The sequence below is a fragment of the Drosophila mauritiana genome, chromosome 2R (genome assembly GCF_004382145.1).
Source record: "Drosophila mauritiana strain mau12 chromosome 2R, ASM438214v1, whole genome shotgun sequence".
Classification (NCBI taxonomy): domain Eukaryota; kingdom Metazoa; phylum Arthropoda; class Insecta; order Diptera; family Drosophilidae; genus Drosophila; species Drosophila mauritiana.
The window spans coordinates 6,276,147-6,540,527 of record NC_046668.1 but is presented as its reverse complement, the minus strand read 5'-3'; the positions used below and the strand labels follow the sequence as shown (position 1 = coordinate 6,540,527).

At 45.3% G+C, this 264,381-nt stretch overlaps 50 protein-coding genes across 77 annotated transcripts; 26 read left to right on the top strand and 24 right to left on the bottom strand.

Moving 5' to 3' along the window:
• The first annotated feature begins 7,269 nt into the window (after positions 1–7,269).
• LOC117137367 (slit homolog 2 protein) lies at positions 7,270–11,892 on the top strand. Of its 3 annotated transcripts, none has more exons than XM_033298771.1 (9): positions 7,270–7,927; positions 8,110–8,643; positions 8,708–8,930; positions 8,988–9,124; positions 9,192–9,344; positions 9,400–9,580; positions 9,667–9,806; positions 9,886–10,064; positions 10,428–11,892. In XM_033298771.1, the coding sequence occupies exons 2-9, from the start codon at positions 8,262–8,264 to the stop codon at positions 10,443–10,445; spliced, it is 1,413 nt and encodes a 470-aa protein (XP_033154662.1). In that variant the 5' UTR covers positions 7,270–7,927; positions 8,110–8,261; the 3' UTR covers positions 10,446–11,892. The 3 variants fall into 3 exon arrangements, with proteins under 3 accessions (XP_033154662.1, XP_033154661.1, XP_033154660.1); XM_033298770.1 differs by having other exon boundaries at positions 9,886–10,207; XM_033298769.1 differs by having other exon boundaries at positions 9,886–11,892.
• Positions 11,893–12,320: 428 nt separating this feature from the next.
• Positions 12,321–14,197, bottom strand: LOC117137312 (ornithine decarboxylase 2). The gene is made up of 6 exons (XM_033298693.1): positions 13,928–14,197; positions 13,519–13,676; positions 13,169–13,466; positions 12,861–13,109; positions 12,515–12,583; positions 12,321–12,458 (listed from the first exon to the last, which is right to left on the bottom strand). The coding sequence occupies exons 1-6, from the start codon at positions 14,195–14,197 to the stop codon at positions 12,321–12,323; spliced, it is 1,182 nt and encodes a 393-aa protein (XP_033154584.1).
• Positions 14,198–14,757: 560 nt separating this feature from the next.
• On the bottom strand, positions 14,758–16,602 carry LOC117136402 (ornithine decarboxylase 1). The gene is made up of 6 exons (XM_033297297.1): positions 16,299–16,602; positions 15,843–16,000; positions 15,490–15,787; positions 15,184–15,432; positions 15,000–15,068; positions 14,758–14,940 (listed from the first exon to the last, which is right to left on the bottom strand). The coding sequence occupies exons 1-6, from the start codon at positions 16,566–16,568 to the stop codon at positions 14,800–14,802; spliced, it is 1,185 nt and encodes a 394-aa protein (XP_033153188.1). The 5' UTR covers positions 16,569–16,602; the 3' UTR covers positions 14,758–14,799.
• Positions 16,603–19,205: 2,603 nt separating this feature from the next.
• On the top strand, positions 19,206–20,708 carry LOC117136301. Its single transcript, XM_033297147.1, has 2 exons — positions 19,206–19,406; positions 19,579–20,708. The coding sequence occupies exons 1-2, from the start codon at positions 19,365–19,367 to the stop codon at positions 20,446–20,448; spliced, it is 912 nt and encodes a 303-aa protein (XP_033153038.1). The 5' UTR covers positions 19,206–19,364; the 3' UTR covers positions 20,449–20,708.
• Positions 20,709–23,390: 2,682 nt separating this feature from the next.
• Positions 23,391–26,201, top strand: LOC117136666 (hairy/enhancer-of-split related with YRPW motif protein). The gene is made up of 3 exons (XM_033297666.1): positions 23,391–23,808; positions 24,276–24,490; positions 25,225–26,201. Exons 1-3 carry the CDS (start codon positions 23,549–23,551, stop codon positions 26,025–26,027), a joined length of 1,278 nt encoding a protein of 425 aa, XP_033153557.1. The 5' UTR covers positions 23,391–23,548; the 3' UTR covers positions 26,028–26,201.
• A 501-nt stretch (positions 26,202–26,702) lies between these two features.
• Positions 26,703–27,891, top strand: LOC117136645 (mitochondrial dicarboxylate carrier). 2 transcript variants are annotated; one of them, XM_033297639.1, is made up of 2 exons: positions 26,703–27,162; positions 27,342–27,891. In XM_033297639.1, exons 1-2 carry the CDS (start codon positions 26,750–26,752, stop codon positions 27,790–27,792), a joined length of 864 nt encoding a protein of 287 aa, XP_033153530.1. In that variant the 5' UTR covers positions 26,703–26,749; the 3' UTR covers positions 27,793–27,891. The 2 variants fall into 2 exon arrangements, with proteins under 2 accessions (XP_033153530.1, XP_033153531.1); XM_033297640.1 differs by having other exon boundaries at positions 26,703–27,158; positions 27,342–27,529.
• Positions 27,892–30,414: 2,523 nt separating this feature from the next.
• On the bottom strand, positions 30,415–31,911 carry LOC117137591 (nucleoporin seh1). The gene is made up of 4 exons (XM_033299102.1): positions 31,630–31,911; positions 31,131–31,568; positions 30,832–31,040; positions 30,415–30,771 (listed from the first exon to the last, which is right to left on the bottom strand). The coding sequence occupies exons 1-4, from the start codon at positions 31,738–31,740 to the stop codon at positions 30,465–30,467; spliced, it is 1,065 nt and encodes a 354-aa protein (XP_033154993.1). The 5' UTR covers positions 31,741–31,911; the 3' UTR covers positions 30,415–30,464.
• A 27-nt stretch (positions 31,912–31,938) lies between these two features.
• LOC117137588 (acetyl-CoA carboxylase) lies at positions 31,939–47,525 on the top strand. 4 transcript variants are annotated; one of them, XM_033299097.1, is made up of 13 exons: positions 31,939–32,181; positions 36,243–36,628; positions 36,692–36,813; positions 38,689–39,055; positions 40,163–40,451; positions 40,514–44,247; positions 44,317–44,619; positions 44,685–44,855; positions 44,918–45,346; positions 45,468–46,337; positions 46,408–46,755; positions 46,818–46,952; positions 47,021–47,525. In XM_033299097.1, the coding sequence occupies exons 1-13, from the start codon at positions 32,172–32,174 to the stop codon at positions 47,153–47,155; spliced, it is 7,299 nt and encodes a 2,432-aa protein (XP_033154988.1). In that variant the 5' UTR covers positions 31,939–32,171; the 3' UTR covers positions 47,156–47,525. The 4 variants fall into 4 exon arrangements, with proteins under 4 accessions (XP_033154988.1, XP_033154990.1, XP_033154987.1 ...); XM_033299099.1 differs by lacking the exon at positions 31,939–32,181 and adding an exon at positions 34,524–34,622; XM_033299096.1 differs by lacking the exon at positions 31,939–32,181 and adding an exon at positions 35,912–36,088.
• Positions 47,526–47,605: 80 nt separating this feature from the next.
• On the bottom strand, positions 47,606–49,127 carry LOC117137590 (COP9 signalosome complex subunit 4). Its single transcript, XM_033299100.1, has 2 exons — positions 48,460–49,127; positions 47,606–48,400 (listed from the first exon to the last, which is right to left on the bottom strand). The coding sequence occupies exons 1-2, from the start codon at positions 49,045–49,047 to the stop codon at positions 47,750–47,752; spliced, it is 1,239 nt and encodes a 412-aa protein (XP_033154991.1). The 5' UTR covers positions 49,048–49,127; the 3' UTR covers positions 47,606–47,749.
• Positions 49,128–49,625: 498 nt separating this feature from the next.
• On the top strand, positions 49,626–53,513 carry LOC117138589 (PX domain-containing protein kinase-like protein). The gene is made up of 8 exons (XM_033300770.1): positions 49,626–50,009; positions 50,117–50,402; positions 50,464–50,872; positions 50,933–51,114; positions 51,172–51,411; positions 51,470–51,777; positions 51,872–52,067; positions 52,165–53,513. Exons 1-8 carry the CDS (start codon positions 49,908–49,910, stop codon positions 52,380–52,382), a joined length of 1,941 nt encoding a protein of 646 aa, XP_033156661.1. The 5' UTR covers positions 49,626–49,907; the 3' UTR covers positions 52,383–53,513.
• A 92-nt stretch (positions 53,514–53,605) lies between these two features.
• LOC117138590 (tctex1 domain-containing protein 1-B) lies at positions 53,606–54,860 on the top strand. Its single transcript, XM_033300771.1, has 4 exons — positions 53,606–53,754; positions 54,241–54,321; positions 54,382–54,581; positions 54,636–54,860. The coding sequence occupies exons 1-4, from the start codon at positions 53,632–53,634 to the stop codon at positions 54,799–54,801; spliced, it is 570 nt and encodes a 189-aa protein (XP_033156662.1). The 5' UTR covers positions 53,606–53,631; the 3' UTR covers positions 54,802–54,860.
• A 526-nt stretch (positions 54,861–55,386) lies between these two features.
• LOC117138588 (RNA-binding protein spenito) lies at positions 55,387–59,163 on the bottom strand. Its single transcript, XM_033300768.1, has 3 exons — positions 59,030–59,163; positions 58,239–58,863; positions 55,387–58,180 (listed from the first exon to the last, which is right to left on the bottom strand). Exons 2-3 carry the CDS (start codon positions 58,787–58,789, stop codon positions 56,350–56,352), a joined length of 2,382 nt encoding a protein of 793 aa, XP_033156659.1. The 5' UTR covers positions 58,790–58,863; positions 59,030–59,163; the 3' UTR covers positions 55,387–56,349.
• An 856-nt stretch (positions 59,164–60,019) lies between these two features.
• On the top strand, positions 60,020–61,602 carry LOC117137584 (septin-2). The gene has a single exon (XM_033299090.1). The coding sequence runs from the start codon at positions 60,256–60,258 to the stop codon at positions 61,522–61,524; it is 1,269 nt and encodes a 422-aa protein (XP_033154981.1). The 5' UTR covers positions 60,020–60,255; the 3' UTR covers positions 61,525–61,602.
• A 371-nt stretch (positions 61,603–61,973) lies between these two features.
• Positions 61,974–63,645, top strand: LOC117138272 (zinc carboxypeptidase). The gene is made up of 2 exons (XM_033300240.1): positions 61,974–62,506; positions 62,566–63,645. The coding sequence occupies exons 1-2, from the start codon at positions 62,210–62,212 to the stop codon at positions 63,556–63,558; spliced, it is 1,290 nt and encodes a 429-aa protein (XP_033156131.1). The 5' UTR covers positions 61,974–62,209; the 3' UTR covers positions 63,559–63,645.
• A 7-nt stretch (positions 63,646–63,652) lies between these two features.
• Positions 63,653–65,741, bottom strand: LOC117138270 (protein RRNAD1). Of its 2 annotated transcripts, XM_033300237.1 has the most exons (5): positions 65,586–65,741; positions 65,009–65,209; positions 64,130–64,947; positions 63,886–64,076; positions 63,653–63,827 (listed from the first exon to the last, which is right to left on the bottom strand). In XM_033300237.1, exons 1-5 carry the CDS (start codon positions 65,664–65,666, stop codon positions 63,748–63,750), a joined length of 1,371 nt encoding a protein of 456 aa, XP_033156128.1. In that variant the 5' UTR covers positions 65,667–65,741; the 3' UTR covers positions 63,653–63,747. The 2 variants fall into 2 exon arrangements, with proteins under 2 accessions (XP_033156128.1, XP_033156129.1); XM_033300238.1 differs by lacking the exon at positions 65,586–65,741 and having other exon boundaries at positions 63,735–63,827; positions 65,005–65,097.
• A 290-nt stretch (positions 65,742–66,031) lies between these two features.
• LOC117138271 lies at positions 66,032–79,336 on the top strand. The gene is made up of 4 exons (XM_033300239.1): positions 66,032–66,578; positions 67,681–68,090; positions 73,548–74,463; positions 79,078–79,336. Exons 2-4 carry the CDS (start codon positions 67,947–67,949, stop codon positions 79,329–79,331), a joined length of 1,314 nt encoding a protein of 437 aa, XP_033156130.1. The 5' UTR covers positions 66,032–66,578; positions 67,681–67,946; the 3' UTR covers positions 79,332–79,336.
• Positions 70,570–71,694, bottom strand: LOC117138279 (calmodulin-1). Its single transcript, XM_033300248.1, has one exon. The coding sequence runs from the start codon at positions 71,557–71,559 to the stop codon at positions 71,113–71,115; it is 447 nt and encodes a 148-aa protein (XP_033156139.1). The 5' UTR covers positions 71,560–71,694; the 3' UTR covers positions 70,570–71,112.
• On the bottom strand, positions 71,707–72,234 carry LOC117138280 (calmodulin). The gene has a single exon (XM_033300249.1). The coding sequence runs from the start codon at positions 72,171–72,173 to the stop codon at positions 71,727–71,729; it is 447 nt and encodes a 148-aa protein (XP_033156140.1). The 5' UTR covers positions 72,174–72,234; the 3' UTR covers positions 71,707–71,726.
• LOC117138267 lies at positions 75,001–77,285 on the bottom strand. Its single transcript, XM_033300231.1, has one exon. It carries the CDS (start codon positions 77,252–77,254, stop codon positions 75,023–75,025), a length of 2,232 nt encoding a protein of 743 aa, XP_033156122.1. The 5' UTR covers positions 77,255–77,285; the 3' UTR covers positions 75,001–75,022.
• LOC117138281 (protein lifeguard 1) lies at positions 77,410–78,419 on the bottom strand. Its single transcript, XM_033300250.1, has 3 exons — positions 78,258–78,419; positions 77,964–78,197; positions 77,410–77,808 (listed from the first exon to the last, which is right to left on the bottom strand). The coding sequence occupies exons 1-3, from the start codon at positions 78,417–78,419 to the stop codon at positions 77,410–77,412; spliced, it is 795 nt and encodes a 264-aa protein (XP_033156141.1).
• Positions 79,337–79,741: 405 nt separating the features above from the next.
• LOC117138276 (protein lifeguard 1) lies at positions 79,742–82,296 on the bottom strand. Its single transcript, XM_033300243.1, has 3 exons — positions 81,959–82,296; positions 80,748–80,980; positions 79,742–80,693 (listed from the first exon to the last, which is right to left on the bottom strand). Exons 1-3 carry the CDS (start codon positions 82,008–82,010, stop codon positions 80,088–80,090), a joined length of 891 nt encoding a protein of 296 aa, XP_033156134.1. The 5' UTR covers positions 82,011–82,296; the 3' UTR covers positions 79,742–80,087.
• Positions 82,297–82,313: 17 nt separating this feature from the next.
• LOC117138278 lies at positions 82,314–82,775 on the top strand. The gene has a single exon (XM_033300247.1). It carries the CDS (start codon positions 82,411–82,413, stop codon positions 82,717–82,719), a length of 309 nt encoding a protein of 102 aa, XP_033156138.1. The 5' UTR covers positions 82,314–82,410; the 3' UTR covers positions 82,720–82,775.
• A 101-nt stretch (positions 82,776–82,876) lies between these two features.
• Positions 82,877–85,139, top strand: LOC117138268 (mitochondrial-processing peptidase subunit alpha). The gene is made up of 6 exons (XM_033300233.1): positions 82,877–83,075; positions 83,160–83,538; positions 83,600–84,016; positions 84,073–84,213; positions 84,267–84,771; positions 84,839–85,139. The coding sequence occupies exons 1-6, from the start codon at positions 83,020–83,022 to the stop codon at positions 85,009–85,011; spliced, it is 1,671 nt and encodes a 556-aa protein (XP_033156124.1). The 5' UTR covers positions 82,877–83,019; the 3' UTR covers positions 85,012–85,139.
• On the bottom strand, positions 85,131–89,521 carry LOC117138264 (ribonuclease 3). The gene is made up of 3 exons (XM_033300228.1): positions 87,913–89,521; positions 85,530–87,854; positions 85,131–85,465 (listed from the first exon to the last, which is right to left on the bottom strand). Exons 1-3 carry the CDS (start codon positions 89,432–89,434, stop codon positions 85,332–85,334), a joined length of 3,981 nt encoding a protein of 1,326 aa, XP_033156119.1. The 5' UTR covers positions 89,435–89,521; the 3' UTR covers positions 85,131–85,331.
• A 41-nt stretch (positions 89,522–89,562) lies between these two features.
• LOC117138275 (ribonuclease H1) lies at positions 89,563–90,903 on the top strand. The gene is made up of 5 exons (XM_033300242.1): positions 89,563–89,940; positions 89,997–90,053; positions 90,106–90,341; positions 90,397–90,667; positions 90,728–90,903. The coding sequence occupies exons 1-5, from the start codon at positions 89,599–89,601 to the stop codon at positions 90,821–90,823; spliced, it is 1,002 nt and encodes a 333-aa protein (XP_033156133.1). The 5' UTR covers positions 89,563–89,598; the 3' UTR covers positions 90,824–90,903.
• Positions 90,904–90,955: 52 nt separating this feature from the next.
• LOC117138277 lies at positions 90,956–92,303 on the top strand. Of its 2 annotated transcripts, none has more exons than XM_033300245.1 (4): positions 90,956–91,103; positions 91,165–91,297; positions 91,355–91,503; positions 91,566–92,303. In XM_033300245.1, exons 1-4 carry the CDS (start codon positions 90,973–90,975, stop codon positions 91,972–91,974), a joined length of 822 nt encoding a protein of 273 aa, XP_033156136.1. In that variant the 5' UTR covers positions 90,956–90,972; the 3' UTR covers positions 91,975–92,303. The 2 variants fall into 2 exon arrangements, with proteins under 2 accessions (XP_033156136.1, XP_033156137.1); XM_033300246.1 differs by having other exon boundaries at positions 91,355–91,508; positions 91,566–91,773.
• LOC117138269 (putative inorganic phosphate cotransporter) lies at positions 92,032–95,769 on the bottom strand. Of its 3 annotated transcripts, XM_033300235.1 has the most exons (5): positions 94,067–94,699; positions 93,930–93,988; positions 93,662–93,871; positions 93,144–93,598; positions 92,032–93,079 (listed from the first exon to the last, which is right to left on the bottom strand). In XM_033300235.1, the coding sequence occupies exons 3-5, from the start codon at positions 93,819–93,821 to the stop codon at positions 92,345–92,347; spliced, it is 1,350 nt and encodes a 449-aa protein (XP_033156126.1). In that variant the 5' UTR covers positions 93,822–93,871; positions 93,930–93,988; positions 94,067–94,699; the 3' UTR covers positions 92,032–92,344. The 3 variants fall into 3 exon arrangements, with proteins under 3 accessions (XP_033156126.1, XP_033156127.1, XP_033156125.1); XM_033300236.1 differs by lacking the exons at positions 93,930–93,988; positions 94,067–94,699 and adding an exon at positions 95,691–95,769; XM_033300234.1 differs by having other exon boundaries at positions 93,930–94,699.
• On the top strand, positions 94,628–96,042 carry LOC117138458 (probable lysine-specific demethylase 4A). Its single transcript, XM_033300585.1, has 3 exons — positions 94,628–94,651; positions 94,786–95,276; positions 95,334–96,042. Exons 1-3 carry the CDS (start codon positions 94,628–94,630, stop codon positions 95,707–95,709), a joined length of 891 nt encoding a protein of 296 aa, XP_033156476.1. The 3' UTR covers positions 95,710–96,042.
• A 100-nt stretch (positions 96,043–96,142) lies between these two features.
• Positions 96,143–98,554, top strand: LOC117138274 (odorant receptor 43b). Its single transcript, XM_033300241.1, has 3 exons — positions 96,143–97,199; positions 97,529–97,886; positions 97,949–98,554. The coding sequence occupies exons 1-3, from the start codon at positions 96,424–96,426 to the stop codon at positions 98,024–98,026; spliced, it is 1,212 nt and encodes a 403-aa protein (XP_033156132.1). The 5' UTR covers positions 96,143–96,423; the 3' UTR covers positions 98,027–98,554.
• On the bottom strand, positions 98,204–102,022 carry LOC117138266 (cullin homolog 1). 2 transcript variants are annotated; one of them, XM_033300229.1, is made up of 4 exons: positions 101,890–102,022; positions 100,161–101,268; positions 99,053–100,099; positions 98,204–98,989 (listed from the first exon to the last, which is right to left on the bottom strand). In XM_033300229.1, the coding sequence occupies exons 2-4, from the start codon at positions 101,034–101,036 to the stop codon at positions 98,588–98,590; spliced, it is 2,325 nt and encodes a 774-aa protein (XP_033156120.1). In that variant the 5' UTR covers positions 101,037–101,268; positions 101,890–102,022; the 3' UTR covers positions 98,204–98,587. The 2 variants fall into 2 exon arrangements, with proteins under 2 accessions (XP_033156120.1, XP_033156121.1); XM_033300230.1 differs by having other exon boundaries at positions 101,993–102,010.
• A 515-nt stretch (positions 102,023–102,537) lies between these two features.
• LOC117136343 lies at positions 102,538–103,996 on the top strand. Of its 2 annotated transcripts, XM_033297207.1 has the most exons (3): positions 102,538–103,116; positions 103,469–103,595; positions 103,808–103,996. In XM_033297207.1, exons 1-3 carry the CDS (start codon positions 102,662–102,664, stop codon positions 103,820–103,822), a joined length of 597 nt encoding a protein of 198 aa, XP_033153098.1. In that variant the 5' UTR covers positions 102,538–102,661; the 3' UTR covers positions 103,823–103,996. The 2 variants fall into 2 exon arrangements, with proteins under 2 accessions (XP_033153098.1, XP_033153097.1); XM_033297206.1 differs by having other exon boundaries at positions 102,539–103,116; positions 103,469–103,996.
• On the bottom strand, positions 103,988–128,366 carry LOC117136342. The gene is made up of 4 exons (XM_033297205.1): positions 127,487–128,366; positions 117,190–117,683; positions 111,324–113,319; positions 103,988–104,645 (listed from the first exon to the last, which is right to left on the bottom strand). Exons 2-4 carry the CDS (start codon positions 117,675–117,677, stop codon positions 104,442–104,444), a joined length of 2,688 nt encoding a protein of 895 aa, XP_033153096.1. The 5' UTR covers positions 117,678–117,683; positions 127,487–128,366; the 3' UTR covers positions 103,988–104,441.
• Positions 128,367–132,503: 4,137 nt separating this feature from the next.
• Positions 132,504–173,978, top strand: LOC117136038 (diacylglycerol kinase 1). 5 transcript variants are annotated; one of them, XM_033296670.1, is made up of 21 exons: positions 132,504–132,974; positions 136,560–136,669; positions 147,419–147,502; positions 149,180–149,262; positions 153,647–153,845; positions 154,004–154,207; positions 154,772–154,957; positions 157,321–157,446; positions 157,530–157,654; positions 159,338–159,446; positions 159,942–160,073; positions 160,692–160,903; positions 162,439–162,570; positions 163,245–163,410; positions 163,470–163,556; positions 163,709–163,920; positions 164,557–165,477; positions 170,851–171,006; positions 171,120–171,348; positions 171,408–171,589; positions 171,656–173,978. In XM_033296670.1, exons 3-21 carry the CDS (start codon positions 147,424–147,426, stop codon positions 171,743–171,745), a joined length of 3,630 nt encoding a protein of 1,209 aa, XP_033152561.1. In that variant the 5' UTR covers positions 132,504–132,974; positions 136,560–136,669; positions 147,419–147,423; the 3' UTR covers positions 171,746–173,978. The 5 variants fall into 5 exon arrangements, with proteins under 5 accessions (XP_033152561.1, XP_033152559.1, XP_033152560.1 ...); XM_033296668.1 differs by having other exon boundaries at positions 163,221–163,410; XM_033296669.1 differs by lacking the exon at positions 136,560–136,669 and having other exon boundaries at positions 163,221–163,410.
• LOC117136040 (ubiquitin-like-conjugating enzyme ATG10) lies at positions 173,284–176,405 on the bottom strand. Of its 2 annotated transcripts, XM_033296677.1 has the most exons (5): positions 176,317–176,405; positions 174,514–174,613; positions 174,292–174,448; positions 173,920–174,234; positions 173,284–173,863 (listed from the first exon to the last, which is right to left on the bottom strand). In XM_033296677.1, the coding sequence occupies exons 2-4, from the start codon at positions 174,607–174,609 to the stop codon at positions 173,969–173,971; spliced, it is 519 nt and encodes a 172-aa protein (XP_033152568.1). In that variant the 5' UTR covers positions 174,610–174,613; positions 176,317–176,405; the 3' UTR covers positions 173,284–173,863; positions 173,920–173,968. The 2 variants fall into 2 exon arrangements, with proteins under 2 accessions (XP_033152568.1, XP_033152567.1); XM_033296676.1 differs by lacking the exon at positions 176,317–176,405 and having other exon boundaries at positions 174,514–174,626.
• Positions 174,711–176,362, bottom strand: LOC117136039 (tRNA (adenine(37)-N6)-methyltransferase). 2 transcript variants are annotated; one of them, XM_033296675.1, is made up of 4 exons: positions 176,175–176,358; positions 175,904–176,084; positions 175,370–175,844; positions 174,714–175,315 (listed from the first exon to the last, which is right to left on the bottom strand). In XM_033296675.1, exons 1-4 carry the CDS (start codon positions 176,234–176,236, stop codon positions 174,855–174,857), a joined length of 1,179 nt encoding a protein of 392 aa, XP_033152566.1. In that variant the 5' UTR covers positions 176,237–176,358; the 3' UTR covers positions 174,714–174,854. The 2 variants fall into 2 exon arrangements, with proteins under 2 accessions (XP_033152565.1, XP_033152566.1); XM_033296674.1 differs by having other exon boundaries at positions 174,711–175,844; positions 176,175–176,362.
• Positions 176,406–176,746: 341 nt separating the features above from the next.
• Positions 176,747–178,213, top strand: LOC117137008 (proteasome subunit alpha type-6). Of its 2 annotated transcripts, XM_033298196.1 has the most exons (4): positions 176,747–176,855; positions 176,913–177,012; positions 177,075–177,251; positions 177,628–178,213. In XM_033298196.1, the coding sequence occupies exons 2-4, from the start codon at positions 176,937–176,939 to the stop codon at positions 178,107–178,109; spliced, it is 735 nt and encodes a 244-aa protein (XP_033154087.1). In that variant the 5' UTR covers positions 176,747–176,855; positions 176,913–176,936; the 3' UTR covers positions 178,110–178,213. The 2 variants fall into 2 exon arrangements, with proteins under 2 accessions (XP_033154087.1, XP_033154088.1); XM_033298197.1 differs by lacking the exon at positions 176,747–176,855 and having other exon boundaries at positions 176,898–177,012.
• LOC117137007 (deoxyribodipyrimidine photo-lyase) lies at positions 178,192–180,031 on the bottom strand. 2 transcript variants are annotated; one of them, XM_033298194.1, is made up of 3 exons: positions 179,969–180,031; positions 178,643–179,914; positions 178,192–178,580 (listed from the first exon to the last, which is right to left on the bottom strand). In XM_033298194.1, the coding sequence occupies exons 1-3, from the start codon at positions 180,008–180,010 to the stop codon at positions 178,227–178,229; spliced, it is 1,668 nt and encodes a 555-aa protein (XP_033154085.1). In that variant the 5' UTR covers positions 180,011–180,031; the 3' UTR covers positions 178,192–178,226. The 2 variants fall into 2 exon arrangements, with proteins under 2 accessions (XP_033154085.1, XP_033154086.1); XM_033298195.1 differs by having other exon boundaries at positions 178,643–179,899; positions 179,969–180,025.
• A 272-nt stretch (positions 180,032–180,303) lies between these two features.
• LOC117136341 lies at positions 180,304–181,910 on the top strand. Its single transcript, XM_033297204.1, has 2 exons — positions 180,304–180,797; positions 181,035–181,910. The coding sequence occupies exons 1-2, from the start codon at positions 180,372–180,374 to the stop codon at positions 181,365–181,367; spliced, it is 759 nt and encodes a 252-aa protein (XP_033153095.1). The 5' UTR covers positions 180,304–180,371; the 3' UTR covers positions 181,368–181,910.
• A 131-nt stretch (positions 181,911–182,041) lies between these two features.
• Positions 182,042–183,481, top strand: LOC117138482 (lysosomal aspartic protease). Its single transcript, XM_033300613.1, has 2 exons — positions 182,042–183,049; positions 183,113–183,481. The coding sequence occupies exons 1-2, from the start codon at positions 182,132–182,134 to the stop codon at positions 183,371–183,373; spliced, it is 1,179 nt and encodes a 392-aa protein (XP_033156504.1). The 5' UTR covers positions 182,042–182,131; the 3' UTR covers positions 183,374–183,481.
• Positions 183,482–184,570: 1,089 nt separating this feature from the next.
• LOC117138481 ((Lyso)-N-acylphosphatidylethanolamine lipase) lies at positions 184,571–186,679 on the bottom strand. 2 transcript variants are annotated; one of them, XM_033300610.1, is made up of 2 exons: positions 186,197–186,679; positions 184,571–185,908 (listed from the first exon to the last, which is right to left on the bottom strand). In XM_033300610.1, the coding sequence occupies exons 1-2, from the start codon at positions 186,329–186,331 to the stop codon at positions 184,679–184,681; spliced, it is 1,365 nt and encodes a 454-aa protein (XP_033156501.1). In that variant the 5' UTR covers positions 186,332–186,679; the 3' UTR covers positions 184,571–184,678. The 2 variants fall into 2 exon arrangements, with proteins under 2 accessions (XP_033156501.1, XP_033156503.1); XM_033300612.1 differs by having other exon boundaries at positions 186,484–186,679.
• Positions 186,680–187,134: 455 nt separating this feature from the next.
• On the top strand, positions 187,135–189,160 carry LOC117138479 (tubulin--tyrosine ligase-like protein 12). Its single transcript, XM_033300608.1, has one exon. It carries the CDS (start codon positions 187,241–187,243, stop codon positions 189,119–189,121), a length of 1,881 nt encoding a protein of 626 aa, XP_033156499.1. The 5' UTR covers positions 187,135–187,240; the 3' UTR covers positions 189,122–189,160.
• LOC117138480 (activin receptor type-1) lies at positions 189,157–192,686 on the bottom strand. Its single transcript, XM_033300609.1, has 7 exons — positions 192,577–192,686; positions 191,981–192,110; positions 191,577–191,652; positions 190,855–191,513; positions 190,305–190,715; positions 190,019–190,244; positions 189,157–189,956 (listed from the first exon to the last, which is right to left on the bottom strand). Exons 1-7 carry the CDS (start codon positions 192,635–192,637, stop codon positions 189,807–189,809), a joined length of 1,713 nt encoding a protein of 570 aa, XP_033156500.1. The 5' UTR covers positions 192,638–192,686; the 3' UTR covers positions 189,157–189,806.
• A 106-nt stretch (positions 192,687–192,792) lies between these two features.
• Positions 192,793–198,184, top strand: LOC117138678 (protein kintoun). 2 transcript variants are annotated; one of them, XM_033300931.1, is made up of 5 exons: positions 192,793–192,953; positions 194,223–195,641; positions 195,931–196,960; positions 197,023–197,155; positions 197,570–198,184. In XM_033300931.1, exons 2-5 carry the CDS (start codon positions 194,417–194,419, stop codon positions 197,690–197,692), a joined length of 2,511 nt encoding a protein of 836 aa, XP_033156822.1. In that variant the 5' UTR covers positions 192,793–192,953; positions 194,223–194,416; the 3' UTR covers positions 197,693–198,184. The 2 variants fall into 2 exon arrangements, with proteins under 2 accessions (XP_033156822.1, XP_033156821.1); XM_033300930.1 differs by having other exon boundaries at positions 197,567–198,184.
• Positions 198,185–198,287: 103 nt separating this feature from the next.
• LOC117138677 (DNA polymerase zeta catalytic subunit) lies at positions 198,288–205,471 on the bottom strand. Its single transcript, XM_033300928.1, has 12 exons — positions 205,289–205,471; positions 205,002–205,231; positions 204,700–204,944; positions 204,395–204,642; positions 203,889–204,333; positions 203,702–203,818; positions 203,240–203,644; positions 203,106–203,184; positions 202,950–203,036; positions 200,205–202,889; positions 199,049–200,143; positions 198,288–198,987 (listed from the first exon to the last, which is right to left on the bottom strand). The coding sequence occupies exons 1-12, from the start codon at positions 205,418–205,420 to the stop codon at positions 198,372–198,374; spliced, it is 6,384 nt and encodes a 2,127-aa protein (XP_033156819.1). The 5' UTR covers positions 205,421–205,471; the 3' UTR covers positions 198,288–198,371.
• A 458-nt stretch (positions 205,472–205,929) lies between these two features.
• On the top strand, positions 205,930–207,275 carry LOC117136979 (glyceraldehyde-3-phosphate dehydrogenase 1). The gene has a single exon (XM_033298155.1). The coding sequence runs from the start codon at positions 206,035–206,037 to the stop codon at positions 207,031–207,033; it is 999 nt and encodes a 332-aa protein (XP_033154046.1). The 5' UTR covers positions 205,930–206,034; the 3' UTR covers positions 207,034–207,275.
• Positions 207,276–208,026: 751 nt separating this feature from the next.
• LOC117137820 lies at positions 208,027–208,882 on the bottom strand. 3 transcript variants are annotated; one of them, XM_033299503.1, is made up of 4 exons: positions 208,692–208,837; positions 208,554–208,636; positions 208,365–208,497; positions 208,027–208,288 (listed from the first exon to the last, which is right to left on the bottom strand). In XM_033299503.1, the coding sequence occupies exons 1-4, from the start codon at positions 208,786–208,788 to the stop codon at positions 208,170–208,172; spliced, it is 432 nt and encodes a 143-aa protein (XP_033155394.1). In that variant the 5' UTR covers positions 208,789–208,837; the 3' UTR covers positions 208,027–208,169. The 3 variants fall into 3 exon arrangements, with proteins under 3 accessions (XP_033155394.1, XP_033155393.1, XP_033155395.1); XM_033299504.1 differs by having other exon boundaries at positions 208,028–208,288; positions 208,554–208,633; positions 208,692–208,836; XM_033299502.1 differs by having other exon boundaries at positions 208,365–208,633; positions 208,692–208,882.
• A 298-nt stretch (positions 208,883–209,180) lies between these two features.
• LOC117137823 lies at positions 209,181–209,896 on the bottom strand. Its single transcript, XM_033299506.1, has 4 exons — positions 209,794–209,896; positions 209,653–209,732; positions 209,455–209,590; positions 209,181–209,396 (listed from the first exon to the last, which is right to left on the bottom strand). Exons 1-4 carry the CDS (start codon positions 209,894–209,896, stop codon positions 209,281–209,283), a joined length of 435 nt encoding a protein of 144 aa, XP_033155397.1. The 3' UTR covers positions 209,181–209,280.
• Positions 209,897–210,060: 164 nt separating this feature from the next.
• Positions 210,061–213,206, bottom strand: LOC117137821 (calcineurin subunit B type 2). Its single transcript, XM_033299505.1, has 4 exons — positions 212,945–213,206; positions 212,666–212,705; positions 211,589–211,887; positions 210,061–211,525 (listed from the first exon to the last, which is right to left on the bottom strand). The coding sequence occupies exons 1-4, from the start codon at positions 212,945–212,947 to the stop codon at positions 211,355–211,357; spliced, it is 513 nt and encodes a 170-aa protein (XP_033155396.1). The 5' UTR covers positions 212,948–213,206; the 3' UTR covers positions 210,061–211,354.
• A 1,045-nt stretch (positions 213,207–214,251) lies between these two features.
• On the top strand, positions 214,252–216,140 carry LOC117137819 (kynurenine 3-monooxygenase). The gene is made up of 3 exons (XM_033299501.1): positions 214,252–214,380; positions 214,735–215,778; positions 215,844–216,140. The coding sequence occupies exons 1-3, from the start codon at positions 214,267–214,269 to the stop codon at positions 216,081–216,083; spliced, it is 1,398 nt and encodes a 465-aa protein (XP_033155392.1). The 5' UTR covers positions 214,252–214,266; the 3' UTR covers positions 216,084–216,140.
• A 2,220-nt stretch (positions 216,141–218,360) lies between these two features.
• On the top strand, positions 218,361–259,964 carry LOC117137818 (terminal nucleotidyltransferase 5C). 4 transcript variants are annotated; one of them, XM_033299496.1, is made up of 3 exons: positions 218,361–219,277; positions 221,115–222,545; positions 258,298–259,964. In XM_033299496.1, the coding sequence occupies exons 2-3, from the start codon at positions 221,535–221,537 to the stop codon at positions 259,945–259,947; spliced, it is 2,661 nt and encodes an 886-aa protein (XP_033155387.1). In that variant the 5' UTR covers positions 218,361–219,277; positions 221,115–221,534; the 3' UTR covers positions 259,948–259,964. The 4 variants fall into 4 exon arrangements, with proteins under 4 accessions (XP_033155387.1, XP_033155389.1, XP_033155391.1 ...); XM_033299498.1 differs by lacking the exons at positions 218,361–219,277; positions 221,115–222,545 and adding an exon at positions 241,845–242,680; XM_033299500.1 differs by lacking the exons at positions 218,361–219,277; positions 221,115–222,545 and adding an exon at positions 254,983–255,402.
• The last annotated feature ends 4,417 nt before the right edge of the window (positions 259,965–264,381 follow it).

Genomic DNA, 264,381 nt, shown 5'->3' with positions numbered 1-264,381 from the left:
AATCAAAGTCAGAGAATCTCTGGCCATTTGAGAAGAGGCTAAGTATTCCATAAGGAGATTTGTGGATGCAGGCGGCTTAGAAATGGAAATGAAACAGCAAAAGACGTTCTAACCAGCTGCTTAGGATTTAGAAGTCCATCGATAAGGTGTACCTGTATCTGCATACCCTTATCGCCTATGAATAAATCAGATGACTATTATAATTTGATCATAACCACATCAACAGAATCTTAGGAACATACTAGAACTAGAAATGTATTGCGGAGGTACGAAAGTATCGTACTAGTGAAAAGATATCCTAGTTTGATCACATGTACGTAGTACATTATACAGATTAAATATTATATCTTATATAAAGTATCTGTACACCATTTCGTGATATTTCGAATTCAAGCTAGTTTTAAACGTTTCACTAGATGTCTTCCTATCACCGCGAGGATTATCATAATTAGCTTTGTTAATTCATACAAATATGGTAACATAACTCCCTCCCTCCGGAGGATCCAACCCCTAACTAGTGATTAGTGTGCCACCCCGAAGGTCGGACTATGTAAATTGACTCATCGGCTGCAGTCGTCGGTGGGATCCGACTGGTTTCAGATTATGCCAAATGCTGTAATTCGAACTCGCAAGGCAACCAACTGCCTTGGCGTGGCAGGGGCACACATAGGGCAATTCTTGCGCCACCTTATTTCTATTTTCCAGATTTGTCCGCCTTGAATGGAATACGTGGTATTGTGCCGTGTGCTTTGTGTTTGGACGGCAGGCATGGCTCTGCTAATGGCATAATGTACCTTCGCTTCCCTTCCCTTCCCATGGCACAACAGTAACTGATTTTTTAATTTCATTATGGCGCACAATAGGCGTTTCGCCTGTGACCCGTCGGGCAGGATCCGAAGGCAGGCAGGGATCTGGGCTCTGGATGGGAGGGAGGCGAATGGCAATTGTTGCCATTTAATGTGGCCATCCAGGCTGCCATTACATTGCCATCCGAAGGGCGTGAGCCTGCCCCCTGGAATATGCCATTCCATTCCACATGTACTCGTATATAATGTGCGCAATTTCAATTTATTGTATGGCAAAGTTTGAACTGGGCAGGGACTTTTGCGGAGTGTTGCGCTAACACGGCTTTTGTGGCATTTCGGCTTCTGTTGCCACTCGATTCGGGGTGGTTCGCTGCCCAAAGTGGGCGGCGGCGCGGAGTGGGAGTGGTTTCTAACACCCCGGAGACGCCATTTCCAAAAGAAAACATTACGAATTCAATGGCCAGGGACGTAGTTGGCTTTTGCAAAGGGGCATGTTCAGAAGTCAAGCAGTTTCGATTAATTAAAGAAATGGATTAAAAAAGGATTAACAATTATTAAGGCAGAAAATAGTAATACATAATTATCCTTAATTTGTTGTTTCTTTCTGTAATAAATCTATATAGAAACTAAGCTCAAGCTGAGCTCATACGATTACATCCCTTTTAAAACCCCTCGATCCAAAGTATCTCCACTTCAGCTGCTGCACTTTTGCGTCCGAAAAGTTGACCCCCTTCACAGTTGCTCCACCGCCCCTCCCTGGCACTCGTACTACCCACTTCCCAACCCCCATCCCACAGACGCCTCTTTTCACAATTGCAATCAGCTCACGTACTGGATGTGCTACAAAATGACTTCCATGCCATGTAACTGGCTGCTCTGCGGATGGGTCGAACAGATGGACCGGGACGACGCCCCTTCTGGCTTCCTTTGAATTGGGCTTGAAGTGGGAACGGGGTCCAACTCTCGCCCTCCGTGCCGAGCTCGAGCTCAAGCTCCCTGTCCTCGGTGGCCAGTGAACATGTTGGAAATCACATAATGTGTCATTTAATAATCAAGCTCAATATTGACAGCGACACAGCACAACAATGCGATGTGGCAACGGCGACGGGGGCAAAAAGTAGTACAACAATCCCGCCATTATGCATAAATTCATTTGCGTTTGTCTGCGTCTGTACTCCGACTGGATTCGAGTGCTCGGCCCAGCTGCCGCCATTGGCACAACCGCACATCCATCCGTATCCATGGGCACTCTCCGCATTCATATGCTTCCGCACCGCACCTCATACCATCCCATCCCATTCCACCGCATCTCACATCACATCATCTCATCGCACATCATCCCATGGCATCGAATCGCATCTCATCTCATCTCATCTCGAGCGCTGTGTGCGAATCCCTGCGGCCGGCTCTTCCTGCTCGCTGCCTGGAAATGGAATAAAAAAGTTAAATAAACCTTAAATGAAAAATTCAACTCAATTGAATTCGTTAGCTGGAAATGTCGTTCTCCTTGTTACTTCATCGTCATTCCCTGCCACATTCCCAGCTCTGATGATGATGACGCTCTCGCTGATGATCACCATCCCATCAGCAGCGTCGTCAATGCCCATCAATGTCATAGAGAGGGCTGGACTCGCCATTGTTGGTCGTGTCACCGGCAATGTCCTTCGCGCCGGGCAAATCGTATCGGAAGGATGTCATATGAAAAGGGCTTTAAACACGCTCGGATAGTTCCGTTTAGGGCTTCAAAGGCTTTTAAGGACTCTTGTTTTGGATAAACTATTATAGGCATGGTGTAATAGATTTCCTATAGCAATATGTAAGGCAGGAGCCTTTTAAATTGAATAAATGTAGTATATAAATCAGGGTTGAAAGGTTATATTATTAATAAAACTAAGTTTTTATCCAATTATAATAATTTTAAATTAAAATTAAGTTTTTGAATGCATTTTAAATACTTATCAAAAACACTTATGGATAATTTACTATTGCTTTTCGAAGTATAAATAGAATCGTTAATCGTAGAGGTTTACTAGATTCGTTGAAAGGTATGTAACAGACAGAAGGAAGATAAAGGTATATATATTCTTGATCAGGATCAATAGCCGAGTTTTATGTGCTTTTATTATTCTTAATTTTCTAACAGTTTACATATTTAAAACGTGAAAAAAATGAAAATCACGTGAAACTAAAGTTCGTTACTTAAATGAGCAAATAACATTAGAATAGTGACCAGCCATACGCAAAATGGGTTTCGAAGGGTTAACAGAACTTTAACATTTAAGTTAAGATTATTTTGATATTTTTATATATTTTCAATAATACCATTTGTTCACCATTTAAGATTTTTTTGTTTGTATATCTAAAAGCGTTTAAGAATTTAAGAATTTACAGCAAAATAATTATACTTATGCCTTACTTTAGCGTACAAAAACGTACAACTCATTTCAGTCAGCGTCACTAAATTATTGTGTAAGTTCGTCTGCCCAAAAAGTGGACTGTAAACTTGGGGAAAGGGCTGCCTAAATTTGAATCTATTTTTTACTCCGCGAGGTGCTACATTTTGCATTTTATGAATTCAAATGTATTTCATGGGTCGTCCAAATGGGTTGACAGAGCTCAGGTAGCACAGGTGGGTAAGTGGGTAGGTGGTGTGTATGCGCCTGAGTTTCCTCGCACTAAGGGATAATAAGATACTCTTTGGTGCGGGCGGAGAGGTGCGGAGGGCGGGGGTGGTGCTGGCAAGATGATCGCGACGATGATGACGGCGATGATATGGCAGAAAAGAGCGGGCCAGGCCAAGAGTTGAGTGCCGAATGCCAATGCCGGCGAGAAAGAGCGGCTGTCAGCGCGACGCGGTATCTACACGGCTACCGTGTGCGGGGGCGACTTCCATGCGGTCGTCCGTCGTCCGCCGACAAATTGCCATTTACACCACTTGCCAAGACAGCAGTTACAGCCGTGTGTGTGTGTGTGGGGAGGGGGGTGTAGGCAGCAACAACATAACAAGTGGCAAACGCACACAGCCACACTGGCGCGCTCACACAGATACTTTGTGCGCGTATATACACTTGCCTGGCAGCCCTGCGCAATACGGTTGTCTCGCTCGCACTGCAGCAGGGGCGTGAATCGGGCCTCGCCACGCCCCCATTGCCAATGGCAGCCGGACGGCGGTGGGAGGGAGACAGGGCGAGAGGGAGAGAGCGGTACATAGAATGTATCTCACAGATACATTTCGACATTGTTGCAGCAGCAGCGCAGCGGAGCAGAGGCAGCAGCGCCACCGAGTGCGGCAGAAGTAGCAGCTTTGAGTAGCTGCCGTTGACGTATTTTGAATAAATTTTAATTGAATTCGCACAATGAAACTGTTTACTTAACCTGCCACTTTGCCAGATGAGCTTCATCTGAGCGCCAATGCAAAGATACGGTTACAAGGCTGCCACACACACATACAGTGGGTGGCCAACGCTCCTGCGCTGCATATGCGTTGCACGGACAACGTGGGGACGAAGAGGAAGGGTGGAAGGAAGTGCGAGGGATGGGGTCCTGTGTGCTGAACGCACTCTTTGTTTTAATTACAGCAGCCGACGGATTCGGTTTGTTAGCTGCTGTTAAATCTGCAGGGTGGCAGCTGAAAGTTTGCAGAATAGAGATACTTCGAGCATCTAACCCAATTAGGCTCCTACTCAGAAGTGACTCCAAAAGCGCATGCTGTCGATTGGCCAACATCTTGGCTACTTATCGCCATAATTTATCATGCATTTCTTCTTAAAATAGCATGATTTATCACAATGGAGTTATTGATAATGGATAAGGTTAGTAAATGGCAATCCTATAAGAAGTACTTTATTGAATCTCTCGTGAGGATTACAACCAGAATAATGCTACGCCACTTTTACGCCACATTTGAAATAATTTTCAGTGTATTTTAAAGTGGTGGGGTGAAGTGCTGTTTGCTCAATTTGTTATCTCGTTTGGAGTGAATAGTATTAAAAATATATTCAATTCAGTCAAGTATGAAAGTCTATTTGAAAGCAGCGAGAACTCTGATATTTTGAATTATATTTTAGAATGCTGAAGAAGCTAAAATTATTATTATTTTATAATTTAGTCTTTGATTATAATTCATAAAACATTTCATTACGCATCATCACACTCAATACGATTTATGAATAACTAGGTTAGACGATGACACTGTTTCCAGCCCGCTAAGTACGTTTCCCAGTACGTTAAGTACTCACCTTCACTTACAGATGACGAAAATATTAAAAAAAAGCGAGTAAATGGGGAAAAGTGGAGGGCCGCAGCTCCTTTGTGGGCCGCTCAGCTTCCGGTTCACTTCGAATCACGTGTCAGGTAAATGTGGCGCACAACACTCCTTCATTAAGTTAATAACAGTTTTCCAAGTACAAAGTGAAATTGCGAAATTCCGCTTCACAATTTTTCAGCAACGCTTTCCCAGCCACCTCCCCCTCCCCCTCCCCCTCCTCCCTTTTCCCTTCTTTAGCGTTTTTTCGTGGGGCAACTGCAACTGTAACGCTGTAATTTGCCATCGCTTTGCCTTTTGATTCCTCGACGGTTTTGTTTGGTTTTGAATTACAACCGCCTCGCCCTCCCCGCCGGATTGTGTTTTACATCTTGATTATCTTCCGTTTGTTTATTCAGGACTCACACTCGCTCCTCACGCAGCTCGGCACACCCCCCATTAGCCTCGCAGGGAAGCGAAACACAATTTCCATTCAAATCCGTTCGAGGATAAGAAGTCAATCAGTCTTCAAAGTGTGAAGGATTTTGCACTTTGTCGCAGCCAAAGTCCGACCGTATGCTGATGTGGCTGTGGACTCCACCCGCACATCCCGAATCTCCCATCGCCTGTCGGCGAGCAAAGCCGCAGTGCCACAGAATAGGAATCGAACTTAATCCAGGAACAACCCCAAGACGCTGCTCGACCGGCCAAGGAATATCAAATTGAAACTTCTCGCCGGCCGAAGGCGTCTTGCGGGCACGTGGCCATGTGGCAGGGATATCCCAGGTTTTCGCTTCTTCAATTACCCTTTCGACGATGACGACGTCGCTCGTATTATGATAATCGCATCCTAATTGCGAGAAAATTACGCCCACGTGCTGCTGTAACCCGATCAGGAGTGGCATCAAAGGATACGCTGCTGGTAGAGCAGTCAGCTGGCACAGTGAAAGTCGGGATCGATGTGACCCTTTCACTTGCTCATCTGCGAGATACAAATATCGAGTTCGCAAACCAATTGACGGTGGCCAATTCGAATGCTGTTTTCTTAGTAATTGAAATAGATAATCATTCTTTGTAGATTCACGTAGTGCTTGATTTTACCTACGCTTTTATATTTTGTTGAATTTAAGAAATTTTCGATATCAATATCTCCGAAACAATGGTTTGACCTAACATTATATTAAATTTCAATTTGATTTTCCTTCAAGTTTAAATACCTGTCCTAAAAATAGTTGCAAGCATACATTTTGCAGATCTATAAACCAAAATTTAATTTAAAGCTGACAGCACCCATAACATCAAATATTTTAAAAATAAATGATGTTTGCCGACTTAAAAACACCGTTTAAAATGCGCCCGAACTTGAATCGCTTATTTAGTTTCATGGAAAAATAAATTGATTGATAAATTTATTACAATAAAGCAGTAGACACTGTTACGTCTAACAGATTCCATAACAGCGGTAATAACAGAATTTGAAAGAAGCAGTTTTTGTTTTATAGCATCAAGCAGTACGCCGAGAGTTTATGCTATAACAGCTATAATAACATTAGTTATAGCAGACAATAAGCAGTTACCGAAAATAAGCTGTTAAACAAGCAGTGAGCACAATTTTTCGGTTCGGTTCATGTAAAATTCCATAGGTGGCGCTTTACTATGCATCATTGCAAATCAAAAATGAAAAGATTGTAAAGTTATGCACAATACCGTTATTTTGTTTTGCTTTTAAATTTTTGACAAAATAATGTTTTTTTGGCCTGTGATCAATAGAAGCAAAACTTACTTACAATGTAGAAAAGGTTTCTAATTTATTGAAGGAAAAGCTATAGATTTGAAAATGTATGATTTTGTGAATGATAAATAAAGATGAAATGTAATTGATTGAAATGCAATTAAAAACTACAATCTAATCCGTTTAATACTGATGACAGTGAGATATAGAATTAACTGCAAATTTCTTATATAAAGTGCAAATTGCGCTTTACGTTTTTTACTGAAACTAATTTTGCAAAACAAATCTGTGACCTTTTTTTTAGAAAGATGCACCGACAGCTACTGAACCTAACGATTGATAACAGCCGTGAATTCCCAAGTAGGAGTCACTACGTGATTGTTTTGAGCGCTGATTGGAGCTTTCGCTGAGCTTGGAAAAGCTCAAGCCACCCCCGATAGTCAACTCTGGTGCTATATTCAATTTCACGCTGAGAGCCTCAGTCCGCCATCGTCGGTTTTGCCAACCAAACGTGCTTCATTTTCCATCAATTGTCGCTTCGAACCGTTTAAATATTTTCCGATTCTGGATTCAGGATTCGGGGGCTTGCCAGTGGAATTTCGCAGAGGATGCAACAGGATTGATACATTGCACGGAGGGCTGAGAGCCTCACAGAGCGATTATAGCCTGACTAGACGGATCCTGGCTCGCCATTTTCAGTGGATGTAACGGAATCCAGTGGAAGAGACCTGGGAAAAGCGCCTTCGATTCAATTCGATTCAATTTGATTCGATACTGAGCTAACTGGACGATAAAGGCTGAGGCGAACAAAGGACCCTTCGAGGACTGTTGAATTAGTTAGAGGCGAAGCAACAAATACAAACAAACGGGCCATTCAACAACCTCCCGACGTCGCCGTATCGATTTTCCGTTACATCGTTATACACACACACTAACCCAGTTGGCACACAGCCATTACGCATACGCCCCATAGCCACCCCAGAAAGCGAGAAGAGCGTGCGGCTCCAGCTGCTCCACTCCATCCCACTCTGCGAAGCGAGAGAGGGAGAGCCTGGCGGACTGGCGGACGGGCTTTGTTGCATCCCGCGCCCACTGGAGGCATGTTTCATTTGGCACTCGCCAGCAGCGGACGGACAAACCATTTAGGTGAGAGAACCCTGGGGCCGGAGAGGAGCAGCAGTGGCGGCAGTAGCAACACTAGCCACAGCGGCCGGACGGACAGCTCAATTGCGGGCAATTTATATTTAATCCGCGGGCACACAACCCAAATAAAAGCGCGCATTGTGCGGCCAATTGAATCCCCTAACCTCTTCTCCTTTCGCACACAGGGCTACGGCAATAGCCATTGTAGATAGCATTCACCAGCATCGTTATCCGCGACCAGTCACGACAGTGACGCTTTCTGCCGCGGAATAAGAAATCCTTCACCCCATCTCACAGTCGCCCCAACGAAATCGCAAACCACCAGCAGGTGTTCAGCATGGCGGGAATTCAGCTGCAATCGGGATGCACGATGGCCGTGGCGGTGGTGCTCCTGCTGCAGGTGCTCGTGATGGACCAGGTGCTCGGCCAGGGTCCACCGCAGGCTCAGGTGTGTCCGGAGCAAAACGAGATCGCGCCCTGCATCTGCACGGTGAAGAAGAACGGGCTGGACATCCTGTGCGAGACCACCGATCTGGCGCACATCACCAAGTCGATGGGCACGCTGAAGGGCAAGAGTCCCATCATCTTCTACCTGAAGCTGCGCCACAACAATCTGCCCAAGCTGCAGGGCTTCGTCTTCCTGGCCCTGGACATCCGTCACCTGACCATCCACAACAGCAGCCTGGCGGCCATCGAGGAGAACGCCCTCAGCTCGCTGGGTAACTAGTTGGACACCAGTTGGAAGTGGGGTTACCTAATCTTTTCTCTTTGCCGCACTCACAGGTGCGGGACTCACGCAGCTGGATGTGTCCCTCAACCAAATGAAAACGGTGCCCTCGCAGGCTCTGCAACACCTGTTCCACCTGTTGATCCTTAATCTGAACCACAATAAAATCACCGTGATCCACAACAATGCCTTTGAGGGACTGGAGACCCTGGAGATTCTGACGCTCTACGAGAACAAGATCACACAGATCGATCCCGAGGCTTTCCGAGGACTTGAGGAGTAAGTTTAACTGAATTATTTATTTGTCCATTGCGCTTATCAAACTTCTTCTTTTAGCCATATCAAGCGTCTGAATCTGGGTGGCAACGATCTTACCAATATCCCGCAGAAAGCTCTATCCATTTTGAGCACCTTAAAGAAACTGGAGATTCAGGAGAACAAGATACGAACTATCAGCGAAGGCGATTTTGAAGGTGCTTCTTGCTAAACTTCCATAGGCTTCCACACTATTGCTAACGTTCTTATTTTGTATTTGGACAGGCTTGCAGAGCCTAGACTCATTGATTTTGGCCCACAACATGATCACCACCGTGCCTGCCAATGTGTTTAGTCACCTTACCCTGCTGAACTCCTTGGAGCTGGAGGGCAATAAGATCAGTGCGATTGACAAGGATGCCTTCAAGGGACTGGAGGGTGGGTTGTCTTTTGATTTCCCATCCACTTTCTTATCTTATTTCCGAATCCACAGAGAACCTGCAATATCTGCGCCTGGGTGATAACCAGATCCACACTATTCCCAGCGAGGCACTGCGTCCGCTGCACCGCCTTCGCCACTTGGACTTGCGCAACAACAATATCAATGTTTTGGCTGAAGATGCCTTCACGGGCTTTGGTGATTCCCTGACTTTCCTCAACCTGCAGAAGAACGAGTAAGATACTCCCCTAAAATCTAAGTCTCCTGAAATTCCCCTTTTGCTATTATATTATTTTAACTATTATATTCTCCTTTGCTTAGCATCAAGGTTCTGCCCAGCCTTCTGTTCGAGAACCTCAACTCGCTGGAAACGCTGAACCTGCAGAACAACAAGTTGCAGCGCATTCCGCAGGACATAATGGAGCCCGTCATCGACACCCTCCGCATCATCGATATCACCGGCAAGTCATGGGCACACCAGCCCATCCAAACACCTAAATGAACTAACACAGCTAATCCAAATCCGAATTGCCCGCGCAGATAACCCGCTGAACTGCTCCTGCGAGCTGACCTGGTTCCCCAAGCTGCTGGAGGACCTGAAGAACAAGGACGACGAAATGTCGCAGAAGAAGAAGCCGCTGTGCCACATGTCGCTGGACAACCGCGAGTACTTCGTGCAGGCCATGCCCACCGAGAAGATGCACTGCGCCGGCCTCAATGTGAGTCCCTCGCCGACCAGCGGCGGTCTAATGCGGATCCTGCAAGTGAACATCCTGGCCCAGATTGCCGTGTGTAGCGTGGCCTTTCTGACTAGCGTCTAAGCATCTAGCCGCTGTCCAGCTAGACGCGATGTTCTATGTGGGTCAGTTTCAGCTTCAGTTTCAGTTGCACACCCGTGATCAGTGATAGAATCAGAAAACAGAGCGGTCGCCCCTCCAGTTCCATTCGGTTTGATTCGGTTGCCACATAACGAACCACCCAAAGCAAAAAATGCAAAAAGCTATCCCAGACCCCAGATCACAGACCTCTCGTACGCCCCCACAATCCAATTCTGTGTTGTTGTATTGTATGTTTTCTTATAGATTATAGGGAATCCGTGAATTATGCAACTCTGCCAGTAATTAGACTCAGAAAGCACGCTTTTCGAACCAGCAGCAGGCCTCCCCCCAGCAAAGTTGCTGAGATGACGCCCCTGGAGAGGCACCACCACCACTAACCGGTCCATCCCCCACTGCACTCCGCTCCGGACGTGCACAGTAGCTCGACGAGAAGGGGAATGCTGGGATGATATTCACTTGTCCGCGGACATAGCTTAGATGTAAGGCTTGATTTAGGCACCAGTGCACCTGCGGAGGCCAAAACCAAAACCAAAACCGAAAACAAAACTGAAACCTAAACAGAAATCTAAACCAAAATCGAAACCAAACATATCAGAATATTGTTACGTTTAAGCGAGGGATTTTGTTGTTACTCGCGTTAATCTGCACGAGTTTATCTGTGCAGCCTAGGGCTCCGTTTGCCCATCTATTATGTGTAGTCTATCGTCGTCTTGTCGTCGGTGTTGTGAGATACAATCATTACTAACGCGTTTCGTAGTCCCTCCGCCCGTTTCCAGACCTACCTTCAGCACCCAACCGATACCCAGTCGAAATTCGCAAGCTCCGCGAGTCCATGTGTCCAATGTTATCCAATTCTCAGCAACCTTGGCCAATTGTGGCTCCACTTTGGGTGCCAGAGGCGGGCGAAACGGAGGGAAAGCACAAGAGAAAGTAAGAAATTTCATTTGCATCAATCACCAAGAACTGATTATGGAATAAGTAGTTTGTACTCTTTATTTGCCACAAACACGGGCAAACTCCCAAGAAATCCCCATTCCACATTCCACATGACCTATAACCCATAACCCTTAACCCTTAACCCTTAAACCAAAAGGGGCAACCCACAGGGGTCGAGAATGCATATCGTTATATTGTTATATTATATCGTGACATATCAAGAGCTCCCAGTAGTAAGACACTCGGATGGCTCGACACAGCTAATATAGTGACATTTTATAGAATTTACTTACATTTTTGAGGCATCTGACAAGTTTGATATATTTATGCAAGAAGTGAATTAAGCAAATGCAGCGTGTATGCAGAGTGGAATTTTTGAAATTTTTTATACATATACTTTTATACACACATACATACGTACCTTTTCGATTATGTCTACGCAAACTAAGTTGTAATCCGATTAGCTATACTGACACTGACACCCCACGCCGCCCGATCCCCACCCCACTCCAGCACTCCAACCACGCGGTGGCTTAGGTCAGTAGCCACCCACTGGTGGGCAGTGGTGCAGCGGGAGCGGGCTCGGGGCCGGAAATATTTTCAAGAGAATGCGCCGCACCACCGATTCGGGTCAGTTTCCTTTGGCTAGAGCTGTTCTTTTCAAAATATTGCTAACACTAAACCCCATCGAAAGCTGGGCTTGCATAATGCTCTCCATGTGAGCAATCTGAGAATCTATCTAATAAAGAATCCATGTTGGTTACAAATGCAAGCGAGAGTTTTACTTACATCGAGATATTATTCAAAAACGGGGTCTTAAATACCCATGATCATTTAGAGGACTCTGCAGCAATCCCATAGAATTGAGGAGTATTGAACCAAAGACACTAGAATAGTCTTCAGTGTCTAGTGTCTTTGATTGAACTACTTTTAGGACTAAAGATACCTCCTCAAAACCCTGAAGAATTCCTTCGAGCACCTTCGCCTCTTTGGTTGATACTTTGTTGAATCAGTTGCTTCTTCTCTCAGAAAATCCCTTATTTTAAATATTAATATTATCTGTTTCCAAATAGCGACTTATTGGTCCCAAACGTATTAAAGGCGGTAATGCAGGTTGCATATTTGAATCCATGAAAAGATATTTGTAAATTTTAATTATAAGTTGAGCATTACACGTATTGTTCTTAGAGTAAGGTAAAGTTACTTTGCCTTGAAGAACCTGGTCTCCGGCACATCGAATCCATTGAAGGGACTGGCAATGGGCATGGTGTAGGCTCCCATATTGCGAAAGCCCAAAAGATCGCCCGGATTCAAGTTGGGCAATAGCAAGTCCGATATCTGAAGTAAAGGAGGTGACTTATTATTATATTGCAAGTCTTTAGAAACTCACTTACCTTATCCAAAGCATCGCAGCTGGGTCCCCAAATCACAGACTTGAGTTTTGGCAAGTTCTCAGCTTCGTCCTGGAATCGGAGGACATTGATTATTACTTAAGCTACTAAAATTAAAGGTAAACTACAAATGCTGCTTAACTATATATTAAAAAGTTATATAGCAAATTGATTAAATGCCTCTTATGGTCAATATCATCTTTGCTCTTCGTTCAGCTTAGTAATAGGTATCCTAAAGTCGATATACTCGGGTATATCGTTTATTCTCCTAAATGGGAGAATAATATTAATACTTTTTCTTTTTGTGAGAAAGACATTGGTTAAAACAACTGGGGGTCACTTCTCTCACCAAGTAAAGCTCGGGCGACACCTCCTCAGGGTAGTAAAACATTCCTGCGAACGCTCCGAAGATTCCATCATTCAGGTAGTACATCATCGTGTCCAGCTTGCCATCCTTGCTGCGCACTTCCCGCTTGGCATGCACCTTGCAGATCAATGTGTAGGCGGCCTCCACAAAGAAACGTCCTGGCTCGGAAATTATGCGGACACGCTCATCGGGAAAACGCAGCTCCACCGATGTGTTTACCGCCTGTGCTATCTATAAAGAAGTGTGTTCCATCAATAACAGCTTGAAACCTAGGCAATTGTTGTACCCACTTCCTCGAACATCTCATCATCAATGCCAGGAAAGCCACCGCCAACATCCAAAAGCTCCATCTTGTGACCTATCAGCTCGCCGACCTTAAAGATGTTTTCCGCCTTCTCGATGGCCCGATCGTAGGCCTCCACCTCGCTGCATCCGGAACCCACATGGAAACTGGTACCAGTAACCTTCAGATCCAAGGCCTTGGCCAGCAGCATTAGGGCTGCGGCGTCCGCCTCCGCATCGCATCCGTATTTGTCGCCCAAGGGGCACAGCGCCTTCTTAGCCTCACTTTTGAACCTGACGATGAGGCTGGAATAAAGAAACATATCACTACCAGGAGCTCATATACGTATAGACCTACTTGGAGTCTGGATAGTGTTTCCTCAGCTTGTAAATTTCGTACTCGTTATCCACAGTACCGTTGACCACCTGCTGCTCCTTGGCGTACCTCAAGTGGCTAGCAGGACGACAGGGATGTGCGAAGATAATGCGCTCAGGCGAAACGCCAAATCCCAGGACCTGAAGGAGTACATGGAAGTTATGGGATGGGTGGAGAATAAATGAATAAATCCAAGCGTATTCTTTTGATTCAATATCGCAGGTTGACGCATTTGTAATCAACCAACATTTATTTTGCCATTTATTTTGGCAAATCCAACTGATAAGTGTCGTTTTCAACCTTTGACCTTTAGATTTGATTTTAGGTCGATGTCAAATTTGGAAGCTTGGATACTCCAAGACCAATACTCGGAAAGTACATCCCTACATACCAGTTTAAGTTCGTTTTTGGAAGCGCAGTCGAATCCAGTTCCGAGATCCGCCAGAAACTTGACCACCACCGGATCGTCGTTGCACTTGACGGCGTAGTGGGGCTCAATCCTGGGCATAAGCTTGTGCCAGAGACGGAGTTTCCGCTCCAGGCTGGACAAGTCGCAGATGTTGAGGGCCTGGTCCAGATTTTCTAGGTCTGCCTGCTCGATAACCTTGCGGATGTTGAGCTCTTCCTCGTAGTATTGTATTCTCAGGTCTCCGTTCACCATCTCGATTAGACTGTTACTGATACAAATGTGCTCTGGCTGCCCCCAGAAAGTCCCAACTTTGGGATTATCTATTTGTCACTAACAAAAACAAAACGACCTTAGACATGGGATGGATTGTTTTTCGATTTAATTTAAGGTCTACGCATCCGAAAATTATGCTACAAGCCAAGAGTTTAGACAAATTTATTAAATTTGCTTCAGAAGATGGAACTAGAACCATGAAAGTTACAGTTTGCATGGTTGATTTCTAGCCAAATTATAAGAAACTGATACTTAAGAAGTATTTGCAGGGTAACTTTTTTGCTCTTTTATCGCTTTTACCGCTAAGATATGTTATTTGTGTGACTTAGTATAAGCAAAAAGTATGACAGATCTACTACTTATAGTAACATTACACTTGTGAGATACAAAATTGTTTACGTAGCAACGAAATACACTTTTCAAATGCTCCGTTTGCATACTTGAAGATACATATATATGGGCCTAACTATCTACCAACCATGTAATTTTTCAAACCCAAGTCTTCATCATGATGTTGTAAGCAAGTAAACAATAGAAAGTCCACAAAATGTTGGTTTTATTGGATTGAGTAAGTGTTTTAGTCATATCGCTTGGAAGTACAGGGTCTTGGGCACTTCGAATCCATTGAATGGACTGGCAATGGGCATGGTGTAGGCGCCCATGTTTCGGAATCCCAAAAGATCGCCTCGGTTTAGGTTGGGCAAGTGCAGGTCCTCCGAAATCTGAAGTAGAAATCAAACTTTACTTGGTATTGCTTAGTATAAAGCAACATTTAACTCACCTTATCTAGGGCGTCACAACTTGGCCCCCAAATCAAGGACTTTAGGTGGGGCAAAGATTCTGCATTGTCCTGTGGGATAAAGAAGTAGTTTGGATTTTAAAAACATGTGGAGGTGTGGAATATTAAATTAAACATAAAAGTAAAGGATTCTTTCAATAATGTTTGTGATTTCAGGCTATCTTACCAGATAATGCTCTGCTGTCACCACCTGATGGTCGTACAGAATGCAGTTGAAGGACCCATAGACGCCGTCATTCAGATAGTACATCACGGTGTCCAGCTTGCCAGCTTCGTTCCTGATCTCCCGCTTGGCGTGGATCTTGCAAACCAAGGTGCAGGCTGCCGCCACAAAGAAGCGTCCTGGTTCGGCGATTATGTGGACGCGTTCGTCGGGAAAATGACGCTGCACCGAGGTATTCACACTCTCGGCTATCTGTAAAAAGTTTCCTCTAAGCAAGTGCTTCAAATCCTCTGCTTATGTATATTGCACCTTCTCAAACTTTCTGTCATCGCTGCCGGGGAACCCACCGCCGATGTCCAGAAAGTCCATGTCATAGCCCAGTAGTGCGCCGAACTTGAAGAGGTTCTTGGCCTTCTTGATGGCCCGATCGTAGGCCTCCAGCTCGCTGCATCCGGAGCCCACGTGGAAACTGGTGCCGGTCACCTTCAGCTCCAAGGATTTGGCCAGCAGCATTAGGGCCGCTGCATCCACATCCGCATCACAGCCAAATTTGTCGCCCAGTGGGCACTGTGCCTCCTTGGCCTCGCTCTTGAATCTCACGATCAGGCTGGATAACAACGTAAGGATATACTAATGATCGCCTTCGGAGGTGGTGCACCTACTTGGAGTTGGGATAGTGCGTGTGCAGCTTGTACACCTCGAACTCATTGTCCACCGTTCCGTTGGACACCTGGTGCTCCTTGGCGTACTCCAGATGGCTGACAGGGCGGCAGGGATTGGCGAAGATGATACGCTCTGGTGAGACGTCGAAGCCCAAGACCTTTGAATTGAATTCATGAAAACAATAATAAAGTTATTAAATTATACAAAATTTCAACAAGTAATCAAATAATTATGTCTGGGCTCTAGAACAACACGTGTTAATCGCTTGAAAAATGAAAACCTACATTCAGAAATTGATAAGACCCAGAATTAGGTTCAGTTACTTGGAACATTACTATATAGTACTTTGTACTAAAGTATTTAGAGTGGCACCAAAAACTATGAGATGTGCAAACTGGACTTGAAGCACTTCTATATGCAGTAATATGCAATAAGAGTAACTAGTGCCAACCCACCAGCTTGACTTCGTTCTTGGAGGCGCAGTCGAATCCGGCTCCCAGCTGGGCCAGCAGCCTGACCACCATGGGATCGTCGTTGCACTTGACGGCGTAGAAGGGCTTGATCCTGGGCAGGAGCTTCTGCCAGAGGCGCAGCTTGCGCTCCACGCTGGACAGGTCGCAGATGTTGAGGGCCTGGTCCAGGCGCTGCAGGTCGCACTCCTCGATCACCCGGCGGATGTTGAGCTCGCGTTCGTAGAACTGGATTTCTGGGGTAGCGCCCGCCATCTCGGAAAGATCTCAACTGAGTGAGTGAGTGGGGCGCTCGAGACGCGGCTAATCCCGCACTAGAGGTGTTATCAGTCAACGACTGGTGCTCGAATCGCAACAGACTTGCGAAACATTTGGGAACACGCTCCGCAAACGTTCCGCTCGCTGCGGGAAACAATGAGGCTCTAATTAGCGGCAAAGGTCAAGCGATTGGCCGTTACCCTCCCCTCACTCCCGTCCAGCCCCGTGATATTTGCCAGAATGCATTATTTACAACCAACAATATTTGGCATCGTAAATAATTTTAATGCCTGCGCGCGGCTGCACGGGCATGTAAAAGTAATAAAATGTAAATTTCGAACGCCAACCGAGTGGCCATCGAGTGGCCATCGAGTCGCGCATAATCGACACTTGCCCCGCGGACACGGGCCACTTCAAATCGGAATGGCATCAAACCCCTGGACACCCCTAGCAAATTCCACGGCAATGACAATGGTAATAATAATAGCAATGGAAGTGGAAGGGAGGGTTGTTGCGGTGGTCCGTGGCACGGCCAATTTAGCAACCCTCTACTGCGTCCGAAGGGCAATTAAAAATTAAAATCAAACTTTCGTAATCGATATTGGCAATTGCAGTTGCCGGCTTGCCATCCTGCCGGATTGTCCTATCAATCAACCTTTAATTGGCCAAACCCATCAATTTTTTTTGCGCACACCCTTTGGCCTTCGGCGAAGATGTTGCCGGCGAAAGGAGTCGGAATCCCCAGAATGATAACTGTCAAAAGGCGCGGACAAAAGTATTGAGTATTGAGCGATGGCCGCGAAACGTTTGTACATCTTGTCATGCTCAAAAACCGAGGCGAGCCGCTTTCATCCGAATCATTGCGATTCGATTGCAATTTGCTGCGAGTGTCATCATTCACTCGCATTCAGTTTTCCAGCTCCGATGCGATTTCAAAACTAACCCGAAACCGCAGCGGGCACGCACTCCCCACGTTGAGTGATGTGTCAAATCGACGACAGGCCGAAAAGTGCTCACAAAAAATTCGAAATCTAAATCGGAATGGGAATTGGAATCGGAATGCCAGGCACTCGAGCCATGTTGAATTGTAAAACTGGTTTCGCCTTTTTTAACACCCAAATGCGTTTAAATCATTCGCCCAAATTGCCGGAAATTTACATGCGAATGTCATTAGTTCGGTCGTCAGTCCCAGCACTTCCCATGGCAATTGATTTGATTCCAAAATCCACTGCAACTACGCTAGTCGATGGGCAAGTCAAATGAGAAACATAAGTGAATCGTTTATATTTCGAAAAACCATTGTACTTAAGCATTCGCTTCCTGAAAGTATCAAATTTCAGCAAAAGCAAACAATGAATCGGGGTCACCAAACTCATTTTGTCTAGGCAACACACGTTGATTACACACATTTTCATGAGTATGTTGATAAGCCAAGCAAAACACTCATTTTTTATAAGAGAACTTTGAAACACTTCCTTCACTTAAGTTCATCTACGTAGTTAAACATTTAATAATACATAGATTAAATGAATACACTTAATAATACAATATTTATTCTGGTTCTTGAAATCTAGAATAAATCGGTAGTCAATCTCAAAACAATTTTATAAAGTGATTAGAATGGAGTCCAGCTTCTAAAATGTCGGGAATGTCCCAAAATATAGGTTCTGTTTTAAAGAGTACCTGATAAGAACCTGGTCGGAATTTGAAATGGGGGTTTGTAAAGTTTCCTCTTTTGAAAACGGGTATCTTTAGAAGGGCTATAGTTTTTGAATCAGAAGTTCGCTATATTGTTTAATCGGTGTCAGAAGTGCAACCAACATTTTATTTAGATGTTATTTTCTCTACCATATATTTTCTGTTCACAGCAAAACATCCCTTCCACTTCAGCATTCATGGCATTGACACACTATTTATAACGCAATTCGCGTGGGTCACCAATTCCCATAGTTACATAGTTACGTGGACACCTCCCGCAAGTTTAGCGGCGACCCTCTCCGCAAATAGTTTCATAATAAACCTGCCACGGAAGGCAGCGCCAAGTTGGCGCCCGCATCGGCACACGAACCGTTATAATCAGGGAGCCGGACTCACCTTTGGCCCTTCGTAGCACCCCAGGCACTTGACCGGCTATTCGAGGACCGTCGGGTCAGGGGCTCCGGCGGCGGGGGAGTGGGCTCTAAGCCGGACCATTACCGCATTAGCGACGACCCACTCGAGATTCCCAATCTGTGCGCCAGGATCATACTGCGCCTGTGCCGGCAGAGGCTCTCAGCTGGCACAGCTTGCACTGCTCCCCAGTACACTGGGCAAAACCACGCAAAAGTATTTCACACTGTTTCAGAAATGGGTATTGAAGTTAAGCTATAGATCTATATACCATTTATAAGTTCCTTATTTACAACATTGCTTAAAAATATAGTTAAATTATTTAATAGCATTAAATAGCATGATTCCAGTGTGTCCAGGATTTCCTAAAGTAATCAAAATATTTAAAGCTTTATTTTCAATATTTATCTCTTCAAAAAGTTGTTTTTTTCTGCGTGCACTGCTGCCGCGAGGATGAGTCACTGGGCAGGAGCGCCGCATGGGGCGTCCTTGCTCCACCTGCGAGTGTTCGCCGCGGCGCTTCCTCGTTCAGTTTTGTTTGGATAGCCCAACGGGCTGCAGCGGCGATGAGGCAAATGCCCCGGCTGACGGACGCAACTCCGATGGAAGGGCAACAATAGCCACTGTAATTGCAGCGTTCAATTAGGGAGGACAAAGCGGCAGCGACACAAAGACATCGCCAGCATGTCGCACTTGCTGAGGCGCACCAAGAAGTCCTGTCTGAAGGTTAGTGCTCGCGTGGCGCCCGAGTGGGTGGCCATCTATAGGAAATCGATGGCGACCCGCGCCGCATGCGAATGTTCAGTAAAGTTCGCATGCCCGTGCTTTCGGCACGTTAATCATACGCCGCGTTGGCCGCTAACGCTATGTTAATCCGTATCGATTTGTGTCCTTGCAGTTCCTGCGCAAGATATCGACTTCAAGGCAGCTCTTTGTCCAGCGGCTGGACGAGGAGGACGGGGACGACGAGGAGGTGGAGGAGGAGCTGAACCTGCAGCGGGATCTGGAGCTGGATGTGAACAGCAACTGTCCGGTGACGGAGGCCATCTACGAGGAGCTGCAGCTGAGTGAGTGCAACCAGGCCTCGGACTTGGCCACCTCCAAGGAGGTGGAGGTGGAGGAACTGCAGCCGGCGGCCAAGCATGATCTGCGCACCAAATACATGATGAGCTGCGGCAACTACGAGGTGTTGGCCACCCCGCCAACGACCATCGAGTTCGAGCGGGTGAAGTACAAGGCGAATGTCCGCTACCTGCGGCACACGCCCTCCAACTCCAGTCTGGATCTGCAGCTGGAGGAGCAGAAGGAGGAGCAGCCGGAGCAGCAGCAGCAGCAGCAGGCCACTCCGCGGAAACAGCAAGTGCTGCAGCAGGCAACTCCGAGGAGACAACAAGTGCAGCAGAGGATTCCCACGCCCAGCCGCTACCATCCCTGCAGCATCAGCCTGGGCTCCAAGCTGGAGGGCAACTACCACAGCGTGGTGATCATGGAGCCGCCGCACGACGACTTCCCCATTGTTAAGTGGGACATCAACGGGAACTCCCTGGACGACGACGCCTGCGATCGCTGGGATGACTTCGACGCCAGGTGGCGGCAGGCGGCGGCGGCCACCAGATCCCTCTCCCAGTCGCAGAAGTCCAGCCACCAGTCCAGCTCCTGCACCCTGGAGACCTGGGTGGACGACACGGAGCCCCTCAGCCTGGAGCTGCACCGACACGACAATGCAGTTGCCGGAAACAACTGCAATCTTTGCCTTAGGAGCTTCTGAGTCCGGAAACGGGCACTCGGCGGCTTTGTAACCTCCACTTTGCGTCCAGCGATAGAGCACGAAAACCAGTCTTGTGAGAATTACCTACATACGAGTATATTATACATATATATGTAATCGAGTATTTGAGTCGGTAGACCGCAATTTTCATTATAGAAAGTTGTTTTCGAGAATATCCATTAACAATAAAGTGTGTTTGTGTGTGCGGCGCTCCTTTGGCTCCATACCTTGAGTAATGCACTTCAGACTGCGAATACGAATGCGAATGCCCTGTGCGCGGTGGGTGGGAGTAAGTTCGTCGCCCACCCATCATCCATCCATCGATCCATTCCGGCGCACGACCCGCACGTGTGCTGGACGCTCGTGAGAATCCGTAGACCTTTGGCTTTCCCACGAGCCACGGCTGCGATTTCGTGGGTTCGTCCCGTTGTCGGTGGTGCAACTTGCCCGCCACTATTCATCCACTTGATTCGGGGTGGGTTCCGGCGACTCGGAGCGAGTTTGTCCCACGCTGGCACTGCCACTGCTGGCACTGCCACTGGCATTGGCCATTAGACATTAGGCATTTCCACTTTGCTGCTCGCCGCGCTCGAAACCTGAGCGACAGCATGCCGAATCAAATGAAAAGCACTTTTTATAATTTTCGATTTTGATGTACGTTTTTGAAATTGATACGGGGCGCCATTATAGTCAAGCTTACGCCTCGACCATCGAAATTAATCGAGGAAATGAGAGAAATGCTACACTAAATCATTTAGTGGGGGAGAATAAGTAATGATATTGCCAAATTGCAACCTATAATAGGAAAGGTACATAGGTATATAGTATAGGGATTATTATAGCAATATTGGCGATTTCTTAAGGTGACAGGACAAAGAGGTTTGCAAAAAACATTTTAACACATTTATACACCGAAGAATAATTTTTGCATAAGGATAATTCAAACAAGAGAAAACACATTAGTTACGTATAGTTTTTATTAGGGAAAGTTGTATTAAACCACAACGTATATCAGCCATATTAGTAAGCTCAGTTTTTTATTTTTTATTCGCAATTTAATTGTTTTTAATCTACTGCTGGCTTTAAACATAAAATCCGTCCGGCTGATATGTTAAGAAATAATAGCCGGGTAATTCCCGATAAAATATTTTATTATATCAAAATTTATAGGTAATATTGGCATTGATCAGCTTGATATAATTTAATTTATGAACACATTACAAATAATATTTGATATATTAAATTAAAGAGAGAGGACTAACGTCGAGAGTATAATTACATTTTGTAGATAATGTACAAGGGGAACCATTAACCAAAACAAGATAGAACGAATAACAACTGGCAAAAATATAGTAAAAACAAAAATATCAAAACAATTTTCGAAAGTTTGGTAATGAAAGCTAGTGACCGTTAGAATGGGAGTTGCCGAAATATTTATTGCTTATGGATAGAAAATGGCAATACAATTGAATAAATTGTGGTAAAAATGTAACAATATTGTTTGCGACAAAATGATTTTTCAAACAAAATCACTATTTTCGACTGATTGTTTCTATAGCAGCTACATATATGATATAGCATACAATTTTTGCTAAGCTCGCCCTGGATATATATACTAATTTCTTATGTAGAATTCCAAGTTTTCGTTGCAAAATAATTGAAAACAAAAAAGTTTTCCATACTAAAACATAATTTTAAACTGATCGATCTGGCTGATATTTTCATAAAATTTTGCTACAAAATTAAGAAAATTTTGTGCTAAGTTTCAAGTGTCTACCTTAACTAGAAGTATTTTTAGTCGCTTTCCCCATACAATGGAACCACTGTGCTACGCTTCAATCTGCATGCTTAACTAGTTTTAGATGATTTTATAGCTCCCGAGAGCTCTGCGTTCATACGGACGGACAGACAGACGGACGGACTAGAATTATGGCAGTTAAGATAAGCAAATTCAGCAAAAAAAATGTAGAATTGATAAAATCATGTAAATATTCAAGATGTAGCGTAGTTACATGTAGATGTAACGAAGCGCATCTCAGAGTTTATAATGGCAAATCAAAAAGATAGATAATGGGAATTCGCCCAAAACTCACGTCTGATTTTATGTAAATTCGTACAAAATATTTACGTTTTACCGTCGCAATCCAAGTTGCTTATATCCTTTTGTGATACAAGCGAATTATTTTCGCATTAGCATATTTCTAGGTAAACAAATCGATTTCACCTCGTGCGATTTCTAGGTCAACTTCGGTCACCTGCTGGCGCAGTCGTTGTTATCTCGGCTCCTGCTCCTGCACCTGTGGATGTTCCCGTTCCCATTCCGAATCCGGGATGCCGCAACCTTGAGCCGGCACTGACCTTGAACTGTGTGGGCCACCCACCAGCACGCGTCCCACTGCACAGATAGAGGTCAACGGCGGCTGTTGCACTTGTTGGGGCTTTACCCGGCGCCACGCGATGCCACACGACCGGCGCGTGCTCCAGTTTGAGTTCCATGGCCGGGTGCAGCCGCTCCAGCGGCGAACAAGTGGACGGCGGACGCCGCCAGTTTGTCGCCCACGGCGCCGATTAGAGGCCATGCTGCAGATGGATGCTTCAGATGCTTTACAGGCTGCTGAAAGGCTATATCAGATGCACGGGCGATACAATCGGATGAATCGATGACAGAGCCTTGCTCATTTGCCGGCGCTAGCCGCTCCTTGTCGCACCCTCTCACTTGCTCACTTGCTCACTTGGCGGCGATCGCCGCGCGGCGAATATGTTTGCTTCCCGTTTCCTACCCCAATCTCGGCCAGCACGCGCTGCGCGTTGCCAGGGGGTGGTTGCTGCTGCATCTTATTGGACGGCTGCCGCAGGCGGTAAAAAGGGGTTGAGCGGCGGCAGCGGAGGGCAGGTCGTCCGCTCGACGTGTGCTGCAGAATCAGTCGAACGCCGTTCGCGCACACGATAAGTCACGTGCTCAAACTAGCTCCGCCAGCCCGGTCTAGCCGCCAACTGCATCTGCCTCTGCAACTAGCAACTAGCAACACGCAGCACAGCTACAGCAACATCAACACAGTAGTGTCAAGTGCGCAGGAGCAGCGAGTAAACACTAGTCACAATGGATCACAACATGCACGTCAACGCGCCGTCGCTGCACCACTGGGGCTACACCGCCGGACCCGGCGTGGTCATGCCCGGCGCCACCGCCAGCACACCCCAGAGCCACTGGGTGCCGCCTCCGCAGAGCCACCACAGCGCCCACAGCAACCACAGCCACGGGCACAGCCAAGGCCACAGCCACGGCATCGGCAGCCTGAAGCGGACGCTCTCGGAGAGCGACTGCGACGATCTCTACTCCGAGGAGTCCTCCAAAGAACAGTGCGTACTCGTGACTTCTTACCAAAATGTGTTTTTCAATTTAGTGCACAAAGCTATTCCAAGCGGAAATTCATTTTGAGGTGTTCCCAAGTTAGGAGTTGTCTTGTAAAAAAACATTTTTAAAATCGGAGGAATCAATTGTATTGAATTTATTGAGAAGTGCAAACGTTTTCTGTTGCTAAAAAAAAAAAAAAGTGCGTCATAATATATACTAAATGAATCGAAGTCATGGACAACTCCAATTAAGGCAAAGCTGCTGATAAACCATCAAAATATAAATCACTAAACTATGGGGTTTTAAGAAACTATAGATTTTAAAAATGTTTAGTAACTTAGTGGTTTTATAGCCTACTTTTAGTAACACAATAGGGTTTTTTCAGTCTATCAAAGATTAAGATATTAAGATTAAGAATCTACTATTAATTTCAATGCATAGCTAATAGAATTCCTTTCCTCTGTTCCATTAGAATCTCGCCCAGTGAGACAGGCAGCTGCCAACTGATGAGCCGCAAGAAGCGACGTGGAGTTATTGAGAAGAAGCGGCGGGATCGGATCAACTCCTCGCTCACCGAACTCAAGCGCCTGGTGCCGTCCGCCTACGAGAAGCAGGGATCCGCCAAGCTGGAGAAGGCCGAAATCCTTCAGCTGACCGTGGAGCATCTCAAGACCTTGCAGTCTAAAAGTAAGTGTACCAAGCCAACTAGAGTTAGCTTAAAGAGGTTTTTAGTGAGCAAAAAGGCTAAATGGACTACGGACCTCCTGACTGTAGTTAAACGCGTCTTAAGGTCATCAATCTCAATGGGAGCAAAGGGAGTTAACTTGGGCAGCCAATAAAGTTGGTTAACAGAAGTGAGCGGCATCAGGAAAGTGATTTCTAATTTCAGCAGTTAATGTTACATTAGGGCTCATTTAGCACACTAATTAATCAAGGCATATCTGACATATGAACTTCAATACATCCTAAAAAATGGGAATGGGACAAACTGCAAGCAGAATCCCTAAACGCAAGCCGCTGTGGGAAACAATTGAGGAACGAAATTAAATATGCGGCAAATTATCACAAATCTGGGTAAACAATCCTGACCTGTTGTCCCGAACAGGGTCGAATTGTGGGAAAATTATGATAGCCATAGGCAAAGCAGGACACCACCACCACCACCACCGCCGGCCTAGTGCTCTAGTGAATCTCGAATCTCGGGGCTTCCCACGCTCAGAAGCGGCACCACCACGACGGCAACCTTGTAGCCAGGCGCGGGCTTTCACCCCCCGATAGCCACCTCACAACGAGCCATCCCGCCGAAGGACATGGGGGTTGTTCTTTATGCTCGTCGCGTGGGAACAGCTATTTTAATTGTTTGCCTGAACTGGGATTAGACAGCTTATTGACTTTCTCCACCTCCTCGTATCTTGTTGCAGCTCTCGACTCGCTCAGCTATGATCCGCAGCGAGTGGCCATGGACTACCATATCATCGGGTTCCGCGAGTGCGCCGCGGAGGTGGCCCGCTATCTGGTCACCATCGAGGGCATGGACATCCAGGATCCTCTGCGCCTGCGCCTTATGTCCCACCTCCAGTACTTTGTGCAGCAGCGCGAACTGTCGGCCAAGAGCTGCACCAGTCCGGGTGGCTGGTCACCGGCTGCTCCCAGCTCCTCCGGCTACCAGCCAAACTGTGCGGCTGCTCCCTACCAGAGCTATGCGGCGCCAGCGAACCCGGGTGCCTATGTGTCCAGCTACCCCACTCTAAGTGCCTCGCCCTCGCAGCAGGCTCAGCAGCTGGGAGGACGCACCAGTGTCTCGCGGACAAGTGGAAGTGCCGTTAATGAATCGCTTCCCAGCCATGATCTCCACTCGGACAGCAGCAGCCAACAGCAGCAGCAGCAGCAACAGCAGCAGCAGCAACACCAGCAGCAGCAACACCAGCAGCAGCAGCATCAGCAGCAACGGACGCAGACCACACCTCAGCCCACGCAGCAGCAACACTACACCCACGACCACAGCGCGGTGCATCCCGAGCAGCAGGTGCCCACCTACATAGAGCTGACCAACAGCAATCGTCCAGCGGCCCTAGGTTCCGAGAGCCTTAGCTACAGTGCCGCTCCTCAGTATCCGGTCAGCGGACTGCCAGGCCAGGACTACAACAACTCCAGCGTGCTGCAGTACGCCACTCCCAACGGAGCCAAGCCCTATCGTCCTTGGGGCGCCGAGATGGCCTATTGATCGTGGGCATAAGCCTCAGAAGGGATATTTCAACCTCTAGTCAGAGCAGACCAAGTGTGATAGTCTTAAGTTTCGCATCCTACACAGAGAAAAAAAAACGGAGAAACAACGCAGTGAGATTAGCTAGTGCCGTAAGCCTTTAAGCTTAAGTTATATCCTATGATAACTATAACTTTGAACCTTTTGTGAATCTATTGTAAATAAACGCATGAGTTTAAGGTAAAAATTATGAAACTCGCTCTATAATTGATATTTGGATCAGGAAAGCCTTTCTAGCTTTTAAAGTTCCTGAGATTTCGACATTCATACGGACGGACAGACGGACATGGCCAGATCGAATCTGGTATTGATCCCGATAAAGAATTACTATAATATATAATAATATGTTTTTAAAAACCACAAGTAACTGGTATAAAAAAAAAGGTTAAGCAAGTAGTGACGATCCACATACAATTTTTAGTATATAAATGACGAATACTTTGATTATTACCGGATACTTTGGCTATTACCGGACTATCAGAGGAAATATTAATTTTATCGTTCATGCTTGAGGTGCGCTTTGTCACTACGAGGACTTACTGTTCGCCGTCATAGCGGCTGCATTATCCTTGGGTAAATGGGAACACTTCGTTGGAGCGAAAAGTTTGCCGAATCCTTATTAGTATTACACGTCAGATAGCTTAGGTTTTGTTAAAAAAATTCCAAGAAATTAAGGTCGGTCTATGGGAGAAGACAGTTCGAAGCGCCTCCCGCGTTGGTGGTTTGGAGGGGTTTGCGCTGCAATCGCAGTGACCGGCACCCATCCGCTGGATCTCATCAAGGTGCAGCTGCAGACCCAATCCCAAACCGACAGGAAGACCGTGGGGGAGATCCTTAAAGGCATATACGAGCGAAGCGGCATCTTGGGCTTTTACAATGGCATCTCGGCCTCCTGGTTTCGCCAGCTGACCTACACCACCGCCCGCTTCGCCTTGTACGAGGCCGGCAAGGACTACGTCGACACGCAAAAAGTTAGTTCCAAGATGGCCCTGGCCACCTTTGCGGGAATCCTCGGTGGGATTGTGGGCGTACCCGGGGACGTGGTAACAGTGCGACTCCAGAACGACGTCAAGTTGCCGGAGGAGAAGCGACGTAAGTGAGTACTACCCTGGTCTCCTGAACCATAGATCTCCCAGGCTTTGTCCATCTGTGCGTCCGCCTCAATCTCCACGTGATTGTTTGGTTTGCTATTGACAATTGGTCATCATGACTGCAAATTGCTTCATTTGCTTCCCCCGCCACATATGAATCATATAATTAAGCCAAATTCCGCAGCTATAAGCACGTTTTCGACGGCCTTTACCGCATCTACAAAGAGGAGGGCGTGTCCAGTCTCTTCCGCGGCACAGTGCCAGCCGTTTCTCGGGCAGTCCTGCTGACCATCGGAACGAATGCGGCCTACGACCAGGTGAAGCAAATGCTCAAGAGCGCAACGGGGGCAGGAGAGGGAGTGCCACTGCACTTTGCCACATCCACGATAGCTGGATGCATTGCCGTGGTGATAACGCAGCCGCTCGATGTGATCAAGACGACTTTCATGAACGCCCAGCCGGGGGAGTTCTCCGGGATCGGAGGTGCCTTTCTTAGTACCGCCAAGCAGGGTCCCTTGGCCTTCTACAAGGGATTCATTCCGGCCCTGATACGAGTGTCACCCAATACGATCATCACCTTCGTTTTGTACGAGCAGGCGCGAATGCGATTCGGATATCTGCCACCTGAGAAATAAGGATGCCCCCAAATTCGTATCCATTTGGCATTTAAACATAAATTGTATTTTATACACGTGATTTAGAAATATAAAACCATCCATACCAGACCATTGAATCGGAAGTAATCCGGACCTAATCAGCTGCCACTGTGCTCATTAGCATCGCTGGACCAACGGGAACCGCTGACCGCTGACCACCGACCACCGACCACTAGCCGCTGGTCAGCGAGCTCTGGGGGTCAATGAATGCCGCTCACGGTTTATGAAATTTGCATACCCACCAATAATAACCACGTGAGCACCCAATCCGCGGCGGTTAGCTAAGCCGGCTGCACACTCGCTGCACTCGTAATTAGGGAGCGGGGTTAGCAAGGTGCCTGGGGTCGCAACCCCGAACACCACGAGGAACGGGAAATTGTCGAGGAAAACTGGAAAGCTGGCGACCGCAGGATCTTGTCCCTGCTCCAGAAACATAATCCCCCAAAGGGAAACTGTGTCACAAAGGTAGCAGGGTTAAAATATTTTAATATACGCTGGCATATTAGTTTAGTTTAGGGTGCTTTTGTAGGCCAAATGTGTGCCTAGAGGGACTGGTGCTACTAAGCTACCTAAGCTGCTCAACATGTTGTCTAAAAAGGGTTTAGGTTTTGGTTCCAGTGGTAAACTCACGAGCAAAACGTTATAATAACCCAGAAATTAGATAAAAAACAATGCAAACCCATAAGGAAACAATTGTGAGGAAATCTGGTCTAGAAACCTTTAATTAATAATAAGTGAATTTCCTCAATTCCCATGCTTAAGTATTGAAATATTTATCGTAGATCCCAAAGGACTAAGTTTAATTTAATTCAACACAATTTAGCTACTTGTAATATAACCCCTTGGCCCACAAAAATCACTCGAAAGCGAAATTACAATTACATTGAAACCGAGCAACCGAAATTGCTGTCCATGGAATGTGGGAACATTGCAAACCACCCCTGTCAAAAAAAAACAACGAGAAACAATCTTTTGCGCATTAATATCTTTTTGCCGGTTAAACACATATAAGTGATATGAGCGGGGGACCTACCACGTTCGCGACCATGTGGGAGACCCCTGAGCTTTGACTTCCCACGCGGCGAGCGGCCAACCACCACCCACCAGCGATTACAATATGCCCAGACACAGGGGTGGTTCGTCCTGGCCCAGAGATCGGCGTCAACACCATCGCCTTCGACATAATACACACGTCAAAACTTCCAATTAGAGACAATCATTCGGATCTGGGACAGGGAACTTGTGATACCGACCAGGGTGGTTTCATCGGTGACTACAAAAGCCATCGAGCTGGTCGGACCGATTTCATTCCTTGGATTACCAGCAGAGCAACAGGATCGCAAGGACGAAGCCCGCGGAGGGGTGGTTGCATATCATTATTATCATTATAGTTTTGTGGTGTCATCGAAAGTGCGATGATTGCGTTTTTATTGCGGTTCGAGTCAATTAAGTGGAATATTTCGCGACATTTCTGAATGCTTTTCCGTGTTAAACATAATAAAAACCCTGTTTTTGGCCACTTGTCGGCGTACTGGTTAATTTATGCACATGTGGATGGAATGTAAATGGAAGTGCACTTGAAAGGGATTTATGATCCGTTTATGTTGCTCCCATGTGAGGAGTTAATCGAGAATACATAACCCATAAATAAAGTTCAATAAATTCGATTTGAATGCAACCACTGAACCCGAAAATGTCTTTTCCTCCTCACCTCTGCTGGTCGCGAACCCACTCGGTTGGGATGGGATGGATCTATCTCGGATTTGGCCTGTGCCATGGGGCTTTTAAAAATAGCTAGCACATCAGATCTGCCGCTCTCACTCACACACACACATGTGGCCGTAAGGAGAGTGCTTGCCAGTATTATTATTACTATCTAGTGCTCGCTCTTTCTCGTCGTGTGAACTTTAATTCTGTTTTGATTCCTCGCCTTTCGGGAAGTTGTCCAAAATCAATAGTTGCTCTAGTTTGCCAGCCGGCGGACAGAAGTTGAAGCAACATCATATTGTTTTTTATTAGTTTCTGGCACTTTGGAGCATTCAGAGCTCCACGTTTGGTGATGTAACGCGAAAATGACCTAGGAAAAGCGATCTGAGGAACACTAACCTAGGGAAATGTGGACCAGAAAGCTACTCATTGGATTCGCGAGAATGCCGGCTCCTAATCCGAGATGTAAGTGGTATCAAAACACACAGGCCTTTCGAATATTTGGTAGAATGTTTGCAATACCCCATTTCATATGTGAAGTAATCGAATTACGCAAAATATGCGATTCCAACTTTATAGCAAATAATAATAACCAACAAGATTTATTGATTGATGATTCGGGACTACTAAGATTCGTTGTGTTGAATGAAAAGCATTCTTCTTTAGGTGCGCTTCGTCACTAAGTTGACTTTTTACAACAGTATATTTTTCTGAAAATCTATATAATGTGCCACGAAATCATCAAAACTATTGAATAATGTAAACTCATTGTTAGTTCACGAAAAACACGTTACTTTTATTTGAAAAGCATAAGTCTAAAAAATGATTTGAACATTAATAACTTGAACTCTAAACTTAACTAAAGAAAACCACTCATATTGAAAGGCCAGCGGCTGAGGTTTAACTTAGGAATTTATTCGGGACTCTTAAAATTAAGAACAAGATCAGTGCCACGGCACCTGGTTGCCGATGGTGCCCTTCTTGTAGAACTTGGCCGTGGCCGAGGCGGTAGTGGCCAGTGTCGGAGTGGGCGGAGCAGGCTCGTAGGTGGGTCCGCTGCCCTCTGCCTTCAAGACGGCGGCACAGCGCCACTGCCGGTTGTAGTTCATTCGCCACAGACGCACACAACCGTCGTCGCCCGTGGAGATCAGCATCGTGGCCAGCATATTCCAGCAGACGCGCCACACTGGGCAATTGTGCTCGCTAAACTTAATGGTCTGAATGTCCAGCTTGGAGATGTCAGTGGCGTCCCTTTAAATGCAAAAATTATTATTATTATATGCTTCTGGGTCTTCATATTGTCGATCTTACGTTACACCCCGCAAGTTCACAATATAAAGATCCTTGCTGGCCACGGCCAGCATGTGGAAGGTGCGTCCGGCATTTGGAGCAAAGGCCACATCCGTGACCGGATCGGTTATATCATTGACAGTATCGATTTTAACGCACTTCCGGGAATTCTCGCTGTAGGCAAACAAGAACACCTTGCCAGTAGGCGTGGCCGCCTCGTCACTGCCCGCCTGCAAAATAATTGGTTAAATATTAGGTTTATTTCTGCACCACAGAGATAGATTTCATCTTTAATAGACTTAGAATTTAAATATGCTCACCGCCAGCAGCTGGGTGACCATGTAAGTGGAAGTGTTCCAGGACAAACAGCTCAGCGGCAATTTGTTGCTAATCTCGTGCTGCACGGGCCACTGCGAGAGGTTCATAATGTCCGGGGCCTCATAGATGCGAATGATGCCGTCGGCGGAAGCGGTGGCCAGCAGGAGTCCCAGGTACTTAGGCGCAAACTCCACATCCGTGACACTGGTCCGCGAGTCCACAAGGGTGGTGCGGCGCACCCAGCGGCGAGTGGGGGTATTGGTGGCGGATACCTTGTCGCCAATCACCTCCTCCCAAACGGAGGCTGTGCGATCGAAGGAGCAGGTGGCCACAACCTGGCCAAATTCCGGATGCGCCCAGGAAACGCGCCAAATGGAGCCGGAGTGTGCTTTCCAGCTGCTCGTGACATTCCACTTGCCCTGCCCATCCTCGTCCCAAATCTGCAAGCAGAAAATCCGTATCAGCTAGGCTGTTTATCGTAGGTAAAACTCGCGTCCTCACCTTGACGGTCTGATCGCTGGAACAGGTAGCCATCCTGCGGCCGTAGTAATCGAATACCACGTCGTGTATCACATCCTTGTGGTCGGCAATAATCGGTTCAACGTCGAACATGATAAAAACTCAACTTATTTACGGAAATCTTGTTTATAAAATGCACGCGCCGAAAAATCTGCGCCGGTAATGCAGCCCTGCAAGACGAGACAGGGTTGGCTTGCAAACAGCCGCCGAACAGCTGTTGTTTACCATGTATCTCAGTATTTTTTCAGTACGCCGAGGCGAACGGTCACACCGGCCCAGTGGTCCGAATTACGCGTGAAATACGAATAAAAAATCAAGCGAAAAATAACAAAACACAGTACTGCAGTCGATCACAAGCTGATAACGTATCAGCCGTGCCACACGCCCATCCCGGGACTCGCGAGAACCACACAAGTCGGGGAGTCAGGACTCCAATAGCCGCCAAGAGGCCGTTTTGCACCCGGAAAAGAACAGTTACACACAACAAAATTGCCAACCGAAAGAAACGTGCGAAGCGCAGTGCGATGGAGAAGAGTAAGTGCGGTAATCTAAGCGCTAAACGGGTAATTACGGCCCGATCCTATACGATACGATCCGAGCGAAATGTATGCGCATATGTGTATGCAAATGAGCGGGGTGAACAACCCCACAGCATAGACGTATTTAGATCGGTACCCGCGTTTGTTAAGCATTTGAATTCGCTGGCTAAAGTGCGGATTTCAATCAAAGTGCAATGGGCAGCATAAATTCCAATTGCTTCCATCTGCAATATGCTCAATATGTCTTGCCTCGCTCGCCCTCTCTCGCTTGCGCACTCGCTGCTGACCTTGATTCCTATTGGATTTCATACATCGCGCGATGCCCGTGACGTATATATGCATGTGTGTGTGTATGTGTGGGCGAGAGAGCAGCATAGCTGCCAGCGTGTGTGTGTGTGTGTCAGCCGGCATCAATTACCTAATAAGAACTAAATTGGAGACTGCATTTCTTGTTGGATTGTATTGCATAAATACGATATAAGTATATTTATGAAGTATGAGCATATCACAATCGAATCGGAAATTCAATCCGACGCAGTCACTACAAATTCGTAGTATTTTGCTAAGAAATTAAATATACAATTCAACTGTAAACAGTGCACTTTACAGTGCCCACAAGTTTTCAAGTGTGTTATCACGCACAAATTGGTTCAACCGAAGGCACCGGTTGTTTGTTGCTCTGTAGAAATCCTAGAGATAAGCACATCGAAATCAGGCGTTTCACACGCGACCGACTTTCGGTTCTATTATTATTTGGCTGTGATATCAGTAGACGGTTTTTTTCTGGCCACGCGCCAAACATGAATAATTCGAATAGAATCGAACACCGAAATACAAAAATTTCCGTGCGATAAGATCCCGGGAAAGATTTGAAAACTGAGCCCGAGCCGAAACCGTGAAGACCCGTCACCGTTAAGTATTAATCATAATCGGTCGCCAAGGCCAATGCCAAAATCGGAAGATTTTTCAGGCACTCGCCTATCTGAGATTAAAGCGGGCGTCGCGTCGGGAATTTCTTTTATGACTTTTAAAAAACCTCTGCTGATGCCGGGAGCAGCGAGCAGCACGGAATGAAAACAAATCAGCGGCGTTCGCGTGTTCTGCTCGTGGCAGCGCACTGAATTCGTTAACAATAATTCGATTCAAGTGCATCGCGCTAATCAATTTCTGGCGTTTTCGCCCATTTAACCCTAATCAGCATCGCTTGCCACTTACGCCAGCAAATTGAGAAATTATGATCGTTGTTGTTGCTGCTGCTCCCAGCAGCAGGGTGCATTTCCGTCAGCGGTTGGGTCAACTCCCAGATTAAGTCCAGCTGGCGCAGCAACAACAACAACAGCAGTGCTTAATGCCATCTGCGACCTTGACATTGAAAAGCTGCCGCCGCCCATGAGACACACAGATACATGGAAGAGAAAAGAGCGGGACGCACTGCTAGTGACAGAGAGGGGTAGACGGTTGTTGGCAACAGCTGATCGCCATCGACATGTCACTCTTATCTTTTATCAGCCGCAGACCGTTAAGGTATAATTGCTGTGCAACAGTGGAACTTTCCTATAGTGGAAATCAGTGATGTTAAGCTGATTGTGATTGCCGCTGGAAGGGCATGCTTTTATGATTAGTTTTCATAACTATGCAAAAAATTCGATCTAAAACAAAATGTCATTTTAGTTATTTCTTGTATTCAGAGAAACCTTATTCATCAGTGACAATGAAGAATTGATTCTGTTAAACATTTCTCTGGTGCCACTGTACCCAGCATTTATTAATTCGGACATTGTTATGGCATAATTGGTCCACACAAAGATCACTGAAACCGACGGAGCACACTGGTCGTCATTACTGGAGCCACCTTCATAAAAATTGTTATTAATCCCGCAGGTTGCCCCGCTTAATTCGACCGCCTTTCTGTCCGAATCAGTGGCGCTCCTTGTACATATGGTATGTAGTACTTATGTAGTACATAGTGCACCTATATTCCTCCTGGTCACTTGGCGCTGACTGAGCCAGCAATAAGCAAAACAATAGCAATAACAACAATTGGCTTGGCGACCCGCGAGACCCGCCGGCGATTAACATACGAGCGCAACAACCTGAACACGCACAAACACAGGTCCGCGCACGAAAACCTGGCCGTAGCCGTAGTCGAAGCTATAGCTATAGTTGATATTGATAGTGGCGACGCCGAAGTCGGCGTCCGCTGCGCGTTCGGAGAAGCGGCGTTCAGGCATCGATAGTGCTTTTCGGACGAGCATGGCCCAGTTGAGTTCCAAGCGTCGGTCACTGCAGTAGCCATCTAGAAATCGTGCGGAACCAGTCAGTCTAGGAAGTTCAAACCGATCCTACGCCATCTACTACAATCCGACTCGATCCGATCCGGTCCGACCTCGTCTTCGCAACTGCCATCACAAGCTAGACAAGGGCACACGCAGAGTGGTAAAGCGAGCTGAAACCGTAGACCTAAAGCCTAAGACGAACTACTAAACCCAAAACACAACCGTATCATACCCAGCCAAGGTCCCGAAAAGTGCTGCCCTAGAGATAATCGCTCGTCGAGTAAGATTCCTGTACTTTCGGCTGTTGAGTAATGTCAGCAGAGTTCTTATCGCAGGATCGGTGGTAAATAAAGCACAATTATAAGACTCCAGCCATGGCGAGGGTGCGCACTAGCGGAGCTACTTGAGTGCGGGACCGGGCCACACCTGTTGAGTCGTTTCCAGTGCAGAGTGTAACCCAAGTCCCAGTTCTCTGCGCGATTTCCGAGTAAGCGGTTACATAACACCCCGCTGGTTGCCAGAGATCGATTCCGGTGTCCAATCCGACTTTCGGTGCCTTTCAATGCCCGCCGCCTGGCTGGCACACTTACACACTTGCACACATGCACACTGTAATGCCAAAATCATTGACCTCTTCTGCTGGCCATACCACTCCGATTTGCATTTCCACACACCGAGCAACCAACAACTGGGGGGTTTTGTTTCTGTCAGCTTAAGTTTCTTCCATTTTCCCTTTGCGCTCTTCGCCGTTTTGTTTTAATTTTAAATGCGCTGCACATTGAACCCCATATCCGAAATTAATTTTCGTGCTTTTTAAGTTTTATCGCCCTGCCAAAGGGTATCTAAAGCAGAGTGGAGCCATCTTCGACCCGGAAACAGCTTGAGCTCCTGTATTTGCGAATAGTATATTGAAAACTAATTGTATAATATGTGCTTAGATTGGAACTTTTTAAGAGATATATGCACAGTGTTGATTTAATCGCAATTCGACACCTGTCACTAATTACGTAGTTGCTGAACATAATATTCACTTGCGCCTTTACGACGTACTTCGAAATACTCATTGCATACTTTTGAAGTCACCCGCTTGATCTGTAGATTAGCTTGAATTTCCCGTAGAGTATACCTTGTTCGTTGACCACATCGCTTATCAGCTGCCTCATTGACCTGGCAACGATTTATTTTTGGGTCTCATATGGTTGTTTTTTCGGTTTCTTAATTGTATCTTGCAAACTAGTTTATGCATAGATTAGCATTTTCATTTTGTTTTGTTTCGCCGCTTTGGCCTACAATTTCGTGGCAAGGTTTTTGAACTTGAAATGTATCCGAAACGAGATGATGCACAGGCACTTTCACTGTCCACACACTGTAAACTAACCCAGCTAGCTGGCCACCCGATACCAGATACCAGATTATCTAATCCGATTTGCATTCACCGATTTAAAGCAGCTTTTTGGATTTAGCCGATGTTGATCACGATATTAGGCACTCTGGCTGCTTTTCTCGCATTCCTCTTGACATTGATCTTTGGCCGCGGCCAGAAAAGATCCATACCCGTCCAATCGTCTGCAGCAACATCCGCCACGACAGCAACAACTGGCGACAGCGACAACGGCAACACCAATCGTAAGAATCCTCCTCCACTTTGCTAAACCGAAACACTTGAAGGGCACACAAATCGCACACCTAGCTAGATAACCCAGTTTAATTAGTTCATTATGTGTATACGACTTTTGACCACGACTCACGCGTACCTTGTATTCCTTATCTCTGCTTACAGACAACTCCAGCGTGATTGCAGCTACAGCAACAGCAACAACCACCAGCAGCAAGCCTCCCATTGCTCCAGCAGCACCTATTTCGGCGGTTAAGGCGGGTGACAAGCGATTCCCCAAGGCGTGCATCAAGAAGGTCCAGTTCTCCAGCGAGAGCCTCCGGTCCGACGTGGAGGAGCTGTGCGACCAGCTGAAGGATAGCGCACTCAGCAACCTAAACAACGACAACATCCGCATCGCCTGCCACCAGAACAACAACAACAGCAGCATCAACAAGAACCAGAACAACAACAGCATCGACATCAGCATCAGCATCAACAAGATGAGCGAAACAAATGAGTCCAATGACACGGCCGCCCAAACCGCCGAGGGCGACCGTCCCAGCTTTTTGGTACGACTCATCAAATTTCCCATCTTTTGGCACCATCACTTAGCCACCGTTTCCCTTCCACAGGTGGGCGATGAGATCGACGAGCGGGCCGCCGAGGCGGGCGAGGCCTGCGACGAGTTCCCGCAGAAGATGCAGAGCGATGTCCGCCAGAATGGGGATATTTCCGAGCGGCGCAAGCGGTTAAGGTAAGCCCATTTGGGTTTAGCCCAAACAAAATGGGACAGACAACATAAGAAGTACATTATATTTGTGGATAGAAAGCCATATATTAGGCAGAAATAGCGGTCTTTATACTCAGTATTAAACAAATTGAACATAGCGAAAGGATATATATGAGGACTTTTAGTAATCTATTTTTTTTAACATATGATTTTAATAGACTAAGCAAGCTATATCATTATGTTTTCTTCACAACTTTAGGTATTTTACATAGAAATCCAATAATAGTGCTTAATCTACTTTAATTGGTTTAGTTCAGCATTTCCTCCTAATCTTATCGCCACAATGCTTGGAGCCCTAGCAGTATCAGATTAGGACTCTTTGAATCTGGCTAACCATCCACTTCAATTAAAGCTATTCTTTCATTCAGACACTTGAGAATTGAAGCGTTTATAGCTCAAGATATGCAATAGTCCACATTTGCGCTGAGTGTAGCGAGCAAAACAAAAACAGGTGGCTGCGTCACAGCCAAACGCCGCCAAACATATCGCGTGAGTTTAGGGAAAAGAGACGGCGCAAAGCTCGCGACCGTGTGTGCGAGTGGGAGGCAGTCGCTCAGCCAGCTTTCCGAGAACTTTCGCGGTGCGCAAACATGGAGAGAAAAGTGGCGTGAAGTGGCGGCAATAGAGAGCGCCATGTGGGAACGCCGCATTTTGTTTTCATTCATATAATGTTCAAAACTCGTTTGGCCAGCGACTGGCTCGCTCAGCGGCTCTCTCCGCTTCTCCGGGCCACGGGGCGTATGAGCGATGATGGCCAACACCGCTCGGCGGTTCAGTTCCCTGGCAGTCGTCGGCTCCGTCGGTCCGCAATCCGCTTTCCGCAAACCCCAGAAGTACGGCAGATATACAGCAAGACTCAAGACCCAAGACCCAGCCCGTTTCCCAAATAAGTTTCTCGCGTGTGCGGACATCGTTCGACATTGATTTTTGTGTGTGGATATTTCGGCCAGCGGAGCGCGGTGAAAGTGGTGCAGCGGCATTAAAATATTTTGTGAGCGGCCCGCTTATTAGTCACACTTGCATAATTGCGAGGAGCCGCTAAAGCACCACGACGATCCCCCTGCCAGAGTTCACTTTGGATGCTATTGGCCCTCGTGGAGCTCATTAGAATGTTGAAGCGTCGCGCCAGCAAGCGTTTCGTACTTGTTGAGTCCGGTGAAGATAATGCCAACGGTTCCGGATCGGGCCCGGGCTCGGGATCAGGAGTGGTTATACCCCAATTTGTGGCCGTGGATTGCGGGCAGAACGAGAGCAACAACAATAACAACAACCATGTCGGCGAGATGAGTGCCAGCATCAGCAATCACAATAGCGCCAACAACCAGTCGTCGCCATCGCTGCTCAGCGTGCCCGTGGTGGGAACCCTCAAGTAAATGCCATGTTTAATACCCCATTTGTTTATTGCAATGCGATACTCGTTGACAAGATGTAAACAAAAGCGAATTATGTGCAGAACTTTTGATCATGTCAGCCAAACCGGTTTGTCAAATCTTATTGTGCCTTCCGTTTCTTCGCCACCTGTCCCATCGCGCCATAACTTACACTGGCCAGCATGAAAAGGGTTTGATTCAGTTGGTGATACAGGCAGAGCTTAACTTTTGCCTTGGTAATATAGTAAGAGATCTAAGCAAACATTGAACTTTATGCAAACTTTATGTATTGAAAGCCCGAAAAAATGTTTTTCAAAGTAAGGTGAGAGTAATTCCTTGGAATTTTCGAACCTCTTTTATGACCCAGTAGCTTCTTATGTAGCTATATTCTCAATTGAAGTCTTAGGCCTGGTTTTCCCACATTATATCCCAGCAACATACTAACTTTCCTTTCCCTCACCTCTTCCAGGCCGAGTATGTCGCGTGGCACAGGGCTGGGCCAGGACCGGCACCAGGATCGCGACTTCCACATCGCCACCACCGAGGAGTTCGTGAAGCGCTTCGGCGGCACCCGAGTGATCAACAAGGTCCTGATTGCCAACAACGGTATCGCGGCCGTCAAGTGCATGCGATCCATCCGGAGATGGGCGTACGAAATGTTCAAGAACGAGCGAGCCATCAGGTTTGTGGTGATGGTCACTCCGGAGGATCTGAAGGCGAATGCCGAATACATTAAGATGGCGGATCACTATGTGCCCGTGCCCGGCGGATCGAACAACAACAACTACGCCAATGTCGAGCTCATCGTGGACATTGCTCTTCGCACCCAAGTGCAGGTGAGTCCGGAATCTGGGGGCCACCGCCATAGAAGTGGCCAATGTCGGTTGCGCCGAGTCGTCTATTTGCCTTGGCCAGCTCCACCCAAAACGCATCGTACGATTCGTATTTGCACTCCGTCAATCGGGGGAACTGGCAAAGTCAAGCGATCGCCCCGCATACCAATAAAGAGACCCCTATTCCTATACGAATACGTATTCGTGTGTTTACGAGACGACCGGCATTTCTAAACCGATGACTGTGTGTGTGTTAGCCAACACTGTGCTACAAAATTAGACAACATACACCCGGGTAGAGAAGTTTTGAGCTATCTACAATCCCGTTTTCGAAATATCTCATGTATGTCCGAGTGCAATTTAAAGGTATTTTATGAAAACCTTCGACAGTGTAAGCGGTTGTACGTGTCAATTGCCAATAAACAAATAAAATTACACGTTTTGAACGAATCACATACAGTTGGGAACAATTAAGATTCGTTAAAAGTGTAAAGTTTAAGTATCTTAGAGCTTCCAAATACACAGCGTGATTTTGCCTTACTGCGTATATTAGCTTTAATCTTTAATTGCCATTCCAAGATCCAACACTAAAACTAACAAATTATTTTGCTACATGCGCATATAATATATAAAAACCCTGTTGAGTCTAAGTGGCAACAACTATAAGCAATACAATTGTGTCTGCTTGTTGCAATTTAAGAGTTGTTCGAGTGACAGAAGATTGCCTTCAGAACAGCATTGCACCTGTAATCTAAGACCCTTCACCATTCCGCCTCCCAGCGGAGCTTAGATTGGACTGCATTCGCAGTACTTTCAAGTGGAAATTCAGTGTTAGGTGTTTACTTTCCCTGTGGTATAGCAGGGCACTGGGGGTTAATTAGCAGCCGACGACGACGACTCTTGTTGCACAGTGTGAATTATCTATTTTGTTTTGCTATCCGGGTGTTGCCAATGAACGTCGCAATGACGTCACGATTGATTTTTACCGACAATAAAGCTCCATAATTTTCCCCACACCCGCAACGAGTACACCGTCCTTGGGGCATTGGGCTTATTAAATCAAAATGAACTGATTATATAAACCTGTGTTCGAACCCTTTCTGATTGCAGGCCGTGTGGGCTGGTTGGGGTCATGCCTCCGAGAACCCGAAGCTGCCGGAGCTGCTCCACAAAGAGGGTCTGGTGTTCCTTGGCCCTCCGGAACGTGCCATGTGGGCGCTTGGCGACAAGGTGGCCTCCTCGATTGTGGCCCAAACTGCCGAAATTCCCACCCTGCCGTGGTCCGGATCGGACCTGAAGGCCCAGTACAGTGGCAAGAAGATCAAAATTTCCAGTGAGCTCTTCGCCCGCGGCTGTGTGACCAATGTGGAACAGGGTCTGGCCGCAGTTAACAAGATTGGTAAGTGTGATCTGTAAAAAATAGAGTTTCGAACCAGTTGTTCACGTTCTTGTTTCACCCAGGCTTCCCCGTAATGATCAAGGCATCGGAAGGAGGTGGTGGCAAGGGTATTCGCCGCGTGGACACCACTGAGGAGTTCCCCGCCCTGTTCCGCCAGGTTCAAGCTGAGGTGCCCGGCTCACCGATTTTCGTGATGAAGCTGGCACGCGGAGCTCGCCACTTGGAGGTGCAACTGCTGGCGGATCAGTACGGCAATGCCATTAGCTTGTTTGGCCGTGACTGCTCCATCCAGCGTCGTCATCAAAAAATTATTGAGGAAGCTCCTGCCATCGTGGCCCAGCCAGAGGTGTTCGAGGACATGGAAAAGGCCGCCGTGCGTCTGGCCAAGATGGTGGGTTACGTCAGCGCGGGAACTGTGGAGTATCTATATGATCCGGAGGGTCGCTACTTCTTCCTGGAGCTGAACCCCCGTCTGCAGGTGGAGCATCCGTGTACGGAGATGGTGGCCGATGTGAATCTTCCCGCTGCTCAGCTGCAAATTGGAATGGGAATTCCCCTTTACCGGCTTAAGGACATCCGTCTGCTGTACGGAGAGTCTCCGTGGGGCTCCTCAGTCATTGACTTCGAAAATCCACCGAACAAACCGCGCCCCTCCGGACATGTTATCGCTGCTCGTATCACCTCGGAGAACCCCGACGAGGGCTTCAAGCCCAGTTCTGGAACCGTTCAGGAGCTTAACTTCCGCTCGAGCAAGAATGTGTGGGGCTACTTCAGTGTGGCTGCCAGTGGAGGATTGCACGAGTTCGCGGACTCACAGTTTGGGCATTGTTTCTCCTGGGGCGAGAACCGTCAGCAGGCTCGAGAGAACCTGGTGATTGCCCTGAAGGAGCTGTCCATTCGAGGTGATTTCCGAACCACGGTGGAGTACCTGATCACTCTGCTGGAAACGAATCGGTTCCTCGACAACAGCATCGACACCGCCTGGCTAGATGCCTTGATCGCAGAGCGTGTGCAATCCGAGAAGCCTGATATCCTGTTGGGCGTAATGTGCGGATCGCTGCACATCGCAGATCGTCAAATTACTGAGAGCTTCTCCAGCTTCCAGACCTCTCTGGAGAAAGGTCAGATCCAAGCAGCGAACACCCTGACGAACGTGGTGGATGTTGAGCTAATCAACGATGGCATCCGTTACAAGGTGCAGGCCGCCAAGAGCGGAGCCAACTCGTACTTCCTGCTGATGAACAGCTCGTTCAAGGAGATCGAGGTGCACCGCCTCTCCGACGGAGGTTTGCTCATCTCTTTGGAAGGCGCCTCCTACACCACGTACATGAAGGAGGAAGTGGATCGCTACCGCATTGTGATTGGCAACCAGACATGTGTCTTCGAAAAGGAGAACGATCCATCGCTGCTGCGCAGTCCGTCTGCCGGAAAGCTCATCAACATGATTGTGGAAGATGGCGCACATGTAAGCAAGGGCCAGGCCTTTGCTGAGATTGAGGTGATGAAGATGGTGATGACCCTTACGTCCCAGGAGGCAGGCACAGTAACGTTTGTGCGTCGACCAGGAGCTGTTCTGGATGCGGGATCCCTTTTGGGCCACTTGGAGCTGGACGATCCATCGCTGGTGACGAAAGCACAGCCCTTCAAGGGTCAGTTCCTGCAGCCAGAGAATGCACCGGTGCCCGAGAAACTAAACAGGGTGCACAATACTTACAAGAGCATCCTTGAAAACACACTGGCTGGTTACTGCCTGCCGGAACCGTTCAATGCGCAGAGACTGAGAGACATTATCGAGAAATTCATGCAAAGCTTGCGGGATCCCTCGTTGCCGCTGTTGGAGCTGCAAGAAGTTATCGCCTCCATCTCAGGTCGCATACCCATATCCGTGGAGAAGAAGATCCGGAAACTGATGACGCTGTACGAGCGAAACATAACTAGTGTGCTGGCCCAATTCCCCTCGCAGCAGATCGCCAGTGTTATTGACAGCCATGCGGCCACGCTGCAGAAGCGCGCTGACCGAGATGTCTTCTTCCTGACCACCCAGAGCATTGTGCAGCTGGTGCAGCGCTACAGGAACGGAATCCGCGGCAGAATGAAGGCCGCCGTTCATGAGCTACTGCGTCAGTACTACGATGTAGAGTCGCAGTTCCAGTATGGACACTACGACAAATGCGTGGGACTGGTGCGGGAGCACAACAAGGACGACATGCAGACGGTGGTCAACACCATCTTCTCGCACTCTCAGGTGGCAAAGAAGAATCTGCTGGTCACTCTGCTCATTGATCACCTGTGGGCCAACGAACCTGGACTAACGGACGAATTGGCCAACACGCTAAGTGAATTGACCTCTTTGAATCGAGCCGAGCACTCTAGGGTTGCTCTGCGTTCCCGCCAAGTTCTGATCGCTGCCCACCAGCCGGCCTATGAGCTGCGCCACAACCAAATGGAGTCGATCTTCCTCTCCGCCGTTGACATGTACGGCCATGACTTCCACCCCGAGAACCTTCAGCGCCTGATTCTGTCGGAGACCTCAATCTTTGACATCCTGCACGACTTCTTCTACCACTCTAATCGGGCAGTGTGCAATGCTGCTCTGGAAGTCTATGTGAGGAGAGCTTACACTTCGTACGAGCTGACCTGCTTGCAGCATTTGGAACTCTCCGGTGGCCTGCCGCTGGTGCACTTCCAGTTCCTCCTCCCCACAGCTCACCCGAACAGACTGTTCTCGCGCATGTCCTCCCCCGATGGATTGGATCAGGCAGCGGCAGAGTCCTTGGGAAACTCATTCGTGCGCACCGGAGCGATAGCAGCCTTTGACTCCTTCGAACACTTTGAGATGTACTCGGACGAGATTCTGGATCTGCTCGAAGACTTTGTCTCGCCAGCCATGGTTAACGCCAAGGTCCTGGAAGCCGTAGAGGCAGCGGATTCCATCTCGGACAGCCGACACAGCACCTCGATCAATGTGTCGTTGTCGGATCCCGTAACCCGGGCGAATGCTGCCGAGGAGGCCAAGTCCACCGAACCGATTCACATTGTTAGTGTGGCTGTGAGAGAAACGGGCGAGTTGGATGACCTGCAAATGGCCCAGATCTTTGGAAATTATTGCCAAGAGCATAACGAGGAGCTCTTCCAGCGACGCATTCGTAGGATTACATTTGCTGCTCTGAAGAAGCGGCAATTCCCCAAGTTCTTCACGTTCAGAGCCAGGGATAAGTTCACGGAGGATCGTATTTACCGGCATCTGGAGCCAGCATCTGCTTTCCATCTGGAGCTGAACCGCATGAAGACGTACGATCTGGAGGCTCTGCCCACGGCTAACCAGAAGATGCACCTGTACCTTGGCAAGGCCAAGGTGTCGAAAGGTCAAGAGGTCACGGACTACCGCTTCTTCATTCGCTCGATCATCCGTCACTCGGATCTGATTACCAAGGAAGCCTCTTTCGAGTATCTGCAAAACGAAGGAGAGCGCGTGCTCCTGGAGGCCATGGATGAGCTGGAGGTGGCATTCTCGCATCCGCACGCCAAGCGCACCGACTGCAACCACATCTTCCTGAACTTTGTGCCCACCGTCATCATGGATCCGGCTAAGATCGAGGAGTCTGTGACAAAGATGATTATGCGATATGGTCCGCGTCTGTGGAAGCTGCGTGTATTGCAGGCTGAGCTGAAGATGGTCATCCGCCAGTCACCACAGTCACCCACTCAGGCAGTGCGTCTGTGCATTGCAAATGACTCCGGCTACTTCCTGGATATTTCGATGTACACCGAGCAAACAGAACCAGAGACAGGAATCGTAAGTTTAAATTGAATTGAAATCTTCCTTAACCGGTTAAAAATTGTTCTAATATTCCTTCAATTCCAGATTAAGTTCAAGGCCTACGGTGAGAAGCAGGGATCTCTGCACGGACATCCCATTTCCACGCCCTACATGACCAAGGACTTCCTGCAGCAGAAACGTTTCCAGGCGCAGTCCAACGGTACCACCTATGTCTATGATGTGCCCGACATGTTCCGCCAGATGACCGAGCGTCACTGGAGAGAATTCTCCAAGGCTCGTCCCACCGTGGACATTCGCACTCCGGACAAGATTTTGATCGAGTGCAAGGAGCTGGTCCTCGAGGGCGACAACCTTGTAGAGATGCAGCGTCTGCCGGGTGAGAACAATGTAAGTGGACTTAAATGCTGACGCCATCGAAGGCACTGTATCAATGTTCTCTTTATTGGTTTCAGTGCGGCATGGTGGCTTGGCGCATTGTCTTGGCTACTCCCGAATATCCGAATGGCCGCGAGATCATTGTTATAGCCAACGATCTCACCTACTTGATTGGTTCCTTTGGAATTAAGGAGGACGTTCTGTTTGCCAAGGCTTCCCAATTGGCTCGCCAACTCAAAGTACCGAGGGTAAGTTTGGTTTTATCTCGCAGTAATTCCCAATCTTTACACAATTACATTTATTTTTCCAGATATACATCTCCGTTAACAGCGGTGCCCGCATCGGACTTGCTGAGGAGGTTAAAGCTATGTTCAAGATCGCATGGGAGGATCCAGAGGAGCCAGATAAGGGTTTCAAGTACCTCTACTTGAGCACCGAGGACTACGCTCAGGTGGCCAACCTGAACTCGGTGAGGGCTATCCTGATCGAGGACGAGGGCGAGCAGCGTTACAAGATTACCGACATCATCGGCAAGGACGATGGTCTGGGCGTGGAGAACCTGCGCTACGCCGGCTTGATTGCCGGTGAAACGTCGCAGGCCTACGAGGAGATTGTTACCATCGCTATGGTTACCTGCCGCACTATTGGCATTGGATCCTATGTGGTGCGCCTGGGTCAGCGCGTTATCCAGATCGATAATTCACACATTATACTCACTGGCTACGCTGCGCTCAACAAGGTAAGCAAATCAAAGCTCGTCTTACAGTTGATTTCTTAAGCAGTTTGCTGATATCCATTACACTGATTATTTTCAAAACGATCAATCTAACAATTTATTGTTTTATTGTCTTAATTTCAAGCTGCTTGGACGCAAGGTGTATGCCTCTAATAATCAGTTGGGTGGCACACAGATCATGTTTAACAACGGAGTCACCCACAAAACAGAGGCCATCGACTTGGACGGTGTCTACACCATCCTCGACTGGCTCTCGTACATCCCCGCGTACATCGGTTGTGACCTGCCCATCGTTTTGCCCAGCGATCGTATCGAACGCCCTGTGGACTTCATGCCCACCAAGTCGCCCTACGATCCGCGTTGGATGCTAGGCGGTCGTGTGAATCCTGTGAACGCGAATGATTGGGAGAACGGATTCTTTGATCGGGACTCGTGGAGCGAAATCATGGCCTCGTGGGCCAAGACAGTGGTCACTGGTCGCGCCCGTCTAGGCGGAGTCCCCGTGGGCGTAATAGCCGTTGAGACCCGCACCGTAGAAGTGGAGATGCCCGCCGATCCTGCCAATCTCGATTCGGAAGCCAAGACCCTGCAGCAGGCAGGTCAGGTGTGGTACCCCGACTCCTCGTACAAAACAGCACAAGCAATCAAAGATTTTGGACGAGAGGAGTTGCCGCTGATTGTTTTCGCAAATTGGCGAGGCTTTTCCGGCGGCATGAAGGACATGTACGAGCAAATCGTCAAGTTCGGAGCATACATCGTCGACGGCTTGCGGGAGTACAAGAAGCCTGTGCTCATCTATCTGCCGCCCAACGCCGAGCTGCGAGGTGGAGCCTGGGCCGTGCTGGATTCCCTCATTAACCCGCGCTACATGGAAACGTATGCCGATCCAGAGGCCAGAGGAGGAGTTCTCGAGCCGGAGGGCATTGTGGAAATAAAGTACAAAGAGAAGGATCTGGTCAAGACGATTCACCGCTTGGATCCGACCACCATTGGGGTAGGTTTTAAATGTGAATTCAAAAAACTGAAATAGTTCTTACTAAATTTATGTATGTTATCCATGACAGCTGAAAAAGGAGCTCGATGAGGCAAATGCGTCTGGCGACAAGGTCAGGGCTGCTCAGGTGGACGAAAAGATCAAGGCCCGCATCGCTGTGCTTATGCACGTCTACCACACGGTAGCAGTTCACTTTGCCGACCTGCACGACACGCCGGAGCGAATGCTAGAGAAGGAGTGTATCAGTGAGATTGTGCCTTGGCGCGATTCCCGCCGCTGGCTGTACTGGCGTCTGCGACGTCTGCTGTTGGAGGACGCGTATATTAAGAAGATTCTGCGCGCTCAGGACAACCTCTCCGTGGGTCAGGCCAAGCAGATGCTGCGTCGTTGGCTGGTAGAGGAGAAGGGTGCCACAGAGGTAAGACATTTTGAGCTTCCACTTCAGGAGAACACTAACTAATTCTCTTTTTGTATAATTAGGCTTATCTGTGGGACAAAAACGAAGAAATGGTGTCTTGGTATGAGGAGCAAATCAATGCCGAATCTATTGTTTCTCGCAACGTGAACTCCGTGAGACGGGATGCCATTATTTCTACCATTTCGAAAATGCTCGAGGTAAGAGCAGCACAAATCTTGATACTTATAAATCGGGAACTAACTCCTCAATTTATATATCTTTCCAGGACTGTCCCGACGTAGCGCTGGACGCTGTAGTGGGTCTTTGCCAAGGTCTGACGCCCGTGAATCGTGGCGTGGTCGTACGCACACTAGCCCAGATGCAGCTGAATGAGGAGACCTCTAACAGCAACCAGGGATGATTCTACGCTATGTTCTAAGTTCTTTTTAGGCCCTCTATTTCATCCTTCCCGTTCCCGCCACATTTCACCACATTTCTCAGTCCCGCTTTGCGCTTGTAAGATATCGCAAGGCGTGCATGATGTGCATTTTGTTTAGTTAAATTTGTTTAAAAGTAATTAGCGTAAATCTAGCTATGTATTGGAGTTGTAGGCATGGGTTAATTTGTTGCCTAAGTGGCCCGATAAACTAGTTGTATCGTGTACATATTTGATTATGTATATCCCCTGAATACAAATCATTCCATTAGTTGTCTAAGAACTAAAGTCCTTTGTACACAGAGCTTTTTGAATTATACGAGTTACTGGAAAAAAATATATGTATGGTACACTACATTAACAAAAGTCGCTGGATGGCAAAAAGGGTTTTCGTTTCGATATTTTTTCTTTTTTTTTTTTTGGTTCCACAGGATCGATAATGTACATAATTTCATTTATTTTTATAATTTAAAAATGAAATCTATCGCAGTCGCGGGTTATATTCTCCGATTTACTGCGTTCCTATATGCCGTTTTTTAATTAAAATAAGTGGGTGGAGATGGGTGGTGAGAGCCTGCTTTAGTTCAGGTTATCCATCCAATCGGGCTCGGCGACACTTATCTTCTCTATTATGGAATTAACCTGATAGCATAGCGACTGGATCTGCTTATCCCACTGAGGCAGTAGTTCCCGATTCTCGAAGTGCACAATGCCCGAGATCTGGTCGATGTGTCCGTTCATGCGGCCTTCGGTAATCATCTGGGAGGCAATCTTCTCTGCCTTCACAGCGGGTATGTCCAGCAGAGCGCCTAGCTCCTCAAAAGTTATATTGTTGTACAGCTTACTGGCGGACAACAGATTGTGCTCGAAAACAGCCCGATCCAAGATCGAGGAGCCATCGGGAGTGGCAGCCTTTTGGTGATCCTGCAGCAGTGCCTCGAACTCCTGTAGCTCGGAGCGCCGAATGATGCGCTCCAAGTACATCTTTTCCAAAATTCCATAGGCCGGCAAGTGCTGACAGCGTTCATCCTTGAACAGAGTGGCCAGCATGCGGGAACGCTGCTGTCCGGCAGAGGCGAGGACTGTGCAGATGAGCGCTTTCTTCAGTGCCGTCATCCTCTCGCCTTGGTCCACGATCTTGCGGTAGGAGAGCTCGTTATATCGCTGGGCGGCCTCGATGAACTTGCGCCTGTAATCCAGGACACGGGCATAACAGACTTTGTATAGTACCTAAAAGATGGGATTTTTAATATATTATCTATCTAAAAAAGCTTAAAGAACCAATCTACCTGCAACTCCTCGGAATTAGTTTCGGCCTGCAGCAGCGATGCCCGATTGATGAACAGCTCCGCCTGCACCGAATCGTTGTCCTCCAGATAGAGGCGAGCGATCTTTAAGTAGGTGCCCAGCTTGCACTCCACGGAGTACTGTTTCTGACCCGTCTCCAGGGGAATGCCGACTAGCACTGTGGCCGCATCGCGCCACTGCTGGTTGCGCTCATAGATGTTGGCCAGGTGGAAACGTATGCCAGCCACTTGCTCCTCGAACGAGATGACGCGCGGATTGACCTTTTCCAGGGTGAAGTGAGAGAGCTTCTTGGACAGATCGTCAGGCAACTTGCTCAGCTCGCTGCCCACGTCGTTAAGGATCTGCCGCGAGATCACCAGGCTGACGTGCTCGTTCACAATGGCCTCCACAAAGAGCCGGAGCCCATCGATCAGCTCTTGGCCGGTGTTCGCCAGCACAGTCTTCAGCAGCTGGCGGTACTTGTCCGCCTGGTCCTTGTGCGTGCCAGTGAAGTTGATCAGGCCCATCAGCTGGCTGCGCAGAGCCGCCGTCGAGATGCCCTTGCTTGCTTTTGCGTAGTTTGCGGCCATATTCACTTCTATTCCCAATTAATTCGCACTAGCTAAAAACAACAACGCAAGCTCATCCCCGTTATCGATAACTCGCAAATTCGGCCGGGACAGTGCAGGGCGCTCAGCTTTTATCTAGCTGATGCTGTAAAATGTTCAATGGTGATGCTCAGCTTACAAATTTATTTCGCTATTTATACTTTCCATAAGTAGGTTTTTGGTAAAGGTCCACATAAAAATGTTGACATGATGATATATATATCTGAGGAATTGCAGATTGAGACGGATGAAGGATATAATTAAGAATATAACATTTTAAAAATATTATCTGCAAAGCGAAAGACTCTTAACAAGGCTTACATCTGGTATACTCTTATTATCTTCCAATAAAATATTTATGGTGGACAGTATTTCCTTTCAGCATTCGATTTTTAAAGGAAGACCTATAAAGATTTGGAAACTTAATGCTTGCACTTGTACTTATATTCCCAATAAATTTTGTAATGTCTTTAATTTTACGCGATATACAACACTGCTCCTTTTAAAATTTGCGCTTCAATCCTAGCTGCAGCCTATCGGTAACTGCATACATACTATCGATACAAAAATGACAGTCGGTGCGCTGCAGTAAACAGTGAAAAATTATTCCTGTGTCGACTCCAATTGGACTGCGAAAACTGCATTAAACAAAGGGGTCAAAGACAATCTGCAAGTGGGGTAGTAGCTAGAGAATTACTAGAAACTCTAGATATTCAGTGCAAAGACCAATCCATTCGGATCCTTGTGGAAAAGGGTGGAGGCCAGGCCCACACATACATACACTTTCAGCAGCAGCAGCGCAGCTCGTCGAGTGAAGTGGAAAATGTATCCAAAGGAGTCCAATGGCCGTTTTTGCGAGCAGATATGAACGGAAATTGCCAATTGACGACACCCAGGCGCTGAGCTGCGAGATAACCGCCGTCCAGGAGGTCGCCGGACATACGGTAGCTAGATCGCGAGGGGGCAGAGCTGCTGACCCCAGCGAAAAATCAATAATTGTTGATGATTTCATGCAGGCGGCGAATGTGACTGTGTGTGTGTCTGCTTGCAGGAGTACCTGCTGCGCGTGTGGAGGGGCGCCAGCAACAAGGACTACTGGACCGTTCTACGCCGCTACAATGACTTCGACCGACTGGACAAGTCTCTCCGCGTCTCCGGCATCGAGCTGCCGCTGCCTCGCAAACGCATCTTTGGTAACATGCGCCCGGATTTCATAGCTGAACGGAAGCAAGCCCTGCAAGAGTACATAAACGCCGTACTAATGAATCCCATATTGGCCTCCTCGCTGCCAGCCAAGCGCTTCGTGGATCCCGAGAGTTACTCGCAGTCCTTTCACGGTGAGTTCATTTGCTAGTAAAGAAGAAGGTCCCATAATCGATGTCCTCCAATCCTCTACAGACCATGCCGTGCAGAATGCCATGCTTTGCCTGCGCAACGACACTACGTGGTCGCTGGGTGGAAGTATGGGTGCCATTGGCTGGCGCCTCCGGAAGCACTACTTTAAGGTCACTACAAAGCCGCCGGAGAAGAGCAGCAATAAGCAACTGGTCAAGAGCGGCTCACAGACCCATCAGAGCAAACATTTCGCCGCTGGGAGCAGCAATGGTAGCGGTCACTCCATCGACGCCGGAACCTTAGATCCCGGGTCAGAGGTGGTGGCTGAGTGGCTGGAGTACGGACCCGACAAGTTTATCGACGAAAAAGAAATCGGGGGCATAATGAAAAGCCTGATGGGCCTGCAGCATCCGCACATCGAGCCCGTTCTCCTGGCAGCCCACACCGAAAACGGTTGCCTGGTCATAAGAAAGTCAGTAGCTCACGTTATCCAACTTACACATTATGTAACTTAATATATGTATCCACGTAGATTCCACAAGCATGGTACTTTAAAGGATGTTTTGTGCATGGCCGCGAATCCAAAGAATCCCTTCCTAAGCAAGTACGGCAATCCCAAAGGGCGCACTGCGCTTTCAATGAAACAAGTGGCTACATATGGGAAGCAGATTCTAGAGGCTCTAATATTTTTGCACTCGAAGGGATACGCATATGGTAAGATGAAGCCCTTTTGAAAGCTACTTTTTATTTAATAAATGAAAACATTTTAAGGTCACCTACATTCCGGGAACATAGTGATAGTGGACGATTGTGTTAAGCTACTGGACATCGAGAACTTTTTGCTGGGCGTTCCAGCGTTTTACCGACCATTTTTCATGCAGCACAGTAAAATCCATGCCATCGAGACTATTGATGTTTATTGTTTTGGTCATGTCCTCTTTGAAATGGCCATGGGTTATCCGCTGCAGGAGTCTGTCGTGCGCCAGATCACCGAATGCCCCGAAGCGCTAAGTAAGTTTTATTTTTTAGATAACTAAAGCTTTATTTTCTAAACTTGTTATTGTTCTAGAATGTCTTCTGGAGAGCATTCTTTCCAAGGAAGCTTGCAAAGCTGGCCTGCCGACGCTGGAGCAATTGTTGGGTCACAGATTCTTCTTGCAATACGCTTCAACAGAGAGCGCCGGCGCCGCTGCCAATGCTGAAAAGCCATACTTTAAGCTATCATTGAACGCCAAGGAGCTGCTTAAGCAGGCGGCTATCAAGAGCGAGAACCGCCTGCGGGACGAACAGAAGTCTGTGAAGAACCAAAAGCGCATTGTGCGTGTCCAGGAACTGATGAGCTCCGAGGAGGAGAAGCGGAAGTCCAAACAGAAAGCCGTTAGTTACCCAAAGCCCGAACATTTCACGTAGTTCAATCTTACACAGCTCATTTTTGGTTTCTTTTTTCGTTTATTTCAATGCTTACGTATAGAAACTAGAGCACAAACAGTCGAAGCTAAAGCAGCAAAGTTCAATCCAAACAAACAATGGACGCTTGTCGCTTGTGGCTGCGACTGCAGCAGCAGCTTCCTCCAGCACCGCGGTGGTTGGCGGGTTATGTGGGACCGACTCCTTCAACCGCTCCGACAGCACACCCGAGGAGCCCACCACACTGGCCGGCATCAAATGTAGTTATTCAAATCAGATCACAGCTTCAAATTAGTAGTTTGTTGGCTTATTTGCTCGAACTTACATGACTTACTTCCGATCTCGTCTTCCTTTCAGCACCACCGCTTACTCCGGGACCCCACTTGGGCAGCATATATCAGCAGGAATTGCCGTCGTCGACTGGCGCACCGGTGGAACGGCAGTCCTCCACACCGAACATGCTGTCTGAGGATGCGGAGGGCGGCGATGGCGACGAGCCAACACGCTCCGCTCTTCTCGAGTCCATCTGCAAGTTTAACCGCGGATCGCTGCGCAAAGTGCGATCCAACGACTAGCTGCGGAACTGAGGGACGAATAAATATTACAATTTTTGGACCAAATGTGGCGTTATGAAATAACGATACCATCAAAAATAACTTGAACTAATCGAATTCCAAAAGCTACATTTTAGAGGCATATTAAGAAACAGATTACTGGCAGATCGAAGACACCGCTGAGCATAGCATATACCCAAAACAATCCAGCAATTACTATATGTACTAACGAAACCCACTGATTATAATTATTGCATCTTATACGTGTCCACCATACATTGCATACGATTTATCGGCTAAAAAGCATGTGTCTATTTATGTAAGCAACAAGTTACATGTCACTCACTTGCGATCAGATTCCCGATCGCAACTAAAGCTTTACCTATGTGTCCACTACACGACTGAAACTAACTTTGGTACGAATATCTTAAATGAAAAATGGAAACAAAGAATCTAAATCTTAATAGAAAAATCTAGAACAACACGAATGAAACGACATACAGAGAAATTAAAACTTTCCAATATTTACATAAGTCTGCACCAAAATTTGCACGAGACGAGACGCTATTCTTTTATATGGCCCACTGGCCAACATATAGTACATGGATGTTAGATGTCTTAAGAAGTCGTTCCTCGGTGTTGTGCTATCTCCACCAGCGCGGTTTTATCGCCAATTTTTAGTAGTTGTACTGCAGGTTTTGTAACTGAATTTGAGTTTTTATATATTTCGAAGAGCCACGAATGTTTCAAAAACACTCAACTGTTCGTTAACGTCTAGACATACTCGGAGTCCTGGACTCAAACAAGTGGAAGCAACAGGACAAAGACAAGGAAATGTGGCCAAGAATTCGCACTGTTATTGTTTTACTTTTTATAGATAATTTATTAGGTGTGTATTTAACCGAATCCGAGCGTATCGAGTATATTTATATTTAAATATGTGTATATAGATGTAATTGATGTTTTGTGGCCACAAGAGCACCACCACCCAGTAATAACGTAAATATCGTAACTTGGATGTGTATTATTGTCTACTGACTGTGTGTATATGTTTGATATGTATACTTTAAACGCAAGACCGACCCGAAATGTGAAGCATATTCCCAACACATATTGCAAACCAAATAAAGTGTAAACTAATTGTCGTTGTAAGCTGATCTTTCAATTTCTTAACAATCTAAGGAGGCTGTCGTTTTCCTTCGTCCCCTTGGCTAGTATATTTCTGCTCCAATTTAGTTCTAAAAGGCATTTCAAGTTAAACATTGTGATCATGGGCGACTCACCGGAAGAGCGGCGCAGCAAGGATGTCGTGCCGGAGACCGCCGCCAAGGAGGCGGAAACTGGCAAGGGCAAAAAGGAGAAGAAGGAAAAGTCGGCCGAGGGCACTAAGCCGGTAAGTTGGGCTGACAAGTGGCGCATAATTTGGCTGGTATTATTGATTCAACAAAGCCAAACGCCACGAATTGCCACGGCGACAGACCGTCAGGTAATCTGGCAGGGAATGACTTAATGGCATAATCATTTGTGGTTTTATGGCTAACCTCTACGCACTCGAGCCGACTCGATTTCATTAATTCGAAAGGAATGGCAGCCGCTGCAGCGAAGAACTGGTCGGGACTGGTGAATCTGTGCCTGGGCCACGAGCGTGAGAAGGTATACGATTGATTTTGCCATTATGGTTACAATAGGGTATTGATGTCTTTTTAATGAATTGATGCTTGTAACGGGATGTGAACACGGGAACCACACGGTTCGTCTAAAATTTGGCCAAGTCACGCCATTTCTTGTGGGGATTCTATTGGGGGTTTGGGTATCGATGTGGTTCTAACTGTGGCCTAACTAACATGCATATTCGGTTTCCCATTTCATCGACATGCAGAGGCCGGCAAGCAGCCAGCGCGGATCGCTGACCAAGTCCCATATGGGCGTTTCCTTGCCGATGGGTGCTCCGGCAGCCAAGGTGAGTCCGTTTAATGCCCAACTAACTGTGTTTATACCCTGAGATCTGTTTCATTTGTAGCCCACCATGCGGTTCATGCCCACCTACCGCCTGGAGTCCAAGAATCCACTCAACAAGGAGCGCGTGGAGAACATCATCAAGGCGGTGATGAACCGACACTACAACGACGAGTACATGTTCCATCCCAAGCACTCCCTTCACATGGCCGCGCAAGTGAGCGAGGAAATCAAGAACCGCATCAAACTCGACAACTACGACAGGTGACTTTGGTTCGGCGGTCAGTTTTTGTCCAACTAACCAACGCTTCGCCCCAGATATCGCTACATAGTGCTGGTCACTGTGGGCGAGTTCCTGATGCAGGGCCTCTACTCCATGGTCAACTTCCTGTGGGATGCTGAAAAAGACGGATTTGTGACCTACAGCGTGGAGAGACCCTCGTACTTTGCGGTCTGCACCACCTTTTACCTGTACTACGATTAAAAACGCGAATCCAGGGCCCTGGCGCGTTCCACTTGGTAATAAAATTGATGTTGATGCTAGCAGTGGTGCTTAATTTCGTTACCTTCCTTGGTCAGCAGATGGTTCACTTTCTTCCACACTTGCTTGCACTGTAACTCACAACTCACATTTTTAACACGTAGGATGCGATAGGTGTCGTTTATTTGGATATCAGTACAATAGTTTGATATAATATTTTGTTGAATCATAAATTACTTTCGAACATCCGTCTAATGATGCAAGACAACTGCGTTTGATCGTTATTACTACCTCTGAGTGTACAGATTACGATTGGTATATATAAATAATAGATTTGCAAACACACGCATACACAGCACATGCACTGGGTGAACTGCTCGGATTGGATTATCATTGTGTATAAACTGATCTTGGTCCGTGGAATGACACTTGAACTCACTGAAGCAAATGTAGCATGAATGCTTGCATAAATTATAAACAAAACACTATTCTTATTCTTCTGTTGAGCGCAGCCACAAGAAAACCAATGTAACAATTGCCAAACCAAATCAAACAGTATAGACATTTTGGAGCAAATGCTACACGACGTTCTCTCTTCGGATGGAAGACGGATATTGATCGGGGATCGGAACACGACATGGAATCGCCAGCCACTTACACGCACCCAGCGGCCAGAAACACCAAAGAACCTCTTGGAGATCGAGGGGAACTGAAACTCAGCTGGAGTTAAGCACTTCGCACTGATTGGGAAATTGCACTGCAAACAACTTCTGGAGCCACTTCGCAGTCTTATTTTGGACCCAACTGGACAATCAGACCACTACTGGGCGCACTTTTGGTCGCACTGCCTTCTCGTCATCGAACACAAACGAAAGGGCAAAGGCAAAATCATCAGCGTAACACAAATCAAAATGGAAAATCAATTTTTAAGGAACACAAAAACTTTTCATCGACATTATTTCGCACTACTTGTTGATCATATGCGGACACTCGAATGGAGTTTTTCTTTTTTTTTTTAGAAAAAATTTGATTTTGTTTTACTCATGTTGTTTTCATACTGTTGTACACTTTAACATAATAAAATTGGATAATTTGTATGGGTAGCTTTAGATACAATCATGAACGATTTTTCAAACTTTTTAGCACAATAATGAAAAGGATGTATAAACTTCACTGTCACTAACACATCGAGAACTTGAACTAAAACCAAAAGAGAGATCCTGTCTGCAAAAGAAGGTTGATTAATGGTTAATTAATACGGGTTTTTGGGTCATGAGGTGTGGGTGAAGTCTCCTCGGTTCTGCTTCTGTCTCTGTATGTGTGCATCATATGTGTGTGTGTGTGTGTGTGTATGCGGTGCTTGGAGGAGCCCCATACACGTCCCTTGCATGTATGTGGCCCCGGGTGTCCTCCTCTTGGGAGAGGACGAGCTAAGATACGACTACGGCTGCTATGTTATAATTAGATGTGGCGGAGATTTTCCTTTAGCACTGTGGCTAGTTATTACCTCCAGTTTGTCCTCCCATCCCCACCGTCGCCAGCCGCTCCAGCTTAGGCCGTTCCGCCGCGCACCACCACAATCACCAGGTGGTCCTCCTTCAGGCCCTCCTCCGTCAGACTGTGACAGGTGCGCTTTAGCAGCTCTGTGGAGAAGTCGCAGGGGGGGAAGGCGTAGAGCACCCCAGTAGCCTCCGTCTCCTTGTTAAGCAGCGAGATCACGCCAGCCGCCTCCTTCTGCTTGAGATAGGAAACCAGGTTCCTTAGTGGTCGCGTCTGCACGCTGGCATCGTCGCAATTGGTGTCGTTAGTGGAGCCCGCCAGGCCCATGAAAATGGCGTGCGACGATGAGGATGCAATACGTTTTTGCACGTCGTCCAGCTTGGGCGGATCCAGACGCAGTCGCTGGGTGATACGTAGGTTGTGCTTGCCCTCCTCATCGCGCATCAGCGACTCCACAATATCCGTATCTCCGTCCGTCAAATGGAACTTGGCTGGGAACAGTGAGCTCTTGAGGATCAGCGCTCCGGTCCACACTGTGCTGCACTTGCGCGCCACCTCCGGAACCGTACTGGCTGATGCAAGGGCGTCGTTGCGACGAGTCGAGGTGTCAGAGTCAGATCCGGGAGAGCGAGTCCGCTTCAATGGGGATCTAGAACGAGAGCGTTCTACACCAGGTTCCCGGGAGCTGGAGCGGGCTCCCCTGTCGTAGGATTCTCCTGGCGGGCGTCGCCACTCATCCTCCACTCCGCCGGGAGGGGGAACTGAAGAAGAGGAACCTGCTAAGGAGCCAGGATGCGGCGGCCTATGCACATCGTTGTGATAATGGTACATGCCTCTTCCTCTACCGCGATAACCACCACGTCCACGGTAGCCACCCCTAGGTGGATATGGGGAATAGCCACCGCGCGGAGCGTAGGCGGCGGACTCTTCGTAATACGGATCGTATTCCGGACGTCTGTACTCCAACGCACTTTCATCATATGGCGGCTTTGAGCTCTTGAAAGGTGCTGCCGGTGTGGCACCGGGCAACTCGGCGAAGTCCGTGCGGAGTCGACGCTCCGGTCCACCCAATGGGAATCCTCGCATCTCCTTTACCGCCGCCGTGGCTGCCTCCACCGTCTCGTACTGAATATAAGCGTACGGCTCGCCCTTCTGGTATTCAATCTTCTTGATAGCACCGAAGCGATCAAACTCTCGCTCCAGCTGAGTGACAGAAGTCCAGGCACCTAAGCCTCCGATCCACATACGAGTTGCCGGAGTCACTTTGCCGTATCCGATCTTGCATTGAAACTTGCCAATGTACTGGCCGGACAATTCGATCTTCGCACGGTGAGCCATATCCAGGTTTTGGTAACGTACAAACGCGAACGCGTTCCCCGTACCCGGCGGCGGTCGCTTGATGTCGATGTCATCTACAACTCCGTATTTGCCAAAGATGCGACGCAGTTCGTCGTCGGCGATGGTAACCTCCAGATTTCCTGCAAACAGTGTGCGCGTAGAAAGAGGATCATCCTCGGGCTGCACATGGTGCAAGTAATTGGGGAACTTGTCCTTCTTGCTCTCAGGTTTTTCATAGGGAGCGTGTGGGCGTGGTGCTAATGGCCTCATGGGAGCATACTGATGGGGCGGCGCATGGCCGTGGAGGTGATGCGGATGGCCGCCGCGATGCATAGGTGGTCCGCGTGGCGGATGAGGATAGTCATGGTGCAATGGGCGGTAATCACGTGGATGGACTGCGTGCGGATGCATATGGGGAGGACCGTACCGGTCGTAGGGATCAATTGGAGGTCGACGGTGATCCAAAGGAACGCCTTGTCCCATAGGGGACCTCGAGTAGTGGTAACGTTCGTAGTCCGGTGGGGACATTGAGTGACCGCGTGGTCTGCAAAGCATCTTAGATTAGCCAAGGCTAACAATAGAAATACAAAAACAAATCCCACCTATATTCCGGTCTGGTTGTGGACTTGTACACCGGCTCCACAATGGCCATCTTGTCGTAGATGATCAGGCGCGGCTTATGGTGCTTTGCCTCGCGTGCATCTTCAGGCGTTCGGAAGCAAACGTAAGCAACCCGTTCATCCAAGTCGTGCGCCAGTCGCACGCTAAAATCGCCGAACTTCTTGTACTCGCGGTACAGTGTCTCCTCGATGAAATCGTCCGGAGCCTTTGGCGGCAATGCGCTGACGCAAAGTACCTTGTAGCCAGCTGGTCGCTCTGCGGGCGGTGGACCACGCATGTAGGGCTCCCGGTGCGGGGAGCCATAACGACTCGGCGAGCGGTCCAATCGACGTCGCATGCGCTCCGGCGACAGGCGCTCCGGCGAATCGCCAGGCACGCCACTGCCGTTGTCGTACCCACGACCCATGCTTCGCGAGTTGCGCGACAAACTGCTCCTGGAGGCCGGGCCCGGGGAGCGCGAGGCGCTACGCTTCATGTTGTGAATTTTGATTGTGATACGATCGGCTCCGGCTCCGTCTCGATGACTACTCATGGGCGGCTATTCCGGGGCGCTTTATCTCGGTGTGTGCTGCCTGAGAACTTTCTGGCAATTTAGTTCCGGGGATTCTGCGAAGAATACGAGATTTGCTTTGTGAAAGTACTGGCGAAATGCAAGAAGACAAGCGGCGGCCAGGTGAAAAGAAAATGGCGGCGCCCCCCAGACAAAGAAAATCGCGTTAAGCGGGAAAAATTCTAAAACCCAAGCACTTCAGATCGTTTTTAGAGTTCTTACCACTTCCGGCTCTTTTGGATGTTATTTTTAAGTGCTAGATTACTAGTAAGTCTCTGATATTCCACAGATTCTTCAATTTCCTCCGGCTTTGCAAATTCTGTATGCGTCGAAAGATAACTGCGGTATTCGATAACGATACGTGGTTCCTATCGCCATTGTTGGCCGTTCATGTTATCGAGCCATCTATATAGCCAAAAGGTTGATTCGTATTAATATAATTATATAGTTATAATTATATAGATTTTCAATGTAGTCTTTAATATGTTTCTAATTCCGTAATATATTTCGAAGAATTTAAATATACAAATAATGTTTTTGCTATCGCCGTTGCTGGTCCCATTCATGTTATCGAGCCATCTTTGCCCATTTTATAGCCAAACTGTTGATTCATTTTAATATAATGACATAGTTATAATCATATATATTTTCATAGTAGTCTTTAATATGTTTCTAATTATGTAATATATTTCGGCGAATTTTAATATAAAAATAGTGTTTGCTTTCGCCAATGCTGTTCCGTTCATGTTATCGAGCCATTTTTACCCGTTTTATAGCCAAACGGTTGATTCATATGAATATAAGGACATAGTTATAATCATATATATTTTCAATGTAGTTTTTAATATGTTTCTATTTTTATTTAAATATAAAAATATTGATATCACCGTTCTAAGTATTAGCTCTTCAAAAGTTTAAGATCTGAAAGTTGGCATTACTGTTCATAATCGCGACCGATTTAACATTCGCCGTATTATTGCCGATATATGGCCACAAATGTGGGAAAAGTCATTGAAAATAGGACGTCCAGATGGGACTTTATTTGAGCCAGCCGTGGCGTCATACGCCAGAAATCATATATAAAATGTACTGTTACGAGACTATCTTTCTGATAAATAAAAGTCATGTCAATCGAATAATCCATCGTTTAATTGGAATTGATAAAAGTTAGTTAGCTACTTTAATCGATATAGTCGGGCTGTCTGACAACTGACAAATGAGGCGGTACCGCATTCAAAATCGTCAAGGCTGCAGGTAAAAGGAATCACAGGTAGAAAACTGTTAAATGCAGTTTGATTCTCGGTACGCCACCAGATGCAGGAAAACCCAAATGCTTTATTAAGAAAAGGGACTAGGGCTTACACAGGCTGCACATACGAGATTACCGGGTATAAAGAGTGGCGCCTGCTGCTGGGTCGTGGCATTGTTCTAACGGAAGTATTGACGAAATGGTTCATTTATTGACTGAAAAGAAGACGCAGGAGGTGGCGGTCAAAGCCCCCAGGCTCCTTCAACTTGGCGGACACGTGGGGTTCGACACCCTACCGGACCAGCTGGTCAACAAGAGCGTCCAGAACGGCTTTAGCTTCAACATCCTGTGCATCGGAGAGACCGCTCTCGGAAAATCCACTCTCATGGACACACTGTTCAATACCAGCTTTGGATCCACACCGAGCCCGCACAGCCTGCCCAATGTGAAGCTGAAGGCAAATACGTACGAGCTGCAGGAGAGCAACGTCCGCCTGAAGCTGACCGTCTGTGACACTATCGGATACGGCGACCAGGTTAATAAAGCGGACAGCTACAAGGCTTTGGTGGAGTACGTGGACAGCCAGTTCGAAGCGTATTTGCAGGAAGAGCTCAAGATCCAGCGGGCGATGGCCAGTGCTCATGATGGACGCGTTCACGCCTGCCTGTACTTCATATGTCCCACGGGTCATGGTCTGAAAGCTATGGATTTGGTGTGCATGAAGCAGCTTGACACTCGGGTGAACATCATTCCCGTGATCGCAAAGGCCGACACCATTTCCAAGTCGGAGCTGTCAGGGTTTAAGGAACGCATAATGGACGAACTACGGCGGAACAATGTGAGCATCTACCAGTTTCCCATGGACGACGAAACCGTGTCCGAAACCAATGCTGCGATGAACGGCCATCTACCCTTTGCCGTTGTTGGCAGTACGGAGTTCGTAAAGGTGGCCGGAAAGCAGGTTCGTGCCCGCCAATATCCATGGGGAGCGGTGCACATAGAAAACGAGGCGCACTGCGACTTTGTGAAGCTGCGCGAGATGCTGATTCGCACTAACATGGAGGATCTGCGCGAACTGACTCACACACGCCACTATGAGCTCTTTCGCCAGCGGCGCCTACAACAAATGGGCTTTGTGGACGTGGACAGCAACAACCAGCCGGTGTCCTTCCAGCAGACCTTCGAGACGAAGCGATCCGACCATCTGGCTTGTCTGCAGGCCAAGGAGGAGGAAGTGCGCCAAATGTTCGTTCAGCGGGTCAAGCAGAAGGAGAACGAGCTGAAGGACAACGAGAAGGAATTGCACACCAAGTTCGACCGGCTAAAGCGGGAGCATTTGGAGGAGAAGGCCCAACTGGAGGAGGCCCGTCGGCAGCTGGAGGAGGATTGCCAGGAGCTGCAGCGTCGAAGGCTCCAGATGGCTAATGGTTCGCACACTCTCACCTTGGGCAGGGGCAAGAAAAAGTAGTTAAGTTTGGAATGTTTTCGATTTTGCGAGTCTTAACATTCATTTTAATAAAACTGATGATGTATACTAATTTTGATATTTTATTTGATATATTTATTTGATTACGATTTCCAATTGAACAGTTTATAAAGAAATTATATTAAAAGAATTTTAGTCCAAGTTATGAATTCCAGTAATTTTAGTCGTATACTTAAATACAATAAAAATATAAAATAAAATATAGAAAAAGAGTATAAATTTTTCGGTAATTTAAAAATACCAAAATATAGAACGTTTTACATATGTATGTATGTACATAGAGAGTTTAATGTTTGGACAGCGTTCTCTATAATCCAGACCTAAATATTATCGTAATTACCAAACGAAAAATGATCGAAATAGGATAATTTTCGCGGAACTGTTTTATGATGGTCATAACGCATATGTCTCTCCGAAAGTTGATCGCCTGAAACCCTGGATTAGTCGCACAGCTGTAAACGAATTTCAGGTTTTCCAGCCCTTCCCGCTGGCCGTCCCTTCTGTGGATGTGGACTCGGCTGATAGCGATAGCAATAGCTAGCTCTCCGCTGTTCTCGCCGCCTCTCGCTCGTTCTCTGGCACGCCAAGTGGAAAAATGGGAAATAAAATTATAAATATGCCAGCAGTGTGGATCGGAACACAATGGTTAGTCATTCTGTGAGTTGCGATGGCAGCGAGCGGTACTAACTTGAACAGTGGAATATGCCCGGTGGCTGGGGACTCCGGCTGCCGCGTAAATCCTCCGGACCAGGCGCGCTACGACAACTACCGCATTTACAACGTGGAGTTCGAGAACCAAGAGCAGATAGAACTTTTCCAGAAGCTGGAGGAGCAGAGCGACAGCCTCACATTCATCGGCCATGCTCGCGAGATTGGCCAGAAGTTGTCCATTCTGGTAGCGGCCCATCGCGTGGCAGATATCGCTGATCTGCTGAAGACCTACAAGGTCAAGCATAGAGTGTTGGTAAGTTTCTAGAAATAGCAACCAATAAATTACAAACTAAACGAGTCTTTCCATGTCAGACCTACAACTTTCAGGAGAAGATCGACCGCAATCTGGCCGAAGTTCAACCGGAAAGCATTGATGCCTCGCAGCTCGACTGGCAGCACTTCTTCCACCTGAAGACCATCTACGAGTGGCTGGACAAAATGGCCGAGAAGTACCCAAATCGCGTGACCGTACTGGATATGGGCAGCAGCACCCAGGGCAACGCAATCAAGGGCGTAAAGCTGACCAGCAATGCTAATAACAAGGCCATCTTCATTGAGAGTGGAATTCATGCCAGGGAGTGGATTTCCCCAGCCGCGGCCACTTACATCATCAACCAGCTTCTGACCTCCCAGGATCCGAAGGTGCAACAACTGGCCCAGAACTACAACTGGATTATCTTCCCCTCTGTTAATCCCGATGGCTACAAGTACACATTCGAGCACGACCGAATGTGGCGCAAGAACCGTCAGCTGTTTGGCACCTGCCGCGGCGTGGATCTGAACAGGAACTACCCCGACCACTGGAACTCGACGGGATCCAGCAGCGATCCCACCCGCTACGATTATGCAGGACCCTCCGCTGGAAGCGAACTGGAGACCAAGCGCTTGATAGATTTCATACGCGCAAATGCGGACAAAGAGCAAATAAAGACATACATCGCTCTTCACTCCTACTCTCAAATGCTAATGTTCCCATACGGTTACACCAAGGAGCGGGTGTCCAACTACGATGACCTGCAGGAGTTCGGCAAGAAGGCATCGGCCGCAATCAAGGCGGAGAGCGGTAGGGATTACGTGAGTGGTAGTCTGTTCGAGACCATCTACCCGTCGAGCGGCGGCAGCATGGATTGGGCGCATTCAGAGGCGGGTATTCCGATTGCCTACACCTTCGAGCTGCGTGGTCCGCCAGACAGCCAGGACTTGTTCATTCTGCCCGCCGTGGAGATCCAGCCCACGGCCAGCGAAGCCTTCACTGCCATTCGTACCATCGTGGAGGCGGCGGCCGAGAAGGGCTACTACAAGTAAGCACAATGATATTATGCAGCAAGCATTTTCTACGTTCAACGATATATTACTTTATCATTTTAAAAATAAACACACGTAAACGCAAAAGGCAATGTTGTGGTTACACTTTATAGCATTAAACGATAAGGATGAGGCTTGTCGCTTGTGCGTGATATATGGTTAGATTAGGGTAATTCTGCCCCACTAAAGTTAGGGTTTCACGGCCCTGGTGATGTGATTTCTAGGCGAGAGGCGCGGATCGAATATGGCCTCTATCTGTACTTGGCAGTCTGCAAGATAAATGTTTTGAGTACCTAATATAATTTGTGCTAAAAAAATGATTTATACCATTTTCCATTAGAAACAGGCAGCGATCATAAAGAATAATGCTCTCCACCAGCGGAGCCATCATTAATCGAAGTGTGTAGAATGAAACTATCCGTTGCCAGTTTGCCAAATCTGTTTCCGTCTGCCGGTTACTTAGAGTTCGGCTATCCAGACCTTCAAAGCGAGTACCCTGTACGGCTTTCTGGAAATATCTGCAAAAATTGGTTTAGATTTGTATATATGTCTTTGGAATTGGTCTTCTTACTGGTGAAACGTCATGCCGGGTGAGTACTTTACATTTCGCAGCGCACAGTGCCGAAGCTCTGGAAACTGATGCACTATTATTCGCTCTGCTGCGGCTCTTAGGGAGTGTATGCGGAGATGTTGGTAGTCCCCCATCCGCAGACGATCGTGATACACTTCCATGGCGTGGCAGGAGATCTCACGGGCCTCGTAGCTGAGTTGGCATCCGTTTTTATCTTTGATTACACTGCTTAACGGGTACCCATGGACTTGCTCCCTGGGATGGGTAGCCTGAGTGGTCATCTTCTGGTAGCAACAGCCCACAAAATTGAGGAACTTGGCCTGCGGGCAGCCGAGAAACATGCGCATCAGTGTCGGTCCCAGATTGCCACAGGGATGCAGGCCTATCACACCAAATCGGAAATTGTCGTCTGTTAGCTGCAGGGCCTGCCGAATACTGGATAGGAACTGCTCTGGCGTAGTGCTGCTCTCCAAGCGATGTGTAAGGTGTACTGGTCGCTGAAAGTGTCTGGTTTCATCCTGTGACAGATGTTTTGCTGCCATGGACTCCAGCTTCAAGTCAATTTCCCTTGCTTGCTGATTGAGATCGGGTTGCATCTCATAGCAGCACACTCGTAATCCATACCCGTAGCCCAAAACACGTGCCAGGTGACCGACACCAGCCCCAAAGTCGACAATAAAGTCCACAGGAGTTTTTTGTTGACTCAGGGCACAGATTTCGGCCATTCGAATGATTTCATGGTGCTTCTTTGGCTTAACCCGCTTTAGGAACACGTATTTCAGCTTTGGGTGATCAAGAAGTGAGCAAGGAAGGGAGTTCTAAGTAAAGAAAGATATTTTAAACTGATTTTGGTTCAAATACTGACGGGATTTTACCAACATCTGGCGGGTGATTTGGTACACGGCTGACGCAGAGTTTCCTAAGCTCCTCTTGCAGGTTCTTCAGATCGAATGGCCATGTCAGCTGGGTATTATGATTCTCATTTTGAAGCAACTCTCCAAGGTTCTCCAGAGGAATGCTTTCCAAGAGCTTCTGCCAATTCCCTGGAAGTTTACTCCAATGATCGTCTATGAAGAAGTCCTATATATAAGAATTGTATCATCAGTCTTGTATGAAAGTCTTAGAAATAAAAACCGCAATAAGGGGCGCGCAAAAAAGCGCGAAGCAAAGGAGGCGAAAATGCATGATCAACAACATGAGGTATCCAAGGAACACACCTCGCAGTAAAAAGCCCAATTATGGTTTTATATGTTTCCCACGGAACAAAGATAACATTCAGTTTGGCGGAAGGCACCGCCAGGAGGTGCACCAATAGCTCCAACCACACCAAATCTGCTCCAGCATTACTCAACGTCCAATTGCACAGTATTCATTTGGTGGGATAAAAACTATAACTTCATTAAGCCGCACGAATATTGCAGACAACAAAGCTTATATCTAAACGAAGCTAACTTACCAGTACATAGGCATCCAACAGCCATTCATATTTCTTTAACAACTCCAAACCTCTTTCGAGTTTTTCTCTTACAACCAACATTTTTAACAAAGAAATAATAAATATTTGTACATCAAAACATTATTTTCCTTTGTACGTATGTACGTCGCTTTTCATAGTCGAGTTTCCAACCATTCGCTGAGTCCGCAATTTTGATAGTCGACTACAAAACTTAAAAATGGTATATTGACATCAAAGTTTTCCTCGAAAAACGCGATACTATTTTAACCCAGAATATTCAGATAAATTCATATAATAGATATAGAATAATATCAAGTTTAAATTTCTTTTCGGAATTTTGCGGAACTTAAAACACGGAATAAGTTCACAGTCTCCCGATTATTCGATTGGCATTAAAAACATCGATTCACCCGTCATCGATGTTCCTGCAGCCCGCTTTCCCACCTCTATCGCCCAACGAATTTGCATAAAAAACTTTCAGCGAGCTAAAAGCGCGCACGGCTTTACCGATTCTGGTGCAGTTTGCTAGATTTTCCGCATTATTTAGTCCTGTGAAACTTAATTGCCTCTGGCATATGCACCGTGTACACATTAGAGTGCTGGTGAATACGGAAAACGCAGTTCCCTATTATCGACGACGAGCGCTCGAGAAGTCTTCTTTTGAACTGCGAATTCAAGTGTTTTGTTTGTTGTCCGCGCTGCTCGTCGTGATTATCATGTCTTATTTACCGTTGCGAAGGAGAAACCGAAAGTAGAATCCGCAAGCCGCAGAAACTGTAAATTATGTAAAAGTGTATGGCCAACAACAAGTCGTTCTGTGCGTCAGTATGAGTGAGTGCGTTGAGTGAGCTTATCAGAAAAGTTTAATGGAGGCTGCGCCGGTAATTTCTCCATGTCACCACCCCAGTCTGCAGCAACAACAATTGCACGCGGCAAACAACAAAAGAAACTGTAAATAACCGCTGCCCTTTGATGAGCGCCCCATTAAAAACTGTAAGTCGACGCACATTGCACATCATTGTCGCATCGTGTAATATTTGCATGTACGTACACGTGTGCATCCATACATATGTACGTACATCGCTATGTTGCCCTCACCTTGCCCTCGTCATCTTGCTTTCTGGCCCTTCGCCAAGAAATTAACCCCATCAAGCCGATAAGGTGTCAGCAGGTGCAGTTATTCGTACCCCAGATCAGGGATGCTACGGTTTCTGAAAGCTGATTGTTTTCGTAAAAAACGTTTGGCTGTGATCAAAATCTTTGTTTTCCATCTTTTTTACATTTCAAGGATATATAGAAATCAAGTGTGCATTACATTTAATAACAAGTACACTGAAAGAAATTGTAACAAGTTGTAAAGTAAAATTGCAATATGTATATTCACGAAAAAGAGGAAATATTGTAAAACGAATAAGTGTAGCTCAAAATCGTCATTCCCATACTTTTGCATACGTATATCAAATTGTACCTGTAGTTTTTTCGTATAGGTTCGATACACAATTAGCATTAAATTCATACTTTGTGGAGTGTATTCAATTACCAACCTTTTGCAAATACCAACCAATGCAAACCAAATGCACTCGATTTTGCTCTGTAATTTGGTCTTTGTAAGTTTCGGGGGTTTACTGTACAACTTTTCAAAGTTAACTTTTTTCCTAATTGGACTTATTTTCGTTAACAAATTAAATAGGGAGTATTCGTATTGATTAGAATTCTTGAACCCCTCCAAAATAATGGTTTATAGAAAGTATGCAAAAAACCAAAACCACGGAATTTTTTGAATATTATATTTGTTTATAATTCTTCATACATACATATATGGAAAAATAATAAATCCTCACAAATAAGTGTTTATTCGGAGGGAGCAGAATAAATCTTTGTATACTTAAAGTAGCCTAAATTCGACAGTATAGAATATTTTAAATAATATATGTATTTGTATGTATTTCCTCATATATAGAAGGATAACAAATCCTGGCAAAATATAATTAATTTGATATCATGATGAATGAAACTGAATTTACTTAAAGTAACCAATACCAAACGCACGAAAAACTAATAATTCTATGGCGCATGTTCCTCTTTTCATTAACAGGACAACCAATAATGTTAACAACGGAAAACTGCAGCCACAATGATGAAGACGGGATAAACAAATAAAGGCTTAACAAACCAATTGCGTGGCAAGTCATAGGAGCGAACGATGATGGTCTAGTGCCAAACGCTGTGTAATAGACCAACTTGCCACTCGGCTAAAAGGGAAAGCCAAAAGCCTTCAGACTGGAGGCCTCACTCACGCTGAAGCGCATCTTTGCCCGCAAAATTGGCTACAAGGCGAAATCGAAGTCAATTTTAGCGGCCATGCGCACGAAACACCTGATCCTGATACTGATCGGAGTGATAATCGCCACCATCGTCTTCATCGCATTTGGTCCAGCCGGAGAGCCGAACGACTCATTCAAGAACATCGTTGTCCAGACGCACCAGCAGTTCAAAGAGTTCCAGGTGAGTTGACTCACGTTTGGGGGTCTTGAGTGCCGGGCGGCCCTCTGATACGGTCACTCCGCGCTCCAAATTATGCTGAATGACTTAGATAAGGGTATTAAATAACAATTATCTGTTCGTATCTGGCGCTGGTGCGTTGAAACTGTCACAGATAAATCGGGAAAACTGAAACCCCAGTGCACCGTTTGTCATTTGTTGTTTCTTTGATTCGAAGCGCTTGAACTTATCGCCGGGGTGTAGCTTGAATAATATAAATGCGAATCTAATTGTTTTACAAGCACGCCAGCCATGATTCACATGTAGATTCCACTATCAGCATATAGTCAAGTGCCTATGTACACAGACAGCTAGGACAGGACTTTTCTGGCAATTGCTTTTGGCAGCGTCTGGCTCTTGACATCACACTTGGCCTTGAACTGTGTTCCGCCCCCCCCGGCAACAACCACTCGAGTAGCTTATTTTCCGCTCACTCTGTGCTCTTTGCCAAATTGAAGCACGTCCTGCTTGGTGGGCGGGTCGGTTGGAAAGCTAGATACGCCAGGCTGTCTGGCACATTTGGCCAAATCAAACAGCCGGCAGCCAAATGAAAGTCATCAGCATCACTCACATAAGCGTCTGGAAGGCAGAGTGGGCAAAGGGGCGGCTGTTGACCAGGGTCGGGTTCATTTCGGAACACTTTTGGTCGTGCTCTGGCAAACAAAAACTCGAGGCCAGTGCTGGCTGTGTTTACGTTTCGCCTGCCAGAGCGTTTACTGTTTACACTAATTAGATTCCGACCGGAGTCCGGTTGCACAGCCCGTTGAGCTATTGGGTAACCGGAGGGAACTGCGGTTAACCACGGCTACGAGACCTCGTCACTGAAGGATTTCTTGCGTCTTGGGAAAACTTTATAGATTGCATAGCAAGATGGCCATAAATCATCGCTTTGCATTGCATGTTTAGCCAAGCAAAGAAGGTGTTCTTTTCCCATCGCGTACTCATAAAGGCAATTTAAATCGAGCCGTAAAGCAGAGTCTCTGCTTCAAAGTTTACAACTGGCTGTTATCTCAGCGAGGTAAACAGAAACCTACGATGTTGCTATCATGACAAACTGAGATAATGGAAGCATTAATTAGTAATACCACTGTTTTGATAGGGATCAACGTATCTTCTCCACCCGAAAAGTGAATTCAACGCATATGAAGTTACTTTGTCTGTAAACCAGTTCCCACAATTGCATCAAAATCTAAGGCATTGTTCGTTCGTTTGTTGAAATGCATTCTTTACCCAACTGGTTTGTGCACCAGTACTCTACACATATTTAACTCGAACTACGATATGTGTTTGATTAAATTTTCAGATCATACTAATATAGGCAAGCATATAGATTTACCATTAAAGTGATTGACTGTTCGACTGCCAGCACTTGATGCATGTCGAACACTTCCAGTGAGTGCACAATTATTTCTGTGACTAAGACATATTCATAGCACAGCTAGGGTGTTTTCCATTAGCTATTCTATTATAAACTATATATTTTTAAAGTGCGCCTATGTATTAATAACTACTCCAGAGTCCACCTAAAAGTAGTATCAAATTTCCATGCGGAAGTACGTGTATAGCTAAATCCCACCCTTTGGAGCTTCGTGGGAATCAAACAGGTGCTCCTGGGATTGAATACAACAATTCGAATCAAAACTGTGGGTATACGGAACTGCTATATATGTCAACCAGAAATTTATTTAGTCAATTAGCCAATTACGGAGTATTTCTCGGAAATAAGCTGAATGTTTTCCATTTCTTTTTTCTAATTTCAAATTATAATGCTGCCCCATTTGTGACAATTTGTGTCAACTTTCTTAATGGACGACACTAATCAATGACTTAAATTACAGCGAGGAGCGCGGGCTTTATCAATGCGCTTGCACAGCGATTACTCGTATTTCATATTTACCTGTGTGAGGAGCAAACAGGCGCTATTGATTGCCTATAGCCATCGGTTCAATGTCGCGCCGCCACTCACATGCAGAGCAATGCAATTAGACTGTAGCTGAACGATAACCCATTTAAATTATCCATATGAGGCGCTAGAAACATATGAATGTCGGACTGACCTCTCGACTTTTGATTAACGTTAATAAGTCCGTGGGTTTGCTGCTGTAATTTGACTAATTTTCTTGCTGTGTGGGCTATGGATTGGATGTTAAGTAAAGAAGCTGATGTATTCATTTTTTAATTGAGCTATAACTAAGTATTTTTAGGTTTATTGTGGGTGCTTCCCTCTTACAAATAGGCATTAGCAATGAAGAATAATTAATCATTTGTGAAATCTTTCCAGGTAATTCATCCCATTCACGTATACTACATCGCACAAAACATTTCCCTGAACTCAGCATCATTCATTCTTTCTCTAAAAGACTCAACATGATTTTCTTTTGATTGGGCCGAAGGCGCATTTAAATTTATAAACCTTTCCCCCCTACAAATTATTAGTCACTAGTCACTTGACAATATTTTATTGGCAAGGCGTGCTTTTTATAATTGCCGAATGAGTCATGGACAATGTATGTTGTATGCGTATTAAGGTTGCCAATAGATAACAAGGTAATTTAAAGAGCAAGGTGCGATAAGACTTGAACCCAAAATCATGCCACTTGTAAACTTGGCCAGACGAAAAGGGAACCAGCGAGTCCAGTCCAGTCCAGCACATGGTCAAATATTTAAATTGGCATCGTAATCAGCGTGGCTCGTTTTTATGATTGCTCTGGCCCATCGCCATCACCCTTTCGAATATCCTGGCACTCCCCAGCGGCCATTAGGCACATGCGACCGTTTCGGAGTCACGCGCCGTGCCACATGGACACACACAAGTGGACTTCTTGGGACAAGGTTTTAACTGCCGACTTTCTGGCGCTGCGCTGAGTGAGCCAAAGGAATTTGGTGGGAATTTCAAGTGGTGCCGCCTAGGCGTAGGGAAAACGCGACTGGGTTGGGCTCTTTCGAAAGGGGTTCGTGGTTAATTTGTGCCTACAATTTGGAACTCCTAGCTTCGCATGGCAGTAACAAAGTCGTTGAAGGAGATCTTTCCATCTTTGTCCTGATCAATGTCCTGGAACAACTCGCGCAAGTCCTCTTCGGACATCTTCTCGCCCAGGTTGGTCATCAGCATTCTGATCTCGTTAATCGTAAAGCTGTTCACTTCGTTGCGATCGAAGATCTTGAAGGCCTGCTTTAGGCAGACCAGACTGTTCTGCTCCTCCAGCCGCTTGCTCATCACGTATAGAAAGTCCTTGAACTGTACCTGTCCACCGAAGTCCACGTCACACTCGTTGGCCAGGTCGTAGATCTCCGCCTCGGTGAGACTCTCTCCAAGGGCCCGCATTACTCCGCCGAGCTGTTGTACGGAAACCCATCCGGACCGTTCCTTGTCATACAGACTGAATGCTTCTCGGATTTCTTCAATCTGGGCCTCGGTCAAGCTGCCGCTCATTGTTTCAAAAGTTTTTCTTTTTTTTTTTTTTGTATTGGACTAATGTTTCATGTTGTGCTTTTGTTAGTGTAAGCTCCTTTAACAATGAACATAAAGAATTTGAACTGAACACAGATAGAACGCCTACTTTTTGTTGGGTCGAAATCAAGCTAGTACTCACATGGAGGCTATCGCATTGTCATCATGTTGACGAACTCTTCGTAATTTATATGATTGTCCTGATCCAAGTCGTACTCGCGTACTATTTCTTCCAACTCGTCGTCGCTAAGCTTCACGCCCAGCGACGTAAACACATTTTTTAGCTCGGTGGTGGTGATGTAGCCATTGTTATCCTTGTCGAAAATTCGGAAAGCTTCGCGCAGCTCGTCCTCGTGGTTGGTGTCGCGCATCTTGCGCAGAATCACATTGCAGAACTCCGTAGCCACGATGGATCCGTTTCCCTCCGAATCCACCTCATTGATCATGGACTGAACCTCGGCGTCGTTGGGCTGGCGACCCAGGGCGCGAATCACCACCGCCATCTCTTTAGAAGTTATGGCGCCCTCGTTGTCCTTGTCCAAAATGCGGAAGGTGTCAAGGATCAGGACTCGCTCCTCGTGCGAAATATCCTCCATCTTAGCTGGTATATTATGTTTCTCGGAAGAGTTGTATATTTCTCTGTTTATATGTAGGCGTCAACTGATGTTTGGATGAAACAAGGTCCTGACATTGAACTCAGTGAAATGTGAAAAATGGTAAAATGAACATCCCCCGGTGGCTTCACTGCGCTGCACAGTGCACAACACCGAATGGCACAAAATCAATATGCTCGTTATATAAGCGCAGTGCCGCACGGACAGAGTTGATTGATTCGAATGTCCTTGGGCGAGGAGGCCTTGCAGCTGATCGGTTTCAATTGCGACCCAGCAACGGACGTCAGCTAGTATCTTTCGTTGTTCGTTAACAAAACAGAAGGAGAGTGCCTTTCGAGGAAAGTTCAGGAGTAAAAACGTGCACAATCACCGTCATTGTACCAACGCACACTCAAGAAAAAAATGCTCATTAAGAAATTTATAATATGCCGCTATTAGATACCCTCTATTTCGCTAGTCGGAATACAATAACTCGATAGAAGTTTGCAATATATATATGACAAAAAAGTGAACTTTTATAGTTCCCGAGATCTCGACGTTTATACGGACGGACAGTCAGACGGACATTGCCAGAACGACTCGGCTATTCATCCTGATCAAGAACTCTACTAGTAACTAGTATAAATTGTAAATGTAAGAGATCGTCTTTTTATGTTTGATTTAATTGATTGATATTCAATATATGAATCAGCATAGTCTCTATATCATAATATCCATATTTAATATGAACAAAACACCACTTTTGTTTTAAGTGTACTGCCATACAAGTGTAGTGGTTGCTATCGGCAGAGCAAGTTTGTCATGCGATTTGCGTTTGGCGCCTAGCCTGCAACTTTGGCGGCTGCCTTTTTGCCGCAGGTTAATTCCAGTGCTTCTCCCCTTCGGCCCTTTCACCTGTCCGCAGTGGGACACACCTGACACCGGTTTTTTTGGGTTCCGGAGGAGGGGCAGTGCCTGGGGGGTGGGCAGAGAATGCCGCACGCTTTACTCTGGCCACAGTCTAGGCAAATAATAGACAAGAATTTGACAACGGCACGAGAGGGTTCCATTGTGTGGCTCATTTGATTTTTGGGTTGTGTTTGGGTATTTGTTTGGGCTGGTTTCGGCGGAACAGAGGAAGTGTGCTAGAGCGCCATAATGGAAATATTTCTCACATGTGTGTTTCGGAATTGTTCCTATGACGAGGCAAATTCTGGCCATATTGTTTGACCATTAACGCCGTCTGACCTGACATTAATAATTCACTAAGAGTGGGTTTTGGAAACCGTATGTCGAAGCATAAATTATAAATGTTTTGTTTAATTCTTGGATAAACCAAAAATATTAATTCAATGCAAATTTAATTATTTCTTGCAGGAGAACCTCCGTGTTGGCTTGGAACGCAAAAAGCTCGAAATAGACCCAAAGTATTTACTTCTTTTGGGCTTCACGTCGTCAAATGACGCTGCAGGCCAACAGCAGCAGCTGGATCTGCCAAATGTGGTGGACAACGGGTCACCAGGTCAGCAACTGCCAAAGACAGATTTTTCAGCGCCGGCTACAAAAGCGGAACTGGAGCTGAGTGAACTGCGAGGACTGCGGCGTCCACAGGACGCTGTTACCTTCGGTAGTCAGGCGGGAGATCAAAAGGGCCAGCGGAAGCGGATCACGACGCCGTACAACGGTACGAAGAGCAACTTCACAATCGTCAGCTACGTGCTGGAGGGGCAGGCCGCATCGGCCATCCTGCTGGCCCAGAATATTGCCGCCAAGCTTCCCAGCGAGTACCTGCTAATCTACGATTTGGGCGTATCCGAGGAGCAACTACGGGACTTGGGCGCCTACTGCAATAACAGCCGATGCTCGGTGATCACCTATGATCTGTCGGAGTTTCCCTCCTTCGTCGCCGATCAGCGGACGCACGCCTACCGCCCCATTGTAATCAAGGACGGTCTTATGCGTTCCCGATCGGTTCTCTTCTTGGAAAACAGTATGCGTGTGCGCGGAGGTTCCGCCCAGTTGCGGAGTCTGCAGAGCATCGTTATGAATCCAGGAGTGGGAAAATCTGGAGTCAAGTCCGCTGGAGTCCTCGGATGGAACACAGCGACGGCGGTGTCCTCCCTGACGCATCCAAAAATGTTCGACTACTTCGAGTCGAAAGCTGAGGAGTTTAACTTTCTTCGGATGGTCGACCTGGATGCTGTCTTCTTCTCGGACAGCTCCCTGGTGACCGAGAAGATCATGCTTCCCTGGCTGAAGTGCTGCCTCACCCTCGAGTGCATCGATCCAATCGGTGAGTCGGGTGAGATGGGTGGTGGTGGTGGCTTAGGGATATGTAAAACTGTCATTAGAAATGTTCCTCAGTCAGTGTGCCTGACCCCAATATAAATCAATCAAACATACGGTCAAACCTCCACCCCCCAATATCTCCTTCGGGGCTGGGCTCGTGTACTAATAACTGTCATTTGCACGGCATTCCGTTGATGGCACTCACATCGGGGAAATTTATGTAATTACCACCTGAATTGGGATTGATGGCAAACGTGACATTGCCTTTCTTAACGAACAATTCATTTTTATTTGACCGGCATTTCCCAACCTAAGTAGTCAACAACACTCACTTTTGGCTGGTGATTATAATGCTTACCAAGGCATAGGTGAATTTGTAATAGAAATAAGCTTTCATTTCCTTGAATTCATCTAAAATGAACTCTGTGCTCACTTCCTGGCGAATTAAACACAGAGCTCATTTTCAATTGGTTAATCCAAACAAAGAAAATGCTTATTTCCAATTTCATGTTATATGCAGTCAAATGCTCATTTATGCATCTTAATTGATTGACTAGATTCTGTTAAGGATCAAAGGTATTTGGTAATATTCCGTTCGTTAGTTGCTCGGCTTCAAAAAGTGTTTGATAGCATCGTGATAGCATTTTTGTCACATCGAGTGCCTTGTAAGCCTTAAATAGTTCTCGTGTGTAGTTATCAAATGGAAGGGGAGATGTAAGGTTCTTAAAGGTTTCGGAAATGATGTTGGGGTAATGAGAATACAAATTTACATCTTTGTGATTTCTGTGTTGCGCGTCATAATCGCTTTGATTGGGCTTAGTTAAAGAGATCGATTGCCTTTTTTCTGAAACAGGTGCTGTTAATTTTCTATTCTTGAGATTTTCCATGTAGTATTGTCGTTGATCCAAGAAATCTCTTTTCATTGCCATTTCGATTAGCAAAGGTGAATCTTTTTCAGTCTTATATTTTTGCATAAAGCTGCAAATTTCACACTCGCATTCGGTCTGGGTACCTGCGTCAGTTTGGGGAACGACAAATTGTTTAGATCGTTTCTTTCTTCGACGATTGGGTGGTTGGGGTTTCTCCTTGGCCAAGGGAACATACTTGCCTTGATCGTCATCGTAAGTCAGGAAGTCCAAGGCTGAATCTCTGCCGTCTGAAATAAACATTTCCGCATTCGTCCTGGACTGATTAATTCTTTTGATCGACGCAAATGTTCTATTTAATTTTTCAGAAATCTCATAGCCCAACGGCGAAACAGATTCCTCAAAGTACTCAAAATTGTCGCTAATGCCGTGTTTTAAAATCTCTAATCGATTTAGTTGCTCCAAAAGTTCTAACTTTGAGCCAACTTTCTTGTCGCTGAGCCTGTCAACGTTAATAAAGATGTTAGTAGCAGTTTGTCTAGTGAAATTCCTCAGATTCGTGTCCATGGTACGGAAGGCTTTGCGGTTAGAAATAATTTCTGCCTCCCTTGGTGTGTGTGATTTGGAATCATTGATAGTATCTTGCTTGGAAAATGCCCTCTTGAGATTCTTGAAACCATAGTCGTGGATTTTTAGTCCTTTGCCTAGCTTAAAATCAAATCCTTTGTTCCCAGAGGATTTGGTCATCTTATATTCGTTGTTTCTGATTCTTTTTGCTGGTGCTGGTGTCTTCGAATCGCGTTGTGTTTCTCTAGTTGGAACCGTGTACTTTAATAGATCTGCAAAAGCGGCTTGCAAACTAATGGCGCTTCCGGAAAACTTCTTTAAAATAGTTCGGTTCATTTTCTCCTCCTGCCTTTTGGGAGTCTTTATATCTTTAAAATCGTCCAGCTCCTGCATAACTGAAACAACTTCTTTCAGTTTATTTGACACTTCACTTTTCCTTCGTTTTTGATGTTGTACGGATAATTTGGAGAGTTTAGATTTGTTAACGATGCTCCTCTTATACGTTTTCTTAGGTTTGAGATTAAGTTGACTTTCTTTCTTAAATTCGTTGGTTTTGATTCTCTTTGCTGGTGTCTTCGATGGTTCAGGATATGTTGTATCGCGTTGTATTTCTCCTGTTGAAATCTTGTACTTTGATAAATTTTTATGCGCGGTTTGCAAGTTAAGGGCGTTTCGGGAAAACTTCCTTAAAATAGTTCGATGTCTTCTCTCCGTCACCTTTTTGGGAGTCTTTATACCTTTAAACTCGCCCAGCTCCTGCATAACTGAAACAACTTCTTTCAGATTATTATCTACTTCATTTTTCCTTCGTTTTTGATGTTGTGGAGGTAATTTGAAGACTTTTGATTTGTTAATGATGCTCCTTTTATACGTTTTCTTAGGCTGGAAATTATTAAGTTGACTTCTTTTCTTAAGTTTTTTGGTTCGCTTTTGGGTAAAGACAAACCTACTAATTAGTCCATGAAGAAGACCCACGGCAGATACTTTTGAGCTTGTTGCTGTAGGTACAGGAAGACTCATTGGGGGCTTGATCTTGTATTTTTCGATTTTAATTGAGTTTTGAGTCCTTGGGTCAATGAATTGTTTTCCGCTCGCTGTAGGGGCAATTTCCTTTGATTTTAAATTTTTCAACTCACTCTTCTTAGGAGTATACATCTGTGTAAGTTCCCTGATGTAAATCTTGAAGCTCCTCCACTTCGGAATATTCGAATCTCGTAAGTTCCGGCCCCTTTTAGGAGTAACCAAAGGCATGGCAAGATGTTTAAATTTTCCATTCACTGGTTTTGGGGGTACTTTATAGTACTCTGAACCAGCGTTTATCCTGGCCCTGCTAAAATATTTGCGAGCATGCCTGAACAACATTTTCTGCTTGGCCACAAGCGCTGGACTATGCGTTGATTTTGATAGGCCTTGAAAAAGTACGGGCATGTTTTGAGATAGAATGGCTTTATTAAAGAATTTTGACAGCTAGTGCTTAACCGAAAAAATAAACAATTTTCAAGCCAACTAAGTTGTCATCAGCAAACCTCGGTCCTAAAGCATTCGCGGAACATGCGAACGGCCTCGACAATTTTGCTGAAGAAGAGCATCTTCATCAGTCGCCACATTCCCTTAGGCAGATCGCAGTGTATGTTGCAAGCTGCAAAGACGAACTCCTCGGGCCCGATGTTGTAGCCATGCCGGCCGCACAGCATGTAGTGGGTATCATAGATTATGTACCACGCCTCCACGGTGCAGGCCATTGCGGAGAAGACCTCCATCATCCGGTTCAGTCGATAGGCCAGGAGGAGGAACAGCCCAAAGATGAGGCTGATTATGGAAATTCCGCGAATCTGGGTAAACCGAAAACGATTCTGGGAGGAGTACAGCATTAGGCCCAAGATTTCAAAAATGAGAATGACTGGATAAATATATACCTGTAATACAAAACAGATGTAGTCAACAGTATATATATTAACAAGTACAGACATTTTCTTAATATAGCTGAGTTATTTTATCACCGTGCATGACTCATGTTTATTCACTCTAACCAAATGCGTTGTGATGGCTTAATGGAGTAATTCTGACTTACCCAATGTGTCTCCACCAAATTAAGTAGATATACGCTCCTATTGAAGGATCCGATCAATGTGCTCAGCAGCAGTACAAAGTAGTTGAAAGGTCCGTGTCTCCTCCAATCTCTCCAAACGTAGAAACACGTATACAGAAACACAGTGAAAACCATGGATAATGGCATGACAAAGTTGTAGGGCAAAGGATATTTGAGAAACAACTCAATGCAGGGCAAGGTGCAGGCAACCTGTAGCTGCAATATTGAGTTTATTAGATTACTTTTTAAATTTAAAATGGAAGCTGAATAACCTACGATTAGTATGCCGTAGAATCGGCGCACCAGGCGCCGTCGGATTCCAACATCGGTTATGTCGAATTCATATGTCCTTTGCAAATGACCGTTGGGCAACAGCAGGTCACATTGCACAGCGATGCCCGGGGCTTCCGATTTTTCCACTACCAATACCGCGTCCATTTCATCATCATACTGAGCTGACACTACCGCCGCCTAATGCCCATTTATATTATTCTATGTGATAAGGCCAGTTTTCCAGTTAATCGTTTATCTAATTTACCCCATTTTCATTTCTGTTTCCATAAACACCCCATTCCACCACAAAGAAAAAATGTTAAAATAATTCGATTATACAGATATTGATTAGCCATTATTAACAGTAATCTATTTTACGAATTGTGGGCTCTGTAGAAAAGGGCTCAATTAAATGCTCATAGAAATGGTTGCTTAAAATTGATGTACTATATATCTCATATATTTGAGTGGTCGATAATTTTAATCCCCCTATTCCTAGTTACACGGGTATACTAGATTTGTTGACCAGTATGTAATAGAAAGCAGAAATCGCTTCCAATCCTAAAAAGGGTGCCCGTTGTCCGTATAATAGTAGAAATTTCGGAAACTATATAAAGGAATTTGCGACTTGCTTATCTCTGCCTCGCTTTTTTCAGATGTGTTAAGGGTACCCAAAAGTCGTGGCACTCAATTGATTAGATATAGAAGACTTGATGTGTAGCATAGAACAATCGGAGGCTAGATTTCTTTCCATTTTTATATATTTTGTGTATCCTAGCGTAGCAAAGTAAAGCGTATAATAATAATTTCTTCATATTACTAGGTGCTCAATCGAATGGCTGCAAGTTCAACAAGAAGCCGATGTTCCGATACTCTGGATGCCACGGCTACGATGCGTCCGCCTTCAACATCGTGCTGGGCCTCACTTTCCAAATGGACACCTCTGAATACTCGCTGCCCGGCGACAGTCCGCGTAACATATTCTACAAGGAGACCCTGGAGCAGGCGACCCGTATACTGGAGAGCAGGCGACGCAACAGCAGCGAGACCTCCGACCATCCTTTCACGGACGACTGAGCTGGGAAACCTAGAATTCGAACTGGACGAGAGCGTGGCCAAAGCATTTGATATAACTTTTTCTACCGACAACCACACAAGCGGATACACTCAGGCGGTGACGGAGCCAACTGAGATTACTAGGAATATCGAAGGAAATGAGAGTTATTGATGTGAATTAGATAAAGGGTAGCCGATTCCCACTTAAGCAGATATAGACAGATGACTTGGCGTCCAAGAAGAGATCAGAAATGAACAGACCACAGCACAGTAATTAAGCGTAGCGTAATAATGTGCAGTTTATCAATACTTATAACAATTTAGTGCAGCCCTAATTACTTATTTAATGAAATATACATACATGAAAATCTGTGTTAATGTCCCCGTGTTTTTGCTGCGAGAGTCGATATTTGTGTAAAAGCCCCTGTTTAGTTAACTGTCCCAAGTGTAAATACATAAAAACATCAAATGGCATACATTTTGTGATTGTATTTTATAGTTACTCACGCGTAGACAAACATATACAGTATATATATATAAATATAAATGTAATGTAACTATCCTAGAACAAGACGAGCCAAAAAGTAAGTTAATAAAATTCTGAATTACGAATACCACGTAACACTCTTTTTCTGGCTTCGCCAATTGTTAATATCAGGTAAATCTCTGGTTTGTAAATGGCACTTTTTGTAAAGCTGAATGTGGTTATGTCTGCAAAAGCTTAGCAAGAAGAACGGAATACGTTGTTTTCAAGGGATGTGGCTAGGATTAGCTATACTAATAGAATTTTTCCAAAATTCGAAGGATGTAAATGAATAGGCGAACCACATCGACGTACAGAGTGAGAGCCGCGAATACGTATTCCTCGGGATCCAACTGTTCCGAACGTTTGCCGCCCACTATCGACTGCATATCGGCGATTAAGAAAAAGCAGCCAATAAAGGTGCATAGGCAAGTTATTGGCAAGCTGTCTACGAAATCGGGCATCCAAAGACCACACACTGATAGGACGAGGAGGATTATCACAAAGGTCAATATGACCCCTCCAGCAGCTGTGTAATCGTATTTGGTTTGCACGGCGTAGATGGAAAGAGCGATGACAAGGAGTGTGGTAATGGCCACGGCCGAGATTACCACGTTGGAATCCATTAGGCTCGATGCGGTCCCCAGGAGCACCGACATGGTGAAGGTATAAAGAGCCAGGCAAATCAGGTTGATAGGATGCCTTCGTCGCACGTTCTCCACACAAACGATCGTGCTCAGAACGATTATGTTAACGATCATGGCGACAAGAACTAGGAGGAAGTTCTCCTGCATGAAGTCCTTGGTGGGTTGGTGGTAGGAAAATATTGCTATCACAGCCAACGTGAATAGTAATTGGACCTGCAAGAAACACATACTTATACTTAAATGTTCCACTTAATAGGTCTAGCTCACCAAAAGGATTCCAAAAACCTTGCGGACGAATCCCATGCGTATAGCGGGATCCTCGAATACATTGCTTTTAACAATCAAATCGTGGGTAATAATCCCATTTTCGACCAAGTGTTCTCCATCTTTTGGATCCGAATTCGTGTCCTGGGACTCGTTTTCCGTAGAAGGAGGGGCTGACAAAGAAATCGGTGGGTAACGGTCAGAGTTTTCGGGTAATGGCACAAAATTAAACCACGCTGCAACAAAATCATTTGAATAAAAATAAAAAAAAGATTGAACTTTAATATTTGGAATCGTGACAAGATAAGTTAAGCCTTATAATTAAATTTCTGCAAAGTGTGTTGATGGAATGATGTTTTAAATACAATAAACGAGATCAGATTGAAGGAAATGGTTCTTATAAAATCGACTTGAATAAATCCAATTTTGAGCTGGCTTCGAATGTTATTAAATATCTTGCAACAAAAGAGTCAAACATGCAAAAGAGTTATACATATATGTAATATAATTTTAAGGAATTTCTACTGTGAGATTGGAATAACATACAGCCAAAGAGTATGCTATAGTCAATGACCCAGTCCTTCTGTTATACGTCACTGGAGCTCGAATTTGAAATATGACAGCAGCAAAGCGACTGCAAGTGTATAAGTGGCTCCACCTAGCGACTGTTATATAACTTCCGACGAGTACGAATATAACTTTTTAGAGAATGGTTCGAATCGAAAAATTGTTGGGGATAGATGAAATTGAAAAATTATATTTATATCTTAAGTCAACAGAAATAAATAAATAATTTTTTTTTTTAATATAAAACACATTCTGAATCAATGGACAAGCTGATTATTATGCTTGCTATTCATATTCATCTATTCATCTTCTTTCGCTTATTATTTAAGCGCAAGCAACTAAGCAACGATAAAGCTCTTAAAATAATTTAAGAAGGTTACATATATTCTTTGAATGTAAATAAATGCTGAGAAATACATGAAATACATTTCATCATTACATATATGAGTTATCGTTCAACTCAGACACTATTATGTTCTAACACATTCACATGCCGAAATAAATGGCTTACAAATCAAGATACATATTTAAGCAACGTATAAACTTTTAGATTTTGTATATTTAAGAAAAGGTTGCTGTATAAGCTCTTTTACACAAATGAAGACCCTTTAATTTTATTAATTCTATTATTAACTTCAAAATCTTACCGTACAGTGAAGCCTTATCCAGGAATCCTGTTTCTTTCTTAGGTGAATCCATGACCGCTGCGTCTAGACTTTTTCCAAGGGCAACTGGCAATCTTCAGAGCCCAACTAGGGAACTAATAAGAAATATAAGTAGTGTATGTATCCGTATCTCGAACTGAAGAAAAGCCGGAGGAATGGAAACGAAGATGCCGGTTGTATTTCGGGGCAGCGGTGCCAGAGTTTTGCGATTGGCGCGAAAGAGCGGCTGATTTTTGCATGTGGTGACTTAAGCAACTGCTTTCATGCCTACATATGTATGTATGTAAGTGCAATATGTGTTCATATATCCACCATCGTCTGGTCAATATCACTTCAGTTCACAAAAGCCACCGGCGCACGAAGTCGGGCTTAAACGGGTTCAGTCAGCCAAAAGTAAAAGTTACCTGCCCGCGTGTGAGTGCAATTGTGCGATAATGAGCGTAATTGCGCTATTGCTCAAGGCTTTGTTGGTTGTGATCGGATTGGCCGTACTTTTGGGACCAGGAAGAGTGGCTGCCTACGATCCCAATGATCCCAAAATAGCCGAGTGCTGCCTGCCGCCGGAGGGGATGTTCGAGGCGTTTTATCCCCGCGAGGTGGAGGGGATCCCCAATAGCGCATCGCGACCAGCACACGGACATGGCAGCTTCTTTAAGCACCGGAACCCAGCACTGGTGGACACCAAGAACGCGGCGGCCTATGGCTATAGGTTCGACGGCAAGAGGCGTTTCAACTTCGATTAGTTCCGGCCACAAAATCTGTATTATTCGCAAATAAAGTCCCTTTCTGAAAACGAAAATATAACGATCTATTTTTTCAACGGTTAATCGAACTGCCAGCGAGCTGGCAACCCTGCACGGCATGCAGCCCTAATATTCCGTGTGACTGACACTTATGTCTAGAGCACAAGAAGAAGAAATCAACATTTTTTTCTTCGAAATTCAATCGTTTAAAAGCGTAAAAAAAATGTGTTTCTGAATCAAATTCAAATATAATTCATATAATTCTGTAAATACCGTTACAAAACCCAAAATCACCAACACATGATGAACGGGCGCAGCATCGGCATGCTGAAAAAGCTCAGGCACACCTGGCGCACGTAAGAATCTCGCGGGGTGGTGAAAAGTGGGCTGTTATGAAGCCGGCGAAACTAATAAGTGCCCTATTTCCAAACACAATGCAGGTTTCCACGCCTCATGGCCACCAAGGTGACCAGTCTGGGTGGCGACGAGGTGGGCAGTGGCACTGGAATCGGCCAGATCACCGGCGGCGTGCGTACGAGTGATGGGCCACAGAAGGTGAACACGCCTTCCAAGGAGATTGTCACCCACCTGCCGCCTCTCACCGAGCCACTGCCCAACCTGCCCGAGGCCGTTTACGCAGCTCCTCTGGCGGAGAGCGCCATTACGAAGGTAACGACGCTGCCGAATGGTCTGCGGATCGCCTCGGAACCGCGATACGGACAGTTTTGCACAGTGGGCCTGGTTATCGACTCCGGGCCGCGCTACGAAGTCGCGTACCCCAGCGGCGTGTCGCACTTTCTCGAAAAGCTAGCCTTTAATGTGAGTCAAGTTGCGCTTATGTAATGTAGGATCTCGGCTAATCCGGCTACTCATTCCAAAGTCCACAGTCAACTTTCCCAACAAGGACGCCATACTTAAGGAGCTGGAGAAGAACGGAGGCATTTGCGACTGTCAGAGCTCGCGGGACACGCTCATTTATGCCGCCAGCATCGACAGCCGGGCCATTGATTCCGTGACGCGTCTGCTGGCGGACGTGACTTTGCGGCCCACACTTAGCGATCAGGAGGTGAGTCTGGCCAGGCGTGCCGTCAACTTTGAGCTGGAGACTCTGGGCATGCGGCCTGAGCAGGAGCCCATACTGATGGACATGATCCACGCGGCAGCCTTCAGAGACAATACCTTGGGCCTGCCCAAGCTATGTCCCCTTGAGAACCTGGACCACATAGACCGCAATGTGCTGATGAACTACCTTAAGTACCATCACTCTCCCAAGCGCATGGTCATTGCTGGTGTAGGCGTAAGTGTGCAAAATCACTTGTATACTCGAATTTCAGTTAAAGAATATCTTTCCAGGTGGATCATGATGAGCTGGTTAACCATGTGCAAAGATACTTTGTGGATGACAAAGCCATCTGGGAAACGGAAGCCCTACAGGACTTGGGACCCAAGCAAGTAGATACGTCTATTGCACAATACACTGGCGGATTAGTAAAGGTGAGTGCTATAATACTTTGATTGACTTCTCAATGAACATGAATTGCCCATAGGAACAATGCGAAATCCCAATTTATGCGGCCGCTGGGCTACCAGAGCTGGCCCACGTAATTCTCGGGTTTGAGGGCTGTTCCCACCAGGACAAGGACTTCGTTCCCTTGTGCGTCCTGAATATCATGATGGGCGGTGGTGGATCCTTCTCCGCAGGCGGTCCTGGCAAGGGCATGTACTCGCGCCTGTATACCAAGGTGTTAAACCGCTTCCATTGGATGTACAGCGCCACGGCCTACAATCACGCTTACGGCGACTGCGGTCTCTTCTGTGTTCACGGTAGCGCACCGCCACAGCACATGAACGACATGGTCGAGGTGCTGACCCGCGAGATGATGGGCATGGCCGCAGAGCCAGGCCGTGAAGAGCTTATGCGCTCGAAGATCCAGCTTCAGTCCATGCTGCTGATGAATCTGGAGTCAAGACCCGTTGTGTTCGAGGATGTGGGCCGCCAAGTGCTGGCAACGGGGCAGCGAAAACGACCGCAGCATTTTATTAAGGAAATTGGTAAAAGCATCTCAATTAATCAATCATTTAATGCATATCAATTAAAACTCGTTAATTCATATTGCAGAAAGTGTAACTGCCGCCGATATCCAACGCGTTGCTCAACGTCTCCTGAGCTCCCCGCCTTCTGTGGCCGCCCGCGGCGACATCCATAATCTTCCCGAGATGAGCCACATAACCAATGCGTTCAGTGGTTCAGGACGTACCGGGCTGGGACGTAGGCTTTCCTTGTTCAAATAGCGCTGGGTGTGAGACCGCCTCCATTGGATATCATTTCGCTTTTTTTACAATATTATGCGAATGGCAACCGTGTTAAGTTTAAATTGGCTAAAAACCAAAATTCCCAAAAATTCGACTCGTTTATTTTATTTGCTGCTTTAATGATGTTTTTAATTAGGAACAAACCTCAAATACAGGGGAATCTTTGTCCTGATAGCAAAGGGGAGAATTACATTTTCTATATGAGCGATTTATTAAGATAACCCATTACATTTTAACACCGCTCCCACGATTCTCTTACTAAATTCGGGCCCCTACTTCTATAGCATCCGCGAAGCTGTTCATCCCTGTGAAGATTGTGAAGACACCGAGGAACACTTCTTTAATCGGCGCTTGCACTTCGGAGAAGAGGTTGAGCCATCACTATCACTGCTGCTGCTGCTGCTACTTCCACTTCTGTTACTTTTTAAGGGCACTAGAAATGAAAAGAATACCTATAGATATTCGTGTATCACAGCACACCGCATCTATTAACTTACATGTTGGACTCTTGGGAGCAGTGCTTTCAAAGTCTTCGTCTTCCGGCAACTCGTCACTGGAAATGTTCTCGTGCATGCGATATTGCTTAGGAAGATGGCTCTCATCCTGAAGCGGTGTCGCATATTTGGGCCGCTTGATTTTTTCGTCTTGGGGCTGCCGATCACTGTCGTTGTCCAACTCGTTTCCAGTTTGTTTCTTTATGCTCTTGGCGATCACGCGCTTTTGGTGATCCAGCTGGGGAAACAGGTCCCTCGAGTTCTCCAGCGCCTGCTTAGCGGCGTTCATCTCCGCCTGCTGAATGGAGGAGCCGCTTGAAGTGGCCAGACGCTTTGAGCGGAAATAAACGGCCACCTTGTATACCCGCGTATTGGTTGGACCACTGGCCTCCACCACCTTGTAGTAGGGAATGTCCGGCTCGCCGCCATCCATTGTGCGAAGGGTGAGGCAGCACTGCTGCAGCTTCGACTTGGGATCGTTCCAGTCCTGATTCATGATAAACAGCTGGAGTCGCGGGAACAAACATACGTGGCAAAACTGCTCACAATACAGGAGACCTTTGTCCACGTACAGGGCGCCTAGGAATGCCTCCAGCAGATCGGCACGATCTTTAGTCTTCAAGTCAGCCTTGGGATTGGCATACACGGCATATTTGGGCATTCCCAAATCATCACAGACCACCGCTTGAGTGCGGTTATTGACCAATGAGGAGCGTAGGAGGGACAAGTGGCCCTCGTGGTGCTCAGGGAAGTGACGATACAGGTACTCCGAGCAAATCAGCTGGAGCACCGTGTCGCCCAAGAACTCTAATCGCTGATTGGACCCAAGGGTCAAGTGGGTGAATCCAATGGAGCGATCGGTAAACGCGCGAGCCAAAAGCCGAATGTGCTTAAACTTGATTCCAATTGAGTCCTCGAATTTCGTTAACTCCTTAAGCACACGGTAGGAATCAATACAGCTGCGATCCCCAAGTGGCTCTTGTTCCTGCAACGGGTGCTCCGGCAGATTCTTCCAGATACTTAGCAGTTTCTCGTCCTGCCGGAAGAGTGCATCCGTGAACACCTCATCTGCCACCTTTATTCCACCATCCAACAGAAGCGCGCCCATTAGCGCTTCAAAACAGTTGGCCATTGCGTGACGCAGTTCCAACTCGTGGCACAGATCGGATCCGTGTGCGTACAGCATAAACTCTTCCAGTTGCAACTTTTTCGCCAACAGAGCCAAGTGCTGGTTTTGGACAATTGCCGCTCGGTAAGTGGCCAAACCACCCTCCTCCAGTTCAGGGAACATAAAAAACAGATGGATCGAGCTGAGGAATTCTACCACAGCATCACCGAGGAACTCTAGTCTCTCATTGTGGGTTATGTTCGAAACAGTCTCTTGATCCTTGCCAAATCTGGACATAATGCTCACTAAGGTGTTGATACCCCGCTTGCGTGTGTTCATGTAGTGGATCTTGCGATCTCCATACTCCGGCTGACGAATTCCGCAGTTAGTCAGCGAATTGCGAGCGTGATCCGGATTGGTACCGTAGTTCTCCTTGTATGAGGGATGCGTAAGTGCCAATTGGAGAAGGTACCGATTTTTAAAGCGGTACCCGATACTCTCCTCTAGCAGGTCCAGCGACTTGTGAAAGCGAAGGTGACCAGTTAGGACAGGAATCAACATGGCATGCTGCACAACGTCGCACATAATGCCAGTGCGATAGAAGCCCTCCGAGCTGATCGCCACTGTGATATTTCGTTTCATGCGCCCCTGAGTTCGCATCTCCTGAAGACGTTGCTCCTTCTCCTCTAGCTTGCGCTTGTCCTTAAAAGAGGGCTTCGACATGTTGGCCATCAGATGACGATACTTAACGTACTCTCGCCACGCCTTCTGGTACTCTGGATTGCCCGCGTAGCTTAGCTGCGGATGACAAATGCCGAAGTGCACGATCGCTGGGTGTGAGATTCCAGTCTCGCGATCTACGCACTCGGGCAAATCGGAGTTATTCCTGTCCAATTGGTCAACACGCAGCGAACACGGCTTATAACCCGGCTTAGTGACCAGCATTCCCTTTATGAAGTCCACGTAGTTTTGCCACTCGCTCTGACTAATCTGGTTAAGATGCAGCAGTTGCTGCCTTTCCACCAGCTGTGCAGAATTATCCAGCAAGTAACGGAGTACTTCGACCATGGCCAAAACCTCCTTTCCATTATCTGGCAGGTCGCGGACGAAACGCGGAAAGAAGTGAAAAGCTGGGCAGGATTCCTCGACGCTTCCGGACGCTAAGTTGGGCATTAGATTAAAGTCTACCAGCTCCAGCAGTTCATGAAACAGGTATTTGACTGAAATTGAGATAAGATGTAAGTAATGCCCATAAAGATAAATCTCAATTTCACTTACAAAAAAGGTCTAGCTCATGGATGGTGAAGTTCTCGGGCATCTTCTCCTCCTCGTACTCAATAGTGTACTCGATGTTGAAGCGGATCACCTTGCAGACGGGCAGATCGGAGAGACGCACATGCGAGAGAAGTGAGAAGCCCTCGAACAGAAACTCGTGCTCATCATGCTTGATAATGGTGGGTGTCTTTGTCAGGAAGTTAGTGGGCGGTGAGATGCTGATCCTGTAGTGGAACAGCTTGCCTGCATTGTTGCTGTTTGGATCGCACAATTTGTAGCCAGTCTCGCCCGGATATATGCCGTGCCGAATGCCAATGCGCCGGGACTTGGCTGAGCAGCGGCAAAGAGGTCCGTCGTTCATCTCACCGGCGTCGTTGTGCCAGAGATCTGCGTGCACACGCTGCGGATGTTGCACCTTGCGCGAAAGCTCCTCCATACAGCAGTCCTGCTCGATCTTAAAAGCGTCTTCGTCGGAGTCGTCATCGGAGGAGGAGGACGAGGAGCAGGCTTCCGACTTGTGTTTATGCTTGCAAACACGCCGGCGAGCCTTTCTTGGAGGCGGCACGTAAACGGGTAGCTTCTCGCGTACGCGCTCTGCTCTCTTCAGGAGCTCCTCATCGAATAGGTTGCACAGCTTTTGCAGCCGCGCCCGACCTCTGACCTCGTTTTCACTCTTCGTGCGCTCGTAGTAGAGCTCCGCTGGCGATGATCGCACCCAGGATTCGACTGGGGCATCCGCCTCGCTGAGGGCGTTCATCTTCTTCACATAGTCCTCTGGTTTTTCGCAGAAGTTAGAACACCACTGTCTCAGCAGACGGTCCCTCTCGGTCTCCACCTTCGGTTTGGGCCTAGTCTTCTCTAAGGGCTCATTTCTCTCCCTCTCGTGATAGCTACGTGGGGAATAGTCATCGCTGGCTTGGCTCCTGGCTGCAGATCCATAGTATCCGTGTTGCGACCCCTTTGGCTGCCTGTGGGCATAGTGTCCGTGTCGTGGCTCGTGGGCATATCGGCCCTCCGGAATTTGACGGTGTTCCTGATCATGTCTTTGTTCATACCGCCTACCCGAGCTATAGCCGGGATAATGGTGGTAGCCTTGACTGGAGCTGTTGGAATTGTACCTCTGCCTTTCGGATGGTGGTCGATAGTTAGACGAATAGGCAGGATAGCGGTCTGGGTATTTATAGCTTTCATAGAGGAAGGATGATCCGGATGCCGGGTACTGGTATTGGTAATGGGGCTCCTGGCCAACGTACTTCTGTGCTGGTTCGTTATAAGCATATCCCTCGTAGCCGTACGCTGGTGGTTGCTGGTACGGATCATAGCTAGGTACTGAGCTGGCATAAGGTGCCGGTGTCTCCGGATATACGTAATCCGAAGACTTCGAGCTCTGAGAATGGGAATCATTTGAAGAATAGTTGTGAGAGGGAACACCTACTCCTGGCGGAGATAGATCTTCTTCTGGCGGAGGTGGCGGGGGCGGAGGAGCAGGCTGGACTGGAGGCGGAGGCAAAGGCGGCTGGTACATTGCGATGTTTTGGGAAAACCTTTGGTAAAATCCACAATTGTACTTTTTTCCACCCACACCTTTTACCACGACTTGAATGATCTGGCAACACGCCCGGTTTGTTTACACTCGCACATCCGGCAAGGCCGTGCCACATATGTTTCGATAGACAACGCAAGAAAATTATGTTACTCCCGCGGTATTTTTGCTGGAACCTCCAACGCTGCACGATGGCCTTTTACGCTGTAGCTAGTGGGCGGAAGTCTGGAGTCTACGGCTCTTGGGCGGAGTGCGAGGAGCAGGTTAAGGGCTTCAAGAACGCCAAATACAAGAAATTTAAGACACGCCAGGAAGCGGATCAGTTCGTTAATGGCTGTAAGTCGTATGTTCCGCAGGATGTGGCCGTGCCGCTGGGCAAGGGAAAGGCGCCACTGGCCAGTTGGAAGAACAGTATCAAAGTGAATGAGAGCCCCAAATACACAGAGGAGTGGCCCGAAGAGGATCACGACCTAGCCGAGGATGATCTGGTAGGCATGAATATACATACAAACATTTGCAGAGTCCTGACCTTCCCTCCTTTCAGAATGCGGCCATGAACGAGGTGGAGGGAGATCCCAAGCCATCTAGTAGTAGCAATTTAGTAGGAGACCGAAGTACATACTGTAGAAAAAGTTAAACATAGCTCCTTTCAGGCAGACATTCTCAATCGCAAACGGAAGGTCGCGGCCAGCAGCCATATGCGCAACAAGATTCCACGACATGCATCTCAGGTCTCAGAAGCCACAGGACTCAAGCAAGTGGGTGCCTTCCAGTTTGAAATCGATGCCGAGGGCTATGTGATTGTGTACACAGACGGCTCCTGCATAGGCAATGGACAAGCCGGCGCCTGTGCCGGATATGGCGTTTATTTCGGCAAGAATCACCAGCTGTGAGTGGTAACTTCAGCACAATAACTTTTCTTTTAAGCTATAAGTTCTTTGCAGAAACGCAGCCAAGCCCGTGGAAGGACGCGTTACAAATAATGTTGGTGAAATACAAGCGGCCATTTATGCCATTAAAACAGCTCTTGACTTGGGAATACAGAAGCTGTGCATAAATACAGACTCCCAGTTTTTGATCAACTCCATAACGCTGTGGGTTGCGGGTTGGAAAAAAAGGGATTGGAAGCTAAAGAACAATCAGCCTGTTAAAAACGTCGTTGACTTCAAGGAACTGGATAAACTGCTTCAGGACAACAACATTACCGTGAAATGGGTGCGTAACTAAATTTAAATGAGGTGCTCGAATATACTTGACTTCAGTTTATATCCCTAGAACTACGTGGAGGCCCACAAGGGCATAGAGGGCAATGAAATGGCAGACAAATTGGCGCGGCAAGGATCCGCCTTGTATAAAGAGAAACATGGTTGATAAGCAATTTTAAATTTACCGTCTTTGTAGTATGTAATTGATGTGGCAACGCTGAATAAATCGAAATAAGTTACGCGACAGCCCTGGTCCAAATGTTTTTATTTACAATTTACTTCAGTCGCTTTTAAGTTAAGTTAGTTTACAAAAAAATGCATTCCAAGCGAAATAACCAGTGCTTACTGCTTACCTTGGTTTTGGGGTTACTGGGAGGAGCGGGCCATTGTTATGTAGTCGAACCACCTATTGTTCACGTGGAAATGGACAAAGCCGGCATGCACAGGTTTTTATATTGGAGAGCGGTTTATGGATTACTTAAATTAAAGTGATAAATGTTTATGCAGGACCCTCAACTACCGTCTGCGGTTCGACATTCCCCTGGTGGGCAAGGACTGCGAGTATGTGCTGCTCCAGGATTTGCCCGCATCCGTTTACATAAGCACAGACGAACTGGATGACCTGCAGCGTTTGAAGAGGGTGCGTTATCTTGGGAATTAGTTACAAGGGTTACTATAAAAAAATGTTCGTTCCCAGTTAAATGCCATCTACCCCAAATTCGTCAACATTGAAGTGGCCACGGAACGGGCGCAGCCCTTCTCCGTTTTACTGCGCGGTACACCAAAGATTACGGAATCGCTGGCTCTGCCCTTGCATTTTCGCTACCATGCCCCCAGTGATAAGCGGTGTGGTGATCTTGAGGTCTGAATTGTTTTCGTCCACTAGACTAATCAACTAATCCTCACAGATCGGCGGCCACGGTGGTCATACCCCTACCCGAGCTCTATCTCAACTGCCCGATGGTTGATAGTGCGCTCATCGAGAACGAGTTGGTTGCCCGGCCCGATAAGCTCTACTGCCTGAATGCGCCGGAAAGCCGTTTCGACGAGAACCACGTCAAGGATGGCCAGCCGACGACCATGGCTAATCTGGAGCGCTGCAACTGGAGGCGGGTGCACGTGGACTGCCAGCTGAAGATGCCGCTGCGTGCCGAGATTCCGGTAGGCCAGACTAGCGCCTACGGTCCGGTTCTGTGCGGCACCATCCTGCTGGGTTGGTCCCTGGCCCTGTGGACCATTATCCACTCGATGGCCAACACACGACGCATCAATCAGCGCCTAAACGAGCAGCGACTTCTGCAGCAAAAGGTCAAGTAACAGGCGACGAAGTCGGTGCGATTCAAGGTCAGCGATGGCTAATTAAACAATACATTCTGGCGATGACACAGGACTGTAAATATTTATTAATATGCTGCTTGCATACACAACTCACTTATTGATATAGTTAAAGCGACTTAAGCACCTTCGAAACGTGCCACACATAGTAAAGTCATATTTTGGACTTATCACACAACTAAGTCATATTAAGCTTCCCTAAGCATAAGCGTAAACATAAACCATTATCTTTAGTTATAGCTAGGCATATCCAAATAACGCTGTCACAGCGGCAAGCTTAAATAAGAATAACTTATAATTGCTACAATTAACGAGAATGTATGTACATGGCGTCCAGGTGCAAGTCGAAAGCTTAGTACCGAATGTCTTTATCTGACGTGGGAGCAATGGACTTTGAATCGTTCTCCTGGTGGCTGCGGAGCGTCATCGTGCTAGACGTCGATGGGGGTTCGTTCCACGACTGAATAGTGGCCTTGCCAAATATCACAAAAATAGTGTTGCACACTAGGTAAATTCCTCCTGTAATGAAGAACACCATGCGCCACTGGCTGGGATCCTCCTCATCCGATACGATCGCTCCCACCACCAAAGGAGCTATTATGGAGGTCACTCCCGCTATCCCATTGGTGACTCCCATCATGGGGCCGGCAAAGTTTGGCGACAGGTCGATGTGATTGATTAGATATCCGCAGGAACAGCCCGCATTGATGCCCACCGCCAGAGTCAGCAGAAGAATGGCCCACGTTTTCTCATCGGCTGTCATGTAGCCCAGCCCAATCAAACAAGCCATAGGGCCCCACTGTCCAATCGAATTAAACAGCTTTCGAGCCGTGGTGATCGATATGGTGCCTCTGTTGATGAGCAAATCCGATATGGGACTGACCACAAAGCACAGCAGTCCCATGGCAAAGTATGGCAGCGAGGAGAGGAAGGCATTGGACTTGACATTTAGCTGCAGAACCATGCTCATGTAAGTGGGCATTTCGGTGAGCAGCGTGTAGAAGCCCCAGGTGAATCCACAATGTGCGGCCAGCAGACCGTAGAAGGCTGGCGACCTAAAGATCGACATCCAGGGCACAGGCATAGACTGAAAGAAGAGGTTGCTCCATTACAATTTCTCTTCAATTGACTTATCTCTCATCTTCACTCACCTGACTGGAGCTGTTGCTGCCCGTAAGGCTTTCGATATACTCCACCTCGCCTTTGCTAATCCTGCTGGCTGTAGCCGGCTCATTGGCCGCCTGCCAGAAGAAAAGCAGCGCCCAGGCCAGGCTGAGACCACCAGAAAGGTAGAACAACCCTGGCCAACCCATGTTGGATTCGAAGATGAAGCCACTGCTGACCAGGATGACAGCCGTTCCGAACTGTGCTCCCGAATAAACGCCAGTGGTTAGCAGTCCCCGCTCCGTGCGTGGCACCCACTTAGCCAGCAGTGTGTGGACACACGGATAAACCGTGCCCTGGACCAGCCCGGTAAGGACGCGCAGAGCACAGATACTCTGCCACCCACTTTTAGCTGCAATGGGATGGAAGAAGCACAAAATACCTCCGATTGCAGTCGCCAGGCCCAGCACTAACTTGGCTCCAAATCGCTTGGCCAGCAGTCCTACAAAATTGCGAAGGAGGTGGTAAGTACGAGTAGATTCTGGCCTAGATTGCAGCCACTCACCTGCCGGCACCTGGGAGACGACATAGCCCCAGAAAAAGCTGCTGAGGATCAGGGACTTGTCCGACGTATCCCAACTGTAGAACGGAGCACCCGCGGTGGACTGTGTCATGGGCACGATGGCAGCCGAGATGTTGACCCGCTGGAAGTAGTTGATCATCATGCCCACGAACAGAAGAACCGCCTGCCAGTGTCGCACGCCAAGACCTCCAGCTGAGATGGGTATGCAAATGATTTATTTAGTTTAGAGATTAAAGATAAGCTCATTTACAGGCTAATCTCCTAAGCGGATTCGGAACTACTCTGGCTAGCAGGGGTCTTCTCTCTCCACTGGAATAATAAACCATGTCTGATCAGTTACGGAATTAACTAGCGTCTGGCCATCCGATTTATTGATTGCCCCATTACCATATAAGTGCACGGTGCAAATTGTTGTCACTTGGTCGATATTTTCTAGGACCTCAATCTACGGTTTATTGCCGTTTAACAATGCTCTGATAGTGATGATTTCATTAATTGCGGCTCCGACGGAACTCTTTGGGTTTTATTATAATAATATTTTCATTATCATTAACGCCTGCCAATGAGGAAAACAAAAGCAGATGTGTGCTCTCAATGGAAAAGTTCGCGTAGTGGAGGAGACTCCACCGTGGGACCAAACGTGTGAATACAGTCGTAAAGCTCGATTGCCTCCTCCTATGAACTGGAACTGGATGGATCTTCAGATTAGATCACCAGAAATTGCTTTCCCTGCAGATGAACACGTTGGCCAACCTTCGCGCAGTTAATAAATATTTTCTTTGTGTCAGGCCGATTTATCTCTGTTGATCCTTCATAAAGTCGTAAGTCTCGGCAGATGTCTGATAGAATATTTATCAAGATACGGTTTGCAAATATAGCCAGACGTCTGGATTGTAATAACATTGACCAAACTCTTAGGGTAGGTCTAGTGGTTTGTGAAGAGCACTTATGGAGAAGATTAAGAGAGCAGCGGTATAACTGATACTGATAGTGCTCTATACGTTGGTTATGCCATTAAGATCAAACAAGTGACGAATGCACCATGAACATACTAAAGTTCCGATATCAACTTTTGTGACGAAAAATGATTTTGCACTTGACTTTAGCAACAGAAATGCACCCAAAACCTGTATTCCATCCTCGCCGGCTATGGCAGACGTTTGGAGAAGCTGGCGAACGAAACCTTTTCTGAGAACTACCAGGAATGCAATGCCTATCTTCGCCATAAGATGACCATGATCAGTCCGAAGGTGCTGCGCCAGCACAACATACCTTACAACAAGATCACGCAGGAGGCGGGCGAAATCATGATCACATTTCCCTTCGGGTACCATGCCGGGTTCAACCATGGCTTCAACGGCGCCGAGTCGACCAACTTCGCGTCGAAGCGTTGGATCGAGTACGGCAAGCGGGCTAGTATTTGCCGATGCCGCAGCGACATGGTTAAGATCTCAATGGAGACCTTTGTGCGCCGTTTCCAGCCAGAGCGGTACGATAATTGGCTGAAAGGTCAGGACATGGGCTGTCACCCCGAGGAGCCGGGTAAAATATGCGCTGCAGCACCGCCCACTTTGAATGAGTACGAGCAACAGGAAAGGTATTACATTAGATATTGAAGTTGATTTACTTTTACTAAGATAACCTCATACTTCAGCTTACGTGCTGCCAAATTCAAGGAAGAATCTCCGCAAAAGCGAGGCTGCTCGCTGGCTGGCAATGGATGTGAAGAAAACGCGGAATCCACCGAGGATGTCGACGATAAGGCCAGCGTGAGCAGCTATAGCAGCTGCCGCCAGCTGCAGCCAGTTGTCAAACTACGCAAACTCCCAACAATTGCGTCTGTACCTGAACCATCTTCCGCGCCCAAGAGATACGACTTCAACACTGAGGCTGTGGTGCGCGTAAAGCGGCTATGGAATGAACTGCCCTGTCCCGATCCCGGGGCCAACCTGCTCACCAACGGTGTAGTAAAGAACACCAAACGTATGCGCTTCCAGACAAAAGTACTCACACTTGACGACGAGGATTGAGGATTCCAGATGTGGCACTGCTTGCTGGCAGTTTTTTGATCTCCTTGTTAGATTTTCGCGCCGCAGCAATCAAAGATCTAGTAGTGATATTCTTCTGGTAAATTTTTATACATTTTAAGCAGACATGACGACATCACAAAGAAGATATGTGTGTATAATTTAGGAGACAAGCAAATTCTTGCAATCAAATATGTTCTTGGATCAAATATGTTTAAATTTTTAAGCTGTAGCTGTAGGACAGACTGCATTTTTCCGTTCACATTTTAATTTATCAAGTGTCTGTTCCCACCGAAAGAAGTATTGCAACACAATTTAAATCTGATAAAGCCAAAATCGTTTTTTAAAGAACACCCCAAAGGCCAATGTCTATAATCACACAGAAATGTCGTTTAATAATTTGATATGTTATGACATGTGTAAAACTCTTTGCTACCGAAAGAGAAACGCCTACTAAATTGGCAACCATTAATTAAGAACTATCAGAACGTATCATTTTTTTAAAGAACACCCTAAAGGCCAATGTCTATAATCACACAGATATATCGGTTAATACTTTGATATGTTATGACATGTGTAAAATTCTTTGCAACCCAAAGAGAAACGCCTACAAAATTGGCAAACATTAATTAAGAACTACAAATCGCGGACTATAAAAGCATTCCGATCTCCTCCTATCGCCAGTTATTTTATAGCCTTAAACATTCGAAACTAAAGATGTTCGGACACTTTAAGCTCATCTATCCGGCTCCTATATCGGAGCCTATACGGTCTAGGGACTCGAATGCTTATATGATGGAGACGCTGCGAAATTCGGGCTTGAATTTGAAGAACGATTTCGGTATAGGCCGTAAAATTTGGAGGGTTTTTTCGTTCACCTACAATATGCTGATACTTCCCATAAGTTTCCCAATCAACTATGTGATACATCTGGCGGAGTTCCCGCCGGAGCTGCTGCTGCAATCCCTGCAATTGTGCCTCAACACTTGGTGCTTCGCTCTGAAGTTCTTCACTTTGATCATCTATACGCACCGCTTGGAGCTGGCCAACAAGCACTTTGACGAACTGGATAAGTACTGCGTGAAGCCGGCGGAGAAGCGCAAGGTTCGCGACATGGTGGCCGCCATTACCAGGCTGTACCTGACCTTCGTCGTGGTCTACGTCCTCTACGCCACCTCCACGCTACTGGACGGACTACTGCACCAACGTGTTCCGTACAATACGTACTATCCGTTCATAAACTGGCGAGTCGATCGGACCCAGATGTACATCCAGAGTTTTCTGGAGTACTTCACCGTGGGTTATGCCATATATGTGGCCACGGCCACCGATTCCTATCCTGTGATTTACGTGGCAGCCCTGCGAACTCATATTCTCTTGCTCAAGGACCGCATCATTTACTTGGGCGATCCCAGCAACGAGGGTATCAGCGACCCGAGCTACATGTTTAAATCGTTGGTGGATTGTATCAAGGCACACAGAACCATGCTAAAGTAAGTCAGTTTGATCATCCTACAGGAAATATCAACTACCGTGAATTATGTTTTCACTCAACTGATCTGAATTTATTCGGAAAACTGAATAAAAGTACAACTTTTAAGAATTCCTCTACAAATCTATTTTTGAATAGAAATATCCGTTAATGCTAAATCTTTCTGAATACATAAGAGTATATTTTTACATGCAGGATAAAATAAATGGTATATCAAACGATTCGACATAAAACTATTTTATTTCAAATAAATTAGCTTACATTTTCTAAAATATATGCTTTAAGTTAAAATTTCAATGTTAAGAACCCATCCCACTGTTTCCCATGCAGTTTTTGTGATGCCATTCAACCAATCATCTCCGGCACGATATTTGCCCAATTCATCATATGCGGATCTATCCTGGGCATCATTATGATCAACATGGTGTTGTTCGCTGATCAATCGACCCGATTCGGCATAGTCACCTACGTTATGGCCGTCCTTCTGCAAACTTTTCCGCTTTGCTTCTACTGCAACGCCATCGTGGACGACTGCAACGAGCTGGCCGACGCACTTTTCCATTCCGCCTGGTGGGTGCAGGACAAGCGATACCAACGGACTGCCATCCAGTTCCTGCAGAAACTGCAGCAGCCGATGACCTTCACCGCCATGAACATATTCAATATTAATCTGGCCACTAACATCAATGTAAGTCCACTGCTCTCGGTGAGAACGGGAAAGGAAGTAAGTCCGAACTTCAATCCTTGCAGGTAGCAAAGTTCGCCTTCACCGTCTACGCCATCGCGAGCGGTATGAACCTGGACCAAAAGTTAAGCATTAAGGAATAGAAGAGAATACTCAAGAAAAATGACCGCACCAGAGGTAAACGTACATAGTTTTATGAACTTAACACTTTGCTTCGTAGAATTATAATAATCGTATATGCATACAGCGAATTATGAATAAACATAAGCTAGTTAAAACAAATATTGATCGAACAATGGGAAGTAAAGAAAATCGCTACATATTTATACCGTACAGCCCCTGCAGAAGTCTATTTGTAGGCTGGGAATCTGGAACCTTGTCCTCGGCAATTGGAATATGTTCCTACAGAGGCCGGATTCATCGGCTGTCATCTGGTCAATGGGTTCACTTGATCCCTGCGACTGGCCTTTTTTTTAAGGAGGTGCTGGGTGTCGGAAGATGAAGTTAGTGTGACGCGTTGGCGAGAATTGCACATATGAGAAGCATGGAGTATTTTTAGCTCGCTTCTAGTTCGAATGTTTCGGCGGCAGTTTATTTCGGGCTAGGAGAAGGGGAGCGGAGGGTTGACACGAATCTAAGTATATTGATGATATTTTAATGGCTGGCATAGATGAAACAGCGAAGGTTGTTCATTTAACAAAAACTTAGGCGAGATAACTATATGTGTCTTTGTGTCCCTCCATTCGCTCTAGATACTCCTTCTCGATCAGGATGTCAATGCACTTCTTGATCACGGGCACCTTAGGCTTAAAGCGCGTTGACAGCTGATTAAGCACCTCCGAAATGAGATTGGTGTGGTTGAGTCGTTTGCGCATCTTCATGATGCGGACGATCGCCGCCTGGATCAGCAATTTTCGGTCCTCCTCTATGTGCTTATGTACAGTCTCCTGCTCCACTTTAAGTTCAGTCTTCAGAGGCTGGTTGATGTTAATTCGGCGCTTCTTGTTCTTGTAATCTAGGAACAGCTCCACCGTCGACTCTGGCGTCAGCGAGTTCTCATTGTCGCTGGAGGTCAGCACCTTCGCCTTGAGCAGTATTTGCAATACCTGAAAGGAGAAGTTCTTACGTAAGCCTCAATCTATCTATCGATTGACAGGACTCAATCTCACCTGAATCAAGTTCTCCTGCTGCGTCTGTGTGTTGTCCTGCAGTTGCTGGACAGTAAAACTGAGCTGATCGTTAAACTGGAGCAGCACTGACATTTGGAAGGTGCTGGCCTGTAGGGTGTAGGTGGAGGAATTATTGCGGTTGACGTTCATTATCAGTTCGCCCTTGCACATCTGATACAACCAGTTGAGCTTGCGACCAGAGTGGCGGGCGGCGTAGAACTCATTGAACTGGCGCACTGACCGCTCCAGCTCAGATGGAAGCAGGAAGTTGTTGCTCAGCTGGAAAGGCCAAGAGCCTGAGGACAGGACCTCGATGCCAAAGTCTATTTCCATGGTCAAGTTCTTCTCGGCCAGGTACTGCTTAAAGTACGAGTTCAAGTCCTTTGAGACGCCAATGTCCTGGAACATCCGCTGAAGCTTGACGGTGTATTCGTAACCACACGTCTGCTTCAGTTTGGAGATCATCATAGCCTCGGCATCATCCGAAGCCGATGTGTGGTTAACCAAGCGCTTAGCAAGCATCTTGGAGTAATATTTTTGGAAGACGTCCTTATCCTCGATATACTTGAACACGACCATCACCTGGTTAAGATTGTCCTCAAGCTCCTTGTCCTCGGGATTTTTCGAGGACTTTTTTAACAACAGATCGCAGTACTTGGCCAGCAATTCTGGCGACTTGCTAGCACTGTTTGCGATCGTGACCACGTTCGAGTTTATAAACTTTCCACACGCCTTATCCAAAGCGGCCACGAATCCGTTGTCATTGTTGAACGCCGTCAGAACAAGGGCGTTGTACTTCTTGTGCACGTCTAGGATGGTCTGGACGTACGTCTTGGGATCGTTGGCCGCGTCGGTAGTGCAACACTTGGCAATGGCCTCCGTGCCCTGGTGGAGTATATGGTTCTCAAGGATGGACTTGAGATCTGTCAGGTTTTTGGACGAGAGGGCGACCAAGGAGTACATCCGTTTCAGATCATCGTTTCGGTCTGCGTTGAGCAGATTCTGAAACTCGGTGTGAAAGATTTTCAGATGTTTTTCGATAAGAACCTGAAAGACATTGATTCGGTTAGTATGCGGCTTTAAGGTTGGACACGGTAGGCAATCCCACCTGTTCGCATGTGGACTTCAGCGCATCCGCCGTGGTCTCGTGCAGATAGGAAAGACCGTTCTTTGAATTAAAGCCGCGAACACGCTGCGTCTCCTCCTCCAGCCTGTTTTCGACGTGCTTCAGATACTCGGTGACCGTGTTGGTGGACAGGAAAGCGTCCGACTCCTTCTCATAGAAGGCATACGTGTCTGCGATGAACTTGCTCTCGAAGTTGTCCTTGTAGACGGATAACTTCTGCTGTTCGGCATCGCTATCCTCCTCGTTAAAGCTGAGCTCCACGTAGCACTCGATAACGTCGCGGACCAGCGACCGGTTGATGAGCTTGCCTTGACGTTCCTCCTCAATGGACTTGAGCACTGCCTTGGTGACCGGCTCGTTCAGCACTTGGAACAAATGCCCCTTCCAGGCAACAAGGGCCAGTCGGTAGATCTTGTAGATACCCTTCTGCCCCTCCTCGCACTCGCGCTTCACCCAGTTGCGATTCAGGTAGTTGCAGATGCCGTCCAGAACGGTACTGGAGAACTGGTACGACTTCCACTGTTTGGTGTAGCGCGACAGGAGCACCTCCTCGCCGCTGATGGCCTTGAACTTGGTAAGCAGCTCACTTAGGTATGACTTGAGAAATTGCTCCAGCCGGTCGTACAGCTTCTTGCCTACCAGTTGTGCACCGCCTGTCTTTCCGCTGCTCCGTCCGCTTGGAGCTGCACTCACGCTGGTGCAGTAGTCGTAGACGTGCGTATAGAAACGCATGTACTGGCTGCGGGTGAGGGACTTCTCGTGCTCAAACACCTGTAGAATGCCCTCGACCAATTCACTCCAGATATCGTCCAGGTTGACGAGTTTCTGTGTGGTCTGGGAATTGCCGGAGCGGTTCATTCTGGCGGCGGTGGGTTGTGGCAACGGCCTTCTGCCTTCTTCCACTGGAGGATGCTGTCCCTGCAGTGGCGCTGGGCTGGAGAAGGCAATGACCCTAGGTGGCGAATGCTGCGCGGGCGACAAGGGATTGCTGCTGCTTTCCAGGTGGCGTCGTTTCGCGGCTCTCGTCCTGGGAGCTGTGGCCGGAATCTTGACGAATCGGTGTTCCAATTTTGGAATTTAAAGTGTCAATCTGCAGGCGAGACAAATCGGTACAGAAATGGAATGGGATTGGGAATGAAGTAGGCCTCGCCACGTTAAAAGCGACGACCCGAAGGTCGCCTATTATGATCCAATGTCACAGCAATAAAAGAGAGGCTTGCGGAATACACACACACACACACATGCACGCACCGAGCTCAAGCTGTAATGCAATGCGCGGTGGTCGGACATGCCCTGCAATGTAGGGTATTGGCCAATCGCATGGCAGGTGAAGCCCCACCACCACCCCCGCTTATCGATAGATCGTGTTCGAAAACCCAACTTCCTGGTTAAATAAACACTCGCATGCACACATATGCAGTCGCCCTCGCCTTCACACATACACCCACACAAAGGCACATAAAGCCAAGAGAAAAGATAGCGCACATAACCATTTCACAACTAAATAGTTAACATTTTTCCGATATTCACATAGCTCCCCCCGAACGAAATTAATTTTCGTGGAAAATTGAGCCGTGCGCCTGAGTTTTCTTTTCGTGACGTCGAGATTTGATTTCCCCTTGGAGCACACACACTTTTTCTCTTTTGTTCGCCATTTTCAAAGCCCGAAATCCCCGTGTCTATGCATTTCCCTCATTTTGCTTTATATTACCTGTTGCCAGACGCTGTTAAAATTAAAACTAAACTAAATTAAAATTGTGTTTCACGGTTTTACTTATAATTAAATTAATTTTTTTTCTGTGAAAATTACTAACTTTCGTTTATTCCTAACTATTAAAATGAGTGACCGTTCGGCCATTGCGCTGTAAAGCCCGCGACGATGGTATCGCGTTAGACCAACTCTGCGGATACTATCGATGGCGATCTATTTATTGGCGCCACTATTGGCGGCGATCTCATGTTTCAGGGAATTTTTTACACGGATTATAGTTTATATTCTCCAATTGGGAGCTAAAATATCTCAAATATCGCTTTTCTGTTCAGGCTCTTCAAAGCGGCAAAATATCGGCAAAGCGGTTCGTATCTCAGATTATAAAAATCCGTTAGCGGTTACAGCCACCTTGTTATATGTGACATTTTCCAGGGCACAGTTCCTAAAACTTGAGAACAATCTATACTTTATATAAAATGATTGGTTTTAGCACTTGCACATTAAAACCCCATTTCGATAGTTAGGGTATGCTCATATAGTCTTATACAGGTTCACCCTAATGCTCGAAACACAACTCTCCCAGGACTCAAACCAATGTGGCCGTGTATAGAAGGCTTACCCATATATTTCATTCTTGATTCGTTTGCTTTGACGTGTGCGGCAACCCTGACGCCAAGCAAAACAAAAACAGTACAGCAAAGAAATTTAAAAGGTCATTGTTTATGCTAAGAAGCGGTTATATTTAGTTATTTTGATAGTTGGATACGAGAAGATGTCCTGTCGCTGCTTCTGCTTAGTGGCTGCAGCACTGCTGCTGTTGCTCTTCCACCAGCAATCCTGTGACGCAGCCACCCAGGCGCCCCAAAAGACGGTGGTAATCGCGGAGCAGAGTGCGCCGGCTTCCGAGGTGGAGGCCAAAAAGCCAGTCGTGAAGAAATCGCAGGCAGAGAATCCTCCGGCAGGACCAAAGGATTCTATGGTGGTCGTGGACGATGGCGGTCCTGCTCCGGTTGCTCCAGGTGCTCCAGGTGCTCCGGTCGTCAGACCACCAGGAGATGCCAAGGCACCGGAAGTGCTGCAGTCCCCGGGAAGACTTTCCGTGGATGATGTTCATGTTGAACGATCTCCCATGTCCCCCGATGTGGACTTTCCGGGCCAGGCTGTTGTCTACATCCTCGTGGGGATCACCAGTACTGCAATACTGCTGCTAATTATGAGGGTTTATAGGTGAGTTGATGGAGGACATATACTAGAGCTCTAGAGTATAGTCCAGAGAAGCATGTAAGGTTATTTCGAAGTCTTTCTTATTATTTTGTAATGCAATGGTAAATGCGAAAACATATTTAGGATTTTCAAAAGTTTACAGCAATCTTTCATCGTGCCTAAAAATTATAATTTCCAGGAGATATTCTAAGAATAGTAATTTAAAATTAAGCGTAGTTTAAATATGTGGCTTTAAAAATTCTTATCGGTGCGCTATATGCAAAACAGACTATCTATATATACTGAATTTTACTTTGTACATTGGGGTTATTAAATCATTATACGATAAGACTAATCGAATCGCAAATCATTGCAGGCTTCGACTTTCCCGGGCGGAGCGCAAGTACGGCGTGCAGGGCGACCGCGCCAACCAGGAGCTGACACCACTGCCCATGGCCATCGAGGACGTGAATAGTGACGAAGAGGACCACACCCTGTTCGAGGTCAATCGCCAGAACATACGCATATTATGAAATAGCAGACACATGCACACGCCAAAGATCCGTTTGGTCGCACCGCCATTTCCGACACTTCTCAGCAGAACTTGCCTTGTTTCGTAGCTATTTAATGCTTTGTAGATTTGCGCTGTAGCTGCCAGCCAATAGCCGTCTAAGCCCACTAATAACTAAGTTATCTGTATTTCTCCTACTCGCAGTTGGTTCAGGTTTAACGAATCAAAAGGAACACAAAACCACTTGTGATAACGATTACGATGATATGTAAGCATGTCTTTAAGTACGAAGGCCGCTGGAGCCCCGAAGGCATTAAAAATCTCAAAAGTACCAATGCTTTCAACTCGCCTCTGCGTCGATGTTCCATATAAATAAATGTTATATTACATGTACTCGCTTCTCTTTATTCTTCACACTTTCACAGGACGAATCTAGCTATAATTGGTTACAAACGTAGACTTAATACAGGTTGATGGGCTTACAGATAGCTTTGACAAAGGATATACATAGGCTGGATACAGGCAGTATACGCGTACGCACGAAAACAAATGCACTAACTCGTACTTATCAACTAGGATCACATAAATAATTTATTAACAATACTGCGACTGCGGCTGTGGCGGTCCTGCCCTGCCTAGAAAAACCACAGGAGCTTACGACTACCGCTAACACTAAACTTGAGCTTCGCTAACGTTTTACATTTGTGGTTGGCACTGTAGTTTGTAATATTCCGCCGAGCCATTCTCCATTCTCCCGACCTACCAGAGTCGGATCTAGGGGCTAACTGGTGTGGCTACATAGCCATCGGCGTGGGTTTGGCGATCGGGATCCCCGAAATCAAATCATGCTGCCGAACATCCGTTTGCCGCGCGTCAGAACCAGGCTGACCACCATCACAGTCAGCAGGAAGAAGACCAGGCTGAGGAACGTGGTGATGAAGCGACATCTTTGGCGGAACTTCTTCTCCTTCTCCATTTTCAGACGCAGCTGCTCCGCCCGCGGCAGGTCGAGCGTGAAGTCCGATTCGGGTCGCGAGGATGGCTGCGAATAGTAAGATGTCATCTTAAGTTGTTTTTCAATATGGGAATACAAGTTCATTTTGCATAAAAATAGATTGAAAGCTTTCAGTACAATGGAATTCTACATTTCAATAAAATGTATACATTATATTATATATTATATTAGCAATTAAAGAGAAAACCCCCATTTTACTGCACATATTTGCACCACACCATTGATTTTGCTAACAAAAATAGTCATCGTGGGACAGTTCGATGTGGAGAGTTACCACTGTAAATGCCACTTGGGCCCGCAATTAAGTTAATTAATATTTGATGATATAAGCGCTTCGCTTTTATGTAAATCGCTCTGACCATCAACGACCGCTGACGATCTTCTCTTGACATTGATTATGACCACTTTAATCGCGCATAAATGCACCGATCCTATTTGAGCCAAGATATGTAAAGCCAGTCGCGGCCAAGCGTTTCAGGTCACAAAATGTTTGGCCATAAATCACGGCCCAAACAGCGTCTCGTGCCTGCCAATATTTGCAGGTTGAGCAGGGCGTGGTGGTTGTGTGCTAAAAACTTAAAAAAAAAACTCGAAAAATAAACGAAAAGGGCTCCAACGCACAACAATTTGACCCACTGAGCTTTGTTTTCTTCGCTTTTGTCGCTCCGCCTCATGCTCATCTTAATTTTTTCCCACTCGCCTCACTTTTAGCGACACAACCTTGAAATCTTTTCAGTAACAGCGAAAAAAGGCAAGATACAGACTTGAAACAAAACGTTAACCGTTTTTGCTGATGCTTTTTGTTCGTTACCTTTTTTTTGCCAGATTCTCGCTGAAACACCTTCAAAGTTATGAAACCCTTTCGGAAATTTCACCAGGTGCAGGTGCACAAGATGCGTTAGTTGTACTAACTTCTATATCCCAATGACATTTAGCCGCCACTTCCGGCGGAAGTGAGTTAATCTGCCCGTTAAAAAACCACTTTAAAATGGCTAACTGCACATGTAAGTAGTTCTGTTGGCCCAAATGCTGGCCAACTTCAATCGGCTTGTGCCAAACGACAGATGAGATCGCGCTTATCGAATTTCGATGGAGAAAGCGGCGTATACGCAACACGGTCATTAAAAGGGCATTCAAGTGTAGTTTTGCGTGTGTCTGGAGTGCTTTCAACACACACTCTCGCACACCACTCACACACACTCAGCATGTGTGTAATTGAGCTGCGGCGAACAAACAATTTTGCCTGCAACATTTTGCACACACCTATTTTTGCATCTTATTGTGATGATTGCGACGGCTATGGCATTTTTTCTTAACTTTTTTTTGCGGTTCGCTTTAAGCTGCATTGTTTTCGATCCGGGTGATCACTTCTTTTCCTGCTCACCCACTACAGGGCACATCGCGTGGCAAGAAAGTATTTCTATTTTATGAAAAAAATTATGTACTTCTAAGTATATTGAATAAATGATTGCAAAAGTCTGAATGTTACTTTACTAACTTATCTTGCATTACTATCTATCATATTTGCACTTTTCTAACCATTTCGCGTCTACCTTAGCGAGCATCTACTGTACCAGCGACGCACACAATCGAAATGTGAAATTGAAATGAACTCAGCTTTGCGGTACTTTTGTGCCTTCCGGCTTCTTTTCTCTCCCTTTCTGATGATTCGCTTGTCTGAGGTTAGTGATGCCGTCCAAAGTCGGCGAATATGAACGAATATCTGTATATATATAGATCTGTGTATTCATGATTACCGCTGCTGTTTATCAGCCAAAGTACTGTGAAAAGGCAAGACGTAATCGGCGAAAGATGACGGAGTCGGAGGCTGCGGGGCAATTACCGCATTCCGGCATTTGGTTACACTTAAAATAAAATCTACTAATGTGCGTTCATAATGATTGATTGGATATTTAATCTTTGCCTAAAAAGTGATTTTGTCAGTTTCAGTGGAAATATGCGTATGGTGACGTACCAAATAATAATCATAGTCGAATTGAGATGGTTATTTTTCAACGATGATGGATTGGATGCCTCCCATTCGAAGCAAACTTGATCCTAAAAGATCTGCCATTGAGTTACTATAATTATATCTTAGTAGGTTCCCACCTAAAACGATTCGGGGTTCATTAGCACCAATAAAACGTTCAGAGATTGATTAATCAATGGGTAAATGGGATTCCCCGCAGTGTGATGACATGTCTGCTTATATTTCTTTTTAATTTTACCACCTGATTTTAGCACAGTTTCTTCCAGTGTACTATTACTTCCCCCCAGTCGCTGGGAGCTGGAGTGTAACGGTTTTATTGGCTTGCCATGCCAAATGAAGTGCAATTGTGGTGTAAAACGCCGTGGGTGGATGCATGAATTGAAACTTGGGCCCCAAGCCCAGAGGTGCCGGAATATCTTGCCGATTTTGACGCCAGGGGAGACGCAAGCTGTCTGTAAGCTAATTTGCAAATGATGCCGCCGTACAACAGCACGCACACGCAACAAACAATAAATAAATAAATTATATAAAATGAAAAAATAAACGCCAAAAACCATAAATTCGCCAAAGATATGCAAAACGATGAGAAATCGACTACTGGCTGTAAATTCCCGCTCAACCCGGCCTTGAAACACATCGCATATAGCGCATATAACGCATACGCCGTGTGCCCCCCAAATACGGGCTCAGCTTTTGGGTGTGTGTGCTAATTTCTGAAAGAAAATCCATCGATCGGCGGGGCGTTTTAATTTGCCGCACACGTTTTCCGCCGCTGACATTGAAGGTGCTTCTGTGTGCCGCTTCCCCCCTGGAAGTTGGCCAAGTTTGGTGCGGCTGCCCCACGAGCAAGTGTACATATGTATCCACATACATCAGGTTTGAGAAGTCACTCCAAGAGAAAACAACATTCAACACGTTCACGAGCAACTGGCCGACCGCCGTAATCTCCGCCGGATGGGGAATCCGTATCTTTGCTCACGTCGCGGCAATGGATCTCACTTAATGCACTTTGGATTGTGTGCTTCGATGGGCTATCTTGTACTTCATGTTATCTGCAGACTCAAGCGAATGGGTATTTTCCCCGAACATTCCCACATTCTTGCTGCACAATGCCAAATTTATAGTTTATCATTGCTTGTTTAAGAAATTATAGAATATGAATAAACTAGCTTAAGTTTTTCGAATGCCTGGCTAAGTTCTTTGCCTTAGTTTTGTATAATTTTCCTGCTTTCTGAGTTCAGAACCAAACTGATATTTGTTTTGCTCCCAGTTTATTGGATATTTACCATTTTTCATGAATCTTTTCACTGCTATACTGTTACGCATACTGATGTCCGATCTTAGCTTTAACTTTGCAAAGCATCCATAAGATACATTTCATATCTGCCCATTTGATCGAAAGTAGTTCAAGTTCGCTGGATGTGTACCATTTTTGGGGAACTATTCACTGGTCCATTGTTCGCGACACAAATCACTGAACCAAATGCGGTGAGCTGAAGTCCACAACTGATCCGGCGTCTGGCCCAATCCCAGGTGAATGTCTTCGGGGGGCACTTCTACACACATTAGCCGTATTTTTTGTCTTCGCCAATTAGCGGGCTTATGCTAACTCGAGCAAGTGTGGCAACAAGTCCACGAGTCGCCGGCCTGCGCGCGGATTTAATTCAATTTAAAAGTGTGTGCAAACATTTATGCAATTGCAAATGAATTTTCTTCTTTCGCCTGCTCCGCTTGCCACCGCAGGCAGTGGGGAAATTGCACGATGGGAGGCTGGCTGGTGGAGGCACCACAGCCGCAGGGGGAGGGGGCTGCCCCTCCGCGTGGGCGTGGCAGAATTGCGAAATCCAGGTGGCAGTGGCTGTCTAATTAGTCGCTGCCTTTCCCTCGGCGCACACGGCGTATGAGCAATAGCTGGAAATTTGATACCATAATTGCGGGCAGTGCCGCAGCTTCCGTGGAAGTGGAACCAAATACCCCTGGGCCACCAACGGCCAATATTCATTTGAGTGTGTGCCCCAAGAGAGCCCAAGGTGGCCAGTTCACAGGCAGAAAAGGTTCAATGAACTATCTATCAGATATCTAGCAATCTGAATTGAAATAATCTATTTATATGAAGTTTTAGAAATATGTATTTCCTGGACTTCGTTGGTTCAATCTAAACAGCTTTATCCTAGCTAAATGATTTTCCAGACTTGCAATATGTCTTCTATATAGAAGATTCAAATTATTCAGAGAAGATTCACGTATAATCCATTTAATTTGAGAAAACCCAATGAGATTAGCTGCACCATTTGCCCCAATTAAATGCACAAAATGGCAGCCGCAGAAGGTTGTCGACTCCATGACCAGCGACTGCTCTTGAGGCCTGCCCCCCAAATGGAATCCGCCATAACCCAGTTAACGTTTGGGTGGCAGTGGTGGCAACTGTCCCCTGTCCAGTGGCGATTGCGATTGCAACACTTTGTGGCAACTAAAACGCGTGCAGCTTTTGGCCGCTTTTGGACCAGATCGCCTTACATCTCTCTGCGTTTTCAGTTTCGTTTCGTTTCGTTTTCATTTTGGGTTTCGGTTTCGATTCGTTTTCGTTTTGGCATTCATGACAGCAAACCCGTTTGGATTTCAGTTTCGTTTGCTGCCGGCCAATTGCCGTGGGACGAGTTTCGTCGAGCGGGCTTTCGAGGAGGCCGCAGCTGCAGGATGGGTCTTCAGAGGCTTCTCCGCTCGCGGAATTTCAGCCAACGTCCTTAAAGGTCATTCGAGTTGTAGGGCAACTTCTTGCCACCTCTTGCCACTTGTTGCACGGCAGGCTGGCAACCGCCCTGCCAGCTTGCCGCCTTGCCGCCTTGGCACCTTGCTGCTTTCGGCCGTCCGGTTATCGCGGCCACAATCGATGGCCAGTTGGCCGAGATGCGGCTGCCACTGCCGCCGTCTTAACGGAATTTAAAGGTTAACTGGTACAGTGTCGCTTAACCGTATCTCTCGCACGATTGCCCCACAGCACTCAAGTTCAAATCGCCCGCGATAGATCGGCTATCTGATCCGCAAAGGTGAACAAACCTTCCGTCGAGAGTGAAAACTCATTGGGATGCCGGGCGTGAGTTCGGCCGTTCAGTAGCTGGCCAGAATCACTCAAATCGCTCGAATCGCGGCTAAATCGCTGCGGATATTGCATAAGCGGCTGGCCAAAAACGGAAGGCGTAGAACGGAAGCCAAAATTGGTAACGGAATGTTAAGAGTACACAATTCTTTGGCGGATATCAGGCAGTCAAATACCCTTCAGTAAGTAGGTGTAAAGTTTAATTAACCCATATTGGTTACTTGTTTCTCAATGTTGCTGCTCTCGACTCGCAATCTAAACACTTACAGGCATTATGACTTAATCTGGCATTACCTGAAGGGCCATCGAGACAAGGTAGCTATTTGGATTGGAGTGGTACCCGCATTAGATGTAATTATCGAGATCTATGGCCGAATGGGGAACAGTAGCCGGGCGGATTCATTAATCAAACTGCCGCATAGCAGGGGCCCTGACTCTGAAACTGGCTGTATGGATACACTTGCGATTATATCGATGCTATCGATGGCATCGCCTGGCGCATAACAATCTCTGACGTGAGGCACGATGACGGGCATGCGAATTCCGAATGACGTGGCTCGAGTTCTGGCTAAAAGTGCGCGGGTGTTGGCATTACTGGCATCACGATGCTACCAAAACGGCTGGCATTGCGGCCAAGGATGAGGCTGATCAACTGTAGTGGCACGAAGCGGCTTAGAATGCGAATCGGACGCGCAATCGGCCGGGCTAATGAGCTGAGGGCAGAAAACAATTGAAGCCATGCTAATCGCTCTGCGAACTTGAGATAGTTTGGCCAATCGACTGTACGATTTTCGTTGGGCTGGCCGACCTCGGGCTGCAACTTAGTTTGGGCTGCAATTAGCCAGCGCATTAATCATACGCCTCGTTGGCCCGAACAGCTCATAATTATCTCTGCAAGCGGCTGTCGATCTAAATACGGCTATCATTTCGAAACACACTTGACCCAAGCTTTGCTAATGGATGTATTTGATTCGATTCAAGCCGAGCCAAGGTCCAATTAAAGCTCATCCTCACACCAAAAGGATTAATCACGTGTGTAATTGGCTTTCTCCATCATGGATTCACCCTCTACTGAACCCATTTTAACAAGCCTTTTAATTAATCTTTTCGGTTTCGGTTTCAGTTTGATTAATTCAGTGAACGGAAGTGGATTTTGTTCGCATAGAATCCCATTGAAATGCAAATTGAATTAAATTATCATTAAGCAATTCGCTCGTTACGGAGTGAATTGAATCGAGGAATTATTATGCGATTGCATGAATCGCAGCCAAAGTAATGTGAATGCTCCTCCACCAAATTAACCGTGGGGATGAATTTTATTTATTGAATTCGAGAGATAAATATTTATGAAACCGGGCACTACAAGTGCAATGCAAACTAATAGCTCTTTTTCCGATATTTTTACGTAGTTCAAGAACTTTCACTTTTGAAGAAACAAATTTTATAGATCCTTTGATTTTGGTTTAAAAAAGTTCAGTAATTATGTTCCTCAATTCGCTAAGGTAAATGTACATAATGAAATCAATATAAGTAGTTAAGTAAAAGATATTTAGTGATCTCTTCGAATTTCAGCTCAACAGGATATTCACTTACTATACTCTTAATCCCCAATACTCACATAGGACAGAGTGGGCTGAGCACTGCTGATGACCAGTTCGCCTCCACCTCGCTGCTTGCCGAGGAGTGACTGATGGAGCCGATTGGTGCCGTAGTACATCTCCCAGATGCTGGGCTTCTTGCGATGCCACTCGGCGAGGCTTTCCCGCTCCCGATCCCGCTCGGCCTTATCGCCGCCAGCTCCGTCCACCGTCACATTTCCAACTCCAGGATTGCTGTTGGACACCGCGAGGATGGGCTTATGGAAGGTGAGGTTGCGCTGCATTTGCGTAACTAGTGTGGTCGTTGCTAGGCCTGGATGCAGTGCCTCGAGCTCCAACTGCGGCGTGGAGGCGGGCGAGGGCGTGGCACTGCGCGAGAGACTGGTGGTGGTGACCTCCGATTCCACATAGCATTCGGCGGCGGGGAAGATCTCCGCTATGGACTTGCGCTTCATCTTGAAGTTGGGATCGCTGGCACAGCGAATGGTCATGATCTGCTCGCGAACGCTGAGAGGTCGGCCATTGGCGGAGATGAGTACTCCATCGCGTACTGCCTCGTAGGCATTCAGTTGAAGATCGGCGCAACTGCGCCTGCGTTCCAGGGCGTTTTGCATGCGGACCACGTGCTGCTGGCGTCCCAAGCCGCTGCACAACTGCCGGAGTTCCAGCTCACTGTGCTGGTTCATGCGCTGCAGGTACGACTCCAGTTCGTGCTTCAGCGTGTGGATCATCCCCTCCAGCTCCTTGGGCACATCGGAGGGCGGGGTGCTCGCGGGTGTGGGCGATGCCGAAGTCGGGGGTGTCGCACGCGATAGGAGGCGGATCTTGTCACGGACGTCCTCCAACAGCTCCCGAGTGTTCTGGAAATGCAACTGATCCTCATACCGCTTGACATAGGTCTCCTCTGCCACGCCCACACCAGGTCCTCCCGCTCCGCCCCTTTCGCTCTCCAGGCGGTAGGCATCCTCGGGACAGGAGTTGATGTACTTGGCGCACTTGTAGTTGTTCTCCGCCAGTTGCTCGTCGTTCAGAAAGCTGGGATTGTCGATGCCACGATGCCCCGTGCTGGGCGCCAAAAGAAAGGCATCTAGGTCAATATCCAACAATGAATCATCCACCATCTGCTCCTGTTGCTGCTGCTGCTGCTGCTCCATGATGGTGGGCAACTGGTTGTAGACCCTCAGCTTCTCCCCAATATCCAGAGGCTGGGGTGGACCTTCGTTTCTCCCGCCGGCCACCTGCATGAAGCTCACAATATGCTCCTGTGCATACAGACTGGGAAAAGTCTTCAGGTGGCGGTCCAGATTCTCGATGCTCGTCTCCAGAACTCGCAGCTTTTTGCTGTAGTGATGCAGCCCCTCGGCCGCCTCGGCCTTCGACTGCGATTGATGGCCATTCGATGCGGCTGCATCTTGCATGTCCGAGCGCTGACTCTTCACTGCGGACAACTTTTCCGACGAGCCTTCCGGTGGGTCTATCGATGGCGCCTCCTGCGGAGCGCCCGCTTTCGTTGGTAGCTGGAGCGGTGGTCTCTGCCGCTGCCTGGCGGCCACACTCTTGATCTTCTCCTGGACATCGATGACCGGTTCGCAATAGATGTGCTCGTCCAGCGAGTAAGTGGAGCACACATTGGAGCTGTAATAACCGGACGAGCCGCTTTTGTCCGTCGAATAGTGTGAGCCACCACCACCACCTCCTGCGCCGCGCGCCGCCTGTGCTGCTGCTGCCGCTGCTGCAGCAGATGTTGCTGCAGTCGCAGATGCTGCTGATGCTGATGCTGATGCTGCTGCTGCTGCGACTGCCAGTCCGGAATCCGTGGAATGCGTGCTGCTGACATTGGACGCAATCGAGCACTTCTTGCTGCGCTCCCCCGCGCCGCCGGTCGCCTCCAGCTGTTGGTCGTGACCAATTGCATTCCCCATTCCAGTGGCCAGTCCATCCTTCAGTGGCATTGCGGCCGCTGCCGTGGATGTGGACGATGGCGAGGCTGATGCTGATGGTGATGCTGTCGCCGTGCTGCAACGAGAGCGGGAAAGCGAAAGAAGGAGCCATAAAAAGCTGTGAAAAACAGTCGGATGAAAGGGAAACCTGGCGTTGGAAAGCGGTTTTTGTTGGTTTTTCGCAATCGCCGTTTTGTTTATACGTCGCCAACTGACTGGGAAACGAGCAAAGTACTATGGGCCAATACCCCGATTTTTTGCACACAACCAACTTTGGTTTATTGCATCTTGCTAATCCTAATAATTCATAAATCCTAATGAAAATGCCTCACTTCAGCTAATGCACTCTACTTGAAACTCATGCCATAACACCTTGTTTTTTTTGTCACACTTGGCTGTCAAATATTTTTAGGAGACAAAAAACCTTCGTGGCTTTTTTCTTTCCCATGGTGTAAGCTATTAAAAAGTTCACAGCCGAAAGCGAAAACTGGTTAACTGGGTTAGTTGCTCTGCTTACATTTTCAATTTCTACTCAACCGGCTGACATGCAAATATCGTTGGGGACTCGGACTGGGATTCCCCAGAGAACATCTCCCGGATGTCCAGGAGATACTTACTCTCGGTAATCATATTTGGTTCTTGCTCTGCCCGCACTGTACGAATAGGCAAATAGACAAAGGTTTGAAAGCGTGTTTTAGAAATTCAGCATCAGCATCAACATACAAATTCGATTTCAATTCAAAAAAACTCGTTCTAAACAGGATTTCGGCCTCACTTACTGTTGCAATTCGGTTAGCTTTCGGTTTGTTTGATTTTTGCCTGCTTCTCGGTTTTATTTCACTGCCTAACTGTGAAGTTAGGCATGCAAGTGAAGTCTACGGCTTTGAGTCGCTTTTGGCCGAGTTTCTGCCGCTCTCGGCCAGCGTGTGTGGGTAAGTTCGGGCCAACATTTTGGTGAACCATGAAATCCGCCGCTGCCTGATGACTTGGTGGGGGCACAGGATGAGGCTAAGTGCAGCGAAATGAAATGGAAACTTAATTGAATGGAACGGAACGGAAGCATCCCAATGCGGAGGGCACTAAACTTCAGCGAACTCTTTACAGATGGCTACCGACTGTTTTGGTGGAAATTTATGGGGTTACTTTTTAACTTTTTGCCAATATCTTTGTAGCCAAGTCGGCTAAAGCCAAGTTACTACAAATCAAAGTCCTGTAATCTAGTCTATATAGTTATATAGCTTTCATCTACAGATAATTTACATCTTACCAATTTGTCCTCTTTAACTAGCTTTTTGGCATGACTTACTAATTAATCGCAACTACAAATCACATTATTCATTCGGATCCTTATCTCTTATTGAATGAATTAACTTTACGTTTCCTTTTCGCCCTCTCAATCGCATCATCAATCAGTTGAGCAAGTTTTAGCCCATCCTAAATTGTGTAAGCCTGTCGAATTAGCCATTCGTTGTCTTTTGAAGAGTTGTCTATTAATATGTTTGTTATCAGATATCGAAGGTAACATATATTAACTGCACAAGTCAACAACATCGACTGATCCCCTAAGGGACTTATTTATTTGGCCAAGAGCTGCACTGATTGATTGCAAGTAGAATTATTCCGATATTCTAATCGCACGGCATTTGCATTTTCTCTGCGGCGGATTTGCATTTATGACCGCCTGGCGCCAGTGGCACTGTTTTAATAACTCACTTACGATCGGTAACAAGTACGCGATATTCGGTTCCATATGGCACTACGAGTAGGTCAACGCTGGCTTTTGGCCAAGCGGAATGAGCGCTGCGAGTTGCGTAATAGCGCCCGTTGCTACCAGATACTGTATCTGCAGCTTTTCGGCGGACGGTTCTTGTACGGCAAGTCGGTGCGTTACGCGCCCAAAAATTGATAAGTGGCGGTCAGTCGTGCTGTTATATGTATCTATGTATCTATGTATCTGTTTTGGTGGCACGGCCAGCGATGCGTAGTGGCAGCGGGCCATAGATATCGCACCAACAGAAGCGGCAAGGTTACCTTTTTCGCTCATGAAATATTTTGCAATCTTGGGGCATATGTTTATTTTGTTTGTTCGAACTGTGTTAATTAAAATGTTCAGCCTCGTTTGCATGCACGGAACACTGGCGAGCACTGGGCGAGCTGGACTTGCAGATCTAGCGGACAAGCTGATTTGGCGGACAAGGGAACTTGCGGACAGGCGGATTATAGATTATAGACCGTTAGCAAACACCATCGTGTGGCTGCTAATTGTTGTTGACTGCTTGCCAAGACAAATTACAGGCGACTGGAGTGGACTATTGGTCATCTGAGCCGTCTATCAATTGCAAATCAATCAATGGGCCAACGCGTTTTTATTGCAGCGATTATATCGGCAATTTCGCACATGCTTAGCGCTCGAGATGGACGTTTTACGGGCTTTGGTCGGTTGGACTGGCTAAGCGACGACCTTGGCATAAGCCAGAGATATAACTATGGCCTAGGCGGTCTCAAAAATTGAATACAAATTAGCGACGAGCAGCAACAATTGATCGCCGCGCCGTCTAACTGCATTGATGGGGGCCAATGGGACAATGGAATCGCACTTGGCCAAGGTCGCCTTGGAAGAGGAGCTACTGTGCGAAGTCCACTCCCCCCGGGTTTTAGTTTCAATTTTAGTTAGCATGCGTGAGCAGTATGTAGTTCCAACGCCAACTGAATCGCAAATCGATTTGGGTTTGGCAAAGGGCGGGGATGGGCACGCTGTGACCTTGATGGGAAACTCGGCTCTTTCCTTGATCCGCTGCGAATCGTTTGCTATTTTGACAGCATATCTGCCGGATTATCTTATCATGGCTATCGTGTCATTGCCTGATTTCCATAATCTGCCCCATGCAATGACCAAAATAGCTGAAACGAGTTGGAAACCGAAACTATCCGCCAATTAATTGAAATTGCTGTCAATACGCGGCACGACTTAATGCATATGCATACTCATATATCCATCTGTATATGCACATACATATCCATATCCACAAGTATTTATTTTGTATTTTTGATAAATATTTCAAACCAAAACGGGCTCTCAGCTTCTGACCTTCGGCGATTCGAAGATCATGAGCTGCTGCTGCTGCTGCTGGTGGCTTCTTTAATTTCAATTAATAAACGTAATTGTTGCAGCTGTCTGCAGTTGCTGCTGTTGCTGCTGCTGCTGTTGCTGCTGCTGCGGCGATGACCGCCGTCAAGTGTTTGCCAAGCTTCTCCAAAGGCAACGAGATATGTGTATGTGCACTTGTATATGTACATACAATCAGAAAAAGAGGTGAAGGCTGACAACAGGCGCCAAAAACCGCATTGCTCGATGCAGCAGCCACTGCAGCGGCAACTTGAACTTCGCCGCCGCTGCAGACATGATTTACATACATGGCTGCTGCCGCAGCAACAGGTTGCCCATCGCATCTGGCCGATCGGGGAAGATGGTTCTGGCAATCATAATCCCCATTTAGGGCAACACTCCGCCGCTGATTGCTATCCCCGGCTTAATGCCGCGCTAATTGGCTACGAACAACATAATTACAAAATATCGCCGGCTGCTCAAGTGGCTGGAACCGTGAAGTGTTGCGTCCGTAATTGCATTACCAGCGAGTAGGGTTTCCGATCTGCAACGGTCGTGCCTTTTCTGGGTCTGGGGTTTTCTCCCCTCCCCCCACCCACCCCCGCTACCTATGAAGTCAAGGTCGCTGGCGGAGCGGCGAAGGTCGATGCACAGCGATGGGCATCAATGGCTAGGAAATATTACTTAAGTTGTAGATGAGGCGTTGCAGAAGTTTCTAAAGATTTTAGTGTGGCATAGGTATTGTTTTGGGTATCTACGGGTGTATCTTATAGATACATAATTTTAAATCCTAAATTGTTATTTTTTGATGATCTACACTCAGTTATGTTGCATCCTCACCTTTGATATTTAAGCATGGCTCGTGGCAGTAGAAAATTTTCGCTGCTTCCCTTGGGCGCCGCGTTGGATGCACCTCCTCCACTTGGAGCAGCTATACCAGCGGCTTCTCCCGATCCCGCTTCGCCTGCTCCACTTGCGTTGCGAGCGAAGAAGGCGCCCAGGCGCTGCAGATAGGCGAACTTGTTGCCGGCACCGGTCTCCTTGGCGGCGGAGTAGCTCCTGGTGCTGCTGCTCCGGCTGCTGCTGCTTCCGCACCGGCTTTGGCTCCGGCTCTGGCTCCTGCTCCTGCTCCTGCTGTGGCTGGTGCCTCCCGCCTCGTCGTCCTCCTCCTCGTAGGGCAGCACCTCGATTGCATCGAAGTCGTAGGAGTTGAAGTAGGCCTGCTCCCGCGTCCGCTTCACCTGGGCCGCTTCCGTCACGTGGTCGGCGGATATATCCGTGGCTGTTTTCTTGCTCGCCGTGCCCGGTGAACTTTTGCAAATGGGCATGGTCGTCTGTAAAATGCAGGCACTTTATTAAAATAACAAAATCAATGGGCAGAGCCTATAATGTTAATATTATATAATCCCTCCATTCAATTGAGACCCACAGCATTAAATATGCTTAAATGCTTGTTCATAGATATGCATATCATTTACACAATTGACCATGACTACACTATTTGCAAAGTTTGGTGCACATGTCTTTCGGTTTTAATTCATGAAAACAGTTTACAAACAGTACGAACTTAAAGATACTATCTTATCCAGAACTAACTATATTAATTCTAAGCTCTGGGAACTTGGAAACATCATCGTGGCTGTTCTAAAGAGGGTTATTATCTTCCAACAACACGAGCGGGAGCTTGCACAATTTTACGCTCCGGCGTTTACGTCTCTTTGCCAGCGGCGTCTCCAATGCATCCGCTTTGGCCAACTGGAGCTCCAAGTGGAGCTGTAAGTGGAAGTGGAACTGGTTTGGCGCTCGCAAAGAATGCACTTGGTGGCCACGTTGCAGTCGCGTTTCGTTGACGCAAGCGTTTTTGCCTCGCTCATGACTTTGCATTAATTAGCCAAAAAGGGTTTTGCGCAATTGCATAATTTTTGTGCAACGCGCGTGTTGCCTCCCCCAGTCATAATTTATGGTAACGTGGCTAAACGCCCGCCGATAGTGCACAGCACACCCCCCGAAACCCAACCGCTGATGCACCCAACTGCATTTACGGCCAGGCGTTCCATGGAGTCTGGCTCGGATGGGGCAGTTATGTGTGTGATCGATAGATAAGTGCGCCGTGCTGACAGCTTCATCATCGCCGCCCAATGCGGCTGGCCAGTGGGCTCATCGCCGTGCCATAGGTTCCGCGTTATCGACTGCTATTTCTGCGGTTTCAGCTTCAGTCGTTTTAGTCGCCGGTGCGGCAATCAGCAGTTTTCAAGCCGCACAGATTGCAGACCTCGTCGAAAGCATTAAGTGATACAAGCCTCCCGCCGAAAGCCAAAATTATTGCCCACCCATGCAAGCTGCCCCATTGACGATAATTCCGGGTGGGTGCAAATCCGAAATGCCACTTTGGCTAATGGCCCATTTTACCTATGCACTATCTGATCGGAAAAATGTAGGCATGCCAAATCGGACCTTACATAACTGCCGCAATCTGGTGTCTAAGTATGTAGTATGTAGCCTTAAGAGCAACAAGTTTATTAAGAAGTTACCGACTACCTACCAATTGTTTTTCATGAGTAATTTGCATAGTAATCTTGCACAGATACTTCTTTACGTTATGTTACTGAATTATGTGATTATGTGATGTGATTAATACTTGCTGGCTGCATTTTTATTTGAAAAATGCATTATTTGGCCTCAGGTAACGATTTGTAGTCCTAACGACTAGCGCAAAGTGATTTTCATCTGTGCACATGCCTTTAATGACTTTTTCAATTGAAGAAAGACACTGTAGGCAATCAATTTCTTTGAAAAGTGTAACCACTGTAATTTGGGCAGCCAGTGCTATTGAATCTGATGGGTTTCTCGATAACTTTGCGGTTGACTTGGCCGCCAACACTTCGCGGGGCTGATGAGGCGCCTCGATTGACGGATTTCTGTGCCAGCAAGCGCCATAATCGCGGAGATAATAATGGTGGTGGATTAATCGGCGATCGTGTTACCATGCCGCTGCAGTGGCTGATGACATGCCACATGCATTTGTGTGCCATGGTCAAGACAAACGTACAGTGACAAACGTGCGAGCACTGAGTTTTTCTAGTTCTGTTGCCCAAGTGACAACTCAAAGTTACTTTGTCGTCTTCCAAAGCACTGACTGCAAATAAGAAACTGCGATGGAAAAACATAAACAGCAGTTGGCAACTTCCACAAATCATGGCGACAAGCCCATCAAACTGGAGCAGTGCGTCAAATCGGAGAAGGAGCTGGGGTCTCCGCTCCATTCACTTGGTCTGCGCATACTCGTTGTCGCAGCTATTCGAATGCAAATGTTGCACAACTTTGGCCGAAAAACAGTGATATAATTGAGTTTCGACGCGTTCTTCTTCTATTTGTTGGCCAAACAATCGACTGCTGAAGTGACCGCCACTTGAGTTATGGAAATGCGAATAAAAATACTGGGCATGGGGACGTGAGGGCTTTATTTATAGTTCGCTCTTCAATCAGAATGCCTGCGGTGGCTTTTGATATTTTAATGAGTCAATTGCCCCAGCACGTCCAAGTGCCAGTCTAAAAACGGATCGGCATCGGAATCGACTAAATCGATCGCGTTGCCAAGCGATGCCTCCGCCTTGACTTATTTGCCATGAGTTCATCATCGCGGCGGGCCAAACAAAAGACTTAAGCGACAAACCCGGATTGCCCAAGCGAGTAGTCAAGCCAATCCGCAAAGAAATCTCCGCAAATGTTGCCGATGTAAAACCGCAACACAAAATCTGCATTGTTTTCCAGCCGCCGCATTGCAAAATTGCGTTTTTGTTAATAGTTTACACTGCCCTACAGGGCGCAACTTCGCAACAGCAGCCACTAGTAAAGCGCAACATCAGCTGGCATGCGGCAACATCAAACTGCATTTGCACAAACGAACAAGAAAACACGTCTAAAGTGAGTTACCCAAAATGCAAGAGAAAAATTTTCCATCTTCAGTTTGGCAAAAATTAAAGGGTTTTCTTTTACACTACACTACAACATTTAAGGCGACAACTAATATACTCTTTATATCTATTAATAAAATAAATTAGAATAATGTAAATTAAGCTATAAGCTTACGATCTAAAAACCAAGACAAATGTTCAAATGTTTTTTAAATGTTTTTAATGCCATTGAATCTGAAGGCCTGTATAGTTTGTTAACAATATTTGCTTTGCAAGTCTGTTTTTATGATAACTGCTTCTTTGGGTCATTTGGTTATATTAAAATCAACAACTAAACAAGATAATCTGTTTGTAAGTCGATATTTTGGTAGGTTAAAGGTCTTGTCTGGGTAGTTTCTGTACTTGCCGCAGTAAGCAATCATAACAGACAAAAGCATGCAGTTCCCTTAGTTCAGATATAATATGATTGTCTAGAGAAAAAAGTACCAGCAATCGGCTTAATGATTTGAAAGGGGAAACAAATAAAAAGCACTCGGCACATAAAATAAATTAAGCAAGACGTACGTTTGACTTTTAGGGTGCTTTAAGCCCTTAGTTATATTGTTTCAAACACTTTACGCCCTCCCACTCATTACGTCCGAGGCTGTTGGCCACTCGCCTTCATTTTTTTGGCCAGGAGGTGCTGGCTCTTGGAACGTTCACGGCTCGTTGCACCACCCACTCCGCTGCACCACCGCACCACAGCAGCACCACCCGCGCCAGACACCCACCGGTGGTTTCCCCGTCAACTGTCGCCGTTCGTCATTGAGGCTGGAGCCGCCGCCAACTGGCGCAAAACCCCTTAATTAGTTGGACTCAAAGAGACATTTTGCAACGATGATTGCGGCGAGTCGGTGGCAATTAATGCGCTGCACTGCCCGCTGAACTGAACCCATAATTGCGCTTCAGTGTGATAAAAACGCACTGGGTTAATGCTAATTGCAGACGCATTAGCCTGTTGTACATTTAAGCCTTTTTCCCGCTCATGGAAGTCATCTAATTAGGGTCTTTGGCTCACAACGCGGCTTTTTGAAAGCATAACTTAGGGTAATAAAAATAGCGAAGAGTTAAGCGAAGAACTTCTGCCCTGAAGACTTGTGCTTTTGTTAAGAATCATTTTAAAGAAGGAATTATAGACTGGTTTCATAAGATGTTTCCTTATTCATTATGGTACAAATGGTACAAATATTGCTTAATTTTTCCTTGCTATGTAGTTCTTAAGATAACCTCTCACTAAAGTGTTCATATTTTTAGCTGACCTAATAGTTCTCATTTCATTCCGCTTTAGATATTGTTAAAAATATCTCGCACAATATCGCGTGCAGATTGATTGTTAGATTCCACCGCAGAATCCCTTGGCTGCCAGAGTGCTATTATTAAATTGAGATTTAGCCAAGTGTGAGCTATCAAAACAACGCGCATAAATTAGATAACCGCCGCCATCTCTGCCCCAAGTAAATAAGTTATAAAATATAACGAGCATAATTAAATGCAAGCCATGGTAGTGGGCTGGCTGGTCTTTTGGCCAATAAATCGCAAGTGGCAGTGGACTCGTGGTGCTGGCCAAAGATTATGTAAATGGCCCAGAGCCGCAGAGCAACTTGGTCGGCCAGTTCCGTGTGAGTGTGTGTGCAGTTTCGGATCGAACTCCATTAGAACGAACGGTGGCCGCCTTGTTGACAATATATAATGCCGAGGGCCGTAAATTTATGCTAAGTCGAACCTTGCCCTTGGGGCTTCAGATACTTGGCGTAGTTCCGTTCATCATCGGATGCTCAAAGAAATCTTCTTGTCAATGAATGCACAGCAAACAATATTTTGGTATTTTCAAAGGCAGTTTAATCTGCCAAGAGTGTTTTTTCAATGGTATAAGATTCAGTTAATGAAACATAGTACTCTTAATGCATTGAAAATGTTTTCATAAATGTCTATCCATGAGTTTCATACTTTAGTATTTAAGATGCCCTGTTAATTGTGGTGAACTACAGTGGCAATTTTGCTCAGTGTGCTGTAATAACCAGGCAGTTTGTCGGCCACTCGATTGCTTCGCTTGGAGGAGAACGCTGGTTTCCAATTAACCTTGCCCGCTCCTCGGTCGCATTGGCCATCAACGACGCTCTAAAAAATTCGGCCAAAGAGCAGAAGCTCCGGCCCAAAATAGAATGGACAGACATTGAACGAAAAACAAGCCAGATACATATAATATTTTGTTTATAAACAAAAACGCGATGGACGGCCGCCAATTATGCATGCACATCAAGAGGAACTCGACGCGCTGCCAACAGCTGCTCCACTGAGCTGCCCCTGCCCTCCACTGGAGCTAATCCCGCCGAGCGGATCAGTCAAGCGGCAATCACTTGACTCACCCACCCAACAACTCCTACCACCCCCTTTCGGGTGTTTTTCATTGCACTTGCCGTTTGCTTTTGCTTTCTTTTTATTCAAAGCCGTGTTGCAGGCAATCTTGTTTTTGTTGCCGGTGTTTGGAGTTTATTTTTCCAGCTTTTCTCATTTCCCAACTTTCGCTCTCGGGCCAAAAAGTGTTCACTGACTTTAATTAAAAAAGGGGAAAATACAAGAATGTTATTAAGCCAAAGAAGAAGGAAATATACCAGCCAGATTTTTAGAAAGGCTCTCGTTGAGTCTCCAACTTATGACCTACAATCTGAAAAGCAATATATCCATAGATTTGCAAACAGTACCAAAAATCAAGTTTATTAATTGAAGCAAAGCCAATAAGTTTGTTGCCAAAGTGGTGGACAAGGTGTCCTGAAAGTGACTGAGAGTTCTTTAACAAACTAACCTTTTTTTACATATCTTCGGCCCTCTTCGAGCTGCATCAAATTAATGTTCCGACTTTAATTAAAGGCGAAAAGTTAAAAAAAAGGCTAAGCCAAAGATGAGAGCAAAGGCATATACCATAGACACAAGTTGTTCATAAGTCTCTTTCTATGTTCCTTGCCTCCCCCCTCTTCCTCATAAAAAACATGTACAGCTTAATCCAAATAAACACACAAGCTGCCAGCCTGGCAGCTTGGCACTAAAATGAAATTTGAAAAAATATTAGGAAGGCAGCTGCATATAGTGCGATTGCGTTTGTGGACGTTAAACTAGTTTTTGCCTCTTACATTTTTCCCGGGCGTCCAAGAGCCATTGAAAAGGATGTTCAGGGGCTTAAATACTCCGGCTTGCCCTGCGAACTGCGAGATGAACCGGCTTTGCGGCTTGTTGCAGCCTGTAGGTTGCCATGTGCCACTTGACGCACTGCGTCACTGGTAGCGGGCGTGGGAGTGGGTGGGTGGCTTATGGCCTGTTGAGCACCGACAACTGCGCAAATATGGCGAATAGAACGCACTGGCAGGCCAACCAAAAGGTTTATCATCAAGCCAGATACGAATGTTAGTGGGCTCAAGGCTCTTCTGCACTCGAAGGAACTCTTCTGCATTGTGAAACCCACCTAGGCACAACAATAAATGTCGAACATAGAAGGGATTTGACGAGATGTGCTCATGGGTGCCTTTTGGTGACCCCGAATTATTGTGGCTTCTGGTTTTGGAAGCCTTCTTACAACTTTGCTAATATTAGATAGATATTAACTTATTAGCGAAAGATATTGAGTGCTAATTGTTTGGAAAGGGAAATTCATTCATATTGTCATGATGGGTTTTGGTGACCCCGATTCATTGTTCATGGGGTTTTTTGGACCAGGATATTTTGGGTATTGGTATCCTCACCTAAATAAATAACCTTATACCATAACATATGCAACTGTGCCATTTTTCGAATTATGAGTGACTACAAATCAATTTAGTGTCCGCATAAGTAGCAAAATCCACGATGGGCTGCCTGCTTCATTCGCATACAGTCATATGCATAATCTTATTGAAGTTCAACAAAGCAGAGCAGCTCAGTCAAGGTCAATAGCAGTGGCCAAGTCAGCATTTGACATTTGCTTTTTGTGAACACAATAAAGAGCTGTCATAATTGAATCGCAGCAGTAGCAGCAGCATCCGCAGCAGCAGCAGCATCCGCAGCAGCAGCAGCATTCGCAGCAGCAACAAGTGCGGCGCAGCAAGTGCAACAAGTGCGATTTATTCACCGCGCTCTGAACTTGAAAGTTGTGCAAGGCAGTCGAAGGGAGGTCAAAGGGGCCGGATGTCCGTGTATTTGGGCCAGCGAGAAATGGCCAATTAATTGGCCGTAAGCGACAGAGGGAAACCCCGAGGCCCGAAACCAGTCGGTCGGTCACCCAATCAATTTGGGGCCTGGCCGCCAATTAGGGGGCATTTGTTTGGTCTGCTCGAATGCACTTGCACCGAATGCCCCGCCATTTCGGCGATGGTGTGTGTGTGTGTGTGAGTGTGTCTATGCTAATGTGTGTGAAAACGGGTTTATGGCACTTGGCCAGGCCGAGATCCATTATGATGGAAATTAGCCTCATAATCGTAATAGTGGGTTTCGGGTTCAAGTCTGCCGTGCTGGCCACTGGCCACTGGCCATTGGCCATTGTGTGAGTTGTGGCTGTGAGCCAAATCGCAAACAATTAAGACTATTTAAATCAATTGAAAGCTGATGTATCGATGTCACCGGATGCCCCCTGATCTTGAAAAATGAGCATTTAGCTCAATGCGTTTGTTTTTTATGTTCGATGCGAATTATTAATTCGATTTTAATGTCTCCAGATCGCGAAACCGATCCAAACCCGATTAACCGAATGCTAATGGATGTGGATAGCAAGACGAGTGTTTGCTGGAACTTGTTTCCAATTGACTCTCAGCCGTATTTTTGCTTAATTAGTTGACACGCTCGGAACAAAACAGTCCAACAAGACCGAAAGTAAGTGCCCAGCGGTGGCCAATAAATTATATATATCAACTCCGATCTGCTTTGCTCGGATCGGATCGCAATATCCATCAGGAACGTTCTAATAAATGGATCACACAAGCTATAAAATGCGATCTCGGGTTCGTTATCACCAGATAATGCAGATAATGCATATAATATATAGTTGCTCGATCGAGTCAAGGTTCGGTCATTATTTGGCGTTGTTTATTTTTAAATATTTGTTTAATACTTATTTTCGGCCGTCTGCTGTGCGAGCCAAACGTGTTTGTGGCCATGTTCTATGCACGAGCTTATCACTCCTGACTGGTTTATCGTCATTCGAGCCAAGTTCGCCCGAATAATGCCCGAATCTGGCCGCAGCTAATTCCGGTTCGACGAACCTTTCACTCCGCGAATTCCACAGTTCCACAAAGATTGTTAAATAATCGACTTGTCGTGCTGCCAGCAATTTGATCTATTTGACGGGTTGACTTCTATAGTGGTTTTTGGAAAACCCATAGTTGTTTGCAGCACCTACAACAGGTGAATTTATGTAGACAACGTGTGGGAAAGTGGGCCATATAGGTGCATTTGCAGCCAGATATTGGTTTGTTATCATAATCCATTTGCTAGTTTGCTAGATTGATAATTTAATTATAAATATTATTGGAAGTGTTTCTGTGAACTTTAACCCCTTGCAAGCATCAACAGCTGTGGTTTCTTTCTGCCCATGAACATTTTACATAACCGCAATTAGTAATTGTGGCCAGTCTGGGGTCTCGACTTGCAATGAACAGCCCAAACCACATAATGAAATTGAAATATTTATTTGCCTACTGTGCAAATGTGTGCGCTTGGTTTTAAATATTATATTTATTGAAAAATAGTTTGTCAATGACCGCATTCATTCATTCATATTTTAAGTTGGTTGCCTCATTAATTTCGCCAAAGCTGAGCCCCGAGCGACACCCACAATTGTTGTAAGCGATTTGTTATGGTTTTTCTCCTCTATTAATAGACATCATAATTGTGGGAGATGCGTCGCTGTGGCGCAATGGGCGTATGTGTAATATGATTAATTATCGTTTTCGAACACTTAAACAGCACTTAGCAGTTTTCACTGCAAACATCGGGGTGATAATTGAATTGTATTTCCATTGCATCTTCGGATTGCCGACATATTCAAGCGAGCAAATACTATAATATAAATGGCAACGAGGAGGGGCGCCCATCACATTAAATATTATCTAATTCCCAGCTTCGTTTGGGGTTTTTTATTTTGCATGATGATGATTTTATGTGTGATTTCTCAGCCATTTAACTGGTTTGGTGAATCAAACTCGTTATGAGCTTTCGACGCTGCCAAGTCAAGCAATTAATGCACAAATCTTAGTGGGAGTCGGTCGCACTGGCAAAAGAACTTCGATTCGAACCAGAAGACCAACTATGGGAATGACTGCGGATATTTATGGGCCAACGGGGCTAATGAATCGCTTCCACCTGCCACTTTTTGGACACAACGCAGACCAAAAGACGTTCATGCGCTGTGACAGGAATTCCTATTTATGATTAGCCAAAAGCCCAACCAAAAAGCCAATTTAAGGCTGTGGCCAAAATTAAATCATCAGCGGACGATTTGCAGCGTTCAAATGGTTGGTTGGTTGGTTGGTTGGTTGGCGGCTTGCAGTTGGGAAATTGGGAAATTTAATTATGTAAATGTAATTTGTAAATAAATGCAGCGCAATTTCAATTTATTTGCCATTGAAATTGCTGAAATTAAGTGTTTGCTGAGCCGAATACTTTGCAATTAAGAGTGCAAAGAGATTTTGAGGGCTGATAACGAGATACCCTTCAACTGGCAGGGGAGTGTGCACGATGTCAATCGGTTGGGCACATGAGAAATAATAATAAATTAAACTTACTATTATTACAATGATGCAATATTATTTGTGCAACTTATACATTTATCTGTTTTCTCACATAAAAGCATATGATGGTTAAATTTAGTTGTTAACACTGGAAATTCCAATTATGAACTATAAAGTGAATAACCCATAATTGAAATACCCTTATATTTTGTTATATGCATCAATTACACACACACTTTGTTGCTAATTTTATTTTGTTGCTCCCTTTTTTTACGAGGTCATTAAGGCCAGGACAATATAGAATGAAAAAATGCCTCATTCGGTTTTCAGCCCTCGTCTGGGTTTTTGTTCTATTTGCTGTTAATCCTTATCTAATTTATGCAAATTCCATATCACTTTAATGGCAGAACCAGCGGCGATTCGAGCACGATTTGCGGCGACTAATTTGTTTAATTGTAATTAGCCGTAATTGGTTTATGTTAATTGCCTCACCTCACACAGACTTCAATTGCGAATGGAGTGCGTCCCTTGGCCAGATGTTGCTTTTGCCTTTCCTGCTGCTGCTGCTGCTTTCGGCCGAGTTGCATAAATGTTTGACTTTAACGGCTAAAAGGCGCGCACACACACACACGTGGAAATATAGAAATTGGACGGCAACAATTGCATTAATGGGCTTTAATTGCCGAAAACGCACACAGCGAGCCACAAACTTGACTGCAAACTTGTTCGAAAAAAGTCAAATGGTCAAGCGAAGGCCCAGCGCAGTTGATTAAAATGTTGTAAAAAGTCTCTCTCGGTCTTAACTCGCTTTTTTTAGTTGTTTACTGTTTGTTTTTTAGTTTTTTGGTTTTTTGGTTTTTCTCGCGGGATAAACGGCAGAAGCCACTCAAATATTGCAGCAGCTAGCCAGAAGAAGATGCGCAAAGCGCACGCCAAAATCCGACTTATGCAATTTCTTTTTGTTTATTTCCAATTTCTGCCTGGGCACCTCTTCGCTTTTGTTTCTTCCCTCGCTTTTCTCCGCTATTGTTGTTGTCGAATGCACATTTCAGTATGTTTCACACACACGCGCGTTTCTCGCTGTTTCGCGCTGCTCTTGCGATTTCTGCACTCTTTTTGGCTTCGCCGCGAAATTGTGTCAGAATAGTGTAGACTGGAGTGTTTTCTCATTTCCAGCCCCTTTCCACGCCTTCTCAGTTCCAGTGTCGCACGGAGGCTGCGTGCAGGGCGGAAGAATCGCAGCGGCGACCTACGACAACCTGCAACCACCGCCGACAACGCGCAACACGCAACACGATACGCGCAGCAAGCAACAACCGACAACGGACAGAGCCGACAACGGACAAGCAACAACGGACAACCGACGCGAACGACTGGCTGAAAGAAACTGAGCGCTGCGAAGACAAGGCGAAGAGTTGAGTCTGCCAACTCGGTCAGTCGGTTGCTTCTTGTTTTTGTTGGGCGATCACGACAGATGGTAATCGGTAGGATCTAAATGTATGGCATACTTCTGGGCTGATGAAGATAAAGAGGTTGGTCTCAAATCTTCAATATCCAACTTTTTTGCTATCTCTTCAGAGAGAAGAATTCCTAACTAGAACGAAAATTAATTGCATATATTCAGCTTTATTACATATATTTAAGAATGTTTAAAGAACCATTAATTAAAATGAAATATTGGAATAATTTTTTTCTTTTTTTATATTTATTAAGTGAAGAATCCGTACATCATAATATTGTATCTGTACAACACAGGGTGGAGAAATATTCTTAAGAATTACCAAACACTATATCTCTTAGAATAAATCAAAATATACATATATACTATAAGGTATTGCCTTATATATCCTTTTCATAACATCGAGAATGTTCGCATTCATCAAGAACTGTAATCTTGTCACTTATATACCGTTTCATTTAACTTTTAAAGCTTTTGTCTAATGTCTGGCTGTTGACTTCCGGTTTACGGCCAAAGTGCCCGGCACTTCAGCCATCCTACTGCCAACTTGCAACTTTAAAGAGCGCGCCCAAAAGTACGCTTCGCATTAATGGCGCAACGTCTCGCCGCTTAACCGCACTCACAGGCGTGTCCATAAAAAAGGGAACAGCCACAAAAGGCAGCACTCTGCCATTGCTATTTGGCCACTCAGTCATTTAGCCATTGACGTCACTGAATTGCGATGACGAGGGGGTGGCGACGGAGCGTCGCATTGAGTGCAGCATCCTTCGGGACGAGCCCTTCATCAAAGTGGAAGTAATAGCGCATAAAACAATAACAAACCAACTGGCGAAGGACCCTAGTGCGGTGTGGCGAAATTCACTGCCATTTTACCTGGGGGCATGGGTGATGATTGAAAAGTCGCGTAAGCCGGGAAATGGTGCACGTGCTCATGATTCAATTAGGCCACCGAAATGTCATTGTCTTCCCTCGGCTTTGGTGACCTTTGCCCGCCCAACGGTCACCTGACAAGAGCTGTCTTCTTAGCGTTTTTATGGCCAAAGGTCCAATTAAACTAAGCAATTAAAATGCTTACCATGTTGTTAGAATTACACTGTAGTTTGTTTTTGTCAGCCGTTTGTGGTATAGTGAAAGGGTAACTTAGACGCGGTTAGAAGATTCCTACACTATATATTATTCATATTCTCAATCAGGATCACTAGCGAAGACGTTCTGGCAACGTCCGTCCGTCTGCCTCTCTGTCCGTTTGGTCTTCTGTCCGTCCGTATAAACGTTAAAGTTCCTTGGAAAGAGATGTCTCCTTACTCTAAACTTAAGCATGCAATTTATGCTTACTTACTTAAATTCCAAACTTTGAACCTCAAGCACTAGATATAAACTAGAAATATTTGAAGTTTATGAAAGAGAATGATTATCCTTCCTCCTCAATGGCTCCCTAGCCAGATTTGTGCCTCCAAAATCGATGGCATCACTGCAGTCGGCGATGGTATTTTGTTTGGCTGCTCCGACTCGGTCTTATGTCACCATCGTCTGCGCATGGCTTCCTTGCAGCGGCACGTTAAATATCAAATCCTATTTATTTGCCAATTTTACATTCGAGTGCACAGGCAGCGGCGGCGATGGCAGCAGTGACGTCAGCGCTCCCATAGGCGCCACAGCAGAAGCCAAAAACTATTCACACCGACACGGCACGCACGCACACACTCTCGCCTGCAAGGAACCCAAGGCGGTGGCAAAAATGGCAAAGAAACGCATAATTTCATTACCAAAGCTTGGGGTTTGTTTTCAATGATGTCATATGGTCGCTGCGCTAGCCGGAAGTCCAAAGAGTCCTTGCTCCGCGCAGGCGCTCTCAAACGAGCGCTCTTCAACTGCCTCTCTTGGCAAAGGACATGTGACGTCACGGTTCTCTTAGGACAGGCCCAATGTCCTCGGACTGCTTCTGCCGTGAGTGTGTGTGCGTGTGTATGTGTGTGGGTCAGCAGCTGTTGTTATGGACGTGTCTTTAGTGGTTCATTTGCCACGATTTTACGCCGCTCGATGCTTAATGTTTATCCTCAAAGCCCCGTTACTGGTTGGCAGGACAACGTGGTCATAGCCAGGATCAATGACCCCGTGGAGCCGGGGATTGAAATATTAAATTACCAGCCATCGTAGCTAGCTTTTTGATAACATTTTGCAGTAATTTGTGGGAATTTGTGCTCGTATTTGATTTGGCCCAAAGCCTTTTCGCAGCCTCCCTCCCCCCATCCTCCGCTCCCGGCCATCATATGTAATGTAAGGCAAACAGTTTGCAAATTTTCTTTGTCAATACTCGTAGCCATTTGCCGTTTTGCCATTTCCATTCCCATTTGCCGAGCCCCAACGGCCATTAGTGCATGGCGAAAGCCATGAGGAAAGCCAAACAAACAAATTCCGAGTTAAACAAGCAAGGATATCCCCCTCGAAGTCTGCAGATTCGATTGACATTGACGCAGAAGTAAAATAAATCAAAACACACACATTCAGTATTCAGTATTCCTGTAAAATGTCAGATATTCCTTCGCCAGCACGGAAGCTCTTCCTGTTTTTTGCGAAGTCAAAGGAAAGCTGATGGCAAAGCCAATGCCAGGACATACATAACCGAACGAATCGCTGCCTGCATAACAAATTTATCGCCGGAAGTGATTTTCACTGAAATCCAATCAATAAAAAATTATGCTACTGCTAAAAATAAAGGAGAGTAGGCGGAGGCAGTGGGGCAGTGGGAGGAGGACGAGGAGTTCCAATTTCTGGCACAGCTTGATGGCGGCTGCCTGAAAGTAGGCAACGATAAAATGGCAACGCTTTTGCATGCCCATCTCACTGAGTGCGAATGTGTGCGTGCGTCTGCTTGTGTGTCTGTTTGTGTGTGTGAGCCAGGACTCTGGACTCCCTGTAGAAAAAGCAAGTGGCGAGATGGGGCCCAGAAGTGGCAATCTGCTGTAAAGCGCAGAAAAATTGATGCGAATTTTTATGCGTAGCCGCGGAGCAAAGGAACCGGAGGAAGTCCTTTTTTTCGACAGTACATTCTCGGCAATTCTCGTGGCAGATTCCGGCTTAATCTATGCTTCATATGGTTCACATTTCGCTTCACAGGCATTTTTTTGATGAAATCGGCAGGACAAGCACCGAATAACTGATTTTTCATGGCAGTACCAGCAGTAATTGTAGGATCCTTTAAGTTATTAAATTTTACTTGTTTTTAAATTGTAGATTCAAATATTCAAGGTAATAATAATAATAATTAATAATATTAATTTTAACTCCTCTGGAAATTTAACATTTCAGAATGCCCTTTCCTAATTCAAATACTACACGAATGTAGCATAACTGGAAACAATTAAACATAGCCAAGAATAAACTTTCGTAATTTAAAAACTCCGAAACTTTGTCTGAAGTCTGCTGCTTATCGAGAGAGCCGGAAAAGTACACAGACATATTCAAAACTTTTGCTGTAAGCATTTGTTCATATTAAATTCCCAGGGGGAGTGGGAGTTTAAGTTATGCGCCACTCCAGGATAATGTATTTTCAGATAAATCAACAGAGAGCCCAGATGCAAAAGGCACAACAGTAACGGCAACAGTAACAGTAAGAGTAACAATAACAAAGAAACAACGGGCGGAGAGCAAAAACCGTTGAAGGAGAGCAAAGTGTAAATAAACAAGGGGAGCAGCTAAAATCTGGTCAGCACAAAGGTTATTGGCTAATTTATAGCCACAAGTCACCAAAGCCCACGTACATTATGCACTCCTTACACATAAACATACACACACAGCACGTGCAATTGGGCAAGTGCTCCATGGTGACGTCACAAGATGCGAGAGGTGCTGATAAGAAAGTGCATTCGAAAGTGCGCTAAGAGAGAGACCCTCAGCTGTTTAAGAGATTGACGGAAAAGAGCGAAGCCACTGATAACAGGAACAGAAAGCTGAAAGAGAGAGAGGAATTGAGAAAGAGAGCGGGCGCAAAGAGCGCGCTGCTATAAAAGAAAGCCAAAGTGGCCGCAGCCCTCACTTCGTTAGTGGACGTGCCGGCGATCGCATCTGGGAAAAAGAGCTGCAAGCTTCCCGAAAATCAAGAAACGGTCTTGAGTTCATCATCAGGAAATCCCCCGAAACAAAACCATATATTTTTGTAGTAAACATATAAAAATAAACAAAAAAAAAAAAGCGAAAAAACATAACAAACCATAAAAAGCAAAGAAACTACAATATGCTTTATCTGCGCCCCTTCGCGAAGATATAGCGATATCGCAGTTAAACACCTTGTAAATGATTTCAAAGTGAGTGTAAACAGCAACTGTTCAACATTCGCCATGTGCCGGGTTCAAGCGTGAATAAATTACAATTACACGCGTCAAACTGCGCAGCAAAATATGCTAGTGAAAAGTGCCACAACAGCAAAAGGAGCCGCACTTGCCAGGTCCTCGGCTGCAGCATTAATTTGAGGGGAGAGCAGGAAAAGCGAGGACAACCAGGAAAAGCCTATCCAGCGAAAAGGTGAGCCAAAGTGCGTGGGTGTGAGTGCACGTGGGGTGCCCTCAAATTAACCAAAGACTGGAGTGCGAAACCAGCTTCTGGCCCGGAATATGTAAATTTTCAGACACCTTCGGTGTCGGGATGCTCGGAAAATTCATTTCATTTCATCATGAGTCAGAGCGGAAAAGAGCAGCAGTCGGCGGGGAAAGCACTCACTCACTCACCCGCCGAAAATGCCGATGGAAAGCCAGCCGGGCCACTATGATGACATAAAGAACCGGGAGCCCAGTGTGTAAATAAATAATGCCCGATATTGCCTGGCGCGGCAGTCTTAATATTTCGCGATGCCAGTGCATCATGTTAAGCATCCCGAGGTGCAATTACCAAATGTTCCTCCCCCGAACCCACCAAGTACATATACACCACATACAGACGTGTTCGATTATGACCCCGTTGACAGGCAAATGTTTTCCGACACATTTCCGTGAAAATCGCGCGGATGCCAGAGGGATTCCTTTGCAGATGAAAAGTGCTCGCTGGGAAAAAAGTAAACACATGCTCTTCACAAAGTTGCTGCGTTTTCACCTGAAAATGTCAATATAACTTTTTGAGCTCGCAAACTAAATTAACGCCAACAAGGGAGCACGTTTGATTCATTTTTATTTTGTTTTTTATGGATAAAAATGTCTCTGATAATCACTATTTTTAGTTTTATTCATAAGAGTATTAAGCCAGATAATTCTTTGTTTTTGTTCTGAATTTTTATGCTTGTAAATAATGTAAGAAACATGCATAACTTATTTTATGGAGTCATTTTTATTTTGCTTGCTGTAAAAGTTACTAATTCTATTTTACATTTGCAAAAATATTTACTCAGCAATTAAAAATGCTGTTTGATTATATCTCTTTGTATACAACAATTATCGAGCAGCGGTCATAATTCGCGTGACGCTGAATTTTCAATTTGATTTCCCCTTTCATTAGCTTTTCACTGCTGGAAGGAAAAACGGTTTTCCGATTAACGGCGCCCCGCGAAATTCGTAGAAATTTTGATTGCGTATTTTTGGCATTGTGCAAAAAGGGGCAGATGCCCATTGCCGGTTGGATTAATGTTTGCTTCACTCCGCGCTCGAATTCGTTTTTATTTCGTCCCAAGCAGATTCGATTTATTTTAGTTTATGGACCAGTTTAGCCATTTCATCTGGCTGGATGGTTGATGTTCTCACATTTAAGTAGACGTTTACCGGGAAAAGTGAAGTGACGAATTCGTATAAAAACCCTCATATCCACGCGAACCATCAGAACGTTAGTCGATTTCCATAATTAAAAGTGTCAAGCAATTTGCTTAACGTCCGGGAAAAAGGCAGCAGCAGCATCACACGGGTAACACCGACCAACAGCCGTGACGTGGAAAAGGGAGCAGACAGTTGCCAGCAGGCTGGCGGGCGACCTGTCCTGCAATTTGCTCCTGATTCAATTATTTCGCCCATTCACATCTGCCCCTTGCTACTCACCTGTCGCCGCTGCCACGTGCATAATTCGATTTTGCCGCACAAAGTAAGCAAATTGGGTGGGGGGAGCAAGTGCATCAGACACCAGGGCGTATGCTCGATAATGTTCTCTAGCAACCAACTGGACTCCTGCAGCCGAAGACAATTTGTACTTCTACTGCTACTTAGCTGCTGTTTTTATCTGCACCCCTGTCCGTTGTCGCTCTAATTTGCGATAAACTGACACAAGATTGCAGCTACTTTATTCAAATTATGTGATAAGCCAGCCGAGCAAACAAAATGGCAAATGAAAGCACGAAGCTCGCAGCAGAAATGTGACACAGCACCCAAGTATCCCAAAAATCCGAGAGCCCACACCCAGTCCGCTTTTTTCTTTTTTTTTGTTCATTATTTACTTTTTGTTGTGTGTGCTGCACACGCAAATCAGTGAGGCAAGCGTTTTGCCCCGGGGCGTGGCGCCCTCCCACTGAAGTTTCGCCCGTTTTCCCCCCAGTTTTCCAGCCCGCGGTTAGATGCGCGATACGCAAGAAAGATACGCAGCCCAACTCATAACACTAGGCAACAAAGTTCGGCGTAACAATGGCTTGGCAGACAATGAGGAATTACTTTTGCAATTTGTTCTAAAGCCAAGTTCAGACAAACAAATTATAGGGGAGGCAAGAGATGGCCTTGAATTTCCATTGCAAATATATACGTATATATAGTTAAATATATTCTCTCGTCTTTCACAAAAAGTCAAGGTCGTCGAACATTTTGCTGCCATCTATTGTGGACATTTCTATTTAAAAATCACTGTCATTTCTCACAAAAAGCATAGCCTGTTTTTAGTTCTTATATTAATATTGAACGAAAATCCTGCTGGCCAGTGTAACGAAAAAGAGCCATTCGTGGTGCTCTGTAAATTTCATTCATGTCAGTTTTTTGTTTGCCCAGCGCTGATTAGAGGAGCAACGCAAACGATTCGTTGACTGATAATTTGCCAAATACTACAAATACAGATATGGCAATGACTACTAACGAGCATTTAATGGTAGCAACTTATCGCCACGCAAAGTGCGGCTAATCGAAGTTTGGCTACACTATTGAACATTACGCATACGCCCCGTTTGCCGTGCCTCGCTAATGAACTTCGCTCGAACTTGATTAAAACCCCATTTCCCACTTGCACCAGCTCTTTGGGGCTTCGAGCCGAAATAATTTCCATTTCACACATTGAACAACGCCGAAATAATTTCAGCAACAAACTTTGTTGTCAAAGTTTTGCACTATTCACAGTATTTAACATGTGTTCCACGCCAAGGGATGTAGCTCTGTAGTTACAGTTGCGGATGAGATAATAGCACTAGTCACTGGAAATATTTATTAGTTTTATAGTTACAATTTTATTTAGAATTTATATGCTCTTGTAAGTTAAAAGAAGTTAATCAATTTTATATATTTCAAGTTTGTTACTATTTTTTGAGCCCATGCTGTACCTTCTTGAATCTATCCCATGTGTTTCCTATGTACATACAGAGGTGGTCAAAAGTATTTACACAACGAGCTTTTTTTTCAATTAGTTGACAATTGAAAAAAAAGCTCGTTGTGTAAATACTTTTGACCACCTCTGTATATAATTTGGCATTGTTTGCGGCGCTGCAAAGGAGAAAAGTTTGCTTGCATCGTGCAGACGACTCCATTAGAATGAAAAATGCGCTCAGACGACCGAAACTTGCACATTGCTGGGATATTAAGATGAATTTATTGCGGGGCAAATTCTGAAACTCGCAGAGAAACTTCAAGGACGCAACCACCACCGGCACAGGACTTGGCCAAGAAAGTACTGTGTGCCACTTTTTGTTGGCCAAGTTGGTTGCCTTGATTGAAAGCCAAAGCAAGCCCGTTGAATTAGTTATTAAATTAATAATAATACAAACAAACAAACAGACGTAAAACACCAGTCTTCCAGTCTAATTTTGCTCACCAAAGCGATTGAGTACGAACAACAATATTTGCGGCACAAACACGGGTGGGTTTGTTTAGCCTTATCTGGATGTTTGCGCCAAAGATTTCCTCGCAACTTCCGCTGACTTTGCGTGCGCTAATTTCTTTGCAGGATGCACTAAGCCCGCGGCGGAGCCCACCCATCTCCCGTCTCTTTCCGGCACGCTCCCCTGTCGCCGTCCCTTTCTATTGGAGAACCAGCGCGGAAGAAGCAGCACAGAGGTATGTAAACACGTATAAATAGTCAAATAATTCGCTTCTTCGGGCTCATCAAAATGTGAACAGTCCCCCCATCATTCTAGTATCTTGTATCTGTGCACAGGGAAAAAAGTTAGATTGAAGTTGTACGGCTTGTGGTATGCACATCTCATACTTTCTGAGTTGGATTTCCCAACTACTGGGGTTGGAGTTTATCAAGCTATTCTATGTCATGCAAAGGTAAACTCCCATGAGTTGTTTTTTCAGCGTATCCGTATCTGTATCTAAATATGTATCTGTATCTGTCTGGGACATGGCTGTTAACCCTTGTTTGGCCCTGTTTGCCGCCGGCCCCAAAAGGTTATGCCAAATACAAATTATTTGAGCGCGTGTTCAACAGAATGCTGAATAAATAAGAGTGCGGCCTGTTTGCGCTGCCATAAAATGCAAAAGACGCCCGTCGAGAGGCGTGTAAATAATTTAATTTCATTTTGTTGCCACTGCCATCAACTATCAGCATAATGATGAATGCGTGTTTTGTGGAGCTACTTTTACGGCGCATAAAACACTAATAGAAAGCCATTACAAAAAGGCGATAAAAGCTGCACAAATTATGGTCGTAAAACAATTTATCAAAATAGGTGACATTAACTACCCCGCGCACACAGTCATCACATCGCATCGCATCACATCATGTCAATCATCGCAGGACATGCTCATTAGGCGTGGCCCGCCAATAATCCATTTTTAGTGCAATAATTATCCGACCCTTGGCATATTGGAAAACGGAAACAGAAATAGAAATACAAGTAGAAAAGGGATAGGCATGGGAATGGGAATGGAAATAGCAGCGGAAAAGACACGACGGCCATTGTTGGAGCCCAAGAGCTCCGGATGTTAATGAGATGCAAATAAGGCTCATGTGCGAAAGCGATTTGACCGACTTGGCATTTGCCTTTCACCATTCACCATTTACCATTTGCCATTTGCCATCCACCATTTACCATTTGCATATGTCCCCGATGCGGATATGCGACAATGCGAATAAGGACTCGGACAGGACCTTTGGCATACGAGTGTTTGGGTATTTGCGCATTACGGCCACAAATACAGCGGCATTGGCGAACGCAAAGTGACGGCAATATGTGATAATGGCGTCTGACAGCCCCGTCAAGAATGTGCGCGTGTGTGAGTGTGCAAAGTGCGTGTGCGTGTGTGTGTGTGTGTGGGTGCCTGGTTCTTCGGAAGGAAAAGTGCTGTTGCTGCCGCGCAAATGGGCGGCTCACAAGGACGCTTCTAATCCAAAGTCCGTTGCGGGATGTGCCATTCAGGGGTAACGTGCTGTGAAGAATCGTCCTGGAAAGTGTGAGTGTGTGCGTGCGCAGAGATGGACACCAAATGTGCTGGTCCTACGAAGTTGAGAAAAATGAGTGTGCAATAGCTTCTTATGACTAAAGTATGACTTTCCCCTTTTATATATTTCATTCCGATTATCATTGCAAGTTTACGAGTAAGTAAAAAAACCCTATTTGATAATAATTTGTATCATTTTTACATATGTATAAAACGAAACCTAACTCTCATGTGGCATACAACTGAGGGCGTTAAGCTTGACATTTTGTCTTTTAACTGAAATATTCGTTGGCAAGCCTGAAAATTCGTCTTTATTTTTGCGCGAGGGATGTTAACTTCTTTCCTTGATGGGACGACAGATATCGGTTCGCATTTGGCCTGTCGCAACTGCCAGTCAAAGTTGCCTCCGCCTTTGCATTTGCTCGTCGGCTGAGTGGCCTTTGTCTTTGTATTTGCTGCCGCAACGCGTGGCAGCCCAATTAAGCGACAAATGCCTTCAATATTTTGTCATGTCTTTGATTTATTCGACTTTCGAGTGATCGAAATGCGTTACATGTGTCAGGCATTCCATCTCCATGATGCTGGCCAACTGTGTTGTCAGTGGCAACCCGAGCATAATCCCAGCCTACTTCTGAGAGTTCCGAGAGTATCTCATGCTGATGACTTTGGTGACGATGACGTACGACTGCATTCAGTGCATTGTGCAATCGCCTAATTGACACACATGAATGATGACTGAATATGCCTGGACGGGTATTTTTTCAGCTTGCCAAATGTTGAGGTGAAGCACAATCAATTTTTCATCTATCTCTGGCTCTGGCTCTGACCAAAACAAATACTCACACACTCACTAGCCGCTGAATGTCAATAAACCGCACGGATACCGCACACACACTCGCGCACCAGGAGTATCTGTGAGTTAAACAATAACAGGGCAGAGACAAATCCGTTACTCGCAACGCCGTCGACGTCAACATTTCAATGGCCATTTTCGCAGCGGTCGAAAGGGGCTCTGACGTCAGAGGGCAATCGGGTGGTGAGTGCTACGCGCTGTGCGCTGCACTGAGAAAACAAACAGGTATGGAACACCACACAAGTGATTTATGTGCTCATGGCTTAGTTATATCATCCTACACTCTTGTCATTCACTTCAGGTTCGCTCAGGGTTTTTCAAGCTCAAAGATACTATATTAAGTGTCGTTTGACTTAAAGATACATTGCACACTAAACACTAATACTGTTTCCAACTCCTTATATCATTTGGTTTTTAATTTGTAAACATTTAATTGGATGATTTTATATCAGGATGTATGTATATCGATACATATCTATTAGATAGATACTAACAGATACATATCTCTGATAAATGTAGATATCTAACACAGTTGCAAATGCCATTGGCACTCTGTTCAATTCAATTGTTTAATTAAAAATCCTTTTAAACGTATATAATTTTATTTATTTTTGTTTTAATTGCATTTCTCTCACTGTATTCACTTGGTTACGAGATACCACACAGATTTATTCTCTCTATACATGTGCGCTTGTAATCTGGGGCAGCCAAAAAGCGTTTGATATTTTAGGTTGTGTGTTGTAAGTGCGGACATTGCTGCAGGCCAAAGCGAATCCGACTCCGGATCCGAATCCGAATCCGCATCGATTTGGCCACTGGCCCAGGAAGTGCTGCTATTTCCAATCTGTCACGCTGACCAGAGGGGCGTGGCCCGGCTTAAATATCCCCCAAAAATAGCGCAAAAAAAGTAAGAAAAAGGAGAGGAAATCCAGCAAAATTCCGCTTAAAGAAGGTCCAAGCTCAGGCACTTGACTTTCCGCTGCTTGCGCGGGAAAAGAATTTTCCACTTTAGTTCATCAAATATTTAACCGCAGGGGAAATGAGGAGCCGTGGCATCCGTGTAAACATCCACGAGTTCGGGAAGCGGCTAAAACCGCAAGCAAAACAAACTCAAACAAGGCGAGCAAATCTGGAAATCTTTCTAATTGTGCCAATTCAATCAAATCGCCTTTCCCTCCATCGCGATCCGGTGCGATTTCCGTGTTCCGTTGGATTCGGCTTGATTATTTGAGCACTAGTGCTGATCGAATTTGAAATCAATCAATACTAGATAGATATCTAATAGATAGACAGATAGAATAGAATACTGATTGTAAATACTTAATTTCCAATTGAAAGGAATATCTTTCAGCTTTCCTACTCGAGAATGAAGTGCATAGGAATCCAATGAGAAAACTGTCATCTCTGTGGGTCAGCTGGCTAATGGTTGCCACCTTGGTTGGAAGCGGCTACTTGGCTAGTTGGCCAACTAGTTGGCCAGGTGCTGCAAATGTGTAAGGTCGGCCATAAGATCACGGCGTATTTTTATATGCGCCGAAAGACGCGGCGTCCCTCCATTCGGGCATCGATTTGTTTGTTTGGCTGTCTATTTTTATAGATCGCCGGCATGCACGGCCAGCCAGCTCCTCCAGCACGCTTCTGTTTATCGAAGACAAAACAGTTTTTATTGTTCAAGAAATTAAACTCGCCGGCGGCACATGAACATGAACATGAAGACGAAGATGAACACACCTCCCAATACAACGTGCCCCGCGGGGCAAGATGGGAAATGGGGCAGGCGAGGTGTGGCGTCATCAATTTCCATTGAAGGCTGTCCGGCCGTCGATCAAAGTGAAAAGTCAGAGGGCGAGCTCGCCGGAGGGAGAACTCTCGAGCAGCCCGGACGGAAATGTATTTTAGCACATTGCGGAACACTGGGCAGAATCTGGCCAAATCGACGAGGAACTCAATTAATTATGGGCTTGCTTCCTAGTTAACATCAAGTCAATGTAAACAGATAGGATAATCGCCAAGTATAAGAAATATTTATTTATTTAGATTATTATATAGGAAAACTTTGCTGTTCTCTAGTACTTAGTGCAGTGCTTTTCTAACTTCTAGCCCTAGCATTTTCTCCCACTGTACAGGATGACGAGGCGGAATGGCACGGGAATCGGGTGGCGAATGGGTTAAAGCGGGCGTGGCGCAGGTCGTTCGGTTAGGGTGCCTACTTTTATGGTTTTGGGCCAGGCTTTGCTGGGAATTTTCGCCGGCTTCCTTTTGGCCCGTGGCTGCCGCATCCTGCGCTGCTCCTAGCGGAATACTTTGCTGTCGGAGTTATTTTTGGCATAAAACATGTTCGAGCATTAATTACGCATTCACGGCACGTACTTGTCGGTCTTTTGGCGTAAATAAAATTAAAAGTTGCCCGAACACCCAGCTCCCTTTCGCTGGCAATAAAACAAAGTAACATCAACTGTTTAGCTGGCCAATTAACAGCAATTAAATCGCGCAGAAGTACAAAGAACGAAATGTCTGCATCACTCGGCTCTCCAGTTTGAAGTGAGATGGGTGAGCTGGGTGGGGGAAAAACGGAAAACCATTTTTCATGACCACGCTGCTGGAAAACTGAACGCAAACAAAGGGCAATGGGGCGAGGCGATACCCTGTAGATCAACGTCAGTTGGTGAGGGTAGCACCAGCTGAAATTTAGGTACTTTGGATTCCATCCATATATCCTCTTCGAAATCCATTCAACTCGCCGAATCTATTACCAATTTCTGTAGCCATTATTTATTTTGCTAGCCAACAATATTTCCGTGCGGATGGATGCTTCTAATGCCATTTTCCGCGGGCTATTGACATTTTTTATCGCTCGAGTGCTGGTCGCAAGCTTAGAGCCAAATCCACGCGCGAATCTCATTTATATTTAATTTTTTTTTTTCATTCGCAACCGCTCCGGCGTCATACTTTGTGCACTTGATCCTCGTAAAAACAGGACGTGACATTACAAGCCGCGCTGACAATGGGTTCGCTACTAGGACGTCGAGTGGAAACTGCATGGCATCGGATGCAGACAATAAATTTGATTCAATTGCTGTCACAAAAGCGAAGAGCGCTGTGTGTATTGAGTCCCAGTCCCGTGTCCTCCAGAAACAGTTGTCATCTTCCTTTGTTGCCAGCGCCTCCAGTCTCGCGGCTGATTGTGCCTGGCCAGCGTTTGATAAAGGAGCTGCAGCCGTGGCCAAAGCAGGCGAACTATGGAACTATAGAGTCGCGCCGGCAAATACAGCCGTTCTCAACCGAAGCGAAGCGAAACAACAATGACAGCGCGCTTTTCGCTTTCTCCGTCGCTTTCTCCGCCCTGTGATTACCCGACCCCCGCTTCCGGTCCCCCCCACCCTTCTCAAGTTGACAAGCGGAAGTGTGGAAGAAAGGCAAAAAGGACGCGACCAGACGCCATGATTAAAGCGCGCTTCCTGGGAGATTAGGAAAATGCGTTGAATTGAATCTGACATGGACTCAAACGTATTAGTTTTGAATACAAGTTTTATATGATTCCATTGCTCCCAAAGGTTATCCTTGTGATAATGATTAAGGACATGAGTTAAGTTCTTTCTTCTGAAAGAACTTAATGTACCATACTTGTTTTTATTTCAGTGTGAGTAGTTTAACTTTAAACAAAAAAGGTACAATTCTTTGAAATACGGTCAGCCATTTTTCTATACTTTTCAAATACATTTAAGCTTTCAAATTCATTATTTAATTTAATGTTTTATTGCTTTTGGAGATACTTGCTTTAGAATGAATTGTTCATACTATGAACTTCATAGCTCACTTATACATTCACAGAGAATACGTATAAGTTCGAATATTTTCGAGCGTCATGTATAGGAGAGTTTTAAACATTTTATTCATTTTCTATATTTTTTTTATCAAAAAATAACTTAAAATTTATGTTAAATACCCGTTTGAAAACCTATGTACATACTTCTTACTAAGATTCCGTTTGCTTGTTTGTACCTCCATTTGTTTTTAACTTTCCTTGTAATTCTTGGTAGGGGGAATTCGTAATTTTAAAACCAACCACTCTAATTCAATAAAGTCTAAAAATATAAAAGAGTGAAATATGAATTCCTTGTATTTGCCATGCCGTTTTCTTTCAGTGCAGACATTCGCGACGGCCTCTGTCAAAGTCAGTGGAACACAATTGCATTTTACTCCGCAGCCGCGCCCTGCCATATATATCCAGGCTTTTAATTGCTCCGGGGCTTCCCTTCGAGGTTCCCCTCCCACTGCCCTGCGGTGTTTCCGTGTTTTTATCCCCGTATTTTATTTAGTGCAGCACATGTCCGGTCCGCCGGCAGTTCGACTCCGCGGGCATGGTGGTGTGTGGCATTTGCTGGCGGGGTCGGGGATACACGGAAAAAAAACTCTCCTTCGCAGGAAGGACATAAATGAATGCTCCTCCTCCTCCATTGCAATGGTTGTATGAATAAAAGCTAGTATGTTGCAATTGTTTCCCTTTTCGTGCACTTTTTACACTGACCCTCGACCCGCGGCTGTGTCCACATGGCAGCTTACGACGAAGCCCTAGGGCTTGGCGAGCGGGCATGCCGCACGTCGGCCACATGCCACATTGGGTGCCACATGCAACATGCATGTAAGCCCCGCAGCTCCGTTCGCACATTCCCCGAAAAGTATGCTAACACTTTTGTTTAGAGCGTAAATTTCCGGGATTAAGAGCGGATTTTCCGATTGGCAACAGCTCGATGATTCGAAATCTAAACTATTAAACTTAGTGACAAATAAATTGGCAAGAAGTGTTGTCAGAACAGGGTAACAGAACTAAAAGAATGAATTAAAGGCACAAATAACTAAAGCAGTTTACTAAGATACAGGGTGGTTTATGCAACCAACTCAAACTTATTGAACTAAATACATAAAACGTATCTTTGATATCTAGTTAGTTTTACCTCGGCTTGTCCCAAAATGTGCGGCATAAGTTCACGGTTCAGGATCCAGGATGCAGGATCCAGGACTCCCATTGCTGGAGGCTGCTGTGCACTCAGCTAAAATAAAAACAGAGCCGAGTGAGTTGTGTGCCCTGGTTATATTGACAATCATGCAGGGTGTTTTTTCGCATTTCGCTGGCTGTTTGTATTATTGTCAGGCGAAAACAATTGGATAGTTACTGCGAGGCAGCCCGCCCACGCATCAGATAAACAATAATGTCAATTTCATAAAAGCAAACTCTGGTTGCCATTCAAATTCGGCGGGATAAACATTTTCCGCGCTCTGAAGCCCTGAATGCCAAAGGGATTGAATATATTCGAATTTATGCATGGCCTGCCCGTGCTGATGGATTTATTTCTGCCGATCAAATCAGCCACGTTAATTAAAGCAGTGTAGTCCGTCTCGTCCTTTTTTTTGGTTTTTTGGGAGTCCTGTTTGCACACGGACGTGTATCGTATGCGTATGCATTTAAGAGTTAAATTAAGTCTGAAAATGTCGAGCTCTGGTCCAGCGAGGCGTCTAAATAAATTATGTATGGCTGACATCAATTGATTTGCAATTATTTATTCAATGCCCACTTGTATGCACGTGTGCGGCAGAAGAAGAGAAGACTCCTCAATCATTCATGGCGAAAATATCTCCCAATTGGCGATTCATCAAAGGAGTGAAATTTAATTGTCAGGAGCTGCAAGCAATTTGCAAATTTATGATTGGTAATTGTCCAAGGAACTATTTCAATACCAAATTAAATCCCCTTATTTAATTCAACAATTTTCGAACACATACATATTACTTAATATTAATGTATTAAATCCTTGCTAAACTAACATCCGCTTCTCTTTTGTAGCAAACATAAAAACACTACCATTTATGGATTATGGTTTCGCGCTTTTATTAAACGATTAATGATTATTTGTTTGCCTGATTATAGCCATTAAATCATATTTATGCGGCATTTGCGTGATATGAAAACAAAACACTTTCCCGCTATGAATAAAAACCTGTACATGTGGAGTGTTTTTCTTTTTTGCAAGTAAATCTTGTTTTACTAATTAAAATTCAAAGGCGAGCCAAGCTGGGTGGGCCCACACCCACCCACTTTTGAATATACGAAATGGGTATTGATGTGCTGGAAAAAATGATTTTGGGTCCGCGTTCAGAGTGCGTTGGCCATTAAACAGGGCCACAAGCTAAAGGCCATAAAAAACGCAATATGCTGCTGTTTTATTTGATTCACTTTTATTATTGCCCTGCCCAAATGCCCAAAGATAGAGGACGCTGGACCAAAGAAGTCTAATGATTTGGCGGTCCAATTTGAAGCGCAAAAATGGCTCTGTGTCCGACATTTATGTGCTAGATTTTATGGCAATTTTGTTTCGGCTAAAACAATCAGAGGACCAACCAACATGCACATAAACATCTATGCGCTGAATCCGAATCCGAGCAGACGCATAATCTAATAATATTTTATGTGGATAGCATAAAAAGCACGACACTTGGCAGTCCGTTGAACTCCACAGATGTCCTTTCTTTTTGTGTACCCCAATGTCAAAGGGCGGCAGGATGACTAACAAAGACTGAGAAATCCGAAATCCGAAATCCAGGCCAATTTATTGAAGTTTTTCACTCTGGCCAAGCGGCCATTACGCGCAGAAAGCAGTCAAATGTCCAGCTAACCAGATAGCCAGATATCTAGATATATTCGGTTTATCCAACATTTTGGATTTCATGATGATGCCTGGAGAGAACATGGCGCAATTAGCATTCAGATTGCGCATACGCCGTGTAAGCTGCACTATTTATTTGCGCGCTTCATTTGCATTTTCATTAGTTTATACGTATTACTATTAACGCGCTCCGGGCATTAAAGCCAAATGAGCTGCAAATAATGGCAGTATGGGGGCTATATTAAAGTTTTACGAGCAAAAAGGGACGAACTATGCTTGCAGCAAGCGGAAATCATTCATTCATGAAATATCACTCCCCATTTCCCATTTTCCACTTCACCATTTCAGCATTTCACTTGACAAGTGCGCGGCAGTGGATAAAATGATAGCTTGGCAAATCAGTTGATTATGGCCATCTAAATATAAACTCGGCAAGACAAAAGCTTTGGAGAAGATTTGTGAAATGAATAAATAAAAACGCTAAATGGCCAGAGAGTAAAAATAAACGCCGAGCGAATTGGGAACGCAGAAAAGCCAAGCACATACATATATATATCAAATACGATTCCCCCCTCTAATTTATAAGATATATGTGTATATTTATATGGTGTGCATACATATATGTCCCTCTGCCTGTTTGTCTGTTTGTTTGTTTGTGACTGACACATACCTTTGCCTCTGCATGTGTGTGTGTGTGCGCGTAGGCGTTTTATTCCCGCGTGTGTGTGTGTGTGTGACGTCACAACTGTGACAGAGATACCGCAGGGAAATTATGCCATTGATTAGCCAGCGGTTCGTGATTACGTCCATCCTAACGGCAACGATGACGACGCCGATGATTATGATGATGATGATGATTATGATGATGATGATGATGATGATGATGATGATGATGATGATGATGATGATGATGATGATGATTATGATGATGATGATGATGCCAGAGTAATGACGTGTCAAACGGCTGGCGACACACCCATGCACACACGCACACTCGCACACTTGCAAAGGGGCTGACATATGGCAGTGAACTAAATTGGCTAATGGCCTTTCGCGCCCATTCCATTGGCCAGTTTAGAAAGTGGTACATTTGCCGGACATTCGAGGCACTAAGACCCGTGGGAAAAATTCCATTTCACTACGCACAAATTTTGGAAATTTAAATGTTATGCCTAACTTGGAATATAAAACTATATTTCATAACTTCAAAACATTCGAAATGCAAACACAAACACAATAATTCAAGATGATATATGGCCTCATTTGAAAAATGGCTAATGAAACATATGGAATCGCATTTAAATTCAAATTGAACTTTAAAATGGCATTACGATGCCACAAATGATTGCTTTAAGAGCTCTATCTACGCACGTTTAATAAAAGTCATAATTGCCGTACTAAAGTGGAAAGAACTTCATATCATCATAATCTTTTTTATGTTTATTCAACATTAAATCGGTTTGTGCTTTATTATTTGGCTTTCTCTTCTATTTCGGTGGGCTTCTGCGAGTGTTCCTTCTGCTGTTTTGGACAGGCATCACAGGACCTATTCGCATTCGCCCACTTGAAAAGTCTGAAAATATCCAGGATACACGAGTGTGTGGAAGGGGGTGGGGGTGTGTGTGTGTGAGCACGGGGCGGGTGGGTGAGATAACATTTTAAAGCAATTTAGTTTTCATCGCACACATTCAGCAGAAAGTATTGATTGCCAATGCCACAAACACGTACGCAGGACCCACGTATTTGCGTGGCAATGTGTGCGTTTTGTCGATAGTTTGGCACTTACAATGCGAACTGGCAATGCAAATGCCATAAATTATGCAATCGCCCCTCGCCAAGCGATTGCCCCGCATTATGATGGAAATTACAATTTGTCACCATTTGTTATGTATTGCTTACTTTCAGGCAAAATGAATATTGGCATCGCAGCACCGAAATGGGATAAATTGTCGCCGCGCGAGTTTTTGCAGCTGCAGGAGTTGGCCTCATGTAAGTGGAAAGCAGTTAATCAAAACGCACTAATCAAAAACACACATCTACACTGCAAGTCATGGCAATCAGACAGGCTTTTCTTTTGCCATTTACCACTTTTGACAGTTTGACTAATTTGCAGACTGCAGCTTTCATTCATTATCCCATAAAAACCCTTATCTTTATCAATTTGTTAGATAATAATAGAACGTATGTAATGGAGTTAACTAAGAGAGCACATCCAATCCATCCGAATCGATTAAGATGGTTCATATAACCTGCAGATTGCAGATTAACAGATGGTAGATACACCTCACAATTGCAGATACATTTACTTTTTCGCTTGGCTGGGACTTTTGCAACTCCAGCAAATTTCCTCGACAGTCGGCGCTTAAGAAGGGGCAACTTAAAGCGAGCGATACCGAGCAGCATCCTTTCCACACACATCTGCTCCACATCGCCTTCAGTTATGTCTGACACTGTTTGCATTCCTTGCTGCAGCAGCAAAGCTGTTTGACATGGCAAAGTAGTTTACCTTTGGGTGAGCACTTCGCTTCACTTCATCTCGCCGGCTGCCCGGCGGAGGGAATTACTGGGAACGGCAAATGGGAATGTTGAGCTTATAGATTATGGGATGTTACACGGAGCACACACACACAGTGCGTCAGGATGCTGAACTTGGAGCACTTTCCAGCTCCACTTGGATGAGGGAAGAGGGCCGCGTTTCAGCCGGAACAGCTGGCAGCGCAATGATCCCCTTGAAATCAGAGGAGCTCAGACAGGCAAAAATATTACTTTGTAATAATGCCACACACTTGAAAAGGTAGCTCTGCAATAGGAACCCCTTTGTTATCTTAATAATATATCCATAGTATATTCTGAGCCATTTTCTAATAAATAGAGTACTTAATAACAATCGAGAACTAAACTAAATCTCAGTTTCAAGTTCCTTTTCATATTCCATAATTGAATTAAGCAGAATCGAAGAGCACCAGCTCTTTTGTAGCAATTTGCGAGGTGTGGAAACCATTAATCCCGCTTGGGAGTAGCTTCGCCTGCAATTCGAGACTGTGGCCATTCGGGAGTCCTGTGTGTGTGTGTGTATCCTGTGCCGCACAGGATATATGTATGTGGGTGCGGCTGCAGGTGCTTATTAGAGTGCGGTTAAATGTTTTTAGTCTGCGGTGCAGCTCCGCACGAAGCCATCAGAAGTGTCAGTGCCAGATGGTGGTGGGCAGGCACAGAAACGGATACTAAAACTGGAACTGGGACTGCATTCAAGTGCAGACACAACTCTCATTGGTTTAATAAAGCTGTGGACGCAACATTTTGGCCGGAAGACCCCGTGGAGTTAATTCTGAGCTTATACACTTGGAGCATGTCAGCCAGTAGTCCGTCCAAGTCGTTCGGCACGAACCACTCGCCTTCCATTAGTTAATTATCCCACTGCGCTGCAGTTCAGCCACCTGAGTCACCTGGCGAGACACACACACACACACAGCTGTCCACCTGGGCTGGCCCACTTAAGACGTCGATTTAGTTCACCTGGCGCCAGTCGAGCGATTGACGTGTGTCCTGTGTCCCGCACGCAGTCGGTAGCCCGGCTAAACTGAACTTTGCATAATCCCTGGCTTACACCACTCACCTGTGTCCTCTAACTCCTGTCGCTCATCTAACTCCTCTTGCTCCTTGCAGATTCCACCCGAAAGCTGCAGGATGTGCTGCGGGAGTTTAGCTCGCCGAGTGCCGCCAGCACGCCCAAGTGCATTCCGGATGGGGTAAGTGTTGCCAGAATGTCCTGCTCCGCTCCTGCAATTAATTGAAAGCGGACGAGGGTGGAGGGGTGAGGAGTGGAGGGCAGACCCTGCTCAAAGCACAAGTCAAGGGCTTCGTTGCTTCTTACGCTCTAATCCTCCAGCCAGGCGACTGGGGAAGACCGATGAAAGCGATTCAGCAAGCTTAAGGAAACTCACATGTGTGCACTGAGAAAAAAGTATAATAGATTTATAAGATACAAATTAATATGTTCTGAATGAAGTCAAGTAACTTTCTATTCCTATGCTTTTCAATCCAAATCTTCAGGGGGATTCTTACGCCTAGTTAGTTGCTCGAAAACGATTCGATTTTCCGAATGTTTTCCTGGAGTAAAATAGATTTTCCACTAGTATGGTTTGACTGGCAAGGAGCAGGAGCACTCTGAATAGAATTTGGGGCAGGGGAAAGGGCATCCAGGTGGGGCGAAAGATTGGAGGTAAATCTTCTTATACGTACAATAAATCACAGACTTTTCAAGTTTACGCCTGAATGCCAAATTGAAATTGAATCCCAACAGAGACAGAGCAGACACCGAGCTGCCCGGCCAGCACCCTTGTTCCCGAATGAATATCCTGACAAGTTTATACATACTAAATTAATTTGAAACTGCCTGCATCGCCATCAATTCGGTTAGAGCAGCAGCCAGTAGCCAGTGGAGCAGGAGCCACTGGAGCTGCATAAATTGTAACTCTCTCTCTCTCTCATTGGGGACAAGCGGATCCAGCTACCCGGATCACCAAGGGGTTACCAGGAAGCCAAGGAGTCCAGGAGCGGAGGACGTGCAGTTTGCACAGTAATATACATTTTTAATTTGGGAATTTGGAATCGTTCGAGCCAGTAGCATACAGAGGTGGTCAAAAGTATTTACACAACGAGCTTTTTTTTCAATTAGTTGACAATTGAAAAAAAAGCTCGTTGTGTAAATACTTTTGACCACCTCTGTATATGCAAACGAAACCATTCTCGATTCTCCCTTTGTTTTCCGGTCTATCATTTGTTTTGCCAGCGTAACGAAATGGAAAAAGTATAATTAAGTTTCCGTCACTCTGGCTCACCTCCTGCTCCCGCTGCTCCTACTCCTGCCCCTCCTCCTGGCTCCTCCTTCCACATGGCACTGGACTCGTGCGCGAGTGAATGATTTCATCGGAATTCACTTTGATATCGAACACTCTGGCGGGGATGTTCGTGTACTCCTGGCGCACTCGCTCTTTCCGAACAAAAGTAATGTCCGTAAATATTTCAGTTAGCGAAATGAATTGAGATGCCACGAGTTGTGCCGCGAGCTGCCTGGCAACAATTTCCTATTCCCAATAAGCAGCTTACACACTTTAACTTTGCTCCGCCTTTAACTTTCACCCAAGGATCGGCTTGTAGCCCAGTAGCTTTAATTAGGTTCATTAGTTGCCGCTTGTCCTCAGGTGGCAATGAAAAATGATATGATTCCAGCAATTGGTCACTGGGTGTGAAAAAACTTAAAAGCAGCAGGACGAGAAATTGAAACAGAGCCCAGATGGTCGTAAATTATGCCCCGAACACTGCGATGCATAATGAATGCAGAGCGCAGATTATGTTCGTCGTGGAGGAGTGATTCGAGTGCCAAATGGCCCGTATGTGCGACGCTAGCCTGTGTGCGTGTGGTGTGTGTGTGTGTGTGATTAGAGGGGCTTAATGAATATCGCGCATACGCACCGAACGCCCGAAATGTGCTTGAATATTTATTCATTAAGCCACGCGCTCACGCATAGCGTCACATAACGCATCCATGGGAATACTCCTACCAGCCCAGATTGAAGCCAGAATTACAGCAGAGGTCGTTGAAATAGTACCAATCATTATGACATTCTTATGAAAATAATAAAGTAATTCAAGACCGAAAAATTACAAGTTTCGCATAAATAATAAACTCCAATATATTACTACAATTAAATATACCTTTAATTGTATAGTTTTCTTTTTAAATCATTTAATTAAATGAATTGCCATATATGGCAATATATGAAATACTAAATAGTTATTAGGAAAACTGTCTTATTATTTCGCCCTTCAATGTTTATAACAAAAAGTTGGAACAGGATCCCTACCACGAAGTGTGGATAAGAGGAACTGGAGGAATCTTCGCACGCGTATCTCCTTGCTCCTTGTTGGCTAAATAAATTTTGCTAACGCAATTCGCGCCATTATTATAGTGCCGCTGTGTGTGTGTGTGTGTGTGTGTGACTCGGTTGTAATTTATGTGTGTGCCTGCGAAAGTGTGCGTATCTGCGTATCTGTGTATCTGTGCCCGGGTTTACAATATGCCGATGTTTCTCCACTTAGGCGTGTCGCAGCCATTTGCTTTCACTGGCTTTAAGCAGTTGGCTCTTGGCACATGGATGCTGGTGTAGTGCCTAGTGCCTAGTATCTACGACGACACGAGCATAAACTTCCATTTGCCTGTATTCGGTTTCATTATGGCAAAGGATCCAGCAGCTAGCAAGTGGTTGGGCACACGGAGAGAAAACAGTACCTATAACATCCTATGTTTAAATCAACTTTTGATTTACAAGTTGAAGAATGATATAACAATCCATAACATGGTTTCCAATTCAAGATAGTTGCTCTATGTAAAGAAATTCTTTCATCTAGTAATACATTTGTTCCGCCCACATAATCTAATCTTATCTGATATAAAGTTTCCTAAGAAAGTTCCAACTTTACAGAAATATGCATATTACTTTGTATGTTTTTTGTATCAACTAAATTTGTTTAGCACTTTGTTCTTCGTGTGAGCCCAAACCTCTTGATGCTCTGGCAGCTCTGGCTCGTTTGCTTTGTTTTATGTTTCGAAATTCAAAACGATGCAAAAGAGCAGCCCAAGGAGCAGCAGCTCGTGAGGAGTCTGATAATAAAGGCAGATATAAATTCGGTAGAATAGATACACTGCCGAGGTCCTGGCAGCCCAGCTCCCGCTGATTATTTCGTTACTTGCGCAATTAATCGCACCCATTCCCCGCGTGCTGTTATCCTTGATTAGCTGTCGTCCTCGAACGGAGGCTGCAACTGGAGCCTCAAACTGGGACTGTAAAATCCGCCAAAGCTGCTGTGTGGAGCCCCGGGACTACATCTATCAGTGTTAGCGGTTGCCGGCGTCTATCAATGTCGCATTGTTGATTCACGAATCGCGCCGCAGCTGTCAATGTGTTGACATTACACGTGGTGTTGACATGTAATTTGCCCCGATTCCCATTCAGCCAGGTTCCATTCCATTCCGCATCCATAAAACTGGGCCAGTACTCGGTTACTCGCCAGCTCGGTGCGAACCCCTTGCCAAATGGCAAATAAAGAGGCGCCAGATCCTTGAGGAACATTCCCCGGCACGTACGAGCCGAATGGTATGGAACCTTTTTCACAGACAGACAGACAGACGGACGGAGCTCGGATTTATGTGGGCATATTGTGCACTGGACAAATGTATATAAAATGGCCCGCCCACTGGAGAATTATGTATTCCATACGCGTAATGCGGCAATTTTAAAGCATAAATCCCAGCCTCACTGATATTTGACCTTCAATTAGGCCGCAAACTCAACAGCTTCCTCGTACATCAGCAGCATCATTTAGTCGCTAGATAAATGTACTTTCGCTTCACTTGGCACGCAGAAAATCATCTCCGAATATGTCACAATATGGCGAGTACTTATTAATCATACGCTCCGTTGTCAGCGTTAATAAAGTCGATGACGGCGTCCGCTCCTCTTTCTTACTTCCCCACTTACCACACCCAGCGACAAGATGAGTTGGCGGCAACTGCAAAATGTTTTTCGCCATAATAACGTCAACATATTATGTTGCATAAGTGGCTCTTCCCCCTCGCACCCCCTCCCTGCCGCAACAAACTCGATACCACTGGCGAAACTTTCCCGGGAAAAAAGGCAGTGGATTGGAGGAGGCATGCAACGACGAGTGTTTTGCACACATTTTAACTTGTCACTCGTGAATGGCCTGTGCTAGATTTATTACACACTCTTGCAGCAAGAGAAATGAGTAATAGATTGGTTTTCCCCACCAAACGCTTTAAGAGCTCTCAATATTATCTAATAAGGGCTTAAACTGCGCGGCTTCTTCATCGCACTACTAGTTGGATCTACTAGGATCCACTTAGTTAAGTTATATTCAATAAGTTGAGAAACAGTGCACACATGCTTGTATAGCTTAGGATAAGTTAGAATGAGTTATTAAGAACTTTTCAAGAGCTTATATCGTAGTTTTCCTTCTAATATTTCGCTTGATTTAAACTGACAAAACAAAAGGAGCCCATAAATCGTTGGCTGGACTCGCTGTATTTATATGTTCCAACTCTTTTCACAGGACATTGATTTCGACGGGTTCCGGCGCTTCCTGGACGCCTTCCTCGACTGCGAGGCGCCGCTGGACCTGGCCAAACATTTGTTTGTGTCCTTCCTCAAGCCGAATGTCACCCAGGCCCAGCTGCATGGCCGGGCACTTAATCAAATGGCCGCCATCAGCAGCACGGCCGCCTGTGCGCCGGTCACGTCGCACACGAAGGGTAAGAGATCGTCCTTGCCACCCACACCACCCATACCACACATAACCATACCCATCCCACCCACTCTCGTGTGCATGTGAATAATCGCTGAACATTTCTTTTTGGCCCACCCCACGCCCACATCGCGCCCCACTCACATCCCGACCGCCTGTAATTAGGCTCCATACCAAACATCAATAGCATTGCCGAGTTGATGCCGCAGTGCAGCGGAGGCGGAGGCGGCATCGGTGGCACGGGGGGCGTGGCCGGGGCCGAGGGACACGCACAAGCCCGCAGCAGCTTTGTGGACAAAATCCATGGCATCACGGATAAATTACACCACTCGCTGGGCGGACATCTATCCCACGATCCCAGCAAGACGGGTGAGTAACAGGGCGAAACTGCCAGCTGCCAGGAGCTGCGATTCAGGATGAGTTTACAGAACAGTGTCCTTTGAATGTATGTGTACGGATTTGATCATTAAAGTGGATTTTGCTTTCATTAAACTACTCTCTGGAAACTCATTTCTCTTTAAAGATATGCAAACAAGGAAGTTAAGTAATCTTCCCAAAATAACTTGTTTCTAATGAACCAAAAATGTTGATACAAAGCACACAAAAATGTTGTAAAAATACATGAATGTTATTAAACAAATAAATCCTTTGTATAAGTCGTGTTCCGTAGTATTGAAAGCCAATCAAGGCTTAATAGTATGACAAACAGATTTACATTTTGCAATAACTCATAGTCATTTTAAATCGATTAAAATTAAAATACAATTCCAATGCTGTCGATAATCAAACATAAAGCTTTCATTTCCGTTTTTAAAGAATTGTGCTTGCACATTTATTTGTTAAGGCCTACAGTTGTGGTTCTTAAATTTCTTTGCTGCCTCTGGGAACCTACGTGATATGTGCTTCTCATTCATCCGACTGTCCACTCAACAGGCAGTGTCCATCCGATGCTCACGGTGACGCCGAGTCCCTTGGCCAGCGGACCCAGCATGTTCCAGGCGAGCAATCCGGCCCGTCGCTCCGTGGACTCCAGTCCCTCGCACTCGGCCACCAACCACTCGCAGATGTCCCGCAACTCCTCGAAGAAGAGCAGCAACTCGGTTAATTGCAAAATTGATGGTGAGCATTAATTAGACATCTACGCCACACAGACCGCCCATCCGAATTACGATGTGCATGCGACTTCCAATTAAGACGCTTATTGTGCAATCATCATGTGATGTGGAATTGGAATTGGAACTGGGATTGGGATTGGTACTGTGACTGGGATTGGGATTGGGATTGGAGGTGCACATCCAGCTGATTGGGCAGCCAACATACGGAGCCGGCGAACAATTCAAATGCAAAAATTAACCGTCTGTGTGCTCCATTTGCTCGGGAAAAACCAACTTTTTTGATTGCTTTCCGAATGGAAAGCAGCATTTGTTACAATAGTTTTGCATAAAAGTGTTTAAATGGGCGGATGTTAAATGCAAAAATGGGTTTTCCTACACTAGCAGGCTTACTTAAGTGTATAAAATGCATGCAAAATTTAAAATTGCCTGCTTTCTAGATGTTTCGAATTGATAGAGTAAATGGTAATGGCACAGGATAGCTGGCTAAGCTGAAAATCCCCGCTTATTTGCCGTTTACTTAGTTAACTTGCTCGCGAACTTGCTAATTAGTGGAGCGAGTGGAAAAAGCAAATATCAACGCGCAAGGAAAACAAGGCAGACATTCGCTAATTCATGAGTTCATAAATTTTGCGAATTGCAGTCGCTAGCAAAGACGAAAAGACTTGGCACCGGAAGTCGGGCGCCCTCTTCCGTTTCCCCCGCGAAAACAACGAAGGGACGGCGCAAAAAACAAAAGCCAAGGGTCGGTCTCTTGTCTCAGAGATCGTGTCGTAAATCAACGCCCAATTAGAAACATTTCTGCATTTCACGAAGTCGCAACTCGTAAAATGCGAGGCCTGCGTTAAATTAACATTTATTGCTTACACACACACACACAGACACGCGCCTCCAGGACACTCACACACTGACGCAGCGCGGCGCACTTGCGGCCTGAAAGTATGCAGCACAATTTTTCGCTTCGCCCGCTTCCCTTTTCGCCTTCATTCATTTCGCTTCGTTTGAAATGTGCACGAGAATGATTAATGAACGTAAATTTCGCTTTTTCCTCGCTTTTTTGCGCCTTTGTCGCTGGCCAGCAGTTTCACGCATTTTGCCAGCAATTGGACGGCATTGTCCTGGAAGTTTAGAGAGTGGGAGTACACAGGCAGAAAAGAGGGGCGAGTTCCTTACCGCATATCCTTTTTACGTAACTGAAACACGCATAACTATGTGTATGTGACTTCAAAAGTGTTTCCTACTTAAACTTATTGAATTTAATGCATTAACATGAGGAATAAATGCACAACAAATTAAACCAGATTGCAGGCGATTTTTCGCTCTGCAGTAATTTGCGGAAAAGGCCCAGCCAGGAGTTTCCCATTAGCATTATATATTAGGTACAACCAGGACGAGGCTTTTGCTCCTGCGAGTGTGCCTGTGTGTGTATGTGTGTTTGAGCGCCTTAAGCGCTAATTGGATTAGTTTTGCTTTGCTTTTTGTATTCCGACTGGCTGTGTGTGTGCGTGAATTAAATTTATTAGTCGGAATGTAGGCTGGCAAATAAGTTGACATTGATCCTGCACACACACACACACACCCTCAGCCTGTTTGCACAACTTCCTGCACTCGTCGCGGATCCGACAGCCTCATTTAGTTGTTAAGAAGTCGGGCAAATATTGGCATTGTTTGCGCGCACATACTACACATACATATATTATAATTTATGGCCAACAAACGATCCGACAGTGGGCAAACATAATTAGCTAGAGTACAATCATCTCCATGTCTTTTTCGGGCCTTTGTCTGTCCGCCTCAGATGGAAACTCTGCATTAACATATAAATTAGCACATCAACGGCACACACACACACACACATAAATGGCCTGTCAAAGTGCTAAGGATGGAAATCATTCATACTCCCGCGCAAACAAAGCGCCTTTCTTCTTTCGCCTTTGAAAACTGCCATACAAATTGGCGCGCCACCCAGGATGCTTTGATTTCAATGCATTATGTAATTGCGCAGCAATCGACTGCCAGCCAGGCAGCTAGGCAAAAAAAGGTGAATAAATTTGTAATTACGGAAAAAAGAAAGTCCGGGGTATCTGGAGCATGGGTTGGGAAAAGTTTTGGGCATTAGAAAACGAACGGAAAACTCGAGTTCATTAAGAGCCATAACAAAACGGTTTTGGCCCGGTCAAATGTCGGCAATTAACATTAAGCATAATGGCTCCTGGCTGCCAGCTGTCGATGGCATTAAGGATAATGAGGGGCGGCGGCCACTCTGTCACTCAATAAATGCACTGCCACTGCACTGGCAGTCCTCCAATCCTCCAATCCTCCAATCAGCCACTCCGCCCACCCACTCATCATCGACCCTTTCATTTGCAGCTGACATTAAGCTCCTCGCGCGAAAACTCTCCCACTTCGATCCGCTGACACTCAAGGTCCCGCTGAAGGATGTCGTCTGCTATTTATCACTGCTCGAGGCAGGACGACCGGAGGACAAGCTGGAGTGTAAGTTTCCAGCGGCCACCTTTGCTCCTTTGCGTGCCGCTTAACCTTATCCTTAAACCGGTTATTTATTCATTGCGTTGCAGTCATGTTCCGGCTGTACGACACGGATAGCAACGGAGTCCTGGACACGGCCGAAATGGACGCCATTGTCAACCAGATGATGGCCGTGGCCGAATACCTCGGCTGGGATGTCAGCGAACTGCGTCCGGTGAGTGCCGGCCAAAGTCCGACTTACATTAAAAACTCATTACTGCAATCGATGCACGGAAAATCCACTTAGCTCACTCACTGCACACGGAACATATCATCTGGTCATACCACTGGTCAGTCGCCCGGCGTCCGGTTGTTGGTCACTAGTCCCGTAACCCGTTCGACTACTCATTGACCCAATCCGAACCAAACCAATCCAATAAAACTTTTTCAATTACTTACCAACATTTTCAGCAGGCAACACACAAAGCGCCAAACAAAACACGGCGGAAAGAACACTTGAAATTAATTTTGCCTTTATTGTTTGAGCCTTCCACTCCGGCGATAGTCCCAGCTTAGCTACACTGCGGCAAATTTCTGGCTGTTCATTTCCATAAATAAATATACAGAAAGACTCATTGATGTTAATTACTTGCCACAATATGCGGTTCAATCGAATGTAATAATTTTGTAGCTCAAACCGTTGGCAGTGCTTTCAGATACAAATGAATTGCTGAAATACCTAATTATTCAGAAAACCATTTCCTCGTCCTTTTTCACTGATCTCGAGTGCTATCAGACGGCACAATGAACCCAATTAAAGTGGCTCCTTTTCGTTTTGTGTGCGCCGTGTTTCCATTTCAACCGCGAATTTGTGGAGCTGCCGCAGCGACCACATCGCATAGGCAAGTTAATAGTTTCAGCAGCGGCAAAAAGAACAGCCTTAAACCCGCCTGCCCCCAGAAACCTCGCCACGTTGACAGGCGGAGCAAAGAAAAAAAAAATGTACACAGCAATGAAAGGAATATAAAAAGAAGAAAGAACTGCGACCGCAAATAAAGTCAAAGCGCCACAAAACTCAATTAACAAAATACCCCTGGCTATGGCGGAATGATTCCAGCCGCATTTCCCGTCGTTCCCGTCCGTTGTCCTTTCGCAGGACTTCCTTTCCGCTGCTCGAGATGCGAGGGGCCCGTGTTCCAGTTGCGTTGCCATCACGACGACTTTATGACTGCCGCATACTTTAAATTCTAGGCAGAGCCAGAAAATATTTTAATCAAAATACTTTTAGCCAAGTTGCGCCAAGAAGCCAAGTTCGGGTCAGTCCTTTGCCCCATTATCCTTTCGCTCTCCACTAGCGCGCCACACAATCACACAAATAATCAAAGCACTTAATGAGTTGCATAATTCTGGCATTCGTTTCCGGGCGAATATGAAATTCACCGGGAAAAACAAAAAGGATTCGGAAGTTGAATAAATTTGGGAGTGAATTTCGTCCCTTCCCACCGCTGAATAATTTATAGAACTGAGCAACTCGTATTTCATCGATTTGTTTGGATTTGGAATAATGTGTGCGATAAAAGCCAGAAAGAAGGGAATCAATTGAAGTCTTCAAAGAAGCAAGTTCTTCATCTAGTCATCATATTCATTTAGCTTGAGATACTTTAAAACCTAAGGAGAATCGAGGAAAGTAAGTTGGTAGAGAAGGCCAGGGAAAAATATTTGTACGTTTCTGCAGGAAATGCATTTTCCCAACGAAGCCAGCGTAATAAGTTTACATTCCCCCAACCGAGAGAAGTGCATTCCAAACAGGAAGTTACCTTTCCGCTAAGTTTCATTCCATCTAAGAATCACCCATTTTTCGGATTCACTCCACTCCACTCCACTCACTGCAATCCGCAATCGCTTCTCGTACTTACAGATACTGCAAGAGATGATGGTTGAAATCGACTACGATGCCGATGGCACGGTGTCCTTGGACGAGTGGCAGCGAGGCGGGATGACTACGATTCCACTGCTGGTGCTCCTGGGTGGGTAATTTTCCACTTAGCACGGCGAGAAAATATCACAATCCTGTCTGCAAGTCAAATCGGAAATATCTTTAGTAAGCAACTCAACTTGCAAAAAGTAATATCATATATTTCCAACATTTAAGTTAGTAATCATCAATAGTATTCAGTGATACAGACTCTGCCTCCAGATGATGATGATATGATGGTGATATTTTCTCTCTGTGTGCCTGAGTCCCCCCTTTCCCCTGCTAAGTGCCCCTTTGCCGGCTGAATGCCTTGATCTGTGACTGCTTGGCTGCTGCCGTAATAATCAAGTCATTTGCCCAGGTGCCACAGGGGGGAGCGGAGCGGAGGAGGGGAGGGGAGCTGCTGCAGGCGCCCCTTGATACGCTTATGCAAAGTGACAACTCTCTCTCTCTTCCGACTCCTCCCTTGCCACATGCCACCTGCTACCCAACCACCTGCACCCTCTACACCCCAATCTCTGCATCTCCATCTCTCAATCTTCGCCAGGTGTCGACAGCACCACGCTCAAGGAGGATGGCATCCACGTGTGGCGCCTGAAGCACTTTAGCAAGCCGGCGTACTGCAATCTCTGCCTCAACATGTTGGTGGGTCTCGGCAAGAAGGGCCTTTGCTGTGTGCGTGAGTATCTGTGTGGGTGGCACACTCTGAGGACAGGAAATTGTCTATCCGAATGGCCGAAGCAACTTTAAGGCCATTCGACTATCCACAAAATCCCCAAGAGGTTGCATTTATCCCATTAATATTTAGTGAATGTATATCAGGAAATGTTATTTTTAACATAATAACAATGTTGTTTTCGTACTTATTTTTTAATTCTGTGGTTTTTAATCTATTCTTAAATTTGTATGAAAAGCAAATACTTAAATTCGTCAATATAAAAATGAGTCATTTTATTGTTTTCAAGCTTAAACAATAACGCTGATTAAACGTTTGTTTGGTATACATCATATATTATTACTCATGGTTGACTGTTTTATTACTTTTAATATGTAATTTTTAGTGTTAAATATTGAAAAAAAACTTTAAATAGGATTGTATTACTGCTGGATTATAGGAAGTAAAACTATGCAATAATTATTGCATTTTATGTAAGCTGTTTTTTTTTATATTATTGACATGAACTCAGTTTAGTTAGCACATATACTCTTTTAATCGTGGATTTACATTTGCTGTGAAATTATTTATAACTTAAATTATTAAATTAAGCAAAGTAAATTGTATTACTTTCAATTACAGTTTGCAAGTACACCGTCCACGAGCGGTGCGTGCAACATGCCCCCGCATCCTGCATCACCACCTACGTCAAGTCGAAGAAACCGAAGTGTGGCGGAGACCTACTGCATCACTGGGTGGAGGGCAACTGCTATGGACGGTGCTCCAAGTGCCGCAAAAGGATAAAGGCCTACCACGGAATCACAGGACTTACCTGCCGCTGGTGTCACATGATGGTGAGTAGATGAATAGATTTCTTTATATAGTAAAATTATAAACTAAATTCGGAAAATATAGTTATTTTGGTAACTATAAACTGAATTTAAATAGTATATTCTTAGAAATTTCAATTTGGTCGTATTTAAGTATAAATACATAAGTAGATTATAACTGAAATTCGAGTTACATCAGCTGGCAGATTCGGTTCATGCTGAATTGACAGAGTTTCGAATGCCGCATAACCAATCCCCGTAACAAGACCAAATCAGATCAGTTCTGGCCGAGATTGCCGGCATTGTTTCGAAACAAAAATTCCAATTATCCGGAAAAACAAGGCAGCCTTTGGCCCAGCACTCGCAATGTAGTTTCGTTGGAGCTGTGACTCGCAGCCGGCAGGAGCACCAACACTTCCACCAGCGAAATCCACCCAATCCCGCACCCGGCAGGGACTCGGATGCGTCCCGATCCGCACACATGAGATGGGAACTTCGTTATGGCTGGCAAATTGTCACGTTCCGAACAAATTGCGCTACTGCTGCCGCCGTTGCATGCCACCAACTTTTGTGTCCTGTGTCTTTGACAAGTGCAGTGGAGATAATGCCGAATTCCTTTCCGCCAGAGGGTCGTCGGCGGGAGCGAAGGTCGGGAAACTTGGTCCTTCGAGCCGGATGCTGCTGCATCGGCAAATACTTTGTAAGCCAAACGTAGCCGACGCTTTTGACAGTCAATAACTTCGCATTTTGAGTGGATGCGTCTGTGTGGGGGGCATCTAGTCTTTGCCACATAAAAGGGGAATGTGGTTGCCATGCCCTCCCCCCGCCGCCACATTCCTCACCACAGATATAGTCTACCTAGTTCCGTTTAAAGTAAACACAATAGTGTTCAGGTTTTTTAACTAAGATTAACTTTCATAGGAATTTTAACATAACAATTTTAGGCTTTAATCACTTTGCTAGAAAATTGTAAAATCTAGTATAATTAAATAGTATATATATAAAGTAAAATAGTATAATTACAGCGAGGGAATAAACGGTTTGGCTTGTTGAAGCTAGTTATCCTTTTTGTTTAATAAAAGTAGACTGCTCACGTTTTCATAAGTTTCCTTTAATTAGAAACAAAAAACTTTTGAGCCTGGTCATCAGTGTATGACCAACTCCAAATCAATTTCAAAGGCCGCAGCTGTGAGAAAGTAATGCCAAAAAAGGAAGCCGCGTGGCCATTAGCCAAGAGAAGCATCCAGACTTCGCTCCAGCCAAATTGGTATTTAAATGAAAATCCGCGCCAAAATCTCATTTAGGCCAAAATTAACCATTTTTTCTGCTCCACGGGTCGGGTAGTCGCGGCGCTAACAAACTTTTAATCGGATTCATTAAGGCGAATTGAACGCTTGAGAGTCGACGACTCCGCGCTCCTTGTCCACCACTTCTGCCATAAGTGGCCTTTGGCCGGCAATGAAGTGGAAATTGAATTTAATAGCCTAGATTTTCTACGAGACCGCGCTATCTGGCTACGTACTCCGCCTAATTTGATTCGTTCCCCCCATCTCATCCAGCTCCACAACCGCTGCGCCTCGTCGGTGAAGAAGGAGTGCACCTTGGGCGAATACTCCGAGCTGATTGTGCCGCCCACGGCCATCTGCCCGGCGGTGCTCGACCGCCAGCGATCCGTGAACCAGGCTCACAAGGTAAGATTGCATCCTATCCCATTCTACTATATCCTTAAAGCCGCTTTCCCACTTTAATCATTCGCAAATATTCAAAATTCAAATTAAATGTGAATCTTAAGCTTTAATATGGTATTATAGGTTTAGTTTCAAATATGATAAAATTTCAATTGGACTTTCTGATTTATTATTTTTAACATGCCTTTAATGAAATATTTACTTATGGTGTTTAAAGTAATATACAAAATTCTGTCAATGATATTAATATTAATATTAACATAGAGAAAAAAAATCCTTCTATACCGACCAAGGTTGCGAAAGAAAACCTTTTAAAATAACGCATCTAAAATTATGCTCTATATCTATAGTCTTACTTAATAACACAATTCATTTGCACTGCTTCTTAACTAACAAACTAGAAAACAACGTAAACAAAAGCTTTTATATTTTTTTAACAATTTTCCCCTCCCGCTTAATTTTGTTAACAAATTTTAACATCACCCTGCTGCTAAGTAAAACATCCCAAAATTGGCAAACTAACCCCTTTCAAAATTGATCTTCCGCCTTCAAAATTGTAAAAAAAAATATATCGCCAAACATAACAATTGGAACTGCTGCTTTGCGCCCAACACCCAATCGTAACCCATGACATTGGCCAAATTCGTAACCAGAAATCCCAAATGCATCACCACCAGGCCACGCACTTCCAAATCACGCCGCCGGACGAGCTGAGCTGCCCGCTGCTGGTGTTCGTCAATCCGAAGAGCGGCGGTCGCCAGGGGGATCGCATCCTGCGGAAGTTCCAGTACATGCTCAATCCGCGCCAGGTGTACGACCTGTCCAAGGGCGGGCCCAAGGAGGGTGTGTGTGTGAGTGATGGCCGTTCAAGCACGGTGATTGATTTCCGCTCTCGTTGCCAGGACTCACGCTCTTCAAGGACCTGCCCCGCTTCAGGGTCATTTGCTGCGGGGGAGACGGCACCGTCGGCTGGGTTCTGGAAGCCATGGGTAAGTGCTGCAGCTGGACTTTAAAGAAACATTTGCGTTCTTCAAAGCCAACTAAGAATCCTGCTTTTATGATAAAATCTTTAGAATTGCTTAAAATACGAATGCATTTACATAGTAATAATTTAAGCGATGTGTCCCTGATTTTCCTGCAGACTCCATAGAGTTGGCCAGCCAGCCGGCCATCGGAGTGATTCCCCTGGGAACGGGCAACGACCTGGCCCGCTGTCTCCGCTGGGGCGGCGGATACGAGGGCGAAAACATCCCCAAGCTGATGGACAAGTTCCGCAGAGCCTCCACCGTGATGCTGGACCGCTGGAGCATCGAGGTGACCAACACTCCGCACAGCGATGAACTGCGACCCAAGGTGAGTGAAAACACAAGCTCAACTAAATATGCGTGAAATCATAATCATAATAATAGGAAAACAAAGCCAATTTGGCACAGTAATAAGATATCCTTTAAAAACCAATACGGGTAATTCAAATAAAGTTAATCCTTTATTACCTTCTATAAGTAATATATCCATATGCATATACATTTTGGTATATGCCCGAAAGGTTTTCAAAGATAAGACCTACTCCCGAGTTTCAGTTTGTAGCTAATGGAGTGACATTTTTAGATGGAAAACCCATTAAAGTGTAACATTTTGGGCCTTGCTGTTTTATTTATTGCTTTATTTAGCCTAGACACTGGGTATTTTCCCTTACGAATCGAATCGAATTGGCCATAACCCGGCCAAAGTAGGCGTTTGTGGGCGTGAGCTGGCCCTACCAGCTGGAAAATCCAATTATTGGCCACAAAGCGCTTACCACGCACACCATTCCCATCCTTGTCCTGAACAGCATCCTTGCCCTGCCTCTTGGGAGGAAAACGATTACACAAACTAATTTTGCTGGCTGGAAGGCGTGATGCTGACGCTGCCAACCAGCAATTCGAAAAACTCCAACCTCCAACAATTGGCAATTGCTAAGCCAAGTTTTACCTTCTTTTTCCGCCGCAGGTGACGCTGCACTCGAACATGCAGAAGGTGATTGAGCTGTCGCAAAGTGTTGTGGTCGACAAATCGCTGATGGAACGCTTCGAGGAAATCCAGCGGCAGAGCAAGCAGGTGGCCACGTCCATGGGCACGGCGGCCTCCAGCACATCGATTATGATGGCCAGCAAGACGGAAACGGAAATGGCAACGATGGCCACGATGGAGTTCGGCAGCAGCACGACGACCACCAACAGGACGACCACGACCAAGAGCATTTCGATGTCCACGTTCGAGACGCAGTGCCTGCAACAGACCCTGCGGACAGCGATGAGCAGCAGCAGCAGCAACACGAGCAGCGGCAGTCCGTGCAACGGCAACCAGGATGCGGAAACGGAAGTAGATTCCCATGCCGCTGCCGCTGCCGAAGTCCGGGAGCAGTCCTTGCCCAGTAGGTCGGGTGAAACGGAAAAGCAATCACTTGAGACGCTGCTGCTGCAGCACAAACAGCAGATGCAACAACAGCAGCAGCAGCAGCAACAGCAGCAAGGAGCCACATCACTGGCTGTCGAGGAAGCTGCAACAGCAACGCCAGTCGGGAGTAATCAAAGCGATAATAGTAGCCAGCGCAATAAGCAGAACAACATCCTTAAACAGCAAATTACATTGTCATTGGACTTGTCCGACCATGAGGACGAGCCCAAGGACGACGTGCAAGGCGATGGCGATGGCGCTGGCGATGGCACCAAGAGCAACGGCAACAGCATTCCGGCAACACCAGCCACACCGGCCACACCAATCACACCCACCACTCCGAATGCCGCATCAAGTGTGCTGCCGCAGCAGCATCTCCAGTTCGAGCAGCAACAGAAGCCCATCAAAGTGCAATCCGACAAGGACTGCACGGTGCCCTACAACATAATCAACAATTATTTCTCCGTCGGCGTGGTGAGTACTCTGCACAGCATGCACTGAAAGAAATCATTCCAATTCCAATATTGAGATTATTACACACTGCTAATATGAAAAGGATGTTTAGAACTTGGAACTTAGAACTTCTTCTTCTAATCACAGTGGCATTTGTTTAACCAAGGTGTTTGGAGTAAAGATAGTATCTATAAGATACCTTCTTATCAAAAAGGGTATTTCTGTAAATGGCATATATGTGCTGAACTGAAGTGTATGTAATGTAATGCCTAGAATGCATCCTACTGCTCCTTGGACTGTGACTCCGATTAGTTGCATCCACTAATGCCAGGCAGTCATTCCGGTTCCAGATTCACTCCGTCACATGTCAGATGCTAAGCCGGCGGTTGTCATGCCATTTCCATTCGAACTCGCTCCGCTGCTCGTGTTGCCCATCCGGTTTCAGGTCCACATCCACATCCCTGCCCATGCCCATGCCCATGCCCATGTCCGTGTCCGTGTCATCGGCAGTGGCCACATCCGGCGTAACAAGAGCAGCTATGGCGCAATTTTCATAATTAGTGAGGACGAGCTGTCGTGGCTGTTGACATGGGATTTGCAGTTGACAAGCTCGCTGGCCAGGCTTAATTTGATTATCCGAGGAAATCGCATCGCCTGGCATCACAAGTCCTTAGCCTTTGTCTCGAACTGATTGCCGGAAAATTCGGCCTTGTGTAGGTGTACGGCAATCAAAACAGAATTCTTAATTGGAAATTTGCGAAACTTTGTCAAGAGCGTCGGGGTCTTTACTCTGTATTACTACAGACTTCGTATTTATTTAGCTTCAATGCAATTTATGAATTACCTCGTCCATCAAGATTGTATTTGGTTTTGATTAGGTTGACGGCAGTCATTGTTCGTACATTCTAAGGCAATTAAATTAGGTTTGGAAAACTCGTTAGATATTTAGTCAGAGTATTGAGTAAAATACATGAGTACTATAAACTCGTAGATAAAGAAAGAACTTTGCACTTTAAGCCATTCTAACCAAGATTTTTGCATAATCCTTGCTACTCTGATTACTCAATAGTCCTTAAAGACCAATAATATTTGGGGCAAGTGTCCCGCTGATGGCCAAGTGAAGCGACTCAGCGTGGCTGTTCAATAATTCATTTAAGTCGACTCAATCATTTATTCAGCGTTTAGGGCAGGAGGCCGCATTTTTCCGGCGCACATAGCCCAAAATCCAGCCCTCAAAGCCCGCAAATGAATATCCTTTGGGGCGGGAAACGGTCTTTCAGATGCAAATTTGCGAGGAACGCAGTTCCGCTGGCTACATTCATAACCGCGGAGCTCAAACAAAGGCGCTGCAACAAAGAGTGGCGATGGTTCCGTATCCCCAGGAACCATGAATCGTGCCTGGGCGATTAGTCAAAGACTCTGGCGCGTTGCCACGCATTTTGCATGCAAAGTGGCTGATTTCCACAAAAGTCGAATGCCACACGCCCGTGGCTCAGGTGCAGATACAATTACACATACAGATACATATACCGGTGCAGGTGTAGAATAGCAGGATAGCAGACACAGATGCAGATGCAGATACAGATACTTTCGCATCTTGAGCTGGGGGATCGGGAGCATGCAAACGAGGTGGCACACAATCATCAGCTGCGCATTTGCATCATTGATGCTGCAATGCTTTCGATTGGCAGGTGCAATTTGCACTGTTTGCTTGCACTTTTGCCGGCTTTCGAGACCAAACTGCCCCGAAATATCAGGCAACACTCTTCTGCAATGCAAATTCACTTAACTCGAGAGTCCTGCCAGCCGGAATTCCCGAAAAACTGCAAATAGCCGAAAGCGTTTAGATTAATGAATTGTATGCCCAGGCTGTGGGCAGCACGAAACTTGTGTCATTAAAATTTCCAGCAAGTGTTGAATTAGTAACGCCAAACACCGCAAAGTCAGGAAAAGAAACAGATTGCGCCCCAGGGACCAACCTATATACATATAACATTAGAACGCCCACACACCCGCTGGCAATAAATAGGATGTGGGATAAAACTTTGCCCAGTGGCGTAGCGTCCTTTTGAATAATTTAGTATGATGTGCGATATGAGCACAAGGACAAGGAGCAGGGAAGCAGGGAACTTCAAAATCACAGATACTCGCACTTCCAGCGGCCTGCACTCCGCTTATCAGGCCGGGATTTAGTGGAGCCATAAAGTAAAGTTAAGTGACAACTTTACAGCTCGGCCTGGCGGCAGAAATGAAACGAAATGAAGGCCAAATGAAATGGCAAGTCGCACAAATCAGCAGGCCGACGATGTCCTGGCCCCCGTTACCGTTTTGTGGCAGAGTGCAAACACGCCCATTGGTCGCTCCAAGTACACAGAGAGGAAAGGATATAAAGGATATGGGCAAGCGCCCACACTTTGTATTACTTGCCTCATCAATTTAACATCTTAAATTCTATATATTACCTTAGTAGTTATTTGATATTGAACACTAAACGAGTGGAACTGAATTGAAACATCTGAATTCAAACACCTTTGCCATATCCATTGCACTCAGATCCCAAGATCACAGTTTAATATCAACCATTATGAGGAGCAATCAACTCCTAATGCATTTCTGATTGATGAAAGTCATATGGAATACCTAAACGATCTGCAGAACAGCCAGGAGCCACTAAGCTCCAAACGTTTTGTAGTTCGCTGTGTACGCGCAGGATATGTGGGAGGATGTGGGCGAGTGGGTCCTGCGTAAGGTCACACCATTTGTCAAGTGGCGGCTAAAGCCGAAATCCTTTTTGTACAAACATTTTGCGCTCCCCAGCGCCACAGAATTCAGCCTAATGCTCCTGCCACAGAGCGCCGGCAATTGCACACCAGATCCCACAAAATCCGCACCAGAGCCGAAATAAAAATGTGCGCCCGTGTGGAGGTGGGGGGGCTGGATCCTTTAGGATTGGGTGTGGATTCGGGCTTGGGTTTCCCCATATTTTCCCCATATTCGGTGTGTGTGCGTGTGGCGTGTTAGTTTATTTATGACTTGATGTGCGTCTGTTTAAACAGTAGGCGTCTACAGGCGAAGTGATGGCGATGATGTTATTGCCGTTTCTGCTCCTGCTCCTCCTCCGGCTCCAGTTGCCGGGATTTCACTTGTCGGACACATTTCACAAGGAGAGCTCTTTGTCCTGGGCCCATCACGAAATCCATTTAACACTCATGTACATGAACATGTGTCTGGTCTGCCAGGGAGCGCTCCGTTTCAAGTGGCCCAGCTCCTTGGGCGCGAGCATCCTTGGGGAGAACGGGTGGACCCGGAGCGCGAGCAGGAGGAGGAGGAGGAGCACTCTGCCCGGGTAATACAGCATGAAAAGTATTTCACGCTGACGCCTGGGTTTAACGTCAAACAATTGACGTTGAGCGCCAACTTGTGCGACGATAATAAAAGTGCGAGTTTCAGCCACTTTTGGGAGTTTCAGCCCAGCATTTAGCCGGCGAATCTGTCTTTTCGGATAACTTTGGCCAGATGGTAAAGGGGGTACTATCATGCTATAGTTTTTATAAGTTTGTGTGACCGTAAGATTATAGTTTTTACGGATTGCAAGGTAACTGGATGGAGGTGTTAACAATCAATAGTTCAGCAATTATCTGTAGGCAAAACTTATATTTTTATAAGCCTAACTACCAAATCCATTGGCTTATATACTGTACTGGTAAATAATCGTATACTTTTCATTAGCATTTCTTCAACTTAAGGTATAAAATATGTTAAGTACTCTATAAGCTAGAGTAGTTTTGCCAATTTCTAGCTTGTTTTTGGCTCACTCTTGCGTGGAAAAGAGGCTTTTCATCGCGGAGTCGTCAGTTTGGGGAACGGGGAAAACTGGCAAGTGGAGACTGTTATGGAGTTGATGTGTAATTGTCTGAGCTTCGACTTTGACTTCGGCTCAAGTTTTATGTGCCAGGACGCAGAGATAGAAGGCTGGATGCGCATTTTATGGAAGGGCTTTTTGTACCTGAGTTGCGCATACGCCCCGTTGCCTTGAATGGGATTTGGTCTTATCTATAACTGCTCGCATTTTCCCAGCTGCCTGCCAGTTTGGGTACACAAATTATTTCATTAGCCTCACACCTCCCTCGACCTTCTATTTTTTTTTTGCTTTGGGCCATCCTTGGGCAACGTGCCGCCGTCTATTGCTGAAATGTCGTGCCATCGGCAAACTTTCCCCAATGCAAACAAGCTGTCAGCTCGTGCGGTCTGCGCGCCTCCGCCGACAAGGAGTAATGGGTATGGTGCGGTCGAGGCATGCTAATAAGCTGGGCTGTCACTAAATTAGTTTACCGCACAGGCCGTGCATAAAGTGACATCGGAGATGGGGGAAGCGGGATGCGGGATGCTGCTGAAGCTAATTAAAAAGTTTTTCGTCGATTTTTCGATTTTAAGCTCTGGCAGGCGCTCGCTCATGTTGACAATTCAATTTGACGTCGAGCGGTAATAAATCTTATTTGCCGTGCAACCAGCAGGCCGTAATTGAAAGTCCTGCCGCCACCACGTGCCCTCAATCCGGCGGACAAAGGGACCGGAGGCGCGCGGGCCTGTGTGTATTTGCCGAGCGACATGCATAACAAATGCGTTGGCAGCCAGTGCAACGTGTCGTATGAGCAACGCCGGCCCACAGGGCGGGCACGCAACCGAATATCCGCATAAGAAATTAAAATGCAACCGTCCGCCCGATAAGGGAGACTGCCTCCACCGTCCGTCTTCCGTGAAATGGAGTTGCCCGAGGCTACTCCCTTCTGCACGGAAAGGGAGCATCCGGCACGTGAGCTCACCCAGCGCACACATAGGAGGCTGGGTAAATGGCACTGCTCCGCAATGGATTATGAGAATAGCAGGCTACTGCCAATTGCTTTCAGGTCCTGCCCAAATCTGCTTAAATTACACTTGGCATTTGTTTCACAAGCAGAATATTTCGCATTCCATACCGTTTATAGGACTAGGCGTGACATTTTTGTTATACTAATTCAATCTTAATGAACAAGGACAAGCCTTGAAGCATTAAGCTACTTGATAAATTCCTAAGACTTCCAAACACCTGAGATGTAAAGCTCCTTTGCCACCCGCCGATTGCTAATATAAATTAGGTGTCGTACCTAAGGCTCGGCCACAAGATTAATTAGCATTGCTGCGGTTGGGCCAATCGGATCCAATCCAAGTGGTTTGCCATGGCAGCCATGGCAGGAGTGTCAATCTAATTGAGATTTCTGGGAAAGTCTGAATGGCAAATAGCAATCGCGGTCGAGTGCAATCCGAACGTGACCCTGAATGGCGCGCTATCCAGCTGACCTTTCAACTGGCCTCGCACCCAACTCATCCCACAACGCACTGATTCTGTTTCCCCAGGACGCCGCCATCTGCGTCAAGTTCCACCTGGAGCGTGAGAAGAACCCGCACAAATTCAACAGCCGCATGAAGAACAAGCTGTGGTACTTCGAGTATGCAACATCCGAGACATTTGCAGCATCCTGCAAGAATCTCCACGAGAGCATCGAGATTGTGGTAAGTGGATGGGGAAGATGCAATCGATGTGGCGGCCACCCGTCGTCCGTGATTCATTAGCGGATGCTGGAACGATAGCTGCGCAGCGTGTAACCTTCGCTCCGTATTTGCAGTGCGATGGCGTGGCCCTGGACTTGGCCAACGGACCCCACCTGCAGGGAGTGGCCCTGCTCAACATCCCGTACACACACGGCGGCTCCAACCTGTGGGGCGAGCACCTGTCCCAGAAGCGGATACGCAAGAGCGCCGGCCCCTTCGGCAAGAGCAAGAAGCTCCGCGCCGGCGACAAGGAGTTCTCCGCCACCAGCTTCAATTCCGTGGACCTCTCGGTGGCCATTCAGGGTGAGTCAACTATGTCCAATTGGGATATATGTGATCTTATTCAACAATATCCTTTCTAGACTTTGGAGATCGGCTCATCGAGGTGATTGGGCTGGAGAACTGCCTGCACATGGGCCAGGTGAGGACTGGACTCCGCGCATCGGGACGTCGCCTGGCCCAGTGCAGCGAGGTGATCATCAAGACGAAGAAAACATTTCCCATGCAGATAGATGGCGAGCCCTGGATGCAGATGCCCTGCACGGTGAGTGAACTACAAACTGATAATGGTGAAGCAGTCTAATGATTACGTTTGATTTCCCTGCTGCAGATCAAGGTGACCCACAAGAACCAGGTGCCCATGCTGATGGCACCGCGGTCGGAGAAGGGACGCGGATTCTTTAACCTGCTGTGCAGCTGATTCAGGCGCAGCGCATCGAGCGACTTCATGGGCCGGAGTGCCCAGGAGTCGGCCGATGAGCTGGATGATGACTTTCGGATCGTCACTAGAAGCACCACCGTCCACAACATAGCCTAGCGTCAATAGCTTTAGCCCAGTCCACCCGCGATCGCATCGAATTGGTTAACCCTAGGTTAAGGCTTCCCTTATGATATGACATGATATGATATGATATGTGTAGATCTGCTATATGTGTATGTATTCTTGTATGCATGTATGTCGAGTGAGTTACAGAGCTTTATATTTAGTGTTAGACTAGCCAAATATACAACCGAGTCAAGTCCATTCCAATGGCATCCGAGTGCGGTGGCTGTATATATACATACATAGCAATACTGCGACGGCTTTAGGCCACCGGATATTTTAAGAACACACTTTAAAAGCGATAGCATAGCGAAAATTGTCCAAAGATGCAACTGAAATGAGACCAACCAAGCAACCAGAACAACAAACCAAACACAAAAACCAAACAGCTAATAGTAGTGCGAATTTTATGCCCTAGGCTAAGTACGAGTATGTAATTTATTCCGTCATTTATAAGCAGTGGTGGGTGTTGCTGGGATCGACAGGATATATGTATACGTCTACCGACGTATGTAGAACCAACACACATATCATTTGATTTCCGACTCGAGATTTTGCATTTGAGCAGCACTCGCCACTGAACTACGAACTTAACTTTTATTTTTTTTTTTGGTAATTTATATTGTATATAGCGAAACAAATGTAACTTGGCATGATGCAAGTGTCAACTAAATGGTGCAGCTTTAAACGAAATTTTATATATGAACACATATATTGAGAGGACACGAACCGGATGTTGAACAATACATACATAGCATATATGTATTGTATATTTCGTATATGTATGTTAAGTGCCAATAAGGTCCTCACAAATACAATACTCATAGAAGAATACCCTACTTTTCTCACCCCCATCAGTAAATTTAACCGCCCTGGTAAATTTCAGATCGAAAACCCACATTCCAAGCATTTCCCAGACCACGTGTACATTTTTGGACGCAAAGCACTAAGTAGTGCAAATCTGGTAAAGTGAAATCACCAATAATCCGGTTTGTTAAACGTAGTGTCCCTAGAATCAAATAACTACTAGCTGATAGTTATTGAATAGCACGCCACCAAAGAGCACTATTTTTGAACTATTAGGTAATACGAGAGGCACTTCTCAGATGGAATGTTAATTGGATATACTCGCAATATAATATGTGTCCTTCGAATCGTTACTCCCCCTAAGTAGTTCGGAATATTAAAGCTAACTTCGAAGACTAACCACAGTTTCTTACATACACTTTACACCTAATGTTATGGAGCGCGTCGAGTTATCCTAGTCATTTGCCGAGTCCAAATTGAGTTCTCCTCGTACGTGCCATCCTAACCCTTGGACCTTGGACTTCCTCAGCAGGATATCCGCACTGCACACGATTAATCCTTAATGTACGTGGACGTGTATACTGTCGAACTACTATTGCAAACCAACGTAATATACATAAAAGTCGATTTAATTTTGCAAATAAACATTTTCAATGCGATTCCCCGCGCCCACGAGTCCTCGGCTCCGCCAGGAACACGGGGATTTAGTGCCAGCGCCGGGACGCCGCTAATGCCACACAGTAGCCAGTTAACATTAATTATAAATGAACCACTTAATATTAGTAAAATGCAAAGCAAAGCGGCTCAGCAAGGCCACGCTTGTGTACAGTACAACTAGATGTAAGCGTATACCTGTCTAATGTTAAATCGAAGTAATCGAAAAGTAGCTACTAGTTGATATTACCAGAGAAATGAACGAAAATAGCAAGTGGAACTTGAAAACTATACACTACGTTAAGCGATGATATATTAATGCCTAAGTAGTTGAATGTATCGCCTAAGCGAAGTTATAATCTGTGTACAAAGCTGGGTTCCTTTAGTAGCTCCATTAGATTTTCGTTTTCAACTTAAATTATCCACTGATGTGCTGCTGCAGGTGTCATGTCATGCTACGACCCTATGCCCCATGGATCTTCACTCGTGCCAAGAACTGGTGGCGATGGGGTCCCAAGTTAAGGTGTAACCACTCTAAAATAGGGAACGAAATGTAAAACTGTAAAGTGCATAAGCCATATTATCCATACATGTATACTCCTATAACCAGTGTTTAAAACAACCACCAATAAATTCAAATTACGTAAAATCCTGGCTTAAGCCGTACGCATTTTGCAGGTACAACTGCACATGTGGTCCGTACAGACTGATGAAGGTAAGCACCTGGTTGGAGCTGGGCTTTCCGAACTGCTTCAGCACTTCGGCGGTGCGGCATGGATGCAGTGCCATGAAGGGTCTGAAAAGCACCGGGTGATCCATCTGGGTGAGTATCTGGTGGAGATCGCTGGCCTTCGATTCGGGCATGAACAGTCGCCAAATGGCCTCCAGATCTAGAAGGCTTCCATCTATGAGAAGTGGGATTATTTGCACATCTAGTGAGATTTTGTGACATATATAAATACCTGATCTGTGTGCCTGGAAGAACAACATTGGTACTTGATAGGAAACACTAAAGACCACATGATACTCCACACTAATTAACTCAGCCGAGTTGTCCTTGCCACCTTGGCATTTAATCTTTTGACGATATTTGAGATAGGTATTCGGTTCATTCGAGTCCTAAATTGGGATGGAAAATGTATAAATCAATTAGGCCGAATTATAAAATCCGCACTTGGTGATACCTTTTGCTCCAACATCCAATTATCACCCAACTTCTGGGACATTTCAAGGAACTGCTTGGCCTGGCTCAAGAAATCTTTCCAGCTCAAGTCGCCCATAATGCTGAAAATAAAGTACAAAAATATGCTTGTTAAAATTTTTAAACACTTTAAATACCCACGCGTTAAGATACATGAAAGAAAACAATTTATTTGCGTGGGAAACAAGCCTCATACATATATTTAAGAATGTCCTGTATTCTAGAGCAAAATTGAAACGCCAAAGGTAAAAGCTCCTCAACACAATACACTTAAGCTTAACACAAATCGTCAATTAACGAATATCAATTGCAATAATCCATAAGTTAGGCGCTGCGCAGGTCGCCGTCCAGGGCGGTAACCTGGACATTCTCGTTGCGCCGGACCTGAACCACAGTCACCGTGCCGGCCTTGTCATCGAATTTGCACGTCACCGTGACCTCCCGCAGCTGGAAGGTAAATATTTGCGAGCCGTATTTTGTGCGCAAGTAAACGGAGCGTGGATCCGCCTCCAGAATGTCCACGATGCACTGTTTCTCCACCTGCAGCTCCTTCAACTGCGCCTCGGCATGCTCGTTAAAGGTCACGCTGAGTCTATTGCTGGCCACCACCCAGTTGGGAACTCGCACGGCGCTGGGTGGCGGCAGAATAGCATCAGCTCCAATGCCCGCGGTTCCGCTGTAGCCAGCTGCTCCGTACAGCTCCAAGTCCGATTCCTCTCCGTCAGGCTCCTGTCTAGAGTCGTAGAAGTCCAGGCTGCTCTCATGCGGTCCAACAGACGTTCTTCCTATCCGGGACAATAACTTTAGTTGCATTTTTGCTTGATGCTCGTCCAACGTACCTGAGTCAACGCTCAAGGATGGTGCATCGTAATGTGGAATGTAGGGCTTAATGTCCAACACGGGTGTGCCGTCTACCATGTCCGTACCAAAGAAACTAATAGTGGCGTTCTCGATCTTCTCAATCTCCACCAACGAGAGACCAATGGGACACGGGCGGTGTGGAGATCGTGTGGAAAACACACCCACCCGCTCGCCGCCGAGACGGGGAGGTGCCACCTTAGCCTTGGGGTGGGCATTGTTGCGGTGGAAATGGTAGATGAGCCACAGATGCGAGAAGTCCTCCAGTCCCTCCAAGGAGTGCTCCGGATTGGTGAACACGCCGTCGTTGAGTTGGATGATACCCCGCAGGCGACTGCCCACAATTGACTGCCTCGGCACGGCCCGCTTCTCTGGGAACGCTGTCCGGATCACTCCTATAGGCCGAAAGTGTGCGTAGTCCTCTCCCAAGCAGTTCCCTCCATTGGTATGATTGCTCTAAGGATTGGGTGCGAGGTTTGTATGTGTCTTTCAGTGTGTGGGAGGGTCAAACGCACCTGACCTTGGCCCGTCTGCTGGTCCTGTGTCTGCTGCTGGTGCTCCTGCTTCTCGCCGGCGACCTTGTCCTTGGCGCTCTTGTTGTTGTTCGCACACCCCTCGCAGCGGAAGTCCTGCAGCAGGCGGGTTATCGTCTCAATGTCCTTGCGCTGCACATGCTGCAAGTTGCGCACTTGCTGCCTGCATCATGGTCAAGGCAAAATCGGTGTGAACTTGAACTATACCAGTAGCAAAAGGACACTCAGGGCAATTTGCCTGTCTTAAACGCACCTGAGATTGTTGATCTCGTTCCGCGCGATGGTCAACTGACTCTTCAGATCATCCTCGTGCATATTCGCTGCCGGCAACGCGCACTAGACTCCCAAATAATCCGCAATTGCAGCGTTCTCCGCTGTTATTGACTAATATTTACCTCGATTCTCAATGGTTACAACCAGCTAGAGTTGGCCATCACTTACGCACGGCACCGCGACGTTATCGATTGTCGATAGTTTTAACTGTGGTTGGTTACGGCCAACTGCCTTAATTTCAGTTAGATCTAGCTTGTGCTAAATAGCTTTTTTTACTAAAGAAATTTTTTCGTAAACATCAAAAAAGAAATTATATACGATACATAAATATAGATATATACATTATTAATTTATCAATTTACTTATGTTTGTAAACATTTTATTTTACAAATCACTTTGCTCTATGTATAAAAATTTACAATAATTCCCAATAAAAATTGGAATGTGTAACCATTTTTTAAGCTTAGCTTAACTATATTTGGCTTTTTCCATATATTCGATTTCAACGATAAGCGATAGGTCCCAGCGCGCGTTGCTTTTTGGTATTTTTTAGGACCATTTTCGGGCTGGGAATGACAATCTGAATTTTGCACAGTAGGTTCGATTTGAAGCGACATTTTCTCTGCTATATACAAATTTGTAAATTTTAATTGTTCACAAGGTGTGTTGCTTGCGGCAGACTTGAGTACTGCATTTTAACCGGCGTTGTCTATTGCAGCTACCGAAGCAAGAAGAAAGCATCATGTCTCGCGGAAGTTCAGCCGGCTTTGACAGACACATTACGATCTTCTCTCCGGAGGGACGCCTCTACCAAGTGGGTGAGTACCCTCGCACTTGCCGCTCCATTGCATCCAGTCTGACATTCTCCTTTCCCCGCCAGAGTACGCCTTCAAGGCTATTGCCCAGGAGAACATCACCACGGTGGCGCTGAAGAGTGGTGATTGTGCCGTAGTGGCCACCCAAAAAAAAGTGACCGAGAAGAACATCGTGCCTGAAACGGTGACCCATCTGTTCCGCATCACCAAGGATATTGGATGCGCAATGACTGGACGCATGGGTATGAACCATAGATACCTTAAATTCTTATTAATCCCGGCATGATTCGAGTCATATTCCAGCCGAGTTAGCACAGAATTATCCCATTGTTGATAGGTCCTATTAACCCTCTAGTCATGGGTTTATCGAGGGATAAATGGGTGTGGTTTTCTATTTCAATTCATTTATTCTGTCTGTTGAAAGTCCGAGAAGTATGGTAGGGTCTTTCACTTATGATTGTGCTAAAATCAGAAGCAACAGCTTGCCAGACATTAGGGCAAAGGCGTCTAGCGTGGAGCCAACTCCAAAAGTAGATTTCACTGGGTTCTTCAGCAAGAATAAAGGTCATATCAAACCAAGAGTGTCACTAAATACTTAAAATTATTTCTCTCCCCTAGCTGATTCCCGCTCACAGGTGCAGAAGGCCAGATACGAGGCCGCCAACTTCCGCTACAAGTATGGCTATGAAATGCCCGTGGATGTGCTGTGTCGTCGAATTGCAGATATCAACCAGGTGTACACCCAGAACGCCGAGATGCGTCCGCTCGGCTGCAGCATGGTGCTGATAGCGTACGACAATGAAATCGGACCCAGCGTTTACAAGACGGACCCGGCTGGCTACTTCAGCGGGTTCAAGGCCTGCTGTGTGGGTGCCAAGACTCTGGAGGCCAACAGCTATCTGGAAAAGAAGTACAAGCCCAACTTGTCCGAGGAGAAAGCGATTCAGCTGGCCATCACCTGTCTGTCCAGCGTGCTCGCTATAGACTTCAAGCCGAATGGCATTGAGATCGGCGTGGTCAGCAAGTCTGATCCCACTTTCCGCATTTTGGATGAGCGGGAGATCGAGGAACACCTTACCAAGATCGCCGAGAAGGACTAAGTTCTGTCCCGCTAGCTGTAATTTTGTCATATTTTATAAAGCCTCTCCTTGGATCTATGGTTAAATAAAAAATGCTCTTGGCTTGCATTCAAAACAAAGGCAAATTCCAACAGCGTTTTATTTCTTCTTGTGCACCTTACCGCCGTATCGCATGACAAAAGCATTTACATCGAATTTGCGACGGCATCCTTGATAGTTCATGTACCGAACCTTACCGAAGATAGCCCGCTCCTTCCAGCCCATGTCATGGACGCCGCCAATGGACCACATGCAGCCGACATAGCCGTTGGGGTCGCGTCCATCCAGACTGTACTTGTCGTTCAGCAGGATCGAGTACTCCAACGCCTGCTCCGGTGTCGCAGTCCATTCCAGAATCTTTTTGGCCCAGTACATGCGCAAAAAGCCGTGCATTTTTCCCTCGCGCACCAGCTGCAGTTGCGCCGAGTTCCACAGGTCGTCATAGGTGAGAGACTAGGGAAAAATAATAAAATCTTAGTAGTGGCAAATCAAAAGAAACACATTTCTTGGTGAACCTTCTCTAGTTCCTCTAAGCTGTAGCAGGGGTCCCGCTTGTCCTTTCGATGTGCATCCAGCGTTTGATATGCCCAAGAACTTAGACCTTTAAGACTATCATAGTGCTCGTTGTAGAAGCAAAAGTTATCCGCCAGTTCGCGGCGCACAATGGCCTCCTCGCAAAACGCATCCGCCGAGGCTTTGTGTTGCCCTCGAAACCGCTGCACCTCCAGAGCACAGCGCTGAGCCGAAATATGACCAAAGTGCAGCCACGGCGAGAGTCCGGACAAGGCGTCTGCCGTGGGATCGTTTCGCTTGTCATTGAAATGGCGCAAACGACGACTGCAGAACTCGTAGAGCTGCTGGCAGGCCGCCTTATAGCCTGGCTTGGCCCACTGCACCTCGTCTACTTCCATGTCGCACTGCAGTGAAGCATAGGCAGCTGACCAGTCCACGGCTTGTACATTCTTGCAGCCAGTTCCATGAGGATGCCGCACAACCGGTGGGAATTCGCTGAGGTACTCCCCTAGCTTGGAGTTGATCTTGTTGCGGATGGTACGAGCAGCGTACTCCTGTTTGTCGGAGGCCACCCACAACGGGACTACATTGTGAGCATCGACTTGCACCAACGGCACGCTCTTGGGCAGTGCCTTGCCCACGTCGTCGACCCATTGGCGGGGCAAACGCAGCGGAGCAAAGTCGCAGACTACGGCTCCGATGTCATTGGATTTTACAAATTGTGGTAACTTTTCCGCAGCGGGGCCCATCAGCAGGTGGAACGGTATATCCAGGGCGCGACACTGCTGCTCCACCTCCTGCAGGCCGCCCATCATGAATTTGTAGTGCCTGATAGTGGCATTTAGGAATTTGGGAACTAGGCAAAATACCACGGTTAAGGGTATTTCCAACTTGAGAGCCAGACGCTGCGCAAAGAGCAGGGCCCAGTTGTCCTGGACGCGCCCGTCGCGGGACATCCAGTAGACGACGCCGCCTAGGCTGGATTCCTTTACATCTTCGGTTTTGGACAGGACGCGCACTCGTTTTTTCCGAAAAGAGAATTCCTGTATGCTGGCTGCCGTGCAGACTCGCTGGTGTTCCAAGTGGGTGAGAAACTGCTCGAAGTTTTGGTAATCCGGCTTAGAAACCAACGAAGCCTTCGATGTGGAGGCCTCCTCATCACTGCTTTCCTGGTCACTTTTGGGCTTGGAGCTGGCCTTCTCGCTTTTTGCTGCCCTTTTGGAAGGACCTGCCTTCTGCGCCTTCGTACGCTTCATCGTCTGCAGCGGAAGAACCTGAACATGAATGAAAAATCCTGATTTGATTTGTACTAATTTGATTTAACCCACGATCTTGAATGATTCTCGCCAATATGAAGCGAGTGTAAACATAACTGTATAACGATATGGCGACTCTATCAGCTGTTCAATGAGAAAGAAAAAAGGCCAGTGGTCGCACTCCAAATGCTCTACATTGAGGTAAGCTTCTGTGCATGGGAAATTATTATTAGCTCACATAAATAAGAATTAAATATTATGTTCAAATTTTAGGAGTACATTTGTTGTTAGGAGATTATTTTAGTTCTAGATGATTCTATTTCCCAAATATTCCCTAAAATGTCAATAGTCTCAGTACCGCATACAATACACAGCAGTTATCGATTACAAAAAGAGTGCAGCTCTGAAAGCGCACGTTGAAATTAAACCGATTCTTTACTGTTTTATATTAAAATGTATTATATTGGAAAAGAAAATGGACGAAACTGTGGACGAAGCTGCGTTTAATGCCAATATCGGCCGTATTGCTCGATCTACGCTTTTGCACGATGCTGAACAGTCGATCCACAGGGAGTTGATCGACTACGCTGTGGCGTCATGCCGTCTGTTTTACATCCAGGATGCTTCAGCCTGGAAGGAATGGAATACCAGGAACGAGGCTTTCAGAGATCTCACTGCCAAGGAAGTGTGCCATTTATTCCTAACCGAAGTTCTGCCCCAACTGGACAACTATCAGCTTCCGGAGATGGCCCAAAAACGCCTCAAGCTTCTGGATCTGCATCCGTTCTTCAGGCGGGTTGACCAAGGCTACCAGTATACTCCGGATTGTGACCTTGCAGCTCGATTTGTAGTCCAGCCCCAGAAGCATTTTATCCAACCTGAAGATATCAATAAGATTAAGGTAAGCATATCTGTCGGCGAATCATTTTGATGTCAATTATTTATTTACATGCATATATATGCATGTATTTTCTTAAAATTGCTTTCGCTAATAACACGCACATTAGTCCCATATATTTCCAGTGGTCAACATATTATGCAGTTAATATTGTTTTTACCAGGCACATGACATTTTTAATCTTATATCTCTCTTTCTTAATGTACAAGTGCAATATTAATTTTTGCTCGATTTTTTTAGAAAGGCGATTCCCTGAAAAGATGTCAAACCGTGCTCATGGAAAGCGATGAAATGGAGCAGAAAACCTGCGTTGGGTATCGAAGCAAGGTCACCCTGGAGTCCGCCGTTCTCTTCTCGGTACTGTTGTCCACCAACCATGAGCTTTCCATTGGGAAGATGCTCGATATGAGTGAGATTCACGAAAGACTACGGCGCGCCAAACAGTCATTCGAGGATACTGCTAGGGTAACTCCATTCCGAACAAACATTGATGACCTAATCTCCGATTTGGATGTCTGTGCTAAGGTCAAGTCAAAACTTTGTCGAGTAATAAGTGATTGTAAAAAGTACTAGAAAGGATTAGCTATTATTAAGCATAGTTGAAAATCAACTGACTATTTCGAAAGTCTTGGCCAGTCTGTGCACAAAGTTTTCTTTGACTTCCGAAGTCGGTTTTAAACATTTTATACTGCATTTATATCGGTTGTCTATATTTAATACTTTTATTTGCTATTAATCAATAGTATAAAATTATTTCTCTGAATTTTAGGTGACTATAAGAAGTCTACTTTTTGTAATATTTTAGAACCATGTAAGCTCAAAATATTACTTACTATTCATATTTTAATACATAATTCCCATGTAATCTTGAACTTATTAGAATTTATATATGACATAAGATTTGAAATTCAGCTTCGACCCGCTCCCAACGATTGTTATCTATATTATTTATTAATATATTAACGTTGCTCCTCATAATTGTTAAAAGTTTACTCATAAAAGCGTCTAAAATTGAAAGATGGGAAATACTATTTAAACTTTCACTTGTATCTGTACTAAGATCGTAGTGATGATACATTCTCTTCCCAAATGTGTAGAAATAATGATACATTTGTAGTATATATATAAAAGCGAAATATTAAAAAGAAAAACATTCCGAAAACTCAAGAATTCCATTAGTTTCCAAAGAAACTATCGAATCTCTAGTCAAAACGACGCGCCAAGCAAAATTTAGTACATTATCTGTGCTGAATCATTTTCGCTGTACCGCAATATTTAATTAACTGCAGCGATCATTGCAGTTTTAGCCACCAGAGAAGCGAAACATAGAACTCGAAATGCAGAAGGTTGCACTGCTGCTAGTCGCCTTCCTGGCTGCGACCGTGGCCCACCCAAATTCGCAGGAGAAACCCGGTTTGCTGCGTGTACCGCTCCACAAATTCCAGTCGGCCCGCCGGCACTTTGCGGATGTGGGCACGGAGCTGCAGCAATTGCGCATTAGGTACGGCGGAGGTGATGTACCGGAACCGCTGTCCAACTACATGGACGCGCAGTACTATGGCCCAATTGCCATTGGCTCGCCACCGCAGAACTTCCGTGTGGTTTTCGACACCGGCTCCTCGAACTTGTGGGTGCCGTCCAAGAAGTGCCACCTGACCAACATCGCCTGTTTGATGCACAACAAGTACGATGCCTCCAAGTCAAAGACCTACACCAAGAACGGCACTGAGTTCGCCATCCATTACGGCTCGGGCAGCTTGTCTGGATACCTGTCCACGGATACGGTGTCCATTGCCGGCCTGGACATCAAGGATCAGACATTCGCCGAGGCGCTCAGTGAGCCGGGCCTGGTCTTCGTGGCTGCCAAGTTCGACGGCATCCTGGGCCTGGGCTACAGCTCCATCTCGGTGGACAAGGTGAAGCCGCCATTTTACGCCATGTACGAACAGGGTTTGATCTCCGCTCCGGTGTTCTCATTCTACCTGAATCGCGATCCCGCCTCTCCCGAGGGCGGTGAGATTATCTTTGGCGGCTCCGATCCCAACCACTACACTGGTGAATTCACCTACTTGCCCGTTACCCGCAAGGCCTACTGGCAAATCAAGATGGATGCCGCCTCCATTGGCGATTTGCAGCTGTGCAAGGGCGGTTGCCAGGTGATCGCTGACACCGGCACCTCACTAATTGCTGCTCCCTTGGAGGAGGCCACCTCTATTAACCAAAAGATCGGTGGAACTCCCATCATCGGTGGTCAGGTAAGTACCATGCTCTAAGTTCTCACATTAAGCACTGCTAATCCTCTTAATTTTCTACTCTAGTATTTGGTTTCTTGCGATCTCATTCCCCAACTGCCGGTAATCAAGTTTGTGCTGGGCGGAAAGACTTTCGAGCTCGAGGGCAAGGACTATATCCTCCGTGTGGCTCAGATGGGCAAGACCATCTGTCTGTCCGGCTTCATGGGCATGGACATCCCCCCGCCAAACGGTCCCTTGTGGATCCTGGGTGATGTTTTCATTGGCAAATACTACACCGAGTTTGACATGGGCAACGATCGTGTGGGCTTCGCCGATGCCAAATAATCGAACAAAGAAAAGTATACTTAAAATTTAAATTGTAAACATTATCGATCGATCCTATGGCGGATTTCTCCGAAGAACCCATGGAATATATATATGTAATAGCTATAACGTTTCTTTGTTTGATTGCGAGTTGTTTATGCGAAATCAGTTGAATGGTTTTGCTGGCTCTGCTCTTTGTGATAGCGCACAAAGCTTTATACTACATATATTATGTTTGTGAATGTGTGTATGGCATTTGTCATCATTAGTGGCGGGGCTAATTGAAAACGAATGTACTGCTTGTGGAGCTTTTTCACTCAATTAATTTGTATAATATACTTTTCTATACAGTGAAAAGAGCTTGTATCGGACAGTTGATAAGAATTCTCTGGGGATCAACGACTCCTCCTAGTTGCCATTTAATGCAAGTTCCTCATTACATTCAAGAAATTTGATAAATCAGCTTTCTTTTCAATACTATATGATGTCATATTCAAATGTATAGTTTTAAATAATGGTGAAATTCAATACACGAAGATTTAAATGATGGACGGAATTATAAAAAGGCAATAATAAGCGACTTACTGACTAGCTTATAATTCAAGCCCGGGTCCACTTTCTTTCATACGTTTAAGTGGTGGTTTAAGCCAGTGAATCATTCACTAATAGAATTAGGCGCCCATTTCAGAGAACCGCTACCGTTTTCACCTACATATTTCCATTGTTTTGCTGGCTATCAGCTAACTCGAGATAGCCTTAGACCCAAACCAAAAGAATTGAAAACAAGTGGCGCGTGTGGGATCTTCCGGATCGATGCCAAGTCTGACGTATGTTGGACACCGACTACATTCGTAGAGAACTTTTTGGCGGAGCTACGAATTCCTCCTGTGGTTATCAACCGAGTTATCAATGGAACTCTATGCGCGTTGACAATGCCCCTGAAGTGACCTTTGTACTCTGACTGAATCAGCACAAATGAACGATAGCTGCTAGAGAAGCGCTTGGTTACCAGCACAATCCATTACACATCACACATCTTTCCATGAAACTTATCTGCCTAGGTCACTGGAGAGAAGATGTTTGGAGCTGAGTTGATTTGCTAACAAAAATAGATATATATTTAAGCTATTTAAAAACAGTGCGTATAACTTGAAAATCTCAAAAATATAAATAAGAATAGGGCTTCATTTCTGACTCTAGAGTAAAAATAGCGGCTAATTGGATAAGATGACCATTTAATACTAGGCAAAGACACTAAGCTAATAGATACAGGCTGGCAGGCGAGCTGTGATTTGTTTGGTTCTCAGCGAATGCCGCTGCTCCTGCTCACTTCGGTTTGATGTTCGCCGCCAGTTCGTCGGCGGTCGGCGTGGATATGTCGGCTGCGGTGACAGGTTGGGGCACCGGCTGCACTTCCGGCTGGACCTCGACCGTCTTCGCTGTGCTCAGGCTGGGCTCGCGCTCCTCGTCGGACTCGGTGGACTCGCGGATTAGCTGCAGGGGCGTTATCAGCTTGCCACCGGCCACCTTGTACATATCACAGGTCTCGTTCACGTAGCGGTTGAACACGTCCGGCTTGTCTGCATATACGTGGTGGCCGGCGCCCGTCACGATCTTGATGTCCACCATGTTGCTGCCGCGCTGCGACTTGATCTTCTCTCCCGACGACGAGTCGATCCACGACCGGGAGCCGTAGATGAACGTGATTGGTATGTCGCTGCGCACGTCCTTGATGCGGTGAATCATGGGGTGCTTGGCCCATCCGAAGGATTGCATCATTGTGTGGAAGGCGGACTCACCGCTGGGGTTCTGCGCATTGCACTGGTGTATGTACTGCGGCAGCAAGTTGATGTCCTCCTCGATGGTGCTCTGGAACTTTCGCATAATGTCTGGCCGCGTCTTTTGCACCACCCACTGGCCAAAGGGGCCGGCGGCGCGCAGAGCCCACAACGGATTAAGCGGGGTCAGTACTCTAGCTATGGCCCGCACCCAGAGCGGTATTGTTTTGCCGTTGGTCGAGTCCGAGGGCTTCTCGGGGAAGCCCCAGGGATCGGCCAGTATGAGGTGTTTCACACGCTCCGGGTGTGAGAGGGCGTAGCTGGAGGCAATGAAGCCGCCCATCGAGTGGCCCAGCAGAATCATGTCGTTGATGTTCATCTCACGGCGCCACTCCTCTACTGATTTCACAAATTGCTTCTCGCACACCAGCGCATCCTTGGCGAACAGCGGCCGGGAGCTGCGACCGAATCCGAGGATGTCCATGGCGTAGACTGGTCGGCCCTTGGCAAAGGCATCGAGGTTCATCACCCACAGGGCAATGCCTGCGCCCAGGCCATGCAAGAGCACCAGCGGCACCTCCTTGGACTCGGTATTCATGCTGATGGTCCAGATCTTATCCGCTTCGCCCACCGCCGGCCCGATGTCCACGAAAAAGCCGCGGTAGGGCAGCTTCACGTACGACAGTATCTTCTTCTCCACGGCACGCAGCATAGTTGGTGAGCTGGATGTCCAGTTACACAACCATTTCCAGAGAAAGAATCTATTGTTCCGGGGATCCTGCAGGTGAGAGATGAAAGTGACGAGTGAATTTGGGGTGTTGCTGGGGTGAGCGTTGGGAGCGTTGTGGGTTCGATGGGCACCTCTAGCCGCTGGCTTTGTCATCCATGCCAGGTGGTCCGACCCAAAAATTACTTAACCAGCGGCTGTCGGTTAATTGCGCAGTTGCTAGCGAAATGTGGCTGGGTAATTGGGTATATCTTTTGGGGATTTTCGTGATTTCACCAGGCAGGGCCGACTATGATGGTAAACTGAACCTGGGCCTAGGGACCTGCTCGCCCTGCTTACCTCTAGGTCCATGGACGGTTTGGATTCCGATCCCAGCGCAACTGTTGGCTGCGGCAGGTTCGAAATAGTGACGCTGGTGGATGCGGGCGTTGGATCCACCACGCCGACGCTCGCCAATGCTAGCGGTTCGCTCATCTCGCTCACGATCGACCTGATCTGATCACTCACTGCTGATTTCTATGGTGTGTGCGGGGGGAGTGTGGTATCCTAACAATAATGTTTCGCCAACATTTGCGCGCTACATACGTGCGTACCCGTCGAAAGTCGAGAGTTTCATGAATACTGACACGGGAGTGAATTCGGATTTGTAGCACTAGTACTGCCGAGTTGGGATGACTTTGTACTTCTGCTAGTGCTCCGCGGAAAGTGGCCTGGCTTGCTCTGATTCAAGTTCCGTGTCGCAATTACATGTTATCTATTCTAATGGTGAAATACTTGTTGTTGTTGTTGCTAATCCAGTGGGAAGAGCGACTAACGCATACAGGCGCACTTAGCAGGCAGACTGCGGTCACACCATCAGCTGCTGGGCCGATCAGCTGGCCGCCGACAGTGCTGGTCAACGTTTAGCAGTGGTGGCGAAAGGGGGATGTGGAAACAGAAGACTTTAAGATTTAAAATTGAATTTATCATGTTGAAAACTATTTAAAATATATCTAGCATTGCCCGATAAACGGTGAATTATTAATATTTAAACAAAGGAAGCTACTTTTCTAAGCATGCTTTACTGAATGAGGCAGACTTCTTATTAATTTTTTTATTTTGTTCTTCCAATTGGAATTAAGGAGGAAGATCAATTTTTTAAGGATTGTGTTGTTTTATTTTGGGTTCGCGCTAACTTTTTTTTTAAAACATACACTTAAAAGTTTTATATTCAAACCAGATCCCTGAAAATATCGTGGCAATTGAACCGAGTCCTAAAAGTGCAGATTTCCTCCGCGGGAGGCCACAAAGAAGAAGAAACACGCATCACTGGACCCCGGCGTATACGGTCACTTTAACCGGGTCGTGCTCCAAGAGAATTCCTTTTTGCGCCCCGCTCTGCACATGGACGGCATAAGCAAGTACAACGAGTTTGTGGCGCTGCACAAGCCGCAGCTGGAGTCCTCCGGTGTTCCGCTGATCTTTTGGCCGGCTCTGTTCCAAAAACTGACCACGGAAACCTTCGATGCCGGCGAAGCACTCCAGTTGATGCTGATCGACTACGATGAGGATGAGGAGCAGAATCCGGCCGAGGACGACGACAGTCCCAATCCGGTGTTCGCACTGGGCGTTGCCCGGGAGCAGGGCATAAAGGCCAGTGATCCTCAGGCCATCTATTTGATCGATCACGCCTGGACGTTCCGGCTGAACGGTGCTCGGCAGCAGCTGGAGCAGTATCCGCAACTGGCGGACCGACTTTCGGCCATCACTGGCGTTGACCTTGAGCTGGAGGATCGCGTCGATAAGATCCTGCGCCGCCTGTGGAAGTACTGCCACGCCTACTCCATCGGCAGCGAAGGCTTGTCGGACGAGGAGCGCCAGCCCATCTGGTATGTGATGGACGAAGTCGGCTCGGCGGTGAACCACTCAGACGATCCCAACTTTCGACTTGTCCCGCTGCTCTACCTGAACACCCAAACCACGTACAGTGTGCTCTTTCCGATTCGGGACTGCGATGTCGGAGAAGCGGTGACCCGCGATGTGCTGGAGCACGTGGCCAAGGATGCGCCCCAGCGGGCTGCCCTGCTTTTGCCCTGGCGCGATGCTGACCTCACGGGCGAAAGCTTCTTGCAGGTTGAACCCCGGGCAGACTACTTTACCAGCGGTCACATCCCTGAGACCTATCCCAAAGACGATACTGATCCACTGCCAGCTAGGACACGTTGCGATCCGCTGAAGGTGTATGCAGAGTACGAGGTGGTGCGCCGTCATCTAACTTCCTCCGAGTTCATCCTAGTTAACAATGCAGACGAGGCGGATGTCCTGTGGCTCACACACCACTTCAAGAATTTCGAGGATTTTGCCGATAGTTCGCCCGGCAAGTTCATCAATCAGTTTCCCTTCGAGTACGTGATCACTATTAAGGATCTCCTCAGCATTGTGGGCCGCCGGGCGGCCAAGGAGCACCATGATAGCCATACGCTGGAAACGTTTCCGTCATGGCTGCCCACCACCTATAATCTGTCCACCGAACTAAAGGAGTTCGCGGCCTACTACCAAACGAGAGCAGCCAAGGGCCTCGACAACCACTGGATTATCAAGCCCTGGAACCTGGCCCGCGGATTGGACACACACATCACGGACAACATCAAGCAGATCGTACGTCTACCGGCCACTGGTCCGAAGATAGCGCAGAAGTACATCGAGCGACCAGTTCTCTTTAGTCGGCAGGAGGTGGAAGGAAGCGTAAAGTTCGATATTCGCTATGTAATCCTTTTGAAGAGCGTCAAACCCCTGAAGGCATATATTCACCGGAAGTTCTTCCTGCGTTTCGCAAACCATCCTTTCTCGCTGGATCACTTCGATGACTACGAGAAACACTACACGGTGATGAACTACCAGACGGAGGCGCAGCTGCATCACGTTAAGTGCGACGACTTCCTGACCCTCTGGCAGGAACAGTATCCGGATAACGATTGGTCGGCTCTGGAGCAGCAGATCTGTAGAATGCTGCTCGAGGTGCTTCAGTGCGCCAGTCAAGCAGATCCACCCTGCGGCCTGGCTCCTTGTGCCCAATCACGAGCTCTTTACGCAGCTGACATCATGCTGCGGTGGAAGGACGACGAGGAGAAGGTGATGGAGCCCCAGTTGCTTGAAATCAATTGGACTCCGGACTGCAAACGCGCCTGCGACTACTATCCCGACTTCTTCAACGACATCTTCCGTCTGCTCTTCCTAGACGAAGAAAACGACGAGAGCTTCCGTGTACTGACGGCGGACAATTGACATTAACCCAGCCAATAAACCCAGTTATCCCAAAGTTAATGCCTATTCGTGTATTTCATTTCGTTTAGACTATACAAAACTTAAATAGCTTGCCATTTGTACAATATACAAGTAGGTGTGTATGCTTCTTTGCGTGGGTAACTAAGTCCTAAAGGCTTAACTAACTAAGATAGCAAGTCAGTTGGTGGTGTGGCTTATGGTTCTATCATAGCATGGACAAGTTCTAGAGTTATGAATTTAGTGTAAAGTTCAAAGAGTGAGCTTAAAGTTAAGGCGTTTACAATTCTCAATTGCAAATGGCACTTGATGAACGATGAATAATGGTAAATAGTGAAATGACAACTTTACAGGATGATATCCCAAGAACATACATTAGAGTCGATGCTAACTTTAACTTAAGGCAATTTCAAAGGCACCCTTTTCAGGCTAGGCTCACGGTGGAACGGAAACGATAAAGTCAATCCAAACATAAAGTAAATATGTTAAAGTCTTCTATATATCTATAAGCTCCCAAGGGTCTTGTACTTGGATTAGTTTTCTTCAACACGCAGGATCTTGGCTTAGCTTTGAATAATATACCTACGAACTAATAGTGTGAAATGCAGGGTATGTCAATGAATGAATCTTAGACTACCTAGGTGGTACACCTAAATTACCGCTTACAGCTAAGGCTCGACTACAACCACTAAACGCAGACCTCGTCGAAGTCCAGGCGTATCTTCTCGTCAGCGGAAGCCAGCTTATGTATAGTCTTTTTGATGCGCAGCGCTGGCAAGCGCACGTTGGGGTTTTGGTGCCAGCACTCCTTCATGAGCTTGGACATGCCAGCCATTAACTAAAAAATGAAAACAACAATGAGATCAAAGATCCTGGGAATGGCAATCAATAGCGACTTACCGAATCCGAGCTCCAGCGATTGGGAATGGAGGGCCTGTAGTTGTCGATGCAGACCACCTTGCGCATATCCTCGAAGCTGGGATCCATTGGCACCACATCGTAGAAGGGCACCTTGTACTCCTCTGCTATGCCGCAAGAAATGGTGCGGCGGCAAACCTCCCAGAGGACAAGTCCAAATGCATAAATATCTGTGCGGCGCAGTGCTTCGAAGCATTCTAAATCAATGCTGCAATAAACAAATTGTTAATGTAAAAAAATCTTTTTTGTACTGCCAATTAGCACGCACCTTTCATCCAGAACCTCTGGGGCCATGTAGCGCTTGGTGCCCACTTTGGGGTTGTTGCCCAGGTCCAGTTGTCCCGTGACGTGCGAATGGGTAACGGCCAGTCCGAAATCGGCTATCACGCAGGAGCCGTTCGAGGTGACCAGTATATTCTTGGACTTCAAATCGCGGTGGGCCATAGCTGGCTTGCCTTGCTTGCCGAATATCTCTGTGTGCAAGTGCACCAGCCCATTAGCTATGGACAGGCAAATCCATACCATATCGTTGTGGCTTAGGGCGTTACGGTTTAGGTGATCAAAGAGCGAGCCCAGTGGATAGTAGTGCGTCATCAGCCAAAGTTGGGTGCACGAGTTGCGCGACGTCATGTCGGAGCCGATGAATCCGAGAATATTTTCATGTCGTAGCAATATGGTGCTGAAAAATAAAGTCCGATTATTAATGATTCATAGAGCAACAGGTAGTGATGACTGCACTAGGGCACGTTCCTTCATGGGAAACAGTTTAAAATTTCTAAAGCTACAAAGTACAGAGTCACGAATAATCTGGTACTCACCTGTAGATCTCTGTCTCCCGCTTCCAGGACTCCTCGTCGCGACTGAAGAATATCTTGACGGCGATGCTTTCGCCATGCCAGTGACCGCGCCAAACCTCGCCGTATTTGCCTCGTCCTATGCACTCAATTAGGGTGACCTGTTTGGCTAGCGTACGCTGCACCAGCAGCGGCAATCCGCTTCCCGAGCCGGAGGTCACCGAGTGCTGCAGATACTCCCTCAGCGTACTGTCGCCGGCGCTGGTGGCGCGGAGCAGCTCATCATTGACCAGATACGCCTCCGGGTCCTGTTTGGTTCGCGTGGCAGCCAGACGCTTGCGATGGCTACGACGAATGAAGAAGATTGTCACCGCGCCCAGCATAGCGATCACCAGAAAAGGACCCAGAACGGCGACGAGCATCTTGCTTATGCTACTGGTATCCGCGGTTATCACCGTCACATCATTATTGTCGAAGGGCAGCAGTTCCGGAAAGTCTCCCTCATTGCAGTAATCGCCGGCACAGCAGACCACATTGACGAACTTCCCCGTATTGCGTTTACTGGGCCCGTTGATCTTCAACGAGTTCTGGCTGCAGATCATGGGCAGTTGATCCGGAGAGGTGCTGCAACCGCGTGACTCCTGCACCTGACCATCGGCATCGCGGGTGCGCGACTTCCAGCACTGTTGAAGTTGGGAAATTAAGTTAATTGTAAGTTTTAATCAAGTTTAAGGTGGAGTACTCACCTGAATCGCATTCTGGCAGGTGTGGGTAAACTCATAGGGATCCCGACAGGGCGGCTCGCAGGAGTAGCATTTGTATCTATTAAAAAGAAGAGAGGGTTAAATAGGCTTATAGTTGTAAACATTTGGATATAGAAGTACATTATACTATTAAATATCTTGAAAAAAGGGTTTTTAAAGTAAAATTATAAATATTTTCAAATTTGGAACTTAAAGTTAACCAGTTTACGATGTTTTAGTTCACGAGTCGTGTAGGTTTTACCTTCTCTTCATGCGGCGCTTACTCTTAATGTGTCTCCTAATTAGGGATTAGCAGCATGGCAATTGGGAGGGAAAAGATGTTAGCAATACAGTGTGGACGGAAGCGGGGCTACAAGCTATGGGTTCAAGACTTAAGATATAATCACCTAGGATGCGTCTGCACCGAGTTCTGTGGCACGGCCGGTAGCTCCTTGCCATTGAGATGGGCGGATGAGGCCGAGGAGGGCTCCATGTCTAAATCCGGAATGTCCTCGCGCAGATGATCGCTGATTTCGGCTGAAACACAACAAATGCACATTAAACCATATGCACATAGCACATATGTACACACATGGAAGGCCCCACCAACACCAACACCACCAGCACCAACACACACACACACACACAGGCGCCCCAGCAAGTTCTGTATACACACACGGAACGGTGGTGTGCGTGGGTAAATCATTGAGAAAATGCACTTATGCTGCAAAACGCCCACGACATCCGTTTATATAATACGTTCTGTGGGATCCATCAGGTGCTTCTTTCACCAATCAGCATTCCGTGAGAACTTTTTTCGCCTTGGCCAGGCCAAATACGCAACGCAATTGGCCAGAACCGCAGCATATGAAAACAAATCCAAAACACTCAGTGACTTTTCAAGGCATTCTATGTGGCTCTAAAACCCCTTAAAATCTGAGTTTCTCTTGCGCACTTTCTTCACCAAGCACTCGGTAATTGATTAACACTAATTAGGGCCCACCTCTGGCATTATTGTACAGCAGAAACATCAATAGAAATCCTAAAAATATATTGGACTCCATTGCTAGAAATGTTATTTGTCCCAGCCTATCGGAACCTATCGATATACTTCTAGCTGACAGTGTGACCAGGGCCCACATCTATCTGCACATAACACATTCCACATAATATACCGAGTCTCTAAATTTCCCAAATGCCCTGCGTAAAAATACTAAAGCACAACACGCACACCAACACGAGCAGCCGGTCAGCGGAAAAGTTTCTAGAACGTCGAACTCGAACTCCCATCAAAGAGTCTATTGAAAAGCAGCCCATTTAACAGACAATTATTTTAATCTGTGCCGTTGTGTTCACAAAGCACGTATTTTTTCAATTCAGGTGAGTGGAAAAGCATAAGATCTACAATGTTGGAGTTTTCGTAGCATTAAGTTATTTTCCTGAGTGAAATTGACTGATTTACCAACCCGGTGCCATGTAATATAATAAAAACATTAGCTTAGTTAGGGTTTTCATCTCCACTGCGACCGGTTTGTCCAGAAAATCAATGGGTTTCAGCTAGTATCGATCAAGCGAGAGTTTTCCCCTCCCACAGTGCAAACATGTGTTTTTAGTCACGTAACTGTTATAATTTTCCTCGTTTTCCTCGCAGTGAAGGAGATACACACGACGTAGGGACCCTCCAATTACCGCCCCCCGCCCTGCATGTACATACAAACATAAGTTTGTAATATCAGTTGGCAGACGCAATACAAACATTATCTTTGTATATACATACATACATATGTGTGTAGAGATGTGGTCGTTTATTGTACAATTAGTTGGGTTGCGCCAGAAATCGCATAATGTGTGTGAGAGCGCAGGGGCGACGGGGGCAGAATCCCGCTAAACAAAAACAATTGGGGGCAAGTGGTTTTTTTCGCGCTTATCAAAAGCCCCTCACTGCGCAGAGGACGCTCTCTTTGCGGGCCGCTCGACTCGCGAAGAGCCTCCAATATTTGCCGGCGTTTCGGGCGGAGCGCTCCCATTCTCATAAACACGCTCGTCGGGAAAGCATCGCACCAAAACACGTTAAAAAAAAAAACATTCACGCGTTCTCCTAGAATTTCACAAACTACGCAGTTCGTTTATTTATTGGCCGACAAGTAAAAAAAAAACTCGTGGTCAGTTTGTAGTCATGTTTGTACATGTGTATGTAGAATCTACACACATGTGTATCTACTTACATAATGCCCGTAAATCCGGCGGATAGCCGGCGAATTTCGACAGCGACCTTTCTGCGTCATTGATTTAATATTTTTTTTTGCCTATCTGCCGATTAGAATTTGATTAAATGCCAGCTCGGTGTTTGGCTGCGAGTTGGTCAGGACCTAGGGCAACCTTGGGACCTAGTAATTTGGCTTATCTCGGATTCGATTGGAAAGTTTCCAGAGTTTCGCCATGTTCCGCAAGATTCAGTCATGCCCTCAAGGTTTATTTGCAAAACTATAAATATTTATAGTCGGAGCAGAAAAACTAGTAATTTTTTTCCAATCGAATGATATGTAGGACTTATTTTGATGTTATTGCAATTATACATACGTAATATAAGATAGTTGATTATCTTACAAGATTGTCCGTACTTACATCTATGTATATTTGTACTTTCAGAACGTTCCAGAAATAGAAACCCAACGCATTTGCCAAGGAAACGTGGCCCAAAACTGAGCAACCCCTAACAAATAGAAACAAACAAATCTAAACCCGCCGAAGTGATAAGAAAATTTTATTTGTGTAGTAAAAGTGCCGAGAAGAGAAGAGGAGACCGAAGAGATCCCTCCGTGAGTGAAGTGTGCCAGTGAGCTATGTCCGCATCCAGATCGCGTAATAAACAATCCAAACTTTGTGACGATGAGCGGCTCGACATAAGCAAGGACGAGTTCAACCGATTCCAGGAGGCCTTTGGCCAGGAGGAGTTCCGCAAGCTCTTCTTCGACTACGTGGACGAGATCCAGGACCCTGAGAACCGCAAGATCTACGAGGCGGAGATCACGCAGCTGGAGAAGGAGCGTGGCGTAGAAGTGAGGTTCATTCACCCGAAGCCGGGATTCGTGATCAAGACCGCTCTAGATGGCGAGCTCAAGTGCTTCATTAACATCGCTAGCTCTGAGGAGATCGAGAGGCCCAAAAACGAGGTGGCCACAGATCCGTCGAGTGGCAGCCGTGGCCTGAGCTGGTCCATTCCGATGGCCCAGACCACGTCGCGCGATGACTTCGATGCGAAAAACAACCACTGCAAGGTGTTCGACGTCGTCTTCCATCCCGACGCCCTTCACCTGGCCATGCGGAACAAGCAGTTCCGCCAATGCCTCATCGATACGGCACTGGACGCAGTCGAGCGCGAGTACAAGGTCTCGCTGGATCGCGCCAACCTCAAGTTCCCCAAGCTGGACTACAAGGGTATCCCCCGTCCCACTGTGATACGCAAGATGTCAGATAATCCCACGGCCGAGGAGCAGGAGCCACATCCGCTGGCGCACATGTTCCCCACAAAGCCACCCGCTCCGGGGAAACCAGAGCCCCGCGTACTGCCCATGAAAACGAAGCCCACTCCGGTGCCGGAGTTCACGGTGCCCAGGTATACGATCAAGCACAGCCACGACGTGGACTTGTCCGAGTACACGGACGAGCTGGATGCCAAGCTGCACGTGACCGTTCCTCGCTCTCTTGTCGTGGAGATCGAGCTTCCCCTGCTCCGTTCGACAGCCGAGTGCCAACTGGACGTCACCTCCAAGTCCGTATACCTGTTCAGCGAGCGCCAGGGCGCCAAGTACCGCCTGAAGCTGGACCTGCCCTTCATCGTGGACGACAAGGAGGGCCGGGCCCGCTTCGACACTGATATGCGTCGTTTGAGCATCACGTTACCTGTGGTCCGGAAGAGCATCCAGGAGCAAGCCCAGATGCACGAAACCTTGCGCCACTTCAGTCGCGAGGACAGCGGCGTGGAGCTGCACTCCAATAGCGAATCGCCTGTGGAGGAAGATCCTGATGGCGAACTCAGCGATTCCAAGGCGGATATCTCCGAGACTTGTAAGTAAATCATTAATAATATCATATTTAAGAGTCTGCTATTAGGATTTTATTAGCTAATAACGCTAACTAACTTTATAGTAAATATCATTAACGATAAAAACTCGTATAACTCCGGTAGAAAGTGTATTCCATTCCATTCCTAAACCAAAGCGATTAAAATTGTATTAAGTCAACAGATAATATGGATTGGATTTTTCATAGTTATTAGATTTCTTTTACTTTGATACTCTTTAAAATAAATATATAAATATATATTAATATGACATCAATTTGTGTGATCCCTCAGCCTCGCCGACTGTCGTGCGCAAGGCCAACAGCCCGTTCCTGAAGAGCTCCGTGCACTACCAACTGCCCAGCAAGTTCGACTGCAACGTGCTGGACAATGTGATGGCCTTTGTGCTGCACGTGCCCAACGTTCAACCGGACTCCATTGAGCAGTTGAGGGAGCAGCGGAGCCTGCACCTCAAGTTCGCCACCATCGGCAGTGGCTACTATCCCACCCACTACGCCTTCTACGTGGAACTGTCGGCGGATCATGAGGATTCCGCCATCGAGAGTGCTGAGGCAGAGGCCTGGGACAACAATGTGGTGCTTAAGCTGTGTCTGAATTCGCAGAGCGAGACTCCGGCTGGCTATCTGGCCGGTCTAGATGCCACGGAGCTCAAAGAGTACCCAGTTAATGGGCAGTACCATGTGAAGAGCAAGGGAAAGGTTAGCGCAAAGAAGGAGAATGCTCCGCTCGATGTCCAATTCGAGCGCAACCAGGAGGGCCATGCCCTGAAGATTACCATTCGCCCCGGCACAAAGGAGGAGGAGGAGGAAGAAGATAAGGAGAACCAGGACCAAAAGCCAGAAAGCGACCAACAGCAGCAGCAACAGGTGCAGAACAAGAAGTCCGGCAAGAAGCAACGGAAGAGGAACAAGAAGGAGCGCTCCCTATCCGAATCTGCCTGCGCAGATATGATCATCCAGGAGCCACTGTCTAAAAGTAATGAGCTTCAGCCGAGGGCCACGTTTAAGTTGCCGCCGCAGCGCAAGCAACGCAGCTACTCGGAGAGCAACGATAGCATCGGCCGCTCTCATCGCGGCATCCTCAAGCGTTTCAGCCGCTACGGGCCCCGACCCTCGATGTCGGACAGCTGCTCGTCCATTGACGATTCCTCCTCGTACTCGTGCTCCGTGGACGCATCCGGAGCCTCGCTGTTCTCTCAATCATTCGGCGGCATTCCCGAGGAGGATCGTTCGGATGCCGGGCTCTCGGAGAGCTGCAAGAAGACTGTTAGATTTAACGATCACATCATGAAGCAAGTGTTCCGGTAAGTACCAGCTGAAACCCCTGAAAATGCTCGGTAATTTGACAATTTACTTATTCGCACAGACTTGACTCCAGCATCCTGGGTCAGCGCAAGAAGAACCAGAAGCGACGCGATCTCAAGCTGCGGGCTCAGCAGCGTCGCCTCAGCGAGGGCGATTCCGTCGACTACGAGGAAACCCGGGGCTCTGCCCTCAAGGTGAGATCAAGATCTAGTTAATTGAGCGAATATCCCGTCCAGTTAGCGGGCAGTTAGGCTGTTAGCTTGCTAATTGAATTATGGCCCATCAGCGAAATCGGGCAGTTTGGCTTTATTTTCGTCACACAAGACATAAATATTGATCAAACCTTTGTTTAGGGAATTGTATTACCCGTGTGCGAAATCTAAACAAATCCGAAATTAGCTGTATTTATAGCAGGAAAATATGCAGCTGCAGCAAACTCCAGGGAATGGAAAGTTTTTGCACTTGTAGACAGTAAACAATCGCAGAAATATGAACATCAGCGTGTTAGCTTGTGATAATACAGCTCAATTGCCAAGACAATATTTAAAATTAGTGTGAAAATTACATTCGATTTTAATACTAATAATGTTTCCCCTTATTTACAGCAGAAAGAAAATCCATCAAGGAACTGCACCGATAGCGGACTGGATCTCACTGGAGCAGCAGGTGCCCACAGCAACAACAATGAATCGGATGCTAAGAACGCCATGATGTTTGAAATGGATGATTAGGATGTTATTTAAACCATAAATATATTCATATTTTTTGAGTGGTTTAGTGGCATGTTTTCAAGGTTTTTAAATGCTACTACATATACGTTAACTAACGCAAGGTTTTTTTTTTTATATTTCTACTGTAATTCCTTTTGTATCGAGGCAAATTGCTCAATTGGAAGTATACAAATTTGTATTTAGGCAACACGAATCAGGGCTAAATCAGAAATCAAAATGTTCATTACATCAAATACTAAGTGTTATGTAATTCGGTTAATCATTGAAACTGTTAAAACGCAAGATGAAATCCTACGCGGAACTGAAAAAACCTATTATTATAGATCGATAATTTCATATTCATTCTCATTGAAGAACACACAACACGGATGTCTTACAAGTTAGCAAACTACAAGTTTTAAGTGAACATTAAAACGCTCGTTTATTGGCTCCATGCTCAGCTCACATAACAATCATAACGCGATAAAAATAAACAATATCAATAGTTAACAATTCCTCTAGTATTACACACAACAAAATCACCCAATGCATAAGTAGAGTATAAGCTACGTACATGTTTAGAAGCACTGGCAGAATCAATGCGTGTAATTTTAACTTTTGTAAACGAGCTGAAAGTTAAAATACATATACATCTCTTATGAATGAGAAATCCAAATCCAAATACGAGTATTGATTGGCACTAGAAGTGGAGTTCAAGGAGTTTGTTCCAGTGCTCGATTTGCTGGAGTTCCCTTCGCTTTCCCTCCAAGACATACAGCACTGGGCAGTCGAGGGAATCACACTGGAGGCTACCCAGTCGTCCGCAACAAGCCTGGCAGATCTGCCGGGTTAGTTGGTAACCCCTCTCCAGACGCGCCGACTTATCTGAGAGCACAACTACGCACTTGGTGGCGTTTTTCAGGCAGTCTGGACAAATGCCCGCCTTGGTTTGGCGGCCACAGTCGATCACGCAGCTGGTGGTAGAGAAATACTGGGAAATGGTGGACTTGGCACCTCGTGCACCCGCCAATTCGTTGGCGGTTCCAACTGCCGGCGTCATGAGCAACTTCCTTGGCAGACTGGCAAACCAGTCGTGCACATTGGCGCCAATGAGCAGCAGGCAGCGATTCAGCGGCGGAATAATCGCCTTGGTGATGTAGTAGATGGCGTTTATCTTGTGACCCTCGTTGGCCAGGATGTCGTGCGGACTGCGCACCAGGCGAATAAGCTGCATGCCCGGCGGGCCGTTGACTATTATGAAGGGCACGCGTTCACCACGACGCGGCACATGTCGTGGGTCTTTTTGCATCCATTTACTGAAAAAGAAAAAGGTCATAATACATTTCTGGAATGGCAAAGGAATGTCCCGTAGCCTACCGTGTGAGCTCCAGTGCTGGTACACAAGCCGTGGGCTTGTAGCCATTGAGACCCCTGAACTCCTTGGCGAAAATCAGGTCCTGCAGGTTGGCCTTGCCCGACAGCAGCTTGGTGAACTGCCGGCACACGTATGCCTTGATCTTGCTGACGTCTTGCGTCTCAAACAATATGCGCAGCACCTTTTCCAGCATCTTGGCCACCGCCGGGCAACCATCTCGCCGCACAGTTTCTATGCCCTTCGCCTCGTAAACGGGCTGCTCCTGATCGGCTGTCTCGTACATGTAACCCACGTATCGCTTCTTGGTCTGCAGCATGCAAGGTTGGTAGACCTTCTCCAGTTTCAGCTTAACTGGCTGTGGATTCATTTCGGTGACGGCCTTGGCGATCTGCTCGCCGATTCGAAAAGCTTCAGCTCGATTTCGACCCGGAACAAGAACGAACATAGAGTCCGTATCGCCATAGACGACACGGACCTTCCACTCGTCGTTGTTCTCCACTAATTTGATAGCACGCTCAAGGGTCTCCCGTCCTTTGGAAACTACAGAATCGCCCACTTCCACTGAAGGCATTCGGCCACTGAAGTTAGCGGCGGTGTAGCCATAGGTGACATTGGCCATCAGCTTAAGGCCCAGCTGTCGTGAGTGAAGGATCCGCTGAAGTGCAGTGCTGTCCTTATGGAGCTTCATCGACTGCTTGACCATTTGGCGCGTGTCCAAGATCTCGGTGAGCATGCGCGGCAGGATGCCCTCGCGCACTTCACGCTTCACGAACACAACGCCGCATGGCGAAACCGTAACTAGATCGTGCTCCAGCAGCTTCTGCAGCATCTGCCGCGAAACTCGAAGCTGCGACGCGCCAAATTCAAAGGGCGAACTTCCGCCTAGGTGCTCTACTCTACCCAAGCACGTGGAGAAGCAGTAGTTGTAGGCGATGATCATGCTGGGGTACAAGCTCTGAAAGTCAAGCACGATTAGGGGATCGGCATAGAATCGTGACTGCGGCTCCATTATTAGCGCCAAGTACTCGGGGGCTCTCATATGAGCGCGAGCCTGGACGCTGGGTGAAAGTGGCACCAGGTTCTTTGGCTTGGCGATTCTGTGAAGACAGAGAGTTCATAAGGATACAACATATTATGACCTCTCGGATCTACACTCACCTCAGCATCATGCTTTCCACGCGAAACTGCGAGCCGCGCGACAGCACCTCGTAGAACTGAATGCCAATGAGCTTGGCCATTTCGCTGGTCCGTCCCAGCAAGTCCAGCTGATCCAGGAGAGCCAAGGTGCCACGCACTCGCTCCAAGTAATACTCCATTACTATCCAGCGGGTGCAGGGCGAGCCGAACCATTCGGTGAGGGATTTGGCAGTGTGCCAGGGACACCTCTTATGCAAGATGTGGTACATCACGTTTTCGAAGGTGTACGACGTCAATGCAATCTCGGAGCGCATCAGACGCCATACGTCCAGCAGAATGCGGCCGCAGAGCTTCATTTCCACATCCAAATCGGTGAACTGCTCCCGATCCTCATCCACAAAGTCCCGGACCTTCTGTGTGGGCACTCGGGACAGCAGAGGAGCGATGTTAAAGCACAGATGCTTGGCGCGATCAATCACATAGCCCCAAGAGGACATCTCGATTTCGTACCCTGCAAATATGTCCGCATCCCACCGTCCACACAAAGCCAGCAACGCCTCAAATGCCTCCGCCTCACTGGCCACTACTTGCATCTCAATGTCGCGATCTATACCATGAAAAGGTCCTTCGCTCAGCAAATCCTGGACAGTGTTCACCATTATATAGCCGCAGGCTTTGCTAGGCAGCTTCTCATCCGGCAAACTGTGTTCGATAGCATAAAACAAACAGCGAATCTCGTCGTGCATGGGATCTGGTTGGAGATCAGCTCGCGTGGACACAAACACCTCTAAAGTTATGATTGTCAGGTGGTTGCAATCAATGTCGGCTTTGGCCTGCTGCAGATTCTCCAAATTAACCTTGAACCCGAACGTGTTGTCCAAGGTGGCGTGGCTAAGTCCAAAGCTGAGGTCGTGCTGCCTCTCCTGGCTACTGCCCTCTAACTGGCGCAGAAAGGAACTACGATCTAGCTCCGCCTGGGCCGCGCTACTGGAGACGCTCTGTTCGCTGGACTGCGAGCTTGGTGGTTCCTCGTCCTGGCTTCCTATGAAGTTGAGCTTAGTTCCGCGTTTAAGGCGACTCTTTCCTGTTTCTCTGGCTTTGCTACTGATAGGTGTTGCCTTGCATTTATCCTTAGCTTGGGACAAGGGCGTTAGGCTTAGACTGCAGTCGAGTTCCTCACCAGCATCTTCATCACCACTCCCGCCATCGCCTTCCTCAGCCTGCAGCATCATTGTGATCTTCTGCCGCTTGATCTTGATGGGGCTGTCTATGTCATCGGATGACTTTTTTGGTTCCTCCCGTTGACGAAGGAGTTCCTTGGCTTTCAACCAGATCTTGGCCTCCTGCCACGTGGGTGCTAGTTGTGCTGGCTCGATTGCTATTCTTTGTTGCGTGCTGAAGTACTCCCGTACTTTTTGTTCTCCCCGATATCGCTGCAACATTGCCAGGCCACCAATGGCTATCAGTTGCCGACGTCGCCAGGAGGCCAGCCCACGATCGTTGCCCAGTACGCTCTGGAAGGGATCACAGTCATTCAGCTTGTTCCCCGGAATGTGGAGCACCAGGAAGCCCACCTCCGTCACTTTGGTCACATCGGAGGGATTGCTGTAGTAGGGCTGTTGGAACTCGTACTCGGGTATGTCCATTTTGCGGCTACCGCTAACCACCTCATCGTAGGATGGAGGCAGCTCCAAGGGAGCAATCACGAACGAGTTGCTATCGGGAGAAGGAGGAGCAGACCTAGGAGAGTCCATATGTATCTCGGGGCTATCTAAGAAGTCACTGAAGACCGACGGACTGTTCACAATCAGCGAATGCTCATAGAAACTTCGCATCAGCTCCGGTGTGTTGCTCTCATTGCTGTTGGGACTCAGCTGAGGAGTGGTCTGAGTCTCAGGGGGTCTTATGCCTGATCTGGGAGTTAATTGTTTGTTTAGCAAGTCCGACCGAATGCTCCATCGAAGGCGTTTCAAGTTGGGTGTTTTACGAAGTTTGGTGACTATTTTATCGCTTTCCGTGTCGGATTCGATAGCCTCATCATGGCTTGGACTAAATGTGCTCTTTTCCCTGGAGTTTGCTGGATCTCCGGACGAAATATCAGGTGGTTCCTGTGGGATTAGCTCACTTCGTAACTTTTCGTCACTGTTTTTTGCAGTTTCATCAGACTTTTTGGGTTTACTTTTGAGATCTTCGATCTGTTCAGAAACAGAGTTTTCTTGCTGCTGCGGACTCTTTGAGTTACGCGAACGAACTTTTCTTGCTTTTTCCAAGCCAAGAGTTCCATTCATGCTTGTTTTGGTATTTTGTTCGGAACTTTGGGATAGTCTGGCTTTCTTTTGAGGTCTATTCAGACTTGCAGACGTCACTCGTGGCTTAGTTGTTTCTATTTCGCTGGAACACTCGGCGGGATGTACCGAATTAACCTTAAGGCGGGCACTGCGACGCGGCTTCATCTCATCCAAGCCACTTCTTTCAGACCTGTGAGGCTCTATCTCACATTCAGCCTTGGGTAGACTTTCATTGACTTGATCACGAGTGCTCCATCGCGTCTTTCTTACCTTTTTCTCTTGTGGTAATTGCTTGCCGTCGTCTGTTTCGAACATGTCGCTCATGCCAGGATTTCTGTCCCTCGGCGTAAGGGAACAGATAATGTGTGTTTTGTCCAGATTGCGAGTTGATCGTCTGGTACTCCTAACTGGAGTACAACTATCGGGAAAACAATAATATAAATCGCCTTGCGCCATAAAGGATATCTGTTAACCATACTCGTTCTTTAATAGCACAAAGCTGTCCTCAAGACTTTTCCGTCGCATCTCGGACATGGCTAGTTTTTTGCGCAAGGAGGTTTCTGGCCTACGAACAAAAAAAATGTTGGTCATTGAAAGCCCTACATATGATGAAAACGACAAATTTTTTGATTACCGAAGTGTTCCCGATCCTTGGTCTAGCTGCAAACTGAGGCGTGGATTAGATGGTCTCCCTGCGAATTCATCGTTGCTTTCTGCAATTGGTTATGATTTCAAAAAGTTCGTGTGTTCGTTATCAATTTTACCCACTATTTGCTGAACTGCTTCCAATAGTCAAAGCCAGCGGCGCATATTTCTTGGCTGCACTGGTTTTCGGAGTACGTGGCGATTTGGGCAGGCTTTTCTGACCTTTTGTCGTTGCTGGAGTCTTTGGAGGACTTGACTTTGACCTAGAGCTGATCGATTTAATGGGGGTCCTCTGTAGGCGATCATCAGCACCATCAATTTGGGGCAGTTTACTAGATGCTTTCAGCTCCTTCGATTCAGCAGGCTGACTTTGTGTTAGCTTAAGCAACAACTCATCGACATCGTCGAGAACTGTGGAGAAGTCATGTCGGGTTTCTTGGTCGGCATCCTCGTCGGAGTCACCATCTTCGTCGAAAAGAGCAGCAGCAGCTGCGGTCTCCTTGTCCAACAGCTCGGGTGTTAGTTCGACTACAAAAAGTGGGCAGTTTAATCGATTAATAAAAAACAACTCCATAAAGGACTTACACTTCTTATGTTGCGACAATGGAGCCAATGAACTGTCTAAATCCACATGGGATTCACTTTCATTCTGCTCCTCCAACAGCTGCAACGCGTCCAAAAGTTCCAAATCCTCCTCCCTCACTGAAGCGAAGAAAAAACAACTGGTTTATAGCAAAATGGGAGTTGTAGTTTACGGCAACCGTGTACTCACAGGTGGCATCATGGGGTATCGCTCCATGGGGCTGTGTGAGGCTCAGTATTAGTTCCTCATCCACTAGAGTTTCGTCCAAGCAATCGGACTCATCCTTGGGGGTTGAAAGGCTGACACTGCTGCTGTAGCCGCAGGTAACATGGTTTTGTATGAAGGAAGCATTAACCAGCAGCTGCTGCTGATCCTGTGAGCATTCCTCCGGATAAACGGCGTTGGCTAGAAGTTTTTGCAAGTTAAACATGCGTTTCTGCGCCTTTGTGCCGGGCAAGGTGGTCTGCATGGTTACATTGGGAAGGATTGTCTGATCCGACAACGTTTGCTCGGACAGTGTGGACTGCTCCAGTGTCATCAGCTTGCTCTCCAGAGCGGTGCGGTAGAAGATATCGCTCTCGGCGACTTCAATTTGATGCCGCTCCTGTGTTGGCGGTAATTCCAATACTGGCACCTACGATGGATACAAGGCTATAGGATTTCTCAATACAAGATGTACCATATTCCCGGATTACCGCTTCAGCCTTCTCCTCATCGCCAGCATCGGTGTGCTTCTCGACAAGTTTTAGCCGGCGCAGTTTCTCATCATTCCAGATTGCTTCGATGCCCGGGTTAGTGTGGCTGCTCTTGCTCTTTGTCACCAGCTGGAACCGATTCAGTATAAAGTTCGAGCTGACATCCACCTCTAAGGCACTACAGGCCACTTTCTTCGCGGTTGTGATGTCCAGAAGCTGCTCTGGCTTGACATTCGCATAGGGGATTACTAAAGGGTTAGTGATGGGTTAGTTAGGAACTTGAAGAGATTATGTATCCAGCTTGCCGTCATCGTCATGGCTGCGCCGGAACTTGAGAACCTCCAGCGGGACATGCACATAGCTCATCCCGTACAGGTTGTAGTCGATCATGAACTGCAGGATGTAGGGCACATGCGACTCGTGCGGACTGAAATTCTTGCTCAGAATGGCGCCGCTTTGCAGAAGGTTGGCGGCGCGGCGTACGAACCGGGGATTGAACATGTAGATTTTGAGAAACTGGTGTTCCACGCGATGGTAGCCATAGAAGGGTCTGTAAAGAGAGATCGGCTAGAGATTTGCGCCAAGAAGAGGTACAGGAAGAACTCACATGCCCTTGACCAGCTGAATTTTGAACACATGCTGTGCGTTGGAGCTGCCTTGGCCCAGGGATATGTTGATGGCCTTGTCCAGGTGCATGGCCATCTGCAGGATGCCCCGCTCCAGGGATTCAAAATCCTTCTTGTCATACGGAATGTATAGATAGGGGAACACACCGTGCACATGCATGCAGGTCTTCTGACCCCTGGAGTTGCCGCCAAACACTCGAATCACTGGCACCTGTAGTGGATTGAATCGTTATACCAGTTTTTAATGTGGTGAAATTGACTGGCTCACCCGCTTGATTTCTTTGCCGCGCAGTTCCGAATAGCACGGATCCATGCCGAACTGCGGCTTCTCCATATAGAAATCCGCAATGACCAGCCGGACGGAGTAGACTCCATCGATTCCCTCTGCTGCGGCTGCCATTTTCGCCAAAACCCAGATTCGTTTTCGCGGAGCTATTTGTTGTCAATTCAATTCAAACTAGAGTGACCAAGTATCGAAAAAAATCGACCTATCGATTATTGCTATCTGAATTCAAACTGATGGCATAAACATCACATAAAATAAAATGAATAAATGAATGAATTAAAGAACTAACTTGGCAACAAGGTTACGAAAAACTTAAGTGCAAAATAAAGTCGTTATACTACATTATGTTTATTTGTTTATAAAATTTATTACGAAAGGGTCCTTCAATCCATTTATATCACTAAATGTTAGAATCTCTTTATGGCACACGAAATTGTTCTTTCTTAAGCCGTTATATAATGAAACACTTTATATGGGTGCTTGATCATAATTTGTGAATAGAAATTAAAGTTTGAAATGGGATTCTAATCGATTTATTTCACATTAGCTTTTTTTAAGTGTGACCTACGCAGAAAGCTGGCGAAATACTCATCAAGCCACCCCCTGCCAACCGCTGCAAAGAACTCTTAATTTGCGAAAAAAGCTCCGGGAAAAGGAAAAAGCGGCAGTCGTAATAGCGAACTGAAACTGAACGAGAGGAAAAGTGAAAAGACAGCAGGAACTCAGCCATGTCGAAGATCGGAATTAACGGATTTGGCCGCATCGGCCGCCTGGTGCTCCGCGCCGCCATCGATAAGGGCGCCTCCGTGGTGGCCGTCAACGATCCCTTCATCGATGTCAACTACATGGTGTACCTGTTCAAATTCGACTCGACTCACGGTCGTTTCAAGGGCACCGTTGCGGCTGAGGGCGGATTCCTGGTGGTGAACGGCCAGAAGATCACCGTGTTCAGCGAGCGCGACCCGGCCAACATCAACTGGGCCAGTGCTGGAGCCGAGTATGTGGTGGAGTCCACCGGAGTGTTCACCACCATCGACAAGGCGTCCACCCACTTGAAGGGCGGTGCCAAGAAGGTCATCATCTCGGCCCCATCCGCCGATGCGCCCATGTTCGTGTGCGGCGTTAACCTGGACGCCTACAGCCCCGACATGAAGGTGGTCTCCAACGCCTCCTGCACCACCAACTGCCTGGCTCCTCTGGCCAAGGTCATCAATGACAACTTCGAGATCGTCGAGGGTCTGATGACCACCGTGCACGCCACCACTGCCACCCAGAAGACCGTCGACGGTCCCTCTGGCAAACTGTGGCGCGATGGACGTGGTGCCGCTCAGAACATCATCCCGGCCGCCACCGGAGCCGCCAAGGCTGTGGGCAAGGTCATCCCGGCCCTGAACGGCAAGCTGACCGGCATGGCTTTCCGCGTGCCCACGCCCAATGTCTCCGTGGTGGATCTTACCGTCCGCCTGGGCAAGGGAGCCAGCTATGACGAAATCAAGGCCAAGGTCGAGGAGGCCTCCAAGGGACCCTTGAAGGGAATCCTGGGCTACACCGACGAGGAGGTGGTCTCCACCGACTTCCTCAGCGACACCCATTCGTCGGTGTTCGACGCCAAGGCTGGCATTTCGCTGAACGACAAGTTCGTCAAGCTAATCTCGTGGTACGACAACGAGTTCGGTTACTCCAACCGCGTCATCGACCTGATCAAGTATATGCAGAGCAAGGACTAAGCTAACCACCACTATCGTACAAACCCGGCGCCCAGCAGCTGGTCGGGAATCACTGTTGCATAATCCGCAAGGCGCGCAAATGAGGATGCTTTTCTTGGTGGGCTCCTAAAGTTACCATTCAAATGCACAAAATAGCCATAACTACGCAAAGCTACATATTTATTGTTGTTGAATAAAGTATCGCCCTGTTACTGTATTTAAATGTCAGCTATTTGAAAAATAAAACTTGTGCATCGAATGAACGTTGCTTGTGTAAGCCCAAGGGCGTGTGAAGGTTATTATATATCGGGCGGACTTGCTGAGATATGCAGTGAATAAATATCTCTGCTTCGTCTGGGAGTCATCCCAATCCCAAAGGAATGATGTTTCTATTTATGTACATACATATGTATGTATGTACTTTTGTTGTTGCCAACTCTGGCAGTCTTAAAATTCGCAGATAACGAACAAATATTCTCTTATCGCTGCACTTTGAAACCTGTGCGGATGCTGTTTGTTTGCCTTGGATTTTGATTCTTCGGCAAAACAATACATAAATATACCAATTGAACTCAATATATTGGCTATATAAGCTATATAGCCTACATATACTGTATACTTTTTGGTGGAAAGAGGGTTTGTTTTCATATATCGACCTGCGTTCCTATACAAAGCGGCTTTCTTATGAGCATAACCAAGGTCACGAAAGGTCATACATATGCTGCTTGGTGTACATAGCTTATCGGCATTACAGCATCGAATCGATTACTATCAACCAGGGCTGCAAAGAGCGGGATATTTGAAAATGCAGACTTCCGAAATATCCAAATGCTGAGCTTAAAATACTTTTAAAAAATATGTAGCTTAGATGAACGTATCGCTTTGTGATCTTGTTTTAGTTATTTCTGTTCAAATTAAATGGCCTAATAGAATAAAAATACGATAAATTTTAAGGATATAAATATTGATTAAATCAAATGGAAAAGTGATTTCAAGAAATCATACTCTCTGTATTAATTTGTATAATCTTGCATATATTAGAGATATATAGTAACACCACTAATAATGTTCTTCACCATATTATACATAATTATTTCACTTATAACGATGCGATTAGAGTGCTTTTGATAAACCAACAATTGCAAATGGCAAATGCATCATATGGGATTCACCAGAATACTTTTGACTTGCATGTCGGCATACTTCGGTGGCTGCCCATCCTTGCGCATCCTGCGGAAGCCCTTCTGCACCGCATAGAATGTCATTCCGAGGCAGCCTGAAAGTAGTTTTTGGATTTATTGAAGAACGAAGTTAATCTATATAATGGTTAGTTAGCTCCAATACACATGTACCTATCATTGGCGCTGCGAAAAACATGACGATAAGCCCATCGCCCATGGCCAGCAGCACAATGGATGAGTAACCCATCAGGTAGAGGAACATGGCGGTTGTGATCATCCAGGGCACAAAGAGCTTGTGCCTCTCCTGCGATGAGAGAATGTGGATGGAGATTTGGAAGTTGAATTGGGAGTATGGCCCACCTTGGTGGATCCGACGATGAGGACTGCGCTGCTGATGATCTGCAGGGACGCTATGTGCACTCCAAAGTTGTAGGATAACCCTGCTGGGAAACTGGCGTTAGATGTGCTGGCTTTTGAACTTTGACCCCGTTTCAGTACCCCTCAAGTTGGCGAATATGATGAGATAGGCGATCGCAAGGCAGATCGATGCAGCCCCGGAGCATATAATGCCCTCCTTGGAGTCTAGTTTCCACATTTCCTGCTCGTCGATGGGCGTTCTGTTCGCAAATGATCCATTGTTCCATTAGTGAAAAGCTTTCTTTAATACTTATCTAATCAGCCATTGCTTTATATACAACGTATGTACATCAAAGCCTTTGTGGGATATCTTCACCGCAAAAGGGATAATAAAATTGTGCATTGTAGAAAACTAGCTTTGCTAAAAGTCAAATGCAATAATTGAAAAAACAGCCATTAAAATGCTTTACACCTTTGTCGGAGATAACAGAGCTGGAAACGAAATTACGCAGAAATAAATTAACAGATAGATTTTTAGAGCAAACTGAAAATAATAGTACACAAAAGTGCTTGCCTTAAAGTTTATAGTTCCCATTGGAAATTGTTGAATTTACTACGATTTTTTGTGAGTTTTATTGGAATAGCACTTAAAATGAGCTTTTATTTTCCAGCTATCTGATCTGACTTTAATCTTTTTGTTTGTATTGACATTGCTTATATATGTATCTATCTATATATGATTGATGAACTCCTTCTTGTCGGACAAGCTGGCATATGCCGGTGGCTCCTCCTTGCGCATCCTGTCGAAGGCCTTTTGCACCGAGTACAAGGCGCAACACAGATAGGCTGAAAGTGGAGGACTTTGGTTAATTGACTGGGCAATCTCTGTGCGTTAGCTCCTCACCTGAGAACGGAGCCACCATCAACGGTCCGAAGATCCACCCTGTGCCCTGGATTATCAGTGAAATGAGCAGGTACATCATCAGGTATAAAAAGAATCCTGTGGTTATCATCCACGGCACGAAGAACTTGTGCTTTTGCTGTATACAGCAAAGAGATAAGAGATAAGAGATACGAGTGTTGTGAGCTGTGCCTAACTAACCTTTATGGCTCCAACGATGAGCACCAGGCTGGCCAAGATCTGCAGCGACGAAAAGTGCATTCCCATCTCATAGAGTCCATCTGAAACGAAATAACACTATGCATGCAAGGATCTCTAAGATTGATGTGTATATGCGCCTACTTCTCCAGAAGTAATCGTCCATCAAAACCAGATAGGTTATGGCAAAGGCTATGGACAGGCAGCCCGAGCAGATGATTCCTCCCTTGGTGTCCAGCCCCCACATGTTTACGATCCCGCAGAGAAGCTAGCAGACCGCCGGTTATTTCACAACTGAAGGGGAGTACTCATGGTGGCGATGGGTGAGCAGGCTAGCTTTTGCCGCAGACCTTATCTAATCGCATATTGTACTGTAGCTCCACCAGCGCAACAATTGAAAACCTTTGTTGGTTAGTGTATAATTATAATTTTATTGAAGGATTCGCTTATTATTGCTTCGACTGGCCAGCAAGCTGGGCCTTCCATGCGCGCCTATCTATCGATGGGGTTCCAGCTTGTGGCTACACCATTTTACAATGAGATACGATCTCGAGTCGATTACTTTGAACAATGCAATGGAATTTAATTGATTAGCTAACGAATTTGAGTGGCGAGTGTGCAAAAATTTGTTAATTGTAAAATTTGTAACATGCATTTTACTATTTGGTTTCCTTGCATCTTTAACTAGTATAATTAGGTATAAAAAAATGTTACTGCAATATCACCGCACGGCATTGCTTCATATGTATGTTTTGATGTATAACTATTCGATTTTCAGTTAACTCGCGTTATAAACGTTATAAACTGCAAAATGTGGCGTATTTTCGAAAACGTTCTGCGTGAGAATCGTTGATTAATTTGAGTTAAGTGGCGTTAAAGATTGGTTAAGGTAGACTTAAGAAACTTGGCAAACGTCGCCTTCCTCTGGTGTTATCAAGTTAGTCAAGATATATAAAAATACGTTGCGTAGGTTATAACATTCGATTAGTACAAGTAGGTATGTATAAATATATAAAAAGTACACAACGTGTAAATTAGACTAAGTCAATAGAGGAGACCTCCTTCGGGCAGGTTGCTTAGCTGCCCCGCGCTTCTGTCCTTTCTCATCATACACACTTCATATTTCGATTGGTTTTGTTTTGTTTTGTTTCGTTTCGTTTCGTTTTGTTTGGTTTTTGGCAAAATCACAGGAGAATTAGAAATATAACATCAATATGATAGAGCGAAAGTGCATTCGATAGAGCATTCGTTCAACTTGGGTTGCTTTATTTGCCTTTACTTGCACGAAGTTGGATTTCGCCTTAGTTTAGTTTAGTTTTGCTTCTCGGGTTTTTGAATTCTTTAAATGTATATTTGTATAATAAATTATGACTATATATGCATTTATATATAAGTATATAGATGAATATATTTAAGAAGTAAGTAGGAGGCGCAATATTCCACTTTTCAACTTAGGATAACAATATTGCATTCGCGACTTCTCCCTAAGCCTTCGATCGCTGTACTGACTGACTGGCTGGCTGGCTGACTGACTGACTGACTGAACTGGCTGGCCAAAGGCTCTTTAACAATATTTAACTATAGAGAATCGCCGATCAAAAATAATAACCATATGAATAGTGGTGATAGTGACAACCGAAGGATGCCGACGTGTATAAAATAAATAAATAACATCGCGTAGAAAAGGATCTGCGTTAAACCTATTTTAGACATCGACTACCATCTTCTTGTGAATGTCCGTGTTGCCGACCACAGAGCAGAACTCGTCGAACGAGATCTTGCCATCCTCATCCTTATCCGCGAAGCCGATCGTCTTGTCCACAATCTGCTGCAGTTGCGTGTCCTTCAGATTGTTTCCCACCATCATCTTTAAAACCTTTAAAGAGAAACCAATTCAGTGGAATAAGCTTAACGTGAAGTTCGCGTTCGCGGGTCTTGCCTGAAACAGTTCGCCATTGGAAATGTAGCCATCGTTGTCCATGTCGTAGATGCGGAAGGCGAAGCGCAGCTTGGACAGCTTGTCGCCCTTGACGCTGAACTGCGACACGCCCTGGATGAACTCCTTGAAGTCCACCTCGCCGTTGCCGTCCGCGTCGAAAATGTCGATGACGCGCTGCACCAGCGGATTCTGTTGCAGCTCCGGCAGCGACATGAACTCGTCCACGCTCAGCGCGCCCGAGTTGTCCAGGTCCAGTTTCCGGAAACGTTTGCCCAGCCGCCGGATCTCGTCGGCGTCAACTGCAGACAAGCGGGAAATATTGAAAGAGATTTAGATTTTAGAATGCAGCGTAAGAATTATGATTACAGTGGAGCTTCCAAAAACTATCTTCTCTTTAAACTCTATACTTTAAAAATCGCCATTCTTTAGCGTTATTTGAATTAATAAAGCTTTTAAATACTATTATTTACACTTAAAATTGCATAGTTTAATTTAAATCTTGAATAAACTTTTATATACGTAAATTTACCTAACATACAAATTTAAATTCTTCCTTGTCGCAAATATAAATGACAAAATTAAGAAAAAGTTATTCAATTTTTACTATTCTGCTAATTAACAAGTATTGAGTATAGTTGGCGAATATCTGCATATTTCAACAGCCTTTTTGTATGCAGATGTAAAACCAGATTTCGAGATTCTGGTTAAGATTGCTGGCGATTTATATTTAGCATCCGGTTGTCTGTCGATCATCAGATGTGCGACAAGGTGTGACAAATACACATTCTAGAATGCCAATTTTGAAATAGGACGATTGGGTGTAAGATCTCGTGATGGTGCGGAATAAAGAGTTGGGAATTCAAAATGTATTTCTACGCCACGTTTCGTTTGCATTCCACTTTTGTTGGCAATTCGCGTATTTGCATGCCTACATTCATATGTACATACGTACATACGGGCGTACATTCGTACATGCATACCGTATCTAAATGTACGCTTCTAAATGCCCATGTTTGCATATTCATAAACAGCTGCCATTCCGTTCAAATGACATTGAGTGAACTATTTCGTACTTACAATTGGAACACATTTCCATGGGCAGTGATGTTTCATTTCCCTGCAGGCGAAAAAGCATATGTTAAATGGGAAATTTTAATATTTTGCAATGCCAAAAGAGGGAAAGAGGTGGGGTGCGGGGGAATGAAACGCAGAACGGAAGTTGGCTTTATAACGGTACAAGCTCCCACTCCCTGTCTGCGCTCTCTTCTTCGCCCTTTCCCGCTCTCCGCCTTTTCCCCTCTTCACCTCATCCGCTTTTGCACTTGTTCTTTGCTTATTTTGGTGGCATTTTATTACCATTTTGGTTTTGCCTTTTGTGGTTCTCCTTGGATGCTATCTATAGAGTACAAATAAAGTTCGCTCTTTTCGCCGTTCCGCTCTTGGTTTTCCTCTAGTTTCCTTTAAAGTCCTACGCCACGGGCTATCCTGCACATGCTACTGGGTTTTTTGGGGCGCTGAATTACGGTTTTGTTGTGGAATTATTCGGTTTTCTATTTTCTATTGTGCATGAGTTTTTCCACAGCAGCTTTTGGTGTGACCGCGGTTCAAGCGACAAAAAATACCTCGGTGGCCAAGGAAGAATACCAGAAAGCTTAGCATTGGCAACGCGTTGACAGGGTTGTCAGGGCTTGCCACGTTAATTTAAATTAGCGCGGCTTTTTCTTAAACAGAACGTGTATTGTGAATTTATTTTTACATTTGATAATGGAGCTTCATGCTGCATGGCAATACTCGCACTTTTTAGTTACTGATCTTAAATTTTCATTCAGATAGTTGGTAATTTTCCTCTGTTCAGTGGAAAAATAATGTTTATTCAAACAGTTTTCCATTTCATTAGCAATCTAAAGTGTAAGTGTTGACTTACGATTTACAGTTCTTATCTGCTTAAGATGTTTAATTATATAATGTAATCTTGACTGGCTTAATCTAATGTTTATATATCGTGAATTCATTGTTGGCTTAATCTTATGTTTTCTTCTTGTCCATCATAACATAAAAGTAACATGCATTTGTATGTAAAGAAAAATTAAAACAGATTGTGAATTTAGTTTGTAATGATATATTTTCCCATTACTTAAGCTTAGTGTATTTAACAAGTAAGCACGAGGGAACTCAAGTCAATATTTGTAAAATTCTTTTGAGATATCAAAGGAAAAATAATAACACCAAAGCATTTCTCGAAAGTGTGGGCGTGAAAGTTTTGAGAGGTTTGTAGGTTATAGAGTGGACAAAGCAACGTTCTGAAACAAACTTACAAGGCGTAGGATGTACATACCCTCTAGCTTATATAGTTTCTTATTTGTAGATCGCGATGTTTATACGGACAAACGCTTTAAACGGTTACATGCTCCTCAACGAATCCAGTATGCTCTACTCTTCAAGTATCACGTGTAAAATCTTCATTTTCTGCAGCCCAACATAGGAAAGAGACCCCAAGATAAATGTTTGTGGCTACGCCGCTGCAGTTGGTTGGCTTCCCGCAGCAACATCAAACAACCATAGATACCATTTACTGCCCATCTGACATAATCTCTTTGGTAAACCTTTCCCCAGCCAGTTGACTGGCTTCCATCTCGATTCCATCTTCATTTCGCTGCCAACGAGCCACTAGAACGGTCATGAGACCAGGAATCATCAGCCAGGAGGTGAACGGCCGCCAGGAGCCAACAGAAGCTGCGAGGGACGAGAGACATGGACGACGGCGCAGGGTGGCGGTTGTCGGAGCAGGACTTGTGAGTGTGACAAAGTTATCTGAATTATACAACGATTACTCTGCGAAAGCAATTACAGATCGTGGGTCTATAAATATATAGTTATAAATATGTTAACAGGCAATAATTGTAGTTTAGGTTCATGTTATCTAAAACTAAGCTTTGCTACGCAGTGGATCATAATGAAATATAAATCGTAACAATTAGAACTACAAAGTGCCATTCGAATTCTTTTCCAAATAGTTTTCAACTTATAAATCAAATGTAATTTGTCTCCACATAGTTAGTTGCCTTATCTATAGTGTTTTTAAATCCCTGGTCCAGATATAAGGCTCTTATCACGCTTTCTACGCATCTTTTTCTCCATAACACTAGGTGGGTTCTCTGGCAGCCTTGAACTTTGCACGCATGGGCAACGACGTGGATTTGTACGAGTACCGGGAGGATATCCGCCAGGCTCTAGTGGTCCAGGGCAGGAGTATTAACCTGGCTCTTTCGCAGCGTGGCCGTAAGGCGCTGGCCGCCGTGGGTCTGGAGCAAGAAGTGCTGGCCACCGCCATACCCATGCGGGGTAGAATGCTCCACGATGTGCGAGGAAACTCCAGTGTGGTGCTATACGATCCCATAAACAAGCAATGCCTGTACTCCGTGGGACGCCGACAGCTGAACGAAGTCCTCTTGAATGCCTGCGATAAGCTGCCCAATATCCGCTGCCACTTCGAGCACAAGCTGACAAGTGCCAATCTGAGAGAGGGATCCATGGAGTTCCGCAATCCCGCCAAGGAAGCCGTAGCTGCCCATGCTGATCTTATAGTCGGCTGTGATGGGGCCTTCAGTAGTGTGCGCCAGCACTTGGTCCGCTTGCCGGGCTTCAACTACTCCCAGGAGTACATAGGAACGGGCTATCTGGAGCTCTGCATACCCTCGAAATCGGGGGACTTCCAGATGCCTGCCAACTACCTGCACATATGGCCGCGTAACACCTTCATGATGATTGCCCTGCCGAATCAGGATAAGTCTTTCACGGTCACCCTGTCCATGCCCTTTGAGGTCTTCGCCAGCATTCAGAATCAAAACGATCTCCTGGCATTCTTTAAGCTGCATTTCCGGGACGCACTGCCGCTGATTGGAGAGCAACAGCTCATAAAGGACTTCTTCAAGACCAGGCCACAGTTCCTGGTGTCCATCAAGTGCAGGCCGTATCACTATGCGGATAAGGCCCTGATCCTGGGCGATGCCGCGCATGCGATGGTTCCGTACTACGGCCAGGGTATGAATGCGGGAATGGAGGATGTCACGCTACTCACCGAAGTTTTGGCTAAGCAGCTGCCACTGGACGAGACGTTGGCCCTGTTCACCGAATCCCGCTGGCAGGACGCCTTTGCCATTTGCGATCTGGCCATGTACAATTATGTGGAGGTGGGTTTTTGGAACTAGAATTTATATAGTTTCAAATTGTATTTCCTGTGTTCCCTAACTTGCAGATGCGAGACCTGACCAAACGTTGGACCTTCCGGCTCCGGAAATGGCTGGACACACTGCTCTTCCGTCTGTTTCCTGGTTGGATTCCTCTCTATAACAGCGTCTCCTTTTCCAGTATGCCCTATCGACAGTGCATTGCCAACCGGAAGGGGCAGGATCAGCTGCTGAAACGCATTTCCGGCGCCACTATTTTGACCGCTATTGTGGCTGGAGGAGCTATATATGCACAGCGATTTTTATAAAGTTAACTTTAAAGTCTGTATAAATTGTTACACTGATTATAAAGTAAATCGCCTGAGTTTATACTAGTACATTTTTTAATAAAATAGTACACAAACCTTATTAGCATTAACTATTATTGGAAATGATAAGTGTGGATATACCACAACTATATTTTAAAGTGGAATTGACGTTTTTAAAGCCATATTTAAGTACCAATGAAAATTCTACTTATGTATAAGCCTCATACATGTATACATACATATGGTACATATATGGAAATGTTTACAAATGTTGCACCGAAAATGTTGCTGGCGCTTGTAAACATTTACAACCACACATTTTGTATTTTTAAGTTTCTGGCAAACTTCTTGGAAAAACTTCTTATTATTTTTGTTCGATTTGATATGTGTTAGGATTTAGTTCTGACTGCTGTGCCTAATAAAAGGTGTTTACTTATTGGAAAATACCTCACCGAGAAAAACCCCCACGGGTTTTCCCTTTCCAATGAAATATTTTGCAATGGAAAAGTTTGTCGACATGAGTCACGATTGTATGTGTGCAAATGTACATACATATGTATGTAAGTTTGCACACCGCCAACAATGTCAAATTATTCTCATTTGTTTCCATTAAATTTAATAACCAAGAAAGAGTTTATAACAAAATGCTATGCATAAATCAGTGCGCAAATTATTGAAATATATGTAAAGTTAAATCAGATATTAATTAATACATGTGTATTAGGTGATAGGCGCCACTTTGAATGACACAACCTCAAGGTTGGAAGTATCTGAAAGCGACGAAAAAATCGGATCAACTATTGTTTACTGTGGATTCACGCAGTTTTTATAAATACGTGGACATGCCCGATTCCGTTTGTTGGCAAAATAATTGAAATGTCTTATTGGCCGCGTGGCTACTACGCATCGCATTTGGTCTACGAGACTATCAACCGGTGGATGAGTTAAGATATTTTTGGGTTTGTTTTGTCGCTCTAGCTATTGAATCGGCGACAGCCAAAAATACCGCCCTGACACTGTGATTTTAGCTGCTTCGCCAATTATTTCTAGTCGCAGTTTTGCAGCCTTGGTCACGTGATCGTGATCCCGAGCGTCCAACCGTTGCACTTGTATATTTTTTTTATTTTTCTCTACATTCTAAAGGATCAGTAGCAGTGGGGCAGATCCTATTCCTATATAAAGTCTATAATTCATATGCATAAATGGTAATAACCCGTTGATCGGCAAGCTTTTTTGCTGCGACAGAGATGGGGCGAAAGCTTTCAATTAATTAGCATTCGGTTGCCACCCCAACCCTCTCGCTCTTTCACACACCCACCCGTTCCAAGGGGGAAGGAGAGGGTGGGAGAGAGATAAAGAGAGCACAAGGTCGGCGCTTTCTCAATTTCGAAACGCCAACGCCGGCCGGTATTTCGTTATTACAGCAAAGTGATCGTGAAAAGCTTCACGGTCTCCTCTTCTCTCCTTTCTTCGCTCTCATTCCCTCTTCGCCACCACCACCACCTTTGAGTGGAGCATATCTTTTAAGCACAGATATATCGGTTAGAAACAAGGCTTAAAAAGTGAAAACCGAACAACAACAATAGCTTCAAGGCATTTCTTGACCTACTACTCAAAAGCTCTAAAAGCTTTTCTTCGCTGAAGGTAGAAAGACATGGATGGTTTCGAATGTTTGAAGAGGGGGAGCTTAGTGTGGTCAGAGAGCAAGAGAGAGACAGCGAGCGGCTCATTTCCGACTTAATTGTTGTTGCTAATTCCGTTTCGCGAACTTTTCGATGGCACTCTCTAGAATTGTCGGCGCCTCCGCTTTGCCCACACTCACTACAGTGGAACTTCGACGAGAATAAGATTTTTATGATATGCAATTAATCACGCACACATTAGGCTTTGTACATAAAGCTTAAGGTAAGAAAACTCATTTAAACTCTAGAAACTTCTTGATAGTGACATATCATTAATTACTAATGTCAATTAACTAGCTTAAAATGTAACGCAGAGAAATAGCAATTATACTTTAAGAACGTTGGAAATTAACCTATTAATAGAATTCTATAATAAATCTTGTTTTTCTAAACCCAATGGCTTTGCAAAAAAAATTATGTGCATATATGTTTATACTGTGTTTTTAGCCACTTATTACTTTAAAACAAATGGCCAGTGATTTTAAAAAGTGACCTTTCTAAGTGAAAGTGTTTTTAGGCAGGCCCTACTGTACCCGCTATACCGCTGCCGCCGTCGCGCGTCTTCGCCTGGCCGGCGGACCAGTGGAGCGGGCCAGCGCCATCAGTTGCTCGTCACATGTTCGACACTCAAGTAGACCAAACACAGGGAGCTGTACAGTGCCCACCGAGATCCGATCGAACGCAGAGCAGCCGTTAGACAGACTATTGACTGTAGCAACTCACCAGCAGTTCAGTTAAACTTGCACAAACTAAAAATTCCCATAATCCAACCGGAATATTGCTCTTTTTAGCCAGGTGCAAGTGCAACTTTGTTCAGCCCTTTTTGCTGTCAAATCGAAAAACCACATTCTCGAAGCTTTTGGGCAAGCTTCCGCAAAACGAAACGATCGAAACGCGTGGTCCGAAAACAACGTAGCAAATACGGCAAGAGGCGAGCGAAAAAGTGAAATTGAAATAATTCAAAATCAAAATCAAAATCAAATTCGAAGTCGAAAATCGCAAATCGCAAAGTTGGAAGTTGAGTGAGCGAACGCGAGTGTTTGTGTGTGTGCGTAAGTGTCCCTCAGTGTGTGCAGTGCAACGGTATCGTAAGACGAAAGGTAACGGTAACCGAGCAATTGGGGTGTTAGCTGTCAGAATCTGTGCGCAGATAAAACCGAAAGTTTTGGTTTGTTACCTTGCCGTAGTAATCCAAAATCAAAACCGAATACCGGATTCACCAATCGCCATCCTGGCCCGCCCTTCGACTTTAGTTTAAGGCGCTCTGCCAGCGGTTCGCCGGAACGGTAAACTCCACCCACACCCTGCTGCCCGTCGTCGTTAGCATACCGATACCGATAGACCACCGCCGATAGCGATACTTTGGAAAATCAGCAATCCGTGCCCCACTTTAGCTAGGATTCTGTTCGGTTTTAACCCTACGAAGAAGGAGCACCCGGCGGCAGAACCCGAAGCCGTTCTGCGTAATTTTGGATAATGCGCGACTAGGCACGAGCTGTCCGAATTGTTCAGGTAAATACATTCGTTAATATGTACATATGCATATAGGTGCACACACAATCACCGTTATTGATCTCGCTTAATTAGTGGGTCTACGTGACTGCAGCGCCGATTCTCAGGGTCCGGGGTATTCGCAGATCGCATCGTGCCGCATGGTGTTGTGTTCTGTTCTGCCTATAATGAAAAGCAAACCAGAAATGCGGATAACAATCTTAGGCACACACCACAGCATACACCTTTCCCTCCCTCTTCCCCTCCCCCTTACCATTCCACCCCCTGCTCATCACTTTTGGGTCTTGGTTAGTCTTGGCATCTGGCATTTCCGGTTTCGCTATTTTTTGTCGGTGTAGATATGCATGTATGTATGTATGTACAATATGTAGATGAAAACACCTTCAGATATTATTCAACCCGAAATCCTCTCAAAGTGGTTTGGTTTCCTATGTTTTCATTGCAGTACATATTTTGGGAGCATCTTTAAACATACATACGTACATATGTATTTAATGCAAAAAATAATTTGAAACCAAATTCTGCATTTAAAGATTAAACATCAATTTGTATAATTCTAAATGAAATATTTAATTAATCGTTTTCTAACATTTAAATATAAACCGTTTGTAGTCTCTTAAATAAATTAACTTCGAGAAACACTTGTTGTGGGCAAAAGGTCAATAACAATGCAATTTAACGCACGTGGGAACCCCAAATGTTGTTTTTAGTATTTATTTGACACAAAAACTAATACGTTTGCTCGTTAGAAAAGAATAATTATCGCCGTTCTTACGTTCATCCATCACTTTTGGGTTCAAGAACGGTTAGTGTTCGACAATTCTGGAAAAGCAATTAACTGATTTGACAGAGATCAGTTTGAATTTCTCCCATTGCGATTGAGTCATAAAGTCTGGTAAATAACAATAAAAGTAGCCCGAGAACTGTTTTATTTCGTAAGGGGGCATATTACTTTCTATACCCTTCCAGAGGGTATCGTAACTTTTCTCATGAAATTATTTTATTTAGCACTAATGATTGGATCCATTTGTACTTACACATACTTATATCCATATCATATTGCTAAGCGAATTTTGAAGTTCAGGCGATGTAAAGAGTATAAAATATTTAGACGGACTACACGCACTTTTAAAGAGTTTAATGAGCAATCTTAGCAGTTTATGGGGAGTCAAAGTTATTAATCTTGTGGTCAGTTTACCGATCATCACACATTTAATTTGGCGACTCGATGGCGGAAGGAAGAGCAAGGGAAAATAAAATAAAGAATTCCGATACGAAAACTTACATCATCGGGCTGGGGGATAGAATGAGATGGAGGGATCGAAAGAGGGAGAACCAAATGGCAAGCATTTACATACCAACAAACATGGCACACAGGCATATGTACATACATATGTACATATTTTTATATATTATGCGCTATTTTTCGGCTTTTTGTTTTTGCTTTTTCGAATGAACGCAAGAAATAAGTAATACAAATTGCGCGATTGAAAATGGTGGGGACTTTTATACTTTTAGCTCCTTTAGGAACCCACAGCAGTTAATCAAAAACAAAATGTGTGATAAAGACTAACAGAAAAGGGGGATGGGTGGGCACATGTGAGGAATACGCTTTCATAAGTGATCTTGGCTTCATAAAAATAAATCAAATGCATTTAGTACAAATAAGAAAAAGTCCCGAACGGAATGGCGAAAACAATTGTTCGAGAAAGCAAATAACCAATAACTAATTTTGTTTCCTCTCCTTTCTCTTTTCTCTCTTTACATGGTGATCGACGCCGCTCTCGCTCTCTCTCTCAATTGCTTATCTTGCGGTAAATGTCATCCAAACCAAAAGGGGTAGCAAAACGAAGAACAGCAATTTCGCCGAAAAGACGCAGTTAAAAAAAGTGTTAGCAAGTGAGAAACAACATTCGTGAATTTCGTGATTAAAAACATTTCAAAAGGTGTACAACAAAAGCTCATTTAATATAAAAATAAAAAGAACGCAAGCGAAAATATACAAAATATAATATCGCAGCGCGCCAACAACAAAACGTGGCACCACCAACTAAAAACACAAAAAAAGCTCAACGAAAACGAGAGCGAATGCGCGCGCGCGAGTGAGACAGCCAGATAAGCGGAGACAAGAGCGACAACAACAAAACACAAGCGCAAGCACGATCCAAAAGCCAATTGCGCACGGAACGTAGAACGCAGAGAACTAACGGAACTATAGAAGCGCAGCACGGATAACAGTTAACAGGGCAATCCAAAAATGGTAAACAAGAAGGCGGACAAGGACAAGGAGAGGCAGCAAGAGGCAATGTTGCCGGCGGCGGGCAAGAATAGCAGCAACATTGAAAACAGCAACAAACTTAGCAACAACAACAATAACAACAAAGACAACAACAACAACAAAACAAACAAGGGCCAAAACGCAAAGCCCAACAGCAATAACAACAGCGGCAACAACAAAAAGAATGCAGGCAAAGGCAATCAGCAGCAGTCGCAGCGCAGCGGCAAGAAAGCGAAGCCGCAACGCCAACAGATATTCCTGCAGTCGCTGCCACGCGACAGCAGCAACTACAGAAGCAACAGCTTCAGGAACAGCATCGACATAAACAGCAACAGCAGCAACATGAGCAGCAACAGCAACATGAGCAGCAAGAGCAGCAGCAACATGAGCAGCAACATCTCGGACACATTGGCAACATTGGACAGTGGTGTGGGAAAAATGAATCCCGCTGAACTGCTGACAGCCGCCTTGGCCGTGCCCTGTGCCAAATGCTCCAAGCCATCGATGATCTCCGGCCTGACCACCGCCGTAACCGCATCCACAGCCTCCGCATCCGCATCCACCTCCTCCGCTTCGGCCTCCTCCTTCTCGTCGTCGTCAACCAGTTCCGGATCGGAGACCGCCAGCAATCACAGCGATCTCCATTACCCGGAGCCGGTTGTCTACTCCGCCAAGCAGTATCGCAAGTCCAAGTCCTACATGGGCGTATCCCAGTACAACAGCTCACAAAATGGCCAACAAGCGGGTCGGGGGCCCAATACCGCTGGCGGTGGTAATGGCAACCACGTGGCCTACAGACGCTCCCACAGCGATCGACGCAACTCGTTCGATCGCAGCTTCGCCGAAAGGAATCGCGACTTTGTGCCCATCGTACCACCGCCGCGTCCGGTCCTGTCCTCCTCCAACATCGCCGGAGTCATGGCCAGCACCACCAAGCTGACGATCATAGAGCGGCTCGGCAAAGGACGTCTCGCGTATCCCATAATGCAGGTGAGTCCAGAACGGATAATAGCACAGATCTTGTCTAGAAGTAAGTTTAAGTTAATTATTATTCGATGGGTTTGTGCGCTGTTTATTTGCGTTGACGAACTTATTTATTGGCACAGTTGGCAGTTTGACTTTAGCGTCTCTGTATCTGCTATCTTTAAAATATAGAGTTTGAAAACCTGCAGGGTAGGTGGTGAACTTGAATAGTAGATATTAGCTTAAGTTCGAAACAAAGGCAAGAACTTTAGAATCGGGGAAAAACATGGAAAGAAATCACCGCATTTCTAGCAAAATTTATTGATTATATAGTAATATACACTATATTCCTAAAACGGAAGTGCTCAATTATGGGTTTAGAACAGGAAATACCACAGAAAAATGCACGTTGAAACATGATAAAATGTAGTTATTTATAGAATACAATAATCTAAATACTAAAATCATATAACTTTGAACTTAGTTGTGATTTTCAAGTGCAAATGGTATGATTTTGATAAGTTAATGCGCGAAGATAAGCACTGCATTTATAGTTTGGCTAGGAATACCATTAGACATTAGAGATGCTTGATATAGATAGACTAAGAAACCAATGATGGCCCCCAAACTTTCGTAACTTTCCATACGTGAACTGTTGCCACCTTTCGAGAAGTTTGCGCTCTAATCAGCTTCAGCAGCTACCGAAGGAAGCAGCCATAATTAATGGCACACAAACAAGAACTTTGATAAGGGAAAAGAGGCAGCAAGGCAAGTGCTTAGTCTTCCATATATTTTTGATAAGCTGATTTCATTTCGGGAGTTGCGAAATGGAGTCCAAACTATACTGCACAACTTGAGACCCCTGATTTGTGGGCCTTTTTTTTTTGCATTTGTTTTGCAGTTTGTTATCTCCTCCCTTTGTACGAGTAGTATATTCTTTTTGTTTGCTATTTACGGTTATGCACTTGGCACAAAATATTACGTATACGCCCTGGCCGACAGCGGCAGCGATTTTGTGCAATCGAGAGAGGCGAATGCGATGCTAATATACGGAAATAACGATGTCTCGCCTTGAATCTTCGTCACTCTTAATCGCTGGCCGCTTATGTATATATGTATATTCTGGCCCAACAACTCAAGATACCCCTTAATATGGTAACCAAATCGCTGCCAGAAGTTCGAATCTCGATCTCGAGTCTCAGGTATTTTATGCAAATTTCCCGCTGACGTCTCTGACTTTTAAGTTCGATTTTATTGTTGAAAAATATCAGCCGAAAGTGGTTTGATTAGCATGTGCCGCCAGCACTTGGCTAGTTACCAAAACTAGTTCTAAACGAACCTCCTAAACTCAGGAAAAGAAACAAACTTATGCGAAAAGTGAAACTTGTTTGTGCTTTGGCAGACATTGCCAATGAAATGGGATGATTTAGAAAGCTCGACGCAGACAAAGGGATTCATTTACTAGACTTTACTTTACTAGACTAAAGATCTAAACCAGTCATAAAGTTCCACAATTACCGGCATTTTTGGCCGAGTTGCCTTCGTTTCGCCTTACCAACTGATTCAACAATTTGTTTAGCCTTAGCATTGCCTTTGCTGGCCTTCAAGCGGTAACTAAAACTAGACGAAAACATTGAATATTTGAGAAAAACAATCCGAACATAAGTTTTCTAATGAATCATTAGAATTAGATCTCTCGCCGCCTGTTGATGTTTACTCGTTGGGCGCAGACACACGCACACACATGCAGAGTTGCATATACCCCACGTGAATTTGTTTGTGGCACAGTGGGCCGAATTTATCCACTGACTGGTGAAATTGTTTTGGCTTGGAAACAAATCTCTTCACACGTGGCCAACACTTGGACAACGGAAGCGAGCCAGTTGATAAGATAAGTGCTAAAGTTGTCATACAGAAAAAAGCTCCGTTTGTCATATGTGCAGTTAAAGCAGGAGGAACGTCTTTAGAAAGTGAAATATGTCATTATAAACATTTTAATACCTAATTGGTATCCACTAACAAAATTCTACAATGCTTATTTACATATACTATGGGCCCATGGAAGTTATTCAAATTTGATATCGGTCTTTATAGGTAGGAACACATAGGTTTTATAAAAAAGAAAATATTAAAACAAACTTCCTAAGCTTAGTAGGTGTTATTTTGTTATAATCGTAACATGCGCCTTATTTTCTTATAGCTTTCGATTATTTTCGCAGCTCATTTAAATGTAATCACTTATTTATGATCCCAAACAGTGACGTTTTAAATATATTCTATAATAGAGTGGATATTAAATAATAATCCCAGGACGTGGGCAACCAAATGTTGCGATTAAACGATCGTGACAGATCATTCAGTTAGTTAGGAACTATAAATATTTATGATGCTCTGGTCTTTGGTTTCCTATAAATATGTGAATGTGCCCTTACTGTATTTGAACTCGAAACTTAACTTTACAACTTGTTGTAAAGCAAATTTGCAGTTCGCCTTACAGTTTCGAAACGCATATGCCGAACTGGACTGGAATTCCCATCACGCGGGGATTTCCACAAAGATTCGAAGAGATTCAGATTCGCCAGAGATTTGCAAATATTCTGAAGCTTATCAGGCAGGGTGATTGTACAAGCACATATGGGTTTGCACATACAAGTAGAGTATATACAGAGGTGGTCAAAAGTATTTACACAACGAGCTTTTTTTTCAATTAGTTGACAATTGAAAAAAAAGCTCGTTGTGTAAATACTTTTGACCACCTCTGTATATACGTATTGAAGTACTATATATCAACTCTTCTGCTTACGTCAAGTCTCATTTGATTCTGTTTGTGAGTGCGAGTGTGCTATATGGACAGGTGGAAGTGTTTACAAAGAACAGACTGAGTTACGAACTTTCTATTGGCGTGGAGGCAACTGATATAACTCCACCTCGAGCAGTTAGCTTCTCCAGTCGATTCTTTGGGTAAATATATTTAAAAAGTAGGTATATTTCTGTGCTTATCAGCATATATATATGTACATATATATCGGAGTATCTGTGGCGTGCAAAGCCTATTATATTTTTCCTAATTATCATACTCTTTTCTATTATTATTTGAGCCAGTAAATATTACGCTACAAATTGCATATTGTTTTTCGCGAATTGCCACAGCTGTGTGTGGGCCAACTTTTGCTTCAGTTGGTTTCCACCAACTCAACTGCGTAGTAAAAAATCATTTATAAATATGATTTTGTTGGCAAAAAGCCGTCCGATTAGCGATCAAAAGTTAAACAAAAAAACTGCAGTAGTGTGCGCGATTCCTTTGATTATGGAAATCACTGGCAGAACAAATTAAAAATGAAAATAAAATCGCTCGGATTGTCAGGGGCTTCTAATCACGTGTGCTTGAGATTCCACACGCTTATCGTGGCTGCCAGAAAGCGTGCAAAATATAATAAATTCAATTGCCACGGCCACAAAGGAAAGGGGCTGCATAAACGTGGCTAGAAAGTTTCATGATAGCTCAAATTTTGAGATTTATCTCTACGGACCCGCGGGCCAAAGTACCCATCCCATAACCATTCAGTTTCATCTTGGCCATGAAAGATGTTGAATTGGTACGAGGCATAAAAGCATTTAAGCCCAGCCTGAAAATAGGCAATATAAACTGCGTTTTCGATTGTAATACTCACTTCACGAAAGTAGAATGCGTGTAGAGATGTTCTTTATGAAAGGTATTTCATGTTTCTTTTAATTGCTTTAATAAAATAAACAAATAAAAGTATTGAAACTATCCTAAATACAACGCATTGTACAGAAAGTTCACTTAATCTTACCTATTTGATATGTAATTGGTTGAATATATGGCAATTTAAAATTTAATTTTAATTTAAAAAGGTTTTTAGAGTGCTATTAAGGAATTGATTTTTTAAACAACGAATTCAATTTGTAATGTTACATATCATATGTGAATTTCTAACGGCATCTAGTTCTTTATGAGTACATGAATGTATGTATAAGACATATACATACATACATACATACATATACATATCACCTGAAGCTGGAATTTAAAAAGGAATTTAGACAGCTCTTAGGAAACTTGTTTTTTAAACAAAAATGAAATCCAATTTTGAATGTTTCAGGTACTTTTTCTTATAGTAGATATCACACACTTAATACTTAGTATCGGTTGTGTTTAGAGATATACCAACTATACTATACCGCTTAAAGTTGAGTTTAATTCTGTGCGGGGCAGTTAAGCGCTGGCGACGCAAGGTGGACCCACTTTCCCTCCCACTCCGCCCGTCGCTAATTAGGGAAGACAATGGACCCTGTAATTAGGGAGACACCCGATAATGCCACGGGAATAATGGCTGGCGCCTGCGAAATCAGAGGCGACGGCAATCGACGCCGGCAGAGGCAAAGTCTGTTGGGATGGCGATGACCCCCCAACCTGACATCACAGCATATCTATGGGCAACTTGGGTGTGTTTCAGTGTGTGTTTGTGTGTGTGTGGCAGCATAATAACAGGCTGTGGAGTAAAAGTAAAAACAAAGCCATCCAAGTGGTCAGCACGGCGATAAGAAGTGTAGAAATGCGGAGGAGCTCGAAATGTTTGCGGTCGCCACTCGAGTGGCGAATGCATTCCCATACGTATGACCATTTATTTCTACGACAATGTGTCTATATTTGTATTTATATTTTGTTGCCTGTTGCCTGCTGCCTGCCGAATGTCGCGATAAGAAAGCGAGAAGAAAAGCTAAGAGGGAGAGAGAAGGAGAAACGCTGAAAATGCAGGTTCAATCGACGTTGATAAGGCAGCGACAACACCACTCAACGGAATTGTGTTTATTTTTAAGGCGCACTCCAACAGATCCGAGATTGCGTTGCATTGCATTGATTCCTGATGCCACTCGAGCAAAAGCGAAGCGTAAACGCAAATCGCACTACAATGTTTTGGGCCCAGAGGTTGTAACTGATAACCATGGCTCAAAAGAGTAGACATCGCCTGTCAGCGCAGCGATCATCAATGAATCTCTGGAGCAAGTGAGTGCACTTGATTTGACCGAAAGTTGGTTGAACCCGCGGGGATGTCCGTCCAGTCGCTCGTTAGAAACTCATTCGATGTCGTAACAAACTGCTTGTACATATGCACATACATAGATACAAATATTTGAGCAATGTGTCGAAAAACAATAACTGCTGTTTGCTTACTTTGTGCTCAACAGAAGCTATTGTTGCTATTGTTATCGCTTTCCATTTCGAGGGTATAGTTGTTTTGACTGCAAGTTTGCTAATCTAATATCTATATTTTCATAGGATGTAAGCTTGTAAGTTGTAGATACATATTTGTATAAGTAGATTACTGATAGTTAGACTACTGAAAGATACATACTTGCATAAGTAATAAGTAATGAAAAATGAAATACTGATCACTAGATTTGATCAAAGGGTATCTGTGGGTTCGGTGCAGCGCTTTTGCTTTCCTTTTCATGTTTTCCAATCTCAAAGATACAAAGATACAAAACCGCCCGCTAGGGTTTCCTAGGCATCTGTAGGTTTTTGTGGACAAAATAGACGCCAGTTATATGTGCATACATATGTACATACGCGTACATACGTGCATGTTGTTGCGAGTGTGTACGTAAATTACTTGTTAGTCGCTGCCACTTGCATTCCTTTGTTGCAAATGCAACAAAATGCCTTGCAATGCATTCGCGTGCACCTTTCAAATTTTTTTCAGCTTCGCCTAATCTCCGAGTTTGACTTGCAATCGGCATTTTGCCGCCGTGGTTGTTGCAGTTTAGCTCCGGTGATATTGTTATTGTGATACACTGCCAAAAGGTATTATGCATTTATTGTCAGAAGCTTTAAGTTCGCATAAAAAAGCATTTACGATCCCATCAATCATTCGCGGTGGTTTGAAAACGATTATATCTTTTCGTTTTTGTGTCATTTGCGTGGTACCATCGCCCCATTTGCTGTCAAAATAAACAGTGGAATATTTTGAAAACAGCAAACGAAAATGGTGTGTTTTTAAGCGAAAACTTCCATTTGAAGGATTGCAGTTAAGTGTTAGTTAAAAACGTATTTAAACTTTTGGAATTTATTTTGTTATTTTGATTTGCACGTTGTTTATAAGTTTTTATTGTTCAGTTGTCTTCTGTGAATTATGATTGTTTTTCCTATTTGTTGTGGCTCTTAGGGGTAGCTATTAAAAATATATGTACACATATGTTTGCAAATAACAGTCTATTTCATTTTAAACCAGTTGTACACTTCAAAATATTGTTTGCTCTTCAAAAGAATCTATAAATTAACTTATAGTTGCAATTATAATGGATGTAAAATCAAAGTACAAATTTTTTGGTTCAGAGCATTTGGTAGCTAATTTATGATGCCACTTTGCTGTTTAGCACTGGTGTGTGTGTTTTCATTTGCGGCCTCCTCTATTTGGTATTTAAAAGACATTTAACATTTATGCTTGACTAGCGGCTTTACTGACATTTAAATCGGCTTCTGTTAAGCGGTTGAATCGGCCGGCGGTGGGCCATTGAAATCCCGAGTAGAATCGATTTCCATGGAATGTTTTGAGATCGGCGGTTAGCTGGCAATGAAGTACTTCTTCGGCTGATAAGTGTTGTGCAATTGCGATTCCTGGAAGTAAAGCCTAGAAATAGGTTCGAATGTTGCCAATTACCTCTTTTGATAAAAAAATATAAATTATCTATTGTCTTCTGTGTGTGTGTGTTTTTGTCTGTCTGTGCGTGACACAAGTTACTTCCGGCAATTATCAACATTTTTGGGCTGTCTTCGCTTTTGTTGTTCAAAATAATGAAAAGAACGCACACACGCACACATATATACACACATATGTAAGGTTAAATCAAATTTTTAAACAATAATAAGTGGGTTGAATCGGATTTGCTGCGATTTTTGTAAAATGTTTTTGTTTACGCTTCACTGTGACTAGGCAAAACAAAAAAATCAACAAATGTAGAAACGACCGAAATGTAGAAAATTATTTATACCAATTTTCCCGCAATTATGACGAGGCAAAAATAAATTGTTTTGCCAAAATTGTACTGCGAAATGATGAAACGATTTTTCGAATTTGGGTCTAAAGGTGTCCCAATTAAAACCAAAGGCTGTATTTATTGGTAATACCCGAACGATTACTAATTCAATGAATTTGGTACTTTTAATTGATAGGTGTGGCTATCGATAATCGATAAATCCGCCAGATCTAACTTGTTACAAAGCTTATAAAATGGTGTTCAATTATTGGAATTAAAGTAGATTTTCATATTAATGTTAGCCTTTATTCTGAATTAAATGCAGTACAATACAATTGCCAACTGTAGAACGTAGTTTAATCCTATTTATAATTATATCGCAATGTCTATTTAAGAAGTTATTATTAAAACTGGCGGATCTATTTTAGGAAGCACTTGTATCGATCACCACAGACTCCAATTTGTAATGGCATCTGCTGTTAAATAATTTGCAATTCATGTAACATCAGATTCTGATTTATAATTGCTTCAACACTCGCTTGTCAATTGCGCGTAATCGTAATCGAAGTGAGTGAACAATTGAATATTCAGTGTATTCAGTGTATTCAGTGTGTGTTCCCAGCGAATCTCGAGTGAGTCAACATCACGTGTGTAGTGTTAACATTGAAAACTACCAAAATCGGACATTTGAGTTTTTCCCACTCCCCACCTTAATTATCGAATTGTGAAGTTTTTGCGATGTGGAGCGTATCTTAGAATGCGGATATGTTGAAACGGACGTTATTCTTTCACAAAGAAGTCTGCTTGTGCGCCCAAATCCACTTTGCTCCAAATCGTTTACGGTTCCGCTTTTGTTATTAAAGAAGCAGTGGAGGCAAATGGCCAAAAATACGCAGTGTTTTTTACCCATTTCGTTGCCAATTTTTCAGTTACGGCTCGGGCATTAGAGCCGCTAATTCTTTTATTGCCAAAGTCGAAGAGTCATTTTTCTTTTTTTTTGCTTTCGACTCCGCTTGAAGAAGATGAAGATTGCCTTTGGCAAGGTCGTTCATTAATATCGCATATCTTGTGGTCGGTTTGTACATATTTATTTAGAGACTAGTGCAAGAAACCGTTTCTGCATTTGTGGCCGATGATTTCTTGGAATTTTCAATGCGACTTCACGCAAACCATAGTTAACAGGTGCTGGAATGTCCAAAGCTGAATATATGTATATGTATCTATTTTTGCGCAGCTATTGTTATTTATTTTTTCATATTTTGGCTTACGGCCATTTGCCAACTCCGTTTCGCCGCTGCTAATGCGCAAAAAAATAGGAAAAAACGAAAACGAAAATTCAAGAAGAGCCACAAACACTTTGTATCGAGTTTTTTTTTGTCGAGTTATTTTGAAGTGTTTCAACACTCGAGAGCGGTATGTGCTCGAAAACATCGGCAGACAAGAGACCTTATAGCAATTACTTTGTTTTGAGTGTAGCTAGAGTAATTAATGCTCCACTTAATTACATATTTTAAATTGGCTTGAGGTTGGAATTTAAAGGCTCTCCTTCTCATTCACAATAGTGTTGTTATTTACGAAATGTGAAAATATAAGCAAAGTTTGTTGTTTAACACTTGTAATTATATACTTTACATGGTACTCGCTAGACTTAAGAAACACTTTAAACACTTTAAGCTTCGATGATAAAAAGTAACATTAATCAGCCATATTAGTACTGAATCCCCAAGTGCAGGACTGTCAAAAATATGAATAAATAATAAATATATTATAAATTAGGCATCCAAATTGCTAATATTTTCCCCACTACTCCCACAAATCAGGCTGCAAATTGGCAACGCCATTTGTGGGCTTAGTTCGTGTAATAATTAAACGGTTTCCACTGGGCGTTTTAAGTTCTAATCAATCGCACACCACTTATGGGGCTTAAACTCATTTCAAAACTATAATCGGTTCAATTTGATTGCAGCCTGTCGGTTATGGACTGCTGCTGGCACACTCACTTTTAAATGTATATGTATATAAATACTTATGAATATAAATCGCATTGTATAAGCTGATTTTGTTTGCATGCATATTCATTGGGCTGCTGCTGCTGTTGTTGTTGCTTTCTGCTGATGTGGTTAAACAGGCAAATTAAAACGCCAATTGCAAGAAATGAAAGGCAGCGTGGAATGAACGCATTTACAGCAACAGCAACAAACATTGGTAGGTTTGGCCTGTCTCTTAGTCTCTTGCCGCCAAGTTAGCAAAACAACCTATAGCACTATAGTTAACAACAACAACATGAACAACAATAACAACTGCCTTCAATGTCAATTCAATGCAGGTGGCTACGGCTGCGCCCCAGCTTTATTCGCCTCAGCCGAGTTCAGTTCACTTTACTTCAGTTGGCTTAACTCGGTTCAGTTTCAGTTTCAGCTTCAGCTTCAGCTTCATTTTCATTTTCAGCCTTAAGCTCTTGGTTTTGGTCAAAAGCGAAGCATTGGGGCCTTTTGATTTATCTTCAGCAAACTCGATCGCTGGATGCTGAGCTGTGTCCGCTTAATTGTTTCGCTCGGATCAAAATGGTTATGTAATCGCATTATGGCTCATTGTGTGGCCAAGAGAAAGAGGAAGGAAAAGGGCTAGCTGCTGCGAATTCCAGTTCTTGTAGTCATAACTCTACACTATGTTTTACCTAGGACATTGCAAATCTACGAAAACCTTATTACTCGCTGATTTGCCGTAGAACTCGTTGTTGCTGAGTGTGTACATCCGCTTAGACTGCCTGTCACTCGCTGGTCGGTTAATAGTATATCAGCGTTTGCATTCGACGTATCAAATGGTTATTGTATTTTGATTTATATCAAAACAGAACCACACCTACTGGCAACCCAAATACTTCGTGGCCGTCCAGTGCCCACCCTCCAGATCTGATCAGGTGAATGAAGGATTACCCAAACCCAAGCCCAAGCCCAAACACCCAGAACCGACACCCAGTCCAAGTTTTTGAGCCAAGTGGAGCTTGTCTGCAGCTTCAAGCTGAAAAACTGACGTGACGGCAGGCAGTAGCAATACAGCTAGTTGTGCACTGAGCGAAACTATGCGCGTAGTATAGTAATACTTCATGCAAATTGAGAAATTCAAAGTACGCTTCATTTTAAATACCATTCTATTTATATTTAATAAGTTCATTGCATTTTCTGTCAGTGTAGAACCTGCAGCTACCGCCACAAAGCACCAGCTATAGCAACAGTTCACTGTGTCTTTGTGCGCCAAACTGGAAAGATCGGTTTCAGGTTTCAAGGACTTTTCGGTGGACATTCACTTTTGCCTATAAGCATGTATATGAATTTTCGTACAGAACCACTCGAAAAAACCAAAAACGAAGACGCAGAAACCAAGCTCTTGAGTTGAACTGCATTTTTGCGACTCGCGATCAAGTAAGATGCAAGTAACTGGAGTTTTCCACCGCTTCTCGTTCGTTCGTTCGATCGAATCGTATCGTTTCGGATCGGATCGAATCGAATTGAATCGAAAGAAATCCCAATAACCCAAAAAAAAAACAGGGCCTCGCCCCAAAGCTTTCAACTTGCCTTTCAATTATTTTGTCTGCTGAATTCGCAGCCGCTCAATAAAGCAACGGTACATTGTATTTGCTTATCTGTTTTGCATGCCAACTGCATTAAAGAGCGGGGGGGTGGGGCGGTGCAGAGGGGGCGGGAGACGCTAGCACTCACTTGTCTCGTTTCATTCGCCGTTGCTCTTGCCCTACGCGAGCGAGAGGGTCGATCGACTATGTCTCTGCACTGCTCTTCAGGAATCGAAGTTCTTTGATTTGTAATTTGTCATTTCTTATGGCAAGCTTAATTTTTCTTGGCCTAGCGATGGCTTAGTACGTGACGAAACGCTCTACCAAGAGTAATTTATAGAAAGTGTGTAAAATTCTTTTCCGTTAGAGAACTAAACTAACTCTAACTAACTAACTCTAGAAACTAACTCTTCTTAAATTAAAAATAAATAATGAATGGTGAATCTTAACTGATCCTCTGCATTGCTGGGTATACCCCCATCGACTTGAACATCTCATCGAGCTCCAGCATTTTCTGCATTCATTACACAATAAATTATAATACGGGTTTGCTGTGGAATCCAAAAGGTTTCGCCTGCCTTAGCGCCCACTCGCCACCCACTGCCCCACCTGCTGCCCCCCGCCATCATCGTTGTCGTCATAATGCCGATCATTAGTAATATTTTGCTCCAATGCTCTTTGCGATTGGATTGGATAACTCGTTTCGATTCGCAGCCAAGTGCAAACTTGATTCGAAGACGTCGCATCTGCAATTTTGACATTTCGAATCAACCTTGAATTCAAATCGAATGCGCGAGTGAGATTTGCACACAGCCGCCACCCGCCAAAACCCCTCGGTTTAAGCCATAAATCCGTCAGTTTATGGCAATATGTTTTGAGGGTTTGGCCGAATGTAATACCGATTCTGGCCATATGCTAAGCCGGCTTGATTTTTTTTTTCTTTGTTGTGTTGTTCTAGTGGGCTATATGTACATACATTTAGTGTGGAAAGGTCACTTGGTTCTTTTTTCCAACTTGTTCGCATCGAAGCTTTCACTCAAAGTTGCGAATTCCGCTCAAGGCCTGCGCAGTGACGAAGGTCATCGAAGGACTTGCTCTTTCGCTCCTACTCGATGGAATTTTATGAATGAAATGCACGAAACCCGGTACACCTATGCCTCCCACACAACCCTCTCTCCTCTCTCTTTCTATCGGCGTCGCTGTCTCTTTCTGGCGTGCCCAACCTACGACAAAGATTGTGGGTATCCATGAATGAATGACGCAGTTTCTGGCGTCTGCTAGAAGGTTCTACTGTCTCGTTCCCACCACCCACCACCCGCCAACGCCCCTCGCCACTCCTTTTTGGCCATTCACGGTGACGTCAGCATGCGTAATTCCCAAACGCGTGGGCGGGCGTAAACGTGTGGGCATGGTCCTGGCCTGCAAGCCCGTGTAACTTACGCAAAAGAGCGGCAAAGCGGGCGTGATTTGTCATTATTCGCGAACGAGTATTGTGTGGTGACTGAAACCATCAGATAACATTCACCACCCACTCCACGCAGGGAGTACGAGAAAAGTGGGTGGTCGTACGGTGAAGTGGGTGGATTGGTATCCGAGCGGATGTGGGCATAAGATAAAGCAGCTTATGGAGTTTATTTTCCAGGGCACGGAGTTTTTCACTAGCATGATCGATTACTACGGTTAGCTCGGTTACCTTGGGCAAGATCGTAGACCTCAGTTGCTTAGTAGTTCCCCTGAGTAAAGTATCCAGGCACTTAATTCCCCATTGTCTTGTAAATGATCTATATTAATATATGATCTATAAAGATAAGGTTGATTTTAAGAACTTTTAGAAATAAGGGCTTATTCATATCCAATTGGGTTAGATATGGTCTAGACTAATTTGATACGGACTGATCTGTGGGAGTCCACGTAAGTCTCCGCGAAAGAATGATATACATTTAAACTTTCGCTTACTATAATATAATAGTTAGTAACTATAATAAGTTAGTAACCTCCTGGGGTGATGTGCTATGCCTAAAATTCAATTTACAATCGCTGCACAAGGGAACCGGAGCATTTATGATTTCACCAGCAGTCCTTAGGGCAAGAATGGCAAAAAATAGCCTTAACGATAATTATATGTGTCGCCCAGTCGGCCAATTCCATTGCCAATCCTATCCTGTTCCTGTTGGAGGACTTACGTAATGCACTAGTTAAGCTTAAATTGCACTTAATTGAATGTTATATTGCTGGTCATGCGCACGCCCACGCCCATCACGGTACTCCGGCGCCATGTACGGCAAAAGGCCACGCCCACCCGTCTTCCGCCCTACAACCCTCACCCCTCACCACCCCCTCTTGGGTCGTTTTTCCCTTCGGGCCCCGTTTCTTGGCTCTTTTTCATGCTGGCAGCAGGCGCCAGCAGCCTTGCAAAGTCCGTCTGAATGGGAGCTCCGATTGGAAGACACTGGGAAAAATAAGTGGCAAAAGTAGTAGATTAATTTAGTAACTTAAAAACAAATTGATACATTACATATTTTATATTTATTTATTAGAAAGGAATGAACTAGTATATTGTTTCTCTGCCAAAACAGCTTCGAAGTTAAGAACTTTTAGAAATAAAGCCTTCTTAAAACTTTGTTTATTCTCACAATATTTAAATGTCAAAATAATTAGTTGGAAGTAACTGTGAATTGAGAAATATAATAGGTATAAAAAAAAGTACACAAATATTTATTTCAGTGGCCGACAAACCACAAGGGACAACGGGCGCCTGTCGGCTGCCAACCTCCTGTTGACTGGGGGAGTAGCTCCGCCTCCGTTCCTGGTCAACTCAACCTCCAAATCCCCCAGCCGCCTAGCCGCCCGACTCCCATAGTGCTCCGTATGGAAGCCAGTTGCGAACCGGCTTATCGATTTTTCATTACTTACTCAATTTAACGCTGACGTCGTTTAGGGATCTGTGGCAGGTTGCTGCAAGGATGTGCGAATTTGCGGTCCTTGTTCTCGCCCGACATCCTTGGGTGCCTTTCTTCGCTGCCTTTGGCATCTGTCTTGCTGCGTTGGCGTTTCAAAAAGAAGGGCTTATCCCCTAGATGCGCTGAAAACTTTTGCCAAAGCCGACAATTAAAACGAAGGTGAAAGTTACACCTTTTGATGATGATATCTTTTGTGGTTACCGTGAAAATTTCGACTTGTGAAGGGATTACAATCAGCTTCAGTTTCAGTTTCTTTTTGATAAAAATACACATAATTTCCATTCTCAGGCTTTTGCATTGAAAATCTACTTTTAGAACAAGCCGATCCTCCTATATATTTATATATATATTTTATATTTTTTTTTCTGTAATGAGAGTATTTAATATTCAGTAATTTCTTCCAAGAAAATATTCCCCTACAATTTCCTCCATTTCCTTTTCTTTCTCTTTTTATTTTCTTTATTTGTGTTTGCCGCTTTTTTTTCGATATGCCGCCCACGCCAGCGTCAATGGGAATTCTATTTTTAGCTAACTAAATTGCAAATAAGGCAACTCACTCAGTCGAGAATAATACCTTCGCACTCAGAAATCGCAATCGGAATCGACAAAATGAGTACGGAGCACGGAGCTCGGCGTACGGAGCATCGTGCGTACGGCGGAAGTGTAAGAGTGAGATGGTAGCTACTCCGGATCCAGCATCGGATGTAGCACGGGTTAATCTGCGGTCCGGAGCCCTTTGGCCTGCTGTCGTGGGTTCGTGTGGGTCGTTGTGATAAAACGTGTAAGTGCTTAGCACCAATTTACGAGTATTTCGCACTCGACACCCACATGGAAACACTGGGAAATAACATTGAGTAGGTATATTGAAAGGATTGGAATCGCAAGATATTATTCGTTGTACAGGACTTTATATATATATATACAAGCTATAGGAACACTAGCCTATTCGATTTAAAGGTGTCCGTTTGTCCGTTTGTCCGTATGTCCGCATGTCCGTCCGTATAAATCGAGTTTCTGAGATAACTATATAAGTAAACCAGTTGTGAAGATAGTTCCACGCACTCTGTTACACCATTACTAAGCAATTTTGTTTAAATAATATCATAGGTAGAATGTCAAACTATTAGTAAAGCCGCAGGATATTTGCTTACTTGCAATTGCATTCGATTTCATACGAATATTTCGAGTGTACCTCACTTTTGGAACACAATTATAATTTTCCGAGGGAAGTAAGCCAACGAAAGCGGGAGAGATTTAGCCATCCAATCCCTGACCATGCCGTCGATCCTGCCCTTATGGTGTCCTCGTCCTCGGCTCACCGGCGGCGACATCCGGGCGACAGGATGTTATCCTTGGGGCTTAGGTGCTAGCAATGTGTCGCCGTTTCACGCTTCACTCGCTCCCGGCGACGACCAGACAACTTTCAATTTTCAAACGAAAACGTCTGAAAAAAATGGCAAACCGAATAATAATAATTGCTGTGCGTGTGTGTGAGTGAGCGCAGCGGTGGGGGGTGTGCTTTGTATTATCAAATTGGTTCATGGCAATTCTTGTGCGTTGTTGTGCCGCAGTTGCAGTTGCAGTTGCAGTTGCATTAGCGATTGGAGTTTAAATCAGAGACGGAGCCGCAGAGCCGCGGAGCTGCACGAGCTCGTTAGCGGAGGCTGTTGCCTCCATGGAGGCGTTGTTGGTTACCCGCGACTGGGTGACTTGGTGACTTGGGGACGCGTTAGTTCGGCTACCCGACGACTGAAGAGTGTTAGGACACAGCTGCTGCAACCAGTTCCAGCCTCAGGCCATTCTAATGTGTCCGTGTCTGCAAAGTGAGCGTTGCCACAGTGGGCACTCTATGCGCAGCAACCAGCAACAGGGCGGAGATTAAGTTCTAATTCGAGCAATAGAGAATGATAGTCTTTACTGGTAGGAACATTCATTCATTCAGCTGGAACGACTCCCTTTGGGATTCTTCTAAGCTTGTTGTTTTATTCGCTTGGTCCTTCCCACGTGACTTGACTGTATGCAATTTATGTGGAGTGCATGCGTTGCATTGCTGCTGCTGCCGCTGCTATTACTGCGACTGCCCTTGGAGTCGTTTCTTGACGTGCTGCAATAAGAAACGGAAAAAGAAAGAAAAAAAGAAAAACAAGCACACACTTTCAGAAACTTCGACACGGACACAATTAAGGTCGTTTCTGCGTGGGCGTGTGTTGGGATGAGGAGATCGTTAATCTGCAATCCGCCGGCGGCGAGAACGTGCCTCGCATCCAGGATGCTACTTCAATGCGATTCAATTCGATTCGATGCGGTGGCGTCTTCGTTCTGGCCAATCTTCTGCCGCTCAGCCTGTTGCGCTTTCAACGCTGATCAACGCTGCGTATACGTAATATTCGAGCTTTGTGGCTCACTGCTGGCTGGGTGACTTTCACTTTTTGTTTGGCCGTACTGTTGCGGCTGCAATTTGAAATTCTTGCATAAAAGCGAATGCAATAAGCGACTGAAATGCTGGCTAAATAGCTGGCCAACAGATAAGGTAAAAAGTGGCCCTGAAAGTGGGTGAACCAAGCGGACGGAGTTGATGGATAGATAAATAAATTGGCAGTGAGCGTGCGATTATGCGACACAGACTTTGGTCTTAATTCAATATTTCAACAATTCACTTTGCATTCTCTCGGCCAGCCATAATCAAACGACATTTTTTCCAAAGCGACTGAAGAACACAAACAACAAACAGCGAACAGCAAATAGCAACAACTAGCAACAGCTGCTGGCCAACACCCAATATGGCTAACACACACACACAAAGGCCGATTTGATTGCATTAGAGTAGAGTCGCTACAGTTGGAGGGGTGTGGTGGCTAATGGCGGGAGGGGGGCGGTTGGACTATAAGTGCAACAGAAGCAGCGAACTGAGCTGGGCAAACTAAACCAGTCTTGAAAGGTGTCTTTTATACATCTATCTGTATTACACAGATACACACACACACGCAAAAGTAAGGCAAAACACACTTTTTGGCCAGCCGAGCAAAAGTGAAGTCGTCAACAAGTTCCAGCCAGAACTTGTTGTTGGCTATCGGCCGTCTTTGGTTTTTTCCTACTTATATTATATGTATATGTATATGTGTCTTTGCTCTTGCTGATATTGTCCCATTGTCTGCGGTCTTACCAAAGACAATCGTCGAACATGTCTTTGCTATCACAATCAAAAGTCAGAAATGTTTGTAATGTGGAGGTTTCCAACGGGAATTGGTTGGCAGAAGTGGGAACAATCCAGGTTGGCAGCAGGTGGAATGCTCGGATACAGTTTACAAATTATTTTGGCAATTTATTTGAATTTATCTGGTTTCGCTCGGAAACAATTTACCACCACTGGTTCGATAATTAACTTTAATTGCCAAAACGTTTTTGTTTTTAATGAGAAAGTAATCTTAGTTTGGCGTTTCATTTCTGTTTACCCTTTTCGAAACGATTTCAAATTTAATTAGTTTCAATTACTTTCGATTTTTTGCAAGATTTTCCATTACTTTTGATAGCAATTAATCTCCCATTGGTTATCGCTTTGAATTAGTAGCTCTTTTTTAGTGTTGTAAATTGCCTTACAGTTTTTTTTGTTTGTTTTCAAAGTTATGCTAATTTGAAATATTAATTACAAAATACAATCGAATGGTCTGTCTTGAGTGCTCTCAGCTCGCTGATTCTCTATAATTTTTTTTTCTTCAATATGAATTTTTTATTTATTCTTGTTTCTGTTTTTATTGGCGTTTTTGGTATTCAGCGTCGCGGATTTCAGTGAATAAAATAGCAATTTGAACGTTTCTTGTTTTGCGTTGAGTGTGTGTGTGAGAGTGTGAATGTGTGTGTGTGCCTCAGAGTGTAGTAAACACATTTTGAAAATCGAAAGCAAGGTCTTTTCTGCAGACAAGATTGCTGTTGCTGTTGTTGTTGCTGGCGTACCTTTAAGCTCGGACTTTTAGTTTAGAACGTAATTTGTAAATTAATTATTGGGCATAGTCACATGTTTGGGCCACGATCCTATCTAGCGTACTAGCCATTATATTTGGTTGTCGTGGCTTCGGTTTGTTTTGTAGGGCTTTAAACTATTTTTACACGGGCCGCCAACAAACAAACAAACTCGATGGCAGGCAATGGAAAAATGCATGGCAAATGCATATGTTTGAGATAGCGAAACAAGAAACACCCACTTTGGGTGGTGGTGGTGCTTTTGGGTGCTTTGGTGGCACGTGTCTGTCTGTCTGTCGGCCCCTCGACGTCATTGGCCACTAATTGCAATTAGCAGGGCCAAAACAGCAGCAGCGACATCAGAAATTGCTTCTTTTTTACTTGGTTTGTTTGTTTTTTGGTTTTTGTTTGACGTTGTCAGGAGCAGCCGTGCGATAAGCGAAGCCCATAAGTCCTGGTACTCTCTACTCCTACGGCTATAATCGTACTCCCAATGATGCTGTTTTTGCTGATAGCTGAAGCGAAAGCAGCACCAACAGCAGTTCACATCCGAAACGAGATTGTGCCAAGATCGGTATCTGCATCAAAAATATATATGGTAATTCGAATGGGGAGATTGCTATTGCTATTGCTTCATTTTTGATTACCGTATTGTATGCGTTGGCAAAACGTTTAAAACATTTAAACGCAGTGGTTTAAATCCATTTGAATTCATATGCTTAGCATGCAAAGAACTGCCGCTGATTAATTCTTAATTGATTTAGAAATTGGTGTACAAATTTTCCATGCGTGCGTCACACTGCGTATGCGTAATATATATATTTTGTAATATTTCGTGTTGTGACACTGGGTACACCAACAAGCAATCTATTCTATACATATATATATATATTTAATTATTTTTTAAAATACGAAGCGTACACTTTTTGTTATAAAAAAAGCCAAACTTTGTAAAAGTAAAAGGAACTTAAATCGGTTTCTTGTTGATGATAAGCCGCATTAGCATTTCTGTGTGTTTTTTATAAAAGTCTTTTTTGTTTTTGTTCTTGACTAGATTTCTGTTTATAGAATGCGTTGTTTTAATCACGTTTTGGCATTTGTTGATTGGTTCAACTTGGCCATCGTTTCCTCCAAATTTTCGGCCCACATGTCGTATACATGATCTAAAGTGATTGTACGAAAATAAACAACTAATTGAAGAGCAGAACAAATAGCCAGAGATGCGAATAAAAATAAGTTGTTTATTTCTAAAAATAAATAAAAAGTCGAGCAAAGCGTTGTTGACCAAACGATGAAAGAGCAAAGGCAACAAAAAGCAATTAAATGCTCGAGTTGAAACGCCAAAAGGCAACTTTTTAGTTTGAGCTTTCAATCGAAGTCGACCGACTGCATTGAAAAAGGCACATTTGCGATAGTTTAAAATTTAATTAATTAAATTCTTTTAGGAGCTGCCAGAAAGCCGAAAAAGCTTATATTTCTGACGTAATTGTGCCGTTAGCAGGCCACAAACAAAGCACTCAACGCCATGTGTGTGTGCGTGAGCGTGTGTGTGTGTGTGTTTATTGTTGTCTTCTGATCGAAGTTTGCTCGCTTTGCCGGTTTCGAAAAAGCGAAAAACAGAAGTCGAAAAAGCGAAATAAATAAAATAACAGCATAGCAACTAGTGTCGGTGGCGCAAAATATAATTAAACTTTCGAATGGGATCAGCTCGGCCTGCAGTTTCATTTGGTTTGATTTTCACTCAATTGAGCGAGCTTTCCGCCGCCAGAGCCAGAGCTTTTCTCACTCAACTCGAGCGGTGGAATGGCCGCGTAGTCAAGTTTCATGCCAACGCCAATTGCCGTTGAAATCAGTCGTTCAACGAGAGTGACCGCGTGCGAAAGCCAGAATCAAGACACAACGCACATCCTCTGTACTCATAAAGAAACTGCATTATTAAATTCAAATAAGACGGCTGACAACTGAAAAGAGCAGACCAAATAAACAGCTAGAGCAGTCAAGCCAGCGTCTTGCTAAGCAGAATTCAATCGGCTCCTTGTACTAAACACACATAGTATAACACCGACCGACCGACCGAGAGGTGTCCATCGAAAAGTCTAGAAAGAGCGAAGGAAATTCCGAAAGCCCCAGCGGAAAAATCGAGGCAACGAACATTCTGGCAACAGGACTGTTGCTTCGCCACCACCACCACCCGCCCACTCAACTGCGCCCACATCGAGTGGCAGAGCCAACATATGTTCGCCTGGCTACACCCAAGCTGAACTGCCTTTGGACCATATGTTGTTAACGTTGTAACGTTGTTGTTTCGTGTGTGAACCAAATAACATACATACAAATATATAACCATAGCCATATAGCCGTAGCCATAGCCAAACAAGAGAAATTTCCCGAGTGCGCGTGTGTCTAGTGTGTCTAAAACATAGCAAGAAAAAAGAAAAATTCAAAAAAAGAGCAAGCAAGAAGAAAAATCAAGCAAAAAAGTAGCAAAAAGTGCAATTGAAAACGAAAACGAGGGGAAGAGCCGAGCTAATTGCCAGCAGCAGCACAGCAGCCAACTCTCGCTAAAACCAGAACCATCTGGAGTGCTGTTATATTTTCGCCCATATATCCTGTCGCTCGTCGCATCCAGCATTCTTATGAAACCGGAAAATCGGCATGAGTCGTACAATGCAAAGGTAAATGTCAAGACCACGCCCACTTCCACTCCCACTCCCCTCCACTTCAACACACTTCAATTTAGTCCTGTATAATCCATTTCGCTGGCTGCCCCTTTCATGTTGCATGTAGCATATGGCGAAACTCAAATGCGCAAATATCCAACCTATCTGTATCTCTCCATTTGTATCTGTATCTGTCGCCGACGAATCTCGATAGTGTTTTTTCGTTTTATTTTTTCGTTTTATGTATCTTTAAGTGCGTTTATGGCATTCGACTCTCTCAACTGTTCACTGCCGTAGTTTGGTTTTGGCTCATTAAGTTTGAAGAATTCGCAATGATTATCGTGTTGTTATTCTGGTATTGAATTTCATTGTATGAAAATAAGAAGCAGCAACAGATGTTTGAATGGGAATAGAAGAATCCGCAGATGTTGATCAGAATCTGAGGGAAAAGTTGACGATGGGGAGTATTCAGTTTGAGGACAACAATGGATGGATCGTGAGTTGTCACAAAACTGCCTTGCATTCATTTTGAAAATCATCTTAAAGGCTTAAAATCAACTAGACTGTATAGATACTTTCAAATAATTAAAAGCAATATTCGGAATAATTAGTATTATATTAGTTTGTCGAGTCATAAGATAAGTGAGTTCTTAATTTAAAGCGATAAGTTTTTATGATCCTGAATGATTTCTTGTTATTAAATAATGAATAAAGGGTTGCCAAGACACTTTACACCTGGGTTCGCGTACGACATTCAAATGAATGCAATGCATATGGCTGCCGTTGGCTCGGAATTTCAAATTGGAATCGGAATTCGGAATTGGTATTCAAATTCGATTTCCAATACATAATGTCAGCTCTGCGCACACAGGCTACATGGATAGTATATATGTATTTAGGAGGAGCACCCATAGCCATACCCATACCAAGGTGCCCATATCCACGCACATATCCGGGTTCACCAGCTACGACGTCAGTTTCGGTGGCGGCCTTAGTTTTTCACTGGCTGCAGGTGAAACCTCACCTGGGCTACTTGATCGACTTGGTCTGGGTCTGGGTCTGTTTTTTCGTGTTTCTTTCGCTGGTGTGGCCAGCGATTCCACGTCTGGTCACGTGTAGGGGGTAGGCCAACAAACGCAAATTACATTTGACGTACGTAGCTGGGTAGCCACTGAGGCAACCCTCACTAATTACATTACATTATATATATATAACACTTGGCGCAATGTCTTCGTCTGTTTGCTCCGTTTGCAGTTTGTTCACGTTGTCTCACCTGAATTGGAATTTAAATTTTCGTCTTTGTCCACATGGCCAAAGACGCATTTGATATGGCAGCCTCGAAAAAGAAAGAAATTATGTAAACAGCAGACACTTCAATAGCTGTTAAATTGAATTGAATTGAAGCGAGTAGAACTTCTGTTTTTGTTTCGTGTTTAAACAGTTTGGGTTTTGTTGTTGTTTGTTATTTGTTATCCTGCCTGTCCCGTGTTTGTTTGCCTTTGGCCATAACTTAGCCATTTGGTGGTGATCCCATCCACTGCACTTGTTGTTCATCGGAAACAATCGAACACTAGTTGTTGGTAGTACTATACTTGTGGCTATACTGGCTCACATTTGCCTATTGAGCCAGACCACGCAAGCCTGGGCTTTGCTCGCATGCTTTATGATTTTTTGCTGTTTTGCAGAGGTTAATAACCTGACTTTAAATTAGCCAAGCTCAGCCGCAGTCTACCTGAGCCGCTGATGTATGTGTATGTCTTGGCTTCGTCGTTCTCCGTTACCAAGTTTGCTGGCTTCTGACCCCGTTCAGCTGCGGGCAGCTTCAATCCGAATGCGATACGATCCGAATCAAAATCCGAATACATAATATACAATAATGCCGTGCCGCTCCAGGGCAGCAGAGCTGTGAAGTGTGTTTATCTCGGAGATATTAATTACCAGGGCCAAGCCCAGAACGTGGCTCACAGAACGTAAGCTGATTATGCCGCGCTTGTCTATTTACAATCAGATCCTCAAAAGTTTAATTATGCAACCCGGCGGCACAGCTTGCCCTTTTCCCCATTCCCCATTCCCCTCTCTCTCACTCTATCGCTCTCCGTCTCTGTCTGTGGGGGCGTTTGATTTATCCCCCAGATACGTGATCTCTGTGGTCTTTCGGAGAGGATCTCTCCGGCTAGCCAATTGTTTCCCACCTGAGCAGGTGAGCTGTTGCCACAGCCTAATTGCAGTTTGCGTGGCCCGACTTCGTGACTTGTAAATAACAGAAATCATGCCGAAAACAGCAAAAAGCATTTTGGCCTAATGATGCAGATACAGATACAGATACAAGCAAACGTGTAATAAAACTGCGTGCTGAATAATTCTTTGATTGCCGCCAAGTAGGGAAAATTGAGGGGGCGTAGAACTCGAATAATTCAGTAATCATACGAAATGAAGATCTCTTTTCTTCCGTGAAGATTCTCGAATATAAATCCGGCGATAATTTGCATATTCGTGAGATATGGGTCAGCAGATCTGAACTGAAATGTATATTTATCTTAACTATTATTTGGAAAAATGAGTAAGAAATTTCGCGAAAAAGAGGCTTCGATAAGAAAACTACACGCTAAACTGCCAAGTTAAAGATAATACATATAGTAATGGTGATATATCGTTCTACTTAAGATTGATTTCTTTAAATTGAAAGCTTTCTCCTTTCATGTCGATCTTCTCCTTGCCCTACAAATCGAATAAAGCTGTTTGTATTTTGTAACCTATTTTCACCATTGTTCGACCATTTGCATATCAACCCATTTAGTTTATTTCGACGAGGGTTTGGGGGTGGGGATTTATCAGTTTTCGTTTGCATTTGGCACACGGGCTTTTAACATATGTTTATTTCCATTATGCATGAGTCGCCTAATCAGAGTTGCATTGGGCAACTCCAAGACGGTAAGACAAAACCCTTTTTGAAATGCAATCAACTTTGATAAGTTGTGTTGTGCTCTAGTTAATGTTGTTGTTGCCGTTGCTGCTGCTACTGCAGTTGTTGCTATTGTGGTTGCTAGTAGTAGTAGTATTATTATTGTTGTTGTTGTTGCTGTTTCTGTTGCTATTGATTGTCAACCTTCAGCGAACAACGTTGTATGCCGCACACGGCGAAGGTCGGCCACTGCGTTCGTTGTCCGTCGCATTTGCTGTTGTTGGTGTCGGTTGGTGTTGTTGGTGTTGTTGGTGTCGTTGGTGTTGTTGATTTAGTTGTTGTTGGACGACGACGGCCTATCGGCATTTATTTCATGCACAGAAAACCCCCAACCAAAATCGAAACTACAACTGAAACCGACTGAACTGAACCGATCCGATCCGAACGAGCTTTGAGCTATATGCATTTACATGCATTCGGATACCAGACGCACATATGCCTATGGCTATACATATATACATATATATCTTTGACTTTGATTATATATAGATTGGCCCGAGTGTGCGCTATTGCGATTGCGAAATTTGCACTGTTCTAATTAAAAATGGATACGTTCAAGTTGAGGACGGACGCAGCTAATTGAATTAAGGCGAGAATGCTCGTGTTCAAATGAATTGGATATACCTACCTATACCTACCTACCTACCACCTGTAAAGCTGTTGGCTATTTTAGGGCCCGAAATTATTGAACGTAACCGCGTTGAATGGCTGTAAACTGCATATCCACGTTGCCATAGTTTCCCACTTCGAGTGCTACGCTTTGTTTGGCTTTAAACAATGGCAAACAAGGTGGTAAACACGAGCGACTTTCAGCTGTTTAAATAGCATGCGAGAGCCAAAATTAAATATGAAGAAAAGAAATTGGGTATAGTTGGGATACAAATACAAATATAGATATAGATACAGATACAGATACACGGCCGTATGTAGAGCACAAATGCTGTCCTAGATTGGGTGAAAGAATGCGACAATTTTGGCTGTGAGGGGTGGGGGTACAGTGAAGGGTCGACAAGTGCGACTGAAATCTTCACATTGCGATGGGTTGCTCTTGCTGCGTTGGCCAAATTAATTGAACGAAATGCTGCGCCTTGGCAGAATCCCATTTGAATGTGGTTTCTTGTTCTTATTGCTCTGCTCACTCGGCTGCCAAGCGCCGTCGAATTTCCTTCCCCCCTTTGCATACTTTTAAATATAATTTTCTATTTTCCGCACCGTTTTAGTGGCGAGACACGTTTATCTGTCGCATGCATAATAAATTTATTCTCTTTATTGACCTTTTCACATATTTCTTTTGCTTGCAGGTAAGCTCTCCTATCCAATCTGACTTTGCTATCTGCCCCGCAACCTCTGAATTGTGTAAGTATCGACTGCTTTTCCAATCGGTTCACTGACCAGCGGAAGGCACCGAAAAACCATTGCCGTTTGACTGACTGACTGACCACCGCACACACAGAAAGCAAAGAAAGGCGCGTTTGTGCGAAATCCAAACAACAAGTTAAAATGGCTAACAAGATTTCACTTTCGCGCTTTAAACGGCAAATCGCAGCCAGTCGCAGATACTTTGTTGCACTCGCAATGCCAGTTGCACTTGTTGCAGTTGCTGCAGTGGCACTTGCAGTTGCACATAGAAGTTCCACCAGCCGCAAAAGCGAAGATGAAATTTCTGCCTGCTGCGGCTGCGGCTTTGGTTGCAGTTTCATCAGTGCCTCGTCTGCGGCTTTCACACAAAGAGGCAACTGACTCCAAATGAACAAGCTGCGGTCTAGTTGGGAGAACTCGACTGCATTGCATTTTGCATTTATTGCCTTTGCATAAGTGCATTCATTAAGAGCGCTTAAATTTAAACTGATTGCCATTCTGAATTCAGAAACTGAGAACCAACTGGAAACTTGGCCCAAGAAGTTATTTCGATCTCACAACTCTAGCTGCATCTTTCGGCAGTTGGCTTGAATTTCGTTTTCAGGTGCAGATGCAGTGGCAGTTGCAGTTGCAGTTGCCACAGTCGCAGACTGTCTCAGATTAAGTCGCGTCTCTTGGCTCTCAGGTGCTTGTTGTGACTGCAGCCTTTACTTTGCTGGTGGTGCTGCATACACTGTATGGCCATAGAGCCACTATTCGATGGTGCTGTTAGTGGTGGTGCTGCTTTTGTGGTGGCGCAACGCTTCGGCATGTGCATGTTCATGTGCATGACTCGGACTCGAGTGCATTGTACAACACACAAAGGCAAACACACGGACGAACAATTGCCACAACATTAGCAGCAACAATTTGCGGCTTGTTTGGGCTCTGGGTTGGGCATTTGGTTTGCTTTGCTTTGCCTTGCCAGCCGCTGTTTGCTAAGTGAAAAGGCTTGTTTTGTTTTCCACTCATTTTCACCATTAGCCGGGGGATTTCCTCTCCAGTTTAACGGGTCAAGCGGCTCATTTTAAATCCTTTGATGTGTTTCCTCTGAGCGCAAATGTCAAGTTACATCTTGCAGCGAATAATAATAATAATAATACACAATAATAAAATACACAAATGTTTGAAAACTCCTTTCACTTTTTCGAAAAGTTGAAACCAATCCGTCGTCGCTGCTGTGTTGTTGCTGTATTGCTGTCGTGCAACGAAGCATTGCCTGCAGCAGCAACTTCGCAGAATGTTTGCCACATTGCCACAGATACACGAGGCAAGGTGGCATTTCAGAGTTCCACTGACACAGAGACCAACTAAAGCGCAACGCAAATTCGCAACGCGAAGCGAAACGAATCGCGAATCGAGCCGAAGTACGAGTGCCTGCCAGATACAGATATAGATGCAGATACATATACAGATGCAGATGCAGATACAATGCAGCGTTGAACGAACTTTTAGTGGCTGCCACTAACCTTTCATTCATACACACATCCATGTTTCTAGCTGCCACTCGCACTTAGTACACTCCCTGATGATCCAGCACCCAAGACGATTTTGCTGGCCCGGCCAAGCGCATCAAATGTATCTCGGCGTCAGAAGAGAGAGAGAGAACTATAATTGAAATCGGGTTTCTATTTTTATGGCCATTTGATGATTTGACGACCGCCCGATGGCTGCGCACTCGAGTGGAGCAAAGCAAAAACCGAAGGCATCGACTCATGTCTAATAAGCAGATTACGCAGCTCGCACTTGAATGCCCACACATCGGTGCAAAAATCAGCAGGCCACTCCAAGCTCAAGAATATGCCAAAAACAAGATACTCGAGCAAACTTAAAGATATTCAGAGCATGCTTCGTGACGTAATTTCTGTCGTATTATAATTGGATACTTTTCCTTAGCCACAAAGTTATTTTTAGTTGGCTAAGCTACGTCTTAAGTTTACGAGCAAGTCATTAATTCAACTCAAATACGATTTGGGACATTAAAAGTGCTATTCGTCTTGAAAAGTGCATCCTTCAAAGATAAATAATGATTTTCGATTCGAGGAAGCAATTCAAGCGGCCTATTTTGTGAGACGTAACTTTGTTGAATTTATAATTGATTCACAATTTTCTTTTAAACCATTTTTTTTATATCTTTTCCAATTGCGTAACTGCTCTGTGCCACGATCCACTTGAAATGGCAGCCACGTAGGCAGCCGAGAGAGTTGTTGTCACGTCGAAGAAAGTGAAATTACAAAATTTGAAAAAATCGAACACAAGCCCAAAACTTGAGTGACGCAAAGGGCAGACACCGGCCGTTGGGTCAACTAATTCCGACCAGCGAGTTCCAATAGTCCAGATTTGCAGCACCACCTGCACGGGCTGAATGAAATCTCACAATGGTTATACGTGTGTATATAGATTGGCTCCATCCGATAACGGATCGTGTGCAATCTATGGATGTGGATTGCTTTGAAGATCGCAGTTGATTACAGAGCGGGGCGATCGTGATCGGTTGGGGCCATTAACCGATTGGGCCTGCACGTGCTGGCCAGAGTAGAGGATCATCATCTCAATCATCTTGAACATCATCTGAGCATCTAAGTATCTGAGCATCTGAGCATCTGAGCATCTGAGTGGCGATTGATGTGGTGATAAGCCCGGTACTATATAAGTTCGTGGATGGATTCCTGTCCGCCGCTGTGTGCGATGTGCTTATGTATTGAGATGTAATAAGCAGTAATTTTCGGAATTTTTGTTTGTGCAAGCAGTTTAATTTTAATTTTATTTGTTGCCGAGTCGTCTTCTCGCCACGATCTCGTTTTATTTCCATTGTACTTGCTCGCCTGCGCATACCTACTCTACAAATAAAGTATGTAAGCGTCTTCGCGGGGCAATAAACTCTCGGCGACTTTTGCACGCCGATGCGATGGGGAAAAGTGAACTGAAGTCAGCTGAAACCAAAAAAACGCGATTATTAAATTGTTGTTCAAATGAATTGAAGTTAGGCATGGCCCAAATCTTGAGCACTTAAGGGACACTTAGCGCTGGCAACATAAATCAGCTGTTGGACTTGTTTGGCCCAGCTCACGATCCATTAATTGCCTTGTTTTCGAGCCCAGTTAGCAGTTAGCGTTGGCAGTGAATCAACGAACAGCCCAGGCAAATCCCAACTGGCTTAGTCACCATCATCATCCCAGCAGTCCCAGCCCCTGGTGATGATGGGCCAACCCACGTTGGCGTAAATACATCTGATCGATTCGTTTGTGGGTCGAGATGTGCAATTTGCAATTTGCAATTAATCAGCTCGCATCTTTATCGTTCCGCGCATGCCGAAAACAAAAAAAGAAGAAAAAAGACTGAAAACAGTGGGAGAGGCAACAGTCAAAAAGATACATTTTATTCGTGCTAAACAAGCCAACTAATCCGCACCTGAATCTGGCACAAGTGCCGACTGTAGATACAACTGTTTTTACCCTATTTATATATCTCACTCGCATTCATATATAAATATATGTATATATAGATACAGATTGTTTCAGTTGACATTTTTTCAGCTTACCAGGCATGTTCTACTTAGTTGCTCGGTTTTTATTTCGCCGATTTCGTTCTTATCATTTTGCCAGCGGAAATGTATCTGCTTGCGGTACAACTACTTCTTGGGTTTCGAAGGCGGAAGTGAATGTGGCTAGGAAACAAATTCAGAAACAACCTTTACTTCCACTTCAAGTAGAACAAAGAAGTAAATGAAGTCTAATACAAATTTCCGTGAGCAGATTTATGTTATAATCAGCTTAGTTGTCCCATAAGTGTATTTCAATTGTTGAATGCCACAAGTAAACAACTTCGAAGGTTTAGAATGCCCACTTTTTAAGGAGGAGATTCCTAAGTATCTTGAGACAAGTGCATCCCCCACAGTTACTGTATTCATTATACCCGGCTATATGCTGCTTTTATGGATGCATATATTAACTTGATTCTTGACTACAGATGGCACTCGCTCGATTCCCAGGAAGCAATTGATAGTGGCTAAAGAACAGTTTTAGTGGCACGAAGTCATTTATCAATTTTAATTACTCACAGGCAACGAAATTTGAAGCGGAGGTCGGAACAAAGGGAGCATGTGGTGGTATAGTATAGGCTTCAAGGTCGCACGAATGAATGCACACATCGAAAGTATCTCGGAGTTTCGATGTAAGCGATTTTAATTGATTCCGAGTCAAATTGCCATTAACTGATAGATGGAAGGCACGTCGACAGACAGGTAGAGAAAAAAACAAGCACACACCTTCGGAGGGGGGTGTTCTTTCCCTCCCGAACCTCTGATACCCCCTGATATCACTCGATGCCCCTCGCTATCGATAGCGCCTGCTAAATCCGCATGCCGAAACTTTATTACTATTCAGCCTATTCGAGCGGGTGTTTGTGGGTTTGTTTGTGTATCCCATGGATACACAGATAGATACTCATCGTCACATCGCTGTAATTATAAGTTGCATGATTCTGAAAAGTCACGCTAGGAAACAATGAGTGTTCGAAACAAAAACAACACTCCAGACACTAAAGCACATCAAATTGATATGAAACTAGGCGAACAGCAGTTCGCCATTTCCAAAGCCAATAAAAAGTCAATATAAGAACTACGCAAAAACCGCGAAGACGAGCTACGAAAACAAAAACAGCATTTGCAATTGAAAGTTTGTTTATCTGTTGAATTAATCGCCAAATTGGAATCAGTTGATACGCAAAGCGTAGTTAACTTTCAATAAGAGTGGCAATAATTGAAGTTAGTTTTAACGCGAATGAGAATGACTAGTAACGAAATCACCGAAAAAAAAAACAGAAGATATTAAAATCCTATGGTAAAGCAATCGAATTGAATAAATGAACTGCCTAGCATAATGATCAAATTCGCGATTAAACAACGACCTAAATATTTGTATGTTTTTCAGGTAAATATTTGCCACTCTCGGGTTTTCATCGAGCGTTTAAGTAACGAATAATTTATGACACCGAAAACAAAAAATGTACACAAAGTTGCCTACCATTTTCTTGTTGACAATATTATTTGCACAAATGCCGAATGCTGAACAGTCAATTTGTGTTTACCCAGAATCAGTTGCGTTGGTAAATTGAATGTTATAGATATAGATTATATAGCAGAGCTCTACAGGTTTCCCAATTCCGCATCCCATTAAATAATCTGCCAGCAACTTTCCAATTTGGGTCCGTTTTTAATGATCTTCAATTAAATGGCTTAATCTAAATTCAGCCTATCACAATTTGGAGTGCAATTTACTTTTGTGTTAATAATTAGGTTCTGTATTTTTTGCTGCCACCATTTACTTTTTATTACTAATTTAAGCACGAGTCGGAAATGGGCCCATTTGATTGCATAATCGCAGTATAAATTGGTAAGGAGAAACACAGCCCAATATATTGCCCGAGTGCCCATTGTCCAATAAAGTCAAATCAAGCCAGACAAATCCAAACCCAAATCCAAATCCAAATCGAATCATACTTAACTGACTCTCCCTCTCACTTCTCCACTTCGGTGTCACGTTTCGACTAGGTTCCCCATTTTTTGACACAGAAATTAAACCCGAAAGAAAACCGAAAGTTAAGAAGCGAAGAATTGCTGAAAAGGGAAGCCAAAAGCAATTAAAGGTAGTTAGGTAGATACAAAGAAGAAAGGAAGAAAATGCAGCCTAAAGAAACTCAATTTCCGCTTTGCCGTACACAACAGCAAAAATGCCTGTAACTCTGTAACTCTGCCCATTATCAGTTCATTATCAAAGGTAATATGTGCATTCATTAGTCACGAAATGAATAAAATGAATCTTTTAACAAAGCTGACTAACATTCGTTTGATGACAGTTCAAACTCGAATTGGGATCGATCTGTTGGAGAAGCATTTAATATACATAGTAACAAAGCTTAGGTTACACAACTTTCTTTGAATCTATTGGATCTGTATCTTATAGTCAGAAGATACTTTCGGCTTGGTTTTACTTTCAAGTACTTCACAATTCTTGGGCGCTTTGTCGGCACTTTCATTTTCAGTCTGACTGGAAGTATGTGAAGCTATGCCAAAAACGCAAGTGTATCTGAATCTCATTTCTGATTTCTGATTTCGAGCGCGTGTTTGTTGGATCGAATCGAATCGAGTGCGTATTTGAAATGTCGGTCGAACCGGTTTGGGGGTTCGCGGGTCTGAGGAATGAGGTTTTCGGATACCCGTCGCCTGGCATAACAATTAGCCGCGACTTGCATTTGTGGATGGATCGATGGGCATGGGATGGGGGTGATAGCTAGAATTTGGCCGCCACACTTTCGTTTCGGCCTTTCGGCCTTTTGGCCAAGCCCTGTGTTGAATGGTCGGAATGGCGGAACTCGAGGTATCCAAAGCCAAGCGTGAGATACAGATACGTTTGCAATGGACACGGCTTATTGGGTCAGGGTCGCCTTGAATGAGTCTGCGTCTTGCCAAACAAGCGACCGCGTCGCACCAAGACCTCATCCATACACCGCAGATACAGATACAGATACAGATACAGATACAGATACGCTATACGGTATGCTGCGGTATACGGTGCAGGGTATACGGCTAACAACTAACAGCAAACGAGTAACTGGCAACAACAATAGCATTCATAATGGCAACAAGCTTGGCCCCACCGCGACCTCAGCTCCCAGCGTTTTATATTATATTTCTCGTGTGCTGGCGCTGCAGTGCAAGATGGTTTCGTATCTGCAAGATACATTAACGCTTGCCTCAGTCTCAATGTTACTGTGCTTTTTCAGGCTTCCATCACGAGCGAATAGGCATTAATCAAGCGATATCCGAAAACAACCTTTCAAAAACAGACAAGAGAAATACAAAAACAGCAAATCACAAAAAAGCGTTGCAAAATGTTGGTTAAATTATAACATTGAGCCGGCCGACAGTTATTCTACGCGGAATAACGGTAAGGCTAATGAAGCTAAATTATAATTAAGTGTTCTGCATATATTATGGCATCGAATTGTTGGGCTCATCTCATTACTCGATGATATTATTAAGCAGTCGAAACGGGATTAATTCATATACGTGTGTATGCATCAGATAAATATTCCATATATTATTTATATGTATATATAACGACGAGATTACGGTTGCTAGGCTTTGTACTATATGTAAATAAATGTCGGTACCAAATGATTATTCACATAATTTGTGTTTATTTTTGGCTATCGTCGTCTCCCAATTACCATACATAATACTAATCTCAATTCTCGTGGGACGCAGGAGAACACAGCCTTATCGCTAGGGGACGTCTCTTTTCCGCTTATCTGAAAATGGTTCTTGGTTTGTTGTTTTGCTGTTTGCTTTTTAAATATATTTACTCGGTATTGCTTCGTATTGGTCCATTCAATATAATTAAGATTTTTCGATTTAGCATTATAATACATATTTCTCCATTTAATTCACAATTTTATGAGACTAGAGATTTTCCTCCCAGAGAAAAGCCTCAATAATGAAATCGAAAAATGCATTGCAAATATGACTAAAGGCGGCTAACACGCACACACTCACATACACACACACAGACAGTCACTCACCTAGAGACCCGCTTCTTCTTCTTCTTCTTCTTCGATTTATCAGCTGAGCGAGCAACACCCGCATATATTGCAGTGCAGTGGAAAGAAAGAGTGGTGCAGAGAGAGTGTGAGAGGGGGAGCGAGATCGACCGACTAACCCAAAGTTGTAGTTGTAGTGTTTGCATGCGTGTGTGTGAGTGTGTGTGCCCTTCTAAAAAAGCCCCAAAAGCATTAAACTCACTCAAACGGCATTCCACTCAAGCGCCTCGTGACGTCAGCTGCGAGAGTAAGCGAGTGGGAGAGAGCTTTCGCTCTCTATATAGTTTCTTGTTCGCAATTCAGATTGGAGTTATTTTTTTCAGAGCAAGCGGCGGCGTCGACGTCAATTCATTTGGTTTTCGAACGCACAACTCAACAGTCGTTCTTCTCCGCGCGAACTAGAAAAATTAGGAGCAATCGAGAGTATGAGAGCCGAAATTTAAATTAAAAATCATACGAATTAAAAAGTGTACAGTGCTCAAAAAGGAAAAGAAACAAGAAGAGTGTGTGTTGCCATTCGCTAGCAGATTGTATTTAATTCACATTCAAACACGCGAATTAAGTCGAAGTCGCGTCGAAAACAGTCGGAGTCGCTTAGTCGCGTTCAGTAGGCGCCAATTGTGGGCACCACCCACCCCAATCCGCCACCCACCGCTTCCTCCGCTTCCTCCGCTTCCTTCAATTTCGTCGTTCGTTTTCCTCCTTCTTCGACGGTGATGCGGTGCTAAAACAATATCCACACCAAGTCCGTATTTGTTTAAGCCTCAGTTTACACTAGGTATGTTAAAATAATAATATGCTTAACCAGAAAAGAAGTACGCGAGTGTGATGAAATTGGAAAATAAATCGAAACATAGTGCATAATTCTGATATTTATATTGAAAGTAACGAAAAGTTTTGAAGCTTATTGGAGAGCGTTGCGATTTAGTTTATCAACACTGCCAAAAACAACCAAAATTCTTGATTGAAATAAAATTGAAAATTTTAAAAACAGTATATCGTTTTTTCGTGTGTGTAGGCTTTGAATTTTCGTGTTTTTCTCGTCATTTATTTTTTTCTATAATAGACTTTCTGCCATTGTTGGGCTATTCGCTGCTGCTTTCCTTAGCCGCGAAAGAGGAGAGAGAAGGAAGGCAAATAACAACGATTTTCACTTTTATTTGAGACCAGTCTAGGCCAACACACACAAACGCACACTCACGAGCACTCGCGCATAAACTATTGCACCTGTTTGCATGTCTGAGTGAAGCACCTGCACTGCCACCGAAAAACACCGTTATGATAATGATAAAGCCAAAGATAATGCATTTCGAATTGTGCACTTACGAATCGTACGCAAATCGGTGAAAATTAGCTGGATAATGTATGCGAAATTGTGAAATTGAGCACTGATTCACAAAGAACAGTGTGTGTGAACTTGCTTAGAAGGGCGAATTAGCTAATGTTCAGTGTTATAAAATGATGAACATTGCAGCATAACATACTTTTTTTACTTTCAAATACATCGAATGCGTTTGAGACAGTCGAAAACTATATAGAAAGTAATTAACAGGGAAATAATCAAATTTTTATTTGATTTCATTTCACACTTTGGTTAACCAATACTAAAAGTAGTAGCGCAAAGGTGTTGATTAAATCAAAGAATGTCGCAGACGAATAGTTGTAGTTCCTGCCTGCAATTCCTTCTCAAGGGCGAATTCTCTTCTCAAATCGATTCGCCGTCTCATGAAAATGCAGTTTAAGCAATTACAATAAATACATGACAGCGGCAATTTGTGCTTGTGCGCGACGTCAATGGCAATTAATAAATAACTAATTGTTCGGCTGGGCAAAAGCAACAAGAAGGCTAACTTAACTGGAACTGAGTGAATAACAATACCGAGTTTTTCCGCCCCCACCCCCCTTCATTTGACATAGAAAGATATATAGACATATGTAAAGTGTGAACTCAGCCACGCGGCAGTTCTCAAGATGCAAAGATCCAAAGCGAAATCGCACCGACCCCGGCGACCCGAGACAAAATTTAGTTATATTACCCAATTCACACGAAAACTGAGCGCAAATTAATACGTCCGTAGAGTTGCGCGAAGTTGGCCAAAACAGCTAGAGCTACACAGCTAGGGAATTTCGGCAGCGAATGACTGAAAAAGAAAAAAAAATCTTATCAAAAAGTTATTAAAGCGATATGGTTAAGTTATTGCATCAGCCGCAGAAGCCAAAGTATTGCAAACAATCAAAATTAAATAATAATCCTGTGCTGAAAGCAATCCAGATATGAAAAAAAAAAAAAAAAAAAAATGATATCTTAGTGATGGGAAGAGAAGAGGCATGTAAGTGCAGGTCAGGCGGTTAGTCGGTGCTACTAAGTTGTCTTGGAAACTGACCGATCCGATTGCCCTGTGTGAATCATTCGAGGCAGAAATGCATTTGCATGGCATTACGTTTCCAATTGCGATTCCTCACCCGTTCATCACCGCAGCTCGCTAATCGGCGCTCGGTTCTATTCGTCCGCCTCCTATATTTGTGTATAATATAGTACATATTTTGTGCGGTCGCCGGTCGGTTATGCCAGAAAATTAATATTTTTTTTTTTGAAAGCACAAACAAAATGATAAAAAGAGAACCCAAACCCACACTCATACACACACATGTGCAGATAAAAGTCATGCAGGAGATAGAGCTAAACGATATAATGGCCATGCCATGTACATACAACAGTGGCACCAAACAGAAGGCGAAAAGTGGGGATAGTAGTGGGTTAGGGAGTAGGGAATTTAGGGGGTGGGAGGGGCTGGCTCGCCTTGATAACAACGCGGAACTTTCGACTGGGCCATGTAGATCCGATTCGATCCCATTCGATGTGATGCCAACTGCGGTGGCTTCTCTCGTTTGGGCGAGAACTGAGCAATAAATAGCTCAGCATTTAGTGTTGTTCGGCGCGTAGGCCGCTCTAGCGCACAGCAACAGTCGAATTTAGCGAATTTAAAGCAAATTAATTAATTAAAAGAAGAAGCCCCGGGCGGCGTTTGGCATTGGCCAGATAAACTGGCAAAATAAATAAATAAATAAATAAATAATAGCGGCGACAATATCATGATGGCGATACCACGACGACACGAAAACAATCGAAATGAAGAGCCAGAGTGCCGAGGAGATAATGGAATAGAACAGGAATACATATGTATGATATGATATATATGTACATACATGTATATGCCTCTAGTTCTGCAAAACAAACAAATTATTAATCAAGGCAGATGAAAACTATAGTAGCGACTGAAAAACCAAACGATGTGCGTCGGATCCTTGCCATATTTGATATATCTTATTCCAAAACACCGATTCTACAACATTTCCCTGCTGAAATATCGAACAACTTGGCTATCGAAATGTAATCAAACATTTGCCTTTTAACCAGCACCACTCACTCATTCGTTAGACCTCGACATTTCCACATCCACCCAAAATTCCTAATACAAAATTTGGTTTGTTGAAAACCCCGAAAGCAAGCCAACCACATACGCCACAATTACAATAACGATGGTAGTTTAGATCAGTGAAGGAGTCGATCCAGCAGCACCCACAAGCCATAGCAATAGACTATTGTTAGTAGTGCTAAGCCATCGATTTCCATGACGCCCTACTAACCTTGAACTCTATCTCTTGATTGCAGTGCGGGACACTAGACGGAGCCGAACCGTTGTATCATCAACAGCGCAGCAACAGAATGGACGTCTACCAGATCGACGATGGATTCCACTCGGACGGCGGCACCGAGACTCCGCCGCCGTCACCCAGTTCTGGGTCATCGATCGCCTCGACCTCGGACCACGGATCGCTGGAGAGCGTGGACACTGGGGGGACGCAGCGGCTGGCCGTGCTATCGTTCGAGCAGGTGAGCAAGCTGCACGACGTCATGGACGAGAAGGTGGCCATCCATGGGCGCGGCAACTTTCCCACACTGGAGGTGACGCTCAAGGATCTGGTCAACCTGGTGCGCCGCAAGCTGGAGGCGGAGGTGAACGCCGGCGGCGCCGGGGTGTTAGTTAAGGACATCCGTCTCAACGGCGGGGCAGCTAGTCATGTTTTAGCCAGCGAGGATCAGCCGTACAATGACCTGGACCTGATATTCGCCATCGAGCTGAGTTCGCCGCGCGTCTTCGATCGCGTCAAGGTGGCGGTGCTCAACACCCTGCTGGACTTGATGCCCGAGGGCGTCTGCAAGCGCCGCATCTACACGTGCTCCCTGAAGGAGGCCTACGTGGGCAAGATGGTCAAGGTGAACAACAACAATGACGGCGACCGCTGGTCGCTCATATCGCTGGGCAACTCGCCGGGCCACAAGAACGTCGAGCTGAAGTTCGTGGACACGATGAGGCGCCAGTTCGAGTTCTCGGTGGACTCGTTCCAGATTGTGCTGGACTCGCTGCTGCTCTTCTACGACTGCGCCGCTCTGCCCATCTCGGAGAACTTCTATCCAACGGTGGTCGGCGAATCGGTCTACGGGGACTTCCAGGAGGCACTCTACCACTTGCAAAAGAAACTGATCTCAACGCGTCAGCCGGAGGAGATACGAGGCGGCGGCCTGCTCAAGTACTGCAATCTATTGGTGCGCAACTACAAGGCCGTCGACTCGCAGCTCATCAAGACCCTGGAGCGCTACATGTGCTCGCGCTTCTTCATCGATTTCCCGGACATCAATACGCAGACCACCAAGCTGGAGGCCTACTTGCGTAACCATTTCTGGGGCGTCGATGAGGAACCGCTGCAGTATCAGTACCTGATGCATTTACGCGAGGTAGTCGAGATGTCGACGGTCTGTCTAATGGGCCACGAGCGGCGCCAGTCGCTCCATCTAATCCAGTCGCTGGCCGCTCAGGTGCTCTTCAACAAGCAGGAGAAGCAGCAGCAGCAGCAGGCCCAGGAGAAGTACCAGCAGCAACAGCAGCAGCAGCATCAGCAAAACCAGCAGCACCAGCAGCAGCAACAGCAGCAGCGTCAGCATCAGTTCCTTGACCCAGCGCAGCAGCAACAGCAGCAGCAGCAGACACAGACGCAACAGCAGCAGCCGCAGCAGGCAGCTACCCTGACCCTTGTCCCGCAGGCGCCGCCCACGGGCCAGGCGCAGACCATATATGTGCAACAGGCCGCCCCAGCCGCCGTGTGCTGCACGAGCAGCGCGGATCAGACGGCGACAGCGGCACCACAGACCATACAGATACAGGCCGGTCCGCCGGGACTCATCTATGCCAACGGCGTCTACTATGCACCTGTGATCCCCAGCACCATCTGCACGTGCAACTCCACCTGGCTGAGCACGTGATTAGGACGGCAGGAGCAGGAGAAGGAGCAGCAGCACCACCAGCACCAGCACGAGCAGCAACAGTTCCAACAGCAACAGTGGTCGGAGGATGCATTGGGAGCGACACTTTTGGCTGAAACTGAAACTGAACCACCACTAGAAACAGCATCGATAGCACCACCACCACCATCTCAACCACCATCGCCATCACCGTCAACAACAGCACCCAGAACCCAAGTCCAAAACCAGACCAGATCCACGACCATCAACAGCAGCAGCAGCAGGAAGAAGAAGAACAAGGCAAAGCAGCAGACGCAGACAGCGACAGAAGCGGAAAGCAATTGCAACGAAAAGCCGACCACAGCAACCATGACAAGGATAACAACAAAGAAGAGCAGCAGGATCAAGCAAAAGGCAGCAGCAGCAGCAACAGAGGCATCTATAGCAGAAGGAGGAGCCGGCGGAATCACGGGCAGCTTGGTGCTGACACCTCAGCAGATCAACGGACTGCCCGTTTACAACCAACTGGAGGATGGCGGACGATCGGCGGCGGGCACGTACAGCGGACAGTTCGCCTACTTCTATCCGCACGACGGCTCGGCGCCCAGTATGTTTCTGCTGGGCGAGGACTCCTACCTCAATGTAACCGAGCAGCAGCAGGAGCAGCACCAGCACCAGCACCATAACCATCACCATAATCACCAGTTTGTCTAGGATGTGGAGAAGAAGATGTGGGAAACGGTTCATGCTTGCTGGCCTGGCCGTGCCACTTGGCACTTTACGATTACTGTTGATTCATCATTACTCATATATTCGGTTGGCTACTTTCTTCGTTAACTGTATGATCAGAGGTCTATTTCACTGTTCCTTTTCTATATCTCTAATTGAATGTGTCCGGGGCGACTTGAAAGCCTCTCCACGACACTGGCACACACGCGCTCCTACTTTAATAATGTAACTATCCCGAGAGTTTGAACCGCAGACTGAACTTCAGCCGCTGTTAGATGTTGAACAGGGACACCACCTAAATCACTGACACACAAAAAGGACGAAAGCGATTGCGTATCATCACTAGTTTTGGCTATATGAAAATCCTTTTACACCATATGCACAACATTTACGTTATTTGTGTAACTTTCTTTGCCTACGAAAACTAAATTTTACTTTGTAAAACCTATTGAAAGTCTAACAAAAAAAGAAAAAAAAATACAAAAAAAGTAACCTGATAATTTAAAGTCAAAATTTAATCTGTTTGCTCGGTCGAAAGTCGTTTTCATCTTTTCCAAGATTCATCTTTTTTGTAATAAACCTACCCAAACACTCAAAGCTGTTATGTAATTTTGGATTTGCCGACCAAACCCACATGTCCCCACACACCTATCATTGTATTTTTTAATAAACAAACAGACACACAAAACCTAAAATGAAAAAAATGTGAAAATGTACGGCATGCATATGTAGCACGTTAATTTCGAATTGACCTTTTTGTATGCCAAGTGCAACAGACGAAGGCGGCGTTTTGGGTTCCAGTCTAGAAATTCCAAGCAACAATCTAATTGCAGGCTGAAATGATAATTTAAAGCGATGATATGTAAATATTAGTCAAATTAATATGTGGCCGAGGATTCGGAAGCGTAGAGGATTTATATATATATATATTATGTGTGTCTGGTGTACCAGAAGTTGCTCAATGAAAATCAATCCACAAAGTTAAACGAAATCAATTTTTAAAGTAATGTGTAGAACGAAACAATGTGAAATGTGAAATATTTTGTAGAATATTTTCGGTGTGTCCTGACAACAGCAACATATGTTATGTATGTGAATGATTGATTGAGTGAATTGTTAAAACCAGCTGGTGATAATTTATGAATGATATAGACATGATATAGATATGCTCTAGACAACAAATATTAATAGTTTGAAACGAAACACTTCGCTGCTTCGAAAAACCATCAAGGAATGTTAGATTAATGTGTAATTCTCTTTTTGCAATTGCAACAAAATACCACAAGCGACTAAGGAATATATACTTATATGCAACCATAAATATATATATGTATTTATATCCACAACAAATGAAAGACAAAATGAGTCGAAGATGATGAGTGGATGTGGATGTGGATGACGATGGATGATGATTAGCTTACGATGTTTCCTCTCCGTGTGCATTCTTTGATAACTTTGAGAATTGTCTACCAACTACACACCTTTTGTATAATGTTAACCTTGAACTTGTGTTTTGAATTTATGTATTAACTTTAGTTTAAACATTGTGACATAATGTACGATGTACGCTGTATGTATGTGTATATATCCAGATTATCTATATGCATATTCGACAAGGTCCAAAGCCAACGTATTCCAATTTGCAATCTGCAAAACATTTTACTTAGTGCAAACTTAAAAACGAGTTAACCTGATACTGAAACTGAAACCGAAACCGAACTCTAACTGAATCAAAATCTAAACCAAAAACAAAAACAGAAAATTAACAAAAAAAAAAGAATTAAAACAGGAAAAGAAGGACGATCTGATATGATCTGATATGTCGGAATTCTTTGGTTTTGCCAGCTGCAATGAAGAGGTTTATTTCATATTTGGGTCCCATAGCTAAATGCCTGGGCTGGGCGGATTGTGTTTTTACATACAATACAATAAAATAAAATAAAATACAATACAATATATAGATATATACACATATATATTACTTAGCTGTATGTTAGTCGGATAAGCCTGTAGAGAAGAGGACATATTTTGAAATATCTCTAGCGTGTAATATTAAATTTATACATCTATACAGATAAAGATACCAGATACAGATACCAGATATAATTGTAAATTCAAGCAAATCAATCAACAATCCATTGAGATTTGTATATAATATATATACTTAATTACGTATATCTAATTATTATACCAGCACACACATACACCACAAGCAGACGCCACACACACATACACCACACACAAACACAAACACACACAAACAATATATAAATATTACTTACATATTACATTATATATATAAAGATAATAATAATAATGTATCTATATCTATACCATATACAACAATTACCATACATATTACTTCTGTGCGCTTCTTGCGATCTAAGGAATTTCAATAAAAACAAACAAAAATACCTAAAAAGTATAAAACCGACGAAAAATACAAAAAAATATACAAAAAACAAAAATATAAATCCGTTTGAGCATTTATCACTCTTGGGTCTCGGACATGGCACATGGGACATGGGGGCTGCAGCTCGAGAAGTTCGTTGGCAGACTCGCCATCCATGTCCATAACCAGTTGGCCATTGGAATGGAATAAAATGGTCAACTGTTTGTTTCCTCCTTTCCAATTTTATGGCTAACATCTGCCGATTATGAGCGAGCGGAGCTGGGGATCCGCCGAAATGCATCTTGGGAGTGCGACGGGACGGGACGGAACGGGACGGAGCGGGACTCCGTCTTAAGACAGCCTCAACCTCGACAACTTCATCTTCATTTTCATCTGCAGCCGGCTGGCTTTCGCTTCTTCAGCTGGTTTCACTTTTTGTACAATTTAATTCGCATGTGTTTTTCGGGTAATTGTATAAGTTTTCTACCAATTGCACTCGTGTAGCGTCGCTAGCGTCCATGTTATATGACCCGGAGCGGGTCCATGAAGTTGTTGATAAGTGGGAAATATGACAAATACACATTGGCCGCAGGTGAATGGATAGCCATGCGGCAGCGACTTTGTTGTCGGAATCTTGTGTATATTGGTGATTTATGCATTTTGATTAACTTGTTAATGGCCCAAAGAGTTTTTCGCGTGCCTGAGAAGATACTAAGCGAGTCGAAAATAGACAACACGTCCATGAGCAGATGAGCCAATGGCTTAAAGACCACTTGCCTAGCTAAAAAGAATGTCTAGCGAATGGTATTAAGCATATTTTGCTATTCGAATTGCTGGCACCCAGAAAGATAAAGCAATGATGTCTCAAAAACACACATTAATTAAGAACTAATTTATTGGGCATTGAAAATCAAGTATACGAGTTGATGTTATTAAAAATCAAGTATACGCACTGAAGTTATCAAAAATCAAGTATTCGCGCCATCGAATTCGAAGAACTTTCGAAAAGCTTGAGTTTTATAGCGGCCAGCTTTTGTAGGTGTCTTTTGAATCACCGTATCTACATTTATTATACATATCGGTATTATGTAAAAACAGCTTACTGTGTTTTGGGTCTTTATTGACATAATCTTAAATTTGTGTTCAAGTAAGCATTATTAAAAATAAATAGATTATAAAATTTATTTGTTTTTCAATTTAAAAGCTATGTTTAGCTTGTGTATATTTAATTAATAATAATTAATTAATAATTTTTTTATTTTAGTTGTCTTTGCTGTTACTTGAAAGTATTGCTGGCTTAAATAGTTCAACCAAGTTAATTCCGTTTGGTCCCA

What these genes read in the sequence shown, in the direction of transcription:
- LOC117137367 (XM_033298770.1), top strand. Translation starts at nt 8,262, where the DNA reads ATGGCGGGAATTCAGCTGCAATCGGGATGCACGATGGCCGTGGCGGTG. An exon ending in CAGCGAAGGCGATTTTGAAG is followed by an intron (nt 9,125 to 9,191) that starts GTGCTTCTTGCT and finishes GTATTTGGACAG; the next exon opens with GCTTGCAGAGCCTAGACTCA. An exon ending in TGCCTTCAAGGGACTGGAGG is followed by an intron (nt 9,345 to 9,399) that starts GTGGGTTGTCTT and finishes CCGAATCCACAG; the next exon opens with AGAACCTGCAATATCTGCGC.
- LOC117137312 (XM_033298693.1), bottom strand. Translation starts at nt 14,197, where the DNA reads ATGGTGAACGGAGACCTGAGAATACAATACTACGAGGAAGAGCTCAAC. An exon ending in ATGATGAGATGTTCGAGGAA is followed by an intron (nt 13,110 to 13,168) that starts GTGGGTACAACA and finishes ACTTCTTTATAG; the next exon opens with ATAGCACAGGCGGTAAACAC. An exon ending in TGTCGCCCGAGCTTTACTTG is followed by an intron (nt 12,584 to 12,860) that starts GTGAGAGAAGTG and finishes CTCCGATTCCAG; the next exon opens with GACGAAGCTGAGAACTTGCC.
- LOC117136402 (XM_033297297.1), bottom strand. Translation starts at nt 16,568, where the DNA reads ATGGCGGGCGCTACCCCAGAAATCCAGTTCTACGAACGCGAGCTCAAC. An exon ending in TGACAGCAGAGCATTATCTG is followed by an intron (nt 15,069 to 15,183) that starts GTAAGATAGCCT and finishes TTTATCCCACAG; the next exon opens with GACAATGCAGAATCTTTGCC. An exon ending in GTTGTGACGCCCTAGATAAG is followed by an intron (nt 14,941 to 14,999) that starts GTGAGTTAAATG and finishes TTTCTACTTCAG; the next exon opens with ATTTCGGAGGACCTGCACTT.
- LOC117136301 (XM_033297147.1), top strand. Translation starts at nt 19,365, where the DNA reads ATGTCGCACTTGCTGAGGCGCACCAAGAAGTCCTGTCTGAAG. An exon ending in CCAAGAAGTCCTGTCTGAAG is followed by an intron (nt 19,407 to 19,578) that starts GTTAGTGCTCGC and finishes GTGTCCTTGCAG; the next exon opens with TTCCTGCGCAAGATATCGAC.
- LOC117136666 (XM_033297666.1), top strand. Translation starts at nt 23,549, where the DNA reads ATGGATCACAACATGCACGTCAACGCGCCGTCGCTGCACCACTGGGGC. An exon ending in GAGGAGTCCTCCAAAGAACA is followed by an intron (nt 23,809 to 24,275) that starts GTGCGTACTCGT and finishes CTGTTCCATTAG; the next exon opens with AATCTCGCCCAGTGAGACAG. An exon ending in CAAGACCTTGCAGTCTAAAA is followed by an intron (nt 24,491 to 25,224) that starts GTAAGTGTACCA and finishes ATCTTGTTGCAG; the next exon opens with CTCTCGACTCGCTCAGCTAT.
- LOC117136645 (XM_033297639.1), top strand. Translation starts at nt 26,750, where the DNA reads ATGGGAGAAGACAGTTCGAAGCGCCTCCCGCGTTGGTGGTTTGGAGGG. An exon ending in CCGGAGGAGAAGCGACGTAA is followed by an intron (nt 27,163 to 27,341) that starts GTGAGTACTACC and finishes CAAATTCCGCAG; the next exon opens with CTATAAGCACGTTTTCGACG.
- LOC117137591 (XM_033299102.1), bottom strand. Translation starts at nt 31,740, where the DNA reads ATGTTCGACGTTGAACCGATTATTGCCGACCACAAGGATGTGATACAC. An exon ending in CCAGCGATCAGACCGTCAAG is followed by an intron (nt 31,569 to 31,629) that starts GTGAGGACGCGA and finishes TTCTGCTTGCAG; the next exon opens with ATTTGGGACGAGGATGGGCA. An exon ending in TGGTCACCCAGCTGCTGGCG is followed by an intron (nt 31,041 to 31,130) that starts GTGAGCATATTT and finishes ATTATTTTGCAG; the next exon opens with GCGGGCAGTGACGAGGCGGC.
- LOC117137588 (XM_033299096.1), top strand. Translation starts at nt 35,929, where the DNA reads ATGTTGATCACGATATTAGGCACTCTGGCTGCTTTTCTCGCATTCCTC. An exon ending in GTCTGCCGGGTGAGAACAAT is followed by an intron (nt 44,620 to 44,684) that starts GTAAGTGGACTT and finishes TATTGGTTTCAG; the next exon opens with TGCGGCATGGTGGCTTGGCG. An exon ending in TGGATCCGACCACCATTGGG is followed by an intron (nt 46,338 to 46,407) that starts GTAGGTTTTAAA and finishes TATCCATGACAG; the next exon opens with CTGAAAAAGGAGCTCGATGA.
- LOC117137590 (XM_033299100.1), bottom strand. Translation starts at nt 49,047, where the DNA reads ATGGCCGCAAACTACGCAAAAGCAAGCAAGGGCATCTCGACGGCGGCT. An exon ending in CTAATTCCGAGGAGTTGCAG is followed by an intron (nt 48,401 to 48,459) that starts GTAGATTGGTTC and finishes CCCATCTTTTAG; the next exon opens with GTACTATACAAAGTCTGTTA.
- LOC117138589 (XM_033300770.1), top strand. Translation starts at nt 49,908, where the DNA reads ATGGCCGTTTTTGCGAGCAGATATGAACGGAAATTGCCAATTGACGAC. An exon ending in TTACTCGCAGTCCTTTCACG is followed by an intron (nt 50,403 to 50,463) that starts GTGAGTTCATTT and finishes AATCCTCTACAG; the next exon opens with ACCATGCCGTGCAGAATGCC. An exon ending in GGTTGCCTGGTCATAAGAAA is followed by an intron (nt 50,873 to 50,932) that starts GTCAGTAGCTCA and finishes GTATCCACGTAG; the next exon opens with ATTCCACAAGCATGGTACTT.
- LOC117138590 (XM_033300771.1), top strand. Translation starts at nt 53,632, where the DNA reads ATGGGCGACTCACCGGAAGAGCGGCGCAGCAAGGATGTCGTGCCGGAG. An exon ending in CGGCCGAGGGCACTAAGCCG is followed by an intron (nt 53,755 to 54,240) that starts GTAAGTTGGGCT and finishes ATCGACATGCAG; the next exon opens with AGGCCGGCAAGCAGCCAGCG. An exon ending in AAACTCGACAACTACGACAG is followed by an intron (nt 54,582 to 54,635) that starts GTGACTTTGGTT and finishes GCTTCGCCCCAG; the next exon opens with ATATCGCTACATAGTGCTGG.
- LOC117138588 (XM_033300768.1), bottom strand. Translation starts at nt 58,789, where the DNA reads ATGAGTAGTCATCGAGACGGAGCCGGAGCCGATCGTATCACAATCAAA. An exon ending in ACAACCAGACCGGAATATAG is followed by an intron (nt 58,181 to 58,238) that starts GTGGGATTTGTT and finishes GATGCTTTGCAG; the next exon opens with ACCACGCGGTCACTCAATGT.
- LOC117137584 (XM_033299090.1), top strand. Translation starts at nt 60,256, where the DNA reads ATGGTTCATTTATTGACTGAAAAGAAGACGCAGGAGGTGGCGGTCAAA.
- LOC117138272 (XM_033300240.1), top strand. Translation starts at nt 62,210, where the DNA reads ATGGCAGCGAGCGGTACTAACTTGAACAGTGGAATATGCCCGGTGGCT. An exon ending in AGGTCAAGCATAGAGTGTTG is followed by an intron (nt 62,507 to 62,565) that starts GTAAGTTTCTAG and finishes TTTCCATGTCAG; the next exon opens with ACCTACAACTTTCAGGAGAA.
- LOC117138270 (XM_033300237.1), bottom strand. Translation starts at nt 65,666, where the DNA reads ATGTTGGTTGTAAGAGAAAAACTCGAAAGAGGTTTGGAGTTGTTAAAG. An exon ending in TGTTGGATGCCTATGTACTG is followed by an intron (nt 65,210 to 65,585) that starts GTAAGTTAGCTT and finishes TCTTATATATAG; the next exon opens with GACTTCTTCATAGACGATCA. An exon ending in CCTGTTTCTAATGGAAAATG is followed by an intron (nt 63,828 to 63,885) that starts GTATAAATCATT and finishes TTTATCTTGCAG; the next exon opens with ACTGCCAAGTACAGATAGAG.
- LOC117138271 (XM_033300239.1), top strand. Translation starts at nt 67,947, where the DNA reads ATGCGCACGAAACACCTGATCCTGATACTGATCGGAGTGATAATCGCC. An exon ending in AGCAGTTCAAAGAGTTCCAG is followed by an intron (nt 68,091 to 73,547) that starts GTGAGTTGACTC and finishes TATTTCTTGCAG; the next exon opens with GAGAACCTCCGTGTTGGCTT. An exon ending in CGAGTGCATCGATCCAATCG is followed by an intron (nt 74,464 to 79,077) that starts GTGAGTCGGGTG and finishes TCATATTACTAG; the next exon opens with GTGCTCAATCGAATGGCTGC.
- LOC117138279 (XM_033300248.1), bottom strand. Translation starts at nt 71,559, where the DNA reads ATGAGCGGCAGCTTGACCGAGGCCCAGATTGAAGAAATCCGAGAAGCA.
- LOC117138280 (XM_033300249.1), bottom strand. Translation starts at nt 72,173, where the DNA reads ATGGAGGATATTTCGCACGAGGAGCGAGTCCTGATCCTTGACACCTTC.
- LOC117138267 (XM_033300231.1), bottom strand. Translation starts at nt 77,254, where the DNA reads ATGTTGTTCAGGCATGCTCGCAAATATTTTAGCAGGGCCAGGATAAAC.
- LOC117138281 (XM_033300250.1), bottom strand. Translation starts at nt 78,419, where the DNA reads ATGGACGCGGTATTGGTAGTGGAAAAATCGGAAGCCCCGGGCATCGCT. An exon ending in GATTCTACGGCATACTAATC is followed by an intron (nt 78,198 to 78,257) that starts GTAGGTTATTCA and finishes TCAATATTGCAG; the next exon opens with CTACAGGTTGCCTGCACCTT. An exon ending in ATTTGGTGGAGACACATTGG is followed by an intron (nt 77,809 to 77,963) that starts GTAAGTCAGAAT and finishes TTTGTATTACAG; the next exon opens with GTATATATTTATCCAGTCAT.
- LOC117138276 (XM_033300243.1), bottom strand. Translation starts at nt 82,010, where the DNA reads ATGGATTCACCTAAGAAAGAAACAGGATTCCTGGATAAGGCTTCACTG. An exon ending in GGATAAGGCTTCACTGTACG is followed by an intron (nt 80,981 to 81,958) that starts GTAAGATTTTGA and finishes ATTTTGTTGCAG; the next exon opens with CGTGGTTTAATTTTGTGCCA. An exon ending in AGGTTTTTGGAATCCTTTTG is followed by an intron (nt 80,694 to 80,747) that starts GTGAGCTAGACC and finishes TGTTTCTTGCAG; the next exon opens with GTCCAATTACTATTCACGTT.
- LOC117138278 (XM_033300247.1), top strand. Translation starts at nt 82,411, where the DNA reads ATGAGCGTAATTGCGCTATTGCTCAAGGCTTTGTTGGTTGTGATCGGA.
- LOC117138268 (XM_033300233.1), top strand. Translation starts at nt 83,020, where the DNA reads ATGATGAACGGGCGCAGCATCGGCATGCTGAAAAAGCTCAGGCACACC. An exon ending in ACACTGGCGGATTAGTAAAG is followed by an intron (nt 84,214 to 84,266) that starts GTGAGTGCTATA and finishes AATTGCCCATAG; the next exon opens with GAACAATGCGAAATCCCAAT. An exon ending in GCATTTTATTAAGGAAATTG is followed by an intron (nt 84,772 to 84,838) that starts GTAAAAGCATCT and finishes TTCATATTGCAG; the next exon opens with AAAGTGTAACTGCCGCCGAT.
- LOC117138264 (XM_033300228.1), bottom strand. Translation starts at nt 89,434, where the DNA reads ATGTACCAGCCGCCTTTGCCTCCGCCTCCAGTCCAGCCTGCTCCTCCG. An exon ending in CCATGAGCTAGACCTTTTTT is followed by an intron (nt 87,855 to 87,912) that starts GTAAGTGAAATT and finishes TCTCAATTTCAG; the next exon opens with TCAAATACCTGTTTCATGAA. An exon ending in TGCTCCCAAGAGTCCAACAT is followed by an intron (nt 85,466 to 85,529) that starts GTAAGTTAATAG and finishes TTTCATTTCTAG; the next exon opens with TGCCCTTAAAAAGTAACAGA.
- LOC117138275 (XM_033300242.1), top strand. Translation starts at nt 89,599, where the DNA reads ATGTTACTCCCGCGGTATTTTTGCTGGAACCTCCAACGCTGCACGATG. An exon ending in CATCTAGTAGTAGCAATTTA is followed by an intron (nt 90,054 to 90,105) that starts GTAGGAGACCGA and finishes AGCTCCTTTCAG; the next exon opens with GCAGACATTCTCAATCGCAA. An exon ending in TTCGGCAAGAATCACCAGCT is followed by an intron (nt 90,342 to 90,396) that starts GTGAGTGGTAAC and finishes AGTTCTTTGCAG; the next exon opens with AAACGCAGCCAAGCCCGTGG.
- LOC117138277 (XM_033300245.1), top strand. Translation starts at nt 90,973, where the DNA reads ATGCATTCCAAGCGAAATAACCAGTGCTTACTGCTTACCTTGGTTTTG. An exon ending in ACCTGCAGCGTTTGAAGAGG is followed by an intron (nt 91,298 to 91,354) that starts GTGCGTTATCTT and finishes GTTCGTTCCCAG; the next exon opens with TTAAATGCCATCTACCCCAA. An exon ending in CATGCCCCCAGTGATAAGCG is followed by an intron (nt 91,504 to 91,565) that starts GTGTGGTGATCT and finishes TAATCCTCACAG; the next exon opens with ATCGGCGGCCACGGTGGTCA.
- LOC117138269 (XM_033300234.1), bottom strand. Translation starts at nt 94,005, where the DNA reads ATGGTTTATTATTCCAGTGGAGAGAGAAGACCCCTGCTAGCCAGAGTA. An exon ending in CGTCTCCCAGGTGCCGGCAG is followed by an intron (nt 93,599 to 93,661) that starts GTGAGTGGCTGC and finishes GCAATTTTGTAG; the next exon opens with GACTGCTGGCCAAGCGATTT. An exon ending in GCAGCAACAGCTCCAGTCAG is followed by an intron (nt 93,080 to 93,143) that starts GTGAGTGAAGAT and finishes CTCTTCTTTCAG; the next exon opens with TCTATGCCTGTGCCCTGGAT.
- LOC117138458 (XM_033300585.1), top strand. Translation starts at nt 94,628, where the DNA reads ATGGAGAAGATTAAGAGAGCAGCG. An exon ending in AGAAGATTAAGAGAGCAGCG is followed by an intron (nt 94,652 to 94,785) that starts GTATAACTGATA and finishes ACTTGACTTTAG; the next exon opens with CAACAGAAATGCACCCAAAA. An exon ending in GAGTACGAGCAACAGGAAAG is followed by an intron (nt 95,277 to 95,333) that starts GTATTACATTAG and finishes CTCATACTTCAG; the next exon opens with CTTACGTGCTGCCAAATTCA.
- LOC117138274 (XM_033300241.1), top strand. Translation starts at nt 96,424, where the DNA reads ATGTTCGGACACTTTAAGCTCATCTATCCGGCTCCTATATCGGAGCCT. An exon ending in GCACACAGAACCATGCTAAA is followed by an intron (nt 97,200 to 97,528) that starts GTAAGTCAGTTT and finishes TTTCCCATGCAG; the next exon opens with TTTTTGTGATGCCATTCAAC. An exon ending in ATCTGGCCACTAACATCAAT is followed by an intron (nt 97,887 to 97,948) that starts GTAAGTCCACTG and finishes CAATCCTTGCAG; the next exon opens with GTAGCAAAGTTCGCCTTCAC.
- LOC117138266 (XM_033300229.1), bottom strand. Translation starts at nt 101,036, where the DNA reads ATGAACCGCTCCGGCAATTCCCAGACCACACAGAAACTCGTCAACCTG. An exon ending in TGAAGTCCACATGCGAACAG is followed by an intron (nt 100,100 to 100,160) that starts GTGGGATTGCCT and finishes AATGTCTTTCAG; the next exon opens with GTTCTTATCGAAAAACATCT. An exon ending in AGCAGGAGAACTTGATTCAG is followed by an intron (nt 98,990 to 99,052) that starts GTGAGATTGAGT and finishes TTCTCCTTTCAG; the next exon opens with GTATTGCAAATACTGCTCAA.
- LOC117136343 (XM_033297206.1), top strand. Translation starts at nt 102,662, where the DNA reads ATGTCCTGTCGCTGCTTCTGCTTAGTGGCTGCAGCACTGCTGCTGTTG. An exon ending in CTAATTATGAGGGTTTATAG is followed by an intron (nt 103,117 to 103,468) that starts GTGAGTTGATGG and finishes AAATCATTGCAG; the next exon opens with GCTTCGACTTTCCCGGGCGG.
- LOC117136342 (XM_033297205.1), bottom strand. Translation starts at nt 117,677, where the DNA reads ATGCCCATTTGCAAAAGTTCACCGGGCACGGCGAGCAAGAAAACAGCC. An exon ending in GCCATGCTTAAATATCAAAG is followed by an intron (nt 113,320 to 117,189) that starts GTGAGGATGCAA and finishes CTCTCGTTGCAG; the next exon opens with CACGGCGACAGCATCACCAT. An exon ending in CTCAGCCCACTCTGTCCTAT is followed by an intron (nt 104,646 to 111,323) that starts GTGAGTATTGGG and finishes TACTATTCGCAG; the next exon opens with CCATCCTCGCGACCCGAATC.
- LOC117136038 (XM_033296669.1), top strand. Translation starts at nt 147,424, where the DNA reads ATGAATATTGGCATCGCAGCACCGAAATGGGATAAATTGTCGCCGCGC. An exon ending in ACCGGAGGACAAGCTGGAGT is followed by an intron (nt 157,447 to 157,529) that starts GTAAGTTTCCAG and finishes ATTGCGTTGCAG; the next exon opens with TCATGTTCCGGCTGTACGAC. An exon ending in ATTATTTCTCCGTCGGCGTG is followed by an intron (nt 165,478 to 170,850) that starts GTGAGTACTCTG and finishes CTGTTTCCCCAG; the next exon opens with GACGCCGCCATCTGCGTCAA.
- LOC117136040 (XM_033296677.1), bottom strand. Translation starts at nt 174,609, where the DNA reads ATGGGCGACTTGAGCTGGAAAGATTTCTTGAGCCAGGCCAAGCAGTTC. An exon ending in ATTGGATGTTGGAGCAAAAG is followed by an intron (nt 174,449 to 174,513) that starts GTATCACCAAGT and finishes ATCCCAATTTAG; the next exon opens with GACTCGAATGAACCGAATAC. An exon ending in CTTCCAGGCACACAGATCAG is followed by an intron (nt 174,235 to 174,291) that starts GTATTTATATAT and finishes CACTTCTCATAG; the next exon opens with ATGGAAGCCTTCTAGATCTG.
- LOC117136039 (XM_033296674.1), bottom strand. Translation starts at nt 176,236, where the DNA reads ATGCACGAGGATGATCTGAAGAGTCAGTTGACCATCGCGCGGAACGAG. An exon ending in AACGAGATCAACAATCTCAG is followed by an intron (nt 176,085 to 176,174) that starts GTGCGTTTAAGA and finishes ACCATGATGCAG; the next exon opens with GCAGCAAGTGCGCAACTTGC. An exon ending in AGCAGACGGGCCAAGGTCAG is followed by an intron (nt 175,845 to 175,903) that starts GTGCGTTTGACC and finishes CCCAATCCTTAG; the next exon opens with AGCAATCATACCAATGGAGG.
- LOC117137008 (XM_033298196.1), top strand. Translation starts at nt 176,937, where the DNA reads ATGTCTCGCGGAAGTTCAGCCGGCTTTGACAGACACATTACGATCTTC. An exon ending in GGGACGCCTCTACCAAGTGG is followed by an intron (nt 177,013 to 177,074) that starts GTGAGTACCCTC and finishes TTTCCCCGCCAG; the next exon opens with AGTACGCCTTCAAGGCTATT. An exon ending in CGCAATGACTGGACGCATGG is followed by an intron (nt 177,252 to 177,627) that starts GTATGAACCATA and finishes TCTCTCCCCTAG; the next exon opens with CTGATTCCCGCTCACAGGTG.
- LOC117137007 (XM_033298194.1), bottom strand. Translation starts at nt 180,010, where the DNA reads ATGTTTACACTCGCTTCATATTGGCGAGAATCATTCAAGATC. An exon ending in GGCGAGAATCATTCAAGATC is followed by an intron (nt 179,915 to 179,968) that starts GTGGGTTAAATC and finishes ATTCATGTTCAG; the next exon opens with GTTCTTCCGCTGCAGACGAT. An exon ending in GCTTAGAGGAACTAGAGAAG is followed by an intron (nt 178,581 to 178,642) that starts GTTCACCAAGAA and finishes ATTTTTCCCTAG; the next exon opens with TCTCTCACCTATGACGACCT.
- LOC117136341 (XM_033297204.1), top strand. Translation starts at nt 180,372, where the DNA reads ATGGACGAAACTGTGGACGAAGCTGCGTTTAATGCCAATATCGGCCGT. An exon ending in AAGATATCAATAAGATTAAG is followed by an intron (nt 180,798 to 181,034) that starts GTAAGCATATCT and finishes CGATTTTTTTAG; the next exon opens with AAAGGCGATTCCCTGAAAAG.
- LOC117138482 (XM_033300613.1), top strand. Translation starts at nt 182,132, where the DNA reads ATGCAGAAGGTTGCACTGCTGCTAGTCGCCTTCCTGGCTGCGACCGTG. An exon ending in CTCCCATCATCGGTGGTCAG is followed by an intron (nt 183,050 to 183,112) that starts GTAAGTACCATG and finishes TTTCTACTCTAG; the next exon opens with TATTTGGTTTCTTGCGATCT.
- LOC117138481 (XM_033300610.1), bottom strand. Translation starts at nt 186,331, where the DNA reads ATGAGCGAACCGCTAGCATTGGCGAGCGTCGGCGTGGTGGATCCAACG. An exon ending in AACCGTCCATGGACCTAGAG is followed by an intron (nt 185,909 to 186,196) that starts GTAAGCAGGGCG and finishes TCTCACCTGCAG; the next exon opens with GATCCCCGGAACAATAGATT.
- LOC117138479 (XM_033300608.1), top strand. Translation starts at nt 187,241, where the DNA reads ATGGACGGCATAAGCAAGTACAACGAGTTTGTGGCGCTGCACAAGCCG.
- LOC117138480 (XM_033300609.1), bottom strand. Translation starts at nt 192,637, where the DNA reads ATGGAGTCCAATATATTTTTAGGATTTCTATTGATGTTTCTGCTGTAC. An exon ending in CGGGAGACAGAGATCTACAG is followed by an intron (nt 190,716 to 190,854) that starts GTGAGTACCAGA and finishes TTTATTTTTCAG; the next exon opens with CACCATATTGCTACGACATG. An exon ending in CCAGAGGTTCTGGATGAAAG is followed by an intron (nt 190,245 to 190,304) that starts GTGCGTGCTAAT and finishes TGTTTATTGCAG; the next exon opens with CATTGATTTAGAATGCTTCG.
- LOC117138678 (XM_033300930.1), top strand. Translation starts at nt 194,417, where the DNA reads ATGTCCGCATCCAGATCGCGTAATAAACAATCCAAACTTTGTGACGAT. An exon ending in GGCGGATATCTCCGAGACTT is followed by an intron (nt 195,642 to 195,930) that starts GTAAGTAAATCA and finishes GTGATCCCTCAG; the next exon opens with CCTCGCCGACTGTCGTGCGC. An exon ending in ATCATGAAGCAAGTGTTCCG is followed by an intron (nt 196,961 to 197,022) that starts GTAAGTACCAGC and finishes TTATTCGCACAG; the next exon opens with ACTTGACTCCAGCATCCTGG.
- LOC117138677 (XM_033300928.1), bottom strand. Translation starts at nt 205,420, where the DNA reads ATGGCAGCCGCAGCAGAGGGAATCGATGGAGTCTACTCCGTCCGGCTG. An exon ending in GATACCCCATGATGCCACCT is followed by an intron (nt 203,819 to 203,888) that starts GTGAGTACACGG and finishes TCTTCGCTTCAG; the next exon opens with TGAGGGAGGAGGATTTGGAA. An exon ending in TTTGTGCTATTAAAGAACGA is followed by an intron (nt 202,890 to 202,949) that starts GTATGGTTAACA and finishes TTTTCCCGATAG; the next exon opens with TTGTACTCCAGTTAGGAGTA.
- LOC117136979 (XM_033298155.1), top strand. Translation starts at nt 206,035, where the DNA reads ATGTCGAAGATCGGAATTAACGGATTTGGCCGCATCGGCCGCCTGGTG.
- LOC117137820 (XM_033299502.1), bottom strand. Translation starts at nt 208,837, where the DNA reads ATGGAACAATGGATCATTTGCGAACAGAACGCCCATCGACGAGCAGGA. An exon ending in CATATTCGCCAACTTGAGGG is followed by an intron (nt 208,634 to 208,691) that starts GTACTGAAACGG and finishes GTTTCCCAGCAG; the next exon opens with GGTTATCCTACAACTTTGGA. An exon ending in TTTCGCAGCGCCAATGATAG is followed by an intron (nt 208,289 to 208,364) that starts GTACATGTGTAT and finishes AACTACTTTCAG; the next exon opens with GCTGCCTCGGAATGACATTC.
- LOC117137823 (XM_033299506.1), bottom strand. Translation starts at nt 209,896, where the DNA reads ATGTGGGGGCTGGACACCAAGGGAGGAATCATCTGCTCGGGCTGCCTG. An exon ending in GGACGATTACTTCTGGAGAA is followed by an intron (nt 209,733 to 209,793) that starts GTAGGCGCATAT and finishes ATTTCGTTTCAG; the next exon opens with ATGGACTCTATGAGATGGGA. An exon ending in GATGGTGGCTCCGTTCTCAG is followed by an intron (nt 209,397 to 209,454) that starts GTGAGGAGCTAA and finishes CTCCACTTTCAG; the next exon opens with CCTATCTGTGTTGCGCCTTG.
- LOC117137821 (XM_033299505.1), bottom strand. An exon ending in CATGGAAATGTGTTCCAATT is followed by an intron (nt 211,888 to 212,665) that starts GTAAGTACGAAA and finishes GCTTGTCTGCAG; the next exon opens with TTGACGCCGACGAGATCCGG. An exon ending in CCAATGGCGAACTGTTTCAG is followed by an intron (nt 211,526 to 211,588) that starts GCAAGACCCGCG and finishes TTCTCTTTAAAG; the next exon opens with GTTTTAAAGATGATGGTGGG.
- LOC117137819 (XM_033299501.1), top strand. Translation starts at nt 214,267, where the DNA reads ATGAGACCAGGAATCATCAGCCAGGAGGTGAACGGCCGCCAGGAGCCA. An exon ending in CGGTTGTCGGAGCAGGACTT is followed by an intron (nt 214,381 to 214,734) that starts GTGAGTGTGACA and finishes CCATAACACTAG; the next exon opens with GTGGGTTCTCTGGCAGCCTT. An exon ending in CCATGTACAATTATGTGGAG is followed by an intron (nt 215,779 to 215,843) that starts GTGGGTTTTTGG and finishes CCTAACTTGCAG; the next exon opens with ATGCGAGACCTGACCAAACG.
- LOC117137818 (XM_033299496.1), top strand. Translation starts at nt 221,535, where the DNA reads ATGGTAAACAAGAAGGCGGACAAGGACAAGGAGAGGCAGCAAGAGGCA. An exon ending in TCGCGTATCCCATAATGCAG is followed by an intron (nt 222,546 to 258,297) that starts GTGAGTCCAGAA and finishes TCTTGATTGCAG; the next exon opens with TGCGGGACACTAGACGGAGC.